The sequence below is a fragment of the Phocoena sinus genome, chromosome 10 (assembly GCF_008692025.1).
Source record: "Phocoena sinus isolate mPhoSin1 chromosome 10, mPhoSin1.pri, whole genome shotgun sequence".
In the NCBI taxonomy this organism is placed as follows: Eukaryota; Metazoa; Chordata; class Mammalia; order Artiodactyla; family Phocoenidae; genus Phocoena; species Phocoena sinus.
In genome coordinates this window covers 20,416,780-20,701,537 of record NC_045772.1, presented here as the reverse complement: position 1 = coordinate 20,701,537, position 284,758 = coordinate 20,416,780, and the positions used below count along the sequence as shown (strand labels likewise).

The window sequence follows — 284,758 nt, the reverse complement described above, 5'->3', positions numbered from 1 at the left end:
ATAGCTGTGGCAGGATCATTTTTTGTTGTTGTTGTGGAGGAGAAGGGCTGCCCTGTGCACCATAAGACATTTAGCAGCACCTCTGAATTCTATCCACTAGATGCCAGTAGCACCTCCTCACCAGATGTAACAACCATAAATGTATCCAGATATTTCTACATGTCCCCTGAGATGCAAAATTGCCCCATTGAGAACCACTGGTCTAGAGAGAAAATGATTGCATAAGCAACTAAATAGATGAATATACATGTATACTGTTTTATATCCTACATATAAAATTTTATTTTCTCTATGGAGTGAATATGATTGGTCTGTAGCTTTCTTTAGAGTTTACATTCTCTCTGTTAGAATAATCCTGCTGATTCCTAACTATATTTTAGTATTTCTATGGCATATATTTTTTTAGAGTAAGGAACTATTTCCATATCATTACACTGCAAATTATTAACGGCTTATCTTCTTTCAAAACTAGCAAATAAACTTTGTCTCAAATTTTGACTCCCAATCAATTTCAATTGAAATTTTAAGTAACACTATTTGAATTAATAAAGCACTATCTGATCTTTGATGGTCACATTATTTTTGTGAGGTAGGTACGTGTTTAGTGTTAAGTTCCATCATTAGAAGAGATTAAGGATAAATTCAAGGTCATACAACTTATTAGTGGCAAAAGAAATAGGTAACTTATGTGACTTTTCCCTCCCATTAGCATTGTTGTGATTCAAAATAATTAAGAACATTAGATTTTTAAATTTACATTAACAATTTACCTTTATTTGGTTTAACCCAAAGATTTAGATAAGATAAATAATTTTTAATAATTAATAGTAACATTACTTTGATTTCTTAAGATAGAAATCTGGTACTCTCATGTGTTATAAAAGTAAAATAGCGACAATTCCTAATGTCACAAAGACAGATTTTCCTAAAAGCAAGTGGACAAGAATGTAAGTGTTATATCTCTCATTAAGAATATAGGGCTTCCCTGGTGGCGCAGTGGTTGAGAGTCCGCCTGCCGATGCCGGGGACACGGGTTCGTGCCCCGGTCCGGGAAGATCCCACATGCCGCGGAGCAGCTGGGCCCGTGAGCCATGGCCGCTGAGCCTGTGCGTCCGGAGCCTGTGCTCCACAACGGGAGAGGCCACAACAGTGAGAGGCCCGCGTACAGCAAAAAAAAAAAAAAAAAAAGAATATATTCCATAACTCCTTGGCAGTCAGAAAAGAGAAAAGATTATTTAAATAACCTGATTTTGATTTCCAAAATTGAAGGCAAGTACACACATGTGCATTAGAATTACTAAATAAATAACAATTGTTCAAATCACACTCACATAAAACAAATAAGATTATATCTTCCTACTCATTAAAAAATCATAGGAAGAGTTACAAAGTTTGATGGATGCTTACAAATATGTTGATTAAAAAATAACAACTATACACACAGAAAATATGTGAATATATCATTAATTTAAATGTATAAATCTCTTTGCTTTAGATTAATGCTATTTCTTATTTTTTATTAATGTTTCTTAATAACATGAATAAAACATTAACATTAAAAACATTTAATGTTTTTAATTGCCAACCTCTGTACAGCATGCTCACCTAAATATCAGACAATAAGCAAAAATTATTTAATCATAAAATATTTTAATGTACCTAAATATTTCACACATTATTATTTTAAAACAGTATAATGCTTAAAGAAAAAACCCTTCTAAACAGTATCTAATGTGTGAACTGTAGAAAAAAATAAGTTATTGATGAAAGCCTGTAACCAAAGTCTTAGCTAGAAATGTAGGAAAATAAACAAAATAAACTTTGAGATTGCTACTTAAAATTTTAAAGCATGGAACATAGCATATATTCAGTAATTCTGGAACACTAAACAAAAATAGTAGTATTTGCCTATGTAATTTAGCTCATCAACCAGGTGGATACATTGGAATTCGATATGTCTAAGCATATGTACATTTAAATTTAAATCATTGCAAATTAGTTGACATTCAGCTTCATAGCATTCAATGGAATCATCTAATTCCACAGAGCTTACCCATTTTTAATTGTGTAAATGTTCTTGGATCACCAAATCTGTAAGTACCTAGCTGAAAGTACTTTGGTCAGTATAAGGCTCATGGGAGTTTATATTTATAGGCCAGGATGCAGTGAACCAGGATCTGGGGTAGCATGATTCACATTGGGTGTCTCAAGACATACACAAGACCAAGGCAATAGAGTGAACAGGAAATCAGGAAGGCAAAGGTAATACGTGCAACAAAACCAAAGTTAGTGGCTGAGAAACCAGGAATCCAGATAAGAACCAGAGTCTAAGAAAGGCAATACGAGCAGCCAATGGCCAGGAACTCTAGTTAGCAAGCAAAAAGGCACAAGAGATGCATAGCACCGAAAAGACCTGGACCATTGGGCCCATGTTCTGTCCCAAACAGGATGCTTCTTGATTACCACCTTCCCAAGCCAGAATCAATTCCAAGATTAAACGTGCCCTGGGCTGACAGGGGTTGATGAGAAGCAAAGATCGAGACAGCACAGACCTGTCACTTCATTGCTCCCTAAGAAGAGAGTATGTGGTAGGAGGGAGAAAGGTCCTTTTCAATATTAATTATGATTTCGGCAAACTCCAAAATATATGCTAGCACCAAATGCAGGGAAATATTTTTAATGATGCCCTAATTTAAGAATATGCTTTTGACCATCGAGTATGTGTGTATATGTGTGTATTAGCTTTTCAGCACATATGTAGTCACAACTTTCAAAACTTTCACAACTTGCACAACTACAGCTTCACTGATATAATAGTAGAGAGATAGAGGAAAATACTGATGCTGAAACTCTTACATTCAGAGTAGCATCAATTAATGAGTATAGAAAGTAAAAGTCAAAATTTGCTTTAAACATATAAAACTGGGACACTGTTTAAGATAATTTAGCATCACAGCTGCTTCACAAACGAGTCCCATTGATCCTGCCACTTTGATCTGTGCAGTTCAATTCAATATGGTTGAAGCCAGGATTATCAGTTCCATCATCTTCTATTGGATGAGATTTATAGTCTAAAACTTGCTTCTTCTAAAAGAAAATGTTAACATGGTGATTAGAAAAAAGAAACTGTTCGTTCAACTCTAAAGAATTGTTACTACTACTTTTCTTTCTCTAAATCAGCTTCATAGTCTATTTTGAGGCAGAGATAAACAACAGAAATAAATCATTAAAAAAAGGAAGGCAAATACCTTCCTTGTCCAAAAGAAAGTCTGAGGAGTAACTAGTATTCTGTCCTGGTGATAAAAGCACAGTCTTACTAATTTAAGGAAAAAGAAAGCCAACTCACTTTCTTAAAAACGTCAAAATTGGATAAAAAGTCCTCTTTGGTCAGTAGGAATCTGGGGTCTATGTTTTGTTTTCTTCCTCCTGAAAAACATACGTTATTTACATTGTTAAAAAGATATGTAACTACCCGGTGACGGACCATCATACACACATTTAACTTGGGCACGTTCACTTCTATGCACTTATAAAACACAAAGAGAAAGAGTCTTTTAAATGGTGCTGGAGACTTAGCCTACCATTTCTCTTCCCTCAGTCAGTCTCAGATTCTGCAAGCCTGTCACTGATACATATGAGTCTAGTGTTTAAAGATAAATAAGGTGATTGTTAAATGCAAGCCAACTGTCTCATCTGGTATCAACTAGGGAAGAGTCATCTGGCCCAATACTGGTAGGAAAACTGGTTTAAATGCATCCTTCATGATCTACCAATAAAATATCAAACCTCTGCTTGATGGAGTTGCCCTTCCCCAGTTTAGTGGCTATGAATGTGTGAAGAAATGCAGGAAATTATGAATTGTTGGATAAATTATTTAAATGAAAACCAGTATGATGATAGGTGTTTGATCCAAATTCTCTTCCCTAAAGTTTTGCTCTACAAAAATTATTCTTTGGCTCGGCATTTTATTTGTGAATCAGAGAGGAGGTTTTAAAACTGTGTATCTCAAAGAGTTGTTCTCCAACTACCTCTATCCAAACCACCTGGAGATGTACTGAACATGTAGATTCCTGGATTCCAACCTGGACTGACCCAGTTAGAACCTCTGTGGGTGGAGCCACTGAGTCCTGATTTTTACCAAATTTCCAAGGTGATTCTTCTGCCCTCTAAAGTTTGAGAAACACCATTTTAGTATAAATACTAGATTTTTAATTAAGGGAACCTCTGTTGTTCAGGAGATGGGTTCAACCTTAAATTAATTCATTCAATATCGTTGAGTGCCTACCATGTTCTAGAGACTCTACCAGGTGCTGGAGAGACAGAGATGAATAAAATAATCACTGCACTCATAGCTCATAGTCCAGGTAGGAAAATATTTACCCCACTTTACCAGTGAAGAGACACATTCATGGTGCACCATCTGTGATTAGGTGAAGCTGAAATGCCAACCAAGTCTGTTTGGCCTGAATTCCTACATATTCCTAGTATCCTACAGTAGATCTTTAAATATATTTCCCAAGGAGCATCAGGATTTTATGCTTCTAGACTTTTTTTGCAAGGTTCTCACTGATGGTATGAAGTAGGAATAAGTTATATATGAGATTAATGAAGTTGAAGTGTTTTTTAATCACTGGATGCCTGTTCACCTTCACTTTTTAAAGCAAAAGATAAAGCTGTAGAAGGTTATCAGAATCAAAGTATTTTAGGGGGGGGAAGGAGCACTCAGAGGGAGTACTCTGACACTCCCATTTTTTTAAAGGAAAAAAAAAAAGGGTTGAAAAAGGACCAAAGGTCAAATAGGAAAAGGAGATTGGTTAGGTGTGTTCCAGATCTGAACAGTTGGGTTATTGGTGGAAAAGTTTAAGATCTGTCTTAAAATATATCACAACAGATAAGAGAGTAAACCTACTGTGCTGGAAATTTTACTTAGGAGAAAAAGCATAGTCCTTTTTGAAACGAAAGAGAATAGTTTAAACAACTGTTTGAGAGGTAACAAATAGCTACAAACATTATTATAAGTTTACAATAATTATAAATTGTAATGTCTAAAATAATTATAAAATGTTAATATAATCATTGATACAATTATATTAATATCACCACTAATTATTAATATAATTTATTAATTATAAATACACATCCTGTGATATAAGTATCATAGAAGTTTCAAAGACAGTGCTATCCAGGTCCCAAAAAACAATGAGAGACGGTAGAATTCTACAAAGTAGCTTCTTTACAAAGTAAAGAGGTATACTTCTTTACAAAGCGTCAGTGCAGGACAATGAGACGATCATGGCACAGAGCTATTGTAATGGTATGTGTAAAATCCCTGGCATTGTAGTACCTATACACAATTTCTTCAAGCCTTTTCTTTTTATCTTACAGAGACCTGTGAGATAGGCAGGTCAATTATTATCCTCATTTTATACATAGGATAGCTAAGGCTCAGAGTAGCTATGTCGTAGCTATAAGTTCTTTCAGCTAATAAATGGCATAACAAAGATTCAAATTGAGGTGGGTCTTCTGTTTTCAAGACCAGGCCGTAAAATTTCCCATGAGTAAAATGGAACAAATAATTAAACTAGTTGTTAGGACTATAGTAAAATAACATAAATACTTATAAAACAGATATAGTAAAAACGAATGTAACGGTAATACAGCAATACTAATGTTTAGTTACCTGTAGATAAACTGATAAGCATTCCCACAAATATCGTTACCAAAGTTCCAACAGTACTGAAGTATAGATATGATAAAGAATACCAGTTATCCATCAGTGGAGTCCTAAGAGAGAGCAAAAGCATAACCGTAAGATTTCATGCATGCTACTAGCAGCCAACAGTATGTGTCAATAAACCTCATGGCAAAGTCAAAATATAATATTTAATCATGTTTTTAACGTCCACACCTGCTGTTCCAATTTTATCTTATTGGATCAGGAAATAAAAGTATGACTTACTCTTAACCACATACTAGAATACTAAATGTCCATGTTTATTCATTCAACTCTGCTTTGTGTCCCAGGTACTGTTCTTGTTATTGGAAAGTCTGCCATAAAAAAGCTGGATAAGGTTGTTCCTGCCCTCAGAAAGTTTACATTTTAATAGAGAAATGTAATGAACCAGTAAACAAATTCATGAACATAATAATTCCCACTGGTGGAAAGTATATAAGGAAAATGAAACAAGGTAATGTGACGTTAACATGGTAGAAAAAAGGAACTACACTACAAGGAGTGGTCAGGGAAAGTCTTTGTGAAGAAGAGACATTGGAACTGAGATCTGAATAACAAAAGTTCTTGAGAAAGCATTCCAGAGAGAGGTAAACACCAGCAGACGGTAGCATAACGAACAAGATATAGAATGCTACAAGATGAGCTAGAGGTCTTTTCGTAGGACTTGGATGAGTTTGGACCTTACTCTCTAGATAGCGGCACACATTGCAGTATTTTTATTATTTTATTTTATTTTTATTTTTTAAATTTACATTTTATTAGAGTTGATGTGTAATATTATATGTTACAGGTGTACAATATAGTGATTCATAAGTTTTAAAGGTTATACTCCATTTATATTCATTATAAAATATTGGCTATACTCCCCATGTTATACAATGTATCCTTGTAGCTTATTTTATACCTCGTAGTTTGTACCTCTTAATCCCCTACCCCTATATTGCCCCTCTCCCCCTTCCCTCTCTCCACTGGCAACCACCAGTATGTTCTCTATATCTGTGAATCTGCTTCTTTTTTGTTATAGTCACTAGTATGTTATGTTTTTTAGATTCCACATATAAGCGATATCATACAGTATCTGTCTTTGTCTGACTTATTTCACTTCCATTTGCAGCAACATGGATCAACTTGGAGGGCACATTGCAGTATTTTAAGTGGAGGAGTGACATGACCTGATCTGCTTCTAAAACAATTGCTCTAGGATTCCACTTTCAGCTTTGATAGAGTAGACCCACCATCCTGCCAAGAACAAAATATTAAAACTGGGAAATGGGAGGAGGCAGGTTTTTGAAGACCTCAGAGAGACCATGGCAGTTAGAACTTGAGAAGCCAACATCCCAGAAAGAAGGGAAAAATAGGGGTGAGCCAGGTAAATTAAGATAATGTGATATATTGGGCCAAAGACAGACAAAATAGAACCGAATAGAAAACTGAAAAACAGACCCACAGAAAAACAGACATTTGGTTTATGTCAAAGTTGCCACTGCATTGCAAAGTGGGGTAAAAGGAGGCTCCGTTCAATAAATGGTGCTTCGTTAACAGAATATCCATATGGGTCATTTCTAAGTCTTTTGTCATTTACAGACAGTTCTGGGTGTACTCTGATGCTTTCGCAAAAATGTTCCTATGAAAGGGTTTCATCTTCAAGGAATTCATGGAAAAGACTCTGACAAGTACAGGTTTCTGGTAACTGGCTCTACTGCTGAACTGAATGAATAAGCATTTTCAGAACTCTAATGGAAACCTGATGAATTCATAAAAGTGCTAACAAAAGATCAAGATGAAAAAAATTAATTCCATGGGACTGAGTGAACTGTTGAGGATGATTATAATTTTTGTGACTTTCTGTTTGAATAAAAAAAAAATCCCACAAGGACTCAGAGGCAAAAAATATACAAATCAATTTTCACTGCAAAGTAAAGGAGCTGTTACAGTGGACGATTACTGGACTGAATGTCAGTATTATGACATAGTATGAGTGTGTTTCGTGTTTGGTAATTGCAATCATCGTTGCTTTTGTTGTGGCCATCCATTTACAATGCTTGGTGTCAGTTTATTTATCTCTTGTAAAAATAAAATACAGCGTGTGTGTGTGAGTTATGAAGAAAAACAACAAAAAAAACGGTTCTTCTAGTCCAAAAAAAAAGAATATCCATATGGGAAAAAATGAATCTTGATCACTTGAAATCAATTCTGAAGTGGATTACATTTCCCAAGTGGAAATGGCGAACAAGAAAGCTTTTAAATAAAAAAATAGAGGAATAGCTTTATGACCTCAGGGTAGGCAAAGATTTCTTAAACGGAATTCACAAAGAACTAACCATATAGGAAAAGACTGATAAGTTGAACTCAATTAAAATTAAGAAAATCTGACCACTAAAAAGCATCACTAAGAGAGTAAAAAGGCAAGCCAGAGAGTGGGAGAAAAATATTTTCAAAACTTATCTTGTATCTAGAATATATCAAGAAATCCTAAATAAATAAGAAAAAGACAGAGAACCCATTTAAAAATGGACCAAAGATTTCAACAGACAAATCACAAAAGTAGTTATACGAATGGCCAATAAACATGTAAAAAGGTACTGAACTTCATTAATCATAAGGGAAATGCAAGTTAAAAGCACAACAAGCTACCAATATGTACCCAACAAGTACTAGACACTTAAATAAAAACTGAATCTGGGTAATTGAAACCCAATACCTAGGCAACCAAAACGTATCTTACTTCACCTTTAGCTGTGCGTTCATTCCCCTTGGACTCTAGCCATACTGAACTACGCATGATTTCCTAAGATGCCATGTGGCTTCAGGCCTTCATGCCTCTGCATATGTTGCCTTCATTCTGCAACATACACTCCATCTTCCTTTTGTTCCCACTGCCCAATCCTGTTCACCTGAGTAACTCCAGTTCATGGAATACTTCTCTAAGAAGCATCTTCCACCCAGGAAGAGTTACGCTCTTCCTCCTCCTGGATCCCATGAGAGCCTATGAATACTACTGTTCACAACATTGTTTAATTGTTTATTCTCTTGTTCAACTTCTCTTCTGGTCGTTTCTGTGACAAGAATAACTTTCCAGACCTTCTCCTCTAGCCAGCTTCTGCATTCTTCAAGTATTAGTAGATCTTGAAGTCTGTGCTAATCTACACTCCAACTTTGTTTACAATCATTCTTTTAACAAATACTTTCAACTATTTATTAGCTAGTTATTATACTTATCATGCGTACTGAGTTCCTTGTTTTGTGTATAGTAGCATGTTCTTCCAGCTAGATTATAATTGCCTGGAAGGCAGGAACCACGGTGGATGGGAGGGGAAGACTGTCTATGGATATTACATAAATGGTCAGCCCAGTGCCGGGTGCATAGTTCATGCTCAAAAATTCTTGTTTATTAGCTGAGTTATTTTATAAATAAGCTAACATATAAAAGTGATTGTTATGGTACCAGGCACATAGTAAACCTCAGCTAATTTATTTGTTTCAGAAATCCGAATAACCAATTTGCCTTACTCTTTTAAATTAAAAGAGACATTTACATAATCAGGACAAATGCTAAGCAAAATTGTAAAACAAAAAGCACAACTTCAACGTCCTCCTACTTACACTTAATTCATAATTGCTCCCTTTTTCACTCTCTAATGACTTCCTGACTACCCCCCCCCCACATTAGTGCATTCATGCTTATCCGGACTACTCACTGTATTTCTGTGTACCCCCCTCACCACAGCACCCCACCTAGTCAAACCTTCCCCCATATATGCCTCAGGCTCTGGAACTATCTTTTCTCTCTACGCATGCAGAGTTTACCAGCCTTGAACTCCCACTGACAAGTGTTCTCACTGCTGAATTCCCTCTGGGACATAAATCACCAATGATGTTTATATGTATGGTCACATTCTTTCTCCCAGGAGTGTGTCCATTTTAAGACGGAGATGCCATGTCTCGTCTCAAATGGAATGATTCTCCAATGGTTTCATTCTAGGCAAGCTGGAACTGGGGTAATACTTTAGGGGAAGTGGCCTCATCTTTGTATTCCTTGAATGCATCCATGCGTTTTGTGCTTTAAGGCTGGAGATGTATTGATATATATCCACTAAGGGGAGTCTTGCCCTCACATCCACTGTGCAGTGAAATAGTGATATAAAAAAAGGTCTACATCATTTCATTAAATCAGACAATATCAATATCCAAAGCTCAAAAATGTTCTGCATAACTGAAAACTCCAGCAGGAAGATCACCGCTGTGACTTATGGCCAATGCTCAATACGGCATCTTTAAAACTGAACAAATAGCAATTACCCAACATAGTTAGACAAACTGTAGCTTTTAGCTGGTAAAGGCTATACTTCCAAAACTATACAGGCAATGTGTCTTTTAGCATTTTACTTTTCATTTTAAAGGTTTTTCAGTGTACAGAGGCATTTTTTCATTCAACTGGAGCCAGTATTTATTAGCATTTACCCATAAAAGAATTTTTTTTGTTACTATTCAAGTCTCCTCTGCATCTGTAGGTGAGGTAGACGTTTCTATTGAAACTAAGAAAACATGGCATTTTTTGCTATTTCTGAACAAAATATCATAGCCAGAAAGCCACATGGGCTCTCCCCGTTTCAGAATTAGGCAAAATCACAGCACTGAAGGCAAGAAAAGCAACTGGGGTTCTCTACCTGTCACACACATTTTAAAAAATACAACAGTATAAAGCTCAATTCAATACCTTTCAATGTTGTATACTTGAAAAGCACTGGTAGAAAATGGCACTTCTGTGGTTGTCATCCAATCTGTCCCATTGTATGTGCTGTTACAGCCGTAGGTTTCAAGGCTTAATGGCATAGTTCTCTCAGGAAGTGGAGGATAAAGTTGAGCTCCGATTCCGACCCACAAAGAAACGGTAAATCCAGCCAGCAGACCCACAAGTGCTCCCTGCAAAACAGGAGTACTTCTCAAAAAAAATAATACAGTTTGCTTTGAAATGGAAATTAACATTAGAAGCTTAAGCTCAACATGGTCCAAGCCAAATTTACCAGTCCCCTCCTAAAACTCTTTTCCCCTGTAAGCTCCTTGCCTCTTGCCAAGAGCAGCATGGGTCCCTGGTCCCTCAGCCCAAAGCCCTGGGGTCTCTGGAACCCCCCATATAATTCATATCTCTATCTCGCCAATCACCAATTCCTGCCCATTTTTCTTTTCCTTTGTCTCATAATTCCATTCCTTCCACTCTGTTTCCATGGCCAGCACTCTGTTTTGGCCTCCTTGTCTCTTTACACCCAATAACTACAACAGTCCTGCAGCTGACTTCAGGCCAACTGTTCCCTCTATTTTTATTTAATCTGTGAAAAAATGGCATGCCATCTGAGCAGCAACAGACACGAAGAAGAAAACATCCACAGAATTTATTGCTATACACAGCAACATGCATGTCTGTAACTGTACTGCAGGAAAATTAGGGGAAAACAGCCAGCTGTTTTCACAAATGACTGCAATGGTACATACAACCAAACCATCTCTAGAGACAAGTGGAGATTTCCTCTCTGAAGACATTTGGTTCCCCAGTCTTTGGAAGACGTGGGTTCCCCTGCCTGCTTTTCACCAGTAATCCAAGTAGTTTTGATCAGTCAGTCAGTCCTTGAATGATTTAAGCCCTAGTTCCAAATGATGGAGATGAAAGCAAATCTTGAGCTGGGAAGCGCCTTCCTCTGTGATGAAATTACTCCCCTTTCTTTAAGAATAATGATCAGCTATTACGACAGGAATGATAGTTCTTACTTCCCCTTCTAAGGGCGTGTTGGACCTAGTCAGCTATAGCATTTCTGGAGGCAACTCATGGTGGAAATAAATGTCAAAAATCAAAAGTCAGTCTTCTTTTAATATTTCAGGCACTCAACAAACCACTATGCACTTCATAATGCAAAGAATCTCATCAAAGCTTCAACATTCTGAGATGGACACAAACTGCTCTCTTTCATTTTGATTAATCTCTGCCAAACTAGCTTTTCATATGACACTTTGTTGAGAATTATTGTTAACAATAATAACGATGATAATAGCCCTTATTAGTATCTGCCTTACCAATTCTTAATGCCTCATGAGGAAAATAGAATTCTAAATGTAAAGTCATAGTTCTGCAGTTATTCTCCATCTGTCTGAAACAACCACACATACATTACCAGCTTTTCCTGAACTTCAGCTTACAGCAGGACTGAACTAGTGGAGTTCCTCCTGGATTTCAGAGAAGTAATTTCAATTTCACTTATTCTAAACAAAACTTGGCCTCAAAGCACAGATATGTCTATGTAGAAGAAATGAGCTATTACCTCTTTCTGAATACAATTCCCAGTTATAATCACTCCTTTGGGTCTAAAACCATGTTGGTGGAGCTACATATTTAAATATCAGGAGTATAAATTTTCTGACCAAAGTGGTGAAGATTTTATTCTATTTCTTCTCTTTACTGTACTCCGGCTAGTCACAGGTATCCTCAGCTCTACTGCCCTGAAACCTTGCATATCTGAGCCTGTCGATCTCCTTTAAATCCTAGCGATTAATTTTCAAGAACGGCAAAAAAGTAGATGCGTACAAAATGTTGTTCCTTTAGTTATATAGTATTCATGATATATATTGTAGTATATATTACATATCATATTGTATATTATTTCATAATATATATCCTTTAGTTATGTTATATAATACTCTATAATATATTGTATTTATAAATATCGTGTTATTATATAATTTAATTGTATGATATTCAAAATATATATTATTCTGGTAGTTTCCATTTAGTTCCACACATGCAGGGTCCCAATGAATAGTACGTTCATTGTGTATCCCAGCAAAGTCAATATGAGTAATTTAAGACATCAAGACAGGTCACTAATGACAAATATCAAAGGAACCATATCTTTACAATTGAGAAAAAATTATAGAGGCGCTACTGCAGTTGGAAAAGTAGGCTTTACACATATTCATTTTTAATACTTACTATTGAGTTGGCAAAGGGAACCAAAATCCCCAAAGCAAATAAGCCCAGAAGTGGTCCCCCAACCATGCCAAATATACTGAGTGCGGCCTACAAAAATAATAAAAAGTCATCAATTAGCAACCTCAAATCCAAAGTTAAAATGCTTTAATTTCATCAGGATGAGGATTTAAAGTATTCAGCCTCCTCCTGACATTCATGGCAGCCTTGCCATTGACAAAGAGATAGAACTTGGAAGCTTCTTCTCAGTCGCAAGTTCCATCAGTTCATTCAAGTACCCTCAGTAAGAAAAGCAAAATGTAAAGAGGTTAGAGAATCGTGAAACAAGAGGGACGCTACTCCTCCTGGTATTGTTCTTGTCGATATTAATAATCAACCACATCACTTCTTTGCGCCTTGGTAGTCTCAAAATCCCCTGCAAAAGCAGATTGTGGATAAGTACTGCTAAGAGACCAGAGGTGGCAATGAAACCCAATGCTATCCTTGATTTCCTAAGGATAAAACTAGAATGAGAAGTATGGTTAAAAAAAAGATTGGGGGGAATCGGGAAGATGGCGGAAGAGTAAGACACGGAGATCACCTTCCTCCCCACAGGTACACCAGAAATACATCTACACGTGGAACAACTCCTACAGAACACCTACTGAACGCTGGCAGAAGACCTCAGACCTCCCCAAAGGCAAGAAACTCCCCACGTACCTGGGTAGGGCAAAAGAAAAAAGAATAAACAGAGACAAAAGGATAGGGACGGGACCTGCACCGGTGGGAGGGAGCTGTGAAGGGGGAAAAGTTTCCACACACTAGGAAGCCCCTTCGCCGGCGGAGACTGCGGGTGGTGGAGGGGGAAAGCTTCGGATCCGCGGAGGAGAGCACAGCAACAGGGGTGTGGAGGGCAAAGCGGAGAGATTACCGCACAGAGGATCGGTGCCGACCGGCACTCACCAGCCCGAGAGGCTTGTCTGCTCACCCACCGGGGTGGGCGGGGCTGGGAGGCTTCGGTCGGAGCGCAGGGAAAGGACTGGTGTTGGCGGCGTGAACACAGCCTGAAGGGGGCTAGTGCGCCACGGCTAGCCGGGAGGGAGTCTGGGGAAAAGTCTGTAGCTGCTGAAGAGGCAAGAGACTTTTTCTTCCCTCTTTGTTTCCTGGTGCGCGAAGAGAGGGGATTAAGAGCGCTGCTTAAAGGAACTCCAGAGACGGGCGCGAGCCGCGGCTTACAGCGCGGGCCCCAGAGACGGGCATGAGACGCTAAGGCTGCTGCTGCCGCCACCAAGAAGCCTGTGTGCGAGCACAGGTCACTATCCACACCACCCCTCCCGGGAGCCTGTGCAGCTCGCCACTTCTAGGGTCCCGAGATCCAGGGACAACTTCCCTGGGAGAACGCACGGCGCGCCTCAGGATGGTGCAACGTCACGCTGGCCTCTGCCACCGCAGGCTCACCACGCATCCACACTCCTCCCTCCCCCACGTCCTGAGTGAGCCCCCGAAGCAGCTGCTCCTTTAACCCCGTCCTGTCTGAGCGAAGAACAGACGCCCTCCGGCAACCTACACGCAGAGGCAGGGCCAAATCCAAAGCTGAGCCCCGGGAGCTGTGCGAACCAAGAAGAGAAAGGGAAATCTCTCCCAGCAGCCTCAGAAGCAGCGGATTAAAGCTCCACAATCAACTTGATGTGCCCTGCATCTCTGGAATACCTGAATAGACAATGAATCATCCCAAATTGAGGAGGTGGACTTTCAGAGCAAGATTTATTATTATTTCCCATTTTCTTCTTTTTGTAAATGTGTATGTGTATGCCTCTGTGTGAGATTTTGTCTGTATAGCATTGCTTTCACCATTTGTCCTAGGGTTCTATTTGTCTGGTTTTAAAAATAATTTTTTTTTTAATAATTATTTTTTCTTTTAATAACTTTATTTCATTTTTTCCTTCCTTCCCTCCTTCCTCACTTCCTTCCTTCCTTCCTCCCTCCCTCCCTCCCTTCTTCCTTTCTTTCTTTCTTCATTTTCTCTCTTTTACTCTGAGCCGGGTGGATGAAAGGCTCTTGGTGCTGCAGCCAGGAGTCACTGCTGTGCCTCTCAGGTAGGAGAGCCAACTTCAGGACACTGGTCCACAAGACACCTCCAAGCTCTACATGATATCAGACGTGAAGATCTCCCAGAGATCTCCATCTCAACACCAGCACCCAGCTTCACTCAACAACCAGCAAGCTACAGTGCTGGACACCTCTATGCCAAACAACAAGCAAGACAGGAACACAACCCCACCCATTAGCAGAGAGGCTGCCTAAAATCATAATAAGTCCACAGACACCCCAAAACACATCTCCAGACATGGACCTGCCTACCAGAAAGACAAGATCCAGCCTCATCCACCAGAACACAGGCACTAGTGCCGTCCACCAGGAAGCCTACACAACCCACTGAACCAACTTTAGCCACTGGGGACAGACACCAAAAACAATGGGAACTACGAACCTGCAGCCTGCAAAAAGGAGACCCCAAACACAGTAAGATAAGCAAAATGAGAAGACAGAAAAACACACAGCAGATGAAGGAGCAAGATAAAAACCCACCAGACCTAACAAATGAAGAGGAAATAGGCAGTCTACCTGAAAAAGAATTCAGAATAATGATAGTAAAGATGATCCAAAATCTCGGAAACAGAATTGAAAAAATGCAAGAAACATTTAACAAGGACTTAGAAGAACTAAAGATGAAACAAGCAATGATGAACAACACAATAAATGAAATGAAAAATACTCTAGATGGGATCCATAGCAGAATAACTGAGGCAAAAGACCGGATAAGTGAACTTGAAGATAAAATAGTGGAAATAACTACTGCAGAGCAGAATAAAGAAAAAAGAATGAAAAGAACTGAGGACAGTCTCAGAGACCTCTGGGACAATATTAAATGCACTAACATTCGAATAGGGGTTCCAGAAGAAGAAGAGAAAAAGAAAGGGACTGAGAAAATATTTGAAGAGATTATAGTTGAAAACTTCCCTAATATGGTAAAGGAAATAGTTAATCAAGTCCAGGAAGCACAGAGAGTCCATACAGGATAAATCTAAGGAGAAAAACGCCAAGACAAATATTAATCAAACTGTCAAAAATTAACTACAAAGAAAACATATTAAAAGCAGCAAGGGAAAAATAACACACAAGGGAATCCCCATAAGGTTAACAGCTGATCTTTCAGCAGAAACTCTGCAAGCCAGAAGGGACTGGCAAGACATATTTAAAGTGGTGAAGGAGAAAAAGCTACAACCAAGATTAGGATGTCATTCAGATTTGATAGAGAAATTAAAACATTTACAGACAAGCAAAAGCTGAGAGAGTTCAGCACCACCAAACCAGCTTTACAACAAATGCTAAAGGAACTTCTCTAGGCAAGAAACACAAGAGAAGGAAAAGACCTACAATAATAAATGCAAAACAATTAAGAAAATGGGAATAGGAACATACATATCGATAATTACCTTAAATGTAAATGGATTAAGTGCTCCCACCAAAAGACACAGACTGGCTGAATGGATACAAAAACAAGACCCATATATATGCTGTCTACAAGAGACCCACTTCAGACCTAAAGACACATACAGACTGAAAGTAAGGGGATGGAAAAATATATTCCATGCATATGGAAACCAAAGGAAAGCTGGAGTAGCAATTCTCATATCAGACAAAATAGACGTTAAAATAAAGACTATTAGAAGAGACAAAGAAGGACACTACATAATGATCAAGGGAACGATCCAAGAAGAAGATATAACAATTGTAAATATTTATGCACCCAACATAGGAGCACCTCAATACATAAGGCAAATACTAACAGCCATAAAAGGGGAAATCGACAGTTACACATTCATAGTAGGGGACTTTAACACCCCACTTTCGCCAATGGACAGATCATCCAAATTGAAAATAAATAAGGAAACACAAGCTTTAAATGATACATTAAACAAGATGGACTTAATTGATATTTATAGGACACTCCATCCAAAAACAACAAAATACACATTTTTCTCAAGTGCTCATGGAACATTCTCCAGGATAGATCATACCTTGGGTCACAAATTAAGGCTTGGTAAATTTAAGAAAATTGAAATCATATCAAGTATCTTTTCCGAACACAATGCTATGAGACTAGATATCAATTACAGGAAAAGATCTGTAAAAAATACAAACACTTGGAGCCTAAACAATACACTAATTAATAACGAAGTGATCACTGAAGAAATCAAAGAGGAAATAAAAAAATACCTAGAAACATATGACAAAGGAAACACGACAACCCAAAACCTACGGGATGCAGCAAAAGTAGCTTTAAGAGGAAAGTTTATAGCAATACAATCCTACTCAAGAAACAGGAAACATCTCGAATAAACAACCTAATCTTGCACCTAAAGCAATTAGAGAAAGAAGAACAAAAAACCCCAAAAGTTAGCAGAAGGAAAGAAATCATAAAGATCAGATGAGAAATAAATGAAAAAGAAATGAAGGTAACGATAGCAAAGATCAATAAAACTAAAAGCTGGTTCTTTGAGAAGATAAACAAAATTGATAAACCATTAGCCAGACTTATCAAGAAAAAAAGAGAGAACACTCAAATCAATAGAATTAGAAACCAAAAAGGAGAAGTAACAACTGACACTGCAGAAATACAAACGATCATGAGAGATTACTACAAGCAACTCTATGCCAATAAAATGGACAACCTGGAAGAAATGGACAAATTCTTAGAAAAGCACAACCTGCCAAGACTGAATCAGGAAGAAATAGAAAATATGAACAGACCAATCACAAGCACTGAAATTGAAACTGTGATTAAAAATCTTCCAACAAACAAAAGCCCAGGACCAGATGGCTTCACAGGCAAATTCTATCAAACATTTAGAGAAGAGCTAACACCTATCCTTCTCAAACTCTTCCAAAATATAGCAGAGGAAGGAACACTCGCAAACTCATTCTACGAGGCCACCATCACACTGATACCAAAACCAGACAAGGATGTCACAAAGAAAGAAAACTACAGGCCAATATCACTCATGAACATAGATACAAAAATCCTCAACAAAATAATAGCAAACAGAATCCAACAGCACATTAAAAGGATCATGCACCATGATCAAGTGGGGTTTATTCCAGGAATGCAAGGATTCTTCAATATACACAAATCAATCAACGTGATACACCACATTAACAAATTGAAGGAGAAAAACCATATGATCATCTCAATAGATGCAGAAAAAGCTTTCGACAAAATTCAACACCCATTTATGATAAAACCCTGCAGAAAGTAGGCACAGAGGGAACTTTCCTCAACATAATAAAGGCCATATATGACAAACCCACAGCCAACATCATCCTCAATGGTGAAAAACTGAAAGCATTTCCACTAAGATCAGGAACAAGACAAGGTTGCCCACTCTCACCACTCTTATTCAACATAGTTTTGGAAGTCTTAGCCACAGCAATCAGAGAAGAAAAGGAAATAAAAAGAATCCAAATCGGACAAGGAGAAGTAAAGCTGTCATTGTTTGCAGATGACATGATACTATATATAGAGAATCCTAAAGATGCTACCAGAAAACTAATATAGCTAATCAATGAATTTAGTAAAGTAGCAGGATACAAAATTAATGCCCAGAAATCTCTGGCATTCCTATACATTAATGATGAAAAATCTGAAAGTGAAATCAAGAAAACACTCCCATTTACCATTGCAACAAAAAGAATAAAATATCTAGGAATAAACCTACCTAAGGAGACAAAAGACCTGTATGCAGAAAATTATAAGACACTGATGAAAGAAATTAAAGATGATACAAACAAATGGAGAGATATACCATGTTCTTGGATTGGAAGAACCAACACTGTGAAAATGACTCTACTACCCAAAGCAATCTACAGATTCAATGCAATCCCTATCAAACTACCACTGGCATTTTTCACAGAACTAGAACAAAAAATTTCACAATTTGTATGGAAACACAAAAGACCCCAAACAGCCAAAGCAATCTTGAGAATGAAAAACGGAGGTGGAGGAATCAGGCTCCCTGACTTCAGACTATACTACAAAGCTACAGTAATCAAGACAGTATGGTACTGGCACAAAAACAGAAAGATCAATGGAACAGGATAGAAAGCCCAGAGATAAACCCACGCACATATGGTCACCTTATCTTTGATAAAGGAGGCAGGAATGTACAGTGGAGGAAGGACAGCCTCTTCAATAAGTGGTGCTGGGAAACCTGGACAGGTACATGTAAAAGTATGAGATTAGATCACTCCCTAACACCATACACAAAAATAAGCCCCAAATGTATTAAAGACCTAAATGTAAGGCCAGAAACTATCAGACTCTTAGAGGAAAACATAGGCAGGACACTCTATGACATATATAACTGTAAGATCCTTTTTGACCCACCTCCTAGAGAAATAGAAATAAAAATAAAAATAAACAAATGGGACCTAATGAAACTTAAAAGCTTTTGCATAGCAAAGGAAACCATAAACAAGACAAAAAGACAACCCTCAGAATGGGAGAAAATATTTGCAAATGAAGCAACTGACAAAGGATTAATCTCCAAAATTTACAAGCAGCTCATGCAGCTCAGTATGAAAAAAACAAAAAACCCAATCCAAAAATAGACAGAAGACCTAAATAGACATTTCTCCAAAGAAGATATACAGACTGCCAATAAACACATGAAAGAATGCTCAACATCATTAATCATTAGAGAAATGCAAATCAAAACTACAGTGAGATATCATCTCATACCAGTCAGAATGGCCATCATCAAAAAATCTAGAAAGAATAAATGCTGGAGAGGGTGTGGAGAAAAGGGAACACTCTTGCACTGCTGGTGGGAATGTGAATTGGTACAGCCACTGTGGAGAACAGTATGGAGATTCCTTAAAAAACTACAAATAGAACTACCATATGACCCAGCAATCCCACTTCTGGGCATATACCCTGAGAAAACCATAATTCACAAGGAGTCATGTACCAAAATGTTCATTGCAGCTCTATTTACAATAGCCAGGACATGGAAGCAACCTAAGTGTCCATCATCCGATGAATGGATAAAGAAGATGTGGCACGTATATACAATGGAATATTACTCAGCCATAAAAAGAAACGAAATTGAGCTATTTGTAATGAGGTGGATGGACCTAGAGTCTGTCATACAGAGTGAAGTAAGTCAGAAAGAGAAAGACAAATACTGTATGGTAACACATATATATGGAATTTAAGAAAAAAAAATGTCATGAAGAACCTAGGGGTAAGACAGGAATAAAGATACAGACCTACTAGAGAATGGACTTGAGGATATGGGGATGGGGAAGGGTAAGCTGTGACAAAGCGAGAGAGGCATGGACATATATACACTACCAAATGTAAAATAGATAGCTAGTGGGAAGCAGCCGCATAGCACAGGGAGATCAGCTCGGTGCTTTGTGACCACCTATAGGGGTGGGATAGGGAGGGTGGGAGGGAGGGAGACGCAAGAGGGAAGAGATATGGGAACATATGTATATGTATAACTGATTCACTTTGTTATAAAGCAGAAACTAACACACCATTGTAAAGCAATTATACTCCAATAAAGATGTAAAATAAAAACGTGATGCGAAAATCATGATAGTGAAATAAAATGTACAGTATGAAGAATAGATAAAAGCAAAATGCTGAAAATTTCAAGAGATGTGTGTTCCCAGTATTCAAATGGCTAACTTTTGAAAGTGGACAGAACCGTAAAAGAAGAATCAGGGACACACCGGTTTGTCCACAGAGTAAAAGTGACAGATAGAATAGAATGAATAAATCAAAATATATATATATATATATATGCTCAAGAAAAATTTTAGAGCATACAGACTGCAGTCCTGGGTTAAAAAGAAAAAAAAAAAGCTTACCTCGTGGAATAGGGAAAGGAGTGAGGATATTATGACAGAGGAGAACTAGTGTTCGAGGAGGATATGGACTCAGGATACGATCCTAAGGACTCATTTCACAGCACCTCTTGAACCAGAGTCCAGTAGGAAGGAAGGTAGACTTTATGCAAAATGTGAAAGAAGTCACTTGGCCCATGTAGTGGTCACTGCGACAGTGTGACCTAGAGCCAGTTTTGGAGATATAAGGAATATACCCCCCAAAATACCCATCTCAGGAAATAAGACCTTGGCTAGAGAGAAAGCAAGGGAGAGTTGCCTTGGAGCTATGATGACTCTCCTAGAATATCTCATTATCTATACTCAGGCCAGAGCTGGTATATGAAAAAGGGGAAATCAACCACAATAAGAACTATAAGTAATAATGCAGACTATGGAGAAAAGCACACAAAGAGGAGTTTTGTTGGTTATGGCTTAGTTGTACCAGGTAAGCTTAGAGCTTCTGGACCTAATTCATTCATTCACTAATTCATATAATCAGAATGAGGTCACACTATTTTAACAAGTGGTATGCCCTAAGCAACCACCAACCAGAAAGGACCCAAGTTGGGTCTGAAGCAGGAGCCTGGAGGACTTGCTGTGCCCAGCATTAACCTTCAAGTTTCTGGGTCCTGGTCCCAGAGTTGGAGCCCAGGTGGCCATGGAAGTTTCATGGACCACTTAGGTGTGATCAGATAAGTAGATATTTATGAACCAATACATAAATAGGTACATTCAACCTGAATTTGTAGAATGTCTACTTTGTCCTGGACACTGCAGTAGGCACCAAGTATTTGATACAGTATCAAAGAACAACGTCATAATCCTCACCTTCATGGAGTTACAAACTATTTAGTAAAACGGACATTAAATGAGTAATTGCAATAAAGTATTGTAATGGGGATGATACGAGAAATACAAGGTGCTCTGGGCACATTTGGTAGAGGGGAACTCAAACCTACCCAGGGAACAGAAAGGGCCTTTTTGAAAAGTAATGTTTAAGTTGAAACTTGAAGAACAAATAAGACTTAGACAGTTGAAGGGTACTCCAGACAGTGGGAAGAGTCCATGCTGAGGGTTGGATGCTGAAAACTGGGAAGTCCACTCAAGGTTCAGAAAGAAGAGGCTAGGGGACTTCCCTGGTGATGTAGTGGATAAGACTCCACACTCCCAATGCAGGGGGCCCAGGTTTGATCCCTGGTCAGGGGACTAGATCCCACATGCATGCCACAACTAAGAGTTCGCATGCCACAACTAAGAAGCTCGCATGCTGCAATGAAGTAGCCCACCTGACACAACGAAGGAGCCCACCTGCCTCAACTAAGACCCAGCACAACCAAGTAAGTAAGTAAATAAATAAATAAATATATTTTTTTAAAAAACAGGCTATTCCAAAGATTAGTCTGTCCTCTCCATTCCAACACTTCCAAAGAAGCAAGACAGTTTTCCAACACAAAAATGCTCTCTAACAAAAATTTAGCAAATGCCACAAGACATGAAGGACTCTTTAGGCAATAAAAAATGTATTTCCACTCATAGGAAGATGGAGTAGGTGTACTTTTCCCTATTCCTCCTGCTAATAAAACTAAGACTCCTGGACATTACATATAAAACAAACATAAGAAGAATCTAAAAGGTCAAGAGAAGAAGGCAGACTAGCTAGGACTTCGGGACCTGAAGAACAATATAATGGTGAGGTCTCTGAGTTTTCTTTTTGGCCCACATATCCCAGTCTTAGAGCTGAAGAAGCTGGCAATCCAGAAATGACAATATGTGCAGGCCAAAAAAATCCAGCAAAGACCAGAAAAGGAGCAACTTAGCAAGAAAGAAAACTTTTAGATAATAACTGCTCAATTCCAGCCAAATGCCACAGAATAAACTGTTCCCCCACATACACATGCCAGAAAAGGCCAAGTAGGGAGTCTAGATTCCATCCCCCACCAGCCTATAACAAGGCACCCCATTCCCTCCCTGCTCAGGCAATGTCATAGGAGACCTAATGGAGAATCAGGACTTTCACCATTGCCCAGCAGGAACAAGACCACCTTCACCATGATGTCAGTGGAGACTGTTCCCACCCAGCAAAATAAGAAATTCCTCCCTTGGATGTCAACAGAGGCCAACTTGGGAACCTGGACTTCTACATCCACCTGGCAGTAATGAGACAGCTCCCTCCCTTACACTGTTGAAGTGGTATCAGAGAAAGAAAACCAAAACAGAAGGTGCATGTAAGATCTATAGTCTCACCACATAATATAAAAATGTCCAGGTTTCAACTGAAGTTCACTTTTCAGAGCAGGAATTAGGAAGATCTCAAAATGAATGAAAAAAGACAATCAATAAATGCTGATAGAGAAGTGACAGATATATTAGAATTATTTCACAAATTTTCAAGCAGCCATGATAAAATTGCTTCAGCAATTAGAACATGCTTGAAACAAATGAAAAAGTAGAAGGCCTTAGCAAAAAAAAAAAAAAAAAAAAAGAAAGTATCAGCAAAAACATAGATGATATAAAGAAGAACAAAATGTAAATTTTAGAACTGAAAATATAATAACTTAAATAAAAATCTCAGTGGATAGGTTCAACAGCAGAATTGGGGGGAAAGAGAAAAGAATCAGTAAACAGGAAGATAGACCAATAAAAACCGCCCAATCTGAAAAAAGCAGAGAGAAAATAGGCTTAAAAATCAGTCACCAGGACCTGTGTGAATATAACAAAAAATCTAACATTCATGTCATCCGAGTCTTAGGTAAGAAAAGAAAGAGAGTGGGGCTGAAAAGTACTCAAAGAAATAACGTTTGAACTTCCCAAATTTGGCAAGAAACATAAACCTACAGATTCAAAAGCTAAGCATACTACAAACAGAATAAACCCAAAGAAAAACATGCGAAGACACATCGAAATTAAACTTCTGTAAACTAACTTCTAAGAAAAATTTCTGAAAGCAGCCAGAAGAAAAAAAAAATGACACCTTACCTATAGGGGAAAACAATTAGAATGGCAGCAGATTTCTCCTTAAAAATAATGGAAGCCAGAAGAAAGCGGCACAATATTTTTCAAGTGTTGGAAAAAAAGAACTGTCAACTCAGAATCCTATACCTGGCAAAAATATCATTTGGGAATAAAGGGGAAATCAATACATTCTCAGATAAAGGGAAACTAAGAAAATTTGTTGCCAGCAGACTTATCCTTAAAGGAATGGCTAAAGGAAGTTCTCTAAATAGAAGGGAAATGGTAAAAGAAGGAACCTTGAGAAATCAGGAAGAAAGAAAGAACACAATAAGCAAAAATAAATATAATAGGCTTTCCTCCTCCTCTTGAGTTTTCTAAATCATGTTTGATTGTTGAAGCAAAAATTATAACACTGTCTAATGTAATTCAAAATATATGCAGAGTAAATATTTAAGACAGTTGTGTTATAAACTGGGTAAAGAGACAGAAATGAGGTAAGATTTCTATATTTTACTCGGATTGGTAAAAGGACAAAACAAGTAGACTGTGATAAGTTATGTATATACACATAAAGCAACAAATGAAAATGCTACACTAAGAGAAAACTCAAAACAATATAGATAGATCAAAATGGGATTCTAAAAAATGTTTAAGTATCCCACTTAAAAAAATGAAAACAGAAAGAACAAACATAACAAAAAACAGCAGACTTAAGCCCTAATATTCCAATAATTATACTAAATTTTAAAAGTCTAAATACCCCAATAAAAAGACAGAGATTGGTAGGATGAATTTAAAAACATAACCCAACTATATGCTGTCTACAAAAAACTCACTTAAGATATAATGATATAGTCAAGTTCAAAGTAAAAGGATATCATGCAAACATTAATCAAAGGAAAGCAGGAGTACTATTAACTATTTAATATCAGATAAAGTAGTTTTCAGACAAAGAAAATTATCAGAGAGGAACATTATATAATGATAAGAGGACTAATTCACCAAGAAGCCATCAAAATCCTAAATGTATATGCACCAAACAAGAGAACTGCAAAATACAAGCAAAAACTAATAGAACTAAAAGGAAAAGAGACAACTACACACTATAGGTTGAGAATTCACCACTTCTGTCAACAATTGATAAAAACAAATAAGCGTAAAATCAGAAGGATAAAGAAGAACTCAGCACCATCAATGAGCAGGATCTAACTGACACCTGTAGAACACTATGCTTAACAGCAGAGTACACATTCTTTTCAGGTGCCCATGTAACAGATACCAAAATACTATATCCTGGGCCATAAAACAGACCTCAACAAATTTAAAAGAATTAAAATCATACAGAATGTGTTCTCTGACCACATTGGAATGAAATTAGAAATCAATAGCTGAAAGATAACAGGAAACTCTCCAAACAATTGGAAACTAAGTAACCTATTTTTAAATAATCTACAGGTCAAAAGGACATATCAAAGGAAATTTTAAAACTCCAATACAAAATATGAAAAGTTATGGGACATAGCTAAAAGTGCTGAGAGGGAGATTTTTAGCAATTAGTGCACACATTACAAAAAAGTCTCAAATCAGTAATCTAGTGTCACACCTCAAGAAGAGCAAAATAAACCCAAAGCAAGCAGAAGGAAGAAAATAATGAAGATAATTTTTAAAATCAATGATTTAAAACAGAAAAATGACACAGAAAATCAATGAAACAAGAAGCTAGTTCTTTCAAAATATGAATAAAAATTGACAAACCACTAGCAAGACTAAAACAAGACATAAAAGATAAAATTACCAATATTATGAATAAAACAGGAGATATCACTAAAAACCCTGCAGACATCAAAAGTGTAATAAGGGGATACTATGAATAATTCCACACACCTAAATTTGACAACTTAGATGAAATGGAGCAATTCCTCGAAAACACAAACTACCATAATTCATCCACTATGAAGCAGATAATTTGAACAGCTATAACTATTAAGGAAACTGAATTCATAATTTTTAAACTCCCAAAAAAGAAACCCCCAAGCCCAGATGGTTTCACTAGAGTATTCTACCAAACACTTAAAGAAGAATTAACACCAATTTTACACAATCTCTTCCAGAAAACAGGAGAGAACTCTTCCCAATTTATTTTATGAGGCTGGTATGACCCTAACACCAAAACCAAGGAAAGGTATTACAAAAAAATATTACCACAGATCAGCATCTCTCATGAATATAGATGCAAAAATTCTTAGCATACTATCAGCAAATAGAGTTCAGCAATATATAAAAATAACTATACATCATGACCAAGAGAAGATTATTCCAGGAATGCAATGCCAGCTTAAAATTTGAAAATCAATCAGCATAATACACCATGTTAAAGGGCTAAAGAAGAAAATCATATTGTCATATCGAATGCTGCAGAAAAACCATTTGACAAAATTCAACACTCATCCATGATAAAAACTCTCAGAAAAATAGGAATAGAGGGGAATTTCCTTAATTTGGTAAAGGGCATGTACAAAAATCCTACAGGTGATGTACTCAAGAATGAACCACTGAATGCTTTTCTCATTCAGATTGGAGAACAAGGCAATGATGTCCACTTTCACCACTCTTATTCAACATGATGTGGAAGTTGAAGCCAGGGCAATAAGGAAATTAAAGGTACATCTACAGATTGGAAAAGAAGATATAAAGCTATCCCAATTTGAAGATGATATAATTTTATCTGTAGAAAATCCCAGGAACTAATAAGTTCAGCAAGGTCACAGGATACAAACAAATATACAAAAATCAATTGTATCTTTATATAATAACAAACACATGGACACCAACATTAAGAATACAATACCGTGTACAATCACTCAAAAAAAATGAAATACTTAGGTGTAAATCTAACTAAATATAAACATGACTTGTATATGAAAATTACACAGTAGTGGTGGAAAAGAAATCATAGAAAATCTAAATAAATGAAGAGATACACTACGTTCATGGATTAAAAGATTCGACACAGTAAAAATGTCAGTTCTTCCCAAATTGTTTTACAGGTTTAAGGCAATCCTGTCAAAAACTAAGCAGGATTTTTTTTACATATAGAGATTATTCTAAACTTTATATGGGAAGGAAAAGGAACTAGAACAGTTAAAACAATTTTGAAAAATAAGAATAAAGTGGGAGGAATCAGTACTTCTGAATTCAAGACTTATTACAGAGCTATAGTAATCAAGACTGTATGATCTTGGCAGATGGACAGACACATAGATCAATGGAATAGAACAAAGAAACCACAAATAGACCCACACAAATATGCCCCACTGATTTTTCACATAGGTGCAAAGGCAATTCAATGGAAGAAAGACAGCTTTCACAACACATGGTGTTAGAGCAACAGGACATCCACCAGGAAAAGGGAAAAAAAGAACATCAACCTAGGTCTCATACCATTGAGGGAACTGGGTAAAGGGTATATGGGATCTCTCTGTATTATTTCTTAGTATTGCATGTAAATCTATAATGATCTCAAAATGGAAAGATTAATTAACAAAATTTTTTAAAAGAATTTAGTCATCTATGTTCCTTGGTATGTCTATGTGTAGACATATAGAGAGAAAAGTCTGTAAGGATGGTCACATCAACACTTAAAAAAAAAAAAAAAAGGAAAAGAATTTAGTGATTATGACTCAAACCTTCCAGGATTAGCTCTTACCTGCAACAGAGCTCCCATTAGTGATGCCAGCGCAGCCATTCCAATACACAAAGCTCCAAACAGCACACCTAGATGGATGATGTAAAAGCCATTGTAAAATCCAGACTCAGAGGATTAGAATTCTCAATAGAATAAGCTATCACACCTTGATTCAAAGTACATAATATGACTATAATAAAGAATGGTCACCTACCTCAGAACCAGCTAAAAAAGGAAAGGGAACTAGTATGCAAAGAGGAAAGAAAACACTGATATTGTGGCCCAGGATTAATTACATTAGGTTATATAGGTAAAGATTCCCTAAAATTAACTATAGAGATTTAAAACCTAATAACTATTGTGTTATTAATGTAATCCTCCATAAACATTTGTTGGTAAAGGAAGGTTCAGGGAGCTTCTGGGTTGGCGAACACGTGGTATGCTCAGAGAGGACATGGATGCTCCATGCCCTTTTCCATATCTTGCCATATTCATCTCTTCCAGCTGGCTGTTTTTGAGTTATATCCTTTTACAACAAACCAGCAATCTAAAAAAGTCTTCCAACCTCTGGCCTGGCTTAGAACATCACCGGTTCTACTGGTGTCCTACATCCTTCCCAGATTGCATGCCAGCATGCCATTGCTTCTCAGAGCTGTGTGTCTGACAGGGTTTTGGTGCTCTGGGCGGCTGTCAGGCCTGAGCCTCTGAGATGGGAGGGCTGAGTTCAGGACATTTGTCCACCAGACACCTCCTGGCCCCATTTAATATCAATCAGCAGGAGCTCTCCCAGAGATCCCTGACTCAATGCTAAGATCCAGCTCCACTCAACAACCATCAAGCTCCAGTGCTGGACACCCCATGCCAAACAACTAGCAAGAAAGGAATACAACCCCACCTATTAGCAGAGAAGCTACTTAAAATCATAATAAGTTCACAGACACACCAAAACACACCACTGATGTGGTCCTGCCCGCCAGAAAGACAAGATCCAGCCTCATCCACCAGAACACAGGCACCAGTTCCCTCCACCAGGAAGCCTACACAACCCACTGAATCAATCTTACCCACTGGGGGCAGACACCAAAAAAACCAGGAACTAAAAACCTGCAGCCTACTAAAGGAGACCCCAAACACAGTAAATTAAGCAAAATGAGGAGACAGAGAAATACGCCAGATGAAGGAGCAAGGTAAAAACCCACCAGTCAAACAAATGAACAGGAAATAGGCAGTCTACCTGAAAAAGAATTCAGAGGAATGATAGTAATGGAGAAAATACAAGGGACGTTTAACAAGGACCTAGGAGAACTAAAGAGCAAACAAAGATGAACAACACAATAAATGAAATTAAAAATTCTCTAGAAGGAATCAATAGAAGAATAACTGAGGCAGAAAAATGGAAAAGTGACCTGGAAGATAAAATAGTAGAAATAACTACCACAGAGCAGAATAAAGAAAAAAAAAAAAGGAAAAGAATTGAGGAAAATCTGATAGACCTCTGGGACAACATTAAACACACCAACATTTGAATTATAGGGGTCCCAGAAGAAGAAGAGAAAAAAAAAAGGGACTGAGAAAATGTTTGAAGAGATTATAGCTGAAAACTTCCCTATTGTGGAAAAGGAAATAGTCAATCAAGTCCGGGAAGCGCAGAGAATCCCATATAGGATAAATCCAAGGAGAAACATGCCAAGACTCATATTAATCAAACCAGCAAAAATTAAATACAAAGAAAAAATATTAAAAGTAGCAAGGGAAAAGCAACAAATAACATACAAGGGAATCCCCATAAGGTTAATAGCTGATCTTTCAGCAGAAACTCTGCAAGCCAGAAGGGAGGGGCAGGACATATTTAAAGTGATGAAAGGAAAAACCTACAACCAAGATTACCCTACACAGCAAGGATCTCATTCAGATAGGTAGAAGAAATTAAAACCTTTACAGCCAAGCAAAAGCTATGAGAATTCAGCACCACCAAACCAACTTTACAACAAATGCTAAAGGAACTTCTCTAGGCAGGAAACACAAGAGAAGGAAAAGACCCACAATAACAAACCCAAAACAATTAAGAAAATGGTAATGGGAACATACATATTGATAATTACCTTAAATGTAAATGGATTAAATGCTCCAGCAAAAAAGACATAGACTGGCTGAATTGATAGAAGAACAAGACCCGTATGTATGCTGTCTACAACAGATACACTTCAGACTTAGGGATACATATGGACTGAAAGTGAAGGGATGGAAAAAGATATTCCATGCAAATGGAAACCGAAAGAAAGCTGGAGTAGCAATTCTCATATCAGACAAAATAGACTTTAAAATAAAGACTATTAGAAGAGACACTACATAATGATCAAGGGATCAATCCAAGAAGAAGATATAACAAATGTAAATATTTATGCACCCAACATAGGAGCACCTCAATCCATAAGGCGAATGTTAACAGCCATAAAAGGGGAAATCGACAGTAACACAATAACAGTAGGGGACTTTAACACCATGCTTTCACCAATGGACAGATCATCCAAAATGAAAATAAATAAGGAACCACAAGCTTTAAATGATACATTAAACAAGATGGACTTAATTGATATTTATAGGACATTCCATCCAAAAACAACAGAATACACTTTCTTCTCAAGAGCTCATGGAACATTCTCCAGGATAGATATCTTGGGTCACAAATCAAGCCTTGGTAAATTTAAGAAAATTGAAATCATATCAAGTATCTTTTCCAACCACAACGCTATGAGATTAGATGTCAATTACAGGAAAAAATCTGTAAAAAATACAAACAAATGGAGGCTGTATAAACAATACACTAGTGTATTGAGGAGTAGGAAATGGAATCCAACAGCACATTAAAAGGATCACAAACCATGATCAAGTGGGATTTATCCTAGGAATGGAAGGATTCTTCAATAGACGCAAAGCAATCAATGTGATACACCATATTAACAAAGTAAAGGATAAAAACCATATGATCATCCCAATAGATACAGAAAACGTTTTTGATCAAATTCTATACCCATTTATGATAAAAACCCTCCAGAAAGTAGGCATAGAGGGAATTTCCTCAACATAATAAAGGCCATATATGACAAACCCACAGCCAACATTATCCTCAATGGTGAAATATTGAAACTATTTCCACTAAGATAAGGAACAAAACAAGGTTGCCCACTCTCACCCCTATTATTCAACATAGTTTAGCAAGGTTTAGCCACAACAAACAGAGAAGAAAAAGAAATAAAAGGAATCCAAATTGGAAAAGAAGAAGTAAAACTGTCACTGTTTGCAGATGACATGATACTATACATAGAGAATCCTAAAGATTTTACCAGAAAACTCCTAGAGCTAATCAATAAATTTGGTAAAGTAGCAGGATACAAAATTAAGGCACAGAATTCTCTTGCATTCCTATACACTAATGATGAAAAATCTGAAAGAGAAATTAAGGAAACACTCCCATTTACCAGTGCAACAAAAAGAATAAAATACCTAGGAATAAACCTTCCAAAGGAGATCAAAGACCTATATGCAGAAAACTATAAGACACTGATTAAAGAAATTAAAGATGATACAAACAGACGGAGAGACATACCATGTTTTTGGTTTGGAAGAATCAACATTGTGAAAATGACTCTACTACCCAAAGCAATCTACAGATTCAATGCAATCCCTACCAAACTACCACTGGCATTTTTCACAGAACTAGAACAAAAATTTTCACAATTTGAATGGAAACACAAAAGACCCCAAATAGCCAAAACAATCTTGAGAAAGAAAAATGGAGCTGGAGGAATCAGGCACCCTGACTTCAGACAATACTACAAAGCTACAGTAATCAAGACAGTGTGGTACTGGCACAAAAACAGAAATAGAGATCAATGGAACAGGATAGAAAGCCCAGAGATAAACCCACACACGTATGGTCACCTTACCCTTGATAAAGGAGGCAAGAATATACAATGGAGAAAAGACAGCCTCTCTTCAATAAGGGTGCTGGGAAAACTGGACAGCTACATGTCAAAGAATAAAATTAGAACACTTCCTAACACCATACACAAAAATAAACTCAAAATGGATTAAAGACCTAAATATAAGCCCAGACACTATAAATTCTTAGAGGAAAACATAGGCAGAACACTCTATGACATTAATCACAGCAAGATCCTTTTTGACCCACCTCCTAGAGAAATGGAAATAAAATCAAAACTAAACAAATGGTACCTAATGAAACTTAAAATCTTTTGCATAGCAAAGGAAACCATAAACAAGACAAAAAGACAACCCTCAGAATGGGAGAAAATATTTGCAAACGAAGCAACTGACAAAGGATTAATCTCCAAAATTTACAAGGAGCTCATGCAGCTCAATATCAAAAAAACAAACCACCCAATCCAAAAATGGGCAGAAGACCTAAATAGACATTTCTCCAAAGAAGATATACAGATTGCCAACAAACACATGAAAGGATGCTCAACATCAGTAATCACTAGAGAAATGCAAATCAAAACTACAATTAGGTATCATCTCACACCAGTCAGAATGGCCATCATCAAAAAATCTACAAACAATAAGTGCTGGAGAGGGTGTGGAGAAAAGGGAACACTCTTGCACTGTTGGTGGGAATGTAAATTGATACAGCCACAATGGAGAACAGTATGAAGGTTCCTTAAAAAACTAAAAATAGAACTACCATACTATCCAGCGATCCCCCTACTGGGCATATATCCTGAGAAAACCATAACTCAAAAAGATTCATGTACCATAATGTTCATTGCAGCTCTATTTACAATAGCCAGGACATGGAAGCAACCGAAGTGTCCATCAACAGATGAATGGATAAAGAAGATGTGGCACATATATACAATGGAATATTACTCAGCCATAAAAAGAAACAAAATTGAGTTATTTGTAGTGAGGTGGATGGACCTTGAGACTGTCATACAGAGTGAAGTAAGTCAGAAAGAGAAAAACAAATACCATATGCTAACACATATATATGGAATCTAAAAAAAAAAAAGGTTCTGAAGAACCTAGGGGCAGGATAGGAATAAAGACACAGATGTAGAGAATGGACTTGAGGACACAGGGATGGGAAAGGGTTAGCTGGGAGGAAGTGAGAGAGTGGCATGGACATATATACACTACCAAACGTAAAATAGATAGCTAGTGGGAAGCAGCCGCATAGCACAGGGAGAACAGCTCAGTGCTTTGTGACCACCTAGAGGTGTGGGATAGGGAGGGTGGGAGGGAGACACAAGAGGGAGGCGATATGGGGATATATGTGTATGTATAGCTGATTTACTTTGTCATAAAACAGAAACTAACACACCGTTGTAAAGCAATTATACTCCAATAAAGATGTTAAAAAAAAAAAAAAAAGGAAGGCTCAGGTGTCTGTTTTCAGTTTGCCAGAAATAGGATGCAATTCAGCTCTGCTCTGTATAACATGATGGGGGAAGGGAGTAATAAACTTCAGAAAGTCTTCCGAATTTAAGTGTTCATTTCTCCTGGGAAGTAGCAATCCACACCAAAGAGTGTTTTAGGACCTTTAACCTTCGCATAATCTCCATCAACATCCACAAACCTTTCCTGTTAAGCTAGCAAAGAAAGGCAGTTTCAGGACAAGTATTATATCCCCCCTTCTACCAAACTATTTTCCTGAAACTTTATACAAATTCTCAAGCCACCATCAGTGGTCAGCTTAAGGGATTTTTTTTTTCTCTTTTGGCTTTCAGTATTTTCCAGATTTTCTCCAAGTATACATTTTGCTTTTAACATTACTATGGGAAAAAAATTTTTTTTTATTAAACCCACCCCCTATTCTTATTTTTAAAGACTTCCATTCAGCAAAAATCACCTGAACTCTGTTAATATAATTTCCCACATATAAACTTCAAAATACAAAAAATAAAATGAATGAGAAATGTGTTCATCAAAAAATTAGTGCATTCCTTATGTTATTTCTATCTTAACACAAGCACTCACACCTTTGTTAAGCATAGTGAGTAAATAATCTTATTGCACCTGAATAACTTACATTAATTTTTTCAAAGTGCTTTTGTTGCAATGATTTTTCATGCCTCCAAACTCTATTCTAAACAGTATTTCCAACATATTTAGCTAAATTCCTCGCTATTTGGCAGCTCACGAATGGTCACCATTGTGGTTTTTTTGTACTCAAAAGTTATCGGAAACATTCAAGTCATTTGCCGTGTTCTTCTCTATGATGTCCTTACTGTATATACCTCAAGATAATGACTATATACAACCTTTCAAAATGAATGAAAGCCTCATCTACACTAGCGGAGTTGATTTGTTATTAATCATCATCAGCATCATTCCTGAGTACCAGTTAGTGGCTCTTGTTTTACATGGATTATCTCTAAACCTCATAGTACCTGCAAAGTGAATATTTTTTGTTCTCATTTTCCATATAAAGAAACAGAGGCTCAGATGGGTTTGCTCAAGGCTAACAGCTAGTTAACTGGTGAAACAAGACTGAGTCTGTCTAGCTTCAAAAGCTTCTATTCGGGGCTTCCCTGGTGGCGCAGTGGTTGAGAGTCCACCTGCCGATGCAGGGCACACGGGTTCGTGCCCCGGTCTGGTAGGATCCCACGTGCCGCGGAGCAGCTGGGCCCGTGAGCCATGGCCGCTGAGGCTGCGCGTCCGGAGCCTGTTGCTCCGCAGCGGGAGAGGGCACAGCAGTGAGAGCCCCGCGTACCGCAAAAAACAAACAAACAAACAAAACCTTCTATTCGTTCTACTAAACCACACAGCTTCAACAATCCCATAATGAACCCATCTAAATACCCTTTAGGAAACATTGTATCATTCTGAAATTACGCTCCAGGATTAAAATCAGGTACATAATAAAATGATGCAATGCTAGTCAAATTTAGGGGACACTAAAGAATATAAATTAAGTACTTATTCCAGGCTACAGTCATGGCAATTATATATAGAACTATGGTTTAAAACAGAATATTATTTACTATGTCTTTGACAGTCTATTAGTGCTATTGAGGTTAAAGATTCTTTTTAAAATAATAAGTTCGTTAGTCATTCATCCCAAAACATGTATACCCAAGATTTGAAAATGAAGAAGGAAGTACACTAGCCAGATTTTTTTGAGTCAGCTATTACAGCTGGGACATCTGGGAACTGAGGTTAAAGACCTTTCCATTCAATATGATACTTAACCCCTAATAAGGTCCTATAATCTATGAATTTAAGCATTCATATTAAATGGAGTTAAGCATACCTTGGACAATTTTATTGATTATCTTCTGGACAGTCTACATGTGCAGAGAGAACAGACAATCAAGACCAGTAAAAAATCATAATGCTGTGTTCCTTTATCTTCAATCCATACACACAGACTATATCTTAAACTGGCAGTGCCCTCTTAGGTAATACAGAAAAAGCATGGCTCTTGGTTCCAAACTAAGAATATTTCTTAAAACTGGGGTCTAAGTTTTAGATGGTAAAGGGTTAAATTTTTAACTATGGCTAAGAATTTTAACATAGATGTGGGATAGGAAGAAGGTAGGAAAGAAGGCTAGCCAAATGGCACCCCTGGCAATTGTTTTTTGTTTTTTTTTTTTTGCGGTACGCGGGCCTCTCACTGTTGTGGCCTCTCCCGCCGCGGAGCACAGGCTCCGGACGCGCAGGCTCAGCGGCCATGGCTCACGGGCCCAGCCGCTCTGCGGCATGTGGGATCTTCCCGGACCGGAGCATGAACCCGTGTCCCCTGCATCGGCAGGCGGACTCTCAACCAGTGCGCCACCAGGGAAGCCCCTGGTAATTGTTTTTTGTGGTGGCCTGACAATTGTTTGAAGTATGTCTCAAATCTTGATTGCAAATATGGCCATGACTGCATTAAGTCACATGCATGTGAGTGTATATATGCTCACACTCACTTACTCTATATTTTCCATGGAAAAGAATTTCTGGTATTTCTAAAAATCATCTCCCAGAGCTAAAATGGAATTCTGAAACAAAAACTTACTCATTCCTTGGGAAATCCAAGAGAGAGACCTTTCTGAGAGAGATTGGAAGCGAGATTTTACTAGGTCTTCCAGAGTTACTGCTGCTAAGGCATTAATACTGGAGGACACTGTGCTGTAAGGGAAAAATCACAATTTTGATTAATAATGTTTAAACTTTAATAATACTTTAATAAGGTAAAAGAAAAGGGAAAACATATTGTCACTTCTGAAATATAACCAGATTTCTACTACATTACTTAAAAAAAAATTTTTTTATTGAAGTATAGTTGATTTAGGCCTGAGGGCCTATAGCCCGCGCACCGCAATGAAGACACAATGCAGCCAAAAGTTAACTGATTAATTAATTAATTAAAAAAACAAAAGAGACTGATGACAATATCCAGCCCCTAGAGAGAAGAGTTGGACCAACAGAGAGAAGACATGGAGTACATTACCTATATGAGGGCCATTTGTGCTCATGTCCAGAATTCAGCTTTATCCCCCGCAAATATCCAATAACAAAAGAAAGATCCCAAAAGGGAAATCTTATATTATTAGAATCATAGTTCATACCTTAATGTTCCACTGTAAGCACAGGCCACAAAAAGTCCAGGAAGTCCCGGATAATCTTGCAGAATGTCCAGTGCCAAATAAGGCATGAGCTGAAAAATTCCAAAATTTACTCTTGAGTACTATTTGCTATGAAATGAAATTAATTAACACCTCATTTATCTTGTTCTTCTTCAAGAACTGAAGGAAGCTATTCCACATAACTGAAATGTCCAAATATATAAAATTAAACTCTTTACCTGCTAACACTTAAAGAAAAGAATAGCACGGTAGTTAAGGGTACAGGCTCTGGATTCAGACAGATGTGGCTTTTGTTATTTAATTTCTCTGAGCCTCAGTTTCCCCATCTATAAAATAGGAATAATAATCCTAACCTCACAGAGTTGCTATAAAAGTTAAATTAGATAATATGTGTAAGTTCTTAGTATAGCACACAGAATAGCCTCAGTAATAGGTAGCTGTTCTCATTCTTTGGAATAATAAATCAATTTAAAGGAAATATTTTACATACCTCTGTGCTTAAGTAAGAAGAATTCACTTAATTTAACTTTACTTGATGACTCAAGATTATATTTGTGAACTTCAATCACTGTTCAGGATTGAAAATGTAATTATAGCTGCGTATACAGTTGACCCTTGAACAACACAAGTTTGAACTGTGTGGGTCCACGTAAATGTTGATTTTTTTCAATAAATACAGAAAAATGTACGTGTAGAACATCGTGTGCAAGATTTGTATTACACAGTATCTATGCAAAGATAGCCTCCCCTTACATAGGCATGAGGTGAGTGACATTTAATATAAAAATAATGTTAGGGTTTTTTTTTACTGTTTTATAACTTTGCTTCCAAAGAATTATGTTTATATAATTATATTTATATAATAATATTATACTACACAGTATGCCTCTCTCATAATTGGAGAAACTGTGCATCAACCGATGATCACAGGTGATTTAAAAAAAAATTTCCAATGCTGTATTATCAATATGACTGTAATACTGTATGCCATCCAAACTTTATAATGATTCATTTATTACCATATAGGCGAGGCTACCACAAAGCAATCGTATCGATTACACTAGGCTATAATAAAGCAATCGTATTGCTGCTTCTTATCAATGTATGACTTGTTATACCTGTAAATGAATAGGAATTTCTTTTGCACATTATCTTTCATTTTTGACATCCTGTGTTAGTAATAAGTATAACATCTGCAGTGTTTTGTATCACATAAGACAACATTGATGTAGGTACTGACAGACGACTCATCTTGTAAACAGACAAGGTAAACTTATGGTATCAATCAGTACAGTACTGTAAACGTATCTTCTTGTCTTCATAATTTTCTTAATAACACTTTCTTTTCTCTGGCTTACTTTATTGTAAGAATACCATATATAACCCATATAACATAAAAAATATGTGTCAATCAACTGTTTATGTTATTGGTAAGGCTTCTGGTCAACAGTAGGCTATTAGTAGTTAAGTTTTAGGGGAGTCAAAAATTATACGTAGGTTTCTGTTGTGCAGACGGTCGCTACCCCTAACCCCCATGTTTTTCAAGGGTCAACTGTTGTATGAGACATAGTGATGAGTGGAGAGTAACCTCACAAAATTCCTCAACTTGTTTCTTTAAAAAAAAACACTCCTAATACTTGCTTTTTGATAAGTTACCTTTTAAAAAATAAATATTAAATAAGGATGGGAAGGTGTATGCCTTCAGCATTGTGTTATGGCAGTCTTTCGGGAAAACTGGTTTTTCAATCAAAAGAGTCCTAAGAGGATAATTTTCTAGAAAAATGCCCTCTCATTTCATTGAAACATCATTGATTCCTTCTCCCAATAGTACACAGTGGATGCTATGCCCATTCTCATCAGCCTCTTTGATCTCATTTAACAACTAAAGCTTATTAACTCTTTATTCTCAGAAAAAGAGAATAACGCTTCTCTCTATATGAGTTCAATACCCATTTTTCCAAGACATCTTACAAGTTTAACTTCAAGAAATATTCTATACATAAGCCAAAGTTAAGTTTCCATCGTTAGTATTAAAACGAGATCTAAAATCCTCTACCCTATTGTCGACTTTCTCAAAACTCTTCGGCCTTATATTTTAGATTCTGAATGACCCCTCAGGTCATTCAGGTCATCCAGGTCATGGCTTCCTCAGGGTGAGCTACAGAAGAGTGTAGCAGAAACATATCTTTGCTCTCTTGGGTTAAGCTTTTCACCTGATCTACGGACTGCCTTACTTCCATTGTAACCCCAGGAAAATGTCAATTGAATTAACTGGTTAATAATCAACACACTAGTGGAATAATTCAGAGAAAATCTCTTTCTTTTTCAAAAATTTATCACGTGCTCTCTGAATGATAAATGCACGCATGCAAGACACCCCCTGTGTACAATCTATGACAAGTGGTCTCAAGGTTAGGAAGTTGTAGGTTTAAAAAAATTTTTTTGTTGTTTTTTGGGGGTTTTTTTGGATTTTTTTGGCCCAGGGTAAGGGGAAGCCATATTAGAAAAAAAATTTAGTCCCTATGGTCTTCACAGAAAATAACGATTGACAAAAATCACAAAATATTCTTGACTAAAGAAAATATAATGGAATAGTGCCTCCATCTTCAGAGTAAATACGATTCTTGGATTCTCTGAAGAAATAGAAAGATCTGTTTATCAACAGGAGGGCAAAGACTAAGATAGGGTTGAGATACACAGATCAAGGATGCTCTCATTTCCTAACCCCACAAAGTTGTATTTTTCTGGGAGTATGTTATGCCTTTACACCAACATAAAGTTCAACGTGTCATCATTCTAATAAGTCCCCTGGGCACTTGATTTACAATCGACTCTGGCAGTCCTGGGTTTGGATTCTAGCTACACTTTCTGAAAGATGGTCTATGGCATAGAGGTTCAAAGTTAGAACACTGGCGGCAACCTGCCTGGGTTTGAATCCTGGCTCCAGGTTTGCCAGCTGGTTATTTAAGCTCTCTGTGCCTCAGTTTCCTTATTTTTGAAAGGGAGATCATCACGGCACTGTTTCTGTGAGGATTAAAAGTTAAAATTTATATAAAGCACTTATAATCGTGCCTGGCCCATGGTATTTGATGAGTGCTTGCAGCTGTTCTTTTTCATTAACTATGTGACCTTGGGCAAATTATATAACCTCTCTGAGATTCCTTTCCTTGTCTATAAAATTAGAATTATAGGGTTGTAAGAATTGAAAGAAATAAAGCATGCAAAGCTCTTGGCACAGAACCTCATCACATAGCTGGTGCTCAATAAATGTTCACTTTTAGATCCATTTCCATATCATTTAAAAACTGGAAGGTGGGACTTCCCTGGTGGTCCAGTGGTTAAGACTCAGCGGTCCCGATGCAGAGGGCACTGGTTTGATCCCTGATCAGGGAGCTGGATCCCGCATGCTACAACTAAAAAAGATCCCGCACACGGCAACCAAGATCCCGTGTGCCGCAACTAAAACCTGGCGCAGCCAAATAAATTAAACAAAAAGCTGGAAGGTAAACTGCTTATCAATGAACAATCTAAACCCATAAAATGTTCCACAGTACCACAGTTTGTATATAGTTTTGGGCTTTTTTTAAATTGTGTTTATATTTCTACTCCCAGCCTTGAGCTATTTCTATTTAACACCTACCTTGAAACTTTGCCAGGTATTTCAATATTGTTATTGGATGTAGCATTCTTCATTTTTTTTTTGCTATAGCTGCTAAAATAAATTTTTTCCAAATGCTTTATAGAAGCTAAAGATGATTATATTTGCCTATTTGCTCTTACTTTACAAGAACATGAACATTCTTTCCTCCCAGACAACAAGCTTTCTGAATGTCATTCTTGCATGTGTAAGAAACACACGGTACTGGACCTGGTCTGGTGCAGACACTTTCTTGGCTGTCCAAGGATCACAGTCACGGTATCTGGAATACAGGGCGAGCCCACATAGCACTGTGCAGGTCAGGATCAACCAGAGTGCCACAAGATTGATGTAGAGAGACCTAAGGAAGGGAAAACAAACCAGCAAATGACAATTTTAATTTCCATCTCAAAGATGAGGAGAATTGTTACATAAATAGAAGAGACTTTCATGATTATACTCAATAGATGTGCATTCTCTTTTGGTTCTCGAAAATGCTACGGATTTTACTCTGGTCTAACCTTCTGTTTATGATGTATTTGGAAATACTTGGAAGAGATGGGATTTTGCCATTGAATGAATGTATCCTCCTGGTCAGAGTTCCACGGGCATTATTATCTTTATAGGGGTGTCTAGTTACAGTCCTTCAGGACGTCTTGTCACGAAATAGAGATTTTAATAGTCAACAGGGCAGTGACTATTACTCATTTTACCTTTAAAAGTGATGCAATTATAAACTGCTAAACACTGTTAGCCTTTACATAGCAACTCGTCAGGCTTGTTTAAATGTGGTGTGTGATGCCATCCATTAAATACAGGAAAGGCAAACCTGTATTCCTTGGACAGGTATCTTCCAAAACAATGTTCAGCATTTTAATTAATGGTGTGTGCTCCAGTAGAGTGTAAAGGTTTACATAATAGCACTGGAGTCAGTCCTGAGCATAAATCTTAGCTCTCCCTACCATATGTGACCTTGGGCAAGTAATTTAACCTCTCTGACTCTCAGTTTCTTCATTTACAGCTAGAAATAACAATGCCTACCTCACCGAGTTATAAGTGAAACTAAATAAAATAGTATATATCATATAGTACAATGGCATGTAATAAACACTTGTTAAATGGTATTGATATTATTAGTGTTAATATCATTGAATGCTATGTCTTAATAATCAGTTGATAGTAAATATTTCTCCCACTAGGGTGGCTACATTTTCCCCCCGGGGGTGCTGTAGTGGACGCTGATAAGTTGCCCTAGGCTGAAGAGAGGTCTCCCCACACCCACCAACTCATACCTCCTTCCCCAGAGAAGCCTGCATGAAATGACAACTGGATTCAGAGGTTTAAAGACTAAGTCCCCTCAGGCCAACTTGGGACAGTCTGAAGGGTCATCCCAGCCCTTGAGGCCTCTGTTGAGACTGCATTACAGTCCAACTTCTCCCTCTGGCCAATCCTTCTTCCTTCCTTTCCTTCTCTGTTCCAGTGGTGATGCCCTAGTAGACTCTGGCATGCTAACCTCCATCTCAGAGTCTGCTTCTCGGAGAAGCTACCTTGCAGCAGGTCCCACAACAGATTGCTAGCCTTTTTCCTTGACTGACTACATTCACCATATGTTTTGTTATTGTCTAAAAGTACTAGAACTATATCTCATCTCCAAATCATCAGAAAATATACCCAGACACTTTCTCAGTCACCACACCTCACTTATATATGAGTTAACACTTTATTATATTGTTTTATTTTACTTTAATGCCATTCATGTAGATCTGATATTGTACCCAGTCAATCAATGTCAGTAGGTCTTGACTTTTTGGCTGGGACTCATTCTTCCCATGGAGCCAATGTTAAAAAGTGGGAGGAAATGGTCCCCCTGAGCTCTTGTTAAAGAGACACATGGGACTATTCTGAAGGAAATTGTTTCTTACTAAGAAAGCTCTAATGCTGTTCTTTCAGTTGTCAAATTGGCTTTTTGAGCTCCATGTTCTCAAAGAAGCATGTTCCCAAAGAAGAGCATATGCACAATTACTTTGGGAGAGGCATCAGTGCTAATGCAGATGGATTAATGGATATATAAACTATATTCCTTTAAAGTGTCTTAAAGTAGCAGAACTCCTAAGCTCACTTTTGGGGGATTCCATATCCAGTTATCATACTCATATTCATACAGATTTTTCATTGTGGAATTTACCAAAGACAGATAATATCTAAACCAATTTACTCTCATATATTGACATATGACCTCGTATATTTCTCACATTCCCCTTTGAAGAGCAACAGAACTGCCACTCCTCCTACTCCAACCCCCTTGTTACTCTTAATCAAGCTACTTAAGAGTTTTATAGCCCCTAAATGCATAGCCTGATATATCAGCATGAAGAGCGCTAGTCACCAAGCTTATCTGAGGCCTCCTGACAAAGAACCAGCCACTGTTCATACTCTTCGCTGAAGCCAAGATGGGCTGGAGAGTCCCCTGACCATGCTGTCCTTCCCACCTCTGTGCTTTGCCCAAATCACTCTGCCTACTCAGAATGCTCTCCCACACTTCTTCACCTGCCCACATGTGGTCATTCTTCAGGACCTGCCTGCTTGACAGGAATCTCTCACTTATCCCCTGCCTTCACATCCCACGATTTGAGGTGGAAAAAGGAATTCACATTTACTGGATCCCTACCACATGCGTGCCAAACACAGTATTTTATAATACCTCCACGAGTTGTGTGATATCTTATGCTCATTTTACAAGTTTAGAAACTGAAGCTCGGAGAGTCTAAGTGACTCACGCCAAATCACTCAAGTAGAAGTATTAGAACAAGGTTATAAACCCACGACTGTGTCTGAAAATAAAATGCACCAGCACATCTGGCAATATAATGCTCTAGAACATTTCCTCTATATTGTTATACTGTTTCACAGAACTGTTATACCTCTAGTGTTAGTTTACTTTTCACATACTTGCATATATTTTCCTAATTTGATGCTAAGTTCCTTCATGACAAGAGTCATACATTTATCATTTTTTATTCTCTACAGTTCCTCATACAAACAGATGCACAATAAATGCCTATTTATTTGATAAGATTTGTTTTACTTAATAATTGATATAAATATTTTTAAATATCTGATTTAAAACATACAATGCCACTTTGTTCTATGTGATCCTTTTGTAGTATATCATTTATCTCTTAGAATTTCATGACACAAAAGACTTAAACTTGAGTATAGCTTGACTTTTGAAAGAGTTTCCATAAAGACAACTGACAGTTATTGATGATTCATATACCATAGTTTGTCTTACATTTTTGCCTGGAATCTGTTTTTACAGGAAATATATCTCTGCACTTGGGATTGGTTGACTCCATAGATGCTGGTCCATGTGAAGGTCCCTCCTATAACAATCGTCCAGAATGTGTGTCTTTGCAAAGGGTTAGGATTAAAACTAAATGAAAGCAAACAGAAAACAAATTTGAAGTCCCAGCCAAACACTACAGAAGTCTTCCTAGAGTAATTTTGGAATCAAGCAATGTATACCTACATAAACATAAATAAATATTTATAAATATACATACATAAATATGTACCGATTAAGTAATATAAAAGGTAGAAATATTCTTAAGTTCAATGAAATAAAAATTGATACTTTCAGAGATTTGGAAATTCTGGATGGGACAGGGGAAAAAAATGAATGTTCCAATCATCCTGAGCATTTATAGAAATTGTTCTCCCATGGCCATAGGAAATTATTAAAACAAGTCTGCTATGCTGTAATCAGAGAGGAGCATGAAGCTGAAGAAAGAGAGAAAGATTCCTAGATACACTGCAGCAATAGAAATGGTACTGAAATGAACACAATATTGACACATTTTGTGTGTGTAATTCCTCTCCTAGCACATGTATAGTCATAGTTCTACTTTATATTCAAGCTTAAGAATTCAATTAATGCAGTTTAATGGTTTTCATGTCATTATAATCTGTTCTTAAAATGCTCTGTGCTAAGTACTCATAGTTCAAAGTCATTATGACATTTACAAAACATTGCTACAAAGAAAGCTCAACTTCCACATTCAATACATCTTTTAATCCTTCTTAACGTATCACCTTGTAAGGAATGAGTCTGTTCATCTCTCATATACAATATAAGCTTGAAAATTTTCTGCAGAATTAGTTTCAATGGAAACTTTCTGAAAATTATGAAATTCTGCAATTCCACTTCAAAGCTTATATTTGAGATCAGTTGAGTAAAGTGCTACATATTTATGCATTTTCCAGCCTGCTTATGGAAAGATAAGAGCCTCTATTCCATTCTCTAACACTTAATGTCAAAGTCTAAGAGTTTTAAGGGTGTTGGCCCTTTCTCCCATAGAGAAAGTAGCTACTATACTAGCTAATAAAAGTCAAGAACCAAAGGGTTCAGCGAGTTACTTGAAGGAAGTAAGACAAGATTTAAAACACCCACTTCAGTGGTTTTGGCAATACAGAATACATGTGTCAACTATAGACCATACAGAAAATACCAACACAAAATCCTTCCCTTCATTTATCTCAACAAGGGCAGATTTATTGCCCACCATATTCTCAAAACATATCTGAATAACAAGGGATATACAATAAGGCTTTTCATTATTCCTTAATTGTTGACAACCTTGTAACTGTCATAAAAATGTCTAATCTTTTACTTTTTAGAATCTCTTACTGATGTATAAGTTATCGTTTCAATGCAGCAATGTATGTACTCTTTGTATAAAGTGACAGTGCAGAAAAATGATCGACTCCACACCCTTTCCCCTCAACCTAGCTGACTAGGAAGAGATCTGGGGGTAATCCAAGTCTCCCAAGTGGCCACTGGCTGTTTCTGCCTCTTGGTATCCATTCCCCCTTCTTCTGGTAACAGCAGCCTAGGTTTGCCTTGGGGAAACGACCATTTCTCCATTAAATAGTCTAAATGGTGGTCAATCAAAATGTTCTGCTCTGCACTAGCTACAGGATGGAATCATGCCCACGCTAGGCCAATCGGAGGCTCTCTTCCTTGGAATCTGAATCTTGCGGTAAAAGAAAAAAAAACTATTGAGAACGGCTGAAGTTGGTTCACTATAATTCATTCTTGCAAATTAACACATTGACCCTGTTCAATTTCTGACGTTCTTCTCATACATTAGCACCTATTTTCAGAAAACTGGAAGAGAGCCACCAAGTGCAAAATGATTTTCTTTCCTTTTGCCAATGATTTCAGCTTGCTTGTCTCAGAACAGGGCTGCTGAAAGAGAAAATAATTTGGTCTATGTCAAAATGAGCAACCCCTGCCCGTTGAATGTGATGTACGAGGAAGACACTATTGATCCCAAAGAGAAGGTGTTTAAAATATTTTTTTAAATTGTGTGATATATTTGTGATGAAATATCTAGTTTCTCCATTAGCCTTCTTTAAGAAAATTAAATAGTTGTCGAAGACGTTATACCTTAATGCTATACTGAGACTTGAGGCAACAGCTGTAACTTTTCTAGTCAATTTTCAAGAAATAATATTTAATATATAATGTACATTATGTAACATTTATACACATATAAAATACACACATATATATGTAGCATAATAATAATATACTATACAGTATCAGGGTAATTTTAAAAGAGAAATTTTCTAGGCTGCTTGAAACAAAGAACTGTCAAAATGGAATCACTGACTAGCAGGGGAAGATGGCGGAAGAGTAAGACGTGGAGATCGCCTTCCTCCTCACGGATACACCAGAAATACATCTACACGTGGAACAACTCCTACAGAACACCTACTGAAGGCTGGCAGAAGACCTCAGAGCTCCCCAAAGGCAAGAAACTCCCCACGTACCTGGGTAGGGCAAAAGAAAAAAAGAAAAAACAGAGACAAAAGAATAAGGACGGCACCTGCGCCAGTGGGAGGGAGCTGTGAAGGAGGAAAAGTTTCCACACACTAGGAAGCCCCTCCGCGGGCGGAGACTGCGAGAGGCGGAGGGGGGAGCCTCGGGACCGCGGAGTAGTGCACAGCGACGGGTGCGGAGGGCAAAGCGGGGAGATTCCCGCACAGAGGATCGGTGCCGACCGGCACTCACCAGCCCGAGAGGCTTGTCTGCTCACCCGCCGGGGCGGGCGGGGCTGCGAGCTGAGGCTCGGGTTTCGGTTTTGCACGGAGCGCAGGGAGAGGACTGGGGTTAGCGGCTTGAACATAGCCTGAAGGGGTTGGTGCGCCACGACTAGCCGGGAGGGAGTTCAGGGAAAAGCCTGCACCGGCCGAAGAGGCAAGAGACTTTTTCTTCCCTCTTTGTTTCCTGGTGCGCGAGGAGAGGGGTTTAAGAGCGCTGCTTAAAGGAACTCCAGAGACGGGCGCGAGCCGCGGCTAAAAGCGCGAACCCCAGAGACGGGCGCGAGCCGCGGCTGAGGGCGCGAGCCCCCGAGACGGGCGCGAGCCGCGGCTGGAAGCGAGAACCCCAGAGACGGGCGCGAGCCGCGGTTAAAACCGCGGACCCCAGAGACGGGCGGGAGACGCTGGGGCTGCTGCTGCCGCCACCAGGGGGGCTGTGTGCGAGCACAGGTCACTCTCCGCGCCCCTCTTCCGTGGAGCCTGTGCAGGCCGCCACTGCCAGGTTCCCGCGATCCAGGGACAACTTCCCCGGGAGTACGCACGGCAGCTCTTAGGCTGGTGCAAAGTCACGCCGGCCTCTGCCGCAGCGTCACGCCGCCTCTGCCGCCGCAGGCCCGCCCCGCACGCAGTGCCCCTCCTTCCCCCATCCCCCAACCCCCGGCCTGAGTGAGCCGGAGCCCCCGAATCAGCGGCTCCTTTAACCCCGTCCTGTCTGAGCAAAAAACAGACGCCCTCCAGCGACCTGCGCGCAGGGGCAGGGCCGGGTACAAAGCTGAGCTCCTGTGAGCTGTGAGAGCAGGGAGGAGAGGGGGAGGTCTCTCCCGGCAGCCGCGGAGGCGGCGGATTGAAGCTCCACAATCAACTTGATGTGCCCTGCATCTGTGGAATACCTGAATAGACAGGGAGTGATCCCAAATTGAAGAGGTGGAATTTAAGAGCGAGATCTGTGATTTTTTTCCCTTTTCCTCTTTTTGTGAATGTGTGCGTGTATGCTTCTGTGTGAGATCTTGTCTGTATACTCTTGCTTCCACCATTTGTCCTAGGGCTCTATCCGTCCATGGTTTAAAAAAAAATTTTTTTTTCTTAATAATTAATTTTAATTGTAATAACTTTATTGTACTTTACCTTCGTTCTTTCTTTCTTTCTTTCCTTCCTTCCTTCCCTCCTTTAGACAGCGAATCACCCCAGGTTGAGGAGGTGGTCTCCGGGAGCAGGATTTATGATTCTTCCCCCTTTGCCTCTTTTTGTGAACGTGTATGTGTATGCTTCTGTGTAAGATTTTCTCTGTATAGCTTTGCTTCCAACATTTGTCCTAGGGTTCTATCCGTCCCTTTTTTTTTTTCTAAATATTTTTTAGTACAATAACTATATTATACTTTATTTTATTTTTACTGTATCTTCTTTCTTTCTGTCTTTTTTCCTTCTTTCCCTCCTTCCTTCCTTCCTCCCTCCCTCCCTCCCTCCTTTCTTTCCTTCTTTGCTTCTTTCTTCCTTCCTTCCTTTCCTCCTTTCCTTCTTTCTTTCCTCATACTTCTACTAATTCTCTCTACATTTTCTCCTTCTTTCCCTCCTTCCTTCCTTCCTTCCTCCCTCCCTCCCTCCTTTCTTTCCTTCTTTGCTTCTTTCTTCCTTCCTTCCTTTCCTCCTTTCCCTCTTTCTTTCCTCATACTTCTACTAATTCTCTCTACATTTTCTCCTTCTTTCCCTCCTTCCTTCCTTCCTTCCTCCCTCCCACCCTCCCTCCTTTCTTTCCTTTGCTTCTTTCTTCCTTCCTTCCTTTCCTCCTTTCCCTCTTTCTTTCCTCATACTTCTACTAATTCTCTCTATATTTTCTCCTTCTTTCCCTCCTTCCTTCCTTCCTTCCTCCCTCCCTCCCTCCTTTCTTCCCTCTTTGCTTCTTTCTTCCTTCCTTCCTTTCCTCCTTTCCTTCTTTCTTTCCTCATACTTCTACTAATTCTCTCTACTTTTTCTCCCTTTTATTCTGAGCCGTGTGGATGAAAGGCTCTTGGTGCTCCAGCCAGGAGTCAGGGCTCTGCCTCTGAGGTAGGAAAGCCAACTTCAGGACACTGGTCAACAAGAGACCTCCCAGCTCCACATAATATTAAACGGTGGAAATCTCCCAGAGACCTCCATCTTAACACCAGCACCCAGCTTCACTCAACGACCAGCAAGCCACAGTGCTGGACAACCTATGCCAAACAACTAGCAAAACAGGAACACAACCCCACCCATTAGCAGAGAGGCTGCCTAAAATCATAATAAGGCCACAGACACCCCAAAACACACCACCAGACGTGAACCTGCCCACTAGAGAGACAAGATCCAGCCTCATCCAGCACAACACAGGCACTAGTCCCCTCCACCAGGAAGCCTACACAACCCACTGAAACAACCTTAGCCACTGGAGACAGACATCAAAAACAACGGGAACTACGAGCGTGCAGCCTGCAAAAAGGAGACCCCAAACACAGTAAGATAAGCAAAATGAGAAGACAGAAAAACACACAGCAGATGAAGGAGCAAGATAAAAACCCACCAGACCTAACAAATGAAGAGGAAATAGGCAATCTACCTGAAAAAGAATTCAGAATAATGATAGTAAGGATGATCCTAAATCTTGGAAGTAGAATGGACAAAATGCAAGAAACAATTAACAAGGACCTAGAAGACATAAAGATGAAACAAGCAACGATGAACAACGCAATAAATGAAATTAAAAGTACTCTAGGTAAGATCAATAGCAGAATAACTGAGGCAGAAGAACGGATAAGTGACCTGGAAGATAAAGTAGTGGAAATAACTACTGCAGAGCAGAATAAAGAAAAAAGAATGAAAAGAACTGAGGACAGTCTCAGAGACCTCTGGGACAACATTAAACGCACCAACATTCGAATTATAGGGGTTCCAGAAGAAGAAGAAAAAAAGAAAGGGACTGAGAAAATATTTGAAGAGATTATAGTTGAAAACTTCCCTAATATGGGAAAGGAAATAGTTAATCAAGTCCAGGAAGCACAGAGAGTCCCATACAGGATAAATACAAGGAGAAATACGCCAAGACACATATTAATCAAACTATCAAAAATTAAATACAAAGAAAGCATATTAAAAGCAGCAAGGGAAAAACAACAAATAACACACAAGGGAATCCCCATAAGGTTAACAGCTGATCTCTCAGCAGAAACCCTACAAGCCAGAAGGGAGTGGCAGGACATACTGAAAGTGATGAAGGAGAAAAACCTGCAACCAAGACTACTCTACCCAGCAAGGATCTCATTCAGATTTGATGGAGAAATTAAAACCTTTACAGACAAGCAAAAGCTGAGAGAGTTCAGCACCACCAAACCAGCTTTACAACAAATGCTAAAGGAACTTCTCTAGATAAGAAATGCAAGAGAAGGAAACGACCTATAATAACGAACCCAAAACAATATAGAAAATGGGAATAGGAACATACATATCGATAATTACCTTAAATGTAAATGGACTAAATGCTCCCATCAAAAGACACAGATTGGCTGAATGGATACAAAAACAAGACCCTTATATATGCTGTCTACAAGAGACCCACCTCAGACCTAGAGACACATACAGACTGAAAGTAAGGGGATGGAAAAAGATATTCCATGCAAATGGAAACCGAAAGAAAGCTGGAGTAGCAATTCTCATATCAGACAAAATAGACTTTAAAATAAGGACTATTAAGAGGGATAAAGAAGGACACTACATAATGATCAAGGGATCGATCCAAGAAGAAGATATAACAATTGTAAATATTTATGCACCCAACATAGGAGCACCTCAATACATAAGGCAAATACTAACAGCCATAAAAGGGGAGATCGACAGTAACACATTCATAGGGGACTTTAACACCCCACTTTGACCCATGGACAGATCATCCAAAATGAAAATAAATAAGGAAACACAAGCTTTAAATGATACATTAAACAAGATGGACTTAATTGATATTTATAGGACACTCCATCCAAAAACAACAAAATACACATTTTTTTCAAGTGCTCATGGAACATTCTCCAGGATAGATCATATCTTGGGTCACAAATCAAGCCTTGGTAAATTTAAGAAAATTGAAACTGTATCAAGTATCTTTTCTGACCACAACGCCATGAGACTAGATATCAATTACAGGAAAAGATCTGTAAAATATACAAACACATGGAGGCTAAACAATACACTACTTAATAATGAAGTGATCACTGAAGAAATCAAAGAGGACATAAAAAAATACCTAGAAACAAATGACAATGGAGACACAACGACCCAAAACCTATGGGATGCAGCAAAAGCAGTTCTAAGGGGGAAGTTTATAGCAATACAAGCCCACCTTAAGAAGCAGGAAACATCTCGAATAAACAACCTAACCTTGCACCTCAAGCAATTAGAGAAAGAAGAACAAAAGAGCCCCAAAGCTAGCAGAAGGAAAGAAATCATAAAAATCAGATCAGAAATAAATGAAAAAGAAATGAAGGAAACGATAGCAAAGATCAATAAAACTAAAAGCTGGTTCTTTGAGAAGATAAACAAAATAGATAAACCACTAGCCAGACTCATCAAGAAAACAAGGGAGAAGACTCAAATCAATAGAATTAGAAATGAGAAAGGAGAAGTAACAACTGACACTGCAGAAATAAAAAAAATCATGAGAGATTACTACAAGCAACTCTATGCCAATAAAATGGACAATCTGGAAGAAATGGACAAATTCTTAGAAATGTACAACCTGCCAAGACTGAATCAGGAAGAAATAGAAAATATGAACAGACCAATCACAAGCACTGAAATTGAAACTGTGATTAAAAATCTTCCAACAAACAAAAGCCCAGGACCAGATGGCTTCACAGGTGAATTCTATCAAACGTTTAGAGAAGAGCTAACACCTATCCTTCTTGAACTCTTCCAAAATATAGCAGAAGGAGGAACATTCCCAAATTCCTTCTACGAGGCCACCATCACCTTGATACCAAAACCAGACAAGGATGTCACAAAGAAAGAAAACTACAGGCCAATATCACTGATGAACATAGATGCAAAAATCCTCAACAAAATACTAGCAAACAGAATCCAACAGCACATTAAAAGGATCATACACCATGATCAAGTGGGGTTTATTCCAGGAATGCAAGGATTCTTCAATATACGCAAATCTATCAATGTGATAAACCATATTAACAAATTGAAGGAGAAAAACCATATGATCATCTCAATAGATGCACAGAAAGCTTTCGACAAAATTCAACACCCATTTATGATAAAAACCCTCCAGAAAGTAGGCATAGAGGGAACTTTCCTCAACATAATAAAGGCCATATATGACAAGCCCACAGCAAACATCATCCTCAATGGTGAAAAACTGAAAGAATTTCCACTAAGATCAGGAACAAGACAAGGTTGCCCACTCTCACCACTCTTACTCAACATAGTTTGGGAAGTTTTAGCCACGGCAATCAGAGAAGAAAAGGAAATAAAAGGAATCCAAATCGGAAAAGAAGAAGTAAAGCTGTCACTGTTTGCAGATGACATGATACTATATATAGAGAATCCTAAAGATGCTACCAGAAAACTACTAGAGCTAATCAATGAATTTGGTAAAGTAGCAGGATACAAAATTAATGCACAGAAATCTCTGGCATTCCTATATACTAATGATGAAAAATCTGAAAGTGAAATCAAGAAAACACTCCCATTTACCATTGCAACAAAAAGAATAAAATATCTAGGAATAAACCTACCTAAGGATACGAAAGACCTGTATGCAGAAAATTATAAGACACTGATGAAAGAAATTAAGGATGATACAAATAGATGGAGAGATATACCATGTTCTTGGATGGGAAGAATCAACATTGTGAAAATGACTCTACTACCCAAAGCAATCTACAGATTCAATGCAATCCCTATCAAACTACCACTGGCATTTTTCACAGAACTAGAACAAAAAATTTTGCAATTTGTATGGAAACACAAAAGACCCCGAATAGCCAAAGCAATCTTGAGAACGAAAAAAGGAGCTGGAGGAATCAGGCTCCCTGACTTCAGACTATACTACAAAGCAACAGTAATCAAGACAGTATGGTACTGCCACAAAAACAGAAAGATAGATCAGTGGAACAGGATAGAAAGCCCAGAGATAAACCCACGCACATATGGACACCTTATCTTTGATAAAGGAGGCAGGAATGTACAGTGGAGAAAGGACAGCCTCTTCAATAAATGGTGCTGGGAAAACTGGACAGGTACATGTAAAAGTATGAGATTAGATCACTCCCTAACACCATACACAAAAATAAGCTCAAAATGGATTAAAGACCTAAATGTAAGGCCAGAAACTATCAAACTCTTAGAAGAAAACATAGGAAGAACACTCTATGACATAAATCACAGCAAGATCCTTTCTGACCCACCTCCTAGAGTAATGGAAATAAAAACAAAAATAAACAAATGGGACCTAATGAAACTTCAAAGCTTTTGCACAGCAAAGGAAACCATAACCAAGACCAAAAGACAACCCTCAGAATGGGAGAAAACATTTGCAAATGAAGCAACTGACAAAGGATTAATCTCCAAAATTTACAAGCAGCTCATGCAGCTCAATAACAAAAAAACAAACAACCCCATCCAAAAATGGGCAGAAGACCTAAATAGACATTTCTCCAAAGAAGATATACAGAATGCCAACAAACACATGAAAGAATGCTCAACATCATTAATCATTAGAGAAATGCAAATCAAAACTACAATGAGATATCATCTCACACCAGTCAGAATGGCCATCATCAAAAAATCTAGAAACAATAAATGCTGGAGAGGGTGTGGAGAAAAGGGGACACTCTTGCACTGCTGGTGGGAATGTGAATTGGTTCAGCCACTGTGGAGAACAGTATGGAGGTTCCTTAAAAAACTACAAATAGAATTACCATATGACCCAGCAATCCCACTACTTGGCATATACCCTGAGAAAACCAAAATTCAAAAAGAGTCATGTACCAAAATGTTCATTGCAGCTCTATTTACAATAGCCAGGACATGGAAACAACCTAAGCGCCCATCATCGGATGAATGGATAAAGAAGATGTGGCACATATACACAATGGAATATTACTCAGCCTTAAAAAGAAATGAAATTGAGCTATTTGTGATGAGATGGATAGACCTAGAGTCTGTCATACAGAGTGAAGTAAGTCAGAAAGAAAAAGACAAATACCGTATGCTAACACATATATATGGAATTTAAGGGAAAAAAATGTCATGAAGAACCTAGGGGTAAGATAGGAATAAAGACGCAGACCTACTGGAGAACGGACTTGAGGGTATGGGGAGGGGGAGGGGTGAGTTTTGACAGGGCGAGAGAGAGTCATGGACATATACACACTAACAAACGTAGTGGGGTAGATAGCTGGGGGGAAGCAGCCGCAGGGCACAGGGATATTAGCTCGGTGCTTTGTGACAGCCTGGAAGGGTGGGATGGGGAGAGTGGGGGGGAGGGAGACGCAGGAGGGAGGACATATGGGAGCATGTGTATATGTATAGCTGATTCACTTTGTTGTAGAGCAGAGGCTAACACACCATTGTGAAGCAATTATACCCCAATAAAGATGTTTAAAAAAAAAAAAAAAAAAAAAAGAATTTAAGCCAAGGTAAAATTCAGTTAAAGACCAAAATTTGAACTAACTCAGGATGTTACCTATCTGTTGCAGAGTGACATCAACACAGGTACTTGCTGTATTATCTGAAAGTTGAGGTTGTATTATCTGTATATTCCAAAATTATAATCTAATACTTTTCATGACCTTTAAAGAATATATTTTTGAATTTGAATATTTTTCCCAATAACTAATCTTTCTTATTGTCTTTTCTCTACTACAAATTATATCCAGTCAGAAATAACATTGCGGGCTTCCCTGGTGGCGCAGTGGTTGAGAGTCTGCCTGCCGATGCAGGGGACACGGGTTCGTGCCCCGGTCCGGGAGGATCCCACATGCCGCGGAGCGGCTGGGCCCGTGGGCCATGGCCGCTGAGCCTGTGCGTCCGGAGCCTGTGCTCTGCAACGGGAGAGGCCACAGCAGTGAGAGGCCGGCGTACCGAAAAAAAAAAAAAAAAAAAAAAAAAAAAAAAAAATAACTTTGCTTTGCTCCCAAAGGAAAAGAACAGCTTTACATAGTAAAACAAATTTAAAATGATACCATCAATATTGATCAGACCTTTGTATTATTTTATTAGAATCAATGATGAAAACATACTACTATTAAATCTTTTATAGTAAATCAAAAAAAAAAAAAAAAAAAAAAAAAAATCAAGAAACAATAAATGCTGGAGAGGGTGTGGAGAAAAGGGGACACTCTTGCACTGCTGGTGGGAATGTGAATTGGTTCAGCCACTGTGGAGAACAGTATGGAGGTTCCTTAAAAAACTACAAATAGAATTACCATATGACCCAGCAATCCCACTACTTGGCATATACCCTGAGAAAACCAAAATTCAAAGAGAGTCATGTACCAAAATGTTCATTGCAGCTCTATTTACAATAGCCAGGACATGGAAACAACCTAAGCGCCCATCATCGGATGAATGGATAAAGAAGATGTGGCACATATACACAATGGAATATTACTCAGCCTTAAAAAGAAATGAAATTGAGCTATTTGTAATGAGATGGATAGACCTAGAATCTGTCATACAGAGTGAAGTAAGTCAGAAAGAAAAAGACAAATACCGTATGCTAACACATATATATGGAATTTAAGGGAAAAAAATGTCATGAAGAACCTAGGGGTAAGATAGGAATAAAGACGCAGACCTACTGGAGAACGGACTTAAGGATATGGGGAGGGGGAAGGGTGAGTTTTGACAGGGCGAGAGAGAGTCATGGACATATACACACTAACAAACGTAGTAAGGTAGATAGCTGGGGGGAAGCAGCCGCAAGGCACAGGGATATTAGCTCGGTGCTTTGTGACAGCCTGGAAGGGTGGGATGGGGAGAGTGGGAGGGAGGGAGACGCAAGAGGGAAGACATATGGGAACATATGTATATGTATAGCTGATTCACTTTGTTGTAAAGCAGAAACTAACACACCATTGTAAAGCAATTATACCCCAATAAAGATGTTTAAAAAAAAAAAAAAAAACAAATGGGACCTAATGAAACTTCAAAGCTTTTGCACAGCAAAGGAAACCATAATCAAGACCAAAAGACAACCCTCAGAATGGGAGAAAACATTTGCAAATGAAGCAACTGACAATGGATTAATCTCCAAAATTTACAAGCAGCTCATGCAGCTCAATAACAAAAAAACAAACAACCCCATCCAAAAATGGGCAGAAGACCTAAACAGACATTTCTCCAAAGAATATATACAGAATGCCAACAAACGCATGAAAGAATGCTCAACATCATTAATCATTAGAGAAATGCAAATCAAAACTACAATGAGATATCATCTCACACCAGTCAGAATGGCCATCATCAAAAAATCTAGAAACAATGAATGCTGGAGAGGGTGTGGAGAAAAGGGAACACTCTTGCACTGCTGGTGGGAATGTGAATTGGTTCAGCCACTGTGGAGAACAGTATGGAGGTTCCTTAAAAAACTACAAATAGAATTACCATATGACCCAGCAATCCCACTACTGGGCATATACCCTGAGAAAACCAAAATTCAAAAAGAGTCATGTACCAAAATGTTCATTGCAGCTCTATTTACAATAGCCTGGAGATGGAAAGAACCTAAGCGCCCATCATCGGACGAATGGATAAAGAAGATGTGGCACATATACACAATGGAATATTACCCAGCCTTAAAAAGAAATGAAATTGAGTTATTTGTAATGAGATGGATAGACCTAGAGTCTGTCATACAGAGTGAAGTAAGTCAGAAAGAAAAGGACAAATACCGTATGCTAACACATATATATGGAATTTAAGGGAAAAAAATGTCAAGAAGAACCTAGGGGTAAGACAGGAATAAAGACGCAGACCTACTGGAGAACGGACTTGAGGATATGGGGAGGGGGAAGGGTGAGTTTTGACAGGGCGAGAGAGAGTCATGGACATATACACACTAACAAACGTAGTAAGGTAGATAGCTAGGGGGAAGCAGCTGCAAGGCACAGGGATATTAGCTCGGGGCTTTGGGACAGCCTGGAGGGGTGGGATGGGGAGAGTGGGAGGGAGGGAGACACAAGAGGGAAGACATATGGGAACATATGTATATGTATGGCTGATTCACTTTGTTATAAAGCAGAGACTAACACACCATTGTAAAGCAATTATACCCCAATAAAGATGATAAAAAAAAACAAAAAAAAAACCCAAAACTATTGTTTAGCACCATGTGTCTCAGTTAACTACAGAGAAAACAATAAATTATCTTTGAATAATTAAATGACTTTCAAATAACTGTGTACAGACAAATTAAATACTTATTTAAGCAATCTAATTACAAATGTTATTAGGTCCATTGGTTTGACTAACACATTTAAATATATGTTTCTTTAGTTTTTGCTGCCTAAAGCAATTGTAAAAACCTTTAGAAGAACTTTGCCCATCATAAATGCCTGGAGTAACATTTCCTGAATAAATAGATACTAGTCTTATACAAATACATGTATCATTCCAGGTTTAACTAGGAACATGCATATATGTTCTCACTCAAGGAATATTTAAATTAGAAATAAAGTCAACTCACCACCACCTGCCCCCTCTCCAATAACTCAAGTCAATTAGACATTAGGTTTACAAGTGAGGTCATTATAGTAATTTTATACCCCATTTCTACTTAAAAAACACCATTTTCTGCTCATTTGAGCTAATTAAAAATAACTATCACCATCCCACAAAGACCAAAATAAAGCAGTGCTATTTTAGCACATAAATATCTACTAAAGCAAAATTGTTTTAGTACTAGTTTTTAATATTATTTCACATAGAACGAAATCTAGGCCACAATTTCATTCATAGAGCATGTGGACAAGGCCATATACAAATTAAACACTATGGTAATAATAAAAAATGGTGGTGAGAAATACGCAAATAAGTGATTTGATGATTACACCTGAAATTAAATTAAAGCAATTCGTTCTGTAAAAAAAAAAAAAAAAAAAAAAAATGGAATCACTGTCTTTTAGTGTTTTTTTCTTAAGAGGTTTCCTTTTCTTCTCTCTCTAGTATATCTCCCCTTATTTCCCTACCCACACCTTTCAACCTATTCCAGACTTTAATATCTGGAAGAAAATACTCTTTTGCTATCAATCCCTCCTCCTGAGGAGGAAGCGCCATCCTCACCTCCATGTAGCTAACTACAGCTGACTAACCCCTTAAAGACCTGGTGGAAATTCCTTACGCATGAACTTCCCAGCTTCAAATTTTTGTACCACACCCTGAATGGTTGGTTTGTTTTCTAATGTAAACTTACTATTTCAGCCAAGAGATTTTTTTAACAGAAAAAAACAAAAGGAATGTTATATTAACCAAGAAGTAAATAGCAACTTACTTCCAGAAGTTTAATCTTGCTCCATGATAGGCATCATTCAGAATAGTGCCGATTCCACCTTGAATCAATGCAGCCTGTATAATCAAAGATGCAAATCCAGCCACCATGATCCCAACTTGAAAAACATCTGTCCAGATAACCGCTTTAAGACCACCCTTTGAGGGGAAAGTACATTAGGATTAATGCTTCTGCCAGACATTATTAAGCATCTATATGCTTATACACCATGCTGGAGAAAGATAACGAAAAATGGATCTTGGCCAAGAATTCCCCCCAGGGAGACAGTCAGGAAGGTAATACTCAGACCAAACTTGCAAATATAAGCAGAGTCCAAGATGTAAGGTCCTCCCAATAGAGAAAATAGCATGGGCAAAAGCTTAGAGAGGTTAAAATATGTGGCATGTTGAGTGCAGCCAGATATATATTTTGGAGTGCCGTGGAGTGGTGTGGGAATATTGTTGGGAAAAAAATTCAGAGTCAAATTGCAAATGGCAATATCATAGATTTTAGCCTACAGGCAGGGCTGAAATTCAACCAGTATGCACAAAGAAGGACATACCAGTTGCTGAAAAAACTAAAATTGTTTTGTACTAGCCACCGCCACAAACTTCCCAAGTGTCCCCCTCCAGTCCCTGAACCAGCCCCTCCTTGAGGACCTTGTCTTCCAAAACACTGAGCAACTAAAGGATTAAGACCTAGAATATCAGGGGTTGTATAAGGCTTGCACCACTGCTAAGGATCAGCATCCATGATAATATCAGTGCCCATGCCATACTGGTTCTTACATATTTTGACTGTTGTTCCTGCCTAAAGGCAATGGGAAGTTATCTCAGGTTTCTAAGCTGAGGAATATTATGAGCACAGCTAAGTAACACAGCAACAGTGAGAGTGAATTAGGAGACAAGGTTGGGGACCACGGCATGGTTCAAATGAAAGAAGAAAATATCCGTTATGATCAATGTCCTACAAAGGATCAAATTTTACCCTGGACTGAATATTCCTTACAAAAAATGTTATACTGTGGGAGGCAGGTATGAAGAACCCAGATTGCAGCATGCAACGATTGAAATGTTCAGTTTTGCAAAGCAAGTGTGTAGAGTGAAAGGAGAAATAATGTTCTTGACATACCATAGTGCAGTAGAATGTGCAGACCACGCCAGTAGCCACTACAGCACCCCACAGGTTGAATCCTGTGACTGTAGAAGAAAAGAAAATGCACGTGTAACTATGAAACATATATAAGCACTTCTCAAAAAATCATCAGGGGGAAGCTATACCATTTATTGGGCACCTACCTCTACACCCATTTGCCATAAACTAGGTCCAAATATCAAAAAATGTACCAAGACAAATGGACTTTAAAACTTTATTTGATGAGTGAAATACACCTGGCTTCTACCCTCAGGCACCATACAGTATCCAACACTGGCTAAATCAAATACATGAAAAAGCATTTATATTGTAATTAAGCTAAGACACCGCTTGATATTGGGAGGTCGTTACCCAGACTGAATGGGGTCATAGGATATTTGTTGCCATGGTTCAAATAAACACATTATTCTGCCAGTCCATGAAAGGCAAGTTGTGCGTGTTCAAATGGGGCCAAGATAGAGAAAAGTCTATATAATTTGTTACCATTTATTTAAGAAGTAAAGGGGCATATTATACTTTTTTAATGAAAGGATAACAACTCCATGCCCACAGATTTGAAAATCCAGATGAAATGACCCAATATCTTGAAAGACACAATTTGCCAAAACTCACACAGGAAAAAAATAGATGATCTGAATAGACCTATATTTACTTTAAAAATTGAATCAACAATTAATAACCTTCCAAAACAGAAAGCCCCAGGCCCAGAGGGTGATTAATTCTACTGAATATTTAAGGATGGAATTATACCAATCTTTTTCAGAGGACAGAAGCAGAGGGAATACTTTATAACTCATTCTATGAGGCCGGCAACACCCTAATACCAACCAGACAAAGACATTACAAGAAAAGAAAACTACAGACCAATATCCCTCATGAATATAGATGCAAGAATCCTCAACAAAATATTAGCAAATCAAATTTTAAGAGCATAAAAAGAATTAAACACCATATGCAAGGCTGGCTCAACATTTGAAGATCAATTAATGGAATCCACCACATCAACAGACTAAAGAAGAAAAATCATATTATCAAATTAATAGATGCAGAAAAAGCATCTGACAAAATCCAACATGCGTTCATGATAAAATCTCTCGATTAACTAGAAATAGAGGGGAACATTCTCAATCTGATAAAGATTATCTACAAAAAACTTACAGCTGACATTATACTTAATGGTGAGCCACTCGAAGATTTCCCACTAAGAACAGGTACAAAGGAAGGAAGGAAGACGTAAAACTCTCTTTGTTCACAAATGACATGATCATCTTTGTAGAAAATCTGAAATAATTGGCAAAAAATCTCCCAGGTCTAATAAATGATTATAGTAAGTTTGCAGGATACAGGTTAATAAACAAAAGTCAATCACCTTCCTATATACCAACAAAAAACAGGTGGAATTTGAAATTTAAAGCACATTTCCATTTACCTTAGTACCCCCCAAAATGAAATACTTAGCTATAAATCTAACAAAATATAATATATACAAGATGTATATGTGGAAAACTACAAAACTCTGATGAATGAAATGAAAGAACTGAGTAAGTGGAGAGATATTCCATGTTTATGAATAGGACAACTCAATACTGTCAAGATGTCAGTTCTTCCCAATTTAATCTACAGATTCAGTGCAATCCCAATGGAAGTCCCAGAAAGCTATTTTGTGGATAATGACAAACTGTGGATAATTGAAAAACTGATTCGAAAGTTTATATGGAGAGGCAAAGGACTCTGAATCGCCAACACAATATTGAAGGAGAAGAACAAAGCTGGAGAACTGACTGTACTTGACGTCAAGATTTAATATGAGGACTTCCCTGGTGGTGCAGTGGTTAAGAATCCGCCTGCCAATGCAGGGGACACAGGTTCAATCCCTGGTCTGGGAAGAGCCCACATGCTGCAGAGCAACTAAGCCCATGTGCCACAACTACTGAGCCTGTGCTCTAGAGCCTGCGAGCCACAACTACTGAAGCCTGTGCACCTAGAGCCCGTGCTCCACAACAAGAGAAGTCACCACAATGAGAAGCCCGTGCACCGCAATGAAGAATAGCCCCTGCTCACTGCAACCAGAGAAAGCCTGCACGCAGCAACGAAGACCCAATGCAGGCAAAAGTAAAAAAATAAAACAAAAAAGTAGAAAAGACTTAACATGAAACTAGAATAATCAAGAGAGTGTGATACTGGTGAAAGAATAGACAAATAGATCAATGAAAAAGAACAGAGAGCCCAGAAATAGACCCCCATAATTAAAGTCAACTGATCTTTGGCCAAAGAGTAAAGTCAATTCAATGGGGCAAAGATAGTTTCTTCAACAAACGGTGCTGGAACAACAGGACATCCACATGCAAAAAAAATGAATCTAGACACAGACCTTATACCCTTCACCAAGATTAAATCAAGATGGCTCATAGACCTATATATGATGTTGCCTTTTTAGATAAAACATCAAAGACACAATCTATGAAAGAAATAATTGATAAGCTGGACTTCATTAAAATTAAAAAACATATGCTCTGTGAAAGATAATATCAGATGAATTAGAAGATAAGCCACAGACTGAAAGAAAATTTTGCAAAAGACACATTTGATAAAGGATTGTTCTCCAAATTATACAAAAACTCTTAAAACTCAACTGTAAAAAAAAAAGCCTGATTTTAAAATGTACTAAAGACCTTAATAGACACCTCACAGAAGAAGATATATACATGGCAAATAAGCATATGAAAAGATGCTCCACATAATATGTCATCAGGGAAATGTAAATGAAAACAAGAAACTTATTAGAATGGCCAAAATCTGGAACACTGACAACATCACACACTGGCAAGGGTGTGGAGCAACATAACTCTTTCATACATTGCTGATAAGAATGCAAAATGGTAACAGCCATTTTGGAAGACAGTTAGATGGTTTCTTACAAAACTAAACACATTCTTATATAATCCCGCAGTTGCGCTCTTTGGTATTAACTCAAAAGAGTTGAAAACTGCGTATGGAATAGTCTCTCCAAAAAGTTGGAATGAAGTCTGAGAAAGCTTCTAGATCTAGTTCACAAGAAATACAGTTCACCAAAATGACTCAATAAGAACAAGAAAATATGAATAACTCTATATCAAAGAAACTGAATCCATATACCAAAACCTTTCTATGAAAACAAACAAATATCAGGCCCAGATGCCCACATTGTGAATTCTTTCAAGCATTTAAGAAGGAAATACACAGTTTTATACAAACTCTTTCAGAAAACAGAGGAGGGAACACTTCCCAAATCATATAAAGCCAGTATAATTGATACCAAAATCCTGACAAAGACATTAAAGGAAAAGTAAATTTCAGGCCAATATTCCTCATAACCTGTAAAAATCCTTAACAAAATATTGGCAAATCAAATACAGCAATATATAAAAAGGTTAATATATTATGACCAAGTGAGGTTTATCCCAAGGATGAAAATTGGTTTAACATTTGAAAATCAATATAATTTTCTACATTAACAGTGCATTAAGACAAAGAAGAGAAATAAGAGGCATGCAGACAGGAAGAGAAGTAGTAAAACTGTCTCTATTCATAAACAACATGAAAATCATAAGGGATATGCCAAAAGCCTACTTGAATTAATGAATATATTTAGCGAGTTCTCAGGACAGAAGATCAACATATAGAAGGCAATTGTATTTTTCCATCCTTGCAAATGAATAATTAGAAAATGATATTATAAAACAATACCATTTACAATAGCATAAAAAACATCAATTATCTAGAAATAAATCTAAGAAATATGTACAAGACTTCAATATCAAAAACTGAGAAACATTACTGAGAGAAATTTTAAAAGGCCTGGGTAAACGGATAAATAGGCTATGTAATGGATTGGTAGAATATTTGCTTTTGTAAAGTGACAGGTCAAGTCTTTTGCCCACTTTCTGCTAGGTTATTTGTCTGTTTTGCATTCATTTTATTATTCTACGAGCCAGTAAACTCAACATCAACAGTCATCAGAAAAATACAAATTAAAACCACAATAAGATAATAGATCATACAACTAGAATGGCTACAATCGAAAAGACAAATACAAAATCTGGCAAGGACACAGAATAACTGGAACTCTCACACATCGTGGGGTGGGCGTGCAAAAGGATAGAACCACTTAGAAAAGCTATCTGGCAGTTTCTCGTAAATTTTTTACATGCACCTACCCTGTGCTGGGTCAGAATAATGTGTATTTAACTGTATATTGCTTCCAGGTGTTCATCCACTAAAAATGAAAATGTGTGTCAAAAAACAAAGCAAGGGGCTTCCCTGGTGGTGCAGTGATTGAGAGTCCGCCTGCCAATGCAGGGGACACGGGTTCATGCCCCGGTCCAGGAAGATCCCACATGCCGCGGAGCGGCTGGGCCTGTGAGCCATGGCCGCTGAGCCTGCGTGTCTGGAGCCTGTGCTACACAACGGGAGAGGCCACAGCAGTGAGAGGACTGCGTACCGCAAAAAAAAAAAAAAAAAAAGCAAAGCAAGACAAAACAAAACCTGTATAAGAATGCGCTTAGCAGTCTTAATTCAAAATAGCCTAAAACTGGAAACAACCCAACATCCATCAACAACAGAATGGATAAACAGATTTTCGTAGATGTATATGATAAAATACTAGCAATAAAAAGGAATGAACTACTGATACATGTAGCAACATGAATGAATGCCACAAAAACATTTTGTTGAGCAAAAGAAACCAGATGCAGAAAGGCGCTATATAAAATCTAAGAACAGGAAAAACTAATTTATGGTGATAAAAACTGGCTGCTTGGAATGGAGGGGGCGATTCATTAGAAAGAATCAAAAAAATTTTTCCGGGATTTGATGATAGAAATATTGTATATCTTGAGTTGGGTGGTTGTCACACAAGTACACAAAATTGTTAAAATTCATCCAACTGTGCACTTAGGTTCTGGGCATTTTATTGTATATAAGCTACAATATATCTCAATAAAATTTGGTTTTCGATTTTAAAAAGCAAGAAAAAGAAACGTAAGAGACAAATGAAATAATTACAATTACATGAAATTATCTGGATCCTGACTCTAACAAACACTGAAAAAAAAAAGCAGGGAAATCTGAACACTGACCTTATATTGATGACAGTAAGGTATTAATGTTAATGTTTTAGAAATGATAAAGGTACAATAGTGTTTAAAAAACACATCCTGGACTTCCCTGGTGGCGCAGTGGTTAAGAATCTGCCTGCCAATGCAGGGGACATGGGTTCGAGCCCTGGTCTGGGAAGATCTCACAAGACATGAAGAAACTAAGCCCGTGCACCACAACTACTGAGCCTGTGCTCTAGAGCCTGCGAGCCACAACTACTGAGCCTGTGCACCACAACCTCTGAAGCCCACATGCCTAGAGCCCGTGCTCCGCAACAAGAGAAGCCACCGCAATGAGAAGCCTGCACACCACAACGAAGAGTAGCCCCCACTCAACACAACTAGAGAGAGCCCATGTGCAGGAACGAAGACCCAATGCAGCCAAAAATAAATAAATAAATTTATTTTAAAAAAAACAAAAAACACACATCCCGGTACAAACGTCCAGTCATGGAATCCATAAGTCATCGGAATGTAACGTACAGCATGGTTAATAATACTGTATCGCATATTTTAAAAGTTGTTAAGAGAGCAAATCTTAAAAGCTCTCATCACAAGAAAAGAAATTTTGTAACTATGTATGATGATGGATGTTAACTAGACTTACTGTGGTGATCACTGTATTATATACAAATATTGAATCATTATGGTAAACCTGAAACTAATATAATGTTATATGTTGATTATACCTCAATGAAAAAAGTATGTAAAAGACATATGGAATTCAGATGAAATGATAAAGTATCTCAGAGTTACAGCAAAATAATCTAGTGAGGGAAATAGGAAGTGAATTAAACCAAGAGTTGATAATTATTAGTGTAGAGTTAAGGGTCCATTAGGGTTCAATACACTATTCTATTTTAGTGTATGTTTGAAGTTTTCTGTAATTAAAAAAAAAGTTAAAAAAAATTGTATCTAGAGAATGTTAAGTTCCAATTCAGCTAAACAAGTTTCTATGGAGCATCTGTTGCACACCAAGTACCCTGTCTATGCTTGTGTCTACTCTTTTGGTACAGTAAAATACACAACTGATACTCAAATGGTCAAAATGCAGTCCTTGGATCCTAATTTACTCCTAGGGAGTGGCACAATAAACTGATAAGAACAGAGTTCTTGAAGCACTGAAGGCAGTGCTTTCTCATGCCCAGAACTGCCCTTTAAAACTCGAAAGCCAACATCTTTAGTTACACTTAAAGCCGATAGGTAACTTATGAAGTTCATAGTTCAGCTCTTTACATATGAAGTGATCCAACCATGATGTTGGTAATATTGACATGGAACAAGCCTGACATTCAGAATTCAATAGCACATTATATAATGAAGTTCTTCTTTGCAACAATACTGTTGTGCTTTATTATCTATGTATTATGAAATCAGGAAATTAGAATGTGGAGTTAGCTGGGGTTTTCCATTTTCTTTCTTTTTTTTTCTTGTTTTCTTTGGGGTTGTCTGTCCATTTTATATTAACTTGAGGAAGTGTACCACATTCTTCCCATCACAGAGTCCACTTGTCCATTTTACAAGGAAGTTTTAGAGATAAATTCACTTCTGTTTGATAAGAATTCAGGGAATATAGAGTTCCCCGAAGGCTTTTGAAGGTATGACTAACACACACATTTGCCACAGTAAACAATCTCAGTTTCACAACTATTATCTGCCCGAATCTAGAGAGTACAGTAATCTGCTGATCACTACAATCATCACACATTTGTTTACAGGGATACTATAGCCATCTGTCCTTTGGTCACTAGGAGCAATCTGATATTTCAAATCACACAGATCTCTGTTTCTTGTATTTTGGACCACATTAGAAATGGGGAGAAGAAAAGTTTCTCTCCCTGCCAGATTTTACAACGGGACCGAGTCTGAGCTGGATAACACAGAAGCCTCTTGGAGATGGGCTCCAAGTTATAGCCACAAAGGGAGGAAGTGCAGTCTTTCATGATTTTGACTACAGGGGGCGTTCATTCTGAAGGGATGGAGAACGGCTGGTTGGCACATCCCAGAGAAACACCGCCCAGTGAAGTCTACAGATCTTTTGAAGCTATGATCCAGGAACCCAAAGAAGCTGCTAGTGTAGACACTGAACACACCTGGCCCGCCTCAAGCTGATGCAGGTTACTGGAAGCATTCCTGCACCTCCCCATCTCCCCAAAGATAGAATAAGGTCTGTTAAAAGTGAACCCCCAAATGAAAGTGACATATTGGTAACTCTAAAATGTACCTTGATTCAAAGCCAGGGCAGGGGCATAGATAACAATTCCAGTATACAAAATCTAGGGGGAAAAAGAAAACCAAATAAACAATATGAATTACAAAATGAAATACTGATATTTTTCTATAAATTTAATTATGAATTAAAACTACAGTTTCAATATACTTAATAAAATTTGCTTGTAACTTGAAAAATGTTATTTAAGTGAAGTTGACTCTCCTTTTCCATTTGTGGTGTGGTCATAGGTCACAAAAATCTTTTATGACCAATTTTGTGTAAAAATATGGACTTTTCCTGTTGTACTTAGTGCGGATAGTCACTGATACATCAATTCAAGTTTGAAATCAATTTTCCTAGATCTAGAACAATTAGAAAGAGAGAAGGAATACAAATTTAAAAGGGGATGCTTCCTCATTCATATGCTTTCAAGCTGTTGTTAATCACTGTATAATTAATTGGGAAAACAGTGAAAATTGTGGAAACTTGTTTGTAAAAGTTTGCATGACCACTAATTAAACAAAAGTGTAAATTTGCCCTAAAATTTCCTGAAAGCCAACAAAAATTCTATTCTACCTTTTAAATATTATTTATTATTTTTCATTCGTACACTTAACAAATATTTATTAATCTGGGGTACAACAGTAAGATAAATATGTTCTTTTTTCTCAGAATACCATTTTCATTGCATTTGATCTTTCAAATACATAGAAGCTAATTCTATGATTACTGTATAAAACATATAAAAAATGTTATATAGTAGTTGAATGATTAAATTGCATGAGTGATCTATGGAAGTAAGTCTTTCAAATAGCAGATTCTGAAGCTCCCCTCTTTTTGCAAGAATGAACTAGCTTTTCACAGTCATTATTCTGTCCAAGTTAAAGATTTGAAAATGTGACCACGGGCCACCTTCCTAACATTTGTCCCCACTTTTTCATTTCTGTTGGCACTTCTAACGATGATCCAAAGAGTGTCTGAACTCCGCTGTCGAATGCGAGCTACCAGCCTCAGCTCTGTGTCAGAATCTCTACCAGACCCCAGAGGGCTCCTTCCTTTTATACTGCAAGTGTTAAGGACAGATACAATTTAAGTTACATAATTTACAAAGATGTAAAATGGAGTCAAGTTAAATAATTGCAAAGGCACTCTGTCCTGCTGTAGCAAACGTTTCGGTAGCTTTTGAATGGAGAAATGGAATTATAAAAACGGATGAGAATGAAAACTCCTTCCTGGACCTCCATTATCAAACTCATTCTTAAAGCACTTAGCTGCCAAGAGGAAGATAGGTCTAAATGATGTGACAATGATAGTGATAAGCCTCCAGCAGCCTGGATGAAGGGTGGGAAGCGTTCTCTGTCACTGATTGCTTGGCAAATCTTTGCTTTCCATTTGTGCCAAGCAGTAAATCTACACTTGCATATTCTTGAAGTACTGGATTGTGTAGTTGGCTTTAAAAACTCCTCCAGAGTGCATGATTTTGTTGTTTTATATCAATGAGTACATCAGTTGGGTTTTACAGTTCGATTTTTAAAAGAGAGCACTGATTCATTTTTTAAAGTATGCTTTCAAACAAAGAAAATTATTACCTAATGTCTTCCTATGTCAGTTAATTTTTCCTATTAAGTTTATTGCTTAACATGTTGCAAAATACTATGAAACATACAACTTGTTTTCCCTTTATTACAATTCCTCCTATCAGCTGCTACAGTTCCTTCAAATATCTTTGTCATCTCAGTAATGCCCTTACTGTCACTTTGGTGGGGACAGAGGGAGGTGTAAGAGGGAAAACCATACTTTCCTAAAGTAACATAAGTGTTGCTTGTGTTAAATATTCCATGTTTACTTAAATCATTCTGTTTTCCCAGGAAGTAATGCATTTGCTGAAACACTGTTCAATGATCTTAAGGATTAATGTTATGTAGTGACAAGTGTTTTTCCTTTTTTGTTTCCTCCTATTTTCATCATCCCTTTTTAATCTTTCACGTATTTACCAAATAAGCTTGACCCAGATCCCTTGTTTAAAAACACTGTACATGAAAAAAAGAGAAAATAAATGAACTGAGGGTTACTTACTGTTTGAACAATGAAGAGGATTGTTCCACAGAGACGAACATATTTGTTAAATCGAAGTCCTAAATACTGTTTCCAAAAAAGGAAAAATGGTTAATATGTAAAACTTCTGGACACTTTTTAAAAACCAGCAGCTTGGGCTTCCTTGGTGGCACAGTGGTTCAGAGTCCACCTGCCAATGCAGGGGACATGGGTTCGAGCACTGGTCTGGGAAGATCCCACATGCTGCGGAGCAACTGGGCCCGTGAGCCACAATTAACTGAGCCTGCGCGTCTGGAGCCTGTGCTCCGCAACAACAGAGGTCGCGATAGTGAGTGGCCCCCGCTTGCCACACTAGAGAAAGCCCATGCACAGAAACGAAGACCCAACACAGCCATTAATTAATTAATTAATTAATTAAAAAAAAAAAAAACCAGCAGCTTAAGAAGTAAAGGAGTTAGAAATTTAAAGCAACTTCATAACTAATTCGTATTCTGCATTCCTATTTCACTGTTATTTTAAACTACATAGAGAAAAATTGACCCTTGCTTTAGAGTACTGTTCAATGGGTTTTAACACAGAACAGCTCCATCACCCACAGGAAACTCCGTCAAAAGTTTCTCCTTTCTTGCTCCTTTGTAGTCAAACCCTCCTCTCACCCCTAAACCTTGGCAATCACTGACCTGTTCTCCATCCCTACGAGTTTTGCCTTTTGCAGAATGTCATACCAATGGAATTATATTCTGCATTTTCAGAATGAGCAAAGCGTTGTCCTCCCCTTTCTCTTGGTATCTACCCAATACATTTCCTTTGATACACTTAGGGAATCAACCCTTTCCCACTTCAGGCAATTGTGGAATTGACAATCAAGGTGCTCAGCCTAGGCCAAAAGATAGTCACAGGACCCATGTTCAGCCAATCAGCTTCTCCTCTCGATGGGTATTTGAATCTTAGAGGCAAGATATAAAGACAGAAAATGATTGGAGCAGAAGCAGACTGATCCTGACAGGGTGGCCTGAAGAGGCTGCCCTCCCTTCTGTCCTTTTCAAAGTCTGTTTGCTCAGCTTCTCCACCTATGCTATGAGCTACTCCCATATCCTTACAATAAAAAATTTTAACTTAAATCGGCCTAAGTAAGTTTCTGTTCAGAGCCAAGCGTGACACCTGCGATACCTTATAATATACAAGCATACCTCATTTTATTGCACTTTGCTTTTTTGTTCTTCACAGGTACTGCATTTTTTTACAAATTGAAGGTTTCTGGCAACCTTGTGTGAAGCAAGTCTATCGGTTCCATTTTCCCAACAGCATTTGCTCACTTCATGTTTCTGTGTCACATTTTGGTAATTCTTGCAATATTTCAAACTTTTCATTATCATTATACTTGTTATGGTGATCTCTGATCAGTGATTTTTGATGTTACTATTGCAAAAAGATTACGACTTGCTGAAGGCTCAGATGATGGTTAGCATTTTTTAGCAGTAAGACACTTTTAAATTATGGTATGTACATTGCTTTTTAAACACAGAGCTATTGTACACTTAACAGACTACAGCATAGTGTAAACATAACTTTTATATGCACTGGAAAAGCAAAAAGTTCGTGCAACTCGCTTTATTGCAATATTCCCTTTATTGTGGTGGTCTGGAACTGAACCTGTGATACCTCTGAGGTATGTCAGTAGTGTGCTTATCTCCAATATTATAGATCATAATGTATTACAGAGTTAGAATCCTAGGATTTTCGAGCTGGAAGGAAGCCGGGGTCCAAGACATTCTTTAAGTTGAATATTATTACTATATAGAGAGAGAATTCTAAGGCTGACAGTAGTCTTTTCATATAGCAGGAAAAATGAGGGAGGAAAAACTGACATTAGGTAAATATCAGAGGAAAAGACACCAGGTGTTTTTGCTTCATAATCACAGCTAACATTTATAGAGTATTTGCTGCATGCCCTGTCCTCCCAACAGCTCCATGAGGCAGTTACTATGCATAAGTGCATGTTGGAAATCAGCACACTGGGTATTCACTGAGAGAATACCAAGGCTGCAACCTAATAATTGCTGGAGACACAATGCAAATCTGGGATCATTTGATGACAAACTCTGTGCACCTAACCACTCTGTTATTCAAAATGACAAGAAAACTGCCCATGTGTCTAAGATCCATCCAGAGTGACTGAGTGGCACTGACACATAATAGGACGTCCTAAAATAACTGAGGAGTAATGAATATACAATGCAGTGCAGTGAGTGCTCTGGGGCAAGAGTTCCAGCCCTTGTTCCAGCCTTACTCTTGACTCCACGAGCTTGGGACACTCTAAATCTCAAGTTCCTCCTTTTGAAAATGTGGATCCTAGTAATCATTCTTTCCCCACTTACTCTGCAGGATTTTGGAGACTATCAAACGATGTAAATGGATGGGGAAATGTTGTAAACTGTTCACTTAAGAGTTAGTACATTACGAAGCTGGTAACCAAATCCATAGGCCTGAGAATTTAAATCTCAGTGATTTACATAAGTCGAAATCATCCGAGTATATTTTGGAAGACTTTTTAGAAAACCCAAGAAGTGTCTTGAAGCATGGGAACAGAGCTGTGTTATTTCTTCTGAGTTGTTTTAGTAAAACTCTATTAAAAATAAATGTCCATGAATTGACAGAGAAGTCTTTGCCTTTTCTAGGTACGTATATTCATACTGCTGGAGACTAAACAAAACTGAAGAGGAAAATGTGATGGAGGTAAGAATGTAGCAAGTTGAACAACAACAAAATATATATATATATATATATATATATATATATAAATATATATATATATATTTTCTCCCCTCTCACAATACTAACTCAAGACAGAACCGAGAATTCTATCACTATCTCAGTGTTGGATGAAAAAAGTTGAGAATTATGTTTTATTCTGAGGCCATACTGAGGACTATAGCCCAGGGTGGCAGCCTCTCAGACAGCTCTGAGGGTCTGTTCCAAAGAGGTAAGGGAGGAGCCAGGATACATAGGAGTATTTGCTGGGAAACAAAACAAAACAAAACATGTAGTTGAACATCAAAAGATTACTGCTAATCACAAAGAACTGACAAAGTTAATGATTTTAGTGCTTTTCTGTGTATGGGAAAATGCAAGAGTCTGAGCTTACTGAAAGCCTTCCTTTCGTATACATCTTATCTATCTAGGGCCAGTATCCTATTTTCCTCCATCCTGGATTCCCCTCAGGGTGCACCATGGGGGGCGGCTGCAGTGGCTGATGGCTTGGTGGCCACAACATCCTTTGTTTACCGAATGGCAGGGGACAGTCTTGTCCATCTCAGATACTGGGCTGCTAAAGAAATACCTAAAGATCAAGTCACTGATCAGTAGGCTCAGAGAATAGCTCTAGGATTTCTAGACAAAACCACAGAATAACAGTAGGTGTCTATGTTACCAAGCAGGACCCTATGGTAACTTCCTGGGACAGACCCCTGCCCCCATGTCCTCTGCCTGCCTCTTGTTTATAGAACAGCTGTAGTCTTCCAGGCCTCCCCTGAGTCACAAAAGCCTGGCTCAAGAATTAATGATTGAAAGGGTGTGAGCGTGTAGTGACAAAGGAGCAGATGGGCCAGGAGAACTAGTAACAATTCAAACAGTAAATCAGCAATATGGCAGTCACAGAATCTTTAGTTCCTCCCCAAAGTACCAAGATAACAGTATCTGATGCACATTTCCTGAGTTGTTTTACAGATGCTAAAACCTCCATCAAATGGAAGAAGTTAATTAATTGATGACCATGAGCATGTAGTCCCAGACCTACTGGAGCCTGAGGATTGATAATGTTAACCCCTGTGACACTGCCCTATCACCTCCCCACCAATCTATCAGAGAATGCTGCACAAGGTGGTCACATACTCTGTGACTCCCCTCCCTCACCTTGCCTTTAAAAATGCTTCCCTAAAACCCACTGGGGGAGTTGAGGAATTTTTTATCATTAGCTGCCCCAGACTAATAATAAAAGCTGCACTTTCCTCCACCGCAACCTGGTGTCAGTAGATTGGCTTTACTGCGCATGGACGAGCGGACCCAAGTTTGGTTCAGTCACACCTATAGTCAGTTGAGATCTCTCATAGTCCTCAGTACTTTGAATAACTTAGGGACACTAAGATTTCTACTGATTTTTTTTAAAAGAGAGAGAGAGAGAGAGAGAGAGAGAGTCTGGGCAACGTAGTTCAAACACATTGATTTTGCCGGATCCAGAAACATCCTGAAGAGACGGTGAATGCAGTTGGGCTCCTGCATATTTCTTCTCTGAATCTGGAAGTCGCTATACACCTATCAGGACTACACCTTGAAGACAGTGATAAATAGATATCACAAATGCTTCTGAACAGCCAATTGTAGCTAACAATCTGGAACTAGGGAAAGATTTCATACTTGCACAAGAATGCCAGGGTATCTCAATGCTGGACTTCTTATTCTGTATAGTTGATTCCACCTCTCAGCATAAAACAAACAAAATATGCCACAAGAAAGTGTTTTCCATGACCAACTGCCAGGGACATAGCACGTTACCTAACTTCCCTGTCCCCAGTGGCCTGGCATCCACTAGGCGTGGACACCCCCAGTGTGTCCACAGCCCCTTGTGTCCTGCACCATGCCCCTTTTGCCTGCACCATTCTAAACTCCACTAAGGGTTATAACACTCACCGGAGCCTTCAGAATCAGCCAGTACGCACCACTGCACAGCCCCTAGGCATGTGTCCACTTTGTTTCAGGCTCTCTTGTGTAGCTTAACTTACTCGGAATCTCTGTCTGCAAGATGGGGCTCTCACAGTATAAGAATTATTTTGAGCATTGAGTCAGATAATGTATGTCAAACAGGCAACCCAGTGCCCAGCCCGTATTAAGCATTCAGTAAACGTTTGCTTTTTGCCATTTTTAGCTGCAACTCTGCTAACTTAGCCTCCACCCCTGCAAATGTGTGGGAAATCTGCTTCTGGTTGAGTTAATCACCCGAAGAGGCACAGGTCAGTGATTATGAGAGGAGCATTCGCCTATGGGGACTGAAGTCCTCTTGCCAGGTTCTTCAAACCCTTTCTGGGTTTTGGAGTTGGCTAACTACAGATCAGAGCTCACGGACTCGAAATGCCTACAGATCTCATCAGGTAAAATACACCAACTGGGTCAGCCAGGCGTTCATATATTACCAGGTTGAAATATTCCTCATATCCATTAAGAAATATGTCTTCTGACATCTCCCTCAAAGCAAGAACTCCCTTCAGTCCTTTCCATTTTCCCTTTTGCATTTTTGTTTTGTTTTGTTTTGTTTTTGCGGTATGCGGGCCTCTCACTGTTGTGGCCTCTCCCGTTGCGGAGCACAGGCTCCGGACGCGCAGGCTCAGCGGCCATGGCTCATGGGCCCAGCTGCTCCACGGCATGTGGGATCTTCCCAGACCAGGGCACGAACCCATGTCCCCAGCATCGGCAGGCGGACTCTACCACTGCGTCACCAGGGAAGCCCCCTTTTGCATTTTTGATAAAGACCTAAATGCAGATAGATTTCTCTACCATAAGAAAGTAACCATGCAGATACAATGAAGAGACCTCAATATAGAAATTAATAGGGAATGAGAGAAACAGCTGTAAAGTGGGGTTCCTGTTGCCACAGGGAATGTGGGCCCAGTGTCACTAGTCTTTTAAGTTTCAGAAGATGTCAGAATCTGGAATTTTCTTTGACTTCTCATCATTAAATGCTAAATTAATTTTTTTCAAAACATTATAAGGGTCAACAGCAACAAAAAAGACCTAAAACTGAGTTTGTCTGGGGTAATCAGTTTGTCACTTTTGAGCAAAACAAAGAAACTCTACTCTGCTCACTTCTGGGGCGATGACTAAACGCTCTCAAACACCATGACCAGAGCGCAAAGAAGGCAGTGCTGCACCAGGGGCACCTCACCCTGCAATGAGTTCACTAGAGCCCAGGCAGTGTGTCACCAACACTTGTTGTGCCATTGGGGCCCATCCCCAGCACCAGATGAACCAGCCTCACTAAGAAACCACCATCCAGTGGCTCTGGGTTGGGGCAAACACTACATGAACTCGAGGACAAGGTGGCTGCTGAGAATGAGGCTCGGGGTCCTTGGATAATGGTCTGTTAGAGAGACCACTTCTGCAGGTTTGTCCATGGAACTCATGGAACTGGGCCCGACCACTCCCCTAAACTTTTATCCTCCCCTGACACTCCCATTCAACAACTCTTTAAACTAAACCAAACATTCACACTATCTTTGCAAAGCCCTTTCCGGCAGACGATTTGAGAAAATTTATAACCAGGGGACCTGTGCAATTGGAAAGATGGTTTCCCTTAATCATCTCTCCACAGAGAGAGAAGGCGGAGATGCTTAAGAACTCTGCAGCCAAATTTTCCTAGTGATCCCAAGGGAACAACCTCTACCACCATCACCCCAATACTTATGGCCAACATTTACTCAGCACTTACCCTGTGCCAGACACTATTCTAAATGCTGCCCTTGCATCATCTCATTTAATCCCCCCAACAACCAGATGAGGTAGGTGGTATAATTATTCCCATTTTGAGACTTAGAAAGAGGCACAAAAGGTTAATTAAGTCAGCCAAGGTTACCCAGCTAGTAAGCATAGACTCTGGTCTCAAACTCGAGATTCAGAACCTTAACCATGTGAGTGCCTGACTCTCCATGGAAGCCATGTTTGCGAGAGGGAAGGAGGGGAGAGTACCCGTACTTCCTGGAAAAGTGAGTGGACCGAGGACCTGGAATGAGGGGATTCCTTTCAAGGAGGAGGAGCTGAGACTTACCCTTCCCCAAGATAACAAGTTGAAAAATCTTTCCCCTTGACTTGGAATCAAAGATGTTAAAGCAGAAATGGCCTTACTGAGCACTAGTCCAAATAACTCCGTTTACTCTGGGAGCCTCTCTCTTCCCCTGAACTCATGAATGTTAAATCCCGAGATTATTTTTCGCCTTTACAGGACACCTCTCCCTAAAAGGGGCGGGCAGAAGAGGTGATGGATATGAACGGGGAGAGACTTGGATGTGGTGGTGAGCCTGCCCCCAGGAAAATCCCTCCAGGAGCTGAAGAGTACTCCCCTCACCCCATCACCTCTCCCCGGGCCCTCCCTCACCCTGTACCTCGTTGGTGCTGGTAATTCCCAGTTTGTAGAATACCGGGAGAAAGACCTCCGCGCTGAGGACCACCACAAAGAAGTAGGTGATGGCAAAGATGCTGAATATGGCCCCAAAACGGTAGACTTCGGAGGGGGTGCCCAGGACCGTGACAGCCGACATGAAGCTGGCGGTGAGGGACATCGCCACGGGCACGGCGGTCATACTGCGGCCGCCCATCAAGAAGTCCCTGGAGGTCTGCTGGCCGCCCCCCGCGAAGGCGTAGTAGATGCCGATGGCGGCCGAGATGAGCAGCATCCCGGCGAACACTAAGTAGTCCCACACCACGAAGGTGCCGATGCCCCGCGGCGAGACCATGGCCGCGCGGTTGCCGGGGCCCTGCGCGTAAACTGGAGGCTCCGCGGCTCGCAGCCGGAGCCGGAGCTTCACCTGCGCGCCCTGCGCTCACTTATTCCCGAGCCGCGCGCGGCGGGCGTGGCGCCCTAAGGGGATTAGAGGCGTCTGGCAGGTGTCGGTCCCCGCCGGCACCCAGCGTCTCGCGAAAGGGAAAGGAGGGTACGCTCTGGCAGCAGCCCCTGCGCCCACCGCAGCCAGCAGAGCCCCCCGAAATGGGACTTCGGGGACCCGACCCCCAGGTGCCAGGCCAGGGTGGCTCCCCGAGCGCCGCGGACACCTGGGCAGGTGAACTTCGAGCTTCCAGCCGCCTCTGGCGAATCCTCAAGGAGCGCTCAGAAAATTTTATCAAGTGGCACCCGAGGGAACGCACTATTTAAATGAGCAGGCGACCTATGGGAGAGGTGGGTCGAAGGGCAATTGTCACGCCTTTATTTTTTTTAACATCTTCATTGGAGTATAATTGCTTTACTATGGTGTTACTTTCTGCTTTATAACAAAGTGAATCAGCTATACTTATACATATATCTCCATAACTCCTCCCTCTTGCATCTCCCTCCCATCCTGCTATCCCACCCCTACAAATACCGTATGCTAACACGCCTTTACTTTTAGCTTTCCAGTTCAATAGACCGGGTCCTTACGGGAAGATACACCTGGAATTTTTCGATTGCCTTACGTGATAAATTGATGGGCGATTCGGGTGACAGTGTGCAGTGAGCTGAGGACCCGGTCCTTAGGCACGTAAGCAGTTATAAAGGAGAGGAACAAGTCTGTGCTACTGGTTGCCTGCGCTTTCATTCAACAAACAATTTTGATTCCCAACAGTCTCTCCTGCAAATGATAGTTGTTATAATATCAGAAATATTTAATAAGCCTACTATTTAATAAGCCTTACCATGTGACATATAACATGCTTGGCACCTTGTACATTAACTAGTGTAATTCTTACTATTACCCTTGATATAGAAATCATCTCCATTTTTCAAAAAAGGAAGCTGGCCAAAACACTTTCCGAAGGAAACGGTAGAGATTAAGATTTTTAATCCAGGTCTGTTACAGAATTTGTTCTCTTAATCACAATGCTATACCTTTGTAGAGTACAAAGGTAGACACATGTTAAATGTAGGCACAAAGATGTACACCTAAATGAAGATACCTGAAAGCATATGGAAGACAAGATCATTTCCGGTAGTAGCACTCAGTATTTTAAGTGGCTTGCCTTGAAATATTACTAACAACACGAGTCATGCCTGTAAAGCAATGTGATCCTCAGGTTTTTCTCCTAAAAGAGGCCCTCTGGCCAAATAAGCCCTGGCATAGGTGTATTTCAAGCCATCCTTGTTCATCTTCATACATCTTTATAATTTACCAGTTGACCCTTGGTAAACAATCCACAGAATGCATTTAGCCCAGCCTAGTATGTGAAGAAAGCTATATCAGACAATTTTTTTGTAAACTGACGTTATGTGTATAACACTTTTGAAAGGAAATAAAGAAGGAAATATAAGCTAAATCCAAGTAATTTCATTATTTAAACAACTACATGGTTTGGAATTATGTCCCAACTGTGTGAAATTTACTATGTTTGCACTATAATATTATGACCTTCTTGGACAGAGACAGTATTTTCTCCTACTGTCACCGCCTGGAGCTCAGACTCTCACCATGAAACAGCACCATAAAAGTTATAGCATCCACTACATCTGGGGTTCTTCCATCTCCACACAAACTATAGTGCTTTACTTTACGACCCCTCCCAAGATTCACTGTGCACTGCCAGTGTACTCTACCCCCATTAGCGTCCTGCCAGAGGATTAAGTGAGATGATATGTTCTCCGGAGATGATGGTCTCTGATTGTATGGAGAGAGAGGCATTTTGGTGGAAAACACCCAGACGACAGAGGGTTGGCTGTCCAATTCTCTGATGATGGGAGATGTTATGACTTTGAACCCAGCAATAGTAGTAGTAGTTGTGGGGAGGACAAGAGGTCTTCCCACCTACTTTTAGGGAGACATTTCCTTTTCAAAATGCACCACGATGCATGTTTTTAGTCCAGTTAAATGTGACTTCCTAGCAATTCATCCTACATTTTCTGGCCCTTGACCAGCTCTCAGACACCTTTTCCTACCACTTGTTTTCTCCATTTACTCTACTCCAGCCACATTATCTTCTCACTGTTCCTGGAACATGCCAAGCCTGTTTCTGTCTCAGGGCCTTTGCATGTGTTGCATCCTCTGCCTTGAATGCTCTTCTTCCAGATATCACCATGACTCTGACCTTCACTTCATTCAGGTCAAATGTCATCTCCTCCAAAAACCTTCCCTGCCCATTCCATCTATCGCTTTCTACTCCCTTACCTTGTTTTTTGTTTTTTTAATATACAAATACAATCTGACATAGTTCTTTGTTTATCTTGTTTGTAGTCTGTCTTCTCCCACTGGAATAGAAGCCCCATGAAGGCAGGGACTTTGTCTCTCTTTCGTTCATCACTATACTCCCTGGGTCTAAAACCTGGTACATGGTAGTTATTTATTATTTTTTTTTCTTTGTGGTACGCGGGCCTCTCACTGTTGTGGCCTCTCCCGTCACGGAGTACAGGCTCCGGACGCGCAGGCTCAGCAGCCATGGCTCACGGGCCTAGCCGCTCCGCGGCATGTGGGATCCTCCCGGACCGGGGCACGAACCCGTGTCCCCTGCATCGGCAGGCGGACTCTCAACCACTGCGCCACCAGGGAAGCCCCATGGTAGTTATTTTAAAAAATATTTGTTGACTATGTGAATAGAAAAAGGAAGGGATTATTAGCAAATTCTCTCAAATAAATTGACTCAGTCTTGGTTTTTAATGTTGCAAATTTCGTCTTTTTCCTGTGTTTCATAGACATTTTGGAGGAAAAATGAGTGAAGCTACATCAGGAACTACTTTTTATTTTAAAGCTACATTTAGACCTACAGCAGTTATCTTTATCATTATGTTTTCTTTACCCATTTTATCAATTAATACTGCATTTGGCTGAGAACGACAGGAACCAAAATAACGATGGTGTAAGCAAGATAAATGTTTACTTCTCTTTCACACTTAAAGATGTCCAAAGATAAGTAGCTGAGGATTGAGGTGGGGAGAGGGGTGAGGCTACATGAAATGATTTGGGATCCAAACTCCTCTCTTACAGTTCTACCATCCTCAGATTTGATTTCCGTCTCAGCAAGAGGAAGGAAAGGGCTGCTTAGGGTATGTCCACATCCTTCAAGGACATTTCCCGTCAATTTTATGTGACAGTTCCACTTATATCTCATTGAATAGAACTTAGTCACATGGTCACATCTAGTTGCCAGAGAGACTGGGAAATGAAGTCTTTGTGCTAAGGGGCCACGGGCCAAACTAAATTTGGGGGCCCTACTTCTAAAGAAGAAGAGGAGAATAGACACTGGGGGATGGCCAGCAGTCTCTGCCACATCTAACTTAACCACAGCCTTCACCAAACAAACTTTTTTCTCAGAGTTTCCCAGGAATGTTTATTATTTCCCCATGGGTCATCCTTAGCTGACAAAGTTAGAAGTCTTCAGGTTTAAAAACACAAATCAACTGTGCCAATGACTAGTTCCTACCTTACCCTTCTCTACTTAAAGTTGATAGTCTCTGGTTTTTCCTCTTGTTTTGACAAACAGCTATTCTCTCCTCAGGAAACCACTCAGAAGACCCCTAACACTAGGGTCACACAGAAGCAGACAGGAGCACGAGTGAAGTGGCTGACTCAGAATGGGGGACACAGAGGGACACTGCGGTGCCTGGTCACAGCGGGCTACCCCTTACTCAGTCGCTCACAGCCCTTGAAGAAAGCATTTCTCAAGTGCATTTTGACGTGTGATCTGCTGGTTTTATAATCAATGTGCATTGATTTTAGGAACACACTTAGTACACAGGATGTTGTAAAGTCAAAGCTCATTAAGATTAGGTACAGGCACTATCCCCAACTGTCTTGTTATACAGACTACATTCTTTTAAGGAAGAGTCATGGCTGTAATAGGAAACACTTCCCGTGATACACAAAATGTTGCAATGACATCCATTGTAATGGGATTATATTTGTGTCAGACACTTGGTGAAGGAAGGACAGGATTTCAAGCTCACAGAAATTCTAAATACAAGGCTATGATAAAGATTGGTTTGGGGGACTTCCCTGGTGGTACAGTGGTTAAGAATCTGCCTGCCAATGCAGGGGACACAGGTTCAAGCCCTGGTCTGGGAAGATCTCACGTGCCGCGGAGCAACTAAGCCCGTGCACCACAACTACTGAGCCTGCACTCTAGAGCCCACGAGCTGCAACTACTGAGCCCACGTGCTGCAACTGCTGAAGCCCACATGCCTAGAGCCCGTGAACCACAACAAAGAGAAGCCACTGCAATGAGAAGCCCATACACCGCAAGGAAGAGTAGCCCCCGCTCGCTGCAACTAGAGAAAGCCTGCGCGTAGCAACCAAGACCCAATGCAGCCAAAAAATAAATTAATTACTTAAAAAAAAAAGATTGGTTTGGGAACAAATAATATTTAAAATTATTAACAAGTCAGCAGTTAAGAAAGTTACATGAGCTGCCTTCAAGTTTAAAACATCATTGGCTTATTGCCTAAAAGTTACTTCAGTTTATAAACCAGGTCCCTCCCTTAATAAGGTAAATAATATTAGCTATAGGGTAGAAGGTCTCACTTTTTTTGTTTCTCTCCAGAGCTTTCCTACTGAGTTCACTTTTATCCCTCTCACTAATCAGTGTACTTATAAACATATAAAAATACATAATAAGCTTATCCATGCACAGTTTATTCAGGTTTTAGAAGTATATTCACATTTAATATTTTGTGAAAAACAGCAACTTAAACCACAATAGGTTTATATTACACCTTTTTCCCAGTCCCATTTATGGTATGTTTTTAAAATTTGGCAAAATAAACTTTTTCCCCTGAAAATTGGTGGCCTGCTACATCTGAAGGCTCTAGATATAGATGGCCAACAGAGCCAAACAGGTTTCCTTGGAGTGAAATGATGTTTGGTATTCCTATTACTCACCTCACACTGCTGGGAACATGTCTATTTACCATTTATCCTGAAACAAGGAAATAAGAAATTTATATTGAAAATTACAGCACTGTGTTATTAGTTGCTTCACACATCTTTTTGTCTTCTGTAGAAATATAAGAGTTTTTCTGAATGGCCTCTTTAATTTTTTTTAAAGAAGAGTAGCTAGGGAGGTCAATGGGAACAGACTGACACTTGTTGGTAATTATGCTCTAGTGGAAAAAGGACCTAGAATGTGCTGACACGGGTCATAGCTCATGCGAGGAACTCAAACCTTCACAAGAAGACAACCATCCCCACTCACCTGGGCACATGCCTCCCCCCTAGTTCTCTCTCCCATCTATGGTTCTGTATAAATGCTCTCACCCCCACCTCCTCCTGGGTGACATGGGTGATAGAGTCTCACTCATCATTAAAGGTGGACTCAATTTTCAACATTCTTCATGAAATATTTCACTATTCGTAATCCTACCAGCCCACAACCAGATGTACTCTCTCCCTGCCTTGAGTGCTTTTACCATGTTTGTACTGCATTTTTGGCCTTCATACTGGTATGGTCTTGTAGTCGTTTTAATCAAGGCTATTAATGCAGGATAATCTCATAGATTCCATGAGTCCAAAAGCAGGAACTAGAAAGCCACTCTACATACCTGCTTCATTTTCCCCTCTCTCTCCAGATGGGTTTTCTCTGCACTGCCACAGTTATAGGGCCAGAAATGTCCAAGCCAGTGCTTATATGCCCTTAATTCAGTAAACAACAGAGGTTGATTAGCACCTTTGAATCTTAATTCTCAATCCCTTGGAGAGGAAATCTGATTGGTGCAGCTTAGGTCCCATGTCTCTGGACCCCAATCCCATCAACAGTGGCTGAAAGGGCAGGGTTCCCATTGTGGCTGCACAGATCCACCCTGAGAGCGGGGAAGGGGGACTAGTTTCCCATGTGGGAGGTGGTGAGCTGGTGAGATGCTCTGAAAGGTGCCTCTTCTATCAAACATCTATGCCATTTTGTTATCTCCTGTGAGAGTAAAATAAGCTCCTTGGGAAAAGGGACTGGGCTTGCTCATCGTCATAAATCCCCAGAACCCAGCACTGTTTGTTGCCTAAAAAAAAGTGCTAAACATGCTGTTGTATTGACCCTACTTTACTGTGCTTGTCGGCATTAAGATTTTTGCCTGCTTTCAAGATGGAGGAAGAAGCCACGAGCCAAGGAACACAGACTGCCCCTAGGAGCTGGAAAGGGCAAGAAAACAGGTTCTCTGGATAAGAGGAGCAGCTGTAACAACACCCTGATTTTAACCCAGTAAGACCCATGTCAGACTTCTGACCTGCAGAACTGTAAGATAATAAATGTTTGTTCTTTTAAGCCACTCAAAAATAAATAAATAAATAAAAGAATTTCTAAAAGTGAAGTTTGGAAACCTGAGAGTGATCTAATTGGATCTTGAAATCATCATACCAAGTTATTTTTCTTGCTGACAGATTTGCAACAGATATAACAAGATTTCATTTAACTTCTATTAAACCTAGGTGCGGTAAACGTATTACACTTAATGTTGATGACTCTAAAGACACATCTATATTAATTAGATCAACGAACTTAAACTAACCTTAATATCAGGTATTAACTTAATAGAGTATTTCCCTGTTCATGTGAACTTGAAACTCATTTTGTCTAGCTTCTCTTATATTTACTTTGTAAGCACTTAAAGTCAATTAAATAGAGCTCTTTACAAATTCAGGGGTTTTTTTTTTGTTTTTTTGCGGTACGCGGGCCTCTCACAGTTGTGGCCTCTCCCGCTGCGGAGCACAGCCTCCGGACACGCAGGCTCAGCGGCCATAGCCCACGGGCCCAGCCGCTCCGCGGCATGTGGGATCTTCCTGGACCGGGACAGGAACCCATGTCCCCTGCATCGGCAGGCAGACCCTCAACCACTGCGCCACCAGGGAAGCCCTACAAATTCAATTTTGATAATACTTTCCAAAGGCAGAGATATCTCATATGTATAATGTGTACACAGACATATAAACAAACAATACTAGAGATCTCATAGCGTCCCTTAAAAAAACTCAGTTATGAATGGGGTATTACAATACAAACTTACTAGCTTACAAAGAACAGTTGGAATACATTAAAGTTTCTTGCTCAGATGACTAAGGCTTTACTATTTGTTCTTGATGATCCCTTATGAAGCTTATGAATTAATGTTTGGCTGAGGGAGCATTCCTACCAGTTTTGAGGGTGGTTTTTTTTTTTAATGTTATTCCTGCATCCCTTATTTTCTTCAGTTCCAAGCAATATAGTTTGATTAGATAAACTCCAGAGATCCCAGGTAGATCATTTACATCTCAAAGGCACAGGAAGAGAAATGCAAATTCCTCCTTTAATTACTTATACAAAACCTAGCCATCTTGGGCTATTTTCAGGGAACTTTCTTTTTTTTTCCAGGTCCCAAATATCCACTTCAGTTTAAACAAATAACAGTAATAGACAATAATACATATCATCTGCTCACATTCGCATGCCCCACTTTCAGCAAAACCAGGAAGAGAAAAAGGGATTTGAACTCAGGTACCGAGACACTCATTCACATACACACACACACACCCAAGATAAAAGCAATTGCAAAAGACCAACTTTGATGTAATAGCCAAGCCGTTAAGGGCTTTTGCTCTCCAGATCTCAGAGAGTATTGAGGCATTTTCTTCCATTTAGGGAGCATAGCTGAAGATCTCCTAGTTTTGCAAATATAACCCAGGGGACTGTAAGATGGAACAAAGCTCTGATCATCCATACTTAATTACTCACGGCCAGTGTTATCAAATATCAAGCAAACAGCAATTCAAATTGGCCTCTCAGGGTTACAGTTCCCTAGCCCCAAAAGGAAGATTCCCAACCGATGCCCCATCAGTCCAAAAGGAGAGAACCCCAACCAATGCCCCATCGGAGATGAAGTTGAATGAATGACCAAGGCTAGTTCAAAAGGGAAAATCCCAACCAATGCTCTGCCTCGGGTGAAAATAATGCAACAGGGAAGGATACCCTGGTGTCATCACACACGAACCCCATTATTCTCCAAAGACGTCTCAACTGGTCAATGCAAGTACTAACACACAAACATATGGTCCCACAAACAAAGGACCAGACAAGGCATGGTCCAGAAATTCCACTTTCATTCCCAGATGGAGGCTCCAGAGCAGACTGGCTCCTGAAAGAGAATGGACCATGAGTGGCTCACCCCAAAATGATACACACAAAACCACAAGCAACTAAGCTACGGTCACAAAGACAGAAAATCTGAAGAGGTATACTAAAATTCTGCTTCCACTCCCAGACGGAGGCCTCCAAACAGACTGGCCCGGTTCTCAAAAGAAAGTGGACCCAGTGGCTCACTTCCCACAAGGGAAGCAGCCCAGATGCAGTGGAGAGAATTCCCAGCCTGCGCAAGCTGGAGTGACTCACCCAATGACACCGAATGTGGACCATGGCTCCAGACAGACGTTTCTAGGCTCCAAACAGCCTCGTGCCATGGGCGGCCGGCGCCTGTTGGGGACAGTGCCTCCAAGATTTCCTGAGCGAAATGGGCTCTGGCAGCTGCTGGAGGCTCAGGGAAGGGGCTGCCCCCTGCTGGGGTCGACCTGCCACGGGCACAGACTCCTCGGCTGGCTTCGCCAAAATTGTGAGTGCAAGTTTGTGTGCCCAACGCACAGTGAGGCCATACAAACAAACAAACCGAAACCTTGGAGTTTGGAGCAAAGAAAGGTTTATTGCGGGGCCAAGCAAGGAGACGGGTGGCTCATGCCCTAAAAAGCCCCGAGCTCCCTGAAGGGTTTCGGCAAAGCATTTTTAAAAGCCAGGTGGGGGGGCGGGGCATCACAGGGTATGTGATCAGCTCACGCACAATTCTCTGATTAGCTGATGGTGAGGGAACAGGGTGGTGTCACAGGGGTTCACATTATCAGTCCTTAGGCTCCAGGAGGCCTGGGGCTATGGGCTTATGGTCATCAAGTAGTTAACATCTTCCATTTGGTGAGGGGGGTTTCACATCTGTAAAACAACTCAGGAAATGTGCATGGAATACTGTTATCTAGGTACTTTGGAGAGGAGCTAAAGCAGAGGATATGGGGGAAAGGCCTGTCCTGGGAAGGCCCCACAGTGTCCTGCTCCATTACACTTCCACCTAGGAACACTGAGTAAAGTTGGGAATTTAAAGCAGTTACAAGAGTCAGTGTTGTCGACTAAAAAAAAATGCACAACCTGAAAGTTGAGAATTATGTTTTATTCAGCGGACATACTGAGGACTTAAGCCTGGGAGATAGTCTCTCAGATAGCTCTGAGGAACTGCTCTGAAGAGGTAAGGGAGGAACCAGGATATATAGGAGTCTTTGCAACAAAAACCAAGTAGTCAGAACATCAAAAGATTACTGTTAATTAAAGAAACCCAGACATCCCAAGTTAATGCATTTAGTGCTTTGCCATATCTGGGAAGATGCAAGAGTCTGGGCTTACTGAAGTCACTCCTTTGGTATACACCTTAACTATCTAGGGCCAGTATCCTGTTTTCCTCCATCCTGAATCCCCTCAGGGTGCACGGTTGGGGGTGGCTTCAGTGACAGATGACTTACTACACCCTTTGTTTACTGATGTGGTAGACAGTCATCATCCACAGGGCTTGAGTTGGGAGAGGTAAATGACTCAGAACTACTCCCGCAGGTCTTCTTTTATTTTGTTTTCTTATCTGAGTCTCACTCTAACCAACTCAGTGTAATCAATTCTGAGTCACAGTATTAGGTACTTTATTAGGTAATGGGATCAACCAGCTCAATACATTTAGTAGGAGGAGTTTTATCTGATGCCCTAGTGTGCTTCCTGTTAGGGAATGAGGGCTATGAAACTCCTTATGTTTCTGTTTTTAGCAGAACTGCTATGGTAGCTCAGTAAGGCCAACTCTTGTGCTATCACAGCCCACATCCTTAGCCTGGTTTTCTGGCACAGATATTTCCCTTCTTTTGCTGCTTGACTTCTGTTGTTTTCCCCAGATTTCAATCTTTTTTGCCTATGTATCTTTTTTTTTTTATTTATTTATTTTTTATTTATTTATTTATTTTTTTTAAAACATCTTTATTGGGGTATAATTGCTTTACAATGGTGTGTTAGTTTCTGCTTTACAACAAAGTGAATCAGCTATACATATACATATGTTCCCATATGTCTTCCCTCTTGCGTCTCCCTCCCTCCCACTCTCCCCATCCCACCCTTCCAGGCTGTCACAAAGCACCGAGCTAATATCCCTGTGCCTTGCGGCTGCTTCCCCCCAGCTATCTACCTTACTACGTTTGTTAGTGTGTATATGTCCATGACTCTCTCTCGCCCTGTCAAAACTCACCCTTCCCCCTCCCCATATCCTCAAGTCCGTTCTCCAGTAGGTCTGCGTCTTTATTCCTATCTTACCCCTAGGTTCTTCATGACATTTTTTCCCCTTAAATTCCATATATATGTGTTAGCATACGGTATTTGTCTTTTTCTTTCTGACTTACTTCACTCTGTATGACAGACTCTAGGTCTATCCATCTCATTACAAATAGCTCAATTTCATTTCTTTTTAAGGCTGAGTAATATTCCATTGTGTATATGTGCCACATCTTCTTTATCCATTCATCCGATGATGGGCGCTTAGGTTGTTTCCATGTCCTGGCTATTGCAAATAGAGCTGCAATGAACATTTTGGTACATGACTCTCTTTGAATTTTGGTTTTCTCAGGGTATATGCCAAGTAGTGGGATTGCTGGGTCATATGGTAATTCTATTTGTAGTTTTTTAAGGAACCTCCATACTGTTCTCCACAGTGGCTGAACCAATTCACATTCCCACCAGCAGTGCAAGAGTGTCCCCTTTTCTCCACACCCTCTCCAGCATTTATTGTTTATAGATTTTTTGATGATGGCCATTCTGACTGGTGTGAGATGATATCTCATTGTAGTTTTGATTTGCATTTCTCTAATGATTAATGATGTTGAGCATTCTTTCATGTGTTTGTTGGCATTCTGTATATCTTCTTTGGAGAAATGTCTATTTAGGTCTTCTGCCCATTTTTGGATGGGGTTGTTTGTTTTTTTGTTATTGAGCTGCATGAGCTGCTTGTAAATTTTGGAGATTAATCCTTTGTCAGTTGCTTCATTTGCAAATGTTTTCTCCCATTCTGAGGGTTGTCTTTTGGTCTTGGTTATGGTTTCCTTTGCTGTGCAAAAGCTTTGAAGTTTCATTAGGTCCCATTTGTTTATTTTTGTTTTTATTTCCATTACTCTAGGAGGTGGGTCAGAAAGGATCTTGCTGTGATTTATGTCATAGAGTGTTCTTCCTATGTTTTCTTCTAAGAGTTTGATAGTTTCTGGCCTTACATTTAGGTCTTTAATCCATTTTGAGCTTATTTTTGTGTATGGTGTTAGGGAGTGATCTAATCTCATACTTTTACATGTACCTGTCCAGTTTTCCCAGCACCATTTATTGAAGAGGCTGTCCTTTCTCCACTGTACATTCCTGCCTCCTTTATCAAAGATAAGGTGTCCATATGTGCGTGGGTTTATCTCTGGGCTTTCTATCCTGTTCCACTGATCTATCTTTCTGTTTTTGTGCCAGTACCATACTGTCTTGATTACTGTTGCTTTGTAGTATAGTCTGAAGTCAGGGAGCCTGATTCCTCCAGCTCCTTTTTTCGTTCTCAAGATTGCTTTGGCTATTCGGGGTCTTTTGTGTTTCCATACAAATTGCAAAATTTTTTGTTCTAGTTCTGTGAAAAATGCCAGTGGTAGTTTGATAGAGATTGCATTGAATCTGTAGATTGCTTTGGGTAGTAGAGTCATTTTCACAATGTTGATTCTTCCCATCCAAGAACATGGTATATCTCTCCATCTATTTGTATCATCCTTAATTTCTTTCATCAGTGTCTTATAATTTTCTGCATACAGGTCTTTCGTATCCTTAGGTAGGTTTATTCCTAGATATTTTATTCTTTTTGTTGCAATGGTAAATGGGAGTGTTTTCTTGATTTCACTTTCAGATTTTTCATCATTAGTATATAGGAATGCCAGAGATTTCTGTGCATTAATTTTGTATCCTGCTACTTTACCAAATTCATTGATTAGCTCTAGTAGTTTTCTGGTAGCATCTTTAGGATTCTCTATATATAGTATCATGTCATCTGCAAACAGTGACAGCTTTACTTCTTCTTTTCCGATTTGGATTCCTTTTATTTCCTTTTCTTCTCTGATTGCCGTGGCTAAAACTTCCCAAACTATGTTGAGTAAGAGTGGTGAGAGTGGGCAACCTTGTCTTGTTCCTGATCTTAGTGGAAATTCTTTCAGTTTTTCACCATTGAGGATGATGTTTGCTGTGGGCTTGTCATATATGGCCTTTATTATGTTGAGGAAAGTTCCCTCTATGCCTACTTTCTGGAGGGTTTTTATCATAAATGGGTGTTGAATTTTGTCGAAAGCTTTCTGTGCATCTATTGAGATGATCATATGGTTTTTCTCCTTCAATTTGTTAATATGGTTTATCACATTGATAGATTTGCGTATATTGAAGAATCCTTGCATTCCTGGAATAAACCCCACTTGATCATGGTGTATGATCCTTTTAATGTGCTGTTGGATTCTGTTTGCTAGTATTTTGTTGAGGATTTTTGCATCTATGTTCATCAGTGATATTGGCCTGTAGTTTTCTTTCTTTGTGACATCCTTGTCTGGTTTTGGTATCAAGGTGATGGTGGCCTCGTAGAAGGAATTTGGGAATGTTCCTCCTTCTGCTATATTTTGGAAGAGTTCAAGAAGGATAGGTGTTAGCTCTTCTCTAAACGTTTGATAGAATTCACCTGTGAAGCCATCTGGTCCTGGGCTTTTGTTTGTTGGAAGATTTTTAATCACAGTTTCAATTTCAGTGCTTGTGATTGGTCTGTTCATATTTTCTATTTCTTCCTGATTCAGTCTTGGCAGGTTGTACATTTCTAAGAATTTGTCCATTTCTTCCAGATTGTCCATTTTATTGGCATAGAGTTGCTTGTAGTAATCTCTCATGATTTTTTTTATTTCTGCAGTGTCAGTTGTTACTTCTCCTTTCTCATTTCTAATTCTATTGATTTGAGTCTTCTCCCTTGTTTTCTTGATGAGTCTGGCTAGTGGTTTATCTATTTTGTTTATCTTCTCAAAGAACCAGCTTTTAGTTTTATTGATCTTTGCTATCGTTTCCTTCATTTCTTTTTCATTTATTTCTGATCTGATTTTTATGATTTCTTTCCTTCTGCTAGCTTTGGGGCTCTTTTGTTCTTCTTTCTCTAATTGCTTGAGGTGCAAGGTTAGGTTGTTTATTCGAGATGTTTCCTGCTTCTTAAGGTGGGCTTGTATTGCTATAAACTTCCCCCTTAGAACTGCTTTTGCTGCATCCCATAGGTTTTGGGTCGTTGTGTCTCCATTGTCATTTGTTTCTAGGTATTTTTTTATGTCCTCTTTGATTTCTTCAGTGATCACTTCATTATTAAGTAGTGTATTGTTTAGCCTCCATGTGTTTGTATTTCTTACAGATCTTTTCCTGTAATTGATATCTAGTCTCATGGCGTTGTGGTCGGAAAAGATACTTGATACAATTTCAGTTTTCTTAAATTTACCAAGGCTTGATTTGTGACCCAAGATATGAACTATCCTGGAGAATGTTCCATGAGCACTTGAGAAAAATGTGTATTCTGTTGTTTTTGGATGGAGTGTCCTATAAATATCAATTAAGTCCATCTTGTTTAATGTATCATTTAAAGCTTGTGTTTCCTTATTTATTTTCATTTTGGATGATCTGTCCATGGGTGAAAGTGGGGTGTTAAAGTCCCCTACTATGAATGTGTTACTGTTGATCTCCCCTTTTATGGTTGTTAGTATTTGCCTTATGTATTGAGGTGCTCCTATGTTGGGTGCATAAATATTTACAATTGTTATATCTTCTTCTTGGATCGATCCCTTGATCATTATGTAGTGTCCTTCTTTGTCCCTTTTAATAGTCCTTATTTTAAAGTCTATTTTGTCTGATATGAGAATTGCTACTCCAGCTTTCTTTTGGTTTCCATTTGCATGGAATATCTTTTTCCATCCCCTTACTTTCAGTCTGTATGTGTCTCTAGTTCTGAAGTGGGTCTCTTGTAGACAGCATATATAAGGGTCTTGTTTTTGTATCCATTCAGCCAATCTGTGTCTTTTGGTGGGAGCATTTAGTCCATTTACATTTAAGGTAATTATTGATATGTATGTTCCTATTTCCATTTTATATATTGTTTTGGGTTCGCTACTATAGGTCATTTCCTTCTCTTGTGTTTCGTGTCTAGAGAAGTTCCTTTAGCATTTGTTGTAAAGCTGGTTTGGTGGTGCTGAACTCTCTCAGCTTTTGCTTGTCTGTAAAGGTTTTAATTTCTCCATCAAATGTGAATGAGATCCTTGCTGGGTAGAGTAGTCTTGGTTTCAGGCTATTCTCCTTCATCACTTTCAGTATGTCCTGCCACTCCCTTCTAGCTTGTAGGGTTTCTGCTGAGAGATCCGCTGTTAACCTTATGGGGATTCCCTTGTGTGTTATTTGTTGTTTTTCCCTTGCTGCTTTTAATATGCTTTCTTTGTATTTAATTTTTGACAGTTTGATTAATATGTGTCTTGGCGTGTTTCTCCTTGTATTTATCCTGTATGGGACCCTCTGTGCTTCCTGGACTTGATTAACTATTTCCTTTCCCATATTAGGGAAGTTTTCAACTATAATCTCTTCAAATATTTTCTCAGTCCCTTTCTTTCTTTCTTCTTCTTCTGGAACCCCTATAATTCGAATGTTGGTGCGTTTCATGTTGTCCCAGAGGTCTCTGAGACTGTCCTCAGTTCTTTTCATTCTTTTTTCTTTATTCTGCTCTGCAGTAGTTATTTCCACTACTTTATCTTCCAGGTCACTTATCCGTTCTTCTGCCTCAGTTATTCTGCTATTGATCCTATCTAGAGTGATTTTAATTTCATTTATTGCATTGTTCATCGTTGCTTGTTTCATCTTTAGTTCTTGTAGGTCCTTGTTAACTGTTTCTTGCATTTTGTCCATTCTACTTCCAAGATTTCGGATCATCCTTACTATCATTATTCTGAATTCTTTTTCAGGTAGATTGCCTATTTCCTCTTCATTTGTTAGGTCTGGTGGGTTTTTATCTTGCTCCTTCATCTGCTGTGTGTTTTTCTGTCTTCTCATTTTGCTTATCTTACTGTGTTTGGGGTCTCCTTTTTGCAGGCTGCAGGTTCGTAGTTCCCGTTGTTTTTGATGTCTGTCTCCAGTGGCTAAGGTTGTTTCAGTGGGTTGTGTAGGCTTCCTGGTGGAGGGGACTAGTGCCTGTGTTGTGCTGGATGAGGCTGGATCTTGTCTCTCTAGTGGGCAGGTTCACGTCTGGTGGTGTGTTTTGGGGTGTCTGTGGCCTTATTATGATTTTAGGCAGCCTCTCTGCTAATGGGTGGGGTTGTGTTCCTGTTTTGCTAGTTGTTTGGCATAGGTTGTCCAGCACTGTGGCTTGCTGGTCGTTGAGTGAAGCTGGGTGCTGGTGTTAAGATGGAGGTCTCTGGGAGATTTCCGCTGTTTAATATTATGTGGAGCTGGGAGGTCTCTTGTTGACCAGTGACCTGAAGTTGGCTCTCCTACCTCAGAGGCAGAGCCCTGACTCCTGGCTGGAGCACCAAGAGCCTTTCATCCACACGGCTCAGAATAAAAGGGAGAAAAAGTAGAGAGAATTAGTAGAAGTATGAGGAAAGAAAGAAGGAAAGGAGGAAAGGAAGAAGGAAGAAAGAAGCAAAGAAGGAAAGAAAGGAGGGAGGGAGGGAGGGAGGGAGGAAGGAAGGAAGGAGGGAAAGAAGGAAAAAAAGACAGAAAGAAAGATGATACAGTAAAAATAAAATAAAGTATAATATAGTTATTGAATTAAAAAATATTTAGAAAAAAAAAAAAGGGACGGATAGAACCTTAGGACAAATGTTGGAAGCAAAGCTATACAGAGAAAATCTTACACAGAAGCATACACATACACCTTCACAAAAAGAGGTAAAGGGGGAAAAATCATAAATCCTGCTCCCTGAGACCACCTCCTCAATTTGGGGTGATTCGTTGTCTAAAGGAGGGAGGGAAGGAAGGAAAGAAAGAAAGAACGAAGGTAAAGTATAATAAAGTTATTACAATTAAACTTAATTATTAAGAAAAAGAATTTTTAAAAAAAAGTCATGGACGGATAGAGCCCTAGGACAAATGGTGGAAGCTAGAGTATACAGACTAGATGTCACACAGGAGCATACACGTACACCTTCACAAAAAGAGGAAAAGGGAAAAAAATCATAGATTTCGCTCCTAAATTCCACCTCTTCAATTTGGGATCATTCCTTGTCTATTCAGGTATTCCACAGATGCAGGGTATATCAAGTTGATTGTGGAGCTTTAATCCGCTGCTTCTGTGGCTGCTGGGAGAGATTTCCCTTTCTCTTCTTTGTTTTCACAGCTCACAGGAGCTCAGCTTTGGATTTGGCCCTGCCTCTGCGTGTAGGTCGCTGGAGGGCGTCTGTTTTTTCGCTCAGACAGGACGGGGTTAAAGGAGCCGCTGATTCGGGGCCTCCGGCTCACTCAGGCCGGGGGGTTGGGGGATGGGGGAAGGAGGGGCACTGCGTGCGGGGCCGGCCTGCGGCGGCAGAGGCAGCGTGACGTTGCGGCAGAGGCCGGCGTGACGTTGCACCAGCCTGAGGCCCGCCGTGCGCTGTCCCGGGGAAGTTGTCCCTGGATCCCGGGAACCTGGCAGTGGCGGGCTGCACAGGCTCCGCGGAAGAGGGGTGTGGAGAGTGACCTGTGCTCGCACACAGGCCCCTTGGTGGCGGCAGCAGCAGCCTTAGCGTCTCCCGCCCGTCTCTGGGGTCCGCGGTTTTAGCCGTGGCTCGCGCCCGTCTCTGGGGTTCGCGCTTTTAGCCGCGGCTCGCGCCCGTCTCTGGGGTTTGCGCTTTCAGCCGCGGCTTGCGCCCGTCTCGGGGGCTTGCGCCCTCAGCCACGGCTCGCGCCCGTCTCTGGGGTTTGTGCTTTCAGCCGCGGCTCGCGCCCGTCTCGGGGGCTCGCGCCCTCAGCCGCGGCTCGCGCCCGTCTCTGGGGTTCGCGCTTTTAGCCGCGGCTCGCGCCCGTCTCTGGGGTTTGCGCTTTCAGCCGCGGCTTGCGCCCGTCTCGGGGGCTTGCGCCCTCAGCCACGGCTCGCGCCCGTCTCTGGGGTTTGTGCTTTCAGCCGCGGCTCGCGCCCGTCTCGGGGGCTCGCGCCCTCAGCCGCGGCTCGCGCCCGTCTCTGGGGTTCGCGCTTTTAGCCGCGGCTCGCGCCCGTCTCTGGAGTTCCTTTAAGCAGCGCTCTTAAACCCCTCTCCTCGCACACCAGGAGACAAAGAGGGAAGAAAAAGTCTCTTGCCTCTTCGGCCGGTGCAGGCTTTTCCCCGAACTCCCTCCCGGCTAGTCGTGGTGCACTAACCCCTTCAGGCTATGTTCAAGCCGCCAACCCCAGTCCTCTCCCTGAGCTCCGTCCAAAACCAAAACCCGAGCCTCAGCTCGCAGCCCCGCCCGCCCCGGTGGGTGAGCAGCAAGCCTCTCGGGTTGGTGAGTGCCGGTCGGCACCGATCGTCTGTGCAGGAATCTCCCCGCTTTGCCCTCCGCACCCGTCGCTGTGCACTACTCCGCGGTCCCGAAACTCCCCCCTCCGCCTCCCGCAGTCTCCGCCCGCGGAGGGGCTTCCTAGTGTGTGGAAACTTTTCCTCCTTCACAGCTCCCTCCCACTGGTGCAGGTGCCGTCCTTATTCTTTTGTCTCTGTTTTTTCTTTTGCCCTACCCAGTTACGTGGGGAGTTTCTTGCCTTTTGGGAGGTCTGAGGTCTTCTGCCAGCCTTCAGTAGGAGTTCTGTAGGAGTTGTTCCACGTGTGGATGTATTTCTGGTGTATCCGTGGGGAGGAAGGCGATCTCCGCGTCTTACTCTTCCGCCATCTTCAAGGTCCCCCCGCCTATGTATCTTTTATTGCAAGCAATCTCAACTCCTCTTTTGGATATAGAAAGTTAAACACAAAGAAGGAACAATGTCTAATAAAATATGTTGATTGCACATACTCCACTACTTCCTGAAACAGCATTAAGATAACTAAAATGGCATCAAAGGAATTAAAAAAAACAATAAACAAGGAGAAGGTGAGAAGATATGACTGCCAATAAAGAGTTAGGACAATTTTGAAAGAATGAATGCAGATAAACAAGTGGAAATTGACTTGGGTTTTAGATTTCTTCACCTATTAAATACCTTAAGGGAAGGAGGCCAACAAGAACAAAACAGATTGTAGCACAGTACCCCCCAGGAAGAGTCAGAAACAGAGGTGCCATATACCTTGAAAGGTAAGGATGGGAGGTAGAATGAAAAACTAGAAGGCTTTTCTGGGCAGCCAGGTAAGTCCCTCTCCATTTCCTTGTCAGAAAACTAAAAATACCCTTCCTGGAAAGGTTAAACTAAAGAACCTCCGGCTGAGGAACCAGTCACAGCTAAAGCCTGGAGTGAGGTGTTTTCCTAGAAAACAGGGATTAGAAAATGTTTGCCTGAAGAATGATGAGACACCCTCCCCATCCTTTCCACTATTTGGATCCCAGTATGCTGACTGCCAGATTTTTATACTCTCTCAGGCAGGACTGGAGAGGATTCCTTTCTGGAGAAACCAACCAGCCCAAGAGAACACTGGCATTTAGGGGTTCTATAAAAAGATAGGATCGGGCTTCCCTGGTGGCGCAGTGGTTGAGAGTCCGCCTGCCGATGCAGGGGACACGGGTTCATGTCCCGGTCCGGGAAGATCCCGCGTGCCGTGGAGCGGCTGGGCCCGTGAGCCATGGCCACTGAGCCTGCGCATCCAGAGCCTGTGCTCCACAACGGGAGAGGCCACAACAGTGAGAGGCCCACGTACCGGAAAAAAAAAAAAAAAAAAAAAAAAAGACAGGACCCTCACATGATCATCCTAAAGTGAGACCCTTTCATCCACAAGCCCAGCCTCCACACATTTTCTGTGGAGAAATTAATTGAATGAACAGCCGGGGATCACTATCCGTTTGGGAAAACCTTTCACCTAAAAGACAGAGACCAAAACAAACTGGGAATGAAACATTAAGAAAACAGTGTCACTGCAGAAAGCAGAGGAAAACCTTTAAAAGAAAAAAAAAAAAGCTAGAGTTATCATTTCCTGAGAAAACAAGGAAAATTCCGTATTTATGAAATGTGAAGAGTTTGCTGTTAAAATATCACATTTAGGGAATAAGAAGGAGCTCCTGGAAATTAAAAACTAAGGAACAGAAATGAACAATTAGTGGAAGACTTAAAAGGTAAAGCTGAGAAAATCTTTTATAAAGCAGAAGAGAAAATACAGAGAGATGAAAAAAAGAAGCTAAAAGAAAAGAAATTTAGAGGTTCAATCCTGGAAGTCTAAAACACAATTATAGGAATTCTAGAGAGAGAATGGAGAGAACGAAACTTTCAAAGGAAAATACAAGAAAATTTCTAAAAATCTTAAGAACATGATTCTTTTTTTTTTTTTTTTTCTCTTTGCGGTACGCGGGCCTCTCACTGTTGTGGCCTCTCCCGTCGCGGAGTACAGGCTCCGGACGCGCAGGCTCAGCAGCCATGGCTCACGGGCCCAGCCGCTCCGTGGCATGTGGGATCCTCCCGGACCGGGGCACGAACCCGTGTCCCCTGCATCGGCAGGCGGACTCTCAACCACTGCGCCACCAGGGAAGCCCAAGAACATGATTCTTCAGGTCTAAAGTTCTCACTGTGTGTAGACAGTGAATTTAAAAAGACTCACTTGAGACCCAACGTTGTGAAACACCAGAACCACACAGACAATCCTAAATGCTTCCAGAGAGAAAAAAAAGTCACATAAAAAGATCAGATATAAGGATGGCATGAGATTTCTCAACAGCAACATTGAAAGCTAGAGGACAATAAAATAATACCCTCACAGTTCTTTTAGGAACACTATTTCCAACCTAAAATTCTAGAGCAAATCAAACTGTCAAATCAAGAGTGAGAGGAGGATAAAGATGTTTTCAAATAGGCAAGGCCTCAAGAGTGGTATTCCCTACACACCGTTTCTCATGAAGCTTCTGGAGAATGTGCTCCACGAAAAGAGGGAGAAAATGCAGAAAGGATGACAAGAAACAGCAGATGGAAGAGGATGAGTAAGCAGCTAGTCCAGATGGGAGCAGAAGGTCAGAAGGCTCCACGTGGAACAACTACAAGAAATAACAATGGAGCAAACAGACTGCCTTACAGATTTGGCCTTCATGAGAAAAAAGTTTCAGAAATCCTTTCAAAAAGCATGGTGATAAAGTGATGGCAAGTACATGGAAAACGAAGCAAAATAATTCCCACTATACATGTTAGGTTTGCACAGCCACCACACTGACAAAAACTAAAGTCAGATGATATGAAGCATTGGCGAGAATGTGAAGCACTGGGAACTTGCATATAACGTTGGTAGAAGCACTTTGGAAAATGATGGGTAATAGAAAGATGAAGATATCCATGTAATGTGACCCAGAATGTTCACTCCCTGCTGTGTATCAAACGAAACTTGTGTACATGTGCACTGAGGAGTATGTACAAGAATGTCCACAGCAATGAGACGCACTCCAAACTGGAAACAACCCAAAAGCACATCCACAGAAACACGGATGAGTCTGGGGCATACTCATCCAATCAAAATGGATGTGAACAATGACATGAGTGAATTTTACAGAGCTGAGTAAAAGAAGCCAAACACAAAAGAATATTCACTTCTCACTCCATTTATATAAAATTCCAAAACAGATCAAACTAAACTGTGTTGTTTCACAATGGAGACTTGGGTGGTAAAACCATAAAGAAAAAGAAGGAAGCTGTAACAGTCAGAGGCAGACTAGTGTTACCTCTGGGGAGATGTAGCTAGTTGCCATCAGGAAGGGACACCCTGGAGGGCTTTTAGGGTGCTAGCAAGGTTTTATTTCTTGACTTGGGTATTGGTTAATGACTGTTCACTTTATAATTATTCATTAAGCTCTATGCAAATATTTTACAATTGAAAAGAAAACTACTTTTTAAACAGCATGGCAGACTGAACACATATATTTATCTTTTGTTTCCTCCCAAACCTCACTAAAATTGATTGTAGTGGGATAAAAACAGCATAAACCATAAAAGATAGAATGAAAGACAAAAGAACTAGGATAAAATTTTGGAAGCTGGAAAGCAGATGAATAACTAGAAACCTACTTAAAAAACCAGAGGAGAGCTTCCCTGGTGGTGCAGTGGTTGAGAGTCCGCCTGCCGATGCAGGGGACACGGGTTCGTGCCCCGGTCTGGGAAGATCCCACAGGCCATGGAGTGGCTGGGCCCGTGAGCCATGGCCGCTGAGCCTGTGCTCCACAACGGGAGAGGCCACAACACTGAGAGGCCCGCGTACAGCAAAAAAAAAAAAAAAAAAAACAACCAGAGGAAGCTGAAATTCAAGCCAGCAGTATGGAGGGCCCAGAAGTAGGCTTATTTGTGCCTCAGAGGCCACCAAAGGATTAGGATTTGGAGGTAACAATAATTCTTAAAGAGGGAGAAGTTGATGGGGAGGGGTCTGAAAACAACTGGTGGAAATGTGTACATAAGGAAATTTTATCCCAATTCCTTGCCTTCCCTCCCGCCCCCCATAGGGGGCAACTGCCCCTTCCCCACCCCAGCAGAAAACTGAAATTTCACTCGGGGAAGAGGTTAACCCAGAGAGACTGTGGACAGAGGTCACTGGGGACAACTGTGGCTGGGCTTCTATACTGAAGACTGGGAGATTGAGGGAGTATCTACATACTCACAAAAAGAGACCTCCTGCCTCCTTCCCCCAGTCATCTCATTCCCAAACTCTTCCCCAAGTGTGTAAATCTCCATCAGTATGTCTCAGTACAACGTGTAATCATTGTGGACTTACTGATCTCCAGACCTGCTGCACACTTGTTGCCCTGGGATCTCAGTGTATCAGACTCCAGGGACTTGCCCAGTCTTTATCCTGTTGGTCTCTTATTACCTGAATCACAGGTTTCTTTTTTGGTATACTCCCTTTTCTGGGCTGCACACACTACCCAGAAGCTTCCTGAGAGAGAGTCCATGGGAGGTAATTCTTTTGAGAGCCAGTATGCCTGAAAAACCCTTTATTCTCCTCTCATACTTGATGAATTGTTGGGCGGAGGCTTGTCAATTATCCGGCTTTTTTACGGGGTGTTCCGGCTGGGTTCCGGCAAACCCCACATGCCAATATCATTAATGGCTCCTCCTTCTTCTTCCTGCTCTGCCTCCTTTTCCCCTCCTCCCTTTCCTCCTCCTCTTTGTCTTCCTTCTTGCCTGATGCATTCTCAAGAGCAAGAGCTCTGTGATTCCCTTACCTCTGTATGTCTGGTGCCTAGTACCATACCTGATACCCAACAGACATTTAATTTGAATTCAAATTAACAAATTAATATTGACGTCAAATGAACTTTATTCCTCTACCTGGTCCCTTAGCCTTAAATGCCATATATATGTTGATCATTCAGCCCTGGCTTCTCCCCTGAACTTCAGATTCTTTACATCCAACGACCACACAACAGCTCCAGTTGGAGGTCTAACAGGCCCCAGATATTCCTGTCTCAGTTGATCACAACACCACCTACCCAGTTGCTCAGGTCAAAACCTTGCCATCACAAGAGGTCTTGTGTGCAGCATTTAGGAATCTCGACCCTGTATCCAGAATGCCAGGGGTCAAAGCTCAGCTCCACCATTTCCTATTGGGTCACTCTTACACAAACCACTGAACCCCTCTCTGCCTCAATTTTTCTCATCTGAAAATGGAGACAATAATAGTGCCTACTCTATGGGACTGTTGTAAGGATGATGTGAGTGATGTATGTTAAAGCATTTAGAATCTGGCATAGAGAAGGCACTAGAAAGACATTAAGTATTATTGCAGTTGTTACTAATATATGTAAAGCATAGAAACAGGGCCTGGCACAGACCATGCATTAGGTAACTGTCAGCTGTTGCTATTGTTTAGTACTGATTCCTCTTTTTCTCTGATAGGTCACATTCAACTCAAAGCAAGTCCTGCTGGCTGTATGTTCAAAATACAATGAAAATATTCAATATAACTACTCTCTGTGTGAATCACTGTAACCCTGATCCAACCTACCTCCTTCTCTCAGTTGAATCCCATGATATTCTCCTAATTTATCTCTCTCACCTATAGTCTATTTTTCACATATGAATCTGTTTGTGTCACTCCTTGCTCAAAATCTTCCACTGACTTCCAAAGTACTCAGGTCTTGAGCACAGCCAGCAAGGCCCTCCCTAACCTAACACCCGGACACCATTAGCTCTTACCACCTTGCCTCCCTCGCTGGGCTCCCTCACACCAGCCTCCTTGCCATTCTTTGAGCACATCCAGCAAGCTCTGCCACATGACCTTTGCACTTACTGTTTCCTTCCCAGCATGGTCTTTTCCTAGATAGTCCCATGGTTCACTCTCTCAGGTCATCACAGCTGTGCTGAAATGTCACCTCTGAGCAGTCAGACCTTCTTTCTCTGATTATTCTACATAAGATGTGATTCTCCTCACCCCATCCCTACTCGTCATCATCCCCTATCCTCTTTTAACTGGAGATGTATACATATATATATGTATTCTTTTCCCCCTATCACATCACTACCTGCCATTATACTGGTTAGTCCCTGGAGAGAACTGTGTCGTAGGGTTAGGTGGTGTTACAAGAAGTAGACTTAATCAGTTTAGTTTTTTTTTTAACATCTATATTGGAGTATAATTGCTTTACAATGTTGTGTTACCTTCTGCTGTATAACAAAGTGAATCAGCTATACATATACATATATTCCCATATCTCCTCCCTCTTGCGTCTCCCTCCCACCCTCCCTATCCCACCTGTCTAGGTGGTCACAATGCACCAAGCTGATCTCCCTGTGCTATGCAGCTGCTTCCCACTAACTATTTATTTACATTTGGTAGTATATATAAGTCCATGCCACTCTCTCACTTTGTCCCAGCTTACCCTTCCCCTTCCCTGTGTCCTCAGGTCCATTCTCTATATCTCCGTCTTTATTCCTGTCCTGCCCCTAGGGTCTTCATAACCATTTTCTTTTTTTAGATTCCATATTTATGTGTCAGCATACGGTATTTGTTTTTCTCTTTCTGACTTACTTCACTCTGTATGACAGACTCTAGGTCCAGCTACCTCATAAGAAATAACGCAATTTCGTTTCTTTTTATGGCTGAGTAATATTCCACTGTATATATGTGCCACATCTTCTTTATCCATTCATCTGTCGAAGGATGCTGAGGTTGCTTCCATGTCCTGGCTATTGTAAATAGAGCTGCAGTGAACATTGTGGTACATGACTCTTTTTGAATTATGGTTTTCTCAGGGTATATGCCCAGTAGTGGGATTCCTGGGTCAAATGGTAGTTCTATTTTTAGTTTTTTAAGGAACCTCCATACTGTTCTCCATAGTGGCTGTATCAATTTACATTCAGACCAACAGTGCAAGAGGATTCCCTTTTCTCCACACCCTCTCCAGCACTGTTTCTAGATTTTTTGATGATGGCCATTCTGACTGGTGTGAGGTGATACCTCATTGTAGTTTTGATGTGCATTTCTCTAATGATTAGTGATGTTGAGCATTCTTTCATGTGTTTGTTGGCAATCTGTATATCTTCTATGGAGAAATGTCTATTTAGGACTTCTGCCCATTTTTGGATTGTGTTGTTTGTGTTTTTGATATTGAGCTGCATCAGCTTCTTGTACTTTTTGGAGATTAATCCTTTCTCTGATGCTTCGTTTGCAAATATTTTCTCCCATTCTGAGGGTTATCTATTTGTCTTCTTTATGGTTTCCTTTGCTGTGCAACAGCTTTTAAGTTTCATTAGGTCCCATTTGTTTAGTTTAGTTTTTTATTTCCATTTCTCTAGAAGGTGGGTCAAAAAGGATCTTGCTGTGATTTATGTCATAGAGTGTTCTACCTATGTTTTCCTCTAAGAGTTTTATAGTGTCTGGCCTTACATTTAGGTCTTTAATCCATTTTGAGTTTATTTTTGTGCATGGTGTTAGGAAGTGTTCTAATTTCATTCTTTTACATGTAGCTGTCCAGTTTTCCCAGCACCACTTATTGAAGAGAGGCTGTCTTCTCTCCATTGTATATTCTTGCCTCCTTTGTCAAGGATAAGGTGACCATAGGTGCGTGGGTTTATCTCTGGGCTTTCTATCCTGTTCCATTGATCTATATTTCTGTTTTTATACCAGTACCATACTGTCTTGATTACTGTAGCTTTGTATTATAGTCTGAATTCAGGGAGCCTGATTCCTCCAGCTCTGCTTTTCTTTCTCAAGATTGCTTTAGCTATTTGGGGTCTTTTGTGTTTCCATACAAATTGTGAGATTTTTTGTTCTAGTTCAGTGAAAAATGCCATTGGTAGTCCGATAGGGATTGCATTGAATCTGTAGATTGCTTTGGGTAGTAAAGTCATTTTCACAATGTTGATTCTTCCAAACCAAGAACATGGTATATCTCTCCATCTGTTTTTATCATCTTTAATTTCTTTCATCAGGGTCTTATAGTTTTCTGCATACAGGTCTTTTGTCTCCTTAGGTAGGTTTATGCCTAGGTATTTTATTCTTTCAGTTGCAATGGTAAATGGGAGTGTTTCCTTAATTTCTCTTTCAGATTTTTCATTATTAGTGTATAGGAATGCAAGAGATTTCTGTGCATTAATTTTGTATCCTGCTACTTAACCAAATTCATTGATTAGCTCTAGTAGTTTTCTGGTAGCATCTTTAAGATTCTCTATGTGTAGTGTCATGTCATCTGCAAACAGTTACAGTTTTACTTCTTACCTGACTTGGATTCCTTTTATTTCTTTTTCTTCTCTGATTGCTGTGGCTAGGACTTCCAAAACTATGTTGAATAATAGTGGTGAGAGTGGGCAACCTTTTCTTATTCCTGATCTTAGTGGAAATGCTTTCTGTTTTTCACCATTGAGAATGATGTTGGCTGTGTGTTTGTCATATATGGCCTTTATTATGTTGAGGTAAGTTCCCTCTATGCCTACTTTCTGGAGGGTTTTTATCATAAATGGGTGTTAAATTTTGTCGAAGCTTTATCTGCATCAATTGAGATGATCATATGTTTTTTATCCTTCAATTTGTTAACATGGTGTATCACATTGATTGATTTGCGTATATTGAAGAATCTTTGCATTCCTGGGATAAACCCCACTTGATCATGGTGTATGATCCTTTGAATGTGCTGTTGGATTCTGTTTGCTAGTATTTTATTGAGGATTTTTGCATCTATGTTTTTCAGTGATATTGGCCTATAGTTTTTTTTGTGACATCTTTGTCTGGTTTTGGTATCAGGGTGATGGTGGCTTGTAGAATGAGTTTCGGAGTGTTCTTCCCTCTGCTATGTATTGGAAAGGTTTGAGAAGGATAGGTGTTAGCTCTCCTGTAAATTTTTAATAGAATTCACTTGTGAAGCCATCTGGTCCTGGGCTTTTGTTTGTTGGAAGATTTTTAATCACAGTTTCAATTTCAGTGTTTGGAATTAGTCTGTTTATATTGGAAGGTTGTGTTTTTGTAAGAATTTGTCCCTTTCTTCCAGGTAGTCCATTTTATTGGCATATAGTTGCTTGTAATAATCTCTCATGATCCTTTGTATTTCTGCAGTGTCAGTTGTTACTTTCCTTTTTTCATTTCTAATTCTGTTGATTTGAGTCTTCTCCCTTTTTTTTCTTGATGAGTCTGGCTAATGGTTTATCAATTTTGTTTATCTTCTCAAAGAACCAGCTTTTAGTTTTACTGATCTTTGCTATCATTTCCTTCATCTCTTTTTCATTTATTTCTTATCTGATCTTCATGATTTCCTTCCTTCTGCTAACTTTGGGGTTTTCTTGTTCTTCTTTCTTTATTTGCTTTAGGTGTAAGGTTAGGTTGTTTGAGATGTTTCTTGTTTCTTAAGGTAGGATTGTATTGCTATAAACTTCCCTCTTCCCTGTGCACCCCATAGGTTTTGGGTCGTCATGTTTTCATTGTCACTTGTTTCTAGGTGTTTTTTGATTTCCTCTTTGATCTCTTGGTTATTGAGTAGTGTATTGTTTAACCTCTGTGTGTTTGTATTTTTTACAGATTTTTTCCTGTAATTGATATCTAGTCTCATGGCATTGTGGTTGGAAAAGATACTTGATATGATTTCAATTTTCTTAAATTTACCAAGGCTTGATTTGTGACCCAAGATACGATCTATCCTGTAGAATGTTCAATGAGAACATTCAAGTTGAGAAGAACTTGTTCTTCTCCACTTGAGAAGAAAGTGTATTCTGTTGTTTTTGGATGGAATGTCCTATAAATATCAATTAAGTTCATCTTGTTTAATGTGTCATTTAAAGCCTGTGTTTCCTTATTTATTTTCATTTTGGATGATCTGTCCATTGGTGAAAGTGGGGGGTTACAGTCCCCTAGTATGATTGTGTTACTGTCGATTTCTCCTTTTATGTCTGTTAGCATTTGCCTTAGGTATTGAGGTGCTCCTATGTTGGGTGCATAAATATTTACAACTGTTAAATCTTCTTCTTGGATTGATCCCTTGATCATTATGTAGTGTCCTTCTTTGTCTCTTGTAATAAATAACCTTTATTTTAAAGTCTATTTTGTCTGATATGAGAAATGCTACTCCAGCTTTCTTTTGATTTCCATTTGCATGGAATATCTTTTTCCATCCCTTCACTTTCAGTCTGTATGTGTCCCTAGGTCTGAAGTGGGTCTCTTGTAGACAGCATATATATGGGTTTGTTTTTGTATCCATTCAGCCAGTCTATGTCTTTTGGTTGGAGCATTTAATCCATTTATATTTAAAGTAATTATCAATATGTATGTTCCTATTACCATTTAAACTGTTTTGTGTTTGTTTTGGTAGGTCATTTCCTTCTCTTGTGTTTCCTGCCTAGAGAAGTTCCTTTAGCTTTTGTTGTAAAGCTGGTTTGGTGGTGCTGAATTCTCATAGCTTTTGCTTGTCTGGAAAGGTTTTAATTTCTCTATCAAATCTGAATGAGATCCTTGTGGGTAAAGTAATCTTGGTTGTAGGTTTTTCCTTTTCATCACTTTAAATATGTCCTGCTACTCCCTTCTGGCTTGCAGAGTTCCTGCTGAAAGAACTGCTGCTAACCTTATGGGGATTCTCTTGTATGTTATTTGTTGCTTTTCCCTTGCTGCTTTTAATAGTTTTTCTTTGTATTTAATTTTTTATAGTTTGATTAATATGTGTCTTTCGTGTTTCTCCTTGGTTTTATCCCGTACGGGACTCTCTGTGCTTCCTAGACTTGATTGACTATTTCCTTTCCCGTATTAGGGACGTTTTCAAGTATAATCTCTTCAAATATTTTCTCAGTCCTTTTTATTTCTCTTCTTCTTATGGGACCCCAATAATTCGAATATTGGTTTATTTAATGTTGTCCCAGAGGTCTGAGACTGTCCTCAATTCTTCTCATTCTTTTCCTTTACTCTGCTCTGTGGTTATTATTTCCACTATTTTATCTTCCTGGTCACCTATCCGTTCTTCTGCCTCAGTTATTCTGCTATTGATTCCTTCTAGAGAATTTTTTATTTCATTTATTGTGTTGTTCATCATTGTTTGTTTGCTCTTTAGTTCTTCTAAGTCCTTATTAAACGTTTGTTGTACTTTCCCCATTCCATTTCCAAGATTTTGGATCATCTTTACTATCATTACTCTGAATTCTTTTTCAGGTAGACTACTATTTCCTCTTCATTTGTTTGGTCTGGTAGGATTTTACCTTGCTCTTTCATATGCTGTGTACTTCTCTGTCTTCCTGTTTTGCTTAACTTACTGTGTTTGGGCTCTCCTTTTCACAGGCTGTAGGTTCATAATTCCCATTGTTTTTGGTGTCTGCCCCCAGTGGATAAGGTTGGGTCAGTGGGTTGTGTCGGCTTCCTGGTAGAGGGGACTGGTGCCTGTGTTCTGGTGAATGAGGCTGGATCTTGTTTTTCTGCTGGGCTGGACCACGTCTGGTGGTGTGTTTTAGGGTATCTGTGAACTTATCATGATTTTAGGAAGCCTCTCTGCTAATGGGTGGGGTTGTGTTCCTGTCTTTCCAGTTGTTTGGCATGGGATGTCCAGCACTGGAGCTTGCTGGTCGTTGAGTGGAGAGGGGTCTTAGTGTTGAGATGGAGATCTCTGGGAGAGGTCTCACCGATTGTTATTAAGTGGGGCTGGAATGTCTCTGGTGGACCAATGTCCTGAACTTGGCTTTCCCAGCTCAGAGGCTCAGGCTTGACACATGGCCGAGCACCAAGACCCTATCGGCTACACGGCTCTATAACTCTGTCCAGTGCATTTTTTGCTTTGATAATTCATATCCACATTGAAAATGAATTACGTCCCATAGGATTCCACTGGAAGTGCCACTTGTGCCAGTCACAGGTAGAGAGACTTAATCAGTTTTATTTAATACCGTCACTTTAGCTTATGAGTCATTCTTCACATTTAGGAGGATGGATTTGGATTTCTGGGGTTTAGGAAGCTTCTGAGCACATTTAGCAGATGCACCCATGTATCATCCTTGCAGTCTTGAAAATGATGAGGGGTGCCCTAAGTTTCTCATTTTAAAGGATGGACCTAGAGTCTGTCATACAGAGTGACGTACGTCAGAAAGAGAAAAACAAATACCGTATGCTAACACATATATATGGAATCTAAGAAAAAAAAAAGGTCATGAAGAACATAGGGGTAAGACGGGAATAAAGACACAGACCTACTAGAGAATGGACTTGAGGATATGCGGGGGGAAGGGTAAGCTGTGACAAAGTGGGAGAGTGGCATGGACATATATACACTACCAAACGTAAAATAGATAGCTAGTGGGAAGCAGCTGCATAGCACAGGGAGATCAGCTCAGTGCTTTGTGACCACCTAGAGGGGTAGGATAGGGAGGGTGGGAGGGAGGGAGACGCAAGAGGGAAGAGATATGGGGACATATGTATAACTGATTCACTTTGTTATAAAGCAGAAACTAACACACCATTGTAAAGCAATTATACTCCAATAAAGATGTTTAAAAAAAAAGGACTCATGGAGGTATTCATCTTGTGCATAATTTCATCCTGTGCATCATTTCATCCATATTTGTAGTCTTTATTACTCATCTTTTCTTTTTTTGCATTAAACATCTAATTACATAAACTCTGGGTATCACATGGATGCTTTGCAAACACAGACATAAGTCCTATGATAATTAATTATTTATTTATGAGATCCCTGTGTCTATTTTGGTGTTGTTTTTAACATAAAAGGGAGGCTCAAGAAAAAAATGTTTTTTTTGTTGAAATTAATGTTAATTACATTTTCAGCCTATGAGAATTCATCCCACAATTCACCCTTTTTCAGGCATAACTTATCATCATTGGTTGGGGAATGTCATATATTACTTGTTTATGTGTTCTATGTCCACCCCACTAAAATGTTAGTTCTGTGGCACAGGGACATTGTTTTACTTAGAACAGTACCTGGTGCATGTAGACATTCAATAAAGAAATAGGAATGAACATATAAATTACTGAAATTGTAAGAAAATGTTTTTTCTTTGTTTTAAAAAACGGAAATATATATGGTTAATGATTATGGTAATGTTAAACATATGAAAATAAAGACATATGGGAAGAAAATATACAAAAACGATAATAGTTATTGGAAAGTTGTGATTATGGGTGATTTTGTTGTTGTTGCTAAAATTTCCAAGTTTTTTGAAATGTTTCATTGTTTTATTAAAAAAAGAAAAATAAATAAATAGAAAAGGAATATCCCTGGTGAAAGCACACTGAACCAGAAGTCCAGTGTGCTTTGGACTTCTAGATTCCAATAGTACTGACTATGCTGTGTAATCTTACATAAGTCCCTGAGTCTCTCTGTGCCTCTGTTTCCTCTTCGGGAAATGGAAGATCTTAGGACTTCTCAGCTCCAAAATTCCGATTCTCCTTTCTGTCAACATTAGTCACTCCCACTCCTTCCCTCTTTAGTGCCTGTTCTTCACTCTGGGCCTGACGGCAGAAATGTCCTAGAATGTCAGGAGGCTGATCTACAGTAAATAAGTGAAATGGTTTTCAGTACTAGCACTCTTTATCATTATTTTCTTTAACATAATAAATTCTGTTGTACTGCAGTGACTGCTCCAGTTTATGGCAGCGATGGTCTGACCTGTTCTCCCAATTCCATCCTCCCTGACTTCCAGGAACATATCAGGAAATCCTCCATCCAGCTGGTGGCTGGTGGGAGGGAGAGGCACAGCACATTCCATGGCATTAGGCTCCTGATTTTCTGGTTTGGGTGGGGTGATGGGTTGGCCCTGGATTTGCACGGACTTCTCTTTGCTTTCATTATGCATGGTTTTTGCTTCCATGGAAGCAAAACACTAGAATACTAGAGAACACTAGAGAAACACTAGAGAACCATGGGTAGGGTAAACTAGCTTCCACTGCCCATCCGATGGGGGAATTCTCAGGGCTAGAAGACCAACCTCGAAAACTCTGTATACTACAGGCTGTATTTTACTTTAAATAGAATTTTTTTTTTTAAAGCTAGGATTTTTTTTTTAAGTAGTTATGTATTCAGTATTTTATTTATTTATTTTTGGCTGTGTTGGGTCTTCGTTTCTGTGCGAGGGCTTTCTCTAGTTGTGGCAAGCGGGGCCACTCTTCATCGCGGTGCGCAGGCCTCTCAATGTCGCAGCCTCTCCTGTTGCGGAGCACAGGTTCCAGACGCGCAGGCTCAGCAGTTGTGGCACACAGGCCTAGTTGCTCCGCGGCATGTGGGATCCTCCCAGACCAGGGCTTGAACCCGTGTCCCCTGCATTGGCAGGCAGATTCTCAACCACTGCACCACCAGGGAAGCCCCTAAATAGAATCATTTTAAATGCATGTGTGATCACTCCATGCCTTATAAGATGAATTAGTCAGGGTGGTACTTGGAGAATTCTCATCTAGTAAGTCAGTCCTCTTTATGCCACAAGGCAGTGATGTGAGACCCAGTAGGCTCTCAGTTTCAAAATCTCTACTCATAAAAAAACAATTTCAGGACTTCCCAGGTGGCGCAGTGGTTAAGAATCTGCCTGACAATGCAGGGGACATGGGTTCGATCCCTGGTCTGGGAAGATCCCACCTGCCACGGAGCAAATAAGCCCGTGCACCACAACTACTGAGCCTGTGCTCTAGAGCCCACGAGTCACAACTACTGAGCCCATGCACCACAACTACTGAAGCCCATGCACCTAGAGCCCGTGCTCCACAATGAGAGAAGTCACCACAATGAGAAGCCCGTGCATGGCAACAAAGAGCAGCGCTCGCTCGCCACAACTAGAGAAAGCCTGCGCACAGCAATGAAGACCCAACACAGCCAAAAATAACCAAAAAAAAAAAAAAACAAAAACAATTTCTTAGTTCATTTGCACCTCCACTTATAACACATAATGTGGTGATGAATAGGATTGTACAGTAAGTATGTTACTCTTGCATAAAATCAGGAAATAACCCAGTTTTTGAGCACAGGATGTTTCTTAAGATGATGTTGAGATGGCTATGATTAGCTGAATCATTTTTAGGATTAAATGAGCTAACACCTTTAAAGAGCTTAAAGCAGTTCCTGACATAAAGTAAGTGCTCAATAATTCCTTTGATTATTTTTATTTATGTTTTATTATTACATTCAAATATATTTGTGGCCCATTTGCCCTCTTAGGGGAAAGAATGGTGTCGAGGGCAGAGATTCTCACCCACCCCCAGTCATTGTAGAAAAATTAGAATATGTGCAAAAGAAAAAAAAGACCTAATATACTCTTAATCTAAATCATATTTTTTTGATGGCTATTCCTCAATATTTTGTATAAATAAAAGAAAGTATTTGTAAATGTCATTATCAACACAGAGAATATATTGAGAATTTAGTATGTATAAGATCTAGGTCAGGAATTGAGATAAAAAGAAATGTGTCATATAGTCCTTGACTTCAAGGATCTTATATTCTAGTTGTGGAGATAGGATTTATGAGGAAAGTTAACAAAGTATTATTTCTATAATAGCAGAAAATCATCCATAAAAATAGTTGAGGGCATTTTTAAATTTAGCATTTATACCCAGCCCTAGCACTACTGTGCTATACAGGTCTGAAAAAGATGTATTTTAAGTAGAATTTTAATCAGTCTAATAGCCCAAGTTCCATGGTGAAGCTTTTTATAAAGACACCTATCTCAAAATAGATACCCATTCTCTAATTTACTAGGTAATTCAACTTTTGCATTTCAGGCTTAAGTGAAGATGTGCTTCTACTGTTCCTGAGATCTGGAAATGTCTAAGGGAAATGTCTTATGAATGTGGCACCAGAGAAACACGGTTGTCCTTGACTCTCAAGCTCTACGTGGCATGGGCTGCTGTCACTGGAGATTCAGGCAAAGGTCCCAGTCCAGTCCTCTCTGTGACGGAACTAGCAGAGAACGATCCTACTACTGCGGTGAATGGGCCCAGAGCCTCTAATGTGAGGAGAAGGGCCCATAGCAGAGAACAAACACACCAGAATTTCCCTTCTTGTAAAGGTAGAAGGGAAGGAGTGTCTCCCTACATTGCAAGAGCCCTGCTCACTGGCTCTGTGAGTGTCCCCTCTGCTCCTTTCTTCTCCTCAGGGCAGCCACCTGGATCAGGTGATATGTTGGAACTTTCTCTGACCAATGGGTGTTTGATGGCAAAGGATAACTGGCTCCTGGGGGAAGCCTGGCCCAGCACAAACATGAGAAATGCTCCCAGCTCAGCCCTGGCTGCTTTTCAAATTCTAGCAGTTGGAGGGATTTTGCTAGACAAGTGGAAAGCACCTGCAACCTAACCTAACCTAAACCCAAGTATAAACCTAGTAGACTAAGAACTTTCTCTTTTCCCCAGAGATTTGCAGTCTGATTGAACAATTCTGGAAGTTTGCAAAGTTCCACTAAGCTGAATGTATTGTCGACTTTTTATTTTCCATGGCACCCCGTTTGCCTAATCTGGAAAAAGTCCTCCCCCTTAAGCGTCATCACAAGTCCCTTTACCTCTTTGAAAAGAGCAAAAAAAGGAAGGAGGTTTGAGTTTCCCAGCTCATTCTCAGATCCAAAAAGGGCCGTTGGGCCTCAAAAGTTCAGTCCCATGTTCACTTCTAGGAAAACTGAGTTTGATGGACCTAGAAACATTAGCTTTGTTAAGGCTGGTGATTTGCAATCCTCCAAGAGGTAATACTGTTCACTCCCAACGTGAAACAGGAAAGAACTGAACAAGGTGACAAGGTGGGGGAAGCCAGGCTGTATCTAGAACCTCCCAAGGCAGATCTCATACCATTGTTAGTTTGAAATGTAGAAAGGCCCATCCTTATAAACAGGTTATGTTCCTGAAGTCTTATTTATTTGTGGAACTTATTTGAAACTAAGAATATATTCCATATCCTGCCCCCAAACAGTCATCTCCTCCTTTTGTTTTATTATTATTAAAAATTTTGATATTAGTTTAGTTTTAGGAAAGGTCCTTGATTTTATGAAAGTTTTAATTTTGTTAAGCTAATACGTGTATATGGGTAAAAAAGTCAAATGGTATCACAAGGCTTATCACCAAGCCAGCAATACCCACTCTCACAAGTGTCCTCACCCTTGATTCTCACTCTCCAGAAAAACCACTTTATGTTTTTTTAGCTGTTTCTTCTAGTATTGACCTCCAGATTTCCAAGTAGCTATGTACTATAACTATTTCCTGATGTTTTATAGTTTAAGTATGTTCTATTACCTTCCTGCCAGGGAAACTGAAGACTTAGTGCCCTTATCAAGTCCCTCCTTTCCCCACCTTCACACACATATACACACACATCTTGTCTCCAGTTTTCCTGGTAGAACTATATCATGATTTGTGTTAGATAAAATTCAGCATGTATTTTGTATAAATATCATTCACAGCCAAGGCACATAGTGTACTAAGAAGAAATTGACTTTCTTATTAACCTGTTGCTTTTCTTAGAGTTAATAATTGTTTCCTTCTCTTTTCTTTTTCATTTGGTTGTTTTCTTTGAACCTCTTAGCAATTCTTTCATCTTTAACATCTCAGTTACTTTCTACCCTTAGGCCAAGACTCAGATTTGCCAAAGCAGTAACAATTCTCAACTTTCTTCCAACTTTAGGCATCTCACTTTGTAACTAGCAAGATAAGATTGTTGAAAAACAATAATTGGCTAATCAAAGAAAGTCTAAGTTTTTAAAAGACATTTCCTTTTGACAGAATGAGAAAAGATGCCTTATTGCCTTTCCTGCTTTCTGGCCAAATTCTTCTACTGATTGCCTTCTACAGAAAAGTAACTTTTCGGGACTTCCCTGGCAGCACAGTGGTTAAGACTCTGTGCTCCCAACGCAGGGTTCAATCCCTGGTCAGAGAACTGGATCCCACATGCATGCCACAACTGAGAGTTTGCAGGTCACAACTAAGGAGCCCGTGAGCCACAACTAAGGAGCCTGCCTGCCACAAATGAGGAGCCCACATGCCTCAACTAAGAAGCTGTCAAGCCACAACTAGGGAGCCTCTGCAACTAAGAGCCGGTGCAACCAAATAAATAAGTAAAATAAATATTCAAAAAAAGAAAAGTAACTTTTTGCTTTTAAAAACAAAACTGGAAACTACTGGAAGCACAAAGAAAATGATTCAAAGCAAATTCATGTTGAGTATAGAAGGTGTACTATGTCAGGAAGCACTGACTATATTTTAATAAGCATTATTAAAATACTTGAAAGTATACAAAACACCTGGCCATATGCCTCAAACCTCACAGCCTCAGACCTCTCATTTCCATAAGCTGGTGGTGTTTTACTGCTGGGGTCTTAATGACAAGTTGCCATCATCAGATGATGGGTAAACAAAGGTATGAGTCACTGGGGTACTCCCTTAGACATTCTCATGCTTCTTCACCACTGAAGTTAGAGGAAACAGAGTTAAGACCAGGAACTGATCAAACTTAAAGCTAATCTGTAATGCGGAATTCCCCTTTTCATTTGTTGTTATGGTAGTACAACGTTTCTGTTTGTTTTATTCATTGTTCCCTAAGATACTTGAATAAAACTAGTTGATCTGATCAAACTCATTGAGTTGTATGCATTAAATATGTACAGCTTTTTACATGCCAATCTTACCTCAATAGAATGGTTTCTTAAAAAAAAAACAAACAGTTGATCTGACTCATTAAATATGCATAGGTTGATTTTAGAGAGGTTGTCAGGAAGTAGTTTGTTGTAAAATTTAAGAAATTGGTCAAGGTATAACAAACAATGTATACTAATGAAATCCACATGCTTTTTGTAGCTTGTTACCTCCTAATGTGTGCTATCTTGGCTATAATGTTATGAAGTCTGACAATAAGATAAGGTGAACCTTAAAAAAAGTCTCATAATCTAGATGTGTAAATGAGGATTATCCCCTTTAAGGTAGTTGCCTTGAGAGACTGTATTTTAGTCCTGTAATGCCACCACTACACAAAGCAGTTACAGAAACTCCTCTTCTAGAATTATCTTCAATACCTGGATAGGGATGCTAACTAAAATACAGGTGCCCAGTTAAATCTGAACTTAGTATACACACGGTACATAGTTATACTAAAAAAGTGTTCGTTATTTATTTGAAATCCAAATTTAACTGGGGATCCTGTATTCTTATTTGGTAACTCTGATAGCCCTACTCTGGGTATGTCTATGAAAACAACTAGTTGATAACAGTCTTCTGTGGAAGGTGGTTGTGATTTCGGACACAGTCTAAAGACTTTCAAAGTGAAGTCTGATGCCAAGAAGGGTAATGCCACTTTTAGTTAAAATAACGTCAATAAACAGACAGGTTTTCTGATAGGCCTTGTAAACTGGCTTTCACGGAAGAGCTTAGAGTTTTCCAAAATGTTTTTTTTGTGTGTGTGGCCGTGCCACGTAGCATGTGGGATCTTAGTTCCCTGACCAGGGATCAAGCCTGCACCCCCTGCATTGGAAGCACAGAGCCTTAGCCACTGGATCACCAGGGAAGTCCCCAAAAATGGTTTTAATCAATGGCAGGCTTTGAAAGAGTATTTTGCCTTCCAAAATAAAGAAATAGCTGAGCAGCAACTAACAAAACAGAGCCACAGATATGTACATAGTATCAAGTGTTAGTTTCAGATTAAAGATTTGCATTCAACTACTGAAAATTTTATGTATTTGGCTTTATAAGTTGTGTATTAGTTTTATCATTTGCATTTAACTCTATAAAGTCTTTTGCTGTTGGGAAGAGGTGTACAAAAAAAGAACATTTCTCCAGAGAAAATCAAATGAGTTTACTCCCTGGTGCATTAACTTTCTCCATTAAAAATTTCAATCATTTGTGATACTTTTCTGTCACTCCTGGTAGACAGTAAACCTGAGATTCTATGTCATACTCACTGTTACTTGCCAAAGTTCTTGGCAGTGTATCCTCCAAGTATGGTAGCTACTCCACAAAGTATTGGTGCATTGTAGATACTGTATCATCTTATTGTTACTGTTGTTGTTATTATTTTCATAGGAGGACCATGACATGGTAGAAATTACTCCTGACTCGGCAGAAATTATTCCACAGCTTTTGCAGAAGAGAGTACTGTGGCTCAAAGAGAGTGGATGATTTGCTACTAAAAAGCATCAGACAAAAGGCCATTGCACTAAATGGATGCTTTTTTCTTTAGGCCAAGCTGTCTCTGGAAAAAAAAAAAAGTTGAGTAAACAACATTTTGAATTTTCTTCTCAATTTGATGGTTAAAAAAATAACCCTCCAGGGCTTCCCTGGTGGCGCAGTGGTTGAGAGTCCGCCTGCCAATTCAGGGGACACGGGTTCGTGCCCTGGTCCGGGAAGATCCCACATGCTGCAGAGCAGCTGGGCCCGTGAGCCATGGCCACTGAGCCTGCGCGTGTCAGGAGCCTGTGCTCGGCAATGGGAGAGGCCACAACAGTGAGAGGCCCGCGTACCGCAAAAAAAAAAAAAAAATAACCCTCCAAAAAAAAGTAAGATGAAAACAATATTTTACTGAAATGTAACATCCCAAGATATATATGTTGGCTACTGGACTCTACACAGAAACAAAAACTCAGGGATCTTTCCAAAGTTACCGAAATATCAACCCAAATTGATGCCTGTTATTGATAAGGCACCTGAAGTTGTGGCCCCTAAAACAGCACTGTGATATGATAAAACATCACTGAATTAGTTTGCAAAGGTTTCTTAAATAGGATATTAAAACCACTAAGCTCAAAAGTTTAAAAACTTGATAAATTAGGTTATATTAAAACTGATAACTTTGTTCATCAAGAAACATAATTAAGAATGAAAAAGTAACCTTAAAGTAGGAGAAGAACTTATACAAATATAAGTTCTTATTATATACTTATATAAAGAACTTCTACAAATATAAGTTCTTATATAAAGAACTTATACAAATATAAGTTCTTATTATATACAAATATAAAGAACTTCTACAGATCAATAAGAAAAAGACACTGAATAGAACAGTGGCTAGAAGACTTACTAAAAAAGAGATATACAAATAGCTAAGAAGCATATTTAAAAGTATTCATCTTGACAGTGCCCCTGCCCGCCATCCACTACACACACCGGGGTGTTGCCTCCAAAACCTTCCTTAAGACATATTTCCAGCCCTCCGCCAGCGATCTGATTCATTCACTCTGAAGTGACGCAAAGGAATCAGGAAATTCTTTTTTTTTTTTTTTTTTTGCGGTATGCGGGTCTCTCACTGTTGTGGCCTCTCCCGTTGCGGAGCACAGGCTCTGGATGCGCAGGCTCAGCAGCCATGGCTCACGGGCCCAGCCGCTCCACGGCATGTGGGATCTTCCCGGACCGGGGCACGAACCCGTGTCCCCTGCATCGGCAGGTGGACTCTCTACCACTGCGCCACCAGGGAAGCCCTAGGTAATTCTTAATGGAGTCGATTTTGAGGAAAGACTAATTTAGCTCATCTACATCACCTTCTCATTTTACAGGCAACACTGCAGGATTTGGAACAGAGGCGCTCCCAGTTGGAAGAACTCATTACTTCTGCACAGAAATTGAAAAACAAGACAAGTAATCAAGAGGCTAGGACTATCATTACTGATCAAACTGTGTGGTTGACACGGTCTTGGTACTCCGGTGGGGTGTCAGGCCTGAGCCTCTGAGGTGGGAGAGCTGAGTTCAGGACACTGGACCACCAGAGTCTTCCCGGCCCCACATAATATTAATCGGCCAGAGCTCTCCCAGAGATCTCTGTCACAATGCTAAGACCCAGCTCCACTCAAAGACCCAAAAGCTCCAGTGCTGGGCACCACATGCTAAACAACTAGCAAGACAGGAAGACAACCCCACCCATTAGCAGAGAGGCTTCCTAAAATCATAATAAGGTCAGAGACATCCCAAAACACACCACCAGATGTGGTCCTGCCCACCAGAAAGACAGGATACAGCTTCACCACCAGAACACAGGCACCAGTCCCCTCTAACAGGAAGCCTACACAACCCACTGAACCAACCTTACCCACTAGGGGCAGACACCAAAAACAATGGGAACTACGAACCTGCAGCCTGCAAAAAGGACACCCCAAATATAGTAAGTTAAGCAAAATGAGAAGACAGAAAAATACACAGCAGAAGAGGGGCACAATAAAAACCGAATGGATCAAACAAATGAAGAGGAAATAGGTAGTCTACCTGAAAAAGAATTCAGAGTAATGATAGTAAAGATGATCCAAATTTTTGGAAATAGAACAGAGAAAATACAAGAAACGTTTAACAAGGACCTAGAACTAACTAAAGAGAAAACAAACAATGATGAACAGCACAATAAATGAAATTGAAATTTCTCCAGAAGGAATCAATAGCAGAATAACTGAGCAGAAGACGGATAAGTGACCAGAAAGATAAAATACTGGAAATAACTACCGCAGAGTAAAGAAAAAAGAATGAAAAGAATTGAGGATAGTCTCAGAGACCCCTGAGACAACATTAAATGCACCAACATTCAAATTACAGGGGTCCTAGAAGAAGAAGAGAAAAAAAGGGACTGAGAAAATATTTGAAGGCATTATAGTTGAACACTTCCCTACTATGGGAAAGGAAATAGTCAATCAAGTCCAGGAAGTGCAGAGAATCCCATACAGGATAAATCCAAGAAGAAACACGCCAAGACTCAAATTAATGAAACTATCAAAAATTAAATACAAAGAAAAAATATTAAAAGCAGCAAGGGAAAAGCAACAAATAACATATAAGAGAATCCCCATAAGGTTAGCAGGAGATCTTTCAGCAGAAACTCTGCAAACCAGAAGGGAGTGGCAGGACATATTTAAAGTGATGAAAAGGAAAACCTAAAACCAAGATTACTCTACCAAGCAAGGATCTCATTCAGATTCAATGGAGAAATTAAAACCTTTCCAGACAAGCAAAAGCTATGAGAATTCAGTACCACCAAACCAGATTTACAACAAATGCTAAAGGAACTTCTCTAGCAGGAAACACAACAGAAAACAAAAACAAACCCAAAACAATTAGGAAAATGGTAATAGGAACATACATATCGATAATCACTTTAAATGTAAATGGTTTAAATGCTCCAACCAAAAGACATAGACTGGCTGAATGGATACAAAAACAAACCCATATATATGCTGTCTACAAGAGACCCACTTCAGACCTAGGGACACATACAGACTGAAAGTGAAGGGATGGAAAAAGATATTCCATGCAAATGGAAATCAAAAGAAAGCTGGAGTAGCAATTCTCATATCAGACAAAATAGACTTTAAAATAAAGACTATTACAAGAGACAAAGAAGGACACTACATAATGATCAAGGGATCAATCCAAGAAGAAGATTTAACAGTTGTAAATATTTATGCACCCAACATAGGAGCACCTCAATACCTAAGGCAAATGCTAACAGCCAAAAAAGGAGAAATTGACAGTAACACAATCATACTAGGGGACTGTAACCCCCCACTTTCACCAATGGACAGATCATCCAAAATGAAAATAAATAAGGAAATACAGGCTTTAAATGACACATTAAACAAGATGGACTTAATTGATATTTATAGGACATTCCATCCAAACACAACAGAATACACTTTCTTCTCAAGTGCTCATGGAACTTTCTCCAGGATAGATCATATCTTGGGTCACAAATCAACCCTTGGTAAATTTAAGAAATCATATCAAGTATCTTTTCCGACGACAATGCTATGAGACTACATATCAATTACAAGAAAAAATCTGTAAAAAATACAAATACATGGAGGCTAAACAATACACTACTCAATAACCAAGAGATCACTGAAGAAATCAAAGAGGAAGTCAAAATATACCTAGAAACAAATGACAATGAAAACATGACGACCCAAAACCTATGGGGTGCGGCAAAAGCTGTTCTAAGAGGGAAGTTTATAGCAATACAATCCTACCTTAAGAAAAAAGAAACATCTCAAATAAACAACCTAACCTTACACATAAAGCAATTAGAGAAAGAAGAACAAAAAACCCCAAAGTTAGCAGAAGGAAGGAAGTCACAAAGATCAGATCAGAAATAAATGAAAAAGAAATGAAGGAAATGATAGCAAAGAGCAGTAAAACTAAAAGCTTGTTCTTTGAGAAGGTAAACAAAATAGATGAACCATAAGCCAGACTCATCAAGAACAAAAGGGAGGGCTTCCCTGGTGGCGCAGTGGTTGAGAGTCCGCCTGCCGATGCAGGGGACATGGGTTCGTGCCCCAGTCTGGGAAGATCCCACATGCCGCAGAGTGGATAGGCCCGTGAGCCATGGCCACTGAGCCTGCGCGCCCGGAGCCTGTGTTCTGCAATGGGAGAGGCCACAACAGTGAGAGGCCCACGTACCGCAACAAAAAAAATTAAAATTAAAAAAATTTTAAAAGGGAGGAGACTCAAATCAACAGAATTAGAAATGAAAAAGGGGAAGTAACAACTGACACTGCAGAAATACAAAGGATCATAAGAGATTAGTACAAGCAATTATATGCCAATAAAATGGACTACCTGAAAGAAAGGAACAAATTCTTAGAAGAGCAGAACCTTCCAAGACTGAACCAGGAAGAAACAGAAAATATAAACAGACCAATCACAAGCACCGAAATTGAAACTGTGATGAAAAATCTCCCAACAAACAGAAGCCCAGGACCAGATAGCTTCACAAGCGAATTCTATCAAAAATTTACAGAAGAGCTAACATGTATCCCTCTCAAATTCTTCCAAAATATACCAGAGGGAGGAGCACTCCCAAACTCATTCTACGAGGCCACCATCACCCTGATACCAAAACCAGACAAAGATGTCACAAAAAAAGAAAACTACAGGCCAATACCACTGATGAACATAGATGCAAAAATCCTCATAAAATACTAGCAAACAGAATCCAACAGCACAGTAGAAGGATCATACACCATGATCAAGTGGGGTTTATCCCAGGAATGCAAAGATTCTTCAATATACGCAAATCAATCAATGTGATACACCATATTAACAAATTGAAGGATAAAAACCATATGATCATCTCAATTGATGCAGATAAAGCTTCGACCAAATTCAACACCCATTTATGATAAAATCCCTCCAGAAAGTAGGCACAGAGGGAACTTACCTCAACATAATAAAGGCCATATATGACAAACCCACAGCCAACATCATTCTCAATGGTGAAAAACTGAAACCGTTTCCACTAAGACCAGGAACAAGACAAGGATATCCACTCTCACCACTATTATTTAACATAGTTTTGGAAGTCCTAGCCATGGCAATCAGAGAAGAAAAAGAAATAACAGGAATCCAAATTGGAAAAGCAGGAGTAAAACTGTCAGTGTTTGCAGATGTCATGATAGTATACGTAGAGAAACCTAAAGATGCCACCAGAAAACTACTAGAGCTAATCAATGAATTAGGTAAAGTTGCAGGATACAAAATTAATGCACAGAAATCTCTTGCATTCCTATACACTAATGATGAAAAATCTGAAAGTGAAATTAAGGAAACACTCCTATTTACCAGTGCAACAAAAAGAATAAAACACCTAGGAATAAACCTACCTACGGAGACAAAAGACCTGTATGCAGAAAACTGTAAGACACTGATGAAAGAAATTAAAAATGATACCAACAGATGGAGAGATACACCATGTTGTTGGATTGGAAGAATCAATATTGTGAAAATGACTATACTACCTAAAGCAATCTACAGATTCAATGCAATCCCTATCAAATTACTAATGGCATATTTTATAGAACTAGAACAAAAAAATCTTAAAATCTGTATGGAGACACAAAAGACCCTGAATAGCCACAGTAGTCTTGAGGGGAAAAAACGGAGCTGGAGGAATCAGACTCCCTGACTTCAGACTATGCTACAAAGCTACAGTAATCAAGACAGTATGGTACTGGCACAAAAACAGAAATATAGATCAATGGAACAGGATAGAAAGCCCAGAAGTAAACCCACGCACCTATGGTCAACTAATCTATGACAAAGGAGGCAAGGATATACAATGGAGAAAAGACAGTCTCTTCAATAAGTGGTGTTGGGAAAACTGGACAGCTACATGTTAAAGAATGAAATTAGAAAACTCCCTCACACTATACATAAATATAAACTCAAAATGGATTATAAACGTAAATGTATGCCAGACACTATAAAGCTCTTAGAGGAAAACATAGGCAGAACACTCTATGACATTTCTCCTAGAGAAATGGAAATAAAAACAAAACTAAACCAATGGGACCTAATGAAACTTAAAAGTTTTTGCACAGCAAAGGAAACCATAAACAAGACGAAAAGAAAACCCTCAGAATGGGAGAAAATATTTGCAAACGAAGCAACAGACAAAAGATTAATCTCCAAAATGTACAAGCAGCAGATGCAGCTCAATATCAAAAAATCCAACAACCGAATCCAAAAATGGGCCAAAGACCTACATAGACATTTCTCCAAAGAAGATATACAGATTGCCAGCAAACACATGAAAGGATGCTCAACATCACGAATCATTAGAGAAATGCAAATCAAAACTACAATGTGATATCACCTTAAACCAGTCAGAATGGCCATCATGAAAAAGTCTAGAAACAATAAATGCTGGAGAGGGTGTGGAGAAAAGGGAACCCTCTGGCACTGTTGGTGGGAATGTAAATTGATATAGACACTATGGAGAACAGTATGGATGTTCCTCAATAAACTAAAAATAGAGTTACAATACGACCCAGCATTCCACTAGTGGGCATGTACCCTGAGAAAACCATAATTCAAAAGAAGTCATGTACCACTATGTTCACTGCAGCTCTATTTACAGTAGCCAGGACATGGAAGCAACCTAAGTGTCCACCGCCAGATGAATGGATAAAGAAGATGTGGCACATATATCCAATGGAATATTACTTAGCCATAAAAAGAAATGAAATTGAGTTATTTGTAGTGAGGTGGATGGACCTAGAGTCTGTCATACAGAGTGAAGTAAGTCAGAAAGAGGTAAACAGATACCATATGCTAACACACATATATGGATTCTAAAAAAAAAAAAACCAGTTCTGAAGAACCTAGAGGCAGGACAGGAATAAAGATACAGACATAGAGAATGGACTTGAGGACATGGGGAAGGGGAAGGGTAAGCTGGGAGGAAGTGAGAGAGTAGCACTGACATATATACACTAGCAAATGTAAAATAGATAGCTAATGGGCAGCAGCCACATAGCACAGGGAGATCAGCTTGGTGCTTTGTGACCACCTAGAAGGGTGGGATAGGGAGGGTGGGAGGGAGACGGAAGAGGGAGGGGATATGGAGATATATGTATATGTATAGCTGATTCATTTTGTTATACAGCAGAAACTAACACAACATTGTAAAGCAATTATACTCCAATAAAGATGTTAAAAAAATATATAAAATAAAAAAATTAAAATGTCAAGAACAAGAAAAAGAGGGAAATATGAAAGACTTTAAAAAATATATAAGTATTCATCTTTATAAGTCAGCAGGGAATTACAAATTAAAGCCCTAATTTAACATTTCTACTCTCCCACCAGAATGGCTAAAATGAAAAAGATGGAAAATACCAAGGCTTGGAAAGGACATGCAGCAACCAGAATCCACATACCACACTGGTGGGAGTGTAAATTGGTACAACCTCTTGCAAAACTGTTATACCAAACAGAAGCTGAACGTACGCAATCCCTAAGATGCAGCAATTCTGTTCCTAGGTATATACCCAAGGGAAATGGATCCATGTGTTCACCAAAAGACATGCACTAGCATGTTTGTAGCAGCACTGCAAATAGTAGCCCCCAAATGGAAATTTCCCAAATACCTATCAATAGCAGAATGGATAAATACATTGTGATATTTCACACAGTGAAATTCTATGCAGAAATGTGAATGAATAATTTATGACTACAACAATATGTTTGAGTCTTAGAAACATAACGTTGGGCAAAGAACCAAACAGAAAACACAGTGTATAGTATTGTTCCCTTTATATAAAATATTAAAATAGGCAAAACTAATCAATGTTGTTAGAAGTCAGGGCAGTGGTTGTGGTTTTTTTTTTTTTTTTTTTTTTTTTGCGGTACGCGGGCCTCTCACTGCTGTGGCCTCTCCCGTTGCGGAGCACAGGCTGCGGACGCGCAGGCTCAGCGGCCACGGCTCACGGGCCCAGCCGCTCCGCGGCACGCTGGATCCTCCCAGACCGGGGCACGAACCCGCGTCCCCTGCATTGGCAGGCGGACTCTCAACCACTGAGCCACCAGGGAAGCCCCAGTGGTTGTCTTTGACAGGGGGAGGGGAAAAGGGACAATGACTGAAAGGGAGCATGCAGCAGGGCTTCTGTGGTGTTGGTAATGTTTCATGATCTGGGTGCTGGGTATGAGGGTGCATTTAGTTTATGAAAATTCACTCTTATGATATGTGCATGTTATATATTATAGTTTGATAAAAATTCTCGCTGGAATTATAAAGAGATCTGATATTCCATATTTACCAGAATTTTCTTGGAAACCAAACCAAAAAGGGTCACTCAGAATCCTTTTTAGTAGCTCTGAGGTTGAGGGTGCTTGGTACACCCTTAGATTTTCAGGTATGTTAGCCAATAAATTCCATTTTTATATAAGCTAGTTAGAGTGGGTTTCTGCTGCTTGCAGCCCAAAATCTCCTTTTGGAGGAAATTTTATATATATATATTTATATATATAATTTCTATAATTATTATATTTATAATTTTTATATTTTATATAATACATATAGTACATTCTATATGATAGATAAATAGATAGACAGGACACATTGTGTTCCTGTTAGTTTATAAATTCATTCTTTATCTCTACCTTACCTCCAGTTCAAATTTCACCCTTTTGAGATTATGGGAAGGAATGGAAGAAAAAGATTGCTGTATCTACAGTTGAGTGGTTTAGCACAAGGGAATTTGTGTCAGTCAAACACAGGGATAAAAAAATAAAAGCCTGTTGGCTCATGTCCAATATGGCATGTCTAGTCAGTTCAATGCTGGCACACATTCCCAAATTCACAGGCAATTTCCAACTTATAAATAGGCAATGTTTCAAAAGCTCATTTGTAAGCATTCATTAGATGGTGCCTACTGTTATGATCAGAGGTACACATGACCTGTGATAAATATGGAACAATTCTGAAGATATAGTTATAGCAGTTCTCTGTCACAGAGAAAGCCTGTGTATGTTCTGGAAGGTCTGAATCAATAGCATGGAGACCTTGGCACTAGGTTCTAAGTGGGGACTCATCAATAGTGTGACTTATGTGAAGTCCCAGTATCTCTGTGGAAACCTGTGCTTTGAGTCCTATGTCCATTCCATCTACTGAGACCCTAATAAGACCAGCATATAAAGGAACAGTGGTAGCAAGGAGAAAGGGGAAAAATAAAGAACTGCAAAAATCCAGGGTCTCCATTCCCATCAAAGTATAAGTGAATGTTACCTTTGGGGCAGACCCTAAGTTCCCCACAGTTAGAAATATATGAAAAGTAACAGAATGAGGTCACTTTTGGGGGAGACCTGTAATGAACATCTGTTGTTTTGCTTGCTCAGCGTCACCTCCTCACTCCTTCCTTTTTTTTTTTTAACACATCTTTATTGGAGTACAATTGCTTCACAATACTGTGTTAGTTTCTGTTGTACAACGAAGTGCATCAGCCATATGCATGCATATATCCCCATATCCCCTCCCTCTTGCGTCTCCCTCCCTCCCACCCTCCCTATCCCACCCCTCTAGGTGGTCACAAAGCACCGAGCTGATCTCCCTGTGCTATGCGGCTGCTTCCCACTAGCTATCTGTTTTACATCGCGTAGTGTATATATGTTGATGCTACTCTCACTTCGTCCCAGCTTCCCGCTCCCACCCGTGTCCTCAAGTCCGTTCTCTATGTCTACATCTTTATTCCTGCCCTGCAACTAGGTTCATCAGTACCAATTTTTTTGTTTGTTTGTTTCCTGGGTATATATTCTCCCACACTCTCAGTCCATGCAGTTCAGGTAACTGACTACAACACGCCAGGGTGTACAGATGAGTGACTCAGACCTAACAAATCAGAGTCACAGTGATTGGTTCACGGCTTGGAATGTGGGCACGTGACCCAATTTAGATCAATGAGTCAGCCCTGAGACTTTTGCCAAAACAATTCCAAAAGAGGCATTCACTTTCGGGCTTGTAAAACGGTAGGATGGGGCTTCCCTGGTGGCGCAGTGGTTGAGAGTCCGCCTGCCAATGCAGGGGACGCGGGTTCGTGCCCCGGTCCGGGAAGATCCCACATGCCGCGGAGCGGCCGGGCCCGCGAGCCATGGCCACTGAGCCTGCGCATCCGGAGCCTGTGCTCCGCAACGGGAGAGGCCACAGCAGTGAGAGGCCCGCATACCGCAAAACAACAACAACAACAACAAAAACGGTAGGATGTAGGACCAGCCTGAGAATTAAACTCTCCTGGGACAGGGTTGGTTGAAGCAATATTTGAGGAGCAAACCCCAGTGTTGTACCAAAATTATTGCCAGTAATGAATGAACGGCCTAGGCACTTCAACATTCTCCTCACTCAGGGTAGTGTCCTTTGGATTCCTCCAAAGGCTGAGGATGACCTTCATCTCACCTTTGCTAAGGAGCTGGACCTTACGTCCCTGGATCTAATCTCTACTTTCCAAAGTCCTTTTTAATAATTTCTCCAGATGGCCAGTTGTGTCTTTGTACTCTAGAATTCCTGATAACCTGCCTTGATACTGCCATTGTTCAGAGAAACAAACGTAGCATAGTGAAATCCACTATCTAAGAAACAATTTTCCAACAGTTTCCCCAAAATGCAATGGGATGTCTCATAAAGTTCACATCACTAGAGATGTTCTGATGTTCTGTTTCACTAAGACCCAAAAAGGCTAAGTAAGTTGCCCAAGATCCACAAGCGGTACGTGGTAAAGCTAAATAATAAGCAATCACCTCTGGTTCTAAAGGCCACGAGCCTTCCACTATGCCAAGCTACACTGCTTTTCTAGTCTCTCTAGTATAGACAGATTGAGATGGTATTTTGGCTTTACTCTGTCTCTCACTTCCCTGAATGATCAGGGGTGTGCATTTTCAAGATGGGTGCCTAGTATGTGACCACAGAACAATGTGGACTAAATTACACATGATCTAAAGTTATGCCTAATTCAAAGCATAAGATCAGAGATTCTCAATGTCTTCATTAGTAAAATGGGTATAATAAAGAGTCTGACTCCATTTTCTGATGTTTGACTACTGACAGCTTTCAAACCTCACCTCTTCCTCTTCCCCTTCTGCCCTGCATCAGGGGAAATGGATCAGAAAGCCCAGGTGCCCCTCCTTGGTGTTGGTGGGAGGTTCAAACCATGTGTGGGAACCCTCACCCTGATCCCAACCCCTAACCACCAAAAAGTCCCAAGCCAGTCTCATTTTCTTACCCTCTCTCAAGCCAGTTTTTGCTCTGTTTGGGAGCCACTCTGCTCTCCCCAGAAAGCCTCATTATGTGAGTAATAAACGTTTTCATACCCTTTTGGTGTGTGTGCGACATCATCAGTGTTGACATCCACACCAAATTTTGGCCATGTCTCAGGAGTAGTCACAACGATGGGAATAATACTAACTACCTTCAAGGATTATTGTGAGAATTAGAGGTAATGTAATAAGGTACAGTGCTTTACAATCACATAGTGGGTGCTCATAAAGTTATGATACAGTCAAAATGAGTTAATAATTATAAAGCAACTTAGGACATAGTAAGTGCTTTCCAACTGATAAAATAAAGAGCGCTTATTATCATTTCTGCTAGTGTGTAATCAATGTTTTAATTTTTGCACATGAAAGAAAATCCATAGTTGATATCTAAAATTGCATCAAGAAGCATTTACTTAGAATATGATACACTTATAAGCCCATTTAAGAAAAACAATTCTGATTCCTAGATGTCACATTTATGAGCTCAGGTATAGATATATATTGAATATACATTTATGCTCCCTCGTGGTAATAAACTGGAGAATATGTTGTGGGGGCTGGCATCACCGGCACAGATAGAAATGCAGTCTGTTCAGGAATGGAGACCTCCCACCAGGATTCTAATGACAGTAAAACGATGGAGTTGGAATAAGGTTCAAGTCACCCCAGCTGGGTGAGAAGTCAGTGACAGAGATTCACACACACACACACACACACACACACACACACACACACAACACCCTAACAAACTGTCCACAGGATGGAACTTAGGAGGAGAAGGTGAGGGCAGCCTTGGAAGAAGCCTTGATAAAGACCAACCACAGCAATCTGGGCAAGTTTCCAATTTGTACTCTCTCATGCAAAAGTTAAATACGCATTTAATGCAGCTCCACTATTAAGTATGTGGTTGCAGCTAATCTGTAATCCTTTATCAAGTGAATGTCTGCAGCCCTTGACTTTAAGTATCCGTGAACTGCAGGGAGAGATGAGAGACCTGAGCTGCACCAGTGAGAACTACCAGGACCTCTCCGGAGAAGGCACTAACAGACACAGACCACAGCTGGCAAAACCTTTAGGAAGAAGAACCCTCAAGGGCAGAAACATCATCAGAATTGTGAGCCGATGTGTAGAAGAGATCAATTTAACCATTCCCGCTCTTTCCCCTCAAGAGGTGGGAGGTGCCTCTATGAAAGAGGACTTCCTCCTAAACCAGTAGCGATATTAGGACTACAATGAGCCATTGGTCCCTTATTCCCATTGACTAGTATTGCCTTTCTTCCCTTCTAAGAGACAGAAGGAGGATGAGACATTGCGGCCAACGTACTTTTAACTGGAAAATTTCTACCAGACACATTAAATTGAAACATCTAAACCTCTACGTGGAAGACTACTTCTTCCATTTTTCATGACTGGTGTTTCTAACAAAAAAACCTGTGTATATGCAGCAAACATCAAAATCGTGAGAAGTTTCTTCTGTGATAAAACATTTTGCAATGTGTGGGATGATGTATATTACTGGAGATAATTTTAGGTGTGGCTCAGATAGGCATTACAATTTTTAATTAAGTTAAAATTTAATTTAACTTAATTAAATTAAGTTATTCCTTTCAAAATTCTCCTCATTCCTTCTGATTACTTCCAGGGTAAACTCTCAGCTTGCTGCTGGCCTTTTAGCAGCTCTCTAAATAAGGGGCAAGCCTCGGGCTTAGAGAACAGGAAAGACAGGTTTAGTTAGAATTTTTTCTAACGTTTTGTTTTCATTAGATTTAATTTTATAGTTACATTCAATTTTTAGCAAGTGATGCCTGTCTCCAATTTTATGGTAACAATATGAAGTCCCCTTTCCAAAAAAAAATTAATTTTAAGTGAGTTGATTTAAAGATCAAATCAATACACATACAGGTAGAAAGGTAGAGCAAATGTGGATTTAGTCATCCTGCAGTGCAAAATGACTAAACTTTGGGAATCAATCACTGACCTAATATATTTAAAATATTATAAGGCATAAAGAATTCCCAGAATGATGTCTCCAATTAGTTCATCTTAATTCTAAATCGTGACCGAAATATCTAAGAAGTGTAGGGAGGGGTGAAAGCTGAGCCTGTTTGCTCCCTCCTGTGACTCCACTTTCTCTCTCCCTCCGCATTCAACTTTCCAATACGAATGCTTCATCTTCAACTGCTCTTAATGCCAAGATTTCACCATAAGAAGACTGGAGAGTCCTGTTTTATGGGTAATGAAAATAAAGTCAATGTAACCATTTTTAATTAAAAAGTAATGTTTTCATCAAACCCACAGATGTATTCAATTTACACTTCTGAAAACATCTTCAGGTTCAAAAGACTATAATAATAAGTTAATTAGCTCTGCAGTTACATGAAATTAAGTCTAAAATCAACTATTGCATAAAGAAATAAGGGGATGGTCTTCAACTCAGACCAAAGTGCAAACTAAAGAATGTCGCTCGCCATCTGGTTCTAAAAGAATGAAGCCACTAGCCACTGCAGTTGCTGACCCTTAACGCACCCTGAAAGGAGTTCAGGGCAGAGATCAGGAATGAGGCCCTCTGTGCTTTGGGAAAGACGGACAGAACAGGTCTTCAGAGAGTTAGCTATTTTCAGGAGAAAATTTCATGAATCCAATTTCTTGCATCTTCTCATCCCTAGAAAGGCACTAAAATCATTAATGGAGACGTCTGCTCCTCGTGACCAGCAGCAACCTTCTACCAAGATGTATGCTTGACTGCATGGACCCACTTCACCAAAGTCATCTATACATACTGACCTCCCCCTCTCCACACCTCTTTGTGCGGCAGTTCTCAGAGCTATCTGAGAGGCTGTCTCTCGGGCTATAGTCCTCAGTAAGCCCCAAATAAAACTGAACTCACAGCTCTCGTTGTGCACTTTTTTTTCAGTTGACAAAGGTCAATGTAATTTTAAATGACCTGAGCTTTGGCAAAGATTAGATAGATAGGCAGACAGACAGACAGACAGACAGACATGGGCGCATAACATATATATATTCATTTCATTCAAAAACATGAGACACCTGCTACAGATAAGGCACTGTGCTAGCAGATAAGTAAGGCATGGCCCCTGGCCTCGCAGACCTCAGTCGAGTCTAGGTTCCCCAAAAGACAACATATATAAACTTCCTGGCATAGAGCAAGTGCTAAATAAATGCTAGTTCTCTTACCCACTCTCCCCTTTCCACATTCTCATCCTTAATGCAAAGTGAAGGGGCCCCATGAATTCCTCCTAAGTAAAATTAAAAGAAATGCACTGCTGAGAGAGTGGCATGGACTTATATATACTACCAAATGTAAAATAGATAGCTAGTGGGAAGCAGCCACATAGCACAGGAAGATCAGCTCCGTGCTTTGTATCCACCTAGAGGAGTGGGATAGGGAGGGTGGGAGGGAGATGCATGAGGGAGGGGATATGGGGATATATGTATATGTATAGCCGATTCACTTTGCTGTAAAGCAGAAACTAACACACCACTGTAAAGCAATTATACTCCAATAAAGATGTTAAAAAAATTAAAAAATAAAAACTGTTCTAAAAAAAAACAAACAGAAATGCACTGCTAGAGTCCCTTGGCTCTCCTAATAACGCAAATCATTTAACATGCACTAAAGATTTAACTGGAAGAGAGTCAGAATTTTCAGAGTAAATAATTTGTAGCCTCATTATCCCAGCTTTAGACTAGCTGGAGGAAAGTTTTGGGAAAGTAGGACAGAGGCCACCTCATGGGAGGCCAACAGGGCAAATTCCAGGAACTGTGTGTCCTGTCCCCACACACCAAGCCCCAACACGATGTCACCACACACTGCCAGTGTGGGCAGCTCTGGCTGCAGCAGGGCTGATACAGATGCAGATTTAGGAAGAGCTGGCATTGGGCAATCCCAATACAATCCCCACGTGACCGATTCTTGCTAAATGACAGAGTTCTTTGCAGGTGAGCCACAGAGCACGGTCACATTCCCAGGATTCCCACTCTAGTTACAGGGAATTCCTCGTCACAAAGTTTGAGAAAACAGGAAGGGTCAGCTTTTCTTTTTTAAGGAAATGGAAAATGGGCATTTTCTAGTTGCCCAGGGCCTATCATAGTACCTGACATATCTAGCAGAAGCAAAGGTTCCGCTTATACTGTACCCTTCTTACAAAGAGACACTTGAACATATGTATGGCCATGTGTGTTTCAGTAAACATACACCCACATCCTGTGAAGATGGCACAGTCTGAAATCCTGAACTCTCTTCAATCCAGTGAGGGTTGCAGAACTTACAAATATATAGTCTCTTTCAGCTGGGTTAGGAAGAAAAACCTCACAGTCCAAACTAAGTAATAGTTTGCAAACACACGCCTTTACATACTAACCACACATAGAAATTCACGAACCAGACTTTGGTTTGAGATCCTACTGTGGAGAATAATCATATATTTAACTTACAGAAGACCCCAGACTGCCTTCCTGAGTGCAGTCGTTAGCTCCAAACAGGTCAGGGCTGATACAGAGCCATACAGAAAGAAGTCCAGGTTACTACAATACATCGTGAAGCTCCTGACAGTATAAAAAAGTAAAGAAATGCAAACACATGGTTACTTGATGTGTAGGTTTTCTTAAATATTTATAAGTTAATAAGTTAACAAGTTAATTTTTAAACAGAACATAATATGGAGTACAAATCGTGCTATTTAAAAGGCAGTTAGGGGACTTCCCTGGTGGTCCAGTGATTAAGAATTCGCCTTCCAATGCAGGGGACTCGGGTTCGATCCCTGGTCGGGAAACTAGGATCCCACATGCCACAGGGCAACTAAGCCCACGTGCCACAACTACTGAGCCCACATGCTCTGAAGTCCGAGCACCACAGCTAGAGAAACCCCACATGCCACACCTAGAGAAGCCCGCACGTCGCAACAAAGAAGAAAACGAAGACCCAGTACAGCCAAAAAAAAAAAAAAAAAAAAAGGGCCTTCCCTGGTGGCACAGTGGTTAAGAATCTGCCTGCCAATGCAGGGGACACGGGTTCGAGCCCTGGTCTGGGAAGATCCCACATGCCATGGAGCAACTAGGCCCGTGAGCCACAACTACTGAGCCTGCAACAAGAGAGGCTGCGATAGTGAGAGGCCCACGCACCGCGATGAAGAGTGGCCCCCACTTGCCACAACTGGAGAAAGCCCTCGCACAGAAACGAAGACCCAACACAGCCAAAAAATAAATTAATTAATTAATAATTTTTAAAAAAAAGGGCTTCTCTGGTGGCGCAGTGGTTGAGAGTCCGCCTGCCGATGCAGGGGACGTGGGTTCGTGCCCCGGTCCGGGAAGATCCCACATGCCGCGGAGCCGCTGGGCCCGTGAGCCATGGCCGCTGAGCCTGCGCGTCCGGAGCCTGTGCTCCACGGCGGGAGAGGGGGGGGCTCACGTACCGCGAAAAAAAAAAATGGTAGTTGCAATTTATAAAAACATTAATTCAAAATATACTACAGAAGATGTGACTTGGTAATGAGGCACAGTTTAAAGTTGCTGGTAAATGCAGTCTTTGTGAATGGGCATAAAATCTCATTTGGAGGTAGAATTTTGAGACTCTTTTTGAGTGTCATGCCCTGAGCCAAATGGCCTTCCTAGTACCGTGTAGTAGACCCTGCTGGAATCTACGCATGGCTCTTTCTTCCTGCTTCTATTCATTTAACATTTCAAAGAGATTATATATCATTATGTGTTCACCGGAACAAAAAATCTAAAAGCTTAAAATTAATTACAGTCAAAATTCTCTCTCCCACCTCTGCCCCCCTCATCCAGCCAGCTCCCACCTTCCCCCAAGAAACACCACTCTCACTAGCTCCTTAAATAACATTCCAGAGATTGTTTTTCTATATATACAAGTGAATACCAATATATATCTCCCCTCCTTTATACCTAAATTCACAACATACTATAGACATCCCTCTATACCTTGCTTTCTTCACTTAATATGTCTTTGAGTTTCCTCCGTATCAGTACATAAAAAGCTTCCTCATTGAACAGTGGGAAAGTATTCCATTGTATGCTTGTTGGAAAATATATTTGGCCAGTGCCCTATTGATGAATATTTGTCTATCCAATAATTTTCTTATTTCCTACAATGTTACAACGTACAAACATGCCAATCATCATTTTACTTGTGTAAGGAAACCTTACGGAAGAATATTAGTGGCTAATAAACAAAGACCTCCATTCAAAGAAAGAATTACATTTGACAACATATAGGAAACATACTGAAAGAACTTTGTGATCAAGTACCCATCTAGAATGGCCTTATCTTTACCTTCCTTTCTGTTCAACTCCCCCCAAGGCTGAGGGTCTACTGCCACCTGTTTCTTAAAATGTGCTCTGTGGCTTATCTGTATCAGAATCCCCTGGGGGTAAGGATAAGAAAATGTGGCTTGCTGGAGCCCATTCCAGGCCTGATGAATCAAAATATGCAGGAATGGGGCCTTGGAACCTGCATTCTAGGCAAGTGCCTCCCACTCAAGTCATAATTCATATGCACACAAAGTGCCCACTGTTGCTAGTCCCGCCTGTATCCTTGAAGCCCCTTTGAGGGCATGAGCTCCCTCCTCTGAATCCTTGAATGGTATTTATCTTCCATAGATTCACTTAGAGCACTGCCTTACCTCTCACTGTTTTGCTGTGACTTAGAAGTGAAATACATATCTGAACTCTGAGCCGTACTCCATAAGTGTTAGGACGTGGCATTTATTTAAGGTTTTAACTTCACATTAACTGATTTACAATTCGGCCAGTTTGCAAGTTCCAAGTTAATGTATGAGGACTAGCTCACAAATGACCATTGGATAAATAAACGACCAACTTACCTTCAAAATGTTACTGGTTTTGTTTTCCTCAATTTAGCATTGGTTTCGATTTAGGTTCTATATTCTTATCCACCTCTTGTGGTTCTGAGAGCAACATTTGTTGCTCTATCTATGCCTTTGACTAAATAAAGTTCATAACGATTAACCCTGGTTCTTAAAAAACATCAATATCAATCAATGACAATCACCACTGATTGGGATGCATAATATTTTGCCACAAGCATTTCTATTAATAATGGTTTCTGAGGCCCTTTGTGCTGTTAAAAAAAGAAGAACCAATTTTTGTTGAGCGTCTATTATCGCAAGGTGTTTATTATGAGAGGTGGTGTAACACAGTTAAGGGTATAGACCAGAGATAGACTACCTGAGTTCAAATCCTGGATCTGCCACTTTGGAGCCCTGTGAGCATAGCAAGTTATTTAAATTCTCCGTGCTTCAGTTTTCCCTTCTATAAAATGGAGGTAATAAAACCATCTTGCAGATTGTAAAGATGGCCACGAATTCTTCCCCTTCCTCCATCTATGTATGGCTTTACACAGATGTGGAACCTGTTTCTCCACCCCTCAAGTCTGGGTTGGCTATGTGACTTACTTTGGCCAATGCAACAAAGGCAAATGTGACACAACATCAAACGTGACAGATGCTTGTAAAGCACTTGGAGAATCAGAGCGGCTGACTGCAGCTGACTGCAGATGCAATAAGCCCAGGTGAGGCCAGCAAAAGCACTGCCCCACAGAACCCAGTCCAAATTGCTGGCTCTGATTCATTTACTTCCTAACCATGTCTGTTTCCTTGCTGGATTCCTTCCACTCTTCACTTTAAATACTGGTCTTCCACAGGGTTTTATTTTCTTTTACTACTATTGTTTCTCTTTAGGAAGTCCCAACTACTTTCATATCTCAACTACTACCCACGTGATTATAGCTCTGAATTTACATCTTCAGCTCCTACCTCTTTACTGAGCATCGCATATCCAACCATCTAAAGGACATCCCAAACCCAGCATGTCTAAGTACAAAGCTACTACTTTCCCCTTTCCTCCTGTATTCCTATTTCAGTTACCGGTTTCATTTGATAGCCCAGGTTGTAAAACTAGAGTCATTCAAACAGATACCAAATACTTTATTGTGCGTCCTATCAGCTCTCAAATCCACCCCTCTCCTCTTCACTTCTATGTTTTTGCCTTAGTTCAGTCTCTGCTCATCTTTCACCTGACTTTCGACCTTCTAACTGGCCTCCAACTCCAGAATAGGTGTTACAAACTGAAATGCCTACAGGCGCCAGGCGCATAACTAAATGAAATAGGTCAGGTGTGGATATTTCAGTGTGGTGGCAAACTGGGTAACACACGCCTCATCTAAAGAACTTCCAGATCTTTAAGACAGACGCAGGAGCTTGGGTTGCCAGATTTAGCAAATAAAAATTCAGGACATCATGCAATATTTAGGAAATACACTACAAATTTATTGTGTATCTGAAATTCAAATTTAAACACGTGTCCCATATTTTATCCGACAATCCTATCCAGACATTTCTTCCAAGATAAGAAGGAGGAAGGTAGAGGTGACTGACAATACATAACAGACAGTAGAGTTATGAAAAGTTAGGCTGCTGACTCACGAAGGTCTCCGGTGAATCTCAGGAGGTACAAAAGTCAAAGAAGGAAGAGAACTAGTAAAATTGTTAGAAGTTTGTGTAGTGGATACTGATTGGTTGTGGGTTGAATTGTGTCCTACCCACCCCCCACCCCCCGCAAAAGATATGTTCAAGTCCTAAGCCTCAGAACCTGTGAGTGTGACCTTATTGGGAAATAGGGCTTTTGCAGATGTAACCAAGTTAAGATTAAGTGATACTGGATGAGGGTGAGCCCTAATGCAATGACTGTTATCCTTATAAGGAGAAGGAAATTTGAACACAGAGACACAGAGGAGAATGCTATGTAAAGTTGTGGGCAAAGATCAGAGTGCTGCAGCTACAAGGCAAAGAACGCCAGGACGGCTGACCACCAGCAGAAGCTAGGAAAAGGTAATGAAGGATTCTTCTCTAGAACATTCAGAGGGAGCATAGCCCTGCGGACACCTTGATCTTGGACTTCTAGCCTCCAGAACTGTGAAAGAATACATTTCTGCTTGTGATCATTTGTTACAGCAGCCCTAGGAAATTACACCATAAACTAATTGGCCTAACTCTTTCCCTCCACGACCTCCATGGTTACAGAGGATGCTTTCTGGAGAGATGCTGGTATATGACTGCTCTGAGGCAGGGACACCAGGAGTAAAACCAGCGATGGCAGCTGAGCCCATGTCCCTTCCCCCAGTTTGTTTTGGTCATTCGCAAGTAACTGGACCTCAACTATGTAAACTTGGGAACCTATCTGTCTGTCCTACTATAAGGTCTGGAGACTCAAAGCCAATCCATCTGCAGAGATATGACCAGCTCTGATAATAAATGAGTCTCTGGTTCCAATTTGTCCCTGGTTGAGGCCCAGCCCATACCTTTGCCCTTGGTTTTCTAAGATGACCATCTGCCATTACAACAGACTCCCACTTTTTACCTAAGTTCTATTACCTGCTATCAGTAGACCCCTCGCACACAGTCTATCATTGCCTCTGTGGGGAATGGGAAAGAGTCCGTCTAGGTAGGTATACTAGTTTGTTAGGGCTGCTGTAACAAAGTACCACAAACCGGGTGAGGATAGCAGTCCAAAATCAAAATGTTGGCAGGGACGGTCCTTCTGAGGGCTGTGAGGGAAGATCTGTTCCAGGTCTCTCTCCTTGGCTTGTAGATGGCCATTTGCATGTGCATTTGGTGTTCTCTCTGTATACATGTCTGTCTCCAAATCTGCAAACTTTATACAAGGACATCAGTCATATTGGATTAGGGTCCACCCTAATGACCTCACTTTGACATGATCCCATCTGTAAAGAAGCTATCTCTATATGAGGTCACATTCTGAGACACTGAGGATTAGAACTTCAACATATTCAACGTATACGTTTTCCGGGGGACACAATTCAACCTATAAAAGTAGGAGGCCCATCTGAGACGAGAAGTCCTGTGACTTCTAAAACGTATTAAGTTACCTTATATGCAACGGTCAAACAAAGGGCAGGTTATTTCTGGCAATGTCCCCCACCTTGTTTTCAGAATATAGCTGGGACTCAGGGCCAAAGAAAACTGTGCCAACTCTAATTTCACTATAGAGCTAAGCACAGAAACTTGGTTTAAACCTCCCTGCTTCTCTCACCACCCACTGAAACATCAGTGTTCTTCAAATACCCCCTCAGACCTCTGAGGCTCCATTTCTAAACTCACAAAGTTTCACTTTGTTTAGGTCACCATCTTCGATTTTACAACTATTTTAGATATCAATTATTTTTACACTATTGAATATTATCAATGAAGGAGAGGCTGCTTGTTGTTTAGGCAGGACTTTGGAAGTTACTTTAGGGCCAGGGGTAGAAGGGGGTCCTTAGTCTAGGATCTACTTTGCAGGGGTTGAAATAACAAAACTTGCAACCTCAGATTTTTGCATATTCATTTAAAATTTTCTCTGCAGATTAACTACATTTCTAAGAAATTTCTATTGCTCAGGAAATGCCAAATTTATGGAGAGATAGTTGAATGGAGAGCCTTTCCAAGGGCTTCTAAATACCTTGGCAGGCTCTCTAAGATTCTGGTCTTGTCCTCCATTAATTTTAGGTTCAGAAATCTACCTAGACAAAACTCACGCTCACCAAGCTAATGAAAACTGATGTATAAACCAGAATGTCGAGCTCTTTACCCATGTTGGTGTACAGACCTTTCAGGACAGACCGTACTCACATTCGCTACTCGGGAGAACCCCTTTATACGAAGCAGGTGAATCCACATACAAAGCAGCCAGGTGTGGACGGTGATACACACGGCACACCCCAGTCAATCTCGGGACTGAAGCATGCGTTCCCTCAGCTGTGGAGGCCAGGATGCCCAACGGCTCACACTGTCCTCAGCTGAAGAGAGCCTCTTCATCAAAGATCATGCCCCCTTCTCAGGGGCAGCCTGCGTGTTTTGACTGATTGATACTGTGGTGAAAAGGCTTGGTCCTTTGCTCCAGTTCAAGACAACTCAGAACCAGTCTGCAGGGCCATTCTTCTTCCAAAGGGATTAGCTTAGGCCTTCGTTGTGGCACCCTTGTAGCCCAACTTTTTCCTCTGCCGCATCTTGCTTCATTCAGTACTCTAGAGGTGTTGATCCTGACAGACCTCCCCAGCAGATTGCTTATACACAAAACTCCATCTCAGAGCCTGCTTCCCAGGGAACTCAATCTACAAATAGGTGTAGTCGGAGGTACTTCTACTATCTTTTTTGACCAAAGATAAGAGGGGTAATAAAAACCAAAATCATAACAGCTACTATTTGTTAGGCAGGGCCTGGACTAGATCCTGGGGGATAAAAGGTGAATAAGACCATTCCTCCCCTTCAAGGAGCCTAACATACTCACACAGTCACAAGGCAGGGACGTCTTATGGAAGCTCAAGGAAGGTTTCCTGGAGATGATGTCCCATCTGACTTTAGAGGGATTGGTAAGAGCTCACCAAGAAAAGGAGGATACGAAAACATTCCAGGCAAAGGAAAGCATGTTCAGGGCAGTCATAATTATTACGAAATGTACCAGAACATGGCACTGGCTAGAAGTTTTATGCCACTGAATTCAGCTCATTCAGTAAACCAGTCACAGTTACAGAAGTGGTAGGCAGGTGCGTGGTGTGGCACCCTAGCATTCCCAGTGCTTAGGTCTTAAAGCTTTAAGAAGGGAGATGAGTGGAGAGGGAGGGGGTTAGTATGACCACCCACCTCTTCACCGGGTTCTTCACTTGGGGTACTGTCCACCGAGCAGGCACAGAGGTTTTCCCTTGAGCCATCTATTAGTCCACACCGCATCCTCGTGAACTGGGATCAGGGAATCCCTTCCTTCTGGATGTCTTCTCTCCTCCTCCCAAAGTCTCATCAATCTTTTTGTCCCTCTGTTCTACTTCAAGGCCTCACTTTCTAGACTACAACTGAGGCGAAGAGTAAATTGGAGCCATCTAGTTTCCCTCTGGCAGAGCCAGGGGCAGTCTTTGGGTGAGGAAGGAAAGGGACTTCAAGACCTCTGCTTAGGTGATGGGGAAGAAGGAAACATCCCCAGCCTCAGAGAGAAACGTTCACAAGCAAATCGACTGCCTGCTCGTATTGGCCTACTCAGATGCTCTGGTATGCAAATGGTCTGAATTTTTTCTCCTCTTCTTAACAGCTTGCTCGCTTACTCGCTCTCTCTGTCCCTCCTCCCTCTTCTAAATCCTGGAGGTAGGAGCCAGAACCCTAAAAGAAGTGTGGATAGGCACCCTACCCCAGGAAAGGACATCCTCATACATAAAATGAGGCTTGGAGATGCTCCAACAAATAAGTGCTAAGCCACTGTCTGACTCCAAAGCCTGTGGAAGTTTCTTATCACTGTCGTGAGGAACGAGGGTGGTGACTCTAACACGCATGGAGCATTTTCTAAGTGCTAAGTGTTAGGCATCCCACATGGGTCACCTCATCTAATTCTCTCAACAACTCGATGAAGGAGATATACATTGAAGAGCAATTCTTCTCAAGCAATTCCACCAAAATGCCCTTAACATGCAGAGGAGAGCCAGCTCTCAACCCTGTGTGATCGGGGCTGTAGGTGTGAGCAGATGCTGCAAACAAGAAATATTCATGCGGCCTCATGTTTCCTCTATAATTTCGTTAAAAATGTAGGCTTCAACTTCACAAAATGTTTAAGGTTTGTTTTCATTTTAAGAAGTGATGTTCTTTCCCCTTTAAACTCTCAAGTGAAATTGACATTCTGATGCATCACCAAGTGGAAGTCTTAGAGTCATCAGTCATCAGTTTATAAATGTTTTTTATGGTGGTTTACGTCAGCAAACAGCAGGATATAAGTTGCATGGGAAGACAAACCCTGCCTGTCTTGTTTTTTTTTTTTAATTCTTTTGGCCATATGGCGTGGCATGTGGGATCTTAGTTCCCCGACCAGAGATCAAACCCATGCCCCCTGCAGTGGAAGCGCTGAGTCTTAACCACGGGACCGCCAGGGAAGTCCTGTCTTGTTTACCATAGTACCCCTAGCACAGAAAACAGTGCCTTGAACACAGTAGGAGCTCCAACAATACTTGTTGAATGATAGTAAGAGGTAATAACTAGAGTAGGCCTTTTATAAATAGTTGGATCTGTCTCTTAATCCCCATCTCCATCTGAGAAATTGAGAAACAATGTATACAACTGCATACTATGCAAATATTATATTGTATCTATTGTTATAGAAAGATGGTCTGGGTTAGTCTAAGGCTTGCCCAAATTAGGGATATAGCCCCTCTCTTGGCAGGATTTTATTCTGATTCTTGTTTTCTTTAATAAGAAAGATATTGAGGATACAAGAGATAGTAGGTGGACCACTAGGCACCATTCTACCTTGGTTCCCTACAAAATGCTTCACTAGTATACAGATGTAACCTGTACTGCTTCTATCTCTCAGCCAGGGGTGAGATTCCTCAACCAGCTAAATAGTAGCCTGGTTGCCTGTTCAATTCAATTATTTTTTCCAACAAGATGGATCATGGAAGGTAGCGGTATTTTGCCCCCTTTTATTATCTTTTCTAGGGCAGACGTTATGGGCCTGTAACAATATTTGTTATGGTCTGAATGTTTCTACCCTCCCTCCATTATTCACATGTTGAAGGTGGGCCTTGGGAGGTAATTAAGTTTAGATGAGGTCATGAGGGTAGAGCCTCATGATAAGATTAATGTCCTTATAAGTAGAATAGACCAGAGCTCACTCTCTCTCCACCATGTAGGGACACAGCTGTGAGACAGCCAGCCATCTGCAAGCCAGGAATGGTGTTCTCACCAGGAACCAAATCTGCTGGCCCCCTGAACTCAGACCTCCAACCTCCAGAACTGTGAGAAAATAAGTGTCTGTTGTTTAAGTCTCCCAGTCCATGGTATTTTCTTATAGCAGCTCAATCTAAGACAATATCCAATCACAAATCTCTTTTTGCCTTATTTTGAATACAAAGGGATAAATTTCTTTTTAGTTTTTATAAAACTGTTAAAGGAAAACAAACATGATTTCTAAACAAAGGAGCTTCAAAAGTGGTATCTGTAAATGTCATTTGCTTTTCTTTCGTTATGGCAGCTATCTGGCCTTTCTCTGGGAAAAAGTCGCTGAAGTTTCGGTATAACTTATTTAATAACAATAGACAATTGTAATAGTGTGTTAATCTCAACTGCTTCCCGTGACAAGGAAGAGTTGTTGCCTGGCTTGTCAGGAAAGTGATTTTTCCCAAGGGTTCCTATAAATAAGATCTATTGTCTTTTTGAAAAGCAGGTTATAAAATAATATGTATCGTATAATTATATTTTAATAATAAAAGTATTTATAAAAAATGTTCTGGAAGGATACCTCCAAGGGTTGTAACAGGAGCTATAACTACATATTGGAATTATGTGTAATCTTTTTAGTTTTTTCTTTTTGCTTACCTAAATATTCTAATTCTTGTGCTAATACATTGCTTTTGTGGGACTTCCCTGGTGGCGCAGTGGTTAAGAATCCGCCTGCCAATGCAGGGGACACGGGTTCGAGCCCTGATCCGGGAAGATCCCACATGCCAGGCAGCAACTAAGCCCGTGCGCCACAAATACTAAGCCTGTGCTCTACAGCCCATGAGCCACAACTACTGAAGCCCGCATGCCACAACTACTGAAGCCTGCGCGCCTACAGCCCGTGCTCCGCAACAAGAGAAGCCACCTCAATGAGAAGCCCGTGCACTGCAACGAAGAGTAGCCCCCGCTCACCACACCTACAGAAAGCCCACACACAGCAAGGAAGACCCGGTGCAGCCAAAAACAAATAAATAAATAAATTTATAAAATAATATATTGCTTGTAATAAGACAAAATGTTTCAACTACTAAAATAATGCAAGATTCAGAAAAGCTACATAAACAGTTTCTAAGAATACCAGAATTGCACTTGAATTCTACGCTTTCAGAATAGGGTAAGAAAATGAACACATATTATGTACTTGCTACATTTCAGCAATCCTGCAGGTGAGTGGTATTATTCCCATTTTATAGATGAGGACACTTGAGGATCAGAGGTTGCATAAATAGTCTAAGTCATACACCAGTACAAAGCAGAGCCGCAATTAAATCAGATTCATCTGATCCCAATGGCCTCACTCCTTCCACCTGACTGGACAGAGCTTCCAGCACTGCGTAATAGAAAGCACTAGAGATGCTCTGTGACCGCCTAGAGGAGTGGGGCAGGGAGGGTGGGAGGGAGACGCAAGAGGGAGGGGATATGGGGATATATGTATATGTATAGCTGATTCACTTTGTTATACAGCAGAAACTAACACAACATTGTAAAGCAATTATACTCCAATAAAGATGTTTAAAAAAATAAAAAATAAATAAAAAGAAAGCACCAGAGAAATGGTTTAACTCATCACCACTCAGGGTGCCTTGTATACAACATTCTGTCAGTAAGGGCTGCACCTAAGTTGCATCTGAGTCAAGGTCTTTTCTTACAGCTCAGGGAAGGAGTGCGCATCCAGCTCCCAGGCATGCCATTCACTCCCTTAACTCACCCTGAGTAAAGACGAATGGCTCTGAAATTCTTGTTACAACTGCAGTGCCAAGTGCACTAAATGTGGCTTACATTCCCTCTGCCTGTGCTAAAAACCCATTATTAGGGTGACAGAGCCTTTTGATAATTCTGAGATACATATGCTCTTAAGGGAAGTATCTCTACATCATGGTTGATGGACAATTGGCCTTTTATTTTAACAACTGGCAAAGCAGCACAGCATTGCCTCAACTGCCCTTTGTTTTCCTGTCCTGTTGGATGTTTTGTTAAGTGTTAATATGACTTTGATTCCCCGTCACACCAAGGAGCTTCGGGCAATTTATTTACAGTCTCTCCTTGCTGTCACATCACAAGGAGATGAAGACCATAATTGCTAAACACTGTTTTCCCATCATTAAAATCAAGGCAGTGAGGCACTGCATGCTGTACCTCTTGGAATAAATTTGGCCAAGTGGAAAGTGATCGGCAAGAAGCCAGTGTGGTAGGTGGAGGAGAAGCAAACTATGAACAGAACATGGACAAGTGCTGACACTTAGAGAGTGGAGGAAAATGATGTGGGACCTGTGGTGGGGGAGGGAAATTACCTGCATTACAACAGGGACTATTTATGAAGCTCTTACAATGGGCCAGACCCTGGGCTAAGCGTTTTGCACGTGTTATGATTCATTCCCGCAAGCAGGAGCTGATCCGAGTTGTCTGAGTCTCTGAAGATTATATACTTTGTGGTGGGGGTGAGGGGTGAAGTTTAGATTATAAGATTAGAAATGAAACATGCCTAAGTACCCCCCTCCACCGCCATGAGGGGCTCATACAAGTGAGATGCCTTAACGCTCAAATTTCCTTAGCTTCTGGTTAAACCCAGAAGTTGAACTCAAGTAGGTATTATTCAATCTACATATAAGGAAGCTCAGTGAGGTTAGGTAACTTGCCCAGTGACAGAGCTACCAAGTGACACAGCAAGGATTCCAACCAGGCTTCCAAAATCCTTCCAGAATTTCCCAAAGTCCCCAGAGAGGCAATTCATGAGGACAAACTCCTTTGAAACAGCAGCGTGACACCTTGATGTGGTTCTGAGAGCTTCTGGGCAGGGCCCAGCCCCTGGCAGGACCTGCAGGGCTTGGGGGTGTGTAATCCTGCCAAAGACCTCTACAGGAATTTGCTTGCATCTTTCAGATTCATAGAATCTGTAAAGAAAACCTTTGTGGAGGGAGACAGAAAGACAGGTTTTAATGACTGATTGTTGTGTCCACAATCCAAAAAGCAGGGGAGGAAAAAAAAATTCTTTTTAAGACACACATACTTAATTTAGCCACAGTCTGGGATAAGAGGCTACAGTGATCAAAGCTGGATGTAGTGATGGGCTGGTAAACCAGCTCCGGCGGTAGAGGGAGCCCCAATTTCAGCGTTTTCCAATTTCTATGTTGTCAGTACTCTTCCCAAGGCTGGTTTCAAGCTACCAATGGTTGTTTGGCTTGCAAAATTCCTGAATATTTAGCAATCAGCTCTCACAAGCAGGCACAAGGTGCTCTAGCACACCACTGGCTGTCATGTCATGGCTTCAAGTTCTTCAGTTTTATGAAGATCTTTCTTAAAAGTTAAAGGCAAATCTTCTTGGCCCTAAAATCTTGTCTAGTTGGTACTGTGGATACATTTCCTGATAATACCTTTAAATGATACCATATCTTCCAGATTAATTTTGTAGCAACATCAGGAAAGTGATAATTTGGCTATTTGAGGCCCTGACTCATTTCCTCTGCCTCTGCATTTTTTAGTTTTCTAGAGCTGGAAACACTCATCACTGCACAGGGAAGCTCAGAGCTTCCCAATTCAAAGACCAACAGAAAGCAGAGCCTGAGACAGGGGCTTGCGTGGAAGTAGGTAGGGAAAGGCAATCCTGGTGTGTTATTAAGTTCTGGGCATCTGGGACTTGACCCCCACTGGAACCTCATGAGAAGTCTTGTAGAATGCCTTTCAGAATTTAGGGGGTTCCTGCAATGTGGGACTCTCAGCGTAAAGACCAGGAAAGTCCCAGGAAAACCAGGATGGGTTGGTCACCCTACCAGAAACATCTACCCAAGAGCTGGAAAAAAGGAATTTTTATCCACTAACTCCTGTCCTTCACTGGTTCAGTTGCCCCATGAGATGCCAACTCCTTGCACTCTCGTGTTTGCATATGTGAAAGTCAAAACACATTTCTGGAGGTGTCCAAAGAAGTGGAGTGAGAGCAGCCCCAGGACAGAATGAGACGCGGGCCCCTGAGGTGAGGGACCGTAGGCTCACACCTCTGGCAGCCAGAGGCTGCAGCAATGGCTGGAGTAAAGCTAGGCTGAGAGGATTTGAGGCGGTGCACAAGGGCAGCCAATGCAGGGCGTGAAGGGCACGCAAACAGCCTTGGCCCCTGAGCTGGGAGGAGCTCAGACCCTCTGGGAGCTGGGGTATGGCGATGACTGAAGCCACTATGAAGTTTACCAGGCGGCCCTTTCATGAATCTACCCATGACAAGATGTTGACCCTTACATGGTTTTCCTTCCTCTCTCCCTCCCTCTTTTCTTCCCTTCCTTCTTTCCTCCATAGACTTTTTTTTTTTTAATGACATGCAGAACTTCCCCGACCAGGAATCGAACCCATGCCCCCTGCGTTGGAAGCGCGGAGTCTTAACCACTGGACCACCAAGGAAGTCCCCTTCTTTCCTCCATAACTTCCCTTTTTCCTCCTTCAATAAATATTTAGTGAACATCTATCATATCCCAGGGACTATGCTAGGTACTTGAGATACAAAAATAATTAAACCCACTCCTTGCCCTCAAGTAGCATGTAGAGGAGGGACCAATCATACAACAGTTATAATACAATATAACTCTGGGAGAGAAATGGGCAGGAGGGGAAAGGGAGAACCGAGGCTTTACATAGGAAGTAATACTTAAGCTGAGTCTCTAAGGATGATGATGATGATGATGTAATGATAATAACAACAGATAACTTTGATGGTTATGGATGGATACTGATTATGTGCCAGGCCATGTTCTAAGGTTGGTTTATAGTACAGTACACTTAATCTTTATAACAGCCCTAAGGAGGTGCTATTATTATCCTTAATTTAGAAGTGACAAAGCTAAACGGCTGAATAATTAAGTTTTCCAAGGTTTAAGGCACATTGGCACAGACTGATATTCACCAAAACCCATTTTTTTCCTTCCTCCTGGGCACATAGCTAGACTACATTTCCCAACCTCCTTTGCAGTTAGATGTAGCCATGTGACTGAATTCTAGCTAATGGAATGGGAGCAGAAAAGACATTTCTAGGCCTGCCCCATAAAAACCCTCTATGTATATCCCCCATATGCTTTTCCCCTCCTGGATGTCTGGAAAGGTGAGCTTGGAAAGCACATGTTGAAAACGGTTTGGTCTCCATCAATCTGGGTCCCTAAAAAGAGGAGGGCTTGCCCCATTGATTATTCACCTGTCCAGCACTGTTCTTTGAGCAAGAAATAAACTTTGATTGTGTTTGAGCCACCATGGATTTTTGGGTTTTTTGTTACAGCAACATTTCCACCTTTTTTATTTATCAGGGAAGTTAGTTTACTGTAATTAGTACAAGAACATATGAGGAAGTGGCAGAAAATTAGGTTGAAAAGGTAAATAAAAGGTGTCATGTACCACATAAAAAAGTCTTACCTTCTTTTTTTTTCTAGAAGTACAGAAGAATTCTTTTAAGATGGAGCAGAAGGAAACAAAAAGGGTAGCTATAGCTCCAGTTGGGTAGAGAGGATAGCTGAGGGAGGTCATACCCAACGTATTCTTTTTTCTGAGCAATAAGAAGTAGAGTCGTCTTCCTAGGGGCATGCTGGGTGTGTGGGCATGTGGGTGGGCTGTGGGGGAGCAGGCTGGGAGCATAAGGAAAGTGGTGAAGGTTAATAATGTGAGAGACAGCAGTTAAGAGAGAAGCCTTTGAAGTGTGTATCAGTCAGATTCCTATAGGGAAAACAGATATCACTCTAGGTATTTCAAGTAGAAGAGTAATACAGGAAATTAGGTGCTCACAGAACTGGTAGAAAGACCTGAGAAGCAAAATTCAGGGGGACCCCCACAAGATTTCAGCTTCATTGCCTCTGAGCCAGAAATCTGCTGCCGTCTGACTCAGAAGTGTGCAGGAAACCATTGCCAACTTCAGAGGCCTCCACAGTCCAAGGCAGGTGAAACGCAGTGGCTACCGAAAAAAAACTCATGTTTGGGAAGTCCAGTCCATTTTTAAGAATGTAACTACAAAGTCTTTGAAATTCTTTCCACCAAGGCATGGGATCCCTTCCCTTGAGTCTAGGTAAGCTTCTGACTGCTTCGACCAAAGGAGCATGGCGAAATGAAGCTATGTGACTTCTAAGGTTAGGTCATAAATGGCCTTGAAGATTCTGTCTTGCTTGCTGAGAACACTTGTCTAGGAGCTCGGAGCCGCCATGTAAGAACTCTGTCTACTCCAGGCTACCACGCTGTATGGAAGCACAAGCCACATGGAGAGGTCTGAAGGGGAGGCAGGAGGTTCAGAGAAGGCAATGAGACAATGGAAGCAGAGGGACAGAAGGAGATGTGATGATAGAAGCATAGGGTGGAGTGGTGCGGGCCACAAGCCAAGGAATGCTGGGAGCCTCAAGAAACTGGAAAAGGCAAGGTAACAGATTGTCCCTAGAGCCTCCAGAAAGAATGCAGCCTGGAGGTCCTTGTGACCTCCAGGACTGAATTGCTTTACCATACTGCTTTAAGGCACTACGTCCGTGGTAATATGTTGCAGCAACAGCAAACAAATACAATGCCTGACTCTGAGTACACCCTCAGGAAATGTTTGTTAGTAAGTAAGCAGATGAACTAGGCTACAAGCATCTCTTCTTATAAGAAAATGTGGAATTGTAATCTAGTATAATTTTAAAAGATTAATTTACTCCCTGATATCTAAGTATTAGGAGTTGTGATACGTTCAGTTCCCCTAAACTCCTAAACCCAGACTAAACGTAGACAGGAGTAAGCCAAACAGAAAAATGCTGTGTTTTAAGAAACAATGACAGGCAAAATTTATTGAACACTTACTATGTGCTTTATTTACCTTCTCTCATTGAACCCTCACAACAACCCTATGTGATAAGTGCTACTGTCATCATCCAGAGAGGGGCTAAATAATTTGTCCAAAGTCTCATAGCTCATAAGTGATAAGGCCTGGACTAGAACCCAGGCTGACTGACTCCAAAGTTCAAGCATGTACTGCCTTGGCGTGGGAAGGGAACAGCACAAGATGATGGAAAGCCTGCTGTCACCAGGTAAGGGTCCAGATCCACCTCTGCATGGCCCTGGGAAAGTTCCCCAACTTTGGGGTCTGGTCTCTTCGTCTAAAAAATGTGGCGGTTGGGCCAGATGACCTTCAAAGTCTCTTTTTGGAACAGAGTTTCTATAACTCTTTCCAACTTAAAGAAAAATCACACATGTCAAATGGGTGGAATAAGGACAGGTAAGCATCATATCCTGCACTGAAGGAACGTGCTACCTTTGGTAAGCAACTGGTAATTTCCAGTATCCATTTGCTTATTTTATCTCTTTACCACCACTGTTTTATAAATGTAACAAGGAGGAGTGTGATGGACTGATTACAAAAATGGTTCTAATTCTCCACTCCTCCCTTTAGTTATGCCCTTTGCAATGAGAACTTGCAGCTCTTCCCATCAAGAGATGGAGACCATTTCCCCACCCACTGAATATGGACTATTCTTGTAACTTGCTTTGCCAAATAGAATAAGGTCAAAGTGGTGTGTGACCGTCCTGAGCCTAGGTCTTGCACTCTTCCAGGCTGTCTCAGGCCTCTACCTGTCCATGAGGAAAGCTCAGGCTAGCTTGCTGGATGATGAGAGATCACACAAAGCAGAGCTATGTAGCCAAGTAATCCAAGCCAAGGCCACGCGAGATTAGCCAGCCCCCAACCACTTGGTCAGCAAACCACAGATGCCAGCAAGCCCAGCCAAGATCAACCAAGACAAACCCAGAACATCAGAACCACCCAGCCACAGACTTGTTGCATGTCACTGTGGTTGTTTTTTATGCAGCTTTATTGTGGCGATAACTGAAACAGTTCACTTTCAGGCAAAGCAGAAAGTCTGGCATATGAATTATGCCTGTATTAATCGAACAATTAATTAAGCAATCAGGAAAATTAATCTAGGTTGCAAGCAACAGAAATCTGACTCAGATTTGCTTAAACACACAAGGGAATGTATTGGTTCATATTATTGAAAAGTCCAAGGGTAGACACAGCTAGATTTAGATGCTCCAAATTTGTCATTAGGAACCTGATTCTATCTCTTCATTCTATTTTTATCTGTCTTAGCTTCATTCTAATGCAAATATTCCCTCACAGGTCAAGATAGCCACCAGTAGCCTCCAGTTTACGCTCTATTGTATTTAACCATTAAATAGAAAGAGGGTTTCTGTTTCCCAACAGTTCAAGTAAAAGTCCTAGGGAGGGGCTTCCCAGGTGGCACAGTGGTTGAGAGTCTGACCCGTGTCCCGGTCCGGAAAGATCCCACATGCCGCGGAGTGGCTGGGCCCGTAAGCCATGGCCGCTAAGCCTGCGCATCCGGAGACTGTGCTCCGCAACGGGAGAGGCCACAACAGTGAGAGGCCCGCGTACCACATAAAAAAAAAAGTCCTAGTGACAACATTCACTGGACTGACTAGGATCACAGACCTATCCCCAAACCAATCACTTTGTTTTTTCAGGGAGATACACTGGGCCTGGGTCTGGATCATGCATCCAACCCTGGAGACAGGAGATGGGTTGGAATTAAAACCACATGCACTGAGAATAAATAAAGAGGGGATTCCCTAAAAGAAAATAAAAGTAGTGCTACCAAAAGAATATATGGAAACTACGCATGTCTTCTGTACTCCTCCATATTACTAATGAATTAAAGAAAAAGAGAGTGAAGCAATGACTTCTCAGCATTGATTCTTCTGCAGAACAGTAGGCTGTTCACTATTACCTGTAAAAACTTTTCAACATTCATGCCAAAGTAACTATTGTTATGCACAATTTTCTTCCACCCCACCAGATGAATGTCTAAAAATCAAATCTTGATCACATCTCTCTATCATGTAAGTAGATAATATCAAGTGGCCATCAAGGAAGGTCTTAGGATAGTCATTAGAACTATAAGGCATCTGAACTTGATCTCAAAGACTCTTGATGTGTGCCCATGAATCGTAAAATTGCTCGCAAGTCTTAACTAGAGAGGTAGCATAGTGCAGTGGCCAAAAGCACAGGTTCTGGATACAGTCTATGGATATTTGGGTTCCAGCTCTGACTGCTTTATGAAACTATGTGACTTTGGGTAACGCAGTCTCAGTTTTCCCATCAGTAAATGGGGATAATAACAGAATTTACCTTGTAGAAAGAGTAAATGAGTCATAATATGCAAAGCACCTAGAACAGTATCTGGTACATAGTAAGAGCTATAAAGTGTCAGCTATTAATCATCTGGGCAGACATGTGTGGCAACAAGTCTTTTGAACCTGGAGTAAGAAAGTCTGGCACCATCAATCAAAGGTGCGTGACCTCAGCGGAGTCCCTTCTTGCCCCTGGGATTACTTTATCTATAATGTGACGGAAATTATATCTACTCTGCTTACCTTGCAGGGATGCCATAAGGATCAGAGGAGTTGACGGGTGCTAAATTGTTTAGAAACCTCCAAGTCCTTTATAAATAAAAGGCCTTATTAACACTAATTACCTCCATCTAGATTATCTGACTGTGTGCAATCAATGCAGTTTTTCATCCCACACTGCTTTGCGCAAAGAATCATTAGGGAAAAAAACCTGCTGCTGACAAATAATGGATACCCCAACCAAACCCGGTGCAGATGTCCTTAGGGATTGTTTTGTGACTTAATATTCACCATCACCTTTTATACCTAGCCTGAAGTAAATAAAGTTCATTGTAATGGAAAGGGTATTAAATTGGTGGTCAGGACACCTGGACTCTAGTTCCCAATGCTGCTGTTAATTTACTGTGCCATCTCAAGTGAGTCAATTGATTTCTCTGGGTTTCCCTAGTCTGTAAAATGGGGAATGCTTATAATGTTGTGATTGCATAGCTCTTGTGACAGAGATGTTCCTGGGCATTGGGATGTGGTCGTTCTCGGTGGAGGATTACTCATAACTTAGGTTAAATCCCCACTGAAATTCTGGAAAACACATCTGCCCAGACAGTATTTTATTACAAATACAGTATTTGCTTAAGACAATACATCCAAGAGTATATGTTGAAATGACAATGTCTTCGTCTCTAGAATTTCCCATGAATATAAGCAAAAATCATCTTACAGATGACCAAGAAGAGGATCGCAATCTTCCTTTCTCTGGTCCCACAAGGCATCTGGTGATGTCCTCTTCCATGGACCTTCCTCCACTGTCCTTGCCTTGGGACCACAGCAGCTCTTTCTAAGAGGCTGTTTCAGCAATTTCCTACCATGGTCTATTAAGCCTTATGTGATCTGCTCCCCAAGCCTCTGACTTCCCCTCCTACTTGCTGTGTTCCTGATATGCTGGGTTCCTGGCTATTCCTGGACCAGACTGAAGCTCAATCCTGCCTCAGGACCTTTGCACTTGCTGTTCTTCTGCCTGGAATTATCTTCATCTCCAGAGGTCCTTCCCTCCCTTCCTTCACGTTTCTGCTTCCCTGTTTACCTTATATAACATAGCAAACCCTTCTCACTTTGCTCTGGTGCTCCCTGAATTAAGTACCAGCTAAGCTGCAATAATAAAGAAATCCAAACCCAAGGTGGCTTGTACTAGATAAACGTTTATTTCCCTCTTGTGTAACTGTCAAGAATTGAGCAGTCCAAAGCTGGGGGCTCTGTCATCTTCCACACTTGGCTTCCAAGGATGCTCCAGTCAATGCCATCTCTTAGCCAGTTGGAAGGAGAACGAAAGGGTACAAAGCAAGTGGCTTTATCCTTCAGCTAATGACCTGACTGAAAGTTACACAAAACATTTTCACTCATATCCCCTTGGCCTGAACTTGGTCACAACACTATATCCAGGTGCAAAATGGAGGGTGGGGGCGAAATGTAGTCTCTAATGCATGGTCATGTTACCAGCTAAAAGTTGAGATAGGGGTTCTTTTTAAAAAAAATTTTACACAATTTTTAAAGGTTACGCTCCATTTACAGTTATTACAAAATATTGGCTATATTCCCTGTGTTGTACAATACATCCTTGTAATCTATATTACACCCAATTGTTTGTACCTACCACTCCCCCTCCAATGTTACCTCTCCCTGCCTCTCCTCACTGGTAACCACTAGTCTGTTCTCTATATTTGTGATTCTGCTTCTTTTTTGTTATATTTGCTAGTTTGTTGCATTTTTTATTAAGTGATATGATACATTATTTGTCTTTCTGTGTCTGACTTATTTCACTTAGCATAATGCTCTCCAAGTCCAACCATATTGCTGCAGATGGCAAAATTTCATTCTTTTTTATGGCTGAGTAGTATTCCGCTGTGTGTGTGTGTGTGTGTGTGTGTGTGTGTGTGTGTGTGTGTGATTTTTTTGATGTTGACTTGTATAAGCGGTTGAGATAGGGGTTCTTTTTCTAAAAAATGAAAAGGGGAATGAATTCTGTGGAATAATTAAGCTTCTGTCACACTCTCTATCTACCTGCTGTATTTATCTCCATAGCACTTATTGCCATCTGATGGTCTACTAGAGATTTACATATTTATTTTTTGTTTCCCCACACTGGAATATGAGTCCCATGAAGGCAGGGAATTCATTTGTTTACTGTTGTCTCTTAAGCCTTTAGATGCCTGACACACAGTAGGCCTGACACACAGTAGGCACACAGTAGGCACTCAATAAAAATTCATTGCCTGACACACAGTAGGCACTCAATAAAAATTCATTGAGTATGTAAATACATCTTTTTTTTTTTCCTAGCTGGTGTTCTGAGTCACTCACTTCTCTTTGTGATTCACTCTGAATCACACAGATCCAAATTTTCTTGGTTTCTAGTGTTAATGAGGTTCTGGTCCTACTTCCTCTTGGAGCTCCCAGGATTCAAGAGCAGGGTGTTGTCTTTCTAGATCCCATCTCAAGTAGCCATGATCTTCTCCAAAGAACTTTTGGGTTTACAAGGAGAAGGAGTTAGGAGGAGATGTAATTTTAAAAAATTAATAGGCTTTATTTTTGGAGCAGTTTTAAGTTTACAGAAGAATTGAACAGAAAGTATAGTGAATTCCTGTATACCCCCTTCCCCTTCCCATACAATTTCCCCCATTATTATCTTGCATTACTGTGGTATACTTGTTACAATGGATGGACCAATGTTGATACATTATTACTAACTAAAGTCTGTGTTTAAATTAGGGTTTACTCTTTTGTACTGTTTTCTTTTCTTTTTTTTTTTTTTTTTGCGGTACCTGGGCCTCTCACTGTTGCGGCCTCTCCCGTTGCAGAGCACAGGCTCCAGACGTGCAAGCCCAGCGGCCATGGCCCACGTGCCCAGCCGCCCCGCAGCATGTGGGATCCTCCCGGACCGGGGCACGAACCCGTGTCCCCTGCATCGGCAGGCAGACTCTCAACCACTGCGCCACCAGAGAAGCCCCTGTTTTATAAGTACTGACAAATGCATAAAATCATGTATCCACCATTACACAAACTATCACACAGAATAGTTTCACTGCCCTAAAAACCCCCTGTGCTTCACCTGTTTGTCCCCTCCTCCCAGCCCCTGGCAACCACTGATCTTTTTGTTGTCTCCATAGTTTTGCCTTTTCCAAAATGTCATAAAGTTGGAGTCTACAGTATGTAGCTTTTTCAGATGGGCTTCTTTCACTTAGTGATATGCATTTAAGCTTCTTCTATGTTTTTCTGAAACTTGATAGCTCATTTCACTTTTTTTAATTTAATTTTTATTTTATATTGGGGTATAGTTGATTTACAACATTGTGTTAGTTTCAGGTGTACAGCAAAGTGGTTCAGTTATACATACATCCATTCTTTTTCAGATTAATTTCATGTTATCAATGAATAATATTTTATTGTATGGATGGACCATAGTTTATCCATTCACCTATTGAAGGACATCCTGGTTGCTTCCAAGTTTTGGCAGTTATGAGTAAAGCTGTTATAAACATCCATGTGTAGGTTTTTGTGTGGACATAAGTTTTCAATTCATTTAGATAAATACCTAGGAGAGTGACAGGTGGCTCATATGATAAGCCAATGTTTCGCTTTATGAGAAATAGGTAACTGTCTTCCAAAGTGGCTGTACCATTTTGCATTCCCACCAGCCATGAATGAGAGTTCCTGTTGTTCCACATCCTCTCCAGCATTTAGTGTTGCCAGTATTTTAGAGCTTAGTCATTCTAACATGTATGTAGTGTTATCTTAATGTTTTTCAATTTGCAACTCTCTAATGACATACAATGTTGAGCATCTTTCATATGCTCATTTGCCATCTGTATATCCTCTTTGGTGAGGTGTCTGTTCAGATCTTTTGCCCTTTTTAATTTGAGTTCTTTTTATTATTGAATTTTAAGAGTTCTTTGCACGTTTTGGATACACATCTTTTATCAGATATGTGTTTTGCAAGTATCTTTCCCAGTCTGTGGCTTCTTTCCATTCTCTTAAGATGTATTTTTTTTAATAAATTTATTTATTTTGTTTTATTTTTATTTTTGGCTGCGTTGGGTCTTCATTGCTGCATGCAGGCTTTCTTTAGTTGCGGCCAGTGGGGGGCTACTCTTCGTTGCAGTGCGCGGACTTCTCATTGCGGTGGCTTCTCTTGTTGCAGAGCACAAGCCGTAGGTGCATGGACTTCAGTAGTTGTGGCACACGGGCTCAGCAGCTGTGGCTCACAGGTTCTAGAGCGCAGGCTCAGTAGTTGTGGTGCACGGGCTTAGTTGCTCCATGGCATGTGGGATATTTCCGGACCAGGGCTCGAACCCATGTCCCCTGCATTGGCAGGTGGATTCTTAACCACTGCACCACGAGAGAAGCCCTTAAGATGTATTTTTAAGTGTATCTTTAAAGGGATTCTATCACCCAGATCAAAGAGTGATATATAAGAAACTGAGAAGCGTCCCCTTCTCGGCCTCCCCAACTGATACTGAAAACATACCATTGTAAATACATAAGAAGTTCTGGGAGCAATTCGTAACTACTTGACTTCACATAATGCAATATTCAAAGCATATATGTGTACATTACTTCCTTCGGTTTAGGGTTAATTTTACAAAGTCACACAGCTGAGTGAACCTCCTAGGATTAGAACCCAGGTTTTATAACTCCTGGTCTGGTATTCTTTCCAATCCATCACATTGACTCCTATTATCAAGATTTTGTCTTTGATTCTTTTGACCCTTATTCACCATATAAATGTTTATGTTGAGAGGAAGGCTTAAGTGTCCAGTCTTTTTTATCAGCAACACAAAAATTTTATTTTTTTGTAAATTTATTTATTTTTAATTTTATTTACTTTTGGTTGCATTGGGTCTTCATTGCTGTGCGCAGGCTTTCTCTAGTTGTGGCGAGCAGAGGCTACTCTTCGTTGCGGTGAGCGGACTTCTCATTGAGGTGGCTTCTCTTGTTGCAGAGCATGGGCTCTAGGCGCGCGGGCTTCGGTAGTTGTGGCACACGGGCTTCAGTAGTTGTGGCTCGCGGGTTCTAGAGCGCAGGCTCAGTAGTTGTGGTGCACGGGCCCAGTTGCTCCGTGGCATGTGGATCTTCCTGGACCAGGGCCCAAACCGTATCCCCTTCATTGGCAGGCTGATTCTTAACCACTGTGCCACTAGGAAAGCCCCAACACAAAAATTTTAAGTCAGCTGTATAAGTATTATTTTGGATGAAAGTGACAGAACCCAAGTAAAATTGGCTTAAGCATACAAAAGTGGAATTAGTGAACTAAGGTGACTGAAAAGTCCAAGGACTGGGTGGATGGATCCATTGGCTCACACAAGCTCATCTCAATCAATCTCTTTCCCTCCCTGTCTCTCATCTACTTTGCACAGAGTTCATTCGCAGGCAGACCTCTCCATGAAGTGACACAATGGCCACCAACAGCTTCAGGCTCCTATCATCTTGCAAAAATTCAAGAAAAAGAAGCACCTCTTTCCCAATAGCTCTCACAAAACTTCCAGATAGGGTCCCTGGCCCAGCTTGGGACACATGCTTACCTCTGAACCGGTTAGTTGGCCAAAGAAATACAACTTAGGACACAGGCCCTTCTAGGTGTCTAGTCTGAACTTCAGACACTAAGAATGAGGGAAGAGTGATTCCTCAAAGGAAAATAAGGATGCTGCTTCCAGAGGAAGAGAGAACAAACACTGTCAAGAAATCAACAAATGTCTACCATAACATCCAAGCATTTATTTCTCTAAACCTGTCCCTGTCCCTTCTAGTTCACACTCTTAAGCTGTGGGGTGGCAAAAAGGCAAACTGAAATTAGAAGACCTGAATTCAAGTCCTTCCTCCACTTAGAAGTTCTCCGATCTTCAGATCCCTTATCTTTAAAGTGAGGATAATACAACCTACCTTGCAAATGTGGATAGGAGAACAAAATAATGATAATAGCAAATACTTATAAAAGACTAAACAGTAATAATAGTAAACACATTCTATAGCACATGGGATGTGCCAGACAATGTTCTAAGTGCTTTAACATACAGGAGGTCAGTGATTCCCAAACTTGAGCCTGCAGTAGAATCACCTGGAAGGCTTGTGAAAGTACAGATTACTGGGCCCCATCCCCAGAGTTTCTGATTCAACAGGCTTGGGGTGAAGCCTGAGAATTCACATGTCTGACAAGTTCCCATTGGGTGCCGATGCTGCTGCTTGGGGACCACACTTTGATAACCAAAGTATTAGGTTAGTGACTCTTCGGAACAGCTCCATGAGGGGCACCAGTATTACCCCTAACTTGGTGGTGAGTAAACTGAGGTTCACATAGCAGTGACAAGGGTGTGAGCCTGGGACACTTGGCAGCAGAGTCCAAGCTCTCCTCTCCTTCAAAGAAGCAACTAAGATGTAATAGGACAAAAGCCAATTCGGATGCAAAGATATAACCGAGGGGAGGGTGGGAAAATGGAGAAGGGGAGATAAATCCAAACTGTGAGACCCTTATCCTTCCTACAGAAGATGTCAAGTTAAGGATAAAAATAGAGAGTAGAAATCATGAAAGTGGGTATGTAAACATATGTAGGTGTTTAAATTGTTCAAAAAGCAGGTTAATTTAGGTTATCCTCTGACATCTCTTAAAAGAAAATAAGGAACTTAAAGTTCACGACAGAAATGCCAACGGTGAGTGAAAGTGGGGAAGGAAAACAAGCTGAACACAGAAGGCAGTAGCGTGTGTGCATGTCTGTATGCATGTTTCAGGAGGTGGGGAAGGGTGTTCCAAGTATTTTAACACCGACGGAAAAACTGCACCAGCTCCCCTGTAAAATGCTGAGTCACTCACTGTATTAAATAGTAAAAATGGCAGCAGTGTCAATGATCTGCTCTCTGGAAGAGACATATTTAAAACCGAAGACAACAACAGCCTTCTTCTTGAGCAGATGCTGCAAAATGAAATGCCTAAGGGGGCCAGGTGGGTACCTCAGACATAAACCAGCGAGGGGGTCAGGGCTTGGACTACAGGGAGTGACTGCTGCTCTTCCAAATGTGGGCCCAGGGTTGTGGATTTTTTTAATTTTTCAAGAGAAGCTAGAAATCTGGATTTTCACTTGAAATCTCCAGATATTTTACAAATTAAAATATTTCAAGAACATTTTTGGTAAGCAAAATATATCTGTGTGTTACAGTGGGCCGGTGAAGCCTACCACTTTGCAATTTCTGGTCCAATGTCTCTGATGCCTGAGGCATAAACCAGGAAAGGAGAATAGAAGCTCAATGGTCTCAGTGCTAAAAAGCGATCATATGGTTGAAAAAGAAACAATAAAAATAAGAAAGACTGTTCATATAGGCATGTATAAGTTACAAGAGACTTTGACCTGCTTTATGTCAAAGGATCTCCTTACTAATCAGCAAGTAAAAAGGCAGACTTGGTTACTACTTAAAGGTGAGGAAACTGAGGCTGAGAGATTACGTCACTGGTCCAATTATCAGCTAATACATGGAAAATCCTAGAATTGGGATCCAAATGTTCTTCTGAATGCTCTTGCTGCCTCCCGATTTATACACAACGGTGAACGTGGTTCTCACAAGAAGGGAATGATCTTTGGGTCAGCTTCTCTTAACTACCGTAATTAAGAGTTACTAAAATATCTTCCTTGGCCACACTTTCTTCTTTTCCCTTCACTCCCCTCTATCAGTTTGAGATCTCACTTCCTTGGTCCCTTGTTCTGAGTCAGAATCATTTCCCGTTTGATATATTGCATCTTTTGAGCCCCACCATGCAGAACTGCCCCCTTCCTGACATCACGTACAATATCTTACTAATCTTTCAAGAGCCTTGGATTACTGTTGTCCCCACTTTACAGTTAAGGAAACTGAGGCTCTCCCTACCTCTGAGTTTCACCCTGTTCTTTGTTTTACTTTTTATTAACCTAAGGATACTAAGGGTGATACCAATGCCCAGTGCTAACTTGAGAGGATGTGGCTTTGGATTAAGAGCTAAAAACAACCAAATTGGGCTTCCCTGGTGGCGCAGTGGTTGAGAGTCCGCCTGCCGATGCAGGGGACACGGGTTCGTGCCCCGGTCCGGGAAGATCCCACATGCCGCGGAGCAGCTGGGCCCGTGAGCCATGGCCGCTGAGCCTGCGCGTCCGGAGCCTGTGCTCCGCAACGGGAGAGGCCACAACAGTGAGAGGCCCGCATACCTCAAAAAAAAAAAAAAAAAAAAATTTGTATTTGACTACTTTGAACCCTTGCATATACTGCTCCTTGCCTTGTTCCCTCTACCTAGATAACACCATTTGTGTCCATGCTCCTCCCTTGCCTGGTTTTCTTCTATCCATCTTCCAGATCTCAGCTTAGATGTCACCTCCAGCTAGAAGCCTTCCATGTCTAGGCTAGGCAAACTTCTCATGTGTTCTTGTAGTCCCTTGGGCTTTAAATTAGAGTGTGCACTAAGGAAACAAAGATTAAAAAGCAAAACTTCCCAATCAAGCTTAAGAAGGAAGGAAAGAAAGAATTATGTGTCTAAGTGAACTAGCTGGAATGGATGGGGCAGGCAGAACCATTGCGGTAAGAAACAGAGGATTGCAAGGGGTATTTAAGGCCTTGGCATGGAGGGCAAAAGCTGGGGGGCAAGAAGATTCATAAGTAAACTGGTGTTTTTCGTGGCTGCTTTGGATATTCCACAGAACCTCAGAAACAGCTTTGGGAGAACCCTTAAAAATCCCGTGGCACAACCCGCATCCAGTGCCGGAGTTACATTAGTCTTGAGTTTGTCAGGGTTAAACAAAGTACTGTACACTTTGTTAATTCAACAAACGTTCATTAAACTCTTAAGTTCACGGGATACACTGGTGATACAAAGTTGAAAAAGTACATGGTTTCTGCCCTTAAGGAACTTGTCAGGTAGCCAGACAGTAGACTACTTATCCATTCGGCAAACATTTATACCATTCTCTGTGTGCCAATAGAATTCCTTGGAAAACTGGTATTATTATCACTTCCTTTTAATAGATCAGGAAGTTGGGTCTCAGAAAGGTTAGGTAACTTGTCAAAGGTTGTGCAGTTATGGTACCTGGCACCTTTCATCCATTAGCTTCTTTACTCTGCACAACAACGCCCTATAAGGTAGGTGCTTTCATTAGCTCCATTTTACATAAAAGGAATTGAGGCTCAGAGAGGGTAAATAACTTCCCCAAGACTATACCAGTAATAAACGGCAGAGGTAGGATTCAAACCCAGGCAATCTGGTTCTAGCATCTATGCTCTCAACCACCATGTTGTATTGATAAATTGTTCAACCAGAGCTGTCAATATTATATGGATCATATAATGAGTAACAATGCAATATATAACTTGCGTCAGTTTTTTGATTTTCATGTTTCTCTCTACTCCTTATTGTCCCATTAACTCCATTACCGAAAATAAATGACAGAGAAGCAAAAGGGCACAATTATCTGGAGGTAATTTTAGCAATAGGTTGGGAACATTGCTTAGAGTAGGGGCTCTTACCCTCAGGTAACTTCAGACTTCTCTTTGAAATCATCTATACATTTTAGTGTGAATGAGCTTATTAGTACTTTTCTGAAGAGAAGGTCTACAGCTTTCTTAGACTCCTTGAAGGCTCTATGACCCAACAAGGTGAAGAACCACCTAAAGAAAAAAAAAAAAAAGCCAATTAGCTTACTGGAAGCCAGTCAAACATTGGGCACTTCTATATTTTATTATTAAAAAATAAAATCCATAAATGCTATGAATCCATTAAAAATATTTACAGCAACCCTGTGACAACATAAAAACATTGATGTTGTAATGCCAATAACAATACGAAAGTGTTTTATCTACTTTACTTCTTCACCTGATTGCCTCCTCAATCCATACATATTTCGCTTCCTTTCCTCTACACCGGACCATACTTGTCAAGGTCATCAGTGACCATCACCTTGTCAGGCTCAGCAGCTACTTCTCTCTCCTCAGTTTTCACTATAGTTGGCCACTGGCTCTGCTTCCAGGCCAGGACTAGTCTGTTTCTACCTCACTGTCTCTCTTTCCCAGTCACCTTTCCGGTCACTGCTAAATGGTGGAGCATTCCAACGTTCAACTTGGGTCCTCTTCTCTTCTTTGTCCTCCTTTTCATCACTCTCTCCCTAAAACATCTCATCCAGTTCCATGGCTTTAAATAACTTCACACTTTCTGTAAAGTGTATTTAAGTCACACCTCCAGCCCTGACCTCTACACTGAGTTCTAGGCAGGAATATATTCAATTTGTCTACTATCTCTTCTTGGTTATCTAAGATGTAAGCACGTCAGACTAAACATTTCCAAATAAAATTATTATTAATATTATCAGTCTCTTTTTCAGCTCACAGAACAGAGCATGGCCCATAGCAGACTGTCAAGAAATATTTGTTTAATGAGTAAGTGAAAAAACATACATACACACACACACACACAACTGTTTGTATAATTACGTTTAACAACAGGACATAAGAATGGTAGGAAAATACCAAAACGTTAACTGGTTGTGCATGAAACCATGAGTTTTCTTTAAAAGTCCTTTCCAATTTTAAATGGAAAAATAGTGGTTAAGAATATCAGACATTGCAGGGGTGGGATAGGGAGGGTGGGAGGGAGGAAGACGCAAGAGGGAAGAGATATGGGAACATATGTATATGTATAATTGATTCACTTTGTTATAAAGCAGAAACTAACACATCATTGTAAAACAATTATACTCCAATAAAGATGTTAAAAAAAAAAAAGAATATCAGACATGGGAACTCAGTGACCTCCGCCAGACTGCCACTTACCGGCTGCACATCCTTGCTTTCTCCGTATGCCAAAGGGACTTAGAAATATGTACCTCATCTGTAGTCATGCAACGTTCACAATGCGCTTTGCTGTGAAATTATGAATGTAAAGAGCTTTGCCTGGTGCAGTATACATAGTGAGAGGTAGTAGTTGTTGGCTGTTAATGATGACAAGCATGTTTTCTTTTATGATAAAAATACATTTTTCTTATAAACCTTTACTGAAGAGAGTTCAAAAAACTCCACACCCACATACCCACTGAGCCGGAGCCTCCCAGTCTCCAGCCGGCTGCAGGGGGCGGGCGCGCCTGCTCCTTCCGCTTCTTCCGCCCACGTGACCCGATCAGCCGGCCACCCGTCTCCAACATGGCGGCGTCCAGGGGCTCAAGCCGCACGTGTGAAAGAGTCTGAGTACGTGGGAGTGCAAGTGTGGGAGCCAGTTTCCCTTGTCTACAGTCAGTAGCATCCCTTCAACCCTTCCCGAGATCCTCGCGGGCCCGCCGCCCCTCTGCAGCCATGAAGCCAAAGCCAGTTTCCCACAAGATCGAGAACACTTACCGGGTGAGTGAAGAAACTTGGCCGTGGGACTAGTTCTCGGCGGAGATCCCGGGGCTACAGTGCTCTGGGCCGAGCGAAAGTCATTTGTCCGGAGGCTCTAGCAAAAGAGCCTCTCTCTCTCTCCGGGTGTAGTAAATATGGGATGGGGAAGGTAGCTTCAACTGCAGATTTCGCCCATGTTTTGTGGCGTCTGGCCTGGCTGAGACTTTTCTTCAGGCCAGAGTTAAATTCAGTGTCACAAACTAACTGCTTAGGAATTCTTTCCTGCTCTTTTATCCTTGAAGACTGAATGGGGGGCGGGCCGGTGGGAGGAGGTGAGTGTTTCCAGCTACTGGCTACTACACCACTTTCCCGGTTGGCTCCTTGAGGGTTTCTTTGTTACTCTACAGCCGTAGGTCTGTATATGTTTAAAAACACTGTTGTTGCCACGACTTAGCCAGATCCTGTACTTGCAGCAGGGTATGAAACCTAGCAGTAGATCTGGCGAGGCCACGTTGCTAGCTTTTACCTAGGTCAATCCACCAGTCTAGCGTGGAAATTTTGTTTGAAATGACATTTTGCAAATATATCCATAGAACTATTTCATTATCTTCGTACATTAGTGCAGTGCATGTCTTTCAGTTTGTTTTTAAAGTTATCATTTGTGATTTGTCAGAGATGTCTACTTCTATTTGTAAAACTCAGTTATACATTTTATGATTGATTGAAAATACAACTCTGAAATTGAAAGCAAAGCATAACATTTCTAATGATAGAACGTAAGGAGGCACATTGAACCTTTAAACTTTATACTTCCACGAGGAAATTGTCCACATATGATTGTGATAAGTATAAAATGTGGATGTGTTGTAAATATACTTCTCCCCCGCAGTTTCTTACGTTTGCTGAACGATTGGGAAATGTGAATATCGATATTATTCACCGGATTGATAGAACTGCAAGCTATGATGAGGTAAGAGAATGTTAAATGAGCTGATCTTCAAGTATTCATAGTTGGTTTTTTAGATTCTCTTTGAAGTGAATTTCTCAAGCCATTCTTTTATGAACATGAAATGCATTAGACCTGTGCTGTCTCAAACATAACAAATTAGATTTAAAGTAAAGTAAATTAAAAATTCTAATGCTCAGTAGCCATATGTGGCTAGTTGCTACCATACTGACCAAGTGCGGACATGGAACATTTTCCATCATTGCTGAAAGTTCTATTGGGTGATGTGGTGTTAGAAAATTTACTTGATTCTCAGGTGGCTTCTGATTCCAGCCACTCCCTTCCCATGTGCATTCCGAGCACTGCTACAGATCCATATTCTTGAAACTACAATTTTAAAGAGGTTTTGAGCAAGTCACTTTCCTGGGGCTCAGTTTCCTCCTTTATTAATAAACATGGGGGAGCTAAACCACATAATTTTTTCCAGTTCTAACCATGCTGTAACTCAGTCACACCTCTACTCAAAAATCTTGTTTTCGCTGCATCAAGTCATTATTTCTCTGCCAGCCTTTTAAGGTCCTGTATAACGTGCCTTTAAATTAGGGATTCAATGTCAGTTTTTACTGTTTTTCACTTGACTCTAGTCAGACTCCGCTCACTATCTCTTTGAATGCCTTGTCTCCAGTATGTGAATTCAGTGTGTTAATGATGTTATCTAGGTAGGCACATAATGCTTTGGGAACTCACCGTGAAGTGATCCTAACCTAGATTCTGTGAGGGTGTAAGGTGAGGTGTCAAAAAAGGTGAAGTGGACTAGGTGATACCTGAATCTTGTTTGTATAGGTTTTAGCATGGCAAAGAGAACAGGAAAGGCTGTTTCAGGCTGAGGAAGAAGCCTTTATAAAGGAACAGAGGCTAAAGAGAGCATGTCACATTCAAGTAACTCCGAAGCATTTCAGTATGCTTATAATTGCCTGTGGGATGTTTGTTTATGTTGATGGTGACTGCAGATGGGCCAAGCGGGTAGCTGGTGAGAGATAAAGCTGAAGAGATAATCAAGGACCATGAAGGGCTTCATATGTCAAGCTAAATTTGGATTTATCCTGAAGCTATGGGAAGTCATTCTAGGATTATAAGGCAGGGGAATGTGTGACATGATCAGTTGTAAATTTTAGATCTCTCTGGCTTTAATGTGGAGGAAAGAACAACCAGTTGCTCTGGAGTCAGGGTAACCAGTTATGATGATTCGGTAGTCATCTAAGTAAGAACTTTTCTCTCATATAAATATGTACAAATATTTATAGAGGTCTTTTTTTTTTTTTAAAGAAAAATTGGTTCCTACCATATACTTCACTATGAAACTTGCTTTTCTCACTTTGAAAGTATACTATCAATATCCTTCTAATTTAATAATAGATATAATTCTTTTTAATAGCAACATAATATACCTTATTATGTACAGACCATAATATGTATACCAACCATTTTCCTTTTGTTGGATATTGAGGCTTTTTTGTGTTTCCCCCCCACTACAATAAAGCTGAATGAATGTCTTTATACTTGTATATTTACAACTTTTATAAGAAATATCTCCAAAAAGGGAAATGCTGGATCAAAGGGCATACCTGTTTTTAATGTTAATAGAAATGCCAGATTACTTATCTATCAGGTTGTAGCAATTCATATTTCCAAAAGCAGAATGAAAGAACTGCAAGAGTCAACATTTTTCTTGGCCTAAAATTGTGAAAAACAGAAAAAAAAATTTTTTTTAGTGTCACTATTACTTAGTTTTAAACCTTCTGTCCATATTTTATACCTGATTGCTTTTTTAGGTGTGTTAGTTAATGCCCTGTTTAAAAAAAAACTAAGAGGAGTTTTTCAGCTCTTGACTATCATCACTGTCTTAACGTATTAATATATCATTATTCTTATTTACTCTGATTATAGTTTTTCTTTGAGTTGTCTGATTAATTGACTGCTTTAATCTTGGCAGGAAGTTGAAACCTACTTTTTTGAGGGTCTGCTGAAGTGGAGAGAACTGAACCTTACGGAGCACTTTGGTATTTTCTATTTTGTTTCTATTTTATTCACCCATCATTTGTACTATATATGGTCAAAACAGCTAAATATTGGTGTGATGGAAGAGCAGAACTTATTCTTTTTTTTTCTTTTTTCCCCACCCAGGGAAATTTTACAAAGAAGTTATTGACAAATGCCAGTCGTTCAATCAGCTAGTCTATCATCAAAATGAGATAGTTCAGAGTTTGAAGACTCACCTGCAAGTCAAGAACAGTTATGCCTATCAACCCCTTTTGGAGTAAGTAGCATGTTGAAAGAAAGGCAACAACATTTATCTGAATTTTAAGAAAGGTTGTTTTATAGCTACATATGCTTTAGATCTGGTGTTTGTAATTTAGAAACAAGAATTTACCTTTTTTTGTTAGATGAAAATATTAGTATATTACTGTAAAGCAGAATCTTAGGGGTATATTTTTTTGCTTTTTATACTTTTACAAGAACCTGATTTTTCTTTGACACTATAGGAATGATTGAATATAACTTGTGATGGAAGGTACAAGCTCTAGCTTGATTTCTTTGCTCAACTCTTAAAACGTGAAAAATTTTATACCTCTCTTGAGACTTGGTTTAGTAGCTTTAATTAATCCTTTCATCATAGGTGATAGGTTATCATTTGTGAAACAGATTTGTAGTATTTGGTTTTTGATCTACATGTGTCAGAATCAGTTACCTCTCCTTATTTTTTTCATCCAGTTTAGTTGTACAGTTGGCACGAGATCTACAGATGGACTTCTATCCCCATTTTCAGGACTTTTTCCTGACTATCGCTTCAATCCTGGAGACTCAGGACACGGAGTTGTTAGAATGGGCTTTCACCTCACTGTCCTATCTGTACAAGTACCTGTGGAGACTAATGGTGAAGGACATGTCCAATATATACAGGTGACCATTTCTCTCTCTCACATGGGTTTTTCTTTTCTTCTTCTTTTTTTTTTTTTTTTTTGCTTTAAAATTTTATATATGATTCAGTGCTATTTAGTAAATTTATAGTTATGAAACCATCACCACAATCCAGTTGAAGAACGTTTCCATCATCTCCAAGAGATTTCTCATGCCCATTTGCAGTCAGTTCTGCTCCCCGTCTGCATCAGTTTTGAAAGCAAAAGCAATATACATATATCGAATAGTCAAGATTGCCTCTGGGGAAACAACTGTGTGCTTGAAGCCCCTAAGTAGAATGATCCTCTTCTACAATGATATTTTTTAGCATTTAATTTTTTATTTTTCGGTCAAGGGCAGTTTTTATTGATACTGACAACAAGCAGATACTTTCTGACTCCCATCTGTATTTAATGAAAACATGTATAATACCTGTCACTTGCACCTGCTGACGTGGCTACCTAACTTTAATATGTTCTTTAATTGGCCTTTTCCCTGTCTTCAGTCTGACGCCAAACTTCCTTTCCAGCTCAGTCTCTAATTCTTTTCTTATAAAACGTTGGTTCTCCAGCCAAAGTGGTCCGTAGTCTGTTCCATCGGTCTGCATTGACCTGACCTTCTCTTATCTCCAGCTATTGAAACCAGACCCCCCACCATCAAAGCCTGACTTGAATCCATAGCTTCCACATACGTGCCCGGGTACCTTGTCCAGAAATCAGAGCTTTGTACTCTGAACACGTCTGGCATTCTATACCACTTAAGTCACACAACTTCTGTTATAATCGTTTGTTCTAATGTAATGGTGTCCGCTACAAACCTATAAACTCTTCAAGAACCCCATCTTAAATATTTGCATTTTCCTAGCCCCTAAAATACTGATTAAGACAAAAGAGACACTCAGTATTTGTAAGTAAGTATGGACAGGGAAAGAGAATGAATTCTGTACCAGCTTTTTGTTTAAAGTAAGGCAAAGATTGTTTGTAGTCTGTTTCAATCTGGGACTTAATGGAATTTCTACTTGGCGTCCTGATTACTTCTACATACTTCAATTGGCACAGGAACACGTAAGATTAACCTTTTACCCCAACCCAGTATAAGTATGGATATGGGATAGGACTGTCAATTTTGTTTTTGTACCACCTCCCTTCACTCTACCCTCCTTTGAACATGGAATGAGAAAGAAATATTTTTCTGACCTTTACTAGTTCTCTATGAAGATTGTGGTAAAATGTATTAGAAACCGAGATTACTTCATTAAAGACCAGCCAGATCTTGGAGGATATATAGTTTATTTGGTCTGATGACTTGTGCTGTTACTTTTATATCTCCTGAGTCAGGCTCTCCAGTTATAAATTTATTTGCTTTCTGTATGACATCTTCAACAGCCTGGATATTTTCACTTGACTGTTGTTGAAATCAAAGTCTACACATTCCTGTTCAAGCCAGCTCTTTTCATTCGTGTGTTCAGTAAATATGTACTCAATGCCAGGCTTTGTTTGTTCGCCCAGTTTCTAACGGTGATACCATCATTCTTTCCATCACTGAGATTTGGCCACTTAGAGGCATCTTTGACCCAGTTGTCTTCAAGGACTTTACATCTTTTTGATTCTGCTGTTCACTTACTCAATCCAGTGACTACTTATTGTACACTGTGTATCAGGCTTGAGATGCACTCACAAATAAACCAGATAAAAATCCCTCTTATGAAGTTTACATTTTATCAGGGGGAGAACATCTTGGGCATGGGGCTGGCATGAGCGAGGAACAGTGTGGAAGCCTGGGTGGTGCAGCAGCATTTATAGGGGGAGAGTAATCAGGTGATGTCAGAGATGTGGTAGTAGGGGACCTGACCATAAAGGGCCTTGTGGATACTATAAGATCTTTGGTTTCATTGCAGGGACTCTTGAAATGTCTCTTGGGTTCATCCATTGCCATTTCCTTCTGCCACTGGCCCTCTTTCATGCCCTTGTTTGCCCAAACTTTTATGACTTGACTAACTTCCTAGTTGGACTGCCAGCCTCTTCTTTCTTCCTTTATATCACCCTATACTGGTGCTCAATTTCTCTTTCTGAAACTATTCATTTCTTATTCAGCCAACACTTATTAGTACCTGCTATGACCAAGGAACAATTAGGTGCTGGGGATATGGCAGAAATAGGAGAGATATATTCCATGCTCTTCTTTCATTTGGGAGACCAGTTTAAACAATGTGATTATATGAGTCATTATTTAGTTATAGCTGCATGGCTGTATGACCTTGAGTATGTTGTGTAGCCTTTCTGCCCCTATTTCGTTATCTATAGGATGGGGATAATAGTTCCTACACCACAGAGTCGTTGTGCTGATTAGATGAAGTAACATAGTAAGTGCTTACTTAAATGTAAGCTAGAGTCCCCACTCCTTTGCTTAGTGTTCAGAGCCACCTGTTGACTTGAATAGCTTTATCTGGAGCTGCCTTCCCTACCCATATCATCCTTCGTCCTTTAGACAGACCAGCCTCTCCGATATCTCTCTCTTTTTAATTTATTTGTTTATTTATTTTTGGCTGTGTTGGGTCTTCGTTGCCGTGCACGAGCTTTCTCCAGTTGCAGCGGGCGGGGGCTACTCTTCAGTGTGGTGCCTGGGCTTCTCCTTGCGGTGCTTCTCTTGTTGCAGAGCACGGGCTCTAGGCGCGGGTCTGAGTAGTTGTGGCACGCGGGCTCAGTAGTTGTGGCTTGTGGGCTCTAGAGCGCAGGCTCAGTAGTTGTGGTGCACGGGCTTAGTTGCTTCGCGGCATGTGGGATCTTCCTGGACCAGGGCTCGAACCTGTGTCCCCTGCATTGGCAGGTGGATTCTTAACCACTGCGCCAACCAGGGAAGTCCCTCTCTGTTATCCCTTGACTGTGATCACTTCTGCCCACCCTGTGTTTGCTCTTGCTTTGATCTCTGGCAATATGCACTCCATTCCCCACCTGGATTCTTCCTGTCATTCAGGGATCACTACAAGTTTCATCTTTTCATAGTCTTTCTTATATGACCAGTGCCACCAATCCTAGGATTCTTAATGTCTATGATCTTCAGTCTTCTGTTTGACATGTGGGTGTCGTGGTAATTGAATGAGATTTTAAACTGCTGATGTTATTATACCTGCTACATCTTTCTTGCATACCTTGCACAGGGTTGGGCATATAGTTAACATGTAGTACATCTTTATTAAAATGATGATTAATTAAACATGTCTTATTTTCTCATTTATAGCATGTATAGTACATTCCTGGCTCATAGAAAGCTACATATAAGAAATTTTGCTGCTGAAAGCTTTACTTTTTTGATGAGAAAGGTTAGTTTGATCATTTATGTGTTTATTGCTCATTAATCCTCAAGAATCTGATGAACGGAAGCAGATATCTTTCATAATATAGTTATTATGGACTAATATTTTTTATATAAAGAGAAACCTGTTACTGTTTTGAGTTTATCTCACCATAAGGTGGTTTTTGCTCACTAATGTGAAATAATTGGGGTTACTCTTTTATTCTTACTTAGTGTATATATATATTCTCTAATTCAAGTCAGTCTATGCATGAACAGTGAGATTAACAGAAATTTTTATAAAAATTGCCTGGAAGGAACTGATTGTATAGTGTCATTTGTGTTTGTTTTTAATAGAGTTTTTGTAATAAAACAGAAACATTGCTATTAAATTTCTTTTATACTCATAAAATATAAGCATACTACTTACTTTAAAAGATAGAATGTTGCCTTAGGTAGTTTTTCTTGGTACATACCTGCATATTATACCAATGAATTAATCACTCTTTTGTGTGACATTACAAGTGATAATATACTCTTGCAACAGTTTGAAATCATTGCAAGTGTCACTATTCCTTTTAGAATTTTTATCCTAATTACATTTAAATATGAATCTTTAGAATAGCAAATAATTATTATTCATTAGGATATGTTTATGTTGTAAATACAGTTTTCCATTTGCATTTTGTGTTTTAGGTTTCTGATAAAAATGCACTTTTCAATTTAATGTTTCTTGATCTTGATGAACATCCGGAAAAAGTAGAAGGAGTTGGACAGTTGCTCTTTGAAATGTGCAAAGGAGTTAGAAATATGTTTCACTCCTGTACAGAGACGGTAAATAACTGGGAGGAGTTCCTTGAATCTATGTGAAAGGGGTTAAAAGAAAATAGATAAGATTTACACAGATGACATGGAGAGAGGATTGCCTAGAATAAATAGAAAACATTCAATGGGGCGCATTAGGGCTTTAAAAAACAGTGCTTACCTACTGTAGGCCCTGGGTCATTAGGTATTTTTCATTTAAAAAACAATCACTGCTGGGGCTTCTGTGGTGGTCCAGTGGTTAAGACTCTGAGCTTCCACCGCAGGGGGCACGGGTTTAATCCCTGGTTGGGGAACTAAGATCTCATTTGCCATGCAGCACGGCCAAAAAATCAATCCGTCAATCAAAAAATTTAAAAAATCACTGCTCTCTTCATCCTGGGTGCTAGAAGGTGACATAAATTGATCGATGGGGGGCGGAGGATATTGTGCGATAAAATTGCCCATCCTAGTTTGGAAATTCTTTTGGGACGTGTAGTTAACCACCAGAGCTGCCATATCCTTGATTATCCTGGATCAGATTTTAAGGTAGCTTGAGCAGAGTGGGGAATGAGCAGGGAGGGAAATACCAATGTAAGACTTGAGAATAAGAGTGTGTGCATGTTCCTCTTCATGATTCTTGGATTCCCACAGGCAGTGAAGCTAATTTTGCAAAAGCTAGGACCAGTTACTGAAACAGAAACTCAACTTCCATGGACTTTAGTTGGAGAAACACTCAAAAACATGGTCAAATCTACAGCGTTCTACATCTACAAGGAACATTTTGGTATATTTTTTGAATGTTTGCAAGTGAGTTCTGAGTTTTAAGTATTTGTGTGTAATTAGGAGTCTAAGAGTTAATTGTTGTTCTTAATTAAGCAGATCACTCCTGGATATTGTATTTTATAATTGTTGTCATCATATTTTTATATACTTACTAGGATTTTCCTTACCTCTATCCCCTGTACTATTTTTACTTGCTTTGATATCTTGAGATGCAGTAGAGCATAGTGGTTAAGAGCACAGGCTTTGGAGCCAGAGTCTTCTGTTTGAATCCTGGCTTTGTCACTTACTGCTAGTGTGACTTGGGAAAATTTAAGCCTCTGGTCCTCAGTTTTTTCATCTGGGAAATGGGGATAATAGTATTCCCTGCCAGTGAGGATTATGAGGAAATACTCGTAAAGAACTTACAACAGTGCATTCAGAAATGTTAGCGGTTATCATTAGTGACTCCCTGTAAATGTGTCTTTTTCTTTCACAGAAAAAGTATGTGAAAATTTGAACTGCTTCAACAATATTTTCATTATTAAATTAACAGATGAGTTTGATCTTTGGTAGTTATTCTTTCTTATAAATTCTTCATTTGCAGGAATCACTCCTGGATCTACATACAAAAGTAACCAAGACTAACTGTGGGGAAAGTTCTGAACAGTTTAAAAGGTTGTTAGAAACATATCTGATACTTGTAAAACATGGAAATGGATCAAAGATAACCAACCCTGTTGACGTTTGTAAAGTGAGTTCCCAACTTAATTTGCTTAGAGCCTATTCATTAGAAGCTGATTGCTAAGTGTGCATTGTTTTTCCTTTTATTTTACAGGTGTTGTCTCAAACATTACAAATAGCCCATCTCTCCACATCTTGCCGGGCGACCCTCTTGGATGTAATTTCTGCTTTGATCCTAGGTGAAAATGTTTCCCTGCCAGTGACCCTCATCAAAGAAACCATAGAAAAAGTAATTTACTTTTGCAAATATTAACTGAGTAGTTAATACTATGTTTAGCGTTGAGTAAGCCTTCTGGGGAATATAAATGAAGCTTGGCAAAGGCTCTGTCTTCAGGGAATTTATAATCTTGTTAAGGAGATGTAAATCGCGTGCTTTAATGGAAATAAGCAAAACAAAATGTGATAAAAGCTAAATCTGTTCAGCAAATATTCACCAAACAAATATTTGCTTAACCAAGTTCAGGCTATGGACTAGATATTGTAGAGTGGACACTTTTATTTTATTTATTTATTTATTTTTGCCTGTGATTTTTTTTTTTTTAATTAATATTTTTTAAATATTTATTTATTTATTTTTATTTTTGCCTGCGTTGGGTCTTCGTTACGGCGCGCAGCCTTTCTCTAGTTATGGCGAGCGGGGACTACTCTTCGTTGCGGTGCACGGGCTTCTCATTGCGGTGGCTTCTCTCGTTGCTGAGCACGGGCTCTAGGCACGCGGGCTTCAGTAGTTGAGGCTCACGGGCTCTAGAGCTCAGGCTCAGTAGTTGTGGCGCACAGGCTTAGTTGCTCTGCAGCACGTGGGATCTTCCCAGACCAGGGTTTGAACCCATGTCCCCTGCATTGGCAGGCGGATTCTTAACCACCACACCACCAGGGAAGTCCTGCCTGTGATTTTTAATTGTTAGGGAAGTGGGGCCCTGGGAGTATGTAGTTAAAATCTGTTGAATCAATCTATTTATGTCACGTGGAAACATAAAGGTTAATTCTGTCTGGGGTTGAGGGACAGAGAAAGCTTTTCAAAGGACTAATATTTTGGATAGTCGTTGAAGGTTAAATAGCAGTCTGCCAGTCAGAGAAGGTGTTAAAAACTCTAGGAGAGAGAATGGCAAAAATGTGTTCAAAAATCTATGTTGCTGGGCACGTGGACACATGAAGTGTGATGTATATCAGCAAGGCTTTGCTTGGCTTTGAAAAGTTAGGTTGGATTTTATCCTCCAAGTAGTAGAGGGCCCTGGAAAAATGTTAAGCAGGGAAATGATTTAATGAGATTGGCATTTTAGTGAGTTTAGAAGATGAATTGGAGGGAAGTGGAATTGAAAATAGAGCAGTTAGGTTCTTCCTAGCTTCATGTAGTGCAACAGTATAAAGTTTAGAGGAAGGTGTAAAGTCGTGCTACTTGCCCTTTTATAATTCTCTGTAGCTGGGAAAGAATGGAGCAGCTCTTAGGCAAAGCCCTTGGTAATCACTAGAAACACAGCCCTTCACATTTGTAAGTCCCTTTGGAGAAGGCCGAGCACTTAGAATACTGGTTGAAGTGTGCCCACCATACCTTTACTCTAGTAGCTTCTTTCCCGAGGAGGAAGGCCCAGTGCCTGTGTCTCACACCTGGTGTGTCCATCTGCACGTTCAAATTCAACAATCCAGTTCCTTTTGCCTTCCATGACTCTTTTAACTTGTATCAAGCATCCCACACTTCCTGCTCGCAAGTTAGAGGATCTTGAAGGTTTCGGATGTTTTTATTTTCAGGAATGGGAAAGTACTCTCTTTGTATTTACATTACTATTCTTTGCCTGTGGTCCACAGATTTTTGAGAGCAGATTTGAAAGATGCTTAATTTTGGGTTTTTCGGAAGTCATGTTTGCTATGAAGCAGTTTGAGCAGGTGAGTGAGATATTAAGTCTTGGATTTGTTTTGTTTTAAATCTGTCACGATAAAATGATCAATTTAAAAATCCTGTGATTTTGTTTTTTGAAAGGAATAGAATAAGTATTTGATGTTTTAGTTCATGTATTTTTTTTTAAAGCAATTATATTCCAGTTCTAGGTCATATGTGAAACTTTATTCCACATGCTAAGCATTTTAAATGATACTAGGTAACCAATTTGTTTTTCTAATAGTCTTTTAGGAAGTTATAGAACAATGTGATAAATTTGAAAAAAATGGCTTAAGGAACTTAAACTGTGAATTTGAAGCATAGAAAATAGTTTCTGAAACAGTTTGCATAGGAGGAGCGTTATGAATTTATTTCATTGCTACAGAATGAATTGCTACCTGATAGAATGAGGTAGAAATCTTTCTAATCAAATCCTGAGTTTATTTTATCCTTGCCCCTCACCCTCATCATACATTTGCCACTCCTTCTAACTGGTGATTCTACAGTACACTTCATGGAAATCTCTATCTCTTCTCTCATTTTTCTCTTTAGTCTTTAATAATATATATTTTCATTTGTCTCAGAAAAATACTTCTTTATACATGTCCTAGCCCTGTTGCTTCCTGCCCAGCGAGGGCTCTTTATTTCTCTCTGGTTTTCTTTGCAGCTGCCTCTTTTCCGTCTCCCCTGTTCCCTGTGGTCTCTTTTTAAAAAACGTGTTTTTATCAGAGTATTCTATGTATGTTGTTTAAAAGGTTGCACAGGGCTAAAAGGCACTCATTTCATTCCCACTCCCATCTTCCTCACCAGGAACAAGCACATCTAATGATTTTTAGCTATTTTTTTCTAGCATTTCCTTTATATTTTTAAATCATCTGAACATACTGCTTTTCCTGGACTCATTAGTTTTAGTCCTCATCTGTAGGCTTCCTCCTGGGTAGGTGGATTTCTAGTTCTTTTACGCTTCTCAGCTGCTCAACAGAGTTACATTATAAATTTTGGTTGAATTCATATTCATCAAATACTTGATCCCTATAATCAAGGAGTATTTTATAATTACATTTCCTTTTTTGTATACCCTTTCGTTTTTCCTGAAGTTACCAATTGCCTCATTCTTTAAAAACTTGAAATTGCTGGTGAGTCCGCCAACAGCATCATAGAATGCCTTTCACGTGGCAAACTGGCAGATCATTTGGCAGCTCTTTGCTTTTCTTTTTTCTCTTTAGGAGACATTCCTCCTAGAGCCATTCAAGTCTGAACATGTTGCTTTCTCTGCCCACTGCACAGATGTCATACTAGGACTTGCGCCTCTCCTGTTTCCTGGGTCCCGTGTCTTTCTCTTACTGTAGTTTCCCCTGTTATTTTGATGAAACACATTCTCCAGAGGTTCCTGAGAAAGGGTGAATGGAAGTAAAATTTTGAGATTTAGTGCATCTGTAAGTGTCTTTATTCTCTCCTCAAACTGCATCACCAGTACGCTGGGTACAGCTAAGTGTCTTTATTCTCTCCTCAAACTGCATCACCAGTACGCTGGGTACAGCGCTCTAGATTGTCGTCTTCCCTCAGTTTTTCAGGCATTGCTCCATTGTCTTCTGGCCTCCACTATTCCTTTGCAGAGGTCTGATGTCATTACGATTCCTGAGCCTTTATTTATGATGTCTTTTTTTCTCCGTGGAAGTGTTCGAATCTTCTCTTCATTAGGTGTTCTGAAATTTATATCTGTTGTTAATAAGTGTGATTTTCTTTCTTATTTTTAGCTTTTTCTACCCAGCTTTCTCTTGTATATTGAGAATTGCTTCCTGACTGATGACGCTGCAGTCAAAGATGAAGCTCTGGCCATTTTGGCCAAACTCATTCTGAACAAAGCAGCACCTCCCACCACTGGCTCCATGGCGATTGAGAAGTACCCTCTGCTTTTCTCAGAACAGACAGTGGGGTAAGTTTTAAGTCTTTCTTCTCTGTATTCTTGGTAGGATTACCCATTTAAAAATAATGCATTCAGAATACTGTAAAAACTGAAGATCTACATGTATTAACTGGAGAGATGTCCGTGATACATTGTTATGTGAAAAAAGCAAGTTGTAGGACTTCCCTGGTGGCACAGTGGTTAAGAATCCGCCTGCCGATGCAGGGGACACAGGTTCGAGCCCTGGTCCGGGAAGATCCCACATGCCGTGGAACAGCTAAGCCCGTGCACCACAACTACTGAGCCTGCTCTCTAGAGCCCGCGAGCCACATCTACTGAGCCCACACGCCACAACTACTGAAGCCCGCATGCCTAGAGCCCGCGCTCCGCAACAAGAGAAGCCTGCGTACCGCAGCGAAGACTAGCCCCTGCTTGCCGCAGCTAGAGAAAGCCTGCGCACGGCAACAAAGACCCAATGCAGCCAAAGATAGATAGATAAATAAATTTAAAAAAATAAATAAACCAAGTTGTAAAAGAGTACATGATGCCATTTTGCAAAGTTAAAACCAAAAGTATATATAAGCATAGGAACACGTGTGAAAGGATACAGAAACAGGTTATTTAACTTCAAGAGCGTGGTAAGTGAAAGAAAGAGGTCACTATTAATTTTCTTAACCTTTTATTTTAAAACAATTGTATAAAAAAAAAAAAAAAAAAAAAAACAATTGTATATTCACGTGTGGTTATAAGAAATAGGACAGAGAGTTTCCGTATACGTTTCACTTAGTTTCCCCCGGTGGCAACATCTTATTTGGCTTGGCCAAAAAGTTCGTTCGGGTTTTTCCGCATGATGTTACAGAAAAACCTGAATGAACTTTTTGGCCAACCCAATACAAAAGCTTAGTGCAATATCACAACCAGATAATTGACATTGGTACAAACCACCAACCTTATTCAGATTTACGTTTTACATCACTCATCTCTGTGTTTGCATGTATATGGATATATAGTTCGGTGCAATTTTATCTCATGTCTATTCACAACTACCACCAAAGTCAAGATACAGAGCTGTACCATCACTGCAACGATCTCTTGTGCTACTTTTTAATAGCCACACTCACCCTGCCACTCCCCACTCCATCCGTAACTCCTGGCAACCACAAATCTTATTCTCCATTTTTACAATTTTGTCATTTCAAGAATATGATATAAATTATGCAGTACAGCTTTTGAGATTGGCTTTTTCACTCAACACAATTCCTTGAGGCCCATCTAAGTTGTTGTGTGCATCAGTAATCCATTCCTTTTTATGTTGAGCGTCTTTGTGTGCTATTCCTAAGTAGTATTCCATGGTAATGGATGTAGCAGTCTGTTTAAACATACACTTGTGGAAAGGAATAACTAGATCATTCCTAGTTTTTGGCTATTATGAATAAAGCTGTTATAAACATTCATGTACACAGCTTTCCATTTCTCTGAGATAAATGCCCCAGATTGGACTTATTAGGTTATAGGGTAAGGGCATGTTCAGTTTTGGGGTTTTTGTTTTTGTTTTGCAGTTTTTTGTTGTTGTTGTAGTTTTGTTTGTTGCTTCGTTTTATTTTTCATGTTCAGGTTTATAAGAAGCTGCCAGATGGTTTTCCAGGGTGACTGTGCCATTTTACGCCCCCGCAGCAGCATGAGTGATCCAGTTTCTCTGCATCCTCACCAGTATTGGTTATTTTCAGTTTTTTGTTTTTGCCGGTCTGATAGGATATAGTGATATCTATCTCACTGTGGTTTTAATTTGCATTTTCCTAATGGCTAAGGATGTTGAACATCTTTTCGTGTGCCTATTTTCCATCTGCATATCATCTTTACTGAAATATCTGTTCATTTCCTTGGCCCATTTTCTAATTTGATTGTTTCTTTGCTGTTGAGTTTTGAGAGTGCTTTATATATTCTAATACAAGTCCTTTTGTCTGCTTCGTGATGGTGCAAATATTTTCTCCCAGTCTGTAGCTTGTCTTCCTTTGCTTAACAAGATTTTTCACTGATGAGAGTTTTAAATTTTGATGAGGTCCAATGTATCAACTTTTCCTCTTATGGATAATGCTTTTGATGTCAAGTCTAAGAACTATTTGCCTAACTATAGGTCCCAAGTATTTTCTCCTATTTTTTTTAAGTTTTATCATTTTATGTTTTACATTTAAGTCCATGATCCATTTTGAGTTAATTTTTATATAAGGTGTGAAGTTTGGGTCAAGTTTCCTTTTTTGCCTCTGAATGTCCACTGCTCTGGCAACATTTGTTGAAAAGGCTGTTCTTCCTCATTGAGCTGCTTTTGCTTTTGTGTCAAAAATCAGCTGGGCATAAATGTATGGGACTGTTTCTAGCTCTCTATTCTGTTTCATTGATCTATGTGTCTGTCCTCCTCTAATGCCACAATCTTGTTACTATAGCATAAAATAAATCTGGAAATCTTAAAAAAAAATCCTTTCACTGTATTCTTCCTTTTCAAGATTGTTTTGTCTATTCCTGGTCCTTTGCCCTTTTGTATAAATTTTAGAAGAAACTTGTCTATATCTACAGAAAAAACCCCACCTTGCTGGGATTTGTTTTGAATTGCATTAAGTCTATAGGTCAATTTGGGGAGAATTGACAACCCCCTAAAGAGACACAAAACTGTTATCTTTGTTTACGACAAGAGGTTGGTAAAGAGAAGAAAGAAGTGACTATTAGCTTTTAGATTATAAACCTTTGCATTGTTTGAATTGTTAAAAGGTCTATTCATTACTTTCTCAATTTCATTAAAAACAGTACATACTCTTTGGAAGTCGAAACAAAGTTTATGTAAATATTTGAGAGGGTTCTGCTTACTATTTTTTGAATAGTTGAGTGGGTGTGCCTCTAGAAATTATAGATCAGGAAACCAGTTCCCTTATCGTTCCTAATAAATGTAAGCATATTAACTTAAGGCGAGTGCCACAGGTTCTGTATTTCATTGTCTAAGAAAACTTCCATCACCCTGTAGAATAATACGTGAATGGTCACCTTTGTCTGAATATTCCTGATCACACTCCATCCACTCATCTCACAGATTTATTGTGAGAATAAAAAGAGATAATAGATGTGAAAAGACTCTTGGGAAGATAAATTTATTCTGTCATTTGACAGATATTTATTGTATCAGACACTGTTCTAGGCACTGGGATATAATAAAGAAAAAGGTTTCTTCTTTGGGGGAGATGACAGTCTTGGGGGGACAGGCATGTGAGGCAGATAAACAAGTTAATTTTAGATTGTGATAAAAAGAAAAATAAAACAAGGCTTTGAGACACAGTAGATAGAGAGGCAGCACTACTCCTGTCTAGAAAGGGGACCTTTGGTCCGATTGTAATGGTGGAAGGATCCAACCTGGCAAAGAAAGGCTGGGTGAAAGGCTTTCCAGGCAAAGGGAAGCGTTCCTGCAAAGGCTCTGGGATGGGAATAAGCCCAGTGTGTTTGAGGAACAAAAGGAAAGCCTGTGTGGGTAAAGAGCATTGAGTAAGGAGGAGGGAGGAAGTGAGTGAAGGAGGAGAGGGTCGTATCACCCAAGGCCTTACAGGATGAGGTGAGTATGGATTTCATTGGAGGAGCTCATTGGCAGGTGTGACGAAGCAGGAGAATGACGTGGCAACTAATGACTCATCTTTATAAAGCATCTCAATATTTTATTTGTAAGATTTTTTTCCGATTATTGAGTCATGGTTAATACTAGAAAGACTGTATATCAAGGTACAGTGATTTTTAGAAATTACCAGTAAAATTAACTTAGTTATCTCTCATAATTTCCAAGCATTCAGTGTCCTGATAAGTATGAAACAAAAGAGAATGCAACTTTTTTGGTTAACTTTAATGATAAAAAGGTATAGGAATAAAAACCTGATATTCTACTTCTGTTCTGTAATAAGTTAACCAAACTGGACATGGAGAATTAATTATAAAAACAGATCAGTTTACTTATTGTTTCTGTGACTTTTCTTTCCACTGGATTTCTGTCTTTTAAATAGGACTGACGTATAGTTCATTGGCAAAACTAGAGGCAAACAAGAATACCGCCAAAGTAACAAATACCTAAAACTGAATGTCATATTAGAAAATAATGTTGGGTAACCACTTATCAGATTAAAGCCTCAGAGAAAGTTACTTCTTGCTTTTTTTTTTTTGGCCGCATGGCATGCGGGATCTTAGTTCCCCAACCAGGGATCGCACCCGCGCTCCCTACAGTGGAAGAGTGGAGTCTTAACCACTGGACCCCCAGGGAAGTCCAAAAGTTACTTCTAAACCATAATCATTTTAGTGACATTTGTCAAGTTCTCTGTGATTCCTTTGCAACATCATTCTACACGTTTGTGAAGCAGTAAAATTCATGTCAGAAAGGAAAGGGGGGATGGAGGAAGTCAGTTCATGCCAGTAAATCACCTCTCCAGTTCTTAAACACATGTCCATCGGCACAGAATTCAGAAATAATACCTAAAACTGGAAGAGAGTTGCTTTAAGTTATGAAGCAAGTTAAAATAGAAGAAAATAGAACCAATGGGGTTGAAAAAATCTGTCACTGAAAAATCAGTAAATGAGTCACTTTTGTTTAGTTATTTGTATTCAACTGTCGCCACCAGTTCCTTCCTTCCCACTAATGCTCCATGCATGGAAAGGAACCAATTTTATTTCAAACGTCAGAGGGCTAGAGCGATTATATCCTCTCTCATTTTAAATATTTGTTTATCTTTTCTTCCTTCAGATCCAGTATAAGGCAGAAGAAGACCAGATCCAAGGGAGGAAAGGAACAGATCTCAGTATTAGATCATCTTTTATCTATAATTCAGTTACCCCCAAATAAAGAGAGTACTTACCTTTCATGCTCTTGGGCGGCCCTTGTCGTGTTACCTCATATTAGGTGAGAAAATCAACTGTGTTTAATTGTGAAAGGTGTTTTAGCAAGCTGATAAAAACATTTATTAGCCATTTTTTGCCATTTCATGAAAAAACCATTGAATGCTAGTTTGAGCATTTCCCTTTTTCTCCCCACTTCTTGGACAGACCCCTGGAGAAAGAGAAGGTGATACCCCTAGTCACCTGCTTCATAGAGTCACTCTTCATGACTGTTGACAGAGGGAGCTTTGGAAAAGGTCAGTTACAATCACCATTTGTTTTCTTGTCTGTCTTTTCTGGCACACCCAGAGTAACTGTAAACACATGGATACCAGAGAATAGTACTGCCGTTGTGTTGTGTTCTGGCAGAACCCCCTGTATGTAAATAGGGAAAAAAGAGGCTGAGATGGAGGCATTACCCTTGTACCTCATAATGTGGTGGCAAAGTCAGGACAGCTTGAACATTTGCTGAGTCCAAGGGTGTCGTAGTAGAAGGCTGCCATGGTCAAAGAAATCAGACTCAACTTCAGGTCCCAGCTTGTGTCTTGTTCCTGTCTTCCACGCCCAGTCTAGCCCTGGTATACACTTGTGCTCCAGGCATTTGCTTACCTAGAGCAAGACACTTTCTTGTATGTCCCTCTGGCTACCATTGCACATGTGTCCCTTCTGCCTGGAGTCCTTTCTAGGTCTTTCATCATTTGGTGAACTCGTACTTAGCTTTCAAAACTCAGCTCAGGTCTTCCCTGGTGGTGCAGTGGTTAAGAATCCGCCTGCCAATGCAGGGGACACGGGTTCGAGCCCTGGTCCAGGAAGATCCCACACACCGCGGAGCAACAAAGCCCGTGCGCCACAACTACTGAGCCTGTGCTCTAGAGCCCACGAGCCACAACTACTGAAGCCTGCGTGCCTGGAGCCCATGCTCCACAATAAGAGAATCCACCACAATGAGCAGCCTGCACACTGCAACAGAGAGTAGCCCTCGCTCGCTGCAACTAGAGAAAGCCCGCGTGCAGCAACGAAGACCCATTGCAGCCAAAAATAAATAAAATTAAAAAAGACAAAACTCAGCTCAAACACAGTACCTCTAGAAAGGTCTTCATGACTCATCCAGGCAGAAGTAGACTGCCCTGCCCCAAACACCATTTCCTGTTGTATACTTGTCCAACTCCCCCAACTAGCTGAGAACAGCAATTTAAAAGTAGGTATTTTGATCAAAATAAGATTAATAAAAAAATTTTGCTACAAAAATAAGCAAATAATAGTAGGTATTTTGTTTTATTCTAGCATGGTATTTTTTTTCCTAACACATGTGTATAGTAGTCATTCATTTAAATATTAATTGCTAGGTTCTGTGTTAGATACCAAGCAGACGTGTCAGAGAATAAAGTAGACCTGCCCCATTTCCAGTGCTCAGTAGCCACATGTGGCGAATGGCTACCATATTGGATTGTGAGGACATTTGGCAGAAGTATAGAGCCTTTCTACCACTGCAGAAAGGAAGTTCTGCTGGATAGCCCTTTTCTAACTAGAGCAGGTGTTGGCAAAATATTTGTGTAAAGGACAATACAGTAAATATTTTAGCTTTTGTGGGCCACATTCTGTCCTCAGTCTTCGTGGCATGTTCTGTTTGTTTGTTTGTTGTTTTAAACAACCCTTTAAAAATGTGACAAGCATTCTTAGTTTGCCGGCCATATAAAAACAGACTACCCGCAAGTTTGTGGGCCATAGTTTGCCAACCTCTGGTCTAGGAGTAAATGATTATCTAATTAATATAAATTGAGTCCGTTATACGTAGTAGCCATTGGATATGTGATTTCTTATAAATTGGAGTCACAAAATCAACATGAGTTTTACACAAAGATAATTTCTTAGCTTTTGAAAAGTCTAAGTCTATTCTCAAAAGTTCTGATTTTGATAATACCAGTTGGTAGAACCATTGAATTTTCTCCTCATCTCAGTTGAAGGGAACATACATTTTTATTCTCTATTTCTGAATATATTTTTCTCTTAAGAAAGTTAAAATATAAGACTTGGAACCTCTTTTCAGTTCCTTTCTGTTATATTCTGACATTTGACAGATAATCCTTTAGAAGGTACAGATTCACTTTAAGAACTCTGTATAAATACCAAGTGGTAGATAAAATGAGATGTGTATAGTTATTGTGTCAAAGAAATAATGTGTTTTCTCCTGTTTTTCTGCCTTAAGGAAACCTATTTGTTCTTTGTCAAGCTGTAAATACTCTGCTAAGTTTGGAAGAATCTTCTGAACTTCTTCATCTGGTTTCTGTGGAACGTGTGAAGAACTTAGTATTGTGAGTAAACATATCTTACATTCAGCTTAATAATGAATGAAATATAAAGGCTGCTGTGTTGGCAAAATCTTGGATCTATTTTTTACCTGAGTTGTATTCCCGTAGGAAATTTATTATTGATTTAAATCCTCCAGTTAAAATAAGAACATTTTTGGATACAGTCTTTAAATACAGATTCATCTTTGTGAAAGGGTATTTTACTGTGTATGTAAATTAGTGTTGCAGGGTGAAGTGGGTGTATAATGCTGGTCACATGACATGGCACCGTGGCTCCAACATACACGTTTCTGCTTTCACAGTGTTTCTCGGCTTGACACACTTAGCACTTCAGAAGACTTTCCTGTGTTCCTTTTACTACATACCAAAACAATCCAGTTTTGGGTTTTTTTAAGTTTATTTTGATTTGGATCGTAGCACAGGGCTGTTACTGAGAGCCATTCATTGCTCGGCTTAGCACCCTTTCTAAAGGTCAGGCGTTTTAAAGATCTTGTAAAGTAGTTTGCTTCTGTTTCCGGAGTCTAGTCCGTTTTATTTACATGGTTTTAACAACAGATTTGCTCATTTACTTCATTCAATAAATATTCATTGCTTTTCTCATGTACCAGGCCCTATTCTTGGCACTGGGAGACACAGTAAATGAAACACACAATTCCCTGCCTTCATGGAGCTAACACACTAGCAAGAAGATATACTAAACAAAATAAGCAAGTAAAATATATGGCATGTTAGACAGTAGTAAAGTCGGGACAGGGAGAGTCTGGAGGCTGGGGACAAATAGGAGTTTTAACTAGGGAAGGCCTCACCAAGGAGATATTTGAGCAGAAACCCAGAAGCAGCAAGGAAGTAAGCCCTGGGGATGGGATATCTGGGACCTGGGGCACTCTGTCCCAAACCCAGGGAAGATGTGAGTGCCGAGGCTCTGTGTGGGTGCCTTGCTTGAGCAGCAAGGAACTATTGTAGCTGAGTAGAGTGAGGAGAGGGTAGTAGGAGAGGAGGATATGGGGGGTGTGGTGGCAGGCAGTGTTTGACCTTTGGCCATTGTAGGGCCTTGGCTTTTACTGTGAGTGAAAGGGGAAGCCACAGGAGATGTTTTTGGCAGGAGAGTGGCGTAGGCCAAAGTAGGATCACTCAAGCTGCTGTATCGAGAAGAGACTGAAGGAGGATAAAGGAGACCAGTTAAGAGACTTAGTGCAGTAATCCAGAATCTCTGTACATTCCCCAATCTGGGCAAGGCTACTGTCTCTCTATTGTTAACTGAATTGCTTTAAATTTTTTTAAGGAGGAGTTTTTCTTTGTTGTCTTCCTACTTACCATATTCCGTATGTGTTCCCTTTTTTTTTTTTTTTTTTTTTTTTTGCGATACGCGGGCCTCTCACTGTTGTGGCCTCTCCCGTTGTGGAGCACAGGCTCCCGACACGCAGGCTCAGCGGCCATGGCTCACGGGCCTAGCCCCTCCGCGGCATGTGGGATCCTCCTAGACCGGGGCACGAACCCGTGTCCCCTGCATCGGCAGGCGGACTCTCAACCACTGCGCCACCAGGGAAGCCCCCTTTGTTTTTTTAAGTCATTCTATTTAAACTTCTCACACTGTATGCTTTGGTGGGAACAATTTAAGGCATCTGTGGAGGTTTTAAAACAGAAAAGCACGCATAACAGAGTGGGATTTGTCTGTCCCTTGTGGAAGGCCAGCTGGCCTCCCAGGCAGGTGCTTTTAACCTAGGAGGCCCAGAAACCTCTAATAGGAGCAAATCGGCTTAGAGGGTGGCTGTGCAAGTTTTCATTCGTGAAAGTTGTAGATGCAGGCCTCAGTGCTGGGTGCTGCGCTAGCTACTGGTTATGCCAGAGGTTTCACAGCCAAGACAACCTGGATTTGAACCTCGTCTTCATCACTTACTAGCTAGATAGCCTTGAGTAAGTTAGTTAATCTCAACTTTATTCTCTCTCAAAAGGGAGTAGTAGTACTTCCCTCATGGAGATTGAATTAGACTGTGCGTTAACAATACACAAATTGCATTTATTGAATTTTTATTATGTGCCGGTTACTCTTCTGAGTACTTTCCGTACATTATTATTACATTATTATTGTAATCCTCACAACAATTCCCTGAGGTATAGGTACTGTTAACCTTGTAGAAGGGGGAACTCGAATTCTTAAATAAATCCAGAACCCCAGCTGCTCAGTCTGGTCTCAACCTCCATCTCTCACCTGGATGACTGCAGTAGCCTCCTAACGAGTTTCCTTGCCTGCATCCTTGCCCTGCTGCTGTCTGTTTTGTACCCAACAACAAGGATGATTCTCTTCCGTGAAAGAGAACATGTCACTCTTTTGCCAACAACCCTCGGAAATAGTGATTTTCAAGCACGGGCCATTCTGGAGACGTTTTTGGTCATCACAGCTGGGGACTGCTACTGGGGTGTGGTGGGTAAGGAGCGCCCTGCTGTGCACTGGACGGCCTCACAACGAAGAGTCACCTGGCCCGCGTGAGCAGAGCCACTGCTGAGAAACCCTGGTCTCGTGGTACCCAGCCTACTCGGGATAAAACCCTCAGTCCTCATCCTGTTCCTCGGGACTCTGTGTAATCTAGGCCCTGGCTTCTGACCTCGTCCCCAGCCACTCCTCCTTGTTCACTCCGTCCCAGCTGCACTGGTCTCCTCGATTCTCCTCACATAGGCAAGCACACCTGTCTGGGACTTGGCGTCGCTGCCCCCTCTGCCGGGAATGCTTTTCTTCCAGGTGCCTTTTGGCTCTCTTCTTGACTTCCTTCAGTCTCTGCCTTCCGTGACCACCCCCATATCAGACAGCACTCCTCTTCACCCCCTCGCCCTCTCGCCCTCTCCCCCACGCACCAGTCTCTCAGTCCAGCCTCCTTTTCCTGAGGTGACCTTCCCCTATTAGAATATAAGCTCCAGGAGGATAGGGACTCTTTCCTTGGTTTCCTGCTATAGCCAGTATCTAGACAAGTCACTGGTACGTGGTAGATACTCAGTAAATATTTGTTGGAGGATAGCACATAGTGGTTAAGTGGCTTGTCCAGGGTTACATGGATGATGATGATGATGGGCTGGCTTCAAGCCTGGGCTGCCCTACCCCAGAGCTGATGTGCCGGCCCCCTGCTCTGTACTGCTTCCCTCATAGCTCAGTACCCGGCACATAGAAAACACTCAGTGAATATTATATATCCCCCCTTATGTCACTGTCACTTATGAGTATGTGGATTGAAAAGACAGCATTTGACTTCAATCAAAACACCATATTATAATCCTGCCTCTGCCTCTGGCTGTGTGTCTGTACTTGAGCGTGTGGCTCACTGTTGGTGGACCTCAGATTCTTCATGTCTCAGGTGATGCTACATGTCCACGTAAAACTTTCACCTGTTCCCGCTTACATTTCTTTCATCAGTGATAATTTTCTGTGGTTTCTAGTATAGCCTAAGTTCTCTGTGGTGTATGGTACAGTTTGGACCTAATAAATATCTCGTTGCAGAGCGTTTCCTTTGGAGCCGTCTGTGTTGCTGTTGGCTGATCTCTATTATCAGAGATTATCCTTATGTGGCTGCAGGGGGCCACTTTCAGAGGAAGCTCTAATGGAATTATTTCCCAAGTTACGAGCAAACATTTCAACTGGCATATCCAAGGTACTACGGTTTTGTGGTGTGTTCTCTGCCTCTCATCTTTTGTTTTATGCGTGTATTGCCAGTGGTTGTCGGAGCTCCTTAATCAGAAAATGTTGCTTTGGGGTGGTTTCTGTTTAAAGCAGTGATTCCTAAACACTGACCTACAAACTGGTTGCAGCAGGATTAATTGGGGCGCTTACTAAAAATATAAATTCTGGGTCCCAACACCCCCAAATTCTGATTCTGCAGGCATAGGGTGGAAGTGACATATCTGCATGATTTTTCAAAGCTCTGTAGGTGATTCTGCTGCTCATTCAGGTGTATAGAAATACCTGAACATGTTATTTAGAAATAAAAATCATTAATTTCAGTGGAATTGTAAGCTTAATCGGATTCTTTGCGCTTATTTACAGAGATGCCTATAGTGTTATAGTTTAAAGAAGCAGCACCGTTTTATGAGCAACCTTATCTTCTCAGTCTAGTCTGGTCATTAATTGTTCCAAGTACCATTTGAATAAGGTGTTGGTTGGTGTTGAATATGAAATAAGGAATAGAATAAACATGTATTACTCTGACAAGTGGTATATCTTTCATAATTCCATGAAACTTAGGTCTCACTGACTCTTAATCAGTTTCTTATGTTTAAACGTTGGAGTTTGAAACATGCCTTTTAATTTTTCTAGATTCGGCTTTTGACAATAAGGATCCTAAACCACTTTGAGGTTCGGCTTCCGGAATTAATGGAGGTATTTTAATGGTTCATTTTGGGTAACTTTTAAAAAATGTAACTTGACATATTGTTTCCCAAAATGATAATTTTGCAAAAAATTCAAATACCGTGTAAATATCTATCACGAAGTTTGAAAAAACCTTTTTGCCATTCTTATTCCCATCCCCTCAGCAAGGCCACCACTGAAAATCCATAGTTAGTTGGTGACTATTCTTTCAGACATTTTGTATATACACACATAATTTAAACAAATGGTGTCATGCAAGTTTTTCCATATCCGTACCTCTAGCCCTACCTCATTTCTTTTGAAGTTTGAATAGTGCCCCACAGTTTAAAATATTGTATTTAACCAGTTCCCTCTTGATGGATGCTTAGGTGGGTTGTTGGTAGTTTTGCAGCATTTCTAGTAATACTGCCGTGAACATCCTTACACAGATACCTTTGTTCAGGGAAACATGTCAATAATGCAAATGACTACTTCCAGAAGTAGAAATTACTTCTACTTAGAAGTAGAATTTTACAGTGAAAGTATATGTACATTTTCTTTATTTCAAAAAATATTGCCAGTCAACTTGAGTGATTTTGAGAATTACTTTCCTGTTTTTTACTTGTCATGTCTCTGCTAGACACTAAACCTAAATTATCTACCAAAAAGTAAATGATGTGAGGAAGAATGAATCATTTACTCAAAAAATGTGTTGCTTATTTAATTTAAAACATTAACATATGCCAGTTTTTCTGTTTTAGACTTCTGTTCACATTTAATGTTCTTTTGGAAAATCAAAATCCTGACCTGCCTCCTGGTTTCCTCTGGTTGTTCAGGATGACGAGCTCTCAGAGCGTCAGTCTGTCTTTGCTATATTACGCCAGGCAGAACTTGTGCCAGCAACTGTGAATGATTACAGAGAGAAGCTTCTTCATTTGAGAAAACTAAGACATGATGTGGTACAGACTGCAGTCCCTGATGGGCCATTACAGGAGGTAAAAACAGTGTTTGGGGTTTTTTTTTTTTAACACAGTTTATACTTTAAGATCTGTTTAGCTGGCATTTGAGAAAAGAGAAGCATACTAAATAGCCACCAAAAAATTTAAAAAAAGAGAGAGAGAGAAAGAATTTTTAAAAGCAAGAATTGTAAAAAAAGGAATTTAAAACTAAGTAAATACCCAGTTCTGTTCAATGCTTTGAGTTAAATGGCTCTACAGCCTTTTCAACAGTAGAAATAATTTACTATCCTCCCTTCTCCTGAGTATGGGCGTAGTATGTGAGGGTAGGTAGTAGGTGGCAGCAGGAGGAACAGGGTCAAGTTGACAGCCTGATACTCTTCTCCAGATTTGTTCACTGCTGCAGGACGTCAGCCCTACCTTTTGTATCAGGGATTTTCCATCCATGACCCTTGATGATACATCACTATCCCTTTGGGAAGAAGGCCAAGTGGAGGCATTCCCCTTTCAAGCAGAGCAGTTCTGTTCTTAACCTGTTCTGTATATTAGCGTCCTGTGTTATGTTCCATTTGGAAAGGGACTCTGCTGCTAAGGTAGACACAAGCACCCCACCCCCAAATAATAATAGAACTACCACTTTACATGATGTTTCCTGAGTGCACGGGGATGCTAGTAACAGTGACTGTCATTCCAAAAGGCGACTGTGAAAAACTTCAGACCCTCTGAACTGAAATCTTTTAATGCCTAGTTTTGAGAACTCACACACCTGCTTATAAAGCCTCAGCTGCCATTCACATAGTGCTTTGCTGGGTTCTTTGGCACCTGTGCTTTACTGATTACCGTTCAAGTTTTGTCTTGTCAGGTGATGGCAGTATTTGTTAGGAATGAATTTAATCATGAGTCAAATCTGTTTATTCAAATATATCCTTTATTTGTGAACATCTGGAGTGAGTTTGAATACTATGTTTTCTTAAGTGATTCTTCTCTGTTAAATAGTGAGTGACATTTTGGGAAGAGGAGGAAAATTACTGTACCTGAATTTTGGATTGGCACCTGCAAGTTTTTTCTTAAAACAGAAGCTTCTTTCCAAACCTCAGGTTGTCCAAGTCCGGATCCTTGCATTTTGGTGCTGATCTAAACTAATTTCCTATGCTTGCAGGTGCCACTTCGTTATCTGTTAGGCATGTTATATGTTAACTTCAGTGCTCTCTGGGATCCTGTTATTGAACTCATAAGGTAAGCCTGGGTGAAATGGATGAAGCTGTTGTGCTTTCACTACTGCAGAATGATGATGGAGCCAGTATTATACTCTGGGGTGGGATTTAAGTGAATGGGTGTGTATGGTATTTATAGCTACCTTAAAGCCTTTGTGGGACAAGGTGAAGAAAAAGTAAACATTACTTATTCTATCTGATACCAAGTTTTTGACAATTCAGTTGTTTTGTATATGTTTCTCTGTACTTTGAAATAACTTTGGAGAACTTTCTCTTTTTACTTTATATCATACACCTGTATTATTGAATTTTTTTTACAGTAATAAGTACTGTATAATAATTGTATGCTTTTATTTATATATATTGAGTCATTGAGCCAAACTTTAATTTAAAAATTTAATTTAAAACCCTTGCTGTCTAGTATCCAAAACCCTTTAGCTCTAAAAAGGACGTTCATAATCACATAAAAAATACATATGTTGTGCCTCATTTATAGAAATCTGTCCTTCTGCAGGCATTTGTCTTCAGAGGGCCTACTCTGGCTTTTTGTCAGATTGGAAATATATTATGTGTGGCCTCTCAAACCCCTAACTATTAGACCTTAGCAGAACAGGCATTTTGAAAAATAAAGTACAAAAGTTGTTTATGACCCCACATTCAGGGATAACTTAATTAGTATTTTAGTTATATCCTTTCACATTTTTTCGTATGAGATATCTCAAAATAGGGTCCATACCACGGGTTTTATTTTATGATCTTTACTCTCAGTTCTCATGCACGTGAAATGGAAAATAAGCAATTTTGGAAAGTCTACTATGAACATCTAGAAAAAGCAGCTACACATGCTGGTATGTAAAGGGATATAAAGGAGGGGGCTGCGGGAGGAAATGGTTGTTTAACTATTTAATTTCTATTGCTTACTTGCACTTAAAATTGGAAAGCAGAAATGAGAAATGTATTATCTTTGATAACCTTTGGATACTGTTATCATTTGCTTGTATTACTAGAGAAAGGAATGCCGTTACTGGCAGAAACACATAGGGTAGTTGTTAACATTTCTCTAGTGGTTATGATGACCTTTTTTCTTTCAGAGAAAGAGCTGCAAAATGACACAAGAGATGAGGAGAGGTCCATTGGAGATGCAAGTTGGGAGCAGACTCAGGAAGGAAACGTTGGAACTCTTTATCATGAGCAGTTCGCATTGAAAACTGACCTTCAGGAAAGACTGGACCATACCAATTTTCGGTTTTTGCTCTGGCGAGCTCTGGCAAAATTCCCAGAAAGGGTAGAGCCACGGTCCAGGGAGCTTTCCCCGCTTTTCTTGAGATTTATCAAGTAAGTGTTCTTGCCTAGGAATATGTCTCTGGTAGGGTGTGAGGAAGAGATGGTGCAAAGTATTAAATTCCCAGATTGGCTGAGTTCTTTTCTTAAATCTGTCATCTTTTCAAATCATTGGCACCTCTCTAAAGCACTGGCTCCATCAGATAACAACTAAACAACTTTTGTTTACCACTTAATCTTACATAAACCAAAATTTAACCAGCCCACAAACGCTATTAATAAAAAATTGCAGATTTCAAAGTAAGAAAGGCCATACCGAGTTAGATCAGTGTACAGTGGCCTTGTTATTTCTTGCCCTATTGTTGTTTTCTTGCCTGCCTGGGGCCTAAAATTACTTTCCAGTTAACTCAACCTCAGCCACTCTGTTTTGAACCTCTTGACTGTTTCCCATGATGCTGAGGAATGTGCTGTCAAAGAATAACAAGAACTTTCTGGAGCACTGTTTTATTTTGATTAGGTATGCTGTGTGAGAGTCAGATTGCTTTAAAACTCTAAAGATAAGGGATGCGGTATATAGAACAGTACTAGTCAATCAATAAAAGTTATGTTTTCTGGAAACATTTCATTACATGGGAAAATGCTGTAGGGTTAGGTTAGGCAGGCTACAGACCACAGCCAGTCAGGCTAGTTCAAGGAACAGCTAGGGAGTCTCGTGGCTACAGCAGGGTGATCCAGGAAGAAAGTAGTTGGAGGTGAGGGCAAAAATTTAACAGGAGACTGAATATGTGTAGGGCCTTTAAGTTTTTTACTGTCAGTGAAATGGAAAGCCATTGGGAGGTTTAAGCAGAAGGATGACATGACTTAAGTTTTCTTGAGGATTTTTCTGGCTGCCATGTTGAGAATGGACTGTGGGACAGCAGTGGTGAGAGCAGAGGGACTGCAGAGTAGAGTTGGGAGGAGACTGCAAAAATCTGGGCAAGAAGTGATGGTGACCAAGGTGGGAATAGTATAGATGATGAGAGGTAGTTGAATCCTTGACAACTTTTGAAGGATTTCCATTCAAAAAGATATATTTTTGAAGAATTGCAACTAGATTAGCCTGTGGGACTTACCAACAGATCACTCGTGGGATGGGGGTTTGGGGGGTGCACGAAGGAGGAAGGGGAGGAATCAAAGATGTCTGTAAGGTTTTGGCCTGAGCAACTGGAAGAACAGAGTTACCATTTACTGAGATTGACAGAAATGCAGAAGTTTGCTGACTTGTGAGGAAGATCAAGAGTTCATTATTTAAAGACATGTTAAGTTTAGGATGCTGAATAGACATCTAGGCACAGATCTCAAGTAGGCAGTTGAGTGTAGAGTTTAAAGTTCAGGGGAAAGGTTTGGTTTAAAGATAGTAAATTTCAGACTCATCAGTATATGGATGGTTTTTAAAATTATGAGACAGGGAATGAAGTCACACCTGGGGGTTTAAATGTAGAGAGGGAAAATTTCCAAGGACTAACAGCAATATTCAGAGGTTGGAAGATAAGGAATCAGCCAAGGATGCCAGGAAAGAGTGATAGAAGAACCAAGACCACTTAATATCCCTTGAAGGAAGTATTTCAAGGAGGGACTAAACAGTGGAATCAAATGTGTCTAAGACATCAGTCAGATGAAGAATGAGAATTAACCGACAGAGAAAGATAGACAAGATGAAAAGGCAGAGGGCTATGTGCCAGATGAAGGAACAAGATAAAACCCCAGAAAAAAAACTAAATGAAGTAGAGATAGGCAACCTTCCAGAAAAAGAATTCAGAATAATGATAGTGAAGATGATCCAGGACCTTGGAAAAACAATGGAGGCAAAGATCGAGAAGATGCAAGAAATGTTTAACAAAGACCTAGAAGAATTAAAGAACAAACAAACAGAGATGACCAATACAATAACTGAAATGAAAACTACACTAGAAGGAATCAATAGCAGAATAACTGAGGCAGAAGAATGGATAAGTGACCTGGAAGACAGAATGGTGGAATTCACTGCTGTGGAACAGAATAAAGAGAAAAGAATGAAAAGAAATGAAGACAGCCTAAGAGACCTCTGGGACAACATTAAACACAACAACATTCTCACTATAGGGGTCCCAGAAGGAGAGAGAGAGAGAGACAGGACCAGAGAAAATATTTGAAGAGATTATAGTTGAAAACTTGCCTAACGTGGGAAAGGAAATAGCCACCCAAGTCCAGGAAACACAGCAAGTCCCATACAGGATAAACCCAAGGAGAAACACACCAAGGCACATAGTAATCAAATTGACAAAAATTAAAGACAAAGAAAAATTACTGAAAGCAGCAAGGGAAAAACGACAAATAACATACAAGGGAACTCCCATAAGGTTGACAGCTAATTTCTCAGCAGAAACTCTACAAACCAGAAGGGAGTGGCATGATATACTTAAAGTGATGAAAGGGAAGAACCTACAACCAAGATTACTCTACCCCGCAAGGATCTCATTAATATTCAATGGAGATATCAAAAGCTTTACAGACAAGCAAAAGCTAAGACAATTCAGCTCCACCAAACCACCTCTACAACAAATGCTAAAGGAACTTCTCTAAGTGGGAAACACGAGAGAAGAAAAGGACCTACAAATACAAACCCAAAACAATTAAGAAAATAGTCATAGGAACATACATATCGATAATTACCTTAAACGTGAATGGATTAAATGCTCCAACCAAAAGACACAGGCTTGCTGAATGGATACAAAAACAAGACCCATATATATGCTGTCTACAAGTCACCCACTTCAGACCTAGGGATACATGCAGGCTGAAAGTGAAGGGATGGAACAAGATATTCCATGCAAATGGAAATCAAAAGAAAGCTGGAGTAGCTATACTCATATCACATAAAATAGACTTTAAAATAAAGAATGTTACAAGAGACAAGGAAGGACACTACATAACAATCAAGGGATCAATCCAAGAAGAAGATATAACAATTATAAATATATATGCACCAAACATAGGAGCACCTCAATACATGAGGCAACTGCTAACAGCTATAAAAGAGGAAATCGACAGTAACACAATAATAGTGGGGGACTTTATCACCTCACTTACACCAATGGACAGATTAATAAGGAAACACAAGCTTTAAATGACACAGTAGTCCAGATAGATTTAATTGATATTTATAGGACATTCCATCCAAAAACAGCAGATTACACTTTCTTCTCAAGTGTGCATGGAACATTCTCCAGGATAGATCACATCTTGCGTCACACATCAAGCCTCAGTAACTTTAAGAAAGTTGAAATCATATCAAGCATCTTTTCTGACCACAGTGCTATGAGATTAGAAACCAATTAAAGGGGAAAAAACATAAAAAACACAAATACATGGAGGCTAAACACTACGTTACTAAATAACCAAGAGATCACTGAAGAAATCAAAGAGGAAATCAAAAAATACCTAGAGAGAAATGTCAGTGAAAACACGACAGACAATCCAAAACCTATGTGATGCAGCAAAAGCAGTTCTAAGAGGGAAGTTTATAGCAATACAAGCTTACCTTAAGAAACAAGAGCAATCTCAAATAAGCAATCTAACGTTACACCTAAAGAAACTAGAGAAGGGAGAACAAACAAAACCCAAAGTTAGCAGAAGGAAAGAAATAAACATCAGAGCAGGAATAAATGAAATACAAACAAAGAAAACAATAGGAAAGATCAATAAAACTAAAAGCTGGTTCTTTGAGAAGATACACAAAATTGTTAAACCATTAGCCAGACTCATCAAGAAAAAGAGGGAGAGGACTCAATAAAATTAGAAATGAAAAAGGAGAAGTTACAACAGACACCGCAGAAATACAAAGCATCCTAAGAGACTACTACAGGCAGCTCTATGCCAATAAAATGGACAACCTGGAAGAAATGGACATGTTCTTAGAAAGGTATAAACTTCCAAGACTGAACCAGGAAGAAATAGAAAATATGAACAGAACAATAACAAGTAATGAAATTGAAACTGTGATTAAAAATCTTCCAACAGGGCTTCCCTGGTAGTGCAGTGGTTGAGAGTCCGCCTGCTGATGCAGGGGACACAGCTTCGTGCCCTGGTCCGGGAAGATTCCACATGCTGCGGAGCGGCTGGGCCTGTGAGCCATGGCCACTGAGCCTGCGTGGCAGGAGCCTGTGTTTCGCAACGGGAGAGGCCACAACAGTGAGAGGCCCGCGTACCACAAAAAAAAAAAAGAAAAAAATCTTCCAACAAACAAAAGTCCAGGACCAGATGGCTTCACAGGTGAATTCTATCAAACATTTAGAGAAGAGCTAACACCCATCCTTCTCAAACTCTTCCAAAAAAGTGCAGAGGAAGGAACACTCCCAAACTCATTCTATGAGGCTACCATCACCCTGATACCAAAACCAGACAAAGATACTACAAAAAAAGAAAATTACAGACCAATATCACTGATGAATATAGATTCAAAAATCCTCAACAAAATAGTAGCAAACAGAATCCAACAACATATATAAAAGGATCATACACCATGATCAAGTGGGATTTATCCCAGGGATGCAAGGATTCTTCAATATATGCAAATCAATCAATGTGATACACCATATTAACAAATTGAAGAAGAAAAACCATATGATCATCTCAATAGATGCAGAAAAAGCTTTTGACAAAAATCAACACCAATTTATGGTAAAAACTCTCCAGAAAGTGCGCATAGAGGGAACCTACCTGAACATAATAAAGGCCATATATGACAAACCCACAGCAAACATCATTCTCAATGGTGAAAAACTGAAAGCATTTCCTCTAAGAGCAGGAACGAAACAAGGATGTCCACTCTCACCACTATTATTCAACATAGTTTTGGAAGTCCTAGCCACGGCAATCAGAGAAGAAAAAGAAATAAAAGAATACAAATTGGAAAAGAAGAAGTAAAACTGTCACTGTTTGGAGATGACATGATACTATACATAGAGAATCCTAAAGATGCCACCAGAATACTACTAGAGCTAATCAATGAATTAGGTAAAGTTGCAGGGTAAAAAATTAATACACAGAAATCTCTTGCATTCCTATACACTAATGATGAAAAATCTGAAAGAGAAATTAATGAAACACTCCCATTTACCATTGCAACAAAAAGAATAAAATACCTAGGAATAAACCTCCCTAGGGAGACAAAAGACCTGTATGCAGAAAACTATAAGACACTGATGAAAGAAATTAAAGATGATACCCACAGATGGAGAGATATACCATGTTGTTGGATTGGAAGAATCAATATTGTGAAAATGAATATACTACCCAAAGCAATCTACAGATTCAATGCAATCCCTATCAAATTACCAATGGCATTTTTTACGGAACTAGAACAAAAACTCTTAAAATTTGTTTGGAGACACAAAAGACCCCGAATAGCCAAAGCAATCTTGAGGGAAAAAAACAGAGCTGGAGGAATCAGACTCCCTGTCTTCAGACTATACTACAAAGCTACAGTAATCAAGACAATATGGTACTGGCACAAAAACAGAAACATAGATCAATGGAACAAGGTAGAAAGCCCCGAGGTAAACCCACGCACCTATGGTCAACTAATCTATGACAAAGGAGGCAAGGATATACAATGGAGAAAAGATGGTCTCTTCAATAAGTGGTGCTGGGAAAAACTGGACAGCTACATTTAAAAGAATGAAATTAGAACACTCCCTAACACCATACACAAAAATAAACTCAAAATGGATTAGAGACCTAAATTAAGACTGGATACTATAAAACTCTTAGAGGAAAACATAGGAAGAACACTCTTTGACATAATCACAGCAAGATCTTTTTTGGTACACCTCCTAGAGTAATGGAAATAAAAACAAAAATAAACAAATGGGACCTAATGAAACTTAAAAGCTTTTGCACAGCAAAGGAAACCATAAACAAGACGAAGAGACAACCCTCAGAATGGGAGAAAATATTTGCAAATGAATCAACGGACAAAGGATTAATCTCCAAAATATATAAACAGCTCATGCAGCTCAATATTAAAAAACAAACAACCCAATCCAAAAATGGGCTGAAGACCTAAATAGACATTTCTCCAAAGAAGACCTACAGATGGCCAAGAAACACATGAAAAGCTGGGCAACATCCCTAATTATTAGAGAAATGCAAATCAAAACTACAATGAGGTATCACCTGACACCAGTTAGAATGGGCATCATCAGAAAATCTACAAACAACAGATGCTGGATAGGGTGTGGAGAAAAGGGAACCCTCTTGCACTGTTGGTGGGAATGTAAATTGATACAGCCACTATGGAGAACAGTATGGAGGTTCCTTAAAAAACTAAAAATAGAATTACAATATGATCCAGCAATCCCACTACTGGGCATATACCCAGAGAAAACCATAATTCAAAAAGACACATGCACCCCAATGTTCATTGCAGCACTATTTACAATAGCCAGGTCATGGAAGCAGCCTAAATGCCCATCGACAGATGAATGGATAAAGAATATGTGGTACATGTATACAATGGAATATTACTCAGACATAAAAAGGAACGAAATTGGGTCATTGGTTGAGACGTGGATGGATCTAGAGACTGTCATACAGAGTGAAGTAAGTCAGAAAGAGAAAAACGAATATCATATATTAACGCATGTATGTGGAAACTAGAAAAATGGTATAGATGAACCAGTTTGCAGGGCAGAAATTGAGACACAGATGTAGAGAACAAACGTATGGACACCAAGGGGGGAAAGCCGCAGGCAGGTGGGAGTGGTGGTGTGATGGATTGGGCCATTGGGATTGACATGTATACACTAATGTGTATAAAATTGATGACTAATAAGCTGCTGTATAAAAAAAAATGGTTTTCATTAATTTGTGAGAAAATTTTCCACTTATTTTCCTGTATCTAATAAGTTAGTTGTATGCTTTTTTCTTCTTTATTCTCTTAATGTAAGTAACTATACTGATTGACTTTAGAAAGTTAAACCTTTCTTGTATCGTTGGAATAAACCTCACTTGTCATGATAGATTACAAAAAAAAAAAAAGTATTGACCATTGGCTTTGGAAGTGACCTTAACAAGAGTTGTTTTGGTTGACCTGATAGGGATGACATTCTGATTAAAATGGCTTAAGAGAAGATGGAGAAGAAAAATGGAAACTGCAAGTGTGGGCAGTTCTTGAAAAAAGGAAGTAGACGTAGGTGGAAGGAGGTGTGGGAGCAGAAGGGGAGCCGTTGTTGTCTGGGTTGACGTTGAGCTTAAACAGCCTGTGTGTAGGCGATGCTAGCATGAATGATCCATAAGGGAGGGGCAATGGGTAATGCAAGAGAGGGGATAAAATCGCGAGAGCCCTGCCTTTGAATAGGCAGGAGGTGACAGGATTCTGTGCATAAGTGAAGAGGTTTGCATGGATAATTCATTCTGGGAAAGGTTACAAGCAAAGATGCACACAGGTCAGTAGATATGGTGGTGGAAGAGTAATGATTTTCTCTTTTTTTCACATAGGTCTTTGGGCTTTATGTCTAAACAATAGCAGTGACGTTCAGCTTCCTTGCCTTGTTTTGAAGATCATGTAGTGTTTATCAGTTGTTTTGTGAATTGCAAGGGGCTGTACCTATGCAAGCCCGTATTAAAGGTGTTAGTAGGATATGAAGTTCCTATCATGTTAATTTTTCAAGTTTTTCCCCAAAGAAATAAATTACTCCTTAGCTTAATGTAAAGACCTTCCTCTAGTAGCACAAGGTGCTGTGAGGTGTGGATGGAGGGTGGAGCCTGTAACAGGATGTGAGTCTCTGAGTTTAAGGAAACTTAAAGACTGGAAAGACACAATTTTTAAAAAATGTTGAAGATTAATTGGCACTGATTACCTATAACTAATACTTTTGTAAATGATCCAAACTAATGAAAAACCCAAAGGTCACCTTTAATTCTGACTTTGAAATATATTATGGGCTTTTAATTTGGGGGGTTATAAATTTATACTTCTAAATATGTTTCATATAATTTGGTATTAGGACTAATTGTGAATCCGTTGTAAACATTCTCTGAGAAGAACCAAACCAGAAGCAGAAATGAATGACTAACAATTGCAACAGTATCTCAGTGATAGGTGACATTTAATAGTACTTGCTGTGTGTTAGACACTCTTATAAGTGCTTTGTATGAATTATGTAATAAATGAATGAGTGAACATGCTGTGCATGGAGGTAAAGGTTAATATGTCATGTGGTTAATTGAGGGCTGAGAGTATAGTACACACGTTTTTAAATGGATAATGGTGCAGTTTTTAAAGGACAACTTTGCTCATTTCATTCATTCATTTATTTTTTATTTATTAAGGGTAAGATCCTGCCAGCTAAGAGTACAGCGTTGAGTATGGTAGGGTCTCAGCCTTCTAGGTTTAGTGTTGTGTATTAACCTATAGTGTATTTCTTCCAGGTGTGCTGGTAGGATGCTATCCTCAAATATGTATTGTATAAGTGTATTTTTAAATTTATTTATTTATTTTTGACTGCATTGGGTCTTAGTTGCTGCGTGCGGGGGCTCTTCTTTGTTGTGGTGCACGGGCTTCTCATTGCGGTGGCTTCTCGTTGTGGAGCATGGGCTCTAGGCACACAGGCTTCAGTAGTTGTAGCACAACGGCTCATTAGTTGTGGCTCACGAGCTCTAGAGTGCAGGCTCAGTAGTTGTGGCACACGGGCTTAGTTGCTCCGTGGCATGTGGGATCTTCCCGGACCAGGTTTCAAACCCATGTCCCCTGCATTGGCAGGCGGATTCTTAACCACTGTGCCACCAGGAAAGTCCCTATCAGTGTATTTTTGAGTGAGGACTTTAAAGTCTATCTGATCAGTTTCCTTATATCTATAGCCCAGTGTCATGCACAGAACAGGCAACAAAGTAATAATTGTTGGATGAATGAACCAAAGTGACACAAAACTAATGCACTGAATGATAGCCTTCAAGATAGCATTAGTTACCTACAGCAATGGACCAAAATTAAAAGGATGGAATTCAGTAAGAACAAATGTGAATACCAACTGCACAAGCTTAGTTTAGAGGAGCCAAAATATAAAGCCTTCCTGATTTTCATTGCCTGGACATTTAGTCTGAGTCTGTGTCACGTTGTGACTTCCCTCAAAAGCAATGAATTGATAGTCCCACCTGTCTTACCAGGTCATACCTGGAGGACTGAATACTATAATATAATCTACCCCTATCCCCTCCTCCCCAAGTTGTGGTTCCAGAGACAGGGAGGCTGATATCAGCTTAGTCCAAAGTAGACATTTCACATATTTTCAACAGTGTAACAATGAAGTGGCTGTCTTCTGCAGTGATTGACTTGTCAAATTAGGTACTTAAGAGGGGCTGAGTTTAAATGTTGTAGAAGATGCTTGACTAATGTGCCTCTGATGTCTCTTCTGTGTGTGAGTCTGTGAACTGGGGACATACATCTGTCATAAACATTTAGGATATTTAGCTTCATCTGTTTCATATTACTCTCTTTCCACTGTAGCAATGAGTATTACCCAGCAGATCTGCAAGTTGCACCAACCCAGGATCTGCGAAGAAAAGGCAGAGGGCTGGGGGCAGAGGAAATAGAAGAGGAACCTGTTGCCGGAGAGGATGAAGAGTTGGGGGAAGAGCTGGCGCCCCAAGATGAACCCTCACAAAAGAAAAAGACAAGAAGAGCTGCGGCCAAGTAAGTTCAGCGTTGCTGAAAGATTACAGATCCACGGATCCAGGAGGAGCGGGAAGAGACCTCTTGTGACCTCCTGTGAAATAGTCTGGGACAAGATGAATTACTCAGATAATTATTTACCAAAGTGCTGAATCTTCCTGAGATTTTCTTTTACAACCTGAAGAAAACTGCCAGTGTTCTGAGTTTTTTCTTTGCTTGCTTACTATTTATTTTTTCTTGTTTAGCCACAGAATGTTAAGAGTTTGGGGACTTTGGATCATCTGATTGTAGCGCCTTTTTATAGATGAGAGCACTGGGGCCTGGAGCAGTTAAATGCCCTTGACCTTTGTTGTTCACTTTCATAGCATTGGGACATTATGTTCGTGTACTGGGGCAACACAGAATGGAACATCTTTTCCCTTATAAATAAGCACATCAGCACTCTTAACTTTGCCTTTTGACTTCTTTCCTGATTACTTTTGGCTTTCTTTTTTTCCATGCTGTTACATTCTCTTTCTGACTCTCTGGTTTATTCATTTACCTGAATTGTTAGAAACGTTAGAAAAAAGAAGTGACTCTGCTTTCAGAAGGTACTCCAGCTTACTTGAATATTGTCTGAATTGGGGTGTCAGAGATCCACCAGACTGGCGCTGCTGTGTTATTTTAACACTTTACATCTCAATCTGATATGCACATTTGTTGAGTCTTTCCCATGAGCCATTTGTTAGCTCATCATTCAGCAACTGTATCGAGGTCCTTTTGCTAAGTGCTGGGCAACAGAGGTGAATGGTACCTAGCTTCTGCAGAGTTAGAAGCTCAGTCTAATGCCTGGTGAAATATTTTAACGAAGTATCTTTAAAGGAGTTACAGGAGCACAGTAAAAAAAAAATGACTTAATTCTATCACAAAGGGAAGACTTTTACAAAGGGGAGGGCACCTTTGAAGCTGCAAGACAAAAGTTTGCCAAGCACAGAAGGGCTTGCCAGCTAATGGAATTAGTGTATAAAGCACAGGAGTTTATATACTAAGATCATGGCTAAGCTTCATGGAACCATAGTTCCTTCTCTGCTCCTACCTTCTCACAACTCTGAGCATTCTATCCCCTACTACTTCCTCTAAGACAGAGATCGCTGTTTCCGTCTTTGTATCCTTCAGCATAACAGCTATCCAAAGGTTTGTCCTTGTGTTTATTTGTTGAATAAACGAATAAGCTATTCATGCATTCATACCTCTTCCATTCTCACCCCTGGACCTTTGCTATGTCCTTCTTTCTGCAGTCTCCTTGCCTCCTTGCTGCCAAGTGAAATTCTAGTCCTACTTCGAGGCACAGTTCTCATTCTGCTTCTTCACTGAAGCTCTTCCTGTCTTTTAAACTAGAAGTTATCTTACCCACCTTCAAGCTTTGATAACAGCTGTTCATACCTCTAATCAGGTGCTGCTCCTTGCCTTGGGTACTAATTTTTTTATAAATCATCTATGTAAATTAAAGACTCTTTAAAAATAAGTTCCATGTCTTAATTAATTTTCCTGCCCCCTGTAGCCAAACCTAGAATGTTGCTAGCATTCCCCATCATTGAAAATGTAAGTAAATGGATAATCACATTCTTGGGGCCATCTCAGTATATTCACAGCCCAATTTTATAATCCATGGAACACGTTCCTCACTGGCAAGTATTTAATGAGAACGTGAAAATTAGCTCCTGTTCTCTTTGTCTCCTGAAGGCTACATGGCACATAAAAAATAATAAATGTTGAGGGAAAGGGTATATGTTTCAATAGAAGATTTAAAAAATTTATTTGTAAAACTGAAAAGGCTCAGTGATAAGTAATTACAGAGACATTGTATCAGTCAGAGCTTTCCAGAGAAACAGAACCAGTAGAATGGAGATATATATTGGGGGGGGTGTGTGTGTGTGTGGAGAGATTTGTTTTAAGGAATTGGCTTACGTGATTATAGGAGCCAGCAAGTCCAGAATTTGTTGGGCAGATAGCAGGTTGGAAACTCAGGCAGGATTTGATGCTTGTAGTCTTGAATGTGAAGTTCGAAGGGTAGGATTTCTGTGTGACAGTCTTATGGCAGAATTCCTTTTCTGAGAAACATCAGTTTTTGCTCTTATAGCTTTCAGTTGATTGGATGAGGCCCATCCACATTATTGAGGGTAATCTCCTTTATTTAAAGTCCACTAGTTGTAGATGTTAACAACACATACAAAATATTTTCATTGCAACACCGAGATTAGTGTTTTGTTACATAACTGGGTACTGCAACTTAGGTTGACACATAAGACTAATTATCACAGGCATTTAAGCTAAATATGAATAATAGTGCTTCCCTTACCCCTATTTCTCTACAATATCTTAAAGAGGTCATAATTTCCAGCCATTTTTCTCTATATTAACTAGTAGGGCTTTCACAGTTTTGCTTTCTTTTGCCTAAAACAGAGAAGTGTGTTGTTTGCTAAACCCTTGGGAGCTGAAGCACCACAACTTGTGGTCTTTCATTCAATCCTCACAGAAAATCTGGGAGGTCTTGTCTTTGTTGAGATGAGGAACCTGAGACTCTGAGACATTCAGTGACTTTCCCCAAAGTCAACAGCTCAGAATGGCAGAACCACACATGCAGCTGGTTTCCACCTCTCTCACTTCTCTCTGCTTAAGTATTTTTTTTTTTTTTTTAAACATCTTTATTGGGGTATAATTGCTTTACAATGGTGTGTTAGTTTCTGCTTTATAACAAAGTGAATCAGCTATACATATACATATGTTCCCATATGTCTTCCCTCTTGCGTCTCCCTCCCTCCCACTCTCCCCATCCCACCCTTCCAGGCTGTCACAAAGCACCGAGCTAATATCCCTGTGCCTTGCGGCTGCTTCCCCCCAGCTATCTACCTTACTACGTTTGTTAGTGTGTATATGTCCATGACTCTCTCTCGCCCTGTCAAAACTCACCCCTCCCCCTCCCCATACCCTCAAGTCCGTTCTCCAGTAGGTCTGCGTCTTTATTCCTATCTTACCCCTAGGTTCTTCATGACATTTTTTTCCCTTAAATTCCATATATATGTGTTAGCATACGGTATTTGTCTTTTTCTTTCTGACTTACTTCACTCTGTATGACAGACTCTAGGTCTATCCATCTCATTACAAATAGCTCAATTTCATTTCTTTTTAAGGCTGAGTAATATTCCATTGTGTATATGTGCCACATCTTCTTTATCCATTCATCCGATGATGGGCGCTTAGGTTGTTTCCATGTCCTGGCTATTGTAAATAGAGCTGCAATGAACATTTTGGTACATGACTCTTTTTGAATTTTGGTTTTCTCAGGGTATATGCCAAGTAGTGGGATTGCTGGGTCATATGGTAATTCTATTTGTAGTTTTTTAAGGAACCTCCATACTGTTCTCCACAGTGGCTGAACCAATTCACATTCCCACCAGCAGTGCAAGAGTGTCCCCTTTTCTCCACACCCTCTCCAGCATTTATTGTTTATAGATTTTTTGATGATGGCCATTCTGACTGGTGTGAGATGATATCTCATTGTAGTTTTGATTTGCATTTCTCTAATGATTAATGATGTTGAGCATTCTTTCATGTGTTTGTTGGCATTCTGTATATCTTCTTTGGAGAAATGTCTATTTAGGTCTTCTGCCCATTTTTGGATGGGGTTGTTTGTTTTTTTGTTATTGAGCTGCATGAGCTACTTGTAAATTTTGGAGATTAATCCTTTGTCAGTTGCTTCATTTGCAAATGTTTTCTCCCATTCTGAGGGTTGTCTTTTGGTCTTGGTTATGGTTTCCTTTGCTGTGCAAAAGCTTTGAAGTTTCATTAGGTCCCATTTGTTTATTTTTGTTTTTATTTCCATTACTCTAGGAGGTGGGTCAGAAAGGATCTTGCTGTGATTTATGTCATAGAGTGTTCTTCCTATGTTTTCTTCTAAGAGTTTGATAGTTTCTGGCCTTACATTTAGGTCTTTAATCCATTTTGAGCTTATTTTTGTGTATGGTGTTAGGGAGTGATCTAATCTCATACTTTTACATGTACCTGTCCAGTTTTCCCAGCACCATTTATTGAAGAGGCTGTCCTTTCTCCACTGTACATTCCTGCCTCCTTTATCAAAGATAAGGTGTCCATATGTGCGTGGGTTTATCTCTGGGCTTTCTATCCTGTTCCACTGATCTATCTTTCTGTTTTTGTGCCAGTACCATACTGTCTTGATTACTGTTGCTTTGTAATATAGTCTGAAGTCAGGGAGCCTGATTCCTCCAGCTCCTTTTTTCGTTCTCAAGATTGCTTTGGCTATTCGGGGTCTTTTGTGTTTCCATACAAATTGCGAAATTTTTTGTTCTAGTTCTGTGAAAAATGCCAGTGGTAGTTTGATAGGGATTGCATTGAATCTGTAGATTGCTTTGGGTAGTAGAGTCATTTTCACAATGTTGATTCTTCCCATCCAAGAACATGGTATATCTCTCCATCTATTTGTATCATCTTTAATTTCTTTCATCAGTGTCTTATAATTTTCTGCATACAGGTCTTTCGTATCCTTAGGTAGGTTTATTCCTAGATATTTTATTCTTTTTGTTGCAATGGTAAATGGGAGTGTTTTCTTGATTTCACTTTCAGATTTTTCATCATTAGTATATAGGAATGCCAGAGATTTCTGTGCATTAATTTTGTATCCTGCTACTTTACCAAATTCATTGATTAGCTCTAGTAGTTTTCTGGTAGCATCTTTAGGATTCTCTATGTATAGTATCATGTCATCTGCAAACAGTGACAGCTTTACTTCTTCTTTTCCGATTTGGATTCCTTTTATTTCCTTTTCTTCTCTGATTGCTGTGGCTAAAACTTCCAAAACTATGTTGAATAAGAGTGGTGAGAGTGGGCAACCTTGTCTTGTTCCTGATCTTAGTGGAAATGCTTTCAGTTTTTCACCATTGAGGATGATGTTTGCTGTGGGCTTGTCATATATGGCCTTTATTATGTTGAGGAAAGTTCCCTCTATGCCTACTTTCTGGAGGGTTTTTATCATAAATGGGTGTTGAATTTTGTCGAAAGCTTTCTCTGCATCTATTGAGATGATCATATGGTTTTTCTCCTTCAATTTGTTCATATGGTTTATCACATTGATAGATTTGCGTATATTGAAGAATCCTTGCATTCCTGGAATAAACCCCACTTGATCATGGTGTATGATCCTTTTAATGTGCTGTTGGATTCTGTTTGCTAGTATTTTGTTGAGGATTTTTGCATCTATGTTCATCAGTGATATTGGCCTGTAGTTTTCTTTCTTTGTGACATCCTTGTCTGGTTTTGGTATCAAGGTGATGGTGGCTTCGTAGAAGGAATTTGGGAGTGTTCCTCCCTCTGCTATATTTTGGAAGAGTTTGAGAAGGATAGGTGTTAGCTCTTCTCCTGCTTAAGTATTTTTAAAGCCTTGTAGAGTCTATGAATTAGGAAGTTGAGCATGTAAATGCAGAAGAAGCACTCTTCTCGTTCTGTCTTGGTAGATGATGTGGTTTGTTCGAGGCAACCCCATCTTCAGATTTAACTTTTACCACAGAGCATTGCTCTTTCTTCCTCCTTCTTGGTAAGCAAGAGCCATGGTTACCCAAACTTGGACCTCTGTTGCCTGACATCAGTTTTTATGTTATATAAAAGTGAGGAAGTGTATATTTTTCCACTTTCCTGTCTACTGCATAGGAACTAGATAAGGAATCGTTCCAAAAATTATCTGTGTTCAATCTTGGAATGTATTACCATTTTGATTACTTTCTTTCTACATTTGGTTTAATTTATGGTTTATTCTGAGGACATCCTGAATGATTTTCTGGGGTGGGGAGCCTGAATTTCAGGGGAGGACCTGCCTGAGATTTGGAATTCCTGGAGAATGATTTCCTAAATGCAAATAATTAAAACTTGTCTGTGTAATTAACAATGCAACTATAGTCAAGGTGTTCAGAGTACCTGTCACAGACTAAAATTAGTGGGTACTATCATCTCAAGAAAATAACGTCTGTTCTTTAATTCTGTTTTTTTTCTGTTTTTCTCGGGGGTTTTTTGTTTGTTTTTTAGGCAGTTAATTGCTCATTTGCAAGTTTTCTCTAAGTTTTCGAATCCACGAGCCTTATATCTGGAATCCAAATTATATGAGCTGTATCTTCAGGTAAGTAAAATTAATTCGTGCCACTACAGTTACTTGTGAACTTTCCTCTCCCTTTTTCTTTGCCAAAATAACTTTCAGGTTTTCAATAATTGTTGGAATAGGGCCCATATCTACACTTTAAGTCTAATTTTTTTTTAATTAACAGATATTTTCTGTATCTTGAGAAACAGTTTTAGACAGTACTAATTTAGCAGATTTTTAAAGAAATTTGGGGTGACTAAACATTGATCGGCTGTATTAACAGTGAGTATAACAAAGCGTTAGTTGTCTTGTGAGAATTCGTTTTTAGAAGGGAGTGAGGGTTTGTGCCAAGAGAGCTGCTACTTTTCACTGCTAGGCAAGTTAGCCTTATGGAGCGCCAGGGTTTCAGAATCTTTTCGACTGAATGAAAACAGATAGAATAATAGTCCGTGGAAATCACAATATATGACCTTGAATTCCAAAAAACGTTGCAGAAAAAAATTAACGTCAGAAGCAGAGTAAGCATTGGATGTCATTCTAAACCATCTGGGGAAACGAGATTTTCTCTTTTCATTTGGATGTTTTTTAAATGAAACATATTATTTCATCAAAATTTGTCCTTGTTTTGCCCGTAATTCAGATATAACTTGTTTATAGAGCCAGAGCTCAAAACTCTCAGTTATCCACAGGAAACAAAATTCTGAACTGACTGATCAGAGAGGCTTCAGAGCCAGGTCTTCTTTCCTGGCATCTTCCTGACTGCTCTTACCTTCACGGTATTAGAAGAGCTCTGTCTCATCACAGGACCAGCCCAGTTGGTGTAAATCTAGACTCATGCAGGGAATTGGCCTTGGACAAAAGACAGATAGACCTGAGAATCTGCCATGTGGGAGGCAGGTGTCAGAGTTGTGTTTCTGTTTTGTTCTTTGCATATATTCTGTTCATCTTCCTTTACCTCCAGGAAAATGTAAAGCTATTATCAGGAAATCATCCTTAACCCATGTCTAAGAATTTAGATTCTAAGAATTTTAATTGAGCAAATTAGTACAAGTAAATTATGATCCCATGGTATATGTATATCTGACTTCATTAATTCTATAAAATATCATTCCTAGTTGTTGCTACACCAAGATCAAATGGTGCAAAAAATAACACTGGATTGCATAATGACGTATAAACATCCACATATCCTCCCTTACAGGTAAGTTATTTGAAGCTAAAGAAATACTTGGGGGCTGATTTTTAATCTTTCTACCAGACATCTTCTTATAAAGTAATTTTATAAAGGCCTAGGAAATTCCCTCCCTTCTAAGGGGATCATAATGCTATTTTCAGGTAAGAGATGAAAACTGGAAGTATGTTTGTTAAGAGTGCTTCTCCATAGATAATAAGGTAGGAGAGAGAATATTGAAAAGTATGTGTTGAGGTGGCTATATCGTTTCTTCTTGCTTATACAATGTCATAAAATCTTGGTGATTACTTAGGGAGTCATCATAATCACACCCTAAGAACTGAAGAAAGCTTTCATATTATGCTTTTATAAACAGCTGAATTATTGACTAGCCCCTTATAATCCTTTTTACCTTTTAAAATTTGAAAACTTGCCATTTTGGAAGGTATTTGTGTGAAGACTTTCCTTTATGGATGTCAACTACAGTATAAACTATTCTTAATACCTATTTCATTTATATATGTATAGTACTCTATTAATTATATTTTTTAAAAAGTATTATTGATTAAGTGATGATTTGTGCTGAATTCTATTTTTAAAGGGAAAACTTACAAAGATTGCTTGAAGACAGAAGCTTTAAGGAAGAGATAGTGCATTTTAGCATTTCTGAAGATAACGCAGTAGTGAAAGCAGCCCACCGAGCAGATCTGTTTCCTGTTCTGATGAGGTATTTATACACTTTCAAAACTGATTTTTTAAAAGTTGGTCACAAAAACAATTGTGAGTATCGTATTATGATTCAGCAATTGTAATGGAATATTTCATTTTGACTTTTATTTAATTATTTATTTTTAAAATTGGTCTTTTGGGGAAGTCAAATTGGTATAGAGACTTATTTTAAATATTTTGTCCCTAACATGAGGAAGGATCTTGCCATGGTGTTATTTTAATAATACTGTTGAAATTAAATCCAGTATTTCTCTAAGGTTCGCTATTGAGAAATAGTAGAAATAATTCATTCGTTTGGTATGTAACTAATTATGAGATATAAAAACTATTGATTTATTTAACCATCCACGTTACAAAACTTTATTACTAGTTTTCATAGTTTTCATTGGATTTTCTGGGTCAAAAAGTAATAGTGAATAACAGTCATCGATCAGGTTGTTAGTCCCCTGTTTCAAAACCCTTTGAGACCCCATTTTACTGAGAGTAGCAAAGGGAATCCTTACTACGCCTTTAAGGGCCTGGTATGACCTAGGCCAGACCTACCTCTCTAACTACACCTCTTCCATTTACCACCCCACTCAGAGCCCATTGCACAACCTTTCTTCACAATACTTAGTCATCCAGCATAGCCTCTTTTCTTATTGTGTATCTCCCCTGCTAGAAGGCAAACTCCATGGCTCTTAGTAAATAGTGGTCAAATGAATTTTGTGTTCTCTTTTATGATATAAATCCCTCTTTCTCTGTTTTTTAATTTACGTATTCCTTACAGAGCCTAGAAGAATTAACTGTGGTAATAGTGGTTGTGGTTATCCTTGTCTTGCTACTGGCTTTAACAGTAATGTTTCTAAAGCAGTCGTTCTTAAAATGTGGTCTGCTCCTTCTTGGTGGGGGCTGTCCCAGAGATGTTCTCAGGAGGCCCACGAGGTTAAAACTTTTTTCATAATACTACTAAGACATTACCTTTTCCATTGTGCTAACATTTGTGCTCACCAGGCAAAAGCAATGATGCGTAAAACTCCGGGTGCCTTAGCATGAATCAGGACAGTGGCTCCTGACTCTGCTAGCCATTCTTCATTGCCACAGACCTGGAGTTTAAAAAAATAAAATAAAAAGCTGGTTTCATTCAATACCCTTAGATGAATCTTGGGCCTTGAGTACTTGTCTTTTTATTATTCTATATGCAAAAATGGGAGGGATGCATGAGACACTTCTGCCGCTCACTTGTTCCCATGGAATTTTTTTCATGTTTTCCAAGTAACTGATGCATGTTACAGGATCATTCATGGGTAAAGATCTGTTCAAAGTGCAAGATAGACAGATGGATTTTAATGTAACAGAGTTCACAAAGTTCACTGATACGGTTTCAGATTCCACCTTGCAACCAGCCTTTAAGAAACTGCTTCCTGTTGAGGTTTGGTGTAGTATCAATGTGGAATATCCACAGTTATCTGAAAAGAATTATCTGAAAGTTTATAAAACATTTTTCTCTTCTACAACTACATATCTGTGTAAGGCTGGATTTTCTTCAACCACAATATATTGCAACAGATTGAATGTGGAAGCAGATAGGAGAATTCATTTATCTTCTAATAAGCCAGGCAATAAAGAAATTCGGAGGAAAAAAAAAAAGTAAAACAATGCCTCTAGTCTCACTAATTTTAGGAGGGACAGGTTCGGAATATATAGAACTAATTTTTATTAGAAATGTTACTTTTGCTAACTTGTTTTAACCTGTGCTATGATAAATAGCAATAAATAAAACTCATGTATACAAAAGCTCTCCAATAATTCTTAAGATTGAAAAGGGATCCTAATATTGAAGAGTTTGAAAACCATTCTCTTTAAATTTTGAATGTTAAGTCAGTAGTTTTATCATGCTAAGAAAGTAGCTTTTATTACTATGCTATTTAGTATTTCTGCTAAATGGATGTTGAATTTTATTAGAATGACTATTAACCATGTATTAAAATGATCATATTAACTCTTTTCTATGAGCTATTGATCTGTATTAATCTAATAGATTTTACTAATGATTCTTTCTTGCATTCCTGGGATAATCCTTATTCAGCTTTAATATCATTTTAATGCAGCACTGAGTACTGTTTTCAGAAATGTCGTGGGGTTTTTTCCCCCAGTTATTTATTTATTTATTATTACTGAATATTTATAATATTGTGTTAGTTTCAGATGTACAGCAAAGAGATTCAGTTATACAGTTTCCTGTGCTATACAGTAAATCCTTGTTGCTTATCTATTTTATGTATAGTAGTTTGTATCTGTTAATCCCCAACTCCTAATTTATCCTCCTCCCCCTCCCTTTCCCCTTTGGTAATCGTAAGTTTGTTTTCTATGCCTGTGAGTCTGTTTGTTTTGTATATAGATTCATTTGTATTATTTATTAGATTCCACATATAAGTGATATCATTTAATATTTGTCTTTGTCTGACTTACTTCACTTGGTATGATAATCTCTAAGTCCATCCATGTTGCTGCCAGTGGCATTATTTCATTCTTTTTTATGGCTGAGTAATATTCATATATATATATATATATATATATATATATATACACATATGTTTATATATACACACACACCACATTTTCTTAAACTAGTCATCTGTCGCTGGACACTTAGGTTGCTTCCATGCCTTGGCTACTGTAAATAGTGCTGCTGTCAACATTGGGGTGCATGTGTATTTTCAGAAAAATTAAGAGTTTTCTCCAGATATATGCCCAGGAGTAGGATTGCTGGATCATAAGTTAGCTCTATTTTTAGTTTTTAAGGAACCTCCATACTGTTCTCCATAGTGGCTGCACCAATCTACATTCCTACCAACAGTGTAGGAGGGTTCCCTTTTCTCTACACCCTCTCCAGAATTTATTATTTGTAGACTCTTTGATGATAGCCATTCTGACAGGTGTGAGGTGATACCTCATTGTGGTTTTGATTTGCTAGAAATGTTGTGTTTTTTGTTTTTAGGCAATATTGGTATGTAGTTTATTTCTCTTCCTTAATCCATCTTGATATCACAACTATACCACCTTCATAAATGAAAAAGGACTGTTTCCTTCTTTCTCTCTGCTGTGAAACTATATCACGGGGATTGTTTTTCCTTGGAAGTTTTAAAAATTCATCTGTAAAACTATGTGAGCTCCAAGTCTACTGATTTATTCAGGGTTTCTTAAGTTCCTTTTTCTTATTTATATGTGTGTTTTTGCCAGAAAATTACCCATTTAATTGAAATCTTTCCAGTTTCCTTATTTTACTTATAGTTTTGCTCTTATTTTACTTCCTTTTAATCTATATATTCTTTAAATTTTTTTTTTTTTTTTTTTTTTTGTGGTACGTGGGCCTCTCACTGTTGTGGCCTCTCCCATTGCGGAGCACAGTCTCCGGACGCGCAGGCTCAGTGGCCATGGCTCACTAGCCCAGCCGCTCCGCGGCATGTGGGATCTTCCCAGACCGGGGCACGAACCTGTGTCCCCTGCATCGGCCGGCAGACTCTCAACCACTGCGCCACCAGGGAAGCCCTAATCTATATATTCTTGTTTTCATTTTTCCTTGATTAGACTTACCTCTGGCTTGCCTAGTTTATTGCTTTTTTTCTCTTCCAAAGAACCACCTTCTAGCCATTGTCTTTATTATTTCCTTCTTCCTGCTTCCCTTAGCCTTGTGTTTGTTGTTATTTTAAATTTCCATATTAAATATCTAATTTCTATTTTCATTCTTCCTTGTTTTAGAATGTATCCATTTAAATCTGTTGAGTTACTATTGTAGCCTTTTAGGAAAATGAAACAACTGTGTTTTAGGGTTAATGTGCAGATAAATAATGTTTTAGGATGAACGTGCAAACAAATAACATTCTTTGGACTTTTTAGAATTTTGTATGGCCGAATGAAGAATAAAACTGGGAGTAAAACTCAGGGGAAATCTGCTTCTGGCACCCGCATGTCCATCATTCTGAGGTTCCTCGCTGGGAGCCAGCCTGAAGAGATCCACATATTCTTAGACCTGCTGTTTGAGCCTGTGAAGCACTTCAAGAATGGTAGCTATCAACTAGCTGCCGCTCTGCATGCATGTTGTCTGCTCAGACCTCTGCTGTCTCAGGCTGTTTCCCACGCTCTTGGGCATCTTTCTTAGGGGGTCACTCTTCCTAATCTCGAAGGTGGTCTTTTTGCTGACACAGTTTTTTAAAAACTTTGATTGAATTAGGTGGAGCTAACAAATGATCCTGGGGATTATCGTCATCCCTGTGCTAATAAGCCCCTGATTACAAAATGTGTATTTTTTGTTGTTATTGTACATTTAGGCCATTTGAAAAATGATGCTTATCCATATATGATGAATAAGTTTCTCCTTAGAAACTTAAAGCATGCTGCAAAATTAATCTTAATAGTCTTGGCATGTATTCATTCACTGAATCGCTCATCTATTGCATAATGATTTGTTGAATACCTCCTGCACCCCAGACACTCTGTTGAATATAGAAAAATGAATATTTGTAATCTCTGCTCTGAGCCTCACGGTCTAAACATAGTGGATTAGTAAGTGTATACAATGAGCTGTGATGCTCTGTGGTATGTTCTCCAGTATGCGATCTTAGTAATTAATAGTGATAATAATGGCTAACATTTACTGAGTTCCTACTTCATGCCAGACATTATGACAGGCCCTTTACGTATAACTCAGTTGACTGTTAAAACGGCCACATTAGGTTTCAGTACTTGGTTGTCCCCATTTTATACATAAGGAGACTGAGGCTTAGAGAGGTAAGTGTTTTGCCCATGGTAAACCTGGTATTTGAACACAGATATTCCTGACCATAGTACTTCTGCTCCAGTCTTAAAATTGCTTTGTTTTGGGCAAACATAGATATGTATTTATAGGGTAATGTGTTGCTTTTTTTCCCCCCCTCGGGGGGTGGGGGAGGGGAGGGGATAATAGATATAGCTGTTAAAAGCTCTTCTTTCAGTGTAATATGGTCCTGTGAAGGAAGTTGGCTGTAACGAATAGAAGAGTTTTTGTTCAGTGTAATAGCCTCTGTTGTAAGAGTAGCTATTAATGATACCCTTATGGATAGACTGTTTTGATGTATGAATCAGTAAGCTCATGATCTCGTACCAGTTGGTTTGAAGTAAAGCTCAAGCAATAACAATTCAAGTCTTTTAAGTAAATTATGAAATCAGTATGGTACCTGTTTATAAAGGACCATTGTTTTATTTATTTATCAGGGGCTGCAAGAGAAATAAAACACTTGATTCTCAGCCTTAAAGGAGCTTATAATGTAATAAGACATTTTCCTGGAAACTGCTGAAGATAGCATAGTCCATGAAAGCTGAGAGGGAGAAAATGTGTGGAAAGTTGATAGACGGAATAAAATGGAATTCCTTAGGTTTTGAGGAACAGTATAAATAGGGTGAGAATTGGGCTTAGAGGCTTAGTTCTGTCACAAGTTTCTTACTTTCCTTTACTCCTCAGTTTCCTCATCTATAAAATGATAGTAGTAAAAGCCATCACATCTAGCTCATTGAATGTTGGGTAAGAATCAAAAGGAGAAATAATACAAGTAAAGTACATTATCATCTGTAAATCATTATAGCAGTAGAAAATGCTGTATTATTGAGGGAAAGTGAAAGGAAGCTATAATTATAAATAGTAACAAACTAATGTTTCCCTTCACATGTTATCTCTGCTCCTCTCTGTTTCACTAGGAGAATGCCATTCTGCTGTCATTCAAGCAGTAGAAGATTTGGATTTGTCTAAAGTTCTTCCTTTGGGTCGTCAGCACGGTATCTTAAATAGCCTTGAGATAGTATTAAAGAACATTAGTCATCTGATCAGTGCATACTTACCAAAGATTTTGCAGATACTGCTCTGCATGACCGCAACTGTATCCCACATCCTTGATCAACGAGAAAAGGTGAGAGAGATTCACTTTACAACGCTTTCTTCTTGGGTAAAAGTCTGTGTCTTACTTGGGAAATTGGTTGGGGCCTGAATATCTAACATCCTTCTAGGTTACTTCTTTCTTATGTAAAGTATCTCTTTATTTATTTTTTTTTTAAGTATTTTTCTTTCTTTTTTTAAATTTAATTTAATTTCTGTATTTATTTATTTTTGGCTGTGTTAGGTCCTCGTTGCTGCACGTGGGCTTTCTCCAGTTGCGGCGAGAGGGAGCTACACTTCATTGCAGTGCGTGGGCTTCTCACTGCAGTGGTTTCTCTGGTTGCGGAGCACGGGCTCTAGACGCGCGGGCTTCAGTAGTTGTGGTGCGTGGGCTCAGTAGTTGTGACTCGTGGGCTCTAGAGTGCAGGCTCAGTAGTTGTGCCTCACGAGCTCTAGAGTGCAGGCTCAGTAGTTGTGCCTCACGAGCTCTAGAGTGCAGGCTCAGTAGTTGTGGCTCACAGGGTTAGTTGCTCTGCGGCATGTGGGATCTTCCTGGACCAGGGTTCGAACTCGTGTCCCCTGCATTGGCAGGCGGATTCTTAACCACTGCACCACCAGGGAAGCCCAAGCATCTCTTTAAAATGGCCTTCCCTACAATGGGAATCTTCACTGTTATAAATATTTATGAATAGCTAGAAAATGCAGATTATAGCAAGTGTCTATTTAAAAAGGAGGTGAAATGATAGGTAGGGAGTTAGTTCTGTATACATCTCAGAACAAAGTCAGAGGTAGTTGAGCTGATGTTTCTTAGATCTTAATTTCAGGAACATAAAAGTGTAGGACATCTTCTAACATTTAATTCAAAGTGATTGGATAATGAATAGAATACTGTTAGCACTGTCCTTGTTATTTTGAGACAGAGTTCCCCTCTTTTAAAGGTAAATGCTTGCCTATTGTAAGTGTAATGTTTTAAATAAAGGTAAGTAGCAAGATAGGGCAAGACAAGTCAGCTAGCTAACTGCCAGGAGGCTTCGTGAGTTGGTGCTTAGGAAATGTTTTCTGAATTATATTCAAGACTATATTTATGTTTTGTTGAAACAGGTATGTGGACATAAGTATACACATTGGAGTTTAGGGAAACTTAATGTTTTTATGGACTGACTGAAGGCTTGTTGGAGAAAATGGGACTTGAAGTGAAAACCCAGACTCAGATATCTGCTGTCGATTCTCAGTTAATGACAAATAGGCACAGTTTTGATTTGGCTAAAATTCATCTCATTTGTTTTAGGGATATGCCTGATGAACTGCCTCTCAAATACATAACTAAAAATTGACAGCCAAAGTTTAACACTGTTTTTTCAGGCTATGCATGGGTATAAATCTGCTTTAGTAATGAAATAATATTCTCTGGTTAACAAGATCTACAGATTGAGAATACACCTTCCATTTTGCTAGGCACTATTTTATTTTCATCATTCTTTCATTCATTCCTTCAACAAATGTTAAATGAGCCCCTGCTGTTTGTCAGGCACTGTACTAAGGTTTGGGATGAAGCAGCAAACAAAAGTTCCTGTGCATTTAATTATACAGTAAATACTTACTTCACACCTACTATCTCCCAGACATTGTTGTAGGTGGAGAACGAGATGGTAAGGACTCCGTTTCTTGGGGAGAAGATTATAGATAAATACAAAAATAATCAGAATAATGACAGATGGTAAGTTCTAAGAGGAAAATAAACTCCGGAGCCTCCTCTGCAGATCTCTTAAAATCCTCCTCTGTGTCACTGTCTCCTCTCCAGTACTCTGCTCTGTGACTTCTAGCCACCTTGGCCTCCCCAAGTCGCACAACTGTCTCCTCATTTGAAGAAGATTGTTGGATTCTCCCTGGGCTCTTCCTTTCCACACCGAGGCCTGAAACTCTGCAGGCAGGAAGCCGGGGACTGTGTAGGACTCATCTCATCTGTTTCCCCTCTCTCAGGGATTACTGTCCTCTGTTGCCTGCTGTCCAGTGTCCAGAAATCATTGTTTCATATATTCTATTCAGCTTTTTAGTGTCTTGAGAGGGCAGGATAAAATCTGGTCCCTGTCACTCCATCTTGACTAGAAGCAGTAAAACCACGCAAAAGGAGCAGGCAGAACAGTCCTCTGACTTAACACAGGGCTGGGAACAGCTCGTGTTCCCAACAGCCAGAGCAGAAACCTCATGAGACCTGGGGCATCAGGGAGAGTCCTTGGACGGGGATTGCCTCAGTAGTGGAGCCAGATTTAGCCCAAGCATAAAGGCTGCTATGACACCACTAACAAAGCTTAAGAAGATCAAACCTTTTCCTAATAAATTAACTGCATCCCTGTTCAGAAACTTCTAGGTGATTTAAATGAAACTAGAATTCACAGTGTCTGACATCTAGTCAGGTATTACCAGACATGCAAAGAAAGGAAGATTTTGCCCATAATGAAGAGAAAGACCAGTGGATAGAAGCAGACCCAGAAATGACACAGGTAGTAGAATCAGACAAGGACATTAAAACAGCTGTTAGAAATACACTCCATATATTCACAGAAGTAGAGGAAGGCATGAGCATGTTAGGGAAAGACATGAAGCTGTAAAGAATTTAAAATGAGGGAATGTGGTAGGAAGTGACCCATCTGGAGGTGGATGGGTGCTGCTCTTACTAGGGTGTTCAGGGCCACCTCTAAAGAGGGGATATTTGAGCTGACACCTCCCCAGCCACTGGAAGAACATTTCAGGCAGAGAAAATGACTAGTAGTACAGAGTCCTGAGGTGGAACATTCTTGACACATCCTGAGAAGAGACAGAAGGCTGAGGTGGCTAGAGCACAAGGAGCAAGATGTGTAAGATGAGGTCAAGAGGTGGGTAGGGCCTCGTAGGCTATGATGAGGAGCTGGATTTACTCTGAAGTGTACTCGGAAACCTCTGAGAGGTTTGAAAGCAAGGGAATGATAAGGTCAGTTTGATGTTCCAAAACTTGCTTTGCTTGGTGGAAAGAGGCTGTGTAGGGCCAGGAGTGGAAGCTGAAAAGGGGTCTTAGAAGTTTTTTTTGTCTGTGTTACATGAGAGCTTCAGGGCCATAGGGAGAATTGTGTGAGAATTTTAGTTTTTACCTTATAGTGAGGGATAGTGACTACCTATACATGGCTATGTTAAGTCATGAAATGTTACAGGTTGTATAAACCCTCGGTAAGCCCTCTGACTTTCTGGTTAACTTAGAAGGCGTTACTCAGGAATGCAGCCTTTCTCCTGAGTCAACAATCAGTAACTCAAAGGATCATTAATGCAATTTCACAGTTCATTAGACAGTGAGGTGCTAGCCTTCCAGACACGTAGGAGCTTTCTTTTCTGTTCTGTTCTTTTTTTTTTTAATTCTTGGAAAAGTCCAAGGAATTCCTTGAGGTTCTGTAATGAATTATTGCACGGTAATATGCTCAAGTGAGTTAAAGTTCTACATTTGTGTGTTTGAGCTAAGTTACACATTTACTTTTTTGTATCTTTCAGATCCTCCAGGGCATTGACTGACACTGAAATAGGGGTCTTGAGGGTTCTTGAGGGTCATTTTGGTTTGGGTTTGTTTTTGTTTTGTTTTGTTTTGTTTTTATACATTTAAGCAATGAGGTACTTCGTAAATGTCCATAAACTCAGTCATATGGACTGTTCCTCTAGGAATTAAAGTCTCCAGTTGCTCATTTTCAGGATTTTTCTCCAGTTTACTCAACAATTACTGAGAAGTCTGGGCAGCTGATTACAAAAGAGAAGAGTACATGCAGATCCTACTTGATTGGATGGGAATAGGGGAAAGGGAGGGGTCTGATTTGATGTCATGTTTGCCAAGGTTGGTTTCTTACTACTCCGGGGGATCATGATACCATGTTTTTTCAAATGTCAGTAATAGTTTCTATTTTTCACCAAACATGATCTAGCAGATAATGAAAATATTGCCAGTAGAATTGAAGCAGAACAGAATGACTTGTAATTGTGTCACCTTCTTATGCTTGCCTGTCGTCTCCTCTCTTTGTAACTTGTATAATGAGATAATCAGCTAAAAGTGAATGGTAGAAACTTGATGGGTATATGAACTATCATGATTCCTCAGACTTTTGCATAGCAAAGCAATGGCATCCTTGTTCATATTCTCTTGAATTTAAAATGTATAGTTTCAGAAAAGTAAAACAATGTAGAATACAAAACAGCTGTTCCCACTGAGATTTTGTTTTGCCCTAAGGACACAGTGTGATTTTACTGGGCCTGATAATAGAACACATCTCACCACTTGGTTTTTTTAAGTATGCTTTCCCCTCTTGTTCAATAAGGAAAGCAATATGACTTACTCAGTTGGCGTTTCCATGTGGATCAGAGCTTCATAACAGGATCCCAGCTTGATTCTTCACCACCTGAGCAGGAGTGCCGCCCTGAGGAGTCAAGAAAAAAAGCGATATCTTTTTAATAGAAGATCTTTATTTTACAGATACAGCTGAGGTTTATTAACCCACTGAAAAATTTAAGACGTCTTGGAATCAAAATGGTAACTGATATCTTTTTGGACTGGGAGTCCTATCAGTTCAGAACAGAAGAAATTGATGCTGTATTTCATGGTGCAGTTTGGCCCCAGGTAAAGCTTGATTTCTCTGTTCTGCCTGGATACCTTCTGCTTTTTCCTTTAATACTGCTTCACCAGCACGGTCTGCACCCAGCCACGAATGCTAATCTGGGTCTTTTCTTTCACATCAAGCCTTTCTTTGCTTCTGCAAGTTTTAGAACACTTTTCTTTGCCTCCACTACCACCTAAAGCTCCAGAGCTAGTTTCTCCAATACCATAGCATTTATACTTAAGGCTAATTTGAATATGACTGTTGTCTCTTAAGCAAATGTAACCTAACTTTTGTAGCACCTCACATAGTATGCCTTTGGGTTTTGACGAGCATGAGGAAGAATACACAGGGTTTTTTCTTATTTCCTTGTTTGATTTCTCTGGTTGTCCCCACTTGGTGATGATAACTGGTGTAGTTATAGCTAAGACTGTAGGAGAGACTTGATTTTAGGAAAGATTTCTCACTACTCAGTTTGTCCTTTAAATGTTTATCTCTTGGCTCTTTTATCCTCTGGTGTGATTTCTGTTCTTGTTCTGCTTTTCAGTTGTTTGGTTTTTTTCTACAATTCTGTGTATGTTCTTATTTTGTATTCTGTTTTTATTTTGTGTCCTAGATCAGCAGGCTTGGATCTGAGAGTCAGTATTCTCCTACTCCTCTGCTGAAGCTAATTAGTATCTGGTGCAGAAATGCAAGGTATAATCTTTTTTTTTTTTTTTTTTTTTTTTGCCTTTAAAAAGGGCAGTGTTTTAGACTGACTGGTCAAGGGAACTGGTAACGTAATTTATGCTCTTTCCACACAGTGACCTACTTTCAGTGCAGTTAAAAAGAATAAGGCAGTTGAATCTCAAAATGCATAGTTTGAAGAAAAGTACAAGTTGCTGAATAATAGGTGTAGTGTGTTCCAGGAAAAATGCTTTTATATGTGTATGTATGTGTGTATAAATACAAAATGAAATAGAAAATGGATCAAGGCTACATGAGAAACAATGTCACCATAGCAAGTGGAGGTTTGATGAGCTGGAGTGGGGAAGGGAGACTTTTCATGATATATCTTTGGAGTGTTTGAATTACTTACAGCAATAAAAAAAAGGAAAAAATAGATAAAACAACATTTTGCAATTTAATATAAATTAAAATTGTAGAGTGTATATTATATCAAGACTTACACATTTTTAGCTATTTTTACAATTTCATTAAAACTTGAAAATTAGGGATTTCCCTGGCGGTCCAGTGATTAGGACTCTGTGCTTCCACTACAGCGGGCCCAGGTTCCATCCCTGGTTGGGGAACTAATATCCCTCAAGCTGTGTGGCATGGCCAAAAAAAAAGAATTGAAAATTGAAAATCAGTAGTATTGGGGGGCTTCCCTGGTGGTGCAGTGGTTAAGAATCCACCTGCCAAAGCAAGGGACATGGGTTCGATCTCTGGTCCTGGAAGATCCCACATGCCACAGAGCAACTGGGCCCACGCTCCACAACTACTGAGCCTGTGCCCTAGAGCCTGTGAGCCACAACTACTGAGCCCACGCTCTGCAGCTACTGAAGCCCGTGTGCCTAGAGCCCATGCTCCTCAACAACAGAAGTCACCACAATGAGAAGCCCGCACACCGTAATGAAGAGTAGCCCCCGCTCGCCGCAACTAGAGAAAGCCTGCACACAGCAACAAAGACCCAGCGCAGCCAAAACTAAATAAATTTTTTAAAAAAGAAGAAAATTAGTAGTATTGGGATTGATATGGCTGTTCTTCCAATGTGTAGTGATTGTATCAGCAGTTTGATTTGACCTGGCAAAGGGAAAAACAGATGTGAAACACACTAGGTAGTTATATCATCACCCAAATATTACAATTTTGCATGTTTGCTTAAAAATAAAAGCTGATTTGTAATTCGCATTCTGTCATTTTCCCGGTTCCCACTTAAAAATTTCACAAGCTTTCTGGATTTTCTAGGTCATTGTCTTCTCTTCTTTGTAAAACTCCATCTAAATATGCATACAGCGCTAATGGTCACAAATCAGTATCCTTTTGTGGACATTATGAGCCATTTACAGAACCTTCATCTACTGATGGTTCAGAGATGCTGTGTTACAGACCAAATGAATATTTGCTGAAGAATGTGGGAACTTTCAGTAAAGTTGGGAATGTGAGAAACCTATTTTGTTTATCTCAGTGATGGAAACAGACTTAAGTTTGCCCTGGTCTATTTTGAAGAATGAAAGATAGAATAAAATAAAATGTGTTTATTGTTGATTCAGTGATGTTAAAATCTTGGCATCAGTTTTTACAAAATTGGGATCATACCTTATAGCTAGCTTTTGATTTTGTTTTTTTCATGTAAATTATGTCACGAACGTTTCCCCGTGTCATTAAATAGTCTTCAAAAACAATACCTTGCCATTGGCTTCCTCAGGAAAGCCTGTTTTATTTTTACTGTCATAAGGGCTCTTTTCATTTATTTCCCAATCTGAGAAAGCAATTTCATATCTTGCTTTTTCATTGGACATTTATAAGCAGCACTTCATAGGCATACTTGAAAAATATTTTATAGTTGTGTCATTGTTAATACAAATAAGCCATGAAGGACTTTCATCCAAGAAGACTTTACAGTGGTGACTTGGTTTATATGTTAGTTGGGTCCTTACTCAAGTATAGATCCGCATCATTGGATGCCACCTCATTGTCTTCTACAATTTCTCTCTCGTTGACAATGGACATATGATATGTAAAGTATCTTGCTTGGTGCCTGCGCATACTATCCCCAGTATCTGTTGGACAAAGATGTATGAGTATAACCTCTTAGAACTGTTCTTTCAGTCTCTCAGGACTAAGTATGTTAAAGTGCTTGAGCTCTTTTTCCAGTGATGATGAATTGGTAAAGCCAAACTATTTGAATTTTTTCAGTTTGGCCTTCCTACTGATTGTTAGGATTGCATCTCTGGCTGTAAAACAATTGCTAGTTTGCCCGTGGCTGGAAAGCTTTTGTGTTCTCTACCTTTTTGGGTATCGTTCGTGTGAGTCTTTCATTACTGGAGATGGATTCATCTCCCTCCCTTGACAAATGATCCTAATCTGAATGTTGCATATCCTAATTCAGCAAATATTTGTTTGGTCTGTGGTCTGTACTCCTAATTTTCATGTTGTAGTACATGGCTTTTATGTGAGCATATAAACATTCATATTCTAGAAGGCTTATAATTGAAAAATAGCCTGTCTTTAATACATTTCTTTTAGAACTAGGGCTTAGACTGCAGTTCACAGCTCAGGTCTATGACTTATTAGCTCATTGGCTTCAGACAGTTCTCAATTTCTTCATCTGTAATGTGGAGATAAGGATACCACCTTAACATAGAGATGTTGTGAGGATTAAATGAGAAATATACATAAAGTGCGTAGATAATAATAATGGTTGTATGGTGCCTGGAATTATTATCCATCAAATTTTAGATTTTAAAGTAATTTCCCTTCTGAGTAATCTTATTAACATTCATATGCACACATACACATATATATTCATTAAACTCTATGAAAATTCATATGGAACATGTTTTTAGAAATAAACGTATTGAAAAAGAAGATGACTATTTTAGTGTTTTTTCTTGCAGATATTTCCCTTTCCTGGCTAAACAGAAACCTGGGCACCCGGAATGTGATATCCTGACCAATGTTTTTGCGATTCTCTCAGCAAAGAACCTCTCTGAAGCCACAGCTAGTATTGTGATGGAAATAGCCGATGACCTTCTTAGCCTTCCAGATTTTGAACCCACAGAAACAGTTTTGAGCTTACCGGTGACAGGATGTGTATACACAGAAAGTGCAGATGGTATGTAAGCTGTACAGAGCAAACGATTCTTATACTTCTGAGGTATCATTTGTGCCCTCAGAATGGAAAAGTTGATAGAATCTGACTCTTTTTATAACTTACGCTATTAGAAGAGTTTCTTTTCTCTAGGAATTAATACCAATTTATATAAGCTGAATTTTCTTTGCAGTAGGTAGAAATGCGGATTATTTACGCTCCAGAAAGCTCAACTATCCTTCAGGACATTATCAGATGATTTCCACTGTCATGTCTCTGAATTCTTACCATATTATCCTAACAGTTCTCTTACTACTACCCAAAATGGTTTAAATCCTCAAGGGTCTCATATAAAATTTTAATTTAGCTACTGATATAGATGTTTTGACTAAGAAGAAAGTTATTTAATATTTAGAGTTGAAATATATTAAATTTTCATGGTAATTGAGTGCTTTCCTTTTCTGTCATTAGGAAGATATTGTACAGTTAGCTTTTAAGAGCATAGTTACTTAAAATCAGTACATTTATCACTGTTTCAGAGTCTATCACGATAGGAGGACGATTAATTCTACCTCGTGTACCTGCAATTCTCCAGTATCTCAGCAAAACCACAATAAGTGCAGAAAAGGTGAAAAAGAAGAAGAATAGAGCACAAGTCAGTAAGGAACTGGGCATTCTTTCAAAGTAAGTGATACATTGGTCCTTAAAAGATAACATTACCACCTGTAGCTTTAATTTTTTTAATTATGCTTGGTTTTTCATTTGTTTTAACAAGGTAATAAGCTAAAAAAGTTTTCAGTATTTTAAATGTCCTTCATTTTTAAGTTAATGTAGAATTCTCTTTCTCTGCTGGAATAAACCTTTTATGACATCTGCCTTTATTTTATTATAAAAGATAACAGACTTTTCAAAATTCTAAGGTAGACTAATAGATTTGCCTGTTTATTAGCCTTTACGTATTTTGTTCAATTAAAATTTCGAGTTATGTGAGATCACATAGTTGTGATTTTTTTTTTAAGTGTGATTGATAAAAATAATTTAAAAGAGCAGGTTGCTGTATTTGTTCTTCTAAGAGTCAAGAAGATCTTGCAAGGGTTTTTAAAGATTTAAAGATTCTCTACATACTGCTAGACCTGGTAATATACAATTGTGATTTCTACAAAGTGCCTGGTTAGTGAATCTGAGTGCACAAAATGATTCTATCTTAAAATCTAAATTGTTACAGGACTTAGTTGTTGAAAGTTTATTTTTTCTGTTACTTTCAGCAACAATAAAAAAATGATATATTAGAATCTTCCAGGAACTTCTTTTAAATGTTTTATTTATACTAGTGTATTTCTAAGTTTTGCAGAACGGGAAGCCATGGGAAATATACTTACTAAATTTTATCATAGGCTACGTGATAGTGAGAAGATGATGAGTGATTAGGCACCAGAAAGACTAGGCTTGAAAGACCTGCTCTGTGACATCAACTTCTCTGAGCCACAGTTTTCTCTGGGCAAAGTGGGGTTAATAATGCCTACATTATAGGGCTGTTTTGGGAGTTATATGGAAATGTGTATAAAACCTAAAACAAGTCTTAGCACCTAAAATGTTGTTTCCTTGCGAAATAAGTAATTATCAATTACTAATTATAGGATTGGAGTTTACTATAACCCACCTACACAATCAGATATTACAAAAGCAATAGAATAGTAGCCACCAACCTGAAGTTGGAGGGAAATAAGAGTGGGCACTGCTAAATAACTGAGTTAAGCTTTTTACACATACACACATACTTAAAAGCCACCTGGGTCTTTCATCACTGATTTTTTTTACAAAAAGTTTAACTTCTTGGAGAAATACTCTTAACTTATATAGCTTCCTTACATATTCCATTTTTTTTTCCTTCTCCAGGATCAGCAAGTTTATGAAAGAAAAAGAACAAAGTTCTCTGCTCATTACACTGCTCCTGCCTTTCCTCCACCGTGGCAGTATTGCTCAGGCATGAATTCACAGCACATTTATTTGTCTTTGAAGTGGCACTTTATTTTTAGGTTTATTTGTAAACAATAATTTTATTGGTTAGATTCTGTGATGTATTTATCCCAGAGTATTTGTGAAAAGACTTCATACAGAAACATAAAATTGAAAACAGAGGAGAAAACTGGGGACAGAAAGAGGAATGGGGGCAGGCGAGAAGGTGGAGACCTCATCATCTACCATTACAGTAAAAGTCTCAAACCCTTTATTTTCCTTTGTTTAGCTTCTAATCCATTTCAGGATTTTTTGCCCTCTCTGACTTTGATCAATAACAAATCTGCAACCTGAGACACGCATTGATCTTAAATATGGTGACAGTGGCAAACTGAAAAGTCACTGTTTTAATATTCAGGCATAGTTTAGAGTTTCTGATGTGATTTTCAAACCATAGTTCAGTCTTGATTAAAAGAGTCTTCCCATTTTGCACACTCATTTATAAGGCCTTAGGAGTTATACTGAATGACTCCTACTCTATAGTAATTCAGTTTAGAAGACCACAGATTTGTGAACAACCAGAAGTGTGTATTTTTCCTCAGCAAGTTCATTTTTCTTGGCTCTTTAACTAGAAAATAGAAGAAATTATTTTTTAAAACCATGCATATTTCCTATTAGAATTAAAGGAAGAAACTGTTCATGGACACTATTATAGGTTTTTCATTAAGTTAAAATGCTAAGAACTTTTAAAAGACTATGAAATAACTTTTCTAAGTACTACTACTTTTACTTCTTATTTATACTTGTTTTCTGTGCTGTAATATATTAAAGCCAATTTGACCAGTTTTATAAATTACTGAAATATGATTTCTCTCAATATTTTTTCTTAAGGATACAGAGGTTGATATTCTGGTGACAGTACAAAACCTGTTGAAACATTGTCTGGAGCCTACGAGCTTCCTCAAGCCTCTAGCAAAACTCTTCTCAGTTATTAAGAACAAGTTGTCAAGACAGTTGCTTTGTACAGTTTTCCAGGTCTGTAATATTCATTTTTACCCCAAAATCACCCCTTTTTCAAAAGATAGCTATGAAGTGGAATGCATATTAGCAGCTTGCTTGGTGCTGATACGATGTTTCCATATATATTTGAGTGTGGCAGGGAGTCAAAGGGAGGCAGGCAGACAAGTTAAGGTTTTATTCACTAATCATATATTGCCTTCATTCCTTTTAGACTCTTTCTGATTTTGATAGTGGATTAAAATACATTACTGATGTTGTCAAGGTAAGAAAGAAAATCTTACGTTTCTTTTGCTTCCAAAGTATTATTATCCCTTATTTAAGATTTATATACCTTCATTTATATGGTTTCAATGGCATTTCTTGTAGCTTAACGCCTTTGATCAAAGACATCTTGATGATATCAACTTTGATGTTCGCTTCTCAGCGTTCCAGACCATCACCTCTTATATTAAAGAGATGCAAACTGTGGACGTTAACTACCTAATTCCTGTTATGCATAATTGTTTCTATAACATGGAGGTAGGTTTTTATAGCAAAAATTTATGAAATTTTTAAATTGTTTTGATAATACGACTAAATGACCTAATTTCTTAATTTGGTTTGGAGGGGGATGGGATTTTTAATATAAAATTTCTTTTAGTTGTAGAATATTTTATTCGGCAAAGACCGTGCTGTTATGCTCATGATTTGAAAGGCAGATATTTTGAATAAAATAATATATGTGGAAGCACTGTGAAAAGTCGAAAAGCTATGTATTAGAATAGGAAAATCCACAGAGACAGAAAGTAAATGAGTGGTTACCAGGAGCTGTGAGGGGCGGGAGGAACGGAGAGAGTGACTTCTAATGGGTTTCCTTTGGGGGTGATGAAAATGTTCTGAAATTAGATAGTGGTGACGGTTGTAAAGCCTTCTGAATATACTGAAAACCATTGAATTGTACAATAAAAGGGTGAATTTCATAGTGTGTCAGTTAAATATCAATTTTTTAAGTTATGTAACTATATTATTTAACAGCTTGCCCTCTTTTATTGATATAGTAGAAATAAAAGGGGTTTGCAACTATATTAAGTGCCATGTTGCTAAAATGACTTAAAACTCAAAAATGTGGAAAATGAAACCCTTGGTTCATAGTTAACTATGTAGTGACATCAGTAATCTTTTTGTGGCATTTTATAGTTGTTCATCTGATATTAAGGATTAAGTAATATAGGAAAAAGTAATCTCCTCATTTGGGCTCATTCTTCATATATCTTATCAAATTTCAACATGAGGGAACCTGAATCAATGCCTGGTTGGCTGAGTTGGGAATACTTTCTCTACACTCACAACCTACATTCCTTAAACCAGGAACTCTGAAGCAGCTAACCAGAATTATACCAGCCAACTGTGTCATTGTAAGTGATCACCTGATTCTGAATATTGAAAACTGGCTTTAGTGAACCTTTTGTTCTGTTTGCTTTGAGAAATAAAGCTAATTAAAAAACACATCTCTACATCAACTATACTTCAATAAAAAATGAAAAAAAGAAAAAAAATCCATGACAGATAAAATACCAAATTTCTAAATAAAGGCAAAATCAGTAATAAAAAAATAGTACCTCTCATAGTATTTTCTGAAATTACTGACACTTCTCAGTAAGCCTGACTTTTCAGTCACTTACTGTATTCCTCACAACCCTATGTTCGGTTCTTCCTTAAGTATGAAGTACCTGTGGGACATTTCTTAGTAGAGAGTTTTATACAGAACAGTGGCTAAATATTATAAACTCTTTCATTGGGAAATAATATTCAATATTATAGTTATTATACAGAATAATTTGGGTTTTTTCCTGTGTCCAGTTAGGAGACATGTCTTTAAGTGATAATGCAAGCATGTGCTTGATGAATATCATCAAAAAGCTTGCTGCTTTGAATGTCACAGAGAAAGAATATAGAGAAATCATTCATCGTTCACTCCTGGAGAAACTGAGGAAAGGATTGAAGAGCCAGACAGAGGTATTGGGGTTTGCAATTAAGTACTACTATCTGTGGGTTTTGTTTTTGTTTTTGTTTTTCCCTACTTCTGCTATAGTTGTGTAGAAAAGCAGTCAGGCTTAGTACACTTAATTAAAATACTTGATTGTATAAATATTCAGCAAACTTTTAACAGGGGAGTAGGAACGGAGAAGAGGGCTGTCACTTCTGATTTTATACAGCTTGTTGTTTCAGTGGGGATGTTTTACTTTTTAAAAAATTGTAATGACTTTTTCGGTGTTTCTTTGTATTACCTAAGAAGCAAATTCTTTTTAAAATTAAAAAAAAAATTTTTTTCTCAACTCCATGTTTGCAGAGTATTCAACAAGATTATACCACGCTGCTTTCCTGTTTAATTCAAACCTTTCCAGATCAACCAGAATTTAAAGACTTGGTACAGCTAACTGATTGCCATGATCCAGAAATGGACTTCTTTGAGAATATGAAGCACATTCAGGTAGAAGACAATTCTGCTTTCTTTTTCTTGTCTATAAACAAGTGTTTCAAACCGTTCTGTCTCATTTAAAAAGATATATTTTAGGGAATTCCCCGGCTGTCCGGTGGTTAGGACTCCACCCTTTCACTGCCAAGGGCTGGAGTTCAGTCCCTGGTCGGGGATCTAAGACTCCACAAGCCGCACAGTACGGCCAGAAAAAAAAAAGGAAAAGGAAAAAAAAGAAAAAGATATATTTTAATTTTCCAAAAAGTTCTGAGCTTCTCATTCCTTGGTCTTTGTGATCATCAAATTTGCATAGGAGATGATTGTTTCCTGGGGTCTGATTTCCTCAGTGGTATCAGAAACCACAATAATAGTGTCACCTTTCCCTGCCATTTCCTAAGAAGGTTAAATGCTCTAGGATCCATTGGTAAAGAAATACTATGGATTATGTCTCTGAAAGCAAATCAAGGCACAAGTGTTTGCTCATGTAACACATGGACTATATTTCACTCTTTTAGTCTTTTCATGGAAGAGGAACATGATACTGAAATGGAGCTGGTTGTAGGTGAGATTATTCAGTGACTAATTCATATTTTATCTGACTCGTAGATCCACAGAAGAGCAAGAGCCTTGAAGAAATTGGCAAAACAACTAATGGAAGGCAAAATTGTGCTGTCTTCTAAATCTCTTCAGAATTACATCATGCCTTATGCCATGGCTCCAATTTTTGATGAGAAAATGATCAAGGTAGGGCATTAGATCTAGAAACCAGTAAGCTTCTCCTTGTACCATGACACACTTTTCCAAACCGTAGATGGGGTTGGTGGCATCCATACTGATGTTGACACCATAATTACAGTCCTAGAATAGTTCTAAAGCCCTTAAAATTGTGCCTGGCACTTGCTCTAAATATGGTGGCTATTTTTAGCTCACAAAGGCCAACCACAAAATGTTTCCTCACTTAGAAATGATCACATTACTAAGATGGCATACTATTATTTTTGTATCATAGGCCTTAATTCTCTTTGTTTTCCCAAATGGCTCATAAGAAATGAACTAAAACAACAGCTGCCTTTTCTTTAGCTCTATACCAGGTACAGACACAATACTAAGTACTTTAATATGTAATCTGATTTAATCCTCACAACAACTCAACCCTATGGGGTAGGGACTGTTATCATTGTTTTATAGGGGAGTAAACTGAGAATATGTGAGGTTATAGAACTTTCTCAAAAACATAGAGTCAGAACTGGTATTTGAACTCAGAATGTCTTCACTTTTATGCCTCATGGTGCATAAGAACAGTGCCTGGCACATGGTAAAGACTTGATAAATATTTAAGTCTATCTGAGATAATATCAGGATTTGTGACTTGAATTTATACTGTTGACTATATGATCTTGTTCAAGGATAGGTTTCCTCTATTATTTCAGGATATTCAAAAAATTTTTAAGAATTTCTAAAGTGGATAAAAGAATGCATCCCTAAATTCCAGTTTGAAGAGCCAGTAAGCAGCTCAGAGTTAGATGGCAGTAAAATAGGAAAGAGGTGTAGATGAAAAAAATAAATTTTATTTAGCTTTAATTGGTATTGTTATGGTATACCTTTCTACAGTCTTTTATCTTTAGCCTATTTGTTATTTTACTTTTAAAGTTGGTTTCTTGTAGGTAGCATATAGCTGAATCTTGCTTTTTTTAATCCAATCTGACAGTTTCTGCCTTTTAATTGGTTTTAGACCATTTGCATTTAATATGATTATTAATATGGTTGGGTTTAAATCTATGGTCTTGTTATTTATTTTGCATTTGTTCTGTTTTTTTCCTCTTTCCTCCTTTTCTTCTTCTATTGGATTAATTGGATATCCTTTAATGATTTTATTTTATCTGTTGGCTTATTAGTTATCTTTGTACTATTTTTTTTTGTAAGTTTTACCTGTATGTTAGTTTTAAACCACACAATACACTGTTGTTGTTTTGGCTTCAAACCATCAATTATCTTTTAAAGAGATCCTTAAAACTAAAGAAAAGATCTTTTGTATTTGCTTCCATATTATATCAGTAATTTCCAGTGCTCTTCATTCCTTTGTGTAGATGCAAATACTCATCCTGTATCATTTTACTTTTGACAGGAAGACTTTCTTTAAATTTTTTGTAGTGCAGGTCTACTGGTAATGGATTCCTTCAGCTTTTGTTTGTCCTTTCTCATCTTTGTTTTTGAAAGACAATGTTTCTAGGTATAGAATTCTAATTTCTCAGGTTTTGAGGTTTTTCCCAGTACTTTAAAGATATACTCTACTGATTTCTGGTTTATATTGTCTCTAAAGGAAGTCATTCTTTGTTCCTCTGAGTGGAATATATCTTTTTTTTTTCCTGGCTAGCTTTAAAATTTTCTCTTTATCACTGATTTTAAGCCATTAAATTATGATGTGCTTGTGCTTGGGGTTTGTTGAGCTTCTTGGATCTATAGATTTATAGTGTTTGTCAAACTTTGAAATTTTGGACCATTACTTCTTCAAAGATATTTTTGATTCCCGTTCTTGACTTTGGAGATTCCATTGTATTCCATTCCAAGTTGTCCCATAACTCACTAACACTCTTGTTTTTTTTTAAATAGTCTTTCTTTTTTCCCTTCTGCGTTTCATTTTGTTTCATTTTTCTATTACCATGTCTTCAACTTCACTAATCTTTTCTTCTGCTCTGTCTAATCTACTGTTAATCCCATCCAGTGTATCTTTCCTCAGAATTGTTTTTTCCATCTCTAAAAGTTCAATTTGGGCCTTTTTCTTACATGTCTCTCCTTAATATGCCCATGCTTTCCTTTCCCTTCTTGATCGAATGGAATATATCAATAATTATGTCAGTTGTTTTAATATCTGTGTCTACTATTAAGTCTGTATCATCTGTGTCATTTCTGTGTCCATTTCGATGGGTTGATTTTTCTTCTCATTAGAGTTATTTTCTGCTTCTTTGTATGCCTTGTAGCTCTCTTTCAGATGCCAGACATTGTGAATGTGACTTTGCTGGGTGCTGGATGTTTTTGTATTTAAGTGTTCCTGAGAATTTTTTTCAGATGCAGTTGGGCTACTTGTGAGTAGTCTGGTCCTTTTTCTTTTTTAAATTATTTATTTATTTATTTATTTTTGGCTGTGTTGGGTCTTCGTTGCTGCACGTGGTCTTTCTCTAGTTGTGGTGAGCAGGGGCTACTCTTCGTTGCGGTGCACTGGCTTATGATTACGGTGGCTTCTCTTGTTGCGGAGTATGGGCTCTAGGCAAGCGGGCCTCAGTAGTTGTGGCATGTGGGCTCAGTAGTTGTGGCTCACCGGCTCTAGAGCACAGGCTCAGTAGTTGTGGTGCACAGGCTTAGTTGCTCCACGGCATGTGGGATCTTCCCAGACCAGGACTCGAACCCATGTCCCCTGCATTGGCAGGCAGATTCTTACCCACTGTAAGAAGGGAAGTCCTGTCTGGTCCTTTTGAGGCTGGCTTTTAAGCTCTGTTAGGCACAAGCAGCCTTTAGTCTGGTGCTTATTTGAACCCACCACTGAGGCACTAACTTTCTGAGTACCTGAATACCTACTGCTTCATGTATCATGAGGTTTTTTACTCTGGCTGATAGGAACATGATCTGTTCTCATCCCTGTGTGGCCTTAGATGAGTGTTTCATCTTTTCCTTTTTGGTGGTTCTTTCCCTGTCTCCTCCTTCCTCGTGTGTACTGATCAGTTCTCAGCTGAAGCTTGAGGAGCTCTTTCTCTGGGCAGCTTTTCTCTGTGGAGCTCTCGTCTGTCTGGTTCTCTGCCCTGAGGACTCTAGCTCCACAGCCTCAATTCTGCCCCCTTAACTCAGGGAGACATGGAGCCCTTTTTGGATTTCTTCTCATGTGCTATGACCTGACAGTTATCCCCACACAATGAATTGGGGTAACTATACAGCTCATTTCATTTGTTTCCTTTCTCTCAGGAGTCACTGTCCTGCACTATTAGATGTGCAAAGTCTGAAAACTGTTTCATATATTTTTGTCTGCTTTTCTGGTTTAAGGTGTGAGGGTAAATCCAGCTCCTGTTCTCCATTGTGGTCTGAAAGAGCTATCTCTGTTGCATCGTACTTACGAATGCTCAGCGGTGCAATCTGTAGTTGATTCTGACATTTGTCAACTTTTACACATTGAATTTACTTCATTCAGTCTGTAGGCTTGAACCAATCAGGGAGGTCTGAGTGGAATAGAAAACAAAATGTGTTAATATCCTTTAATGGGAGGAAGATGTCATTCCTTTCATTGACAGCATCTTTTCCTAGAGCTCGGGGAAAACAATGGAGTATAGTTTGGGCGTTCTTTCCTTTCTATAATTGCTGATCACCTACTGTCTAAGCTTTTTAATGCACCAAGTTAGCTGTGTAGTTTATTTGCAAATACTTACTGATGCTCTTGATTTGTTTTACAGCATGAAAATATAACCATTGCTGCCACAGAGGTTATTGGAGCTATTTGCAAACATCTCTCTTGGTCGGCATATATATATTACTTGAAACATTTCATTCATGTCTTACAGGCGGGACAGATCAATCAAAAGTTGGGTGTCAGGTATGGGCAAACTGCTTATTTTTGTTTTGTTGTTAAAATGTAAATTTTGGATTATTTTCTGAAACAAGCTTTGTACAATCTCAGTTTACTTTTACCTTGTATCAATGAGGTGATACTAAGACTTGTTAAACTGAAAAAATACCTAAGACTGGTAAAAATAATTTTAATGTTCATAAGTCTTTAACTTTCCTCTCTTTTTAATAGTCAAGTGATATTATTAATCAAATGAACATTTCTGTGAAAATTTTTTTAACAGTTTGCTAGTGATAGTGTTAGAAGCATTCCACTTTGACCACAAAACTCTGGAAGAACAAATGAGAAAACTTCAGAGGGAAGAGAGTAAGTTTTTTAAACTTTCTTAAACTAGATGTCCTTCCTGTCCTTGGATACTTTATGATCATGAATTAAAGATAGCAAAATTCAGTTTACTCCCTTTTCCTGCTCTTGTAGCAGTGACCAGTGACCAGTGAATGAGTCAGGAGGAGGTTAAAATGAATGGTTTGAGTATTTTTGTAAAAAACTTATTTAACAGTAGAGAAGTCCAGACTAAATTGTATGGGTGAAAAAATCTGACCTGTAGATTATTTACACAGAAATTCAATTATATCACCTTAATGTGTAGAAAGAACGTTAAGCAGTGAATGCAAAGAAAGTCTAAGAATTAAAAATTAGAGCACAGTTAATGAAATATAAAGTAGATACAACAGAAAGGATCATCAAAAATAAAAATCAGTCTTTGAAAAGATCATAAATTGGCAAACCTCTGACAAGATTGACCAATGACAATAGAAGGCATAATAAATATTAGGAATTTTAAAAGATCACAGTTAAATGAAAAAGGTAAAATAACATTGTGATCTTTGCACTTATAAATTTGAATACTTGGGTGAAATGTTCAAATTCTTAGAAAAATAAAATACAAAAACTGACTTTAGAAGAAATAGGAAATCTGAATAGATCTCTAATGATTAAAGAAATGGAATCTGTAGTTAAAAATTTTCTTCTGATGAAAATGCCAGGTCTAGACTGTTTTATAGGCAAGTTTTACAAACACTCAAGGAATAGATCATTTCAACCTTACATCAGCTATTTCAGGTGACTGAAAAAGAGGAAGCCCCCACTAACTCATGAAGTTGGTGATTGGTTAATGGAACTTACTTAACACATTAGCAAACAAAAAAATGTGATCATCTATATAGACACAGGGGGAACATATGATTAAATTCAATATCCGTTCATAATAAAAGCAATTATCAAACAAGGAATAGATAGAAATTTCCTTAACCTGTTAAAAGATGTGTTTTAAAAACCTAATGATGGGGGACTTCCCTGGTGGTCCAGTGGTAAAGAATCCACCTTCCAATGCAGGTTGCACAGGTTTGATCCCTGGTTGGGGAACTAGGATCTCACATGCCACAGGGCATCTAAGCCCACGTGCCACACCTACTGAGCTTGTGTGCCTCATCAAGAGAGCCCGTGTGCCACAAACTGCAGAGCCCACGTGCTCTGGAGCCCACGCCACAACTAGAGAGAGAAAAAAACCCACACACCACAACTAGAGAGAAGCCTGCACGCCACAACTAAAGATCCCGCGTGCCACAACTAAGACCTGATGCAGCCCTAGATAGATAGATAGATAACCAACCAAATAAATGATAGGACTTCCCTGGTGGTCCAGTGGTTAAGACTCCACGCTTCCACTGCAGGGGGCGCCAGTTCCATCCCTGGTCAAGGAACTAAGATCTTGCATGCTGTGTGGCGTGGCCAAAAATTAAAAAAAAAAAAAAAAAAATGCCTAATGAAACATCATACTCAATGGTAAAACATTAAAAGCCTTTGCTTTAAAACCAGATGAGGTAAAGATACCTACTACTACTGCTTATATTGAACACCAGACTCTAAAGGATTTAGCCATCACAGGAAAATAAGGAAAAGAATAAACACTTAAGTAGGCCAAGGTATTTATTCTAATTGTTTTGGCTAAAGACATTGAAATATCTTGGCCCTTAGTTTGCATTACTGCAGTGTTCCTACTCAAAATTTTCTAATTCTTTGATTCATTATCAAATCACTCAAGAGCCACACTGATGAAGAGAAAAACTGTTTTGAATTTGTAGAAACCATTTGTGTTTTAAATAATTAATGTACTAAAGCCCCTTAGTTTATCTTCAGTCAATTGAATCTGCATTTTGAAATTTTGCATAAACAGAAACATTAACAAATTAAAATATTAATTCACTTCACTGTTTTCTTTTTAGGTATGAATGGAGTTTGAAACAGTTAGTGAGCATCTACTGTGAAATGTGCTTTTATAGACATTATCTCATTTGTCCTCATAAGAACCTTACAAGAACCTTAGGTGTTAGTTACTGCATATTTTTGATACGAGAAATTGAGATTCAAGGGTAAAGTAACTTTCCCAAAGCTACACAGCCATTAAAAAAAATGAAGACTAATAGCTATCATTTTTTTGAAAGTCAATGAAGTGTCAGAAATATATTTTAGGCACAGTATAGGCTTTGTCACATTTAATCCTAACAATAGCCTTACAAGTAGGTGCCATCTACAGTTTACTGGTGAAGAATCCAAAGCCCATGAGGGTTAAGGTAATTGACTGTAGTCACATGGCTTGTTAGCAGAGCCAAGTCTGGACTTTTCTCTACAATACTGCCCAGGTTTCTTTAATAAATTGAATCCTATAATAAGGTACGTTTCTGCATGAGACTTGTTGGCTGCCATTAGGATTTTCATGTTCATGAATGTAGGTTTTTGCTTTTGGAAACCTCCAACCACAGTACTTTGGAAGCTTCCTGTGGTTAAGAGCCCTCCTCCCCCCAGCCTCTCCATGTGATCCCAAAGTACCCTGTACTTGCTTACTATTCCACACTTTTTTTTTATAATTATCAGTTTACTTGTCTCTATTCCTCATTAGGCTAACTGTAAGAAAATGAAGGACAGTAACACTCTCATTTACTGCTGTTTCCTCAGCCCTTATCTTGCCCTTACAGTCAGTGATATTTTTTATTAGATGTTAGTAGAAAAGACTACTTAACACAACTGTGTTGTTTCCTTATTTAATTTAAGGTGATTTTTGTTGTTTACTAAACATAGATACCATAGAAGAGATTGAGTTGCCAGAGCATGAAGCCATGGAATTAGAGCATATGGATGATGATGAGAAGGAAGATGGATGTAAGACTTTGTCAGACAAGAATGAAGAGCTAGAAAACCCTGACCCAGATGATTGTGAAGGGACAGCAGCTAAAGAATCCGAGTGTATCACGAAGTCCATCTCTTTCCTTCCTTGGAATAAGGAAGAATTGGAGAAAACAATTAAAAATATCCAAGGAACCATAACTGGGGACATCCTACCCAGGCTCCATAAATGTCTGGCATCTACGGTAATCATTCTGTTTGGGGCCCAGCAGGTCTGTGTGACCCTGTGGGGTGTCCGTGGGGCCCTGTCAGACTGAGGCTCTTAACTATGTGGATTGACATCAGCTTTTGGATTTTCTTTTATCTCTACATTTCACAGTTCACCTCCCTTCTCTTATCTCATCATCTTCAGGTTCATCTCGTACAGCTAAGGTAGTAATGTTTCTTCTTCATTATGATTTTGATACTGGTAGATATATGCTTTTCTATCTCCAAAGTAGATATTAAGATGACTCCCATTTCCAAAAAAGGTTATTAAAAATTAGAGTATGTTTCCCTTTTCTACTTCTTGGCCACTTCTCTGCTATTCAAAAATACATTTTTCAGTACTTCCCTGGCAGTCCAGTGGTTAAGACTCCATGCTTCCAGTGCAGGGGGCATGGGTTCGATCCCTGGTCGGGGAACTAAGATTCCCACATGCCACGCAGCATGACCAAAAAATTAAAAAAAGAAAAAAACGAAGAAAACAAAAGTACATCTTTTTCTTGTTTAATAGGGGTAACATTTTAGGAGTGCATTCTCATGAAGCCAGAGCCTTTCCTTCTCAGTGTAAAACTTGAGCTGGCAAACTGTGGCCCATGGGCTGAATCTAGCTTGCAGCCTGTTTTTGTAACTAAAGTTTTTTTGGAACACAGTTACACCCCATTCATTTACATATTGTCTAATTCTGCTTTTGCCTTACAGTAGCAAAATTGAGTAGCTTCAATAGTGGCCATAAAGTCAAAATTACTTACTATCTGACCCTTTACAGAAAGTTTTCCAACCCCTGATGTAAAATACCGACTTCATCATTTTGTATATTTGTAAATAAAGTTTATTTGAGGCACCATATTTTTTTATGTACCAACGATGTCACTTAAACACCGGAAAGTCCCAATTAACACAAATTTTATGTGACTTTTTAAATATTACACAACAGTCTTAACCCCACATCAGTGAATACTTGGTTTTATTTATTGATTGATTGGTTGATTGCTCCTTTGGAAAGAATATTCTTATTCATATTATTTTTATAATTTTTGGAGGGTTATCAAATTGCATAACTGAGTTTGTTTTTTAAGACATTAAATTTAGAAATGGATATAAGATATATCAAAAGAGCTTATCTTTCAACTGCAAGGTTGTAGTGTTGGTAGGTCCCTAACCCATTTACTTTTGTTTTAGTTTAACCTAAATTTTTCTTACAGACTAAAAGAGAAGAAGAACACAAACTCATAAAATCAAAGGTTGTGAATGATGAGGAAGTAGTTCGAGTTCCTTTAGCTTTTGCCATGGTTAAACTAATGCAGTCCCTTCCACAGGAAGTTATGGAAGCTAATCTGCCAAGGTATGTTGTGTGACACATCAGAAAAGTTCAGTGAAACTCAAAAATTGGTTCTATCTTCTCTTTTGTCAGGAAGAGAAGTACTGTCACAATTTGCTGTAATTTAGAATCCTAATTGGCATAGTTTGGGTTATGAGTGATTCAGAAACTAAAGGATATTTATATTTTTATTTGGTTCTGTTAATTTAATTAGTCAATTAATTTCTCATCTTCTAGTATTTTGCTGAAAGTGTGTGCCCTCCTCAAGAACAGAGCACAGGAAATCAGAGACATTGCTCGCAGCACTCTCGCAAAAATAATAGAGGATCTGGGTGTGCATTACCTACAATATATTTTAAAAGAATTACAGACTACCCTTGTGCGTGGCTATCAGGTAAATTGCATCATGTACTTTATATTCAAATTGGGTTGGGGTTCAAATTGGATTTATAGTTGCACTGTAAACACTAAGTCATGATACTTTGGGTCTACCTTTTGTAAAGTTGATCTACTGAGAGAACAAGCAAGCATATTTAAAATTTTTTAATCAGTATTTTTAAAAATCTGTTTTTTAAGAAACCCTTATATTTAATTTCTTAAAAGATCCTAATAGACCTGCATTTCATAACCTGTGTTTTTCTCTCAAATCACTTGATGTCAAGTTTTGTATTCTCTGAGTTCTTAATAAAATTCTTACTGAATGTATATTGAACGTATAGCCACACATGTGAACAATAAAGAACATAGACATTTGTTTAAGAGTTGAAATGTATGACATGTCATAAAATTAATAAGAACACCAGGTGGAATACAAAGCTCTTTGAGTAGTTACCTGGCAGTCTTGCTACTCCAAATGTGGGCCCCGGACAGGTGGCGTCAGCAGCACCTGACCTACAGGATCTGCATCTTAATAAGATCCCTGAGCGATCTAAAGTTTGAGGAACACTGCAACTTGTTTTTCTCAAGTACCCCGCCAAGACTTCTGGTAGTTAGCTTGACCTTCCAAGTCCTAATTTGTTCATAGGTAGGTTCCCATTCTATAAGTTATAAGTAACACACTAAAAATATCAGTATTCATTGTCACTCTCTCTCTTTGTGTAGTGTTTTAGTGGTTGCTCCAGGTTACCATATCCATACTTAATTTTTAATAATCTATTTAGAATCAGTATTTTACCACTTCAAGTGGAATGTAAAAACCTTATTACCCTATAGATCCCTTCACCCTTCCTTTGTTTAAAAGTTGTTTATGTATTACTTTGCTGAAAACTTGTATGTTGAAAACTTACCAAGCGGCGTTAGAGTTTTTGCTTTTAATCCTCAGATATGCCCAGATATTTATCATTTCTACTGCTGTTCCTTCATTTCTGAATTTCCAGATTTCTTCCTGGTGTCATTTCCCTTTGGTCTAGGCAAGCTCATAGAGCAAGTATGGTGGCAACGGATGCTCTTCGTTTTCCTTCGCCTGTGAATGTCTTTGTTTCACCTTCATTCCTGAAGGATGTTGTCACTGGATATATACTTTTGCATTGACAGTTATTTCTTTTCTTTCAGCACTGTAAAATTGTCACGCGACTTCCTCCGGCCTTTCTGATGAATAATTCAATTATTCTTCCCCTCTAAGTAATGCATTATTTTTCTCTGGCAGCTTTAAAGACTTTGTCTTTATTTTTCAGCAGTTAGATTATGAATGTGGATTTCTTTGGGTTTACCCTGTTTGAGGTTTATTGAGCTTCTCAAGCACATTGGGGAGTTTTCAGCCATTATTTCCTCAAATACTTTTTCTGCACTGCACTCTTTCTCCTCTCCTGGGACTCCTGTTTGACTTTTTTGGGGGGTCCCATCCATCCCTGAGGCTCCATTTTAATTTTCTTTTTCAGTCTCCTTCCTTTCTGTTTGGATAGCATAATTTCTATTGATTAATCTTCAAGTTCACTGACCCCTTCCTCTTTAACCTCCATCCTACTATTGGACCCATCTAGTAAATTTTCTTATTTCAGTTATTGGTCTGTTTGGTTTTTTTCAGTTGTAAAGTTTCCATTTAGTCCCTTATATCTTCTGATTCTTTGCTAACACATTATTTTTCCACTTATTTCACACCTCCAGCTGGAAAGCTGGGGCTTTATTTCTCCCACTTTGCCATGTACTTCCCACAGCTGTACCCACACAGAGGCTAAGTGGTGGCAAGACAGAGAAGGAGAAAAGCAGCTAGTTGGCCCATCCTCTCAGAACTGCAGTCCCAATGGGAAAGGAAGGTCTCCCAGCAGAGTTGTGGCTGCTGCAGTCCCCACGTCTATAACTGTATAGAAAACAGGGGTAAACACACTGAGAGTTTGGTGGTACTTGCACTCTGGTGTTCTTCCCCAGTTGCAGCTCTGTGCATCCTGTCTGGGGCTTATAGCTGCACTCAGTGGGAGAGACAGGATAGAGTGTGCTTTCTCCATCTCACCTGGAACCGGAGCCCCTGTCAGTGTCCGTGTTTGTTCTTTCAACCAGCCTGTAATTCTTGGCTATTTGTGTGAGGTGCTCCTGGGCACTGAGCATACCAGGATGAATATAGCACAGCTGTCTCTGAGGGTTCATTCGCACATTTAATTGAGCGCCTGAGGTGTTTAAACGAGTAGCCCATTTTTCTTTAACCACCTGTTCTTCCAGTCTGTCTCATTATTCGTTAAAGTAAGTAAAATAAGGATGAGAGAACAGCAGTTTGGGTATTAGTATTAATCATGTAGACAGAACCAAAATTGTACTCTTCGAGTTTCATTCTTCACCCCCCCCAAAGGATTTTTAAAAATTATATAAAGTCCTCAGCAAATATTTTATATATGTAAAAGTATTTAAAGATCATAAGTAGGTACATGTGAAATTATGCCTTTAAAATCCAATCTGTATATTGACAGCCAGGTGTATTTTCTTAGTGTATGATCATTATCTGATGTTTACCTTGATAATTTACAGCACCGGAAGCAGTATACAGAATACACCCTTTTGTGGACTCTGTATACTCTGGCATCATCTCGTTTCAAATCCTGACTCCACCGTTTCCTATTCATGTAACCTTGGGCAAGTTTGATTGACCTTTTTGTGCCTCAGCTTCTTCATCTGAAAATGCTGATAATGTAGCACCTATGCCATAGATAGAGTGGGTGAGGATTAAATGATTCAGTACATGTGGGGTATTAATACAGTGCCTAGCCCACAGTAAGCTCTGAGGAATGTTAGCTGTGATCACTGTGAAGGGCAAAAACTTGTTTCCTTCATAACACCTTTTGTACCAGGTTTGACTGCATTCAACGTTGGCAGGCTCCATAATTCACAGGTTGGTTTTTAAAAGTTCAAGACTTGTGCTCTTCTTTATAAATCATTGGCCTGATTTAGTCACAATGATAGAACCTAAGCATGGTGATATGTTTCTGAGCATCTTTTCTACAAAGGGACCATCTGGTTAAAGGACTTTAGGCAGTGATATAAGTATGTGTCATTTGTCAAAGCTTCTCCCTGCAATAATTACAGATATATAATCTGAGTGCACACCTGCCGTACTTCTAAATCTTGTTTTTTCTGCTGTGGTGTTCTTAGCCATCCATATTCTTATTATACATTTCGTTTTAGGTCCATGTGCTAACTTTCACTGTTTACATGTTGCTGCAAGGCCTCACCAACAAGCTGCAAGTTGGGAATTTGGACTCTTGTTTGGATATAATGATTGAGGTAAGATTTAGAGAAAGGAATTCTAATTTTTTTAATAGGTCAAAGAACACAAATCAGTTCACAAAATCAGAAATAATAGCCTATAAATATGAAAGTAATGTACTATCTACTATCTCATCTCTTAGGCTAGCAGAGGTTTAAAAAGTTGAGACTTAAGTGATGTGAGATGGGCACTCTGCTGTTGCTAGCAGGTCTCGAGCTGGTAAAATCAGAGGTGTGGTCTGGAGTTTGTACAAAAGTATATTCATTAGAGCTTTATTTAGAATAGTGAAAAATTAATAACAATTTAAAATCAGATAATATGATAATTTTGGGGGTAGGATTAGAAAGACATTAAATTTGGCACACCATCGTTTGTTTATTCATTAAAAATGTAGACACTACATTTTTAATTAAATGCATTACTTTTGATAATTAAGTTACAAATATGAGAATTTCTTAAAGAGGAATTAAGCTACTCTTTGATAATATCAAAGAAGTGCCTGTTTATATATTATACAATTATGTATGTAAATCTACCTGGTATTTTTCTTTTGTTTTCCATTGGTGTAAACCTTGAAGTGTTTCTGTATTTGTTTTTTAGTAATTGGTCCCTAAACTACATTGAAAAAAGTGAAATCTAATAGAAATTCCTATTGTCTAATTTTAATCCTTGACTTGGACATAGCACGCATTTTCAAAGACTGCTTATGTTGGCATAAGTTGCTGAGTGCACATAATTGCCATTGGCTTTTTTTCTTTTAAAGATTTTTAACCATGAGTTGTTTGGTGCCATTGCTGAAGAAAAGGAAGTAAAGCAGATCCTCTCCAAGGTCATGGAGGCACGAAGAAGCAAGAGTTATGAGTCTTATGAAATCTTGGGCAAGTTTGTAGGAAAAGATCAAGTTACAAAACTTATCCTTCCACTAAAAGAGGTAAGGACTTGAATGTAATGAAGGGGATCCCCACCTTACGGTACCATGAGTTCTTGAAAAGAGCCTTGAGCATCATGATCTGCTTTGGTGCTAAGGGCACCAGTACCACGTGGCTGGCAGCTCAGTGGATTCTGGTTCCGCTGATTCTGATTCTTGGATTCTGATCCAAGAATCAGAGTCCCTGATATAAACCATGAGATGCAAAAGGAAAGGCGACAGGAACTGAACCACAGGTGAATTATTGAGCTTGGTCCCGTCAGCAGCTAAGAACATAGCCTTTGGAGTCAGACTGCTGCTCCCAGATTGCCAGGAGGAAGAGAATTGGCATTTATTGAACAGATACCCATGTTCTTAGCACTGTGCTTCATTATCTCTTCTAATCTGCACAACTGTCCCCTGAGATTGACAGTACCTCCGTCTTACAGATGAGAAAATTCAGGCTTAGAAAGATAGAAAGGAACATGGCTAAGGAGAAAAGTCAGGATTTAATTCCAGATCTTTCTGATCCAAATCTCACACTCTTTCCACCATTTTCATTCTGCCTTTCCTGTTGGGCAGGGACTGTCATTTACCTACCTTCATAGTGTTCTCTGTGCTAATTCCACATGTTTGATGCTAGATTAACTCCCTAATTGTTCCTAGAATGCATTTAGCTTATCTGAGCCTGATCTAAGAATGTTAGATATGTTTTGAGGATGAAAAGGAGTTGACAAAGCACACTTATTTTCCATGTAAATTATCAAGTCCCTCCAAGGTAATCAAAGTTACTAATCCATGTCCTGTGCAGGGGAATAGCTATGACATGCTGAGGGTTGTACTGGGGTTGATGGTGCTGGGGTCCCATTAAGTTCCTCTGATTTGGCCCAATAACTAATGTACAACCCTGAGGCCTGGCCGTCACACCACTTCCTTAGCATGGTTTCCTGTGAGTAATGACTGCATTTTGTTGATGTTGTGTTATGTGTACATGCTTGCCTATAAACCACCCCATTTAATGCACTTGGAAGGCTGACATCTTCCAAGTGTCACATCCTATCTCCAGCCCTGCGCCCAGACCTCATCAACAAAGAGAGTGCCAAGGAGGCACAAGAAATCCAGCGGCATACACAGCTGACGGTGGTTATCTCTGGGGCTGAGGTCATGGGTATATTTGACTTTATATGTTATATCTATGTTTGAAATTTTATTAAGAATGTGTTTCTTTTTTAATTAGCAAAAAGCACATTTTAAAAAGTAAATATATAAAAGAAAACTACTATTATAACAAATCAAACTGCAGTTCTGTGTTATCTCAGTGTGCATTTATGTCTGCCTTTAGATCTTGCAAAATACCACGAGTTTAAAACTGGCCCGGAAAGTTCATGAAACCTTACGTCGAATCATAGCAGGATTACTTGTAAACCAGGAAATGACGGCAGAATCCATTCTGTTGCTTAGTTACGGTTTGGTCAGCGAAAATCTACCCCTGTTAACAGAGAAGGAAAAGTAAGTTTGAAAAAAAACAACAACTATCCTTTAGGTTCATACTTCTAATAAGCCATTCATTACTCAATTACTCTTAAGTGGGTTCATTTAATAATTTGCTTTAGTAGGGAAAAAAAGGTATGTTTATCTGAGTTGTAAGATGGTACTACTTTGTGGTGTTTGGGCTGAGGTCCTTCCAGGTAATACATGTCAACACGAGATTGTTTCTGCTGAATGCGGTAGCTGTGAAGGCAACCAATTATTTTGACATTTACTTAATACCACTTTTGTTTTAGATATGTATTGAATCAAAGTTGGGATAGACTTAAAATATATACTTCTTGTTCTGATCAGAGATTTAGACCTCCAAAGATTTTAAATACCTTATTTGTAAACTTACTTTGAATTTTGCTTCTGTAGTCTGAAAGAGACTCCTTGGCATTTGTTTTCAGAAATCAAAGGAAGGGAGTGTCCCCTTGCTGTTTCGTCTTCATTTAAATGTGTGTTCATCCCTCTGACCTCTGTTTCTGGGGTTCTAGAAACTTGGATCAACAACCTAATCATCTCTTCGGTGTCTTGTGGTTAAGGGGGGAAAAAACCCACAACAAAGAGCACATTATTTGGTACTGGACTCACCTCACCAGAAGGGGCCATAGTAGCTTCCAGGGATGCAGCATGCAGTGTGCTTTCTCCTAATTTTCATTCCACTTGATTGACAGAAATCCAGCAGCCCCTGCACCAGATCCACGTCTGCCACCCCAGAGTTGTCTTCTGCTCCCCCCAACTCCAGTTCGAGGCGGGCAGAAAGCTGTTGTGAGCAAGAAAACCAACATGCACATATTTATTGAGTCTGGACTTCGGGTAAGAATTAACCTTAAAGTGAGACTTGCTGCACACAGCGAGTCTGTGCCTTTTAATCCTCTGCTGAATTTCCAGTACTGCTCGTTTCCGCTGGAAACGCTGGTACTTTGATGATATAACTTTCTCAGAATGAATGATTCTGACCTGATATTTACAGTGCCTTCACTGTTGCTTTGCCCATGAGTGTGCAACTCTGAACTACTCTAAATTTTTTGAAAACACAAATTTGATCGTTTTATTGTATATATTTTTTTAATCCTTCATTGGCTCCCTTTTTTCCCAGGAGAGAGCCCTGTCCTTCATTTGGGCCACAAGGGCATAGCCTCATCCTGTACACGTGGCTTCCCTTCAGTTCTCTAAAGTCACCACACTTTTCCCACCCCAGAACCTCACCATCTACTCCTCCCTCTGCCCAGGTCCCCCCAGAACTCTCAAAGCACCCTGCATTTCTAGTGAATCGTTCCCTAGAGTCTGTCATCCTGGCTAAGATCCACGAGGGCAGTGACCCTGCTGATCTTGGTTACTGCCATGTCCTTCATGCCAAGCCAGTACCTGGAACCAAAGCAGATGCTGAGGAATAACCATTTGGTAAATGAACTTCGAATCTCAGCTGCACAGTGAGCTCCCACCTTCTTCACATACTGAGACTCCCCCAGGTGGTTCCCCTTTCTTCACACTTTTTATAATTTCAGATAGAAGCATCTTAACATTTCACATTGGCCTCTTAAAATCATTTCACCTTTACCTCACTCATTTGGTCTTAGGGGCAACTGATGTGAGGTATCTTTTCAAATCTTCTAGCTGTTGCATCTTAGTCTGAAGATTTCGAAGATCAAGTCTTCAAGTGAACATGTTCTGGAAATGTTGGATCCTTTTATGTCTCTCCTCATAGACTGCCTGGGTTCCATGGACGTGAAGGTGAGCACCTGTTCCTGCACGGGACCTGTGTTGTGCAGTGTACCTAGAACTTGTTTCTAGGCTCATACTTTACAAGATGATTGAGTTTTTAAAGAGATTTACAACATCATGAACCACCTCTGTTCTCTGTGTTAAATTGCTCCCTTAACAGCAATTTAATAATACTAGGTAGCGCTTAACAGTTGTAAAAGCCCTTCATTTGATCCTCACGACAACTTCATGAGGGTGAGTGGTGCTCTCCCCATGGCGGTAATCATCTCATCATCATCATCCTTGTTGCTACTGCTCGCTGCTGTGAATCCTCATAACAACCCATGGAGCATATATTATTAATGTGTCTCTTTCATAGATGAGAAATCCAGGCCTTAGGCTAAGTGACTTGCCCCATATCACAGATCTAGGATGTCAGCCTCAGTCTGTCGGACTCCGAAGCCCACACCTTTCCCACTTTCTCAGATTGCCTGTTTTACAGGAAAGGTGCCAAGAGGTTAAGTATTTAACATCTCTGTGGTCAAACAGGTAATAAGCTGCAGAGCTGGGTTTTAAGCCCTGGTCTTTTTGACTCCTGAGCTCTTTGCTTTATCTTCGTCTAATCCAGCCCAATAAGGCCATCCCAGCAACCAGGGTGTAGGGGTGTATTAGGTAGAGGTGAACCAGCTGGTCTAGGTAATCTAGAAGGTTTGGCCTGGAGGTTCAGGGATTCTTTTGTAGTCACTTGGTCCCAACACATTTTTTCATACCTTTGGCACTGCACTTAACTATATTAAATTATAGGTCATAGTTCCCATGCTTAATTTCAGCTATCTGCTCTTTAAATGCGGAAAGGCATCCTTTTTATCATCGTATTTCTAACACTCTGTAGAGTGCCTTGTGTACATAACACAAGCTTAATAAGAATGGATTAAATTGAAGTACCATTCTAGAAATTTGGAAAGGCATTTATAATGCGTTTTTCAGGGAAAAAAATGCTAAAATTAGCCAGCCCATCTAATCATTTACCCATAATAGGTTAAGAATATGAGCACCTTTTCTCACTTGCTTGGGATGTACCTTCACTTGCTATGGAGAAGCAGTAAGTTCTACAACAGGGAAGAGGAAACGTGCCTATTTCCTTACACTTTTAGCACAGTTCTCCCTGAGTGGCCTGGCAGAGTGCTTCGTTCCTTCAACTCGATCGCTCAGTGTCTACACAGCCTTAGGTGCTGGATTGTTTAGTTTGGTCATTTCATCACTCGATTGGCTTTGTCTGTTTTTCAGGTGATCACAGGTGCTTTACAATGCCTGATCTGGATCTTGAGGTTCCCCCTGCCTTCCACAGAAACAAAAGCGGAACAGCTAATGAAACACCTTTTCCTTCTGCTGAAGGACTATGCAAAACTCGGGGCTGCCAGGGGCCAGAATTTCCACCTGGTGGTAAATTGTTTCAAGGTGAGGTGTTTTCACTTGTGCTTAGAAAAAGCCAGGACCGGGATTAACATCAAAGTTACTTTTCCTCATCATCTTTTGTGGTCGTGGTCAAAATTTCTTCCAGATTAATTTGCTAAGGCCAGAGTGTTGGTATCCTGTGTGAAAAAACATTGCTGTTGTATTGAGTCCTTATCATTCCACTGTACGCTGATTTGTGGGATGTCCTGGCTGTTAACCTCAGTGTTATAACTTGCAGTGTGTGACCATACTTGTGAAGAAAGTGAAGTCTTACCAGATAACTGAAAAGCAGCTTCAAGTTCTACTAGCATATGCTGAGGAGGACATTTATGATATTACAAGACAAGCCACCGCGTTTGGTCTTCTGAAGGTATGGTGTCACCAGAATGTTGGATTGTGCAGTGAATGAGCCTCATGTCAGGTATTTAGAATAACATGGAACATAGTGTTCTGACTAGCTGTAGATAGTTCTGAAATTAATTTATAAAGATTATTATGATTTGGTTGATTAATTATAAGCTAACATAGCTGCCTATTAAAATGTTGAAACACGAGCTCTATATTAAACTTCCAGGGAATTCTGTACAAATGCATGTAGTCTGCTTGTATGTATCATAAACTTGACCATTTTAACCATTTTTTAAGTTTATGTTCTTTTTCTTGTGGAGGTACTTTCATTATGTTTGAAAACTGCCTGTGACCGCTTTTAACATCAGGTCAGCTTAGTAAACAACAGGCCATCTGCAGTAAAACATGAAATAAGTATGTGTTTTCCTTTTGTATTTCAGGCCATTTTATCAAGAAAGTTGTTGGTCCCAGAAATCAATGATGTCATGCGCCAAGTGTCCAAGCTGGCGGTTTCTGCGCAAGACGAACCTGTCAGAGTCCAGTGCAGACAGGTTTGTAGAGAGAGCTTATTCCCGTGGCAAGGGCTGGGCCCTGCCTCCTCTGTTCGGTTTTTAGGTAGACAGATGTCAACACTGAATTCTGCAGACTTTGTGTCATACTGTTGCTTTATTCTAAGACTCAGGAGCCCATTCACATACCAAATGTAAGGCCATTTTTCGGTATAAAGAGCATTTTGAATATAGCCCACATGTGGCATGTTTCAGATGGATGAAGAAACACATTTTCCTTCTGCAGCGTGATAACCTGCAGCAAAGATTTCCATCCAGTGGTCCAGTCATTGACCACTTAATGTGTATCAGTGTGTACCTGGCATTGCTGGAAGAGTGGTTAACAAAATTTTTATAGTCCCTGTCTGTCCTATAGCAGAGATGCGCAAAGCAGAAATCCCACAAGTAGTTATTAAATTACAGACATCCTAAGTGCCAGGAGGAAGAAAGTACTGTTGTATTTCATCACTTACAAGACACACCATTACTTACGTACCTCAAAGGAAGGGGAAAAAACTATGACAGTGGTAAGATGGCATCAATTGTAAGACATCCCAATTTCAGATATGTTAAAATGTGGAAAACTGTGCTTCTTAAAATTGACAAAGTATGGAAGAGCATATGATAAGAGCATATGACATGGTGGAGGACCGTCCTAATGTGATAGTGGGGGAAAGCTTTCCTGAGGATTGGCATATAAGCAAAGTTTGGAGGAAGAATAAGGCTTAGCCTTGCAGGCTAAGGAAGATAAGCCTTGAAGTGGGTAAGAGCTTAGCTTGTTGAAGGTGAATGACGGGGGAGGGGGCCAGATCAGGCAAGACCTTGTGGTCTTGTTAAAGATTTAGGGCTTTGTTCTAAGAATAACAAAGAGCCAGTGAAATCAGTAGACAGAGGAGTGACACTAGCAGATTTGTGTTCATACACTTGTCCTGATCTTATGAGTGCATATCAACCCGGGAAATGGAAGGGTCTGAATTGGAAATATGAACTCGGAGTTAAAGGAGGGCTTGGGCTGCGGAGGCCATCTTTAGAAAAAGTTAACTCATTTAGCAAGAAGGAGGGTCAGCTGCTATTTATTAAGTACTAGCTGCACGCCCAGCACTTTACATACATGACTTCTGTTTGTAACTATCCTTCAAAAGAAACAGTACCACCGTTTTATGGTTGGGGAAAAACAGGCCTTGGCAAGTTAAATGATGTGCTTAGTTCTCACAGTTTCTTAATAAAGGAAGCTGAATAATACAGCAGTTTGCAAGCAGAGCCTGTGGATGCAGATAGGCTAGGCATGGGATTTTGGCAGTGTCACCCGAGCAGGTTGCTTACCTTCTGTGCCAGCTCCATTCTCTTCATCTGCAAAATGGGATCATATTACTTACTTCCTAAGGAAGTAATGAAAACCAACCAAGAATCACTTAACCCAGTGCTTAACACAAAGAAGTTAGTTAGTAAATGCAAAAGTTGGTAGTATTATCACTATTATTGTCATTCTTATTTCGGGGAAATACAGGGTTGAACCACAGTCCATACTCAGTTCACCACAGCCTCCTATCAGAGAGATGAGCTGAGATTTGGAGCCCTAAACAACCATGCTAATGATGGGCCAGGACTTGACGCTTAATCAGGCAAGACCTGAGGAAGTGAAGTGGGAGGAGAGAGGAGGGGCACAGTTCTTGACTCAAGAGGTGGACTTCACCTAACTGATCACCCTTCTGAAAGGTCTTTGTAGCCCACCAGTGTGTCCCAGAAAGCAGCTTAGGAAAGAGGAATCCTGGAGGGACAGGATCCAAATAATCTCTTGTGTGACTTCTGTTCCTAGGTTTTTCTGAAATATATTCTTGACTATCCCCTGGGGGACAAATTGCGACCAAACTTGGAATTCATGCTCGCTCAACTGAAGTAAGTTGAAGCCATAAACTACACAAGGCAGTGGGGTAGGTTCTTCTCTCCTTTCAGTGTGTGGACTGTCTTGAAAAGAACAAAGCCGAAATGTAATGGCACATTTTTGAGGATGCTATCCTGTGAATCACTGACTTGACTGTCAAGCATTGTGCATGGCTTCATATAGCAGTTCTGCAAGCTGCTTTTCAGTTCACTCTGACCATCGATTGTCATTAGAGTCCACTTAGGAGAACAGTAAAAATCTAACAAAATTACATTTACAACTGCATAGTAGCATGGCAAGTACATGTATTAAAATTGGGAAAATGGAGGTTTTTTTCCACTTTTTAAGAAATAGACTGGCACTTTGAGACAACATTTTAAATTCTTAAAAATAATTACTGGTAAATTTTAAAGTTACTAACAAGTCCTTCTAATGTTCTTACCCTAGTTATGAACACGAGACCGGGAGAGAGTCCGCCTTGGAAATGATCGCTTATCTCTTTGACACATTCCCTCAGGTACCGTGAATCACAAAGACAAACTCTGTGTTTGTTAACAAGCTGTGGCTCCCAGGAGCCCAGGGTCCTCTGTTTGTGAGACATCTGTGAGAATTCCAGTCTGAGTGTGCTCATAAGTGTCTGTTTTCTTTCAGGGACTGCTCCACGAGAACTGTGGAATGTTCTTTATTCCTCTTTGTCTGATGATGGTGAACGATGACTCTGCCATGTGTAAAAAGATGGCATCCATGGCAATCAAATCCTTACTCAATAAAATCAGCCTTGAGAAAAAAGATTGGCTCTTCGATATGGTTACCACCTGGTTTGGGGCAAAGAAGGTTAGGGTTGCTTTTAGTCAAATGGCAAAGAAAAGTCTGAGCTTTTGGTGTTCATACTTTAAATAAGAATACATATTATACATCGTTGAATTAATTTTTCCCAAATAGCTCTGTTGTTTTTACTTGATTATGTTAATAATATATTCTTACAGTAAAATTTCAGAAAATATAAGAAGTTACAGAGAGTAACAGAAATCACCTGTATTCCCACTACAAGGTCAATGTCACCCAGTTACTCTACATGAATGTATTATAATTTACTTAACCAATCCCCGTTGATGAATATCTTTGTTTCCAGTTTTGCTTATACAATTTATAGGATGTAACTTTTGCCGATAATTATAACCACTTGCTGGCTCTACCCTCATCATCACTGGCCCATCTTTGTGGAATATAAACAACACGTGTCATAACTTAATATTGGCTTTAAGTATTAAAATCAGAATGGGGTCGGGGGGCTGAAACGTCTTCCTTTTTTTTTTTAAATTTAAAAATGAGAAAAAATGTATTATTCAGTGGATACCACTTTTTTTAATGTTCTGGGTGGTGAAGATTTCTCTATATTTTTCATGTTAGCCACCAAAAATCCACATTGTGTTGATTTCTGGTATCATAAAGAACTACTGAGGACAGAGTCATGCCCACCTTCATTTTACAGTTTTGGAAACGGCTCCCCAAGTTGTGCTGATATTGTCTTGTGATGGTTTTATTTTCGATAGAGCTTGAATAGACAGCTAGCTGCCCTGATCTGTGGCTTGTTTGTGGAAAGTGAAGGAGTCACTTTTGAGAGAAGACTTGGAACTGTTCTCCGTGTAATTGAAAAGGAAATTGATCCTGAAAACTTTACAAATGTAAGTTATTTGCTAGGGAGTAAAACTCTTGCTTATTTTAATAGTTTTACTTGTGGTATAGCTAATAGATTAAATATTATTTGAGTTCAAAAATTATTTTATTAATAAAAGCAAGAACTCAGTGTAGTTCTGTCTTCTTTTTAAAGTGAAGATTAAAATAAGTTATCTTCCACAGTATATGTCGATCACAGTTTCTTAAGCCCCCCAGGAGACAGCAATGTCTGGAGGCATTTTTGGTTGTCACAACTGGAGGGTAGAGGGATGCTACTGTCATCTAGTGTGTAGAGGCCAGGAATGTTGCTAAACATCGTCTAGTGCACAGGGTAGCCTGCCAAAGCAAAGAATTATTTGACCCAAAATGTCAGCAGTGTTTAGGTTGAGAAACCCTGGTATAGATGTACATCCTGGAGGAAAAATGTCCATCAAATACTTTGAAATTATTGTCTTAATTGATTTAACATCCCTCCTAATTTTAGATCATGGAAGAGACTGAAGAAAAAGCTGCAGATCGCCTTCTGTTTAGTTTTCTTACACTGATAAGTAAACTCATCAAGGGATGTAATATTATTCAGCTTATCAAGCCCTCTGAGACTCTGAGTAAAATCTGGAGTAAGTATTTCCTTTTTATTTAAATCTAAAAATAAACACTTTAGAAATATATAATGTCGGGAAAAGTCCATGATAAAAAGATTTAAAAGGCCCTTGCAGATTGATTACAGTGAAAGTATTTTTTTCTGGGGGAAAAAACAAACAAATAATATATGCATGTATATATGTATCCTCATAAATAATATATTTCATTTATAAATAAGAAAGAATATTAATTATGGACGAGTAAAAGAAAGGAAAAAATTTCCCAAAGTCCTCCTTGCTACTTGATGATTATTTGTTATACACTTCCATCCAGTCTTCCTTTTGTCAAATAACCATAGGGGGTTTTTTTTGAGGTTGCATAATTCCATATAAACTTTTATATCCTGTTTATACCTAAGTAGGCATATTATAGTACTATAACATACTTAGTAGATATCCTTTTAAATGGCTATAAATAATCCATAGTATAAATGTGCCATAATTTACTAAACCGTTTCACTTCTGTGGGAATATTTAAGTTATATATTATTTAAATGAAATAAAATTCATTTCTTTAAATGAAAAATAAGATCCTGGAATTTTTAATTTAACGTTTTAGTTTTGATTAATCAGTAGGAAATAGACATTGCAATGAATGTTTTAAATACCCACTTGTTTTAAGAGAACTCATATGATTTTATGAGAAATAATCCAGTTACTAAGTTACTATATGGCCTACTCCGGTATGGCTCCACTGAGATAATTACAAAGGTTCATATAGAAAAAAAAGTAAAACCATCTTCATGAAATAAAGCAGCAGAGACTAAAACTCAGATATGAGGTGGCTCTACTGTACTTTCCAAGTGTGGTATGTGGAGAATGGCCCTGTAGCATAAGAGTATGATCTTTAATGGCTCATCCTTAAGATAGTTTAAGGGGTCATGTTTAAGGATATGAGCTCTGGGGCCAGATTAAGCTGGGGCCCAGGCTTGGTTCTGCCTGTTACAGCTTGGCACGTTACTTAGCTCCCTCTGGAACCATAAAATGGGAATGACAGTTCCAACCTCACAGAACTGTTGTGAGGTCTAAATCCGGTAATATGTATAACACGTTTAGCCTATGCCTGGCACATAGAACACCTCAATAAATGATACCTTTCCAGTCAGCTACTTGGAGCCACTGATTTCAATAGTTATGAGAAAAGGATATGTACCCATGTATATATTTACCTTAATTTTAGTTTAGAAATTGTAGTTGTCAATGCTACCTTATCTCCTTGAGTCTTCAGCTAGTTCTTATGAAACGGGTCTGTTTTCAGGCTGACTCAAAGCTCTCTCGTATCATTTGCCATGGTAGAATTGGTTCTCTAGCTGCTTCCAGTCTCTCCACGTCACTTTCGGGAAGCAGGGGCTGTTTTGTTCATCTCTGATTCCTGAATCCAAGCACATAATAGATACTCAAGAAACGTCTGAATTAGTCACGCTCACCACCACAGAGTCAGGAAAACCTTGACGTCTGAGGATGCGCTTTGGCTCCCTTAGGTCACGTGCAGTCCCATCTGAGACATCCGCACAGCTGGGTGTGGCTCACCGCAGCCCAGATTTTTGGATTGCTCTTTGCCTCTTGCCAACCGGAGGAACTTATCAGAAAACGGAATGTCAAAAAAACTAAAAAGAAACTCTCGGAACCTGTAGCAATCAGCTTCCTAACAAGTGACCTAGACCAAAAGGTATGTTTTCTCTAAGACTCTTTCCTTCCCTCATCTACATGAGATGTTCATTCTGGTTCCTGTAACTGTCTTGGGGTTGGCCTTGGGATAAACTCTTACAGTCAACAACTTGATGCACATGTGGATCCATAGGAGTGTTAGTAACTAGAGAGGGGTCACCCTCAAGTCCAAGATTTTTCAAAGATAATTTTTAGACCATTGGTCTAGTCAGACTTTTGATTTGCTTATTTAGCATATTTATCTTCCATTATATATTTAAGTTCTTTATCAATACTGGCAAATAAGATACTGTCCGTCCTGCCTCCTTCTGTCCTGCCTCCATAACTTTGTTGATGACTTAATGAGATCATGTTCCTGAAGATGTTAGGTAGGGACCGTGTGTTATCTGTCTCCGATTTCGTAGGGCCTAGCACAATGCCTCGCTTATAGTGGGATCTCCATAAACATTGAATGAGCAGAGAGTGGAAGGGAAGAAAACCGGGGGGGGGGAAGTATTTGAATGTTGTAAAGTTGTCTGCCAGTAATCTAAAGGCATATGATCTATATCTCCCCATGTCCTGGAGCTAAAATTCTTATGGCAAATAGAGGGGAACATTTACACAATTTCTGGTCGTGAAACTTCCCTCTCCAGATCTACACAGGTGGTCATTCAGAGCAAAATCTCCTACGTTAGTTGTATCATTATAGTTACTTGGAGTTTTTAAAAACAGTCAGAAATACCCTGCATTGTGTCTGCCAATGTCCATTTTCTTTTCACAGATGAAAAGTATCTCCCTAGCCTCTTGCCATCAGTTGCACTCCAAATTCTTGGATCAGTCTCTAGGAGAGCAGGTAAGTATTGCAATTCTCCCAGTTAAATAGAGGGGACCTATTCTACCAACAGTATAGGAATAAGCTTAGGTTTGGTTTTTGGTTTGGTTTGGTTTGGTTTTCCCTAGTTAAAGCTTGGGGGAGTAAATGAAATATAAACAAACACTTAAATACCTGTTCAGTTAGGCACATGTATCTAATTGACTCTGGTGTCCATACCGGGATTACTCCTGGCTCCGTTTAAAATTCCCAGTAAAGATGATACAGTGGGAAGCTGGCTGTTTATCTTTTTCATCATCAGTTTTAACATATCTACTCCACGTTGCAACTGAAGCTTTGAAGGACAGTGATTGATTTTTGTGGTTCTTTTAATTATTTATTTTTATTTATTTATTTTATTTTTGCCTGCGTTGGGTCTTCTTGCTGTGCGCGGGCTTTCTCTAGTTGAGGCGAGCGGGGGCTACTGTTCATTGTGGTGCGCGGGCTTCTCATTGTGGTGTCTTGTCTTTGTTGCAGAGCACAGGCTCTAGGCACGCGGGCTCAGTAGTTGTGGCGTGCGGGCTCTAGAGCACAGGCTTAGTAGTTGTGGGCTTAGTTGCTCCGCGGCATGTGGGATCTTCCCAGACCAGGGCTCGAGCCTGTGTCCCCTGCATTGGCAGGGGGGTTCTTAACCGCTGCGCTGCCAGGGAAGTCCCTGATTGATTGTTTTTATATTAAACTGTAATATTGAATTTCCTTCCCTTATCCCTGGAAGCGAAAGAGAAACCAATAATGTTCATGCTACAGTGTGGTCTGAGAATTGTCTGTCCTTAACAGAAGGCAGATAAATGATTCCATCACTAAAAAGCTTTATGTAGTTTCATATAAAATTTAATTCTAAGTAAAGTATGGAGAAGAAAGCATTTGTAAATATGCAGTAGATGTGAATTGCTTTTGACTAGTTGGTCTACTGCTCCATTTTATTTTTTCCTCTTGATAGAGCAGTCGGGCTGGTAGATGATGAAGTGACATGGATGTGGTATCTAGATATAAGCAAAGCACTTGACCACGTCTCTTGTGAGCCATTATGAACAACGGAGCAATGCAGATTAAGGGACGGGGCAGTAGAAACTAGGTGAATGTTGTATCTGAAGAGTGATCTCAGGTGGCATGCCATGAACACTGATACTTCTTTTTTTAATGGCAGGGTTGGGGAGGGAATGGATAGCTATTCAATGGACAGCAAAGTGAGGCCAAAGAAATCATGCCAGGGTGGACAGTGGGTGGGGCCTTACACAATATGAGTTTTAATAGAGGATGGCAAACCATACAAACTTGGGACAGGTAGGAAGAGATTTACTAGTACCAGCCCAGGTTGAAAGAAATGATGGATTTTACTTCACCTTAATCTTAGAGTGAGTTAACAGTGTGAAGTGGCTGCCACAAGGAGAAAAGGCCTCCAAATCTGGTACTGTCCTCATGCAGGCCCAGCTTCCAGAAGGAAATGATAATCTTGGCATTAACTCTTGATGGCCAGGCTAGCCTTGGACAGTGTGGTGTTCTGAGTACCACATTTGGGGGAACTCTGGGTACACAGCTCCTCTAGCAGAGTTGCCCGGATGGTGAAGGAAATCAAATTCAACTTGGTTTCCTCCTTCACATAACGGGTGTGAAATACCCACGTCAGAGATTTCATGCATGTTGTAGAGTTAGGACTCAATAAATGGGTCCATTATTATAAGACTAAAAAATCACCCCTGGGCAATTGGACCAGATGGTATATGCAGGAAAGAGGAGCTCAGTGTTTAAGAACTTGGGCTGGAATTCTAAAGACCTTTGAATCCTGACTGACCACTCACTTTGTCGTTGGCTGAGATTTACCAACTCTGAGCCTTGGTTTTCTCTCCTGATAATAGTACCTAATAGGGATATTTTAAAGTTGAATTGGAATGCTGTATACAAGGTAACTAGTCAGTGCTCAGTAAATGGATCAGTAAAGGGAAACTGTTATTTTGGTGAAGGATGGATGGACGAAGGAATTTAATGGAATGAGGATCAAAGCTCTCCTGAAAAATGTAAATGGATGACCCAGAATGGAATTATTTACTCAATGGAACCTTAAAGAATAGAAGTAGGCCAAATGGATAAAAGCTACATGGAAGTAGGTTTGGACACACTGTAAGAGGTAAACTGAAGAATAATCCAAACAAAGGCTCGATCGTCAGTTTAACAGTGCAATACCCAGTTTTCTGTTTTCTAATTGTAGGATACCTGTTTTAGCTTCTGCAAAATCAGAATCCAGTTCTTACCCTTCCCCTCTGCCCCTTTTTCTAAGGTTGTTAAGAATTTGTTGTTCGTAGCCAAAGTCTTATATTTACTGGAACCTGATTCTGGGGATGAGCAAGGTAACATAAAAGAAGACATGGAAGAACAGGAAGTTTTAGGTGATGGCCTGGCCAGAGAGGATGTGGAAGAACACAAGGCGTGTGCAGACAAGAATGAAGAGCGGAGCGAGCCAGCCACGCTGCTGTGGTTGATACGGAAGTTGTCCCGGATCGCAAAACTGGAAGCTGCTTATTCACCTAGAAACCCGTTAAAGGTGCGATGCATGTGCAAAATGACTGAAAGTAGTCTTTTTTTTTTTTTTTTTTAAGTATTTTAATGGTTTTAGTTATCCTCCTAAGTCCCTAGGAACTTTTGAACCCAGAACTGCAGCAATAACATCTGCCCCGAAATAGACGTTGTTTTCTAAATTAACTGTGTAGCTGCAAGTATAAAAGAAAAATGATCTGTACTTTCAGAGAACATGCATCTTTAAGTTTCTTGGAGCTGTAGCAATGGATCTTGGAATAGACAAGGTGAAGCCGTACCTCCCAGTGATCATAGCTCCTTTGTTCCGAGAACTGAACAGCACCTATTCGGACCAGGGTAATTCCGCGGCCTCTCTTCTGAATACTTGCATGTTAGGATTCCTGTCTTCTCTCCTGAATGCTTCCTTCTTCCTTTCTGTCCTCCCTCTCTGCCAGAGTTTAAGAAAGAAAACTTGCTAGGTATCAAGACAATTAACAGCAAGCAAATAAGGCATATTTGTGTTATTTTTAACTGTCTTCTCTCCTATATGCTTTCTTGTGTCTAAGAGTGAACGTTTCTCTCCTAAAAGATGATGTTTTACTCCTAAGCATAGATTAAATATTCAAAGAAAAATAACTTGGGGTGGTTCTAAACCTCATAGTGCTGTGAAAAATAATGAACAAATGTCATTATATTCTCAAAAATTACAAGGCAAAAATATGAAAGTTTTTAGTTCAAATATTTTAAATTTTCCAATTTTTTTTTCTTGCCTGGTACATTTGGTACATGATATTAGGAAAAGTGGGAATTAGGGGTTGGAAAGAGAGGCGGTAAAGTGGATGTTAAGAATTTTAAAAACAAAAATGAAGTGAATGTCAAAATAGAAGCTGTTTTAGTCCTACAGCCTGGAGAGAGAGTTTCCTTCTTAGAGGTCAGGTTGACTTTGGTTCCCAGCCAACATTTATTGAGCACCTAAATAAGGGTTCAGCGGTGGAAAAGGCCCAATCCTCGTCTTCAAGAAACTTGCAATCTACAGTAGGTGTCATGAGCTTTCCTGAAATTGAATGCAGAAATCCTCGACTCTTTGCATTTGGGAGAGAGGAGGCAGGGAAGGGTGGGAGAATATGGCTTTTTGTCAGCTTCTCAAAGGAGTCTTTGATCCAAAAAAAGAGGTTACCAGCCAGCGCCAAGCCTCTATGACCCGGGAATTAGAGAAACACAATTACCTTTCTTTGCCCCCATCTGCAGAGAGCTGAGCAGGTTAATAAAGGTAACCCAAAACATTTGTCAAGTTCTCAAATTACTTTGATGTCTTCTGAGCCCGGATTCCCTTGGGAAGTTGCTTCATGGTCTCTGATCTCTTGCTGCATCCTGGATGAGGTGTGGCTCAGAGCGCTGTGTCCAGCACTTCTGCTTGTTCTCCCATCTCAGCAACAGAGGCTAGTTTCAGATCAGTGTTTAATGTTGAAGTGATAAGAGTGATAAAGCCTCAGGAGTTTAAATTTTGTGTGTTGTTAATTTTCTACATATTCAAATGTGTCCTTTCCTACGTGTTTCTGATTATTATTGTGTGCGTGATTAGATCCTTCGCTGAAGAATCTATCCCAGGAAATCATAGAATTACTGAAAAAGCTGGTTGGGCTCGAGAGCTTCTCCTTAGCGTTTGCCTCTGTACAGAAACAGGCTGCTGAGAAAAGGGCACTCCGGAAAAAGAGGAAGGCTTTGGAGGTAGGCCTGCTCTTTGAAGAAATGGCATGTTCATTAGGCTTAACTGTTTTTAACCAGGGGTGTGTGCATGCATGTGTGTCAGACTTACCCGGGGAGGAAAGAGGAGTTGGATGTATTTGAGAAGTGGGACTTTATAACTGGGACTCCAGATTTTCTTCAATGGGCATGTATTGCATTTGTGATGTTTAAGGTGAACAAAATGGTCCATTTCTGCATTTGATTTTTATTGGTTTAACAATCACTTTAAAAGTAGTATAACATTTCTATTCTTTTTTCAAGTTTGTAACTAATCCTGATATCGCTGCCAAGAAAAAGCTGAAGAAACACAAAAATAAAAAGGAAGCAAAGAAGAGAAAGATCGAGTTCCTGCGTCCAGGCTATAAGGCCAAGAGACAAAAGAGCCACAGCCTGAAAGATTTAGCAATGGTGGAGTAAAGTGCTCCCTGTGCTAATACAGTGTCCCAACTTACCCCGAAACATGAACTTTCTAGTGTATCTGCTGGTCCAAAATCATAGGTTTTATTATTTAATTTAAACTTTGGCACAGGTTGTATATTATACAGTTTAATATAATTCATGCTTATTTTTAATTAAAATATTTCATACCACTACTGTATCTTCACTGTCTAAAAAGCATTTGACACTAGTGATAAAGAGCTTAAAATGTATTTTTCTTTTTAAAAATACACATTAAAATAGCAAGACAACATGTAGAAGTTAGGAATAAATCAAACAAATGATTTGCAATACCTGTACGGAGGAAATTATAAAACGTCATCAAAAGGCATTAAGAAAGGTCTGCACAAATGGAGAAGTATAACCATGTTCATGAGTAGGAAGATTCAGTATCATAAGTTGCTTTCATCCCCAGTTGGATCCCACTGGTAAATGCGTATCTGAGCAAAATCCCAAAGGAGTTCTTCATATTATCCCAACAAGCTGATTCCAAAATTTATATGGAAGATAGTAAATCGAGAATAGCCATGATGCTTTTAAAAAAGGAGAATAGGGTGAGGGGCTTGCCCTCTCAGATATGAAAAATAAGACCAAAAGTGCTGTCTGTGGAGGGACGATGTGATAAATTCTACTTCATTAAAATTAAGACCGTCTACTTACAGAAAGATACAACTGGGACATAGTATGTACCATATACTGATAAAGGATTAGTAGCACCCAGGCTATATAATGAATACCTATGAATCAACAAAGATAATACAGTAGGAAAAGTGGCAAAAGAGAGAAAGAGGCATTGCAGAGGAAATATAAATGGCCCTTAAACCTCAACATTTAGCAAATATGGCTATACCAATGTTAAAGTACTTACGTACTGGTTAGTAAGTAGTCACTACCTTGAGACCCCCCAGGTGCCACCCTGGCTATATGAGTCCCTAGACTCCATGTCTCCCCATACCAGAAATTAAAGGACTAATACCTGGACTAGTAGGGGTCCTCCTGCATCAGCTATGTCTAAATATTTTTTTGAGTCACTCCTGTATTTAGCCTCATTAATAATTAGGAAAATGCAGATTAACATCAGAATGAAATTCCATTTTGAACCCTTCAGATTTATAAAGCTGACAATACCAAATGTTGGCAAGCATGGTGGAGGAAAGGGCACTCTTATAAACCACTTTGGAAAACAATTTGGCATTATCTTGTTCAACCGTATCTTTTGCCTCTCTATACACTTGATGTAGAAGCAATATTCTTTACTGCCCAATATATTTGGAAGGGAGGGGGGTGAAAGAATCTATCCTACGCTTTACGTTTTATTTAATTCTCATAGTCTTCCTGAGAGCTTCCTAAAACTCATTATTTTACAGATGAGGAATCTCATCTCAGATGAAATAATCTACCTAAGGGTGACACAGGTTGTAGATGGCAAGAGTTAAGATTCAAACCCAGAATTGAAAGCCCATGCTCTTTGTAATTTGTAATTATGGGATTAGAAATATTATAGCATAAGGCATAGGAATCAAATGTTCAAACATTCATGAACTTCAGAATTTGTGTTTTGATGTAGTTTATATATCAAACGAGTTCTCACACTCCTAAGGTGTTTGTAATGTGCCAAAAGGATAAACATAGGGCATCTTGGAAGGCAGACTCAATTCTAAGTGATTTAAAGTGCATGTACTGCTTTTATAAAACTTTTTAAATCAGAAAACAAAATACTAAAGCAAAAATCAGGAAGAATAAGTATCTCAAGTATATTGAGCACAGCTTTGTTTTAATCAGTAAATATTTATTGAGTGCCTAGTATGTGCCAAGTGCACCATACTAGATGCAAGGGATTCTAACAGTAAATGATGTATGGTCCCTGCCCTCAAGGAGCTTACATTTCCACAATTTAAAGTGCATCTCAGGTATTCTGGTAATAGAATTCCACCTCAATTTCTCATTTTTGAAAATTTAATCACATGACACAGCACAACTACCAACCAGAATTATAAAACAGAACGTTAGAGCTAAAAGAAAACTTTGACGTTATTTGTTCAAAAAGAAAAACCAAACAAACAAAAACTGATGGAGTGTGGCCCTTTGTGCCTAGAACTCATGTGTTCTGATTTCAAGTTTGGTGTTTATTTCATTTCCAGGCTTCTCACAAAACAATACTCGGTTGATTTTTATAAATGAGAACTTTCAAACTCCTGTAACATACCTGTACAGTTGTTTCCTGCTAGATAAGGACCTTATAACTCATACCATATTAAAATAAGTGTATGCTCCATTTACCCCATCCTATTCTTTGTGACAAACCAGAGGGCTCAGGATCATCCAAGCACTGGCCTTCGCTACCAGGGCTACACGTCAGGCAGCACTTGCCTGCCAGGGCCGCCCCTCCACTGACTTCTACGTTCACAGTGTTCCTGAACCACTGGGGAGTATTTAGCCACTTGGGTACAAGCCCAGCAGTAGATATGTGCCACTGACCAGACCCAAGTATAAACTGCAGATGTACTATTTCCTAGCTGACAAATATAAAAGCATACTATTTGAACCATGAACATATTCTGAGGTGCCATAATGTGCCAAGCACCATACTGGATGCTACAGATACAAACATGAAAAAGACAGTCTGCCCATCAGGAGTGCCTTGGAAACCATGAAACAATGTTAGTTATATGCTCAGTTAGTAATATTAGGTGCACTGGGAACACCTGTCCCGGGAAGAAGGTCTCCAAAAGCTTTCCAAGAAATCAAATTAGGAATGGGTGCTAGAGAACAAGAAAAGTCCCACAGATTAGAAAAGAAAGTCACATTCATGTGAGCTGAATGACCACTAGCTTTCCTGAGACCTGAGGGGCACAATGGTATAAGTTCTCTTTACTGGCATCTAATTTTTTAAATGCTGTTTGTCCAACTAAAAAAATGAAAAAATTGCTCCCAATTTTAGTAATTACTAAGGACTCTTATTTACTTCTGTCATACTGTAGACTGGGTTGTTTGAAAAGTTCCTTTAAGAAGTCCCTTAGAATATAATTGTTTTTGACAGCCTAGCAGCTGTAAGCCTAATTTTTAAACGAATACTTAATTCTCCCTGTAGAATCAATAAGATTTTGACTTTTCACCAATCAAATTTACATGTTCAATTACAGGTAGATAAAAGGAATCAAAGGCAGCAAAAACATCTTTTACAATGCTGCTTAAAATAGATCTTTTTTAAAAATTTCCTTTCATGTGAAATTTTCTTTAATGTGTTGTGAACTCCAACAAATATAACCATTTGGGATTGTTTTTACTACCTGTACTGGTAAGGACAAATAAATTTATAGACATTATTTTGATTGTAATGTGTCTACTTCAATTAGCTTAATTTTATATAAGGAGTTAAGCTGTGTTGTCGATGTTGGCATTTTCAGGAATTTATGGTATAGTTTATGGGACAAGCTTCTGACCCTGTGAAGTCTCACTTTAAGCCGTCTTCCCACCTCCCTAGCAGGTGACACTGGTCAAGCCAGTCTATCAGAATTTTGGGTCCATGTCCATAAAAATGAAGACGTAAAAATGATGTCCTAGCTACCTCAGAGGGTTCCTGTACAAACTAACTAGGAAGGCCCAAATCTGTAAAAATTTCCCAACAACCATAAATACTATAAAATGATAATTACAGATAAGTCAGTGAAGATAGCCACCAAAATAATTACTTCAACTTCACACCTATAACCAAAAGCTTTTAAATGAAACAGCTTAAAGTGGTCATTAAGCAAATGAAGACTATAATTAACCCACGCTAGGTTCCTAGCCTACTCTATTGAGCCTAATCTTTGGAAAAACTTAATTCATTTTAGGGGGAAAAAAATCTGAGTTAAGGTATTTTTTAGTGTTAATACAAACAAGCTGCAACCACTAATTTAAAATTGGAGGGCTTTTCCCTCAATAAGAGTACATTCTTTAATAGGACTGTATCTGAATAAGAATTCCATACAAATAGAATATATACCTTAACACAAGATAACAAGGAAGGAATATTTTACATTATACAGAACACACATTCAGTTGATTCAATCACAATGAGTTACCCTTCCAACCAAATACTTATTTTTAATACTTATTACAAATGTTGCAGTCAGTTTGGTATACGCTGACAATCATACAGTTTTAACATTTAGTAGTGTGAAGCACACTTTAACTGTTTCCAAAGGGATATGTGATGTGGTCTTCGTTTCAAAGGAGCAGAAGTGACTGAATTACTGTCTGCTCTTTAGTGTTTCAACTAACCTGTGAAGAGAAAATGAACAGTTTCATAAGATTAACTTCAAACTTCCAGGTATAGATCATTTATTATATAAATTTTATTCTGGAGGTGGATTCCAAAGCACTTTAAATGATGAAGGCTAAGACAGTTATATTAAAAGAATGAGATTATGGACTCAATTGCCATGAGGGTCTTTTAGCTTTCACTTTCTCTATGCTTTGAATGAATAATCAAAAAAGACCAGGGACTTCCCTGGTGGGGCAGTGGTTAAGAATGTGCCTGCCAGTGCAGGGGACACGGGTTCAATCCCTAGTCCAGGAAGATCCCACACGCCACAGAGCAACTAAGCCCGTGAGCCACAACTACTGAGCCTGCGCTCTAGAGCCCACGCGCCGCAATGACTGACCCCATGCACCGCAACTACTGAGCCTGCGTGCTGCAACTACTGAAGCCCATGCGCCTAGAGCCTGTGCTCCACGGGAAGCCACTGCAAATGAGAAGCCCATGCACTACAACAAACAGTAGCCCCCGCTCACCACAACTAGAGAAAGCCCGCGTGCAGCAACGAAGATACAATGCAGCCAAAAATAAATATTTTTAAAATAATAAATAAATAAATAATCAAAAAACACCAGATATCCACTTTCCAGGCTGCTACTACTAGAGCCAGGCCAGATGTGGATAATTCAGAGATGAAAACTAGTCTCGGTCTTCAAGGAGATGACAATGTAATAAGCAGATGCACAAACCAACTACAAGACAGTGTAACAAGTACCACTATATCACTGACCTGTGACAAGGACCTCTATGTGTGTGGTAAGGCAGTGGGCATGAAGTTATGTCAGGGAAGGCTCTTGAGAAACACAGAGCCTTAACCTAAGTCCTGAAGGATAAGGAACTGGAGGGTGCGGTGAGGTAGGGGAAAAAGCTAGAAATACAGCAGAGAGCTGGTGGCTTATCTAACTATAATTAGGTGTGGTTGAAATAAAAGCAGATGTACATGAAGACCAGTGGAAGAAAAGGGTGGAGGAACAATATGGTAAACTGATAAATAATCTGAATTTCATCCTTAAGACCAAAGGGAAATGACACATGTATGTACACAGCGCATGTACACACAGATGGCTTCTGGAAACATACTTACCATTCCATTGCCTCATCAAGGCCAGTGCCTTTGGTTGCAGAAGTTTTGAATATTTGCCATTTTCGGTCCTTCAAGGCAGGTAACCCAAGTGAATTTGCCATCTCCGAGGGAGTCATGGCCTGTTCCATGTCCTGCTTATTTGCAAACACCACTAAAATGGCTTTTCTCAGCTCTTCTTCCTAAATAACATAGAAAAGGTTTGATTTCTTCTAATCAATTTGCTCCCTTGAGTTTGGGAAGAAATGCCAAAAAAAAAATCCATTATTTTAAAAGCGTATTTCCTAATTATTAATATACAATGTTCATTATAAATTATTTGAAATTATAGAGAAGTATGAAGAAAAGAAACTTCACCCATAATCCTATCTCCTAAACATGATCACTGTTTAACATTTTGGGTATTTTCTACTGCTTTGTAATTCAGATACTTATAGTTTATTTAGTATATATATACATTTAAGATCACATTTGAATACAGTTCCATACCCTGCTTTAAAAAATAAACTAAACATTAAATTGTGGATGTTTTTCCAAACTATCAAAAAAAAGTTTTTTAAATTAATTTATTTTATTTATTTTTGGCTGCATTGGGGCTTCATTGCTGTGCGTGGCCTTTCTCTAGTTGTAGCGAGCAGGGGCTACTCTTCATTGTGGTGCCCGGGCTTCTCATTGCAGTGGCTTCTCTTGTTGTGGAGCATGGGCCCTAGGCACACCGGCTTCAGTAGTTGTGGCACACGGGCTCAGTAGTTGTGGCTCACAGGCTGTAGAGCACAGGCTCGGTATTTGTGGTACACGGGCTTAGTTGCTCTGCGGCATGTGGGATCTTCCTGGACCAGGGCTTGAACCCATGTCCCCTACATTAGCAGGCAGATTCTTAACCACTGTGCCACCAGGGAAGTCCCTCAAAAAAAATTTTAAAACATTAATGGTACAGCCACTATGGCGAACATTATGGAGGTTCCTTAAAAAACTACAAATAGAACTACCATATGACCCAGCAATCCCACTACTGGGCATATACTCTGAGAAAACCATAATTCAAAAAGAGTCATGTACCAAAATGTTCATTGCAGCTCTATTTACAATAGCCCAGAGATGGAAACAACCTAAATGTCCATCATCGGATGAATGGATAAAGAAGATGTGGCACGTATATACAATGGAATATTACTCAGCTATTGAGTAAAACTGAGCTATCTGTAATGAGGTGGATAGACCTAGAGTCTGTCATACAGAGTGAAGTAAGTCAGAAAGAGAAAGACAAATACCATATGCTAACACATATATATGGAATTTAAGAAAAAAAAATGTCATGAAGAACCTAGGGGTAAGACAGGAATAAAGCCACAGACCTACTAGAGAATGGACTTGAGGATATGGGGAGGGGGAAGGGTAAGCTGTGACAAAGTGGGAGAGAGGCATGGACATATATACACTACCAAACATAAGGTAGACAGCTAGTGGGAAGCAGCCGCATAGCACAGGGAGATCAGCTCGGTGCTTTGTGACCGCCTGGAGGGGTGGGATAGGGAGGGTGGGAGGGAGGGAGACGCAAGAGGGAAGAGATATGGGAACATATGTATAGCTGATTCACTTTGTTATAAAGCAGAAACTAACACACCATTGTAAAGCAATTATACTCCAATAAAGATGTAAAAAAAAAAATTTAATGGTTATACTCTACACTAAGAATTCATGCACCATAAACTATATAACTTTTCCAGTATTAGATTCTTCCTAGATTCTTTTCACTCTACTATTAGAGAAACCAAAGTGACAGAATCATAATACAGAAATCTTTGTGTGAATCTCTATTTCCTTAACACAATTCTCTAAAAATGGAATCAAAGTATGAAATTTTTTTCAGGTTCTTGTTACATGTATTAATAAACTGCTGTCCAGAGAGGCTGTAACAATTTCAACTCCACGAACAGTGTATGACAGTGCCCATCTCCAATGCAGCTTTGGTAGAATTGAAACTATATATTTTTCCAAACATAGCATTTCATTATATGCTTATTTATTATTAGGGTATTAAAAATAAAAATGTTATTAGCAATAAATTCTTCTCCTATAAATTGTAGGTTCATGCCTTTTGCTCACTTTTCTATTGATTTGCAAAAGGTATTGATACAATTAAGATCACTAATCCTTAGTCACTGGCTGTAAAACTGTGTCTTGGTTCCCCATTTTACCCTAACTTGTATTATTTGGCATCTGAGCTTTGTGGATTTTTTTGTTTGTTTGTACAATATTAATATAATTAAATCTATCTTTTCTTTTGTAATTCCTTCCAATTCTTGGATTTAGAAGGACCTTCTTAATCCAGAAATTTTTAACATATTCCCTTATAATGACTTCCATTTTACATAATTCTTTACTCCATTTAGAATTTTTTGTGTACAAAAGTAAAGCAAATTGATTTTGTGTCTGTAAGTTATAATAGTCCTGACTCATATTCCACATGTACTTTATATCACTAATACATAAATATTAATTGATTGCATCAATTAAAAGTTACTTCTGGGGCTTCCCTGGTGGCACAGTGGATGGAAGTCCGCCTGCTGATGCAGGGGACGCGGGTTCGTGCCCCGGTCCGGGAGGATCCCACATGCCGCGGAGCAGCTGGACCGTGAGCCATGGCTGCTGGGCCTGCACGTCCGGAGCCTGTGCTCTGCAGCGGGAGAGGCCACAACAGTGAGAGGCCCGCGTAACACACACACACACACACACACACACAAAAGTTACTTCCTAGGGCTTCCCTGGTGGCACAGTGGTTGAGAGTCTACCTGCCGATGCAGGGGACACAGGTTCGTGCCCCGGTCCAGGAAGATCCCACATGCTGCGGAGCGGATAGGCCCGTGAGCCATGGCCGCTAGGCCTGCGCATCCGGAGCCTGTGCTCCGCAACAGGAGAGGCCACATCAGTGAGAGGCCTGCGTACCGCAAAAAAAAAAAAAGTTACTTCCTAGGGCTTCCCTGGTGGCGCAGTGGTTGAGAGTCCGCCTGCCGATGCAGGGGACACGGGTTCGTGCCCCGGTCCGGGAGGATCCCACATGCCGCGGAGCGGCTGGGCCCGTGAGCCATGGCCGCTGAGCCTGCGCGTCCGGAGCCTGTGCTCCGCAACGGGAGAGGCCACAGCAGTGAGAGGCCTGCGTACTGCAAAAAAAAAAAAGAAAACAGCAAGCAAATACAAATGATTTACCCACATTTTAATAAAGTTTTCTTACCTCCAACATGGCAACTAACTCTGATTTGGAAATGCCAATTCGGTCTCGGTCACAACTGTCTACTACATAAATGACTGCATCTGTGTTTGAATAATAACATCTCCAGTATGGCCTGAAGAAAATTCAGAAAGGGAGAATACATTATTATTTGAAAGAAGAAGAAACTGGTATGTTAATTCATATGCTAGGACTTGGCAGTGATGGGGTGGGGGGTATTACTTGCCAATCCTTCCCCATCCATGCCAGAATCAATGCCATAATGATTCATTGTTTCTGATGGACATATATCATATCCCTCAGATGGGATGGGGTGGAAAGCATATTGATAAACATAAATCACAGGACCAAGGAGCTTCAGAATGAGTTCAGACTTTAGGCTGAGAGAATATATTTATAATCTATAAAATCACTAAATGTACCGATAAAAAAAGTTCCACACAGACCTGATTGTTACATCTTAACTAGAAACTCCTTAAGAGAAATGAGTTCTTTAAAAAAAAACTTTAATATGATTTTATGTAACAGACATTAAACTGATCACTGAAGACACGAAGTAGACATGGCTAAAATAAGAAACTAGCTCAAAAGTGGTTCAAGAAATAAAATGAGTTACCGGGCAGCAGGATGTCTGGGGAATGCACTACTGATCTTTTAAGATGGTAAGTACCCTAGTGAGTGAGCAGTGACAGTCACTAAACATTCACAGTTGCCATGTCAAGCACAGGATGCTGGGCAGGAGACTTGAATTCCAGAGGGCATTTATGTTCACGTTAGTCCTAAATGGTGGGCCCAAAAGGTATTTTTATGAAATCCAAAACAGTCTGTCTCACAGAGGAAGGGACTGACAAGAACTAACTACAGGACCCTTTTTATTTCAAAACTACTGATGTAATTAGGTCTTGAGATTTTCATGAAAAGATTTTTCATTGAAGTGATATCGGAAAAACTGGCTTCCTTAGATTTTAATTCTTTAGTTAAAATCTTTAATTCTCAGATTTTAATTGAGAAAATAAGGCCGTTTTACCTCATTTTAAACTAGGTGTCTCCCATTAAATTACAAAAGAAGACATATTTTGGTTTACTCCTGTTAACCCTAAAGGAGCCAATAAAGAAACATTCAATACTACAAAATGATCTGGCCTTTGCACCATACCTGATACTTGTCTGTCCTCCTAAATCCCAGACTTGGAATTTTAGGTTCTTGTATGTTACCGTCTCAACATTAAATCCAATGGCTGGAAAAGAAATCAAATTAGCAGTATATGTAGACTAATACATTCCGTCTTCAAAGTATCCAATCTGACTTTCAGCAATTAATGGTAATTGCTGAATCACACTGTTAGTTCAAATATCGTCCCATTTAAGATAAGACAGTATGCTGTGCTACACATGCACACATATGCACACCAATTAGCAAGATCAACACCACTTTCAGGGTATATAAGAACCCCCAGCTACCTCTGCAATTATATAATCCTTAGCTCAATGGAAACCCTATTATGTTAAACTCCCTTCAAAATACAGTACTGGCATACAAAAGTGTTCAGAAAGTTATATTTAGAAAGGACAGTTGCAGATGTATTACAAAAAACAGAATTTTGGTAGGTTGCAAATAAACAGGGAACAAACCCAAGAAAGCCTAGATAGACTCTAAACTTCAGTAGGTAAGGGCACAGCAATGGCTGTATACCTCTTTATGGAAGCTGAGTTCTCTAAGGCTGGCAATCTCACAGACCCTCTGAAGACTTCCTCAAGAGCTCATTTGTAATAAAGTCATAACGAGATGGTCAAAGGGGAGGAGTCCCATCCCTTTTCCCAGCCATCCTTCTTAGCTGGAGCTCTCGCACCACATGCCTAAGGCAAGATATTACTATCTTCCATTGAAAGGAATCTGAAGGAGGTGGAGAGGTTACTGAAAAAAAACTTAGGAGCTACATATACAAATATTACTAAGATTTCACAAACTTAAAAAAAATCAAAGTAAAAAATGACTTAACAGCTATAACTGGACAATTAATTTTTTAGATTTAAGTTTATACTGGTAAATGATTATGAATATATGGCAAGTATAAAAAAATTACTATAGCAAACCTGAGTGAAAAACTAAAAAGCAAGTTCATGATGTCTCCCTTAGAATTAAGTAGCAGGGTAATCACTGTCTTCAGCCTCAGTTAGGAATGTTGTTTATTTGCAAAGGACAAGGACGTGGTATGAACCACATTTGCTGAAATGCAATCCACTGGGCTATGTGTATTGCAGGGGCCACCGTGACTCAACTGTAGCAGATTGAGTTGGGTGATTCTGAGAAGCAAAAACCAAGGAAACTGAAATTTACTGAAGGTGGCATAAAGAACTAACAGATGACACAGGGTTTGAAAAGTTCTTCTTTCATAAAAGCTACACTTTATTTTTTAATCTGGAGATTTAAATAGTACTAAATATAGAAATACCTTGAGTGACAGAGTAACTTTAAAGGCATAATTTAAATATTCTTGAGCAAAGTCTACAAACTATTAGTTTAAATGTACTAATCTTACTAATCTAAGTAAATTCAGGGCATCAAATGAAAATAGCATAAGTAACAGAACAGTCTTCTTATGTAGTAAATTAAGACTGTTGGAGAATATTCTTCTAAGATATCAATTGATTTAAAGTCAAGGTGTTTCTTTTCTTGATATTTTTAAGTACCAGATTCAACACTCAGTCTCTTCAACTCAGATCTTTAAAAATATTCAACAGAATTACTAAAGAGAAACTAATCTTAATCAAATAGTAACAAATACAGAAAAAAAACCACTTCACATGTAATAATATCACTTCATATCTATATAATTCTTTACACAGGTTTACAAAGTATTTTATATACTAGATTTATTTTCCCCTCAAAGCCAATGTATATTTATTATCTTCATTTTACCAACAAAGATACTGGCTCTCAATGAGATTAGGTGGCTTAACTCTACCCAACTTTTAAAACAGCCCTAAACAGCAGAACCCAGCCATGCACAGGGGTTCATAAATTACACCAAACTGTCTGTAAATTTATGAAAAAAAGTGTTATAAATATTATGCTCATAGTAGAAGTTTATGAACCTTATCAATTACATTATATATTTATTCAGAAATAAAGTTATGTTTGATGGAAAGAGAAAGCCCCTATAATTAGTTTATCATACCAACACTTACTAGGAATAGTAGTAACGACTTCTCCAACCTGTAATCTGTACAAAATTGTAGTTTTTCCTGCTCCATCTAATCCCAAAATTAAAATCCTCATTTCCCGGGTTCCAAACAGACTGGAAAAAATGCTTGAGAAAAAGCCACCTTAAAAAATAACAAAGATGTATTTCAAAATCATTTCATGAACTAGGCCCACAAAGCATTTAATCTTACCCTTTGAAAGCTACAGCAAATTAAATAATACTGTAATATTTTCCTTGATTCATAGGTGCATATTTTTTCTTCCAATGAAATACATTATTCAACATCAAACTAGTAATTACCGATTGTTACCATGTCCTGGATACTGTGTCAGGCAGGCACAGAAGATACACTCAAAAATAAGAGAAACAGGACCACTGCCCTCATGGAGCTCACTTTCTAATCGAGAGAATATGGATATCTTAGCATGATCTCCTCACTACCCCCAGAAACCAAAGGGCAAATCAGAATGACAGTGGGACAATGAGGTCCTTGAACATGAAAAGCAATTACTGTTGTACAGTAAATACCTTCAATCACTGATGCCACACACAATACCCGGTTATTTTACCAAGGAATGGCAAAATTAAGAGCTGCAAGTCTGGAAAAATGAATCCACCATGGGTTAGAGAACCTTGAACATTTGTAACACAAGGGGTGCGACTTGACAAAATCCTTTCTACCTTTTACAGGTTAAAAAGAAGCAGAAGAATAAAACTGAAGGGGTTATGCAAAAAGACAAGAAAGCGCTTCTGACGTTCCAGACCAAGAAGTAAACTCCCCAGAAAATCGCTGAGGTATTTAAATAAGGCAAAGAATTTGCATCATTTGGAGGGTTGTAAACAAGTTAAGAAATCTGCACCTTCATTTGGGCTCTAGAGGGGAGGGAAGCTCTACCTGACGCTTGCGATGACAATGTAGTTCCCTCAATTAGCACTCCAAAAACTGAGATTAAAATGTCATCGCTGACTAGTAATACACTCCCTGCCCATTTCCTTCTCCACCTTATCTACAGGAAAAGATACAGGTAAGCAGACAAGTGCCAAGTTGGCCGTAAAACATTACGAGCACCACCCTCTTTCGGAGTTTAAACTGACGCAGTCACAGCGACCACGGAGAGAGAATCCAGAAGCTCATCCTTCACCCAAGAAACCTGAGCAAACCTGCGACTGACACGCTGCCAAGCTTCGCAAGACCAGCTCCATCCAGCAAGTGGCGCTGGGTCCGAGGGGATGACGGAAAAGTTCACCGACCCGCGCTGCCCTCACCTCTGATCCCGCCGGGAAAAAGAACGGGATAAGACGGGGGCGAAGGTTCGAGGCAGGGTCCACGCACACAGGTGAAAACCCAAGGTGAGTTACGGCCTCAGCAGTCAGCGCTCTAAGACGCTGGCTACTCTGGGCTTTCCAGGCTGGCCCCTCTCCTCCTCCTCCAGACCCCAGCCCTCGGCCTCGGCCTCTCAGCGCGCCCAGGCTCCCTTCTCAGATCCCTCACCCATGATGAACTGCCTGTCCTCCCTCGTCGACCGGCGGAGACTGGGCCCGGCCTCGGCAGCGACTCCTAATCGAGCCTCGGCGCCGCCACCTCCCCTCGCCTGGGCCTGCGCTCCGGCTCCGGCTCCGGCTCCGGCTCGGCTTCGGGCTCTGGTTCCCCGGGGGTTTCCTTGGAAGCCTGGTCAGCCAGCAACTTCCACGTCGGACCTCCCGGCGGGGGCGGGAGCGAGGCAGCCGCGACTGCGCGCCGGGAACGGCGGCCTGAGCGTCCGCGCCGTCACTTTCGACACAAGTCCCCGGCGCGCAGGGTGTAGATACTGCGGAAGCCGCAAGGAAAATAAAAAAAATTCAAGGACTCCAAGTCTCCCCTGCTTCTGTTTTCTTAGACAGGAAAGGCTTCCGAAATAGGGAAGTTCGAATTTTCATTTTAAATTCTGAGACCAAGAAGTGGTGAATCCGCCAACCGGGAATGCGCGTTGGGCCTCAATGCGGCAGCCTGACTGGAAGCGGGCGCAGCTTGCGACGTCGCAGAAATTGCTTGTCCTGAAGCGCCCTGCCGGCGTTGACCCGATTTTCCCCTGGCTCCTTCCTCCGACTAGGAAAGAGGGCTACTTTATAATAATAGGAAGAGCCCCGCGCCACCAATGCAGAGCCGCCTAAACTGAGGCCGCCAACGAGATTTTTGGCGTCGCAGTGGCCTGCAGGGTCAGCGTTAGCGTCCCTCCCTCCTTTCTTCTACCTGTACCTTCTCCGATGCTAGCTAAAGGCAGTCATTACTCTATAGGAAAGGTATGTATTTTGAAGGCAACATCGTTTTTCAAAATGCGGTCATTCCTGTTACTGTTGACCTGTTTTTACAGTTCCTGCTTACCAAAAAGAAACGTTTGAGGAAACAAGTATAGCAGCGTGCTAGAATTAAAGGTAAACATTTAGTTTATAAGTCTGTGGAATTTTATTCTTCAAACATTTGGAATTGACCTCACCTCTTTCAAGTCTTTGCTCAAATGTTATTAATATTTAAAATTGCAACCTACTCTACATCCCCCTTATCCTGATTTTTTAGAAGTTACCACTAAACATAATTTACTTACTTACTATGCTTATTTATTGTCTATTGCCCCTCACTAGAATGTAACATCTATGAATGCAAGTATTTTTGTTTATTTTGTTCACTGTTTTGTTCTTGTACTTGGGCGCTAAACAAATATTTGAGAGAATGTGTTGAATTATACGTTTTTAAGGCCAATAACATAAACATTAGTTAACTTAAACATATATTATGCAATATTATTACTTGTTTCCTAAACTAGGCATATCTGAACCACCTGTCCTATTTGATAGGCGAGGCCAAGCTCTCTTCTTCAAGAAAGTTGTTATATTTGAAGAGGAACCACCAGATGGTGGTATTGCTTCAGGCTAATTCTCAGCAGAATGAGATCAGTTGGTCTAATTGATTAAAAGTGGAGAAGACAATTTAATCCTTTTCAAATCTTACGGTCCAGTAATAATTTATTAAATTTTTAAATTGAATGTTTAAATGCAGTCCAAGCAAGTAAAACAATTTCAAAATTCTTTTGACTATAAAGCCACAATACGATCAAATAAGTTTAAAATTTTAAAGCTGGAAGGAACCTCAATTCCAAACATCTCAATTGCACATGAAGAAGTAGAACAAGCTAAGTGATAGAGCCAGGACAGCAACTCTGATCATTTGACTCCCAGGCCTGGAGTAACTGCATCACGATGCCTTCTGTAACTGAGCCGTGATCTATACATTTGGTAAATTGATTTGCAAACACATGACCATACTGTAGTTTCCTAAGTTAGAAACTTAAACATTTCTGTGCGTTACGTTACCTAGTGGAAGTTACTTTCTTTTGCTCAGATTTTATTCCATGAAGCAGAAACCTATGAAATATAATAAGTATAAATATATAAGTATAGTAAATATAAGCTTTAGAAGGACTTAATGCTGTGTATTTATAATTGTCTTTTAAACTAAGGAATGTTTTGAAATCATAACTAGGTGTGTGATTTTTCTTTTTTTATATACATCTTTATTGGAGTATAATTGCTTTACAATGTTGTTTTAGTTTCTGCTGTACAACAAAGTGAATCAGCCATATGCATACATATATCCCCATAGCCCCTCCCTCTTGTATGTCCCTCCCACCCTCCCTATCCCACCCCTCCAGGTGGTCATAGCTCATCTCCATGTGCTATGCGGCTGCTTTCCACTAGCTATCTATTTTACATTTGGTAGTGTATATATGTCAGTGCTACTCTCTCACTACGAGGTGTGTGATTTTCACAAATTATGTATTGTATTTCAAATGTTTCCTTTCAATAACATGTACTTTGTCGTCAAAGAATTTCTCTTTAGACTAAGGGGTCTTCTTTTAATTGAGAAATAATTCACATACAATAATATCATTTTTAAGTGTCCAATTCGTGGTTTTTAGTATATCCACAAGGTTTGCAACAGTCACCACTGTCTAATCCCAGAATGTTTTCATCACCCCAAACAGAAACTCTATACCCATTAAGCAATAACTCCCTACTGCTCCCCTCCTAGCTGCTGATAACCTTTCTGTAGCTACGAATTTGCCTATTTTAGATATTTCATATAAGTGAAATCATACACTATTTGTCCTTTTGCGTCTGGCTTATTTCACTTAACATAATGTTTTCAAGGTTAATCCATGTTGTGGCATGTATGAAGTACTTCATTCCTTTTTACTGCTAAGTAATATTCTGTTGTATGGATATACCATGTTTTGTTTATCCATTCATCAGTTGATGGATATTTGAGTTCCCATTTATTGGCTCTTTGAATAATGATGCTACAGACATTTGTGTACATGTTTTTGTGGAAATACACGTCTTCAGTTCCCTTAGTTATATGCCTAGGAGTGGAATCGCTGGGTCATATGGTATCTCCACAACTAGAGAAAGCCCGCATGCAGCAACGGAGACTCAATGCAGCCAAAATTAAAATAAATAAATCTATTTTAAAAAACATTGTCTTGGCTATCCTGGATCCCTTGCATTTCCATATTGAATTTTAGGATCAGCTTGTTTGTTTATGCAAAGAAAGGCAGTTGGAATTTTGATAAGTATTGTACTGACTTCATAGATTAATTTGAGGAGTATTGCCATTGTAATAGTGAGTCTTCGCCATTCATGAATGTGGGATGTTTTTCCATTTATTACGGTCATCTTTACTTGTTTTCAACAACATTTTATAGTTTTCAGTGTACAGGTCTTGTACCTTTGGTTAAACTAATTCCTGAGTATTTTGAGACTAAGGGTTCTTAACCCTTAGTTAGCACTTCCATCGTATTCTCATTTGAGATACAATTTCAAAATTTCATAATATTCTTTTGAGAGAATAGTTAACAATGAGCACCCATGTACCTAACATCCATCTGTAATAATCATCGGTTTATGGCCATGCTTCATAGCCACTCTTGTTCCAAAATTATCCCTACCATTTGCACCCACTCACTAAATTCTTTGTAATCAGGTGCCCACACTTGGACCAGTCAGCTGTGGCTAGGGGAACAGTGTCCACTGGAGGATCATATTTGCTTTCATATGCACCATATACATGAATAAGGGTGCAGGAAGGGGGAAGTTATAGTAGCTGGACACACTAGGTATTCACAGTTATTTTCTGATACCAGTATTTGTCCCCTTGGAGTGGATGTGGCCGGCATTAAGTACAGTATTAATGGCTCTTCCTAAACTATGTCTTGCTGTGATTGTCTTCTGCCCTGGAGAGCTGAGGAAGCAGGACCTCATTCACTAAGGAGGACATAACACACGCCACAGTAGCCCAATGTCTATGGTGTCAGATCTTTCATAAACCACCCTCTTGACCAACCCAGCCCCTTCCTCCCACCTTCCTCTTTTTCCTGAGGGCAAGACTGCCTTGTCTCTCTATCGAAGTTATTATACTAGAAGCGAGAGTTTCTCTCTCATTGCTTTATTTCCTCTCAAATCTCATTATAGAAAGGTGGGGGCATTTCTTATTTTGAAATTCTTGCCAGCTGGAGAAACCTGGGATAAGGAACCGTTTTATTTTCTAACCCAGGAAGCCTGGGCTCTCTGTATCTCCTCCAAATTCTTCTTACAAACTGAACAGTTCTCTAGTGTCTTTCTCTCTTCCCGTTGCTTATACTCAGCTCTAAGAAGCCAAATGACATGCTCAATATTCTGCCTGGAAATAACTCAGCCAGCTAGGCAAGTTCATTCACTGTGTTATCTGTATTTCAAGTTACTACAGGGAACATTTTTATCCACTGTTGCACAGCTGTTTACCCTAAAAGATTTTTGCCAGTCCTTCAGCTCTCACTAACAGCCTCTTCATTTTCCCAGCCTCCACCCACAGTATGGTTCCAAAGTCAATGCCATGTATTTTAAATTTCTATGTACTCCATCTCTAGTACCAATTTCTATATGTCAGTTGTTTATTGCCGTGTAACAAACTGCTTCAAAATGTAGGGACTTAAACCAGCAGTAATTATTATTTATCACAATCATATGGATTGGCCAGGCAGTTATTCTGATCTTGCTGGAGGTTATTCACACAGCTATATTCAGCTGGTACATTGGCTGACTTGGTTGGCCTCTCTCTCCATGTGGTCTTTCATCCTCACCAAAGCTAGACTGATCTTGACATGACTATGGCAGTGCCATACTCCTAGGTATAGACGTAACAGAAATGGATGCACATGTGTACCAAGAGACATGTATAAAAATATTTACATAGCATTATTCATAATAATAAAAAACTGTAAACAACCCAAATATCTGTCAGTAGTAGAATGGATTCATAAATTGCAATGTATTTACATGATGGACATCTATATAACAAGGCAAATGAAAGAACTACAGTTGTATACTGGAGAAATATAAACACATAATTGAACAAAAGAAGCAGACACCAAAGAAAGCATACTATATATGATTCCGTGCATATAAGTTCAAAACCAGGCAAAACTGAACTATAATGTAAATTTTTGGAAAGGAGAAAGTGGGTAGGTGGAAGCATGAGGAAAGTTTCTGGAATGTTCTGATATTCTGTTTTTTGACCTGACTTCTTTGCTTCTTTGATAATTCATTGAATAGTACATTTATATTTTGTGTGTTTTTCTATGTGTTATATTTTTAAAAATATTTGAAGAAACCACATTAGGATGACATTTCCACCTATCTGGTAAATTTTTTAAGAAGTGGCACGTGGGAAAATTGTCGCTCTCATCCACTGTGCAATCTTGTGGGTGACCATTCGGCAGCATCTACATACAAAATTTTAAATGCACATATACCCCTGACAAAAATTTCGCTTATGGGAATTGACATAGATATGCTTGCACATTTACACAACCACATTTGTATTATGCTATGCATATGTGTGAAATTCTGAACGTTTGTACAAGAAACCCTTAAGAATGGTTCCTCTGCAGAGTAGACTGCAGGTCTGAAGTGCAGGGAGACACTTTTTCTTGTATACCCTTTGTGCTGTTTGAATTTTATACCATGGATTACTCTTTTAATAAAAGTAAACTACTTGGCTTTTTTTGCTTATTTGTTTCTACTTACCCAAGGTCATCTGGTTAAAAGGGACAGAGCCTGGATTTGAGCCCTAGTCTAACACCAAAGCCCATACCATCAACCATAACTCTGAATTTTCCTTGTGGAGTCTCTGTTTTCTCTCCTAGAAAGTGAATGTACTTGTCTAGATTGCAAGGGTCTCTTTGGAGACCGACATGGAAGCCCTGTTATATAAACTGAGCCAACACCGCAGATATGTAGGAGAGATCTACCACTGAGAAATGGCATTAGTGCCCAGGTATCACCCCTGGACACTCCATCCACCAAGTCTACCACAGCAGGATTCATCCAGTCCCTACCAGATGAGAGAGAATGCCACACGTGGATATGCCAGATAGAGGAGCTTACAGAAGCTGGTAGTTTGAATAGTCAATAAATCTTGCCAGGAGCTGGGGGAGAGCAAGAGCATAATAGGTAAATATAGCACAAAATCTACATGTTAAAATTAAATTACACAATTAACTTTTGAGGAATTTAAACCACTCAGCTATGCATTGACTATAATGACCATTTATACAGTTGTTCAAATCTTGTATGATACAAGATAGCTGTGGCTTTTGAAGTTAACCAATACATTTATTTATGTATTTATTTATGTCTGCGTTGGGTCTTCGTTGTTGTGCACAGGCTTTCTCTAGCTGCGGCAAGCGGCGGCTACTCTTTGTTGTGATGCGTGGGCTTCTCGTTGCAGTGGCTTCTGTTGTTGCGGTGGCTTCTGTTGTTGCGGAGCACAGGCCCTAGGCGTGCAGGCTTCAGTAGTTGTGGCTCGCGGGCTCTAGAGCTCAGGCTCAGTAGTTGTGGCGCACGGGCTTAGTTGTTCTGCAGCATGTGGGACCTTCCTGGACCAGGGCTCGAACACGTGTCCCCTGCATTGGCAGGTGGATTCTTAACCACTGTGCCACCAGAGAGGTTGCAGCCAATATATTTAAAAAATGAACACACAGACAAAATGTACTAGAGTAGGACTTTGAAAATGGAATTAAACAAAAAAAAAACTTTGTTATTGTCATTTTTTGCTGTTACTGTTGCACTAATAGGAAAAGGAAATAAAGTCATATTAGTGAACATAATAGTCATGATTGAGATCACTAAAATTGCTTGTGTTGTTCGCAGCTAAGAAAGCAAAGGTTTGGAGCTTTATTTAAAAATAAACAAAATGTAATTAACCATCAACGGACAACTTCAAGTTGCACAATCAATTCTATTTACTTTCCAGTGATTCAAATGGGTTGTTAGGAGGAAAAAGCATCTGATCAATCATTGCCTCAACTCTGCTTTTCTCTTAAGCTACAGTCCTGAACCTCCTCCTTACTAGAGGGTTCTCTATGAACATGCATTCAAGATCCACGTATCTAAAATTGAACATATCTCTCCCCCAACTAAAAAGTAAAACAAACAAAACTCCCCAAATATGGTTCACTCTCTCAACTTCCCTATTTCTCTGCTCAGTGATCCAAATTCTACTTTACCTTACCACTTATGGGTTAATGCAGACTTGCTTCTTTCTCTGGCCTTCCATTGAATTCACAGTGACCAACCCCTATTTATTCTTCCTTTACTTCCTACTCTTAGATGGTAGCCACTTAACTGATCCATCTCTGCTTCTCCCCAACCCCAAATACCCTTGAACACCACCATTTTGCATGTACTAAATATTCAATAAATGTTAACAGAATAAATCATGTTTATTTCTCAGTTATAACGCTTTAAAACTCATTTGCACAAAGATATTTATAATTGTTGGTTACTTACTTTTCCATAAGATTGTGAGCTCCTTAAGGGCAGGCCTTAAGGAGGGCTTATTTTTCTCTGTATCCCCAGTGCTACCACAATGGAGTTCAATAAATGTTTATTGAATTCATGAGTGGATGAGGCCTGAGCTACTTAACTCAGCAGTCAAATACTTCCACAATCATATCTACCTAACTACCTCTCTCCAGATTAGGCAAACATTGTGGAATTGGGGGGGAAACTCACTGTTTCCAGGAATGTCTAGATTTTGGTTCTAGAGTGAAGTTTGCATTTTCATTAGGGAAGACATCCAATCTTCAAAGCACCCAAAGACCTTGAATATGTGGAGTTAGTTTCTGGTTCTGCGTATCTACAAGTTCCCAGGGGATGCTAATGCTACTTGTCCACAGACCCCTTCAGTAATTAGAGTTCTATGCTCTGTGCCCTATTTCTTCAATATTATCTTCAGGACATGCCTTCTGCCTAATACTGTAACGTTTTATATGTGGCTTCTCCTCCCTGGGATGTTTTCTCCATTTATTTCCCCCTATTCGAATCCAACCCATCTTTTCAGGCTCTTTCTCCCGCGCAAAGTCTTCCCTAGCTATTCTAGTGCTCCTACTCCAGAATTTTTTTTTTATGCTATTAAAGTATCCACTGTTGGTGCTTAGAGTTTGACCCATCTACAATTCTTGGTTATCGTTGTGTATATGCAAGTACCCAGTTATATACTTCTTTCTCTTTCCTGTGAGGCTTAGCACAATAGTAAATACTCAATAAATTGTTGTTGAATAAATGAATAAATGAATGACTCACTTCAGCATTATTATTCTAAAGAGAAATCAAATGCTTTACTGTTCTATACTGTGGTTTCCCAGAACATGGAGGGAAGAGGCAATATGGAATTTCCCCAGTCTACTCAAATGAGGCAGTCCAATCTAAACAACAATCTATTCAACAATTAATGATATTAAAATACCTAAAATGAGTTTATATTAAAATTCAAAATTTTCTCTTCAGTATCTGAAACAATGAAATTTGCTACTGCTGTTTCTGCCCTAACTTCCAAAACCAAAAACAAATAATATAGTTTGCATGAGAACTTTGGCATTATAGAGAATAAAAGGTTGGTCCTATAGCATATGAACTGGTATTATAGTGTGATTTCAATAGCCTGGTTAAACAACACGCCTTATACCAAATACCATGTTGCATATAAAATATTGAAGTGACCTCCCTGCCTGGTGAAAAACAAAGAATCTTTATTATTGATATAGAGAAGTTGTTTTAAATTTTAAAGTTAAAATAAGGAAGTTCTTTGAATATTGCCTAACTCACTATTGTGGGAAAAAAGTTAGAAGCATTCCAGAACATACCACCCTATTTTGCATTTCTATTGAACAGTTTTTAATTTTTTTTATCAACTTGCAATATTTGCTTTATAAAATAAACTCTAACTCAAATATCAAATTATCATTTTAACAAAAGAAAAGAGCTGTATTGTATATTATCAAATTCCTGACCAGATAGACGTTTTGGTTGTAAATTATTAAACTACAAAACCTCTTGGTAAACTATGAAACACCAGCTCCACAAATGTAAAGCACTTTAATCATTATTATACATAAGGTATAACATCTCTGCAAAATGCTGGGAAGTATGAGCTAAGTGAGTACACCTGTTAACAGTACGGTATCAACTGAATGGGAGACAAAGCAAAATGAATCTTATTCTTAGTAAATTTTAGTAATTTAAATCTGTTTCTTTCATTTACACTCCGAAGGATTTTCATTCTTAATTTGGTTTACTTCTGTTCACAAAATGAATAACAAAGTGAAATTCTCAGAATACAGACATTAATACTGATTTTTAATTATCTTTTATTTTATTTAGCTCTCTAGCTTCTGATAAAATATTTATGGAGGTTATTTTTAGTTCAGGCTTTGCAAAGCTCTCTTGTCACCTCGCAACCTGAGTTCATCAGAATGGAGCAACACAGGATATAGACTCAGTAGAGACCAGAAGGGCTAAGCAGGCGTGGCATTTTTGTAGAATTGTTAGATCTGGAAAAAACTCGGTGATCATATGGGCCAGTCTCCCTGTTTTGCAAGTAGGGGCGATATGGCCCTGAGGTCACCCAGCTCATTAGTTATAGAGTCAGGCTTAAATTATTCTCTTTCTCTTCAGTCCATGGTTCTTCCCACCTTCTTAAGTGACACATGGGGAAACTAAGAACAGTAAGAGCATCCAGAAAGACAAGTAGATAACATAGGTAACACAGTCTCTTCTAAACTGACTGGGAAACTCTGCCGTTTTATCCACACCCCATTCAACTCTCAAAGGTCTGCCATCACTGAGAGACCTAAACTTCAACCAGTGATTGGAAATTACTAGATTGTTAATTACACAAATGGAACGTCTCTAAATGTGTTTTATTATCCATATTTGTCACTGGCTGTCCACATTTTTTCAAAAAGGAAAACAGATATTGGCTTCCCACGAATCCTCACTGTTGTGTGCCCTTTATTTTCATCATAATGCATTTTCTAATATTTATCAAGTGTTTACCGTGGGTCAGCCAGTATGGTAATCGCTTCAACTGCGCTACTTCATTCACTCTTCATAAATAACCCTAAAAAGTAGATACTATTATTCTCCCACATTTTAAAGGCAATGAAATTGAAGCTTAGACAGGTTAAGTTACCCAAGACATACAGCTAGTAAGTGGCAGAGCTAAGATCGGATCCCAAGCTGTTTGACATCAGAACCAGATCTCTTAAGCACTATTGCTGTGTTCTGCTTCTGGGAAAGAAAGCAGCCTACCCAAAATAAGGAAATTCCTTATTAATATATATATATATTTCATATATGTATGAAAATATTTCTCATATATATGAAAACTGAAAATATTTACATAGTTTCTAAATGGTATGTCCTTCTCCTTTTATTTGGGATAGGTAGTAATAGTCAAATGAGAAAGTTCAGACTAACTTAGTCATTTTCAATTTAAATTTTATTTTTTGCAATGCATAGTTTTTAAAAAGTTACATATATGTGATATGTAATAACATATATATGTAGATATGTCCAAAAAAAGAAATTCAAATACAAAAAGAGTAAATAATGAAAAGTCTCTCTTGCTCCAGATTTCCACACCATCACCTTCTCAGAATTAATCACTATAAATGGTCTTGTGTATCCTTCCAATGTCTTCCATGCATATACATGTATAATTCCTTTATTATCAATGGAAGCATAATGTTTACATTGTTCTGTATCTTTTTACAATTAACAATAATATATCTTAGCGAATATTCTATATCAATACACATAGATTTACCTCATTCTTTTTAACGTTGGCAAAATGTTCTGCTGGGGAGGCATGGGGAAGAAAGTGAAATGAAAAGGTGGAAATTTATTAACACTAATAAAGAGCATTTCTTAGGTTCTGTCTTCTAGATGTGACTAGAAGATCCTTAGCCCCCTTACAAAGCCCACAGATATGTCATCTCAGCCTCCAAGTAATGGAGACAGATACAGGTGGACATTTTGGTGCCATCACACAGGGAGGTTCACACTGTGCTAGTTTTGGCAGGAAGAGGTGCAGGAGGACGTTTAGTGTTGTCACTAACCTTAAACCAGGCACCCTATGCTCTACTCATCTCCAGCCCTAGCACACCTTTCAGATCTTTCATCCACACAGTACCTTGCTTAATCTGTTGATTCTTTCTGTAGATCAAAGAAGTAGAAATGAAAAACAAGTGATTAACAGATGACCAGATCTCTTCCCTAGCTCCCCCTTCAATAACTTCATAAACAAACTGTGTGAACAAGGTAGCATCTAAAGAAAAATCACAGGCTGACAAGCCCGCACACAAGCCTGCACACAGTGGGGGATGGCAACGACTCTGACCCCCTATCTCAATGATTAACTGAGATTACTTCCCTTTTTCCCTTTAAAAACTTTCATGGCTGAGCAGAATCTTTGGAAATGGTTTTTGGGGAACACTGAGTCCACCATCTCTCCAGATTGCCAGCATTCTGCTTAAAAGCAACTTTCATTTCTACCTACATTTGTCTCTCTCTCTCTCAGTATTGATTTTTGAGCAGCGAGCAGCCAGACCTGATTCAGTAACACTATCACTGCACTACAGAGAACAGGACATTCCTTCCCCTACTGTGTCCTACTAAAACTTTTGTGTCAAAACAGCTTGTCCAGTTCTTGGTTTTGACACGATGCACAAGTTCTTCAAATCTGAGTGATAGACAACACACAACACTCGAAATTGGCTCTCTCCTCCAGTAACTAATTCCCTTGGAATAAGAGCCTTTTTAGGAAGCTCCTGAGTCTTTCATGCAAACTGGTAGACCCTCTCCAGCTTAAGTCCAAATATTCCCAGTTGGGTCTCAATCCATTTAATAACACTCTATTCATTGGCTCAAGATGAGTCATCCCACCCCCTCCCTACCTCCCATCCCCTAAGCACACACGATGAGGCACTGCTATAGAGTCCCCTTAACCTCATGTGAACCCTATTGGTATGCATGGAAAAAAGGGGGTTTTATTAATGGACATCAAAATTGATGTTATTGTTCTCCTTTACAGCTGAGGAAAGTGAGGTTAAGTACCACAGATGGAAAGAAGCGGGTCTGGGATGTTCAAACGGGACTGATATTAATTGATATTAAAGTCTTCTGTCCCTCCAACTCAAAATATACTTCTCAAATGAAAACGAATTCACTTTGCTTTGCCAAGTACTAAAATGTGTCTTAAGGCTGTTACCTGGCCAATTACTATTATTGAAAATAATACACTAAATAGTTTCCATTATTACACTATTTATTTTTTAATTTATTTTTTTCTTTTAGTGACGTATACTTGGTGTACAATTTATATAAACTACAGGTGTACAATATAGTGATTCACAATTTTTAAAGGTTATACTCCATCTATAGTTATAAAATATTGGCTATATGTCCTGTGTTGTACAGTATATCCTTGTAGCTTATTTTATACCTAATAGTTTATATCTCTTAAGCCCCTAGCCCTATGTTGCCCCTCCCCTCTTCCCTCTCCCCACTGGAAACCACTACTTTGTTCTCTGTATCTGTGAGTCTGCTTCTTTTTTGTTATATTCACTAGTTTATTGTATTTTTTAGATTCCACATATAAGTGATATAAGTGATACAGTATTTGTCTTTCTCTGTCTGACTTATTTCACTTAGCATAATGCCCTCCAATCCATCCATGTTGCTGCAAGTGACAAAGCTCCATCTTTTTTATGGCTGAGTAGTATTCCGTTGTATTTATGTATACCACAGCTTTTTTATCCATTTATTTGTTGATGGATACTTAGGTTTTATTTATTCTTATAAATGTTCTAATATGTATTATAAGTGATGATCTCTATTGACTGAGACAGCATAATAGATTTCTTCAACAAATCTTTCTGCCAGATACTTTGATGGACTCTGGTGATAAAGTAGTGAAGCAAAGTTTATTTGAAATGAATACTGGATTGAGTTTGGGTTGGGGTCCTCAATCCCCTCTCCCACCAGGGTGACTTTCATGTGTTTTATATATTGACATTCCTCATGAGAGTCTTAACATAGAAACTAGTTCCACTGATTAAAAAAGAAAAAGCTGTGAAAATCACTGGGTCCCCAAAGTCCCCTCAGAATCCTAGATATGTGTATTATCATGGAGAAATATGGGGTTTTTTTTCTTTTTTCCTGGAAGAGTTACTTACAAGCTATATGTGGACATAATGTTTGAGACAACTCAACAATAATATGAAGTAAAGTAAATTACTTTGCTTGAATGAATGAAAACAACATATTTACTTTTAACAAAATATAGCATTTTCCCTCAAGGATACAGAACATTAAAATTCCTTGCCTTCTCAAAAAAAAAAAAACCCTCATATTTTATTGTTTCTGATATCTTAAATTTGCCTTGTCCTATCAGCATTTTTAAAGAACCGTCTAAATGCATTTTAATTGACTTCTCTCCTTTCAAAATGTCTGACAATCTTTTAAGCAATAAAGGAAGGAAATACCAAACTGGCAAGATGTGGGATGTGAAAATGGTTCTATGGGCATGAGAAAACTGCTCCTATTATGTTAGCAAGTTTCGAGTCCTTTACAAAAAGAAGAACTGGCCTTTTAATACCAGCTTTGCTTAGTCATGTAATTTTTCTTAAAGTTATTTTGCAGTTATGTATTGGCTTTTTCGCTGGCATCAACGTGGGAATCAAAGTCACATGAATTGAAGCTTGTGCTAATTTTTTTGTCGTTTGCCTCTTTGACACCTATCTAGGGTATACAAGTGTTATGAAACTCATAGCAAAGACCTCCAGTCATTACAGGGGGGAAAAATCATACCCCTTATTCTTCTGACAAAGTACTTTGTTTCTTTCTTTAGATTATATAAGACCACTATTTCACATTATTATGGTGCTTGGTACAAGGTAGTGAACTTATTTGGTAATAAACATGCCAGGTACTCATTGTTGGTCCTTGGCAACATTGTGAGGTAGAGTTGTTATCCCTGGATCCTTCATTGTGGGTGGTCTCTTCAGCCTGGCAGCCAGGGCCTTCCTAGAGCACAAGACCTCTGCACACAGACTCATATCTGCGTTTTCTGGCCAAGTCCCTCAAGCTCCAGATCTTTCTGAGTTCTTCCCCTTCCTTATCCCTCAGTGACTTCCAGCTACCATAAGACATTCACACTGAAGCATCAGAAAAAAAGAACAGTGTTGTTCCCAAGTAAAAACTTTCATTGTTGTTCTAGGATTTTCTGAAGTTACAAATAATATGGGAATTCAGGGAGCTAGAGGGGGAAATATTTCCCCCACCCTCAGATTTCTTCAGGGGCTTTTCAAATTCTACCCTCGGAGAGGGTCATCTTTGCTAAATGGATGTAAGACTCCTGCCTTTGTCACTCAATGAAACTTGCTTACTCATAGCTCACAAAGTTCCCCTGAAGATGATTAGTAAGCATTATTCCAAAGTTTCAGCAAAAACATTGAGGGAGGCTGCCTAACACTACTGGATTTACATTAGCAGTAAGAAAAGGAGTCACATTGCCTCATGTGCTAGCCAATGTTTCTGCTAAATTCATTTTTTTTTCAATTAAAAAATGCTCACACAAACAAGGAAAAAAGAGGAATCCACACAAAAATATAGACTATGCGAGCTGGAAGGGACCTTCAGGACCAGCTAGGCCAATGTACCCATTTTACAGGGAAACTACTAGGCTATTAAGCCAAGTGTTCCAAGATCCCATTGCTAGTGGTAGATCTATTTCTCACTTTCAGCCTCTCATAGCACGGTGGTCCTCTCCCTTCTTCATAGCCTAAGACTGGTTACACTTCTGCATTTGCCTATGCCATTGTTTGATTAAGGCCTGTCTCCCTGACTAGACTATTACCCTCATGATTACAGGAACTCTGCCTGGGTTTCCTGCCACTTGCCAGGACAATCAGGCGTGCAGTTAGTGCTCAAGAAATATTTGTTGAATAAGTGTCAGTAAAAACACAGAGTTAACTGTCATTAAGGATAGAATCAACAGTATACTTTAGTCTTTTGCATAATTATCAAATCGTTGTTTACACATTATGTGGACATGCTACTTAAATTAATCAAGGAAATGTTAGATTCTACTACAGTAAAATATAATATCCATGGCTTAAGACAAAAAGGTTTACTTCTTATTTATTTATATTCAGTTTTCCACCTATGTGTTTCTCCCCTGTGAGTCTCCTTTACTATTCACACAGAACACTTAGGACACTTCTGGTCACCAAGAGATTTTTTTCCCACACCAGTTTAAATAGGCAGCCTATCTCCACCTTGTAGCTACTCCATCTGGAACACGCAGCCTTCAAGGTCACCGTGGCAGGGGAAGAGCACCAGCTTGTAAGGTCCTCAGCCCAGAAGTGGCACATGGCACTTTCACCTACAGTCCTGTGGCCAGAATTGATCACATGGCCCGTTCCCAATGGCAAAAGAAGTCAAGAAGTTTTTAGGGAGAACCAGCTGTCTCTGCTTGCCATTGTATGGGTTAATTATAATAATAACAATCACTAATTTTTTTGAGCACTTATTTTGTGCCCAGCCAAGAGCTAAGTGCTTTATTACATTTACTGCTTCCTTGAATCCTCATTACAGACGAACAAACTGCAGACACTCTCATTATGATCAGTTTCCAAATGAGGAAACTAAGGGGTCAATTTGTTCAAGGTCACAATTGCTAAGTGGAATCAGGGATTTGAACCAATGTGTCAGGTACTGAAGCCTGTGCTCTCAGCCATTCTGACTAAATCCCACCTGTGGGATTCATCAGAGTAAGATTTTGAAGAACAGATTGGTTTTTAATAATTCAAATGGAGGATAAGAAAGAATTATAAAATCCATGTATATGATTATGTGTCCTTAATTTACCTACTCAGTTCAAGAAGCATGTATTGTTAATATTGCCAATAGTGGAGAAA

At 39.4% G+C, this 284,758-nt stretch overlaps 3 protein-coding genes and 1 long non-coding RNA gene across 4 annotated transcripts; 1 reads left to right on the top strand and 3 right to left on the bottom strand.

Moving 5' to 3' along the window:
- Positions 1-1,167: 1,167 nt before the first annotated feature.
- Positions 1,168-75,601, bottom strand: SLC5A8 (solute carrier family 5 member 8). Its single transcript, XM_032647274.1, has 15 exons — positions 74,833-75,601; positions 67,706-67,771; positions 65,642-65,693; positions 58,259-58,326; positions 57,131-57,285; positions 42,809-42,949; positions 39,748-39,877; positions 35,862-35,950; positions 35,309-35,421; positions 27,307-27,374; positions 12,714-12,800; positions 10,452-10,657; positions 5,681-5,784; positions 3,347-3,426; positions 1,168-3,087 (listed from the first exon to the last, which is right to left on the bottom strand). Exons 1-15 carry the CDS (start codon positions 75,181-75,183, stop codon positions 2,962-2,964), a joined length of 1,836 nt encoding a protein of 611 aa, XP_032503165.1. The 5' UTR covers positions 75,184-75,601; the 3' UTR covers positions 1,168-2,961.
- Positions 75,602-152,764: 77,163 nt separating this feature from the next.
- LOC116760128 lies at positions 152,765-159,235 on the bottom strand. The gene is made up of 3 exons (XR_004351655.1): positions 159,009-159,235; positions 157,152-157,292; positions 152,765-152,814 (listed from the first exon to the last, which is right to left on the bottom strand). It is a non-coding gene; the product is annotated as an uncharacterized LOC116760128 (long non-coding RNA).
- On the top strand, positions 158,793-255,755 carry UTP20 (UTP20 small subunit processome component). Its single transcript, XM_032644495.1, has 62 exons — positions 158,793-159,011; positions 159,880-159,960; positions 161,930-161,996; positions 162,121-162,253; positions 162,709-162,897; positions 166,132-166,213; positions 166,882-167,019; positions 167,641-167,796; positions 168,356-168,502; positions 168,587-168,721; positions 170,296-170,373; positions 172,123-172,301; positions 177,034-177,189; positions 177,333-177,421; positions 179,371-179,476; positions 182,961-183,111; positions 183,774-183,836; positions 184,643-184,801; positions 185,922-185,998; positions 186,745-186,824; positions 187,068-187,311; positions 196,784-196,969; positions 203,021-203,111; positions 204,188-204,273; positions 204,845-204,970; positions 208,852-209,018; positions 210,685-210,893; positions 215,343-215,486; positions 216,080-216,159; positions 219,066-219,283; positions 219,799-219,943; positions 221,156-221,243; positions 222,107-222,250; positions 222,447-222,497; positions 222,602-222,754; positions 224,075-224,230; positions 224,565-224,705; positions 225,297-225,434; positions 229,127-229,266; positions 229,523-229,605; positions 232,378-232,667; positions 233,889-234,028; positions 234,242-234,398; positions 237,614-237,712; positions 238,459-238,626; positions 239,945-240,111; positions 240,810-240,951; positions 241,753-241,869; positions 243,127-243,297; positions 243,533-243,664; positions 244,083-244,193; positions 246,007-246,086; positions 246,520-246,589; positions 246,724-246,906; positions 247,626-247,757; positions 248,234-248,366; positions 249,872-250,059; positions 250,819-250,890; positions 253,184-253,447; positions 253,650-253,776; positions 255,002-255,147; positions 255,427-255,755. The coding sequence occupies exons 1-62, from the start codon at positions 158,967-158,969 to the stop codon at positions 255,580-255,582; spliced, it is 8,346 nt and encodes a 2,781-aa protein (XP_032500386.1). The 5' UTR covers positions 158,793-158,966; the 3' UTR covers positions 255,583-255,755.
- ARL1 (ADP ribosylation factor like GTPase 1) lies at positions 255,645-282,163 on the bottom strand. Its single transcript, XM_032644497.1, has 7 exons — positions 269,378-282,163; positions 268,915-269,153; positions 267,406-267,543; positions 265,373-265,454; positions 264,220-264,331; positions 260,991-261,169; positions 255,645-259,869 (listed from the first exon to the last, which is right to left on the bottom strand). The coding sequence occupies exons 2-7, from the start codon at positions 268,916-268,918 to the stop codon at positions 259,839-259,841; spliced, it is 546 nt and encodes a 181-aa protein (XP_032500388.1). The 5' UTR covers positions 268,919-269,153; positions 269,378-282,163; the 3' UTR covers positions 255,645-259,838.
- Positions 282,164-284,758: the final 2,595 nt, after the last annotated feature.

Excerpts from the sequence above, each read along its gene's own strand:
- ARL1 (XM_032644497.1), bottom strand. Across the intron at positions 264,332-265,372 it reads GGAGGACAGACAAGTATCAG|GCCATACTGGAGATGTTATT; the intron begins GTATGGTGCAAA and ends AATTTTCTTCAG. Across the intron at positions 261,170-264,219 it reads AGTTAGTTGCCATGTTGGAG|GAAGAAGAGCTGAGAAAAGC; the intron begins GTAAGAAAACTT and ends TATGTTATTTAG.
- SLC5A8 (XM_032647274.1), bottom strand. The coding sequence starts at position 75,183 with ATGGTCTCGCCGCGGGGCATCGGCACCTTCGTGGTGTGGGACTACTTA. Across the intron at positions 67,772-74,832 it reads GAATTACCAGCACCAACGAG|TATTTAGGACTTCGATTTAA; the intron begins GTACAGGGTGAG and ends TTTTGGAAACAG. Across the intron at positions 3,088-3,346 it reads ATTTTGACGTTTTTAAGAAA|AAGAAGCAAGTTTTAGACTA; the intron begins GTGAGTTGGCTT and ends ATTTTCTTTTAG.
- UTP20 (XM_032644495.1), top strand. The coding sequence starts at position 158,967 with ATGAAGCCAAAGCCAGTTTCCCACAAGATCGAGAACACTTACCGG. Across the intron at positions 177,190-177,332 it reads GTCGTGTTACCTCATATTAG|ACCCCTGGAGAAAGAGAAGG; the intron begins GTGAGAAAATCA and ends CTTCTTGGACAG. Across the intron at positions 196,970-203,020 it reads ACAAGAAGAGCTGCGGCCAA|GCAGTTAATTGCTCATTTGC; the intron begins GTAAGTTCAGCG and ends TTTGTTTTTTAG.